This window comes from Trachypithecus francoisi, unplaced genomic scaffold, assembly GCF_009764315.1.
Source record: "Trachypithecus francoisi isolate TF-2019V2 unplaced genomic scaffold, Tfra_2.0 Lachesis_group4, whole genome shotgun sequence".
Lineage (NCBI taxonomy): Eukaryota > Metazoa > Chordata > Mammalia > Primates > Cercopithecidae > Trachypithecus > Trachypithecus francoisi.
The window spans coordinates 79,299,614-79,574,328 of NW_022681469.1; the positions used below are offsets into that span (position 1 = coordinate 79,299,614).

General features: G+C 40.1%; 3 protein-coding genes across 18 annotated transcripts; 2 read left to right on the forward strand and 1 right to left on the reverse strand.

Annotated features, from left to right (window-relative positions):
- Positions 1-21,494: 21,494 nt before the first annotated feature.
- Positions 21,495-186,971, reverse strand: ICA1 (islet cell autoantigen 1). Of its 14 annotated transcripts, none has more exons than XM_033192514.1 (14): positions 186,724-186,971; positions 159,550-159,651; positions 156,749-156,911; positions 152,447-152,519; positions 145,105-145,228; positions 142,127-142,325; positions 70,635-70,760; positions 69,227-69,325; positions 53,225-53,322; positions 51,105-51,157; positions 48,314-48,376; positions 48,170-48,211; positions 37,305-37,577; positions 21,495-22,345 (listed from the first exon to the last, which is right to left on the reverse strand). In XM_033192514.1, the coding sequence occupies exons 2-14, from the start codon at positions 159,564-159,566 to the stop codon at positions 22,224-22,226; spliced, it is 1,452 nt and encodes a 483-aa protein (XP_033048405.1). In that variant the 5' UTR covers positions 159,567-159,651; positions 186,724-186,971; the 3' UTR covers positions 21,495-22,223. The 14 variants fall into 14 exon arrangements, 13 of the variants coding, with proteins under 13 accessions (XP_033048405.1, XP_033048396.1, XP_033048399.1 ...); XM_033192505.1 differs by having other exon boundaries at positions 156,749-156,914; positions 186,724-186,896; XM_033192508.1 differs by having other exon boundaries at positions 156,749-156,914; positions 159,550-159,586; positions 186,724-186,855.
- On the forward strand, positions 185,841-188,240 carry LOC117072393 (phosphatidylinositol polyphosphate 5-phosphatase type IV-like). 3 transcript variants are annotated; one of them, XR_004432781.1, is made up of 3 exons: positions 185,841-186,703; positions 186,781-187,110; positions 187,216-188,240. XR_004432781.1 is itself a non-coding variant. In XM_033192518.1 (2 exons), exons 1-2 carry the CDS (start codon positions 186,197-186,199, stop codon positions 186,897-186,899), a joined length of 543 nt encoding a protein of 180 aa, XP_033048409.1. In that variant the 5' UTR covers positions 185,848-186,196; the 3' UTR covers positions 186,900-187,111. The 3 variants fall into 3 exon arrangements, 1 of the variants encoding a protein (XP_033048409.1); XR_004432780.1 differs by having other exon boundaries at positions 185,848-186,703; positions 186,864-187,110; XM_033192518.1 differs by lacking the exon at positions 187,216-188,240 and having other exon boundaries at positions 185,848-186,703; positions 186,864-187,111.
- A 77,048-nt stretch (positions 188,241-265,288) lies between these two features.
- On the forward strand, positions 265,289-268,352 carry LOC117073113. The gene has a single exon (XM_033193648.1). It carries the CDS (start codon positions 266,400-266,402, stop codon positions 267,177-267,179), a length of 780 nt encoding a protein of 259 aa, XP_033049539.1. The 5' UTR covers positions 265,289-266,399; the 3' UTR covers positions 267,180-268,352.
- Positions 268,353-274,715: the final 6,363 nt, after the last annotated feature.

Genomic DNA, 274,715 nt, shown 5'->3' on the forward strand with positions numbered 1-274,715 from the left:
TGTGGACTGTAATTGAGGCAGACAAGGTAATCTTAGCTGACTCTCTGTTCACCTGCCCATTTGATTCCAGAGAAACACCTGGTGTGGTTTCTCTCTTCTGCTTCCCTTCCCAATGACCACCCTGCAGCAAGCCCTGGGAGCTGTGTATGAAGAAGCTATTCCTTTTCAGATCCCTAACCCTTTCTCCTGATTGCTCCTCCAAATCCATGGCCAGTGAAGCAAGTCCTGTGAAGGCAATAAGGATGTAGGAGGAAGAGGCTGAAGATGGTGACATTGAGGAATAGGAACCGGTGAGTGAGGGAAGCAGAGTGTTGAGGTGAGCTTTCATCATATTCATACACCCTTTTGAAATATTTGATTTTTTTTCTTAAAATGAGCATGTATTCTTTTTGTAATGTTTGGTGAAAGACAAGGAAACAACATGACCACTCTGCAGAATTGTAAATACCCCGTTCCCTCTGCTGGTTCCACCTTCTACCCATCCATTTATCATCCAATTTGCAGCAGAAAGTGCATATAACTTAGCTGACTGCTTTATATGTGACTAATGTAAAACGTGAAATTCAAAGGAAGTGATTAACATGAAAATAAATGTTTAAAAATGTTAACATTAAATAATGTAATTTAATGTTAAAAATGTTGAACAAATGCTACCCCACTTGTTTGGAAAGGATGTGCCAGTGTATCCTTCTAATGGCAGATATAAGAGTGTATCTCCAGCCTCCTTTAGCACTGTAACATTTTTAACATTAAATTACATTAAATAATGAAATTGAAGCAATACAAATTAAAACAATTTGGCAGGACACAGTGGCTCATGCCTGTAATCCCAACACTTTGGGAGACCAAAGCAGGCAAATCACTTGAGGTCAGGAGTTCGAGATCAGCCTGGCCAACATGAAGAAACCCCGTCTCTACTAAAAATACAAAAATTAGCTGGGTGTGGTGGCTCACGCCTGTAGTCCAGCTACTCGGGAGGCTTAGGCAGGAGAACTGCTTGAACCTGGGAGGCGGAGATTGCAGTGAGCCAAGATTACGCCGTTGCACTCCAGCCTGAGCAACAGAGTGAGACTCCATCTCAAAAAAACAAACAAAACCCAACAATTTATTGCTTTTAAATTGGCAAAGAACAAAAAAGGAAGGATAGTAGTGCTAAAGGAGGCTGGAGATACATTCATATCTACCATTAGAAGGATACACTGGCACATCTTTTCTGAACAAGTGGGGCAGCATTTATGCCAAGTGGCAAAACAACAGGTCACAAACCAGTGTGATCTCTTTGTTTTGTAAAAATACATATATGTGTGGGTAAAAAAAAAAAAAAAAAAGGATGAATGTAAACAAAAATAATAGTAGTGATTATGGGCCAGGTGCAGTAGCTCACTCCAGGAGACCTAGCTACTTGGGAGGCTGAGGCAGGAGGACCGCTTAAGCTGAGTTTAAGGCTACACTCCAACTTGGGTAATAGAGTGAGATCCTGTCTCAAAAAAAAAAAAGAAAGAAAGAATTATGGGGGACATGCCCAAGATGGCCGAATAGGAACAGCTCCAGCCTCCAGCTCCCAGCTTGAGTGACACAGAAGACGGGTGATTTCTCACCACTCCTATTCAACATAGTGTTGGAAGTTCTGGCTAGGGAAATCAGGCAAGAGAAAGAAATCAAGGGTATTCAGTTAGGAAAAGAAGAAGTCAAATTGTCCCTGTTTGCAGATGACATGATTGTATATTTAGAAAACCCCACTATCTCAGCCCAAAATCTCCTTAAGCTGATAAGCAACTTCAGCAAAGTCTCAGGATACAAAATCAATGTGCAAAAATCACAAGCATTCTTATACACCAGTAACAGACAGAGAGTCAAATCATGAATGAACTCCCATTCACAAAAGAGAATACCTAGAAATCCAACTTACAAGAGATGTAAAGGACCTCTTCAAGGAGAACTACAAACCACTGCTCAGTGAAATAAGAGGTCACAAACAAATGGAAGAGCATACCATGCTCATGGATAGGAAGAATCAATATTGTGAAAATGGCCATACTGCCCAAGGTAATTTATAGATTCAATGCCATCCCCATCAAGCTACCAATGACTTTCTTCACAGAATTGGAAAAAAGTGCTTAAAGTTCATATGTAACCAAAAAAGACCCCGCATTGCCAAGACAATCCTAAGCCAAAAGAACAAAGCTGGAGGCATCACGCTACCTAACTTCAAACTATACTACAAGGCTACAGTAACCAAAACAGCATGGTACTGGTACCAAAACAGAGATACAGACCAATGGAACAGAACAGAGTCCTCAGAAATAATACCACACATCTACAGCCATCTGATCTTTGACAAACCTGACAAAAACAAGAAATGGGGAAAGGATTCCCTATTTAATAAATGGTGCTGGGAAAATTGACTAGCCATAAGTAGAAAGCTGAAACTGGATCCTTTCCTTACTCCTTATACAAAAATTAATTCAAGATGGATTAGAGACTTAAATGTTAGACCTAAAACCATAAAAACCCTAGAAGAAAACTTAGGCAATAGCATTCAGGACATAGGCATGGGCAAGGACTTCATGTCTAAAACACCAAAAGCAATGGCAACAAAAGCCAAAATTGACAAATGGGATCTAATTAAACTAAAGAGCTTCTGCACAGCAAAAGAAACTACCATCAGAGTGAACAGGCAACCTACAGAATGGGAGAAAATTTTTGCAATCTACTCATCTGACAAAGGGCTAATATCCAGAACCTATAAAGAACTCAATCAAATTTACAAGAAAAAAAACAAATAACCCCATCAAAAAGTGGGCAAAGGATATGAACAGACACTTCTCAAAAGAAGACATTCATACAGCCAACAGACACATGAAAAAATGCTCATCATCACTGGCCATCAGAGAAATGCAAATCAAAACCACAATGAGATACCATCTCACACCACTTAGAATGGCAATCATTAAAAAATAAGGAAACAATAGGTGCTGGAGAGGATGTGGAGAAATAGGAACACTTTTACACTGTTGGTGGGACTGTAAACTAATTCAACCATTGTGGAAAACAGTGTGGTGATTCCTCAAGGATCTAGAACTAGAAATACCATTTGACCCAGCACTCCCATTACTGGGGATATACCCAAAGGATTATAAGTCATGGTGCTATAAAGACACACGCACGTGTATGTTTATTGCGGCACTATTCACAACAGCAAAGACTTGGAATCAACCCAAATGTCCATCAGTGACAGACTGGATTAAGAAAATGTGGCACATATATACCATGGAATACTATGCAGCCATAAAAAAGGATGAGTTTGTGTCCTTTGTAGGGACATGGATGCAGCTGGAAACCATCATTCTCAGCAAACTATCACAAGAACAGAAAACCAAATACCACATGTTCTCACTCATAGATGGGAACTGAACAATGAGATCACTTGGACACAGGAAGGGGAACATCACACACGGGGTCCTATTGTGGGGAGGGAGTGGGGGAGGGATAGCATTAGGAGATATACCTAATGTGAATGATGAGTTAATGGGTGCAACACACCAACATGGCACATGTATACATATGTAACAAACCTGCACGTTGTGCACATGTACCCTAGAACTTAAAGTATAATTAAAAGAAAACAAAAAAAAAAGCAGTGCTTATCCTGGGTAGATAATTTTTTAACATTTGCTTTTCTGGTTTTCTAAGTATTTTCTAGTAGTACCTGTTAACCTTGGAATTTGAGAGAAAATGCATGTTAATCTCTAAATATCAAAGGAGGGAAAAAGTAGGGAAGGGAAAAAAAGGAAATGGCGGCAAAACAATTTCGTTTTAATGTAAATGAGTGACATCTCTTAAAATCAAAGTGGCTTAAGAGAAGGCATGGTAAAGAGAACTTTGGCTCGGTGGGAGAATCCCAACATGGCATAATTTCAAGCTTTATCTCCTTTCCCAGAAAAAAAAATGGTCCCAACATCCTTATAGTGTAAGGTAAGCAGGATTAAATTATGTAAGCCTGGAATGGGGTTACATAATGCAGTCTTTGGGAAAGGCTGCAGTTTTAGTTCAGAGGACAGAGCATTTTCTGGAGTGTGGCCCATACTGACAGCCTTCCACTCAGTTGAGATGGATATGTGAAGTGGGCACCAGGGAGTCCAGAAATCTGTCCTCTCATTTATGCTTCTTGAACTGCCTCATCTAGAAAATTAAAAGGGACTCCTTGCCCCAAGCAAACTGTAGAAGCCTGAAAATGGCCAAGAGATCGTTCTTGACTGTAATTCTTATGTCTAAGTACACTTTTCATTGCAGATTGTTTGGTCTGGTTTTACAGAGATTGCCTAAAATAGGTACATGTGAGATGGACATTGATCCTTTGGTCATAGAGGTTGTTACCTTAGAATTTGTATTAGGAAGATTGGGAATACCAGCATTGAACAGGCTGCACTGGATACTTTGGTTGAGAATTAGGTGTACAAGACCTTGGGCCCCTCTTATTAATATTTGCATGTGTAGCTGGCATAAGCCATGGGCACAGAAAGCAACTTGGGGATTCAGACATTCGCTTATTTCTCCTTCTTGGCAAGTTTCTGCCCCTTATTCACTGAACTAGGTCTCAGCACTGTGCCATCTGTGATTTTGGTCAGCTGGCAGGCCACACATATGTCCCTCCCACATTCTGGAACCCAGAGGCAGTGTGGCATAAGAAGAAATGGTCCAGACGTTGGCATCAGGAAAGAGTGAGGGATGGCTCTGTGAGCGTGGGAGTCTTTATTTATAAAATGGAGATAATTATCCATTCCTTAATTAGAATAATAAAATGGAAAGAGTCAGCAAGCTCTCTGGTGTCTCCCACACAGATACTAATTCTTTTGTTTCAGGACTCCACCTTTATGACTTCCTTGTACCTTAATTACCTTCCAAAGGCCCTATTTTGACACCCCACTGTCAATATAAGACAGATCAATGAACCAGAAAATTAACAAGGATTTTCAGGACTTGAACTCAGCTCTGGATCGAGTGGACCTAATAGACATCTACAGAACTCTCCACCCCAAATCAACAAATAATACATTCTTCTCAGCACCTCATCACACTTATTCTAAAATTGGCCACATAATTGGAAGTAAAACACTCCTTAACAAATGCAAAAGAACGGAAATCATAACAGTTTCTCAGACCACTAGTGCAATCAAATTAGAACTCAGGATTAAGGAACGTGATCACTGAAAACTGTACAACTCCATGAAAACTGAACAACCTGCTCCTGAATGACTTCTGGGTAAATAACGAAATGAAGGCAGAAATAACATGTTCTTTGAAACTAATAAAAATGAAGACACAACATACCAGAACCTCTGGGAGGTTTTAAAGCAGTGTTTAGAGGGACAGTTATAGCACTAAATTCCCACAAGAGAAAGCAGGAAAGATATAAAACTGACACCCTAACATCAAAATTAAAAGAAGCAACAGCAAACAAATCCAAAAGGTAGCAGAATACATGAAATAACTAAGATCAGAGCAGAACTGGAGGAGACAGAGACATGAAAAACCCTTCCAAAAAAAAAAGTCAGTGAATCCAGGAGCTGGTTTTTTGAAAAACGTCAACAAAATAGATAGACTGCTAGTCAGACTAATAAAGAAGAAAAGAGAGAAGACACAAATAGAATAGAATCAAATAGACACAATAAAAAGTGATATAGGGAATATCACCAGTGATCCCACAGAAATACAAACTACCATCCATAAACACCTCTATGCAAATAAACTAGAAAATCAAGAAGAAATGGATAATTCCTGAACACACACACCCTCTCAAGTCTAAGACAGGAAAAAGTGAATAAATAACAAGTTCTGAAATTGAGGCAGTTGTTAATATACTAACAACCAAGAAAAGTTCAGGGACAGAAAGATTCACAGCCGAATTCTACCAGAGGTACAAAGAAGAACTGGTACCGTTCCTTCTGAAACTATTCCAAACAATAGAAAAAGAGGGAATCCTCCCTAACTCATTTTATGAGGCCAGCATCATCCTGATACCAAAACCTGGCAGAGATGCAACAAAAAAAGAAAATTTCAGGCCAATATTCCTGATGAACATTGACGTGAAAATCCTCAATAAAATACTGGCAAACAGAATCCAGCAACACATCAAAAAGCTTATCCACTGTGATCAAGTTGGCTTCATCCCTGGGATGCAAGGCTGGCTCAACATATGCAAATCAATAAATGTAATCCAGCATATAAACAGAACCAAAGACAAAAACACATGATTATCTCAATAGATAACGAAAAGGCCTTCGATAAAATTCAACAGCCCTTCATGCTAAAAACTCTCAATAAACTAGATATCAATGGGATGTATCTCAAAATACTAAGAGCTGTTTATGACAGATCCACAGCCATTATACTGAATGGGCAAAAACTGGAAGCATTCCCTTTGAAAACTGGCACAAGACAGGGATGCCCTCTCTCACCATTCCTATTCAACATAGTTTTGGAAGTTCTGGCCAGGGCAATCAGGCAAGAGAAAGCAATAAAGGAGTATTCAAATACGAAGAGAGGAAATCAAATTGTCTCTGTTTGCAGATGACATGATTGTATATTTAGAAAACCCCATTATCTCAGCCCAAAATCTCCTTAAGCTGATAAGCAACTTCAGCAAAGTCTCAGGATACAAAATCAATGCACAAAAATTACAAGCATTCCTATGCACAAATAACAGACAAACAGTCAAATCACGAGTGAACTTCCATTCACAATTGCTACTAAGAGAATAAAATACATAGGAATCCAACTTACAAGGGATGTGAAGGACCTCTTCAAGGAGAACTACAAACCACTGCTCAAGGAAATAAGAGAGGACACAAACAAACGGGAAAACATTCCATGCTCATAAATCAGAAGAATCAATATCATGAAAATGGCCATACTGCCCAAAGCAATTTATAGATCCAGTGCTATCCCTATCAAACGACTACTGACTTTCTTCAGAGAACTGGAAAAAACTACTTTAAACTTCATATGGAACCAAAAAAGAGCCCACATAGCCAAGACAATCCTGGGCAAGAAGAACAAAGCTGGAGGCATCATGCTACCTGACTTCAAACTATACTAGAAGACTAGAGCAACCCGAACAGCATGGTACTGGAACCAAAACAGAGATACAGATCAATGGAACAGAACAGAGGCCTCAGAAATAACACCACACATCTACAGCCATCTGATCTTTCACAAATCTGACACACACAAGCAATGGGGAAAAGATTCCCTATTTAATAAATGAGGTTGGAAAAACAGGATAGCCATATGCAGAAAACTAAAACCGGATCCCTTCCTTACACCTTATACAAAAATCAACTCAAGATGGATTAAAGACTTAAACGTAAGACCTAGGACTATAAAAATCCTAGAAGAAAACCTGGGCAATATCATTCAGGACATAGGCATGGTCAAAGACTTCACGTCTAAAACACCAAAAGCAATGGCAACAAAAGTCAAAACTGACAAATGGGATCTAATTAAACTAAAGAGCTTCTGCACAGCAAAAAAAACTATCATCATAATGAACAGGTAACCTACAGAATGGGAGAAAATTTTTGCAATCTATCCATCTGACAAAGGGCTAATATCCAGAATCTACAAAGAACTTAAACAAATTTACAAGAAAAAAATAACCCAGCCCATCAAAAAGTGGGCAAAGGATATGAACAGACACTTCTCAAAAGAAGACATTTATGCAGCCAACAGACATACGAAAAAATGCTCATCATCACTGGTCATTAGAGAAATGCTAATAAAAACCACAGTGAGATACTGTCTCATGCCAGTTAGAATGGCAGTCATTAAAAAGGAAACAACAGATACTGGAGAGGTTGTGGAAAAATAGGAATATTTTTACACTGCTGGTGGGAGTATCAATTAGTTCAACCATTGCAGAAGACAGTGAGGTGATTCATCAAGGATCTAGAACTAGAAATACCATTTGACCCAGCACTCCCATTACTGGGCATATATCCAAAGGATTATAAATCCTTCTACGATAAAGACACATGCACACGTATGTTTATTGCAGCACTATTCACAATAGCAAAGACTTGGAACCAACCTAAATGTCCATCAATGATAGACTGGATTAAGAAAATGTGGCACCTATACACCATGGAATACTATGCAGCCATAAAAAAAGATGAGTTCATGTTCTTTGAAGGGACATGGATGAGGCTGGAAACTATCAAACTATCTCAAGATCAGAAAACCAAACTGCATGTTCTCACTCATAAGTGGTAGTTGAACAGTGAGAACACATGTACACAGGGAGGGGAACATCACACACTGGGGCCTGTCAGGGGGTAGGGGGCTGGGGAGGGATAACATTAGGAGAAATACCTAATGTGGGTGACAACAGGTCAGGTTGATGGGTGCAGCAAACCACAATGGCACATGTATACCTATGTAACAAAACTGCCCACTCTGTACATAAAGGTACATGTAGCCCAGAACTTAAAGTATATTAATAAAAATTTAAGGAAGAAAAAAATCCACATTTTTTGTTTTGTTTTTGTTTTGTTTGTTTGTTGTTTTTGAGATGGAGTCTCACACTGTTGCCCAGGCTGGAGTGCAGTGGTGCGATCTCGGCTCACTGTAAGCTCCGCCTCCCAGGTTCATGCCATTCTCCTGCCTCAGCCTCCCAGGTTCACATCATTCTCCTGCCTCAGCTTCCTGAGTAGTTGGGACTGCAGGCTCCCACCACCACGCCCGGCTAATTGTTTTTTGTATTTTTAGTAGAGATGGGGTTTCACCATGTTAGCCAGGATGGTCTCGATCTCCTGACCTTGTGATCCGCCTGCCTCAGCCTCCCAAAGTGCTAGGATTACAGGCGTGAGCCACCGCGCCCAGCCAATCCACATTATTTTTTACAAACAATTTAAACATCATTCTTATCAGTTCTGAGAATAGTGGGAGCCCTCCAAAAAAAGAAAAAGAAAATACAACATGTCTAAATGAAAACTGAGTACAGAAATTTTCATAGCATTGTTCATAACAGTCCAAAAGTGGAAACAACCCAAATGTTCTTCAGTTGATGACTGCATAAATCAAACGTGTCCTATCCATACAATTGAGTGTTTTTCAGAAATAAAAAGGAATGAAGTACCAATATCTGCTACCACATGAACAAGTCTTCAAAACATTATGCTAAGTGAAACAGGCCAGTCACAAAAGACTGCATACTCTATAATCCCATTGATACGAAATGTCCATTATAGGAAAATTTACAGAGACAGAAAGTAGTAGTGGTTGCCAGGGTCTGGGGTAGGCAGAAATAGGGAGTCACTACTACTAAGTACAGGCTTTCTTTTGGGAGTAATAAAAATGTTCTGGAATTAGATAATGGTAATCTTTGCATGACCTTGTAAATGTACGAAAAGCTAGTGAATCATATTTAAAATGATAAATTGTATAGTATGTAACATGTATTTTAATTTAAAAGTTCACGTATGCAAAATCTATGCCATAGTGTAGTTGAGAGGATGACATGGGCTTATGTGCACATAGCACAGTGCCTGGCATAGAGTGACTACTCCATGAACAATAGCTATTTTTATTTTTCATAGTCCATGTAAGGTCAGAGAGAAGAGAATACACACACAAAGGTGGTTCATAGCTCAAGGCCATTCATCCAACAGGAGGGTGACCTACTTCCTTCTCTGTCATCTACTGTTTTCCTGGGTTTCAGTAAGTGAAGCAGTCAGGCACCCGACCACACTGGTCGCCCGTGGAAGACGCCAGAGGACACGTACTGGTTCTCCATCGTTTTCCGTGTTCATCATGATCCTGTGTGCCTAGCTCTCCTCACCCTGCCCAGACCTGAAAAGCAAGGCCAGGACACCAGGGCACTTCAGGCGTCAGCCTTGACCCATTCCTGTCTTTTCAAGGTGATTTCTCTTTAACCATGGACCTGGTTTATAGGGCAGAACAACTATGCTGCTTGGCTCTGGGCTTCTCATCACAGGTTCACCATATAAGCCCAAGATCAAGAAGCAAGGGCTCCCTTCAGGGCTGCTTCTGAGGGCAGGTAACAGATGGGTGGCAAACTGCAGGTAGCCAGAGCTCAGGCTAGTGTGTTGTCAGGATTTGTTCTCTCCCTGCTATTTTCTTCCTTTCCAGCTGGAGCCAAAGTCACAGCTCACCCAGGATGGCAGCTTCTATTGGCAAGATAAAAATACACCTCAGTTTAACTGCTGAGGCCCATGCATGGCCAACTCGATCATTAAGGGCAAAGAGAGAGGACCAAGAACAAAATGACTGTTACGTCCCTGTGGTGGGAAAGGGGGCCAGAGGAACCTCCAGCTTGTCTATACGTGTTGACTGTGGGCTGTTAGTGCTCACGGGAAGTTTCAAGCACTTTGGTGCCCTCTGCATCAGCATGAATCTTAGGATGAGCACGACTTTTCTGACTTGTTTTGTTCATCCACTCCTTTGAGAATTTATGGAAGCTCTAGACCATTTCATCAAGTTAAACATTCACACAGGTGCATTTTCACAAAAACTTACATATCTCAGAGGATGTATAGAACCATTGAGGCTAGGGAGTCCATAAATCCCTGGACCAGAATAGATTTTATTGTAGTAAGTCAGAAAGAGTTTATAACACAGCCATCAGAAATAGCAGTGAATTTCTGGAAGAGAATAGAAGCAAGGGTGTTGACCTATCAAATGCTGTGTATGTCCTAGGAATGCCTTCTTTTTGTGCCGTGGACAGAAGATAGGGGAGGAAACCCTCAGTGCAGAACAGATCCTTGGGGTGCCACAGTTCAGGGCCAGATATATCAGCAAGAATATACCTATACCAAAATGAATAAAGAGTTCCCTGTGAAGTAGTTGGGGAAGGAAGCCCCAACGGGCTGATACATAACCCAGCCTGGGCTGATAAGGCATTCCTAAAATTAGTTGCCTCCTCACTGGCTGGCAGAGGGGGGCCTGGGTATAAGACCCTGTCTTAGTCTGTTCTCACATTGCTATAAGGAAATACCCAACACTGGGTAATTTATAAAGAAAAGAGGTTTAATTAACTCACAGATCCTCACGGTTGGGGAGGCCTCTGGAAACTTACAATCATGGCAAAAGGCGCCCCTTTACAAGGCAGCAGGAGAGAGAATGAGAGTCAGCAGGGGAAATGCCAGATGCTTATAAAACCCTCAGATCTCATGAGAACTCACTCACTATTGTGAGAACAGCATGGGGGGAACCACACCATGATTCAATTACCTCTTACCAGGTCCCTCCCACAACATGTGGAGATTATGGGGATTAGAACTCAAGATGAGATTTGGGTGGGGATACATCCAAACCATATCAGACCCTATCTGGTTTCAGAGGTTTCCTGAACACTTCCAGTCAGCTCTCTACTGGGGCAAATCATGAACAAGTTGCCCCCACTAATAATGAGGCCAGTAGTTACCCAACACTGAGATGCTGTCAGCGGCTGCATCCCAGCAATAGAAGAAAGGACATCCAGTGGTCTGGATGTTCTACTGAAATGCTCCAAGAGTGACAGGCAATAGGAGCAGGGTGGGGGATGGGGAGGAAGACATTGATAGAGAGAGCTTGAGGGGCTCCAGCATTTGATTGAGTTTAATCACGTTGTCAAGGAGAATTCCCGCTGGTTCAATGACTGTGGCTAAATGCTTGAGAACTCTAGAGCAAGCACTGGGGCATGTTGAGAACAGCAGGGCCCTCAGATCAGTTTACTACCAATTATCTGAGGATAGGACATAGATGTTTATTTTGTACTAAGTCCAAAGATTCTGTTTGCAGAGGAGAATACAAAGAGGTGCAACTGATCAAAGAAACTTACAAAAACAGTAGAAGTGGAGCCATGCTCTGTCCTCATGGGGCAGTCCTTACAAGGACTCAGCACCCTGGGCTGCTTGCATGGTCCACCCACTCTAGCTGCACACCCCTCTGCTGTGTGTCTTTTCTGTGCCCCTCTGCCCTGCTCCCTCAGAGTTTCCGATTGCTCAAGACTCCTATTGCTCTATAGTAACTGTGCATTGCTTTTGCTTGTATTGGTATCTCTTGCTTTTATAATTGACAAACTGTTTCATATTATCACCAGCTAAGAATCAAAGAAGAGTGAATATGATAAACTCTGAGTCTTCTCTGGGTGAAAAGTTACTCTGCAAGGCCTACCACATTGACTTCCTGAGCTAGTCAGCTGAATGCAGGAGGTCCTGTGCCTCAGAGCATGACTTCCTAGCCCAACACGGTTTCTCCTGGCAAAATGGGAGCCAAGACTGCTTAGAAGCGGGGGATATGGGAGTGACAGTCATCTTGAATTTTGGTCTTTTCGATACATTTACTTGGAATGTTTCCAATCTCCTGTAAGACAACTGCCACTATTACAAGACCTTTGTCTACTAAAAGCAAAACTGCACACAAAGAAAACCCTACTGTAAAGCATGTTTTATTTCCTCTGAACAAACTAGACTTTATTGTTGCAAAGTTTGCAACCCATTTTAAAGACCAACAAGCTTTTTAAGAGATAATAGTGCTCAAGAAATAGTCCACCTATCTGATCCCACTTCCCAGGCCCTTGCAATTAGGCAGGGCCTTGTGACTGGTTCTGGGTACTAGAGGGAAGGGAAGTGTGCCCTTTCTAGGATGAAGCATAAAACAGCCAATGCGTGACTCTCAGCTCAGCTTTTCCTTGTGGTTGTGATGGAGAGATTCCTGTGTTTTATGTGATCAGTTGTAGGTCAATGATGCCTTCGTCAGCTTGAGCACCTGAGGATTTGTGGGGCAGAGCCCACTGAGCTACGTTGGAAATAGAGCACAAAAGGGAAAGAAAGCAAACTTCCTTGTTTTAAATCACTGGGATGTTGTGGTGATTTTGCGAAAGCATAACCTGACCTGTCCTGACTTTACACAAGGGGATGCTGGCAGATCCCTGCAGGAGGACACTAGTGTGAGTAGCAGTCTCTTCCTTGGAGCTGGAGGCCAATGAAACTCCCTAATCTACAACTCAGGCTGAGTCTCTCAGCTTCAGGTAATGTCTCAGAGGTTCCTCTTCTCCGTACTGCTGGCATCTCTCTGTGGAGGATCCAGAATGTAATCTCTTCTTTCTTTTTTTAGCATCATACTTATTGAGGCACAATTTACATACAGTACAATTCCCTCTTTTTAATGTACACCTCTGTGGGTTTTAACAAATGCATACAGTCATGGAACCACCAACACAATCAATCTATAAAGAGTTCCGTTATCCGCTGCCCTCCAAAAATCTCTTGTGTCCCTTTGGAATGAACTCTTCCTCTAAATTCAGCCCTGGGCAACCACTGATCTGATATCTGGAGACCAGTCTTGCTCTGTCGCCCAGGCTGGAGTGCAGTGGCATTATCGCGGCTCACAGCAAGCTCCGCCTCCCGGGTTCACGCCACTCTCCTGCCTCAGCCTCCTGAGTAGCTGGGACTACAGGCGTCTGCCACCTCGCCCGGCTGGTTTTTTGTACTTTTAGTAGAGACAGGGTTTCACTGTGTTAGCCAGGATGGTCTCGATCTCCTGACCTCATCATCCACCCGTCTCGGCCTCCTTAAGTGCTGGGATTACAGGCGTGAGCCACCGCGCCTGGCCGGCATTTTTTTTTTTTTTTTTAAATCAGCCTTTTAGAATACTTTGAGACAGAGAAGTTGCAAAGATACCACAAAGTTCCCATATGCCCTTTACCCTGCTTCCCATGTTGTTCACATTACATAGCTTGTCAAAATTAAGAAATTAACATTTCTACAATACTATTATACTATATCTACGACTATACTATACTATACTAAATAAAGCATAGACTTTATTTGGATTTCACCAGTTTTTCCAATGATGTCCTTTTTCTGTTTTGGGATCCAATCCAGGGTCCCCCAACTTAGCATTAAGTTGCCATGGCTCTTTAGTTTCCTCCCATCTGTGGTTTCTCAGTATTTTCTTGTTTTTAATGACCTGGACACTTTTGACAGATACTTCTCAGGTCTTTTGTGGAATGCCTTTCAATTTGGGTTTGTTTGATATGTTCTGACACCAAGCTTGGGGTTATGAATTTGGGGAGCGAATAACACAGAGGCTAAGTGCCCATCCCACTGCATCATGGCAGGGGGTACATGATATTGCTGCAGATTATCATGGTGGTATATCAATATTCATATTTGCCAATATTTGATATTCCATTGTATGCACATACCACAGTTTTTTTTTGATCTTTGAAGGACATTTGGGTGCTCTCAGTTTTGGGAGATTATGAATAAAGTTGATACACACATTCACATACAGGTTTTTGTGTGGACATCCCTTTTTTTTTTTTTTTCTTATTATTGTATTTATTTGCTGGGGCTGTAACAAAGTGCCACAGACTGAGTGGCTTGACCAATAGAAATCTATTTTCTCACAGTTCAGGAAGCAAGAAGTGGGAGATCAAGGTTTTAATAGTGTTAACTTCTTCTAATGGCTTTTTATTTGATTTGTAAATGGCTGTCTTCTCCCTTTGTCTTCACCTGGTCTTCTCTGTGCATGTTTGTGTCCTAATCTTTTCTTACACCAGTCATATTGCATTACGCCATTCTTTTTTTTTTTTTTTTCTCTTCAATATTAGCAGTATTAGTTGCATTTCTTTAAATTTTTTTTTATTATACTTTAAGTTCTAGGGTACATGTGCATAACATGCAGGTTTGTTACATATGTATACTTGTGCCATGTTGGTGTGCTGCACCCATCAACTTGCCAGCACCCATCAACTCGTCATTTACATCAGGTATAACTCCCAGTGCAATCCCTCCCCCCTCCCCCCTCCCCATAATAGGCCCCAGTGTGTGATGTTCCCCTTCCCGAGTCCAAATGATCTCATTGTTCAGTTCCCACCTATGAGTGAGAACATGCAGTGTTTGGTTTTCCGTTCTTGTGATAGTTTGCTGAGAATGATGGTTTCCAGCTGCATCCATGTCCCTACAAAGGACACAAACTCATCCTTTTTTATGGCTGCATAGTATTCCATGGTGTATATGTGCCACATTTTCTTAATCCAGTCTGTCACTGATGGACATTTGGGTTGATTCCAAGTCTTTGCTATTGTAAATAGTGCCGCAATGAATGTACGTGTGCATGTGTCTTTATAGCAGCATGATTTATAATCCTTTGGGTATATACCCAGTAATGGGATGGCTGGGTCATATGGTACTTCTAGTTCTAGATCCTTGAGGAATCACCATACTGTTTTCCATAATGGTTGAACTAGTTTACAATCCCACCAACAGTGTAAAAGTGTTCCTATTTTTCCACATCCTCTCCAGCACCTGTTGTTTCCTGACTTTTGAATGATTGCCATTCTAAGTGGTGTGAGATGGTATCTCATTGTGGTTTTGATTTGCATTTCTCTGATGGCCAGTGATGATGAGCATTTTTTCATGTGTCTGTTGGCTGTATGCATGTCTTCTTTTGCGAAATGTCTGTTCATACCCCTTGCCCACTTTTTGATGGGATTGTTTTTTTCTCGTAAATTTGTTTGAGTTCTTTGTAGGTTCTGGATATTAGCCCTTTGTCAGATAAGTGAATTGCAAAAATTTTCTCCCATTCTGTAGGTTGCCTGTTCACTCTGATGGTAGTTTCTTTAGCTGTGCAGAAGCTCTTTAGTTTAATTAGATCCCATTTGTCAATTTTGACTTTTGTTGCCATTGCTTTTGGTGTTTTAGACATGAAGTCCTTGCCCATGCCTATGTCCTGAATGGTATTACCTAGGTTTTCTTCTGGGGTTTTTTATGGTATTAGGTCTAACATTTAAGTCTCTAATCCATCTTGAATTAATTTTTGTATAAGGAGTAAGGAAAGGATCCAGTTTCAGCTTTCTACTTATGGCTAGCCAATTTTCCCAGCACCATTTATTAAACAGGGAATCTTTTCCTCATTTCTTGTTTTTGTCAGGTTTGTCAAAGATCAGATGGCTGTAGATGTGTGGTATTATTTCTGAGGGCTCTGTTCTGTTCCATTGGTCTACATCTCTGTTTCGGTACCAGTACTATGCTGTTTTGGTTACTGTAGCCTTACAGTATAGTTTGAAGTCAGGTAGCATGATGACTCCAGCTTTGTTCTTTTGACTTAAGATTGTCTTGGCAATGTGGGCTCTTTTTTGGTTACATATGAACTTTAAGCACTTTTTTCCAATTCTGTGAAGAAAGTCATTGGTAGCTTGATGGGGATGGCATTGAATCTATAAATTACCTTGAGCAGTATGGCCATTTTCACAATATTGATTCTTCCTATCCATGAGCTTGGTATGTTCTTCCATTTGTTTGTGACCTCTTTTATTTCACTGAGCAGTGGTTTGTAGTTCTCCTTGAAGAGGTCCTTTACATCCCTTGTAAGTTGGATCCCTAGGTATTTTATTCTCTTTGAAGCAATTGTGAATGGAAGTTCATTCATGATTTGGCTCTCTGTCTGTTACTGGTGTATAGACATCCCTTTTTTTTCTGTTCCTTCAGGATGAATTCCTAGGTGTGGGATCACTGGGTTGTATGGTAAACATGTGTTTCACTTTCTGTGACACTGCCAAACTGTTTCCCCAAGTGCCTTCCATGTGACATTCCCGTCAACAATGCATGAGAGTTTTAATTGCTCTGCATTCTAATTTCTGTTCATCAGTGTTCTAATTCGTGATTTGTTCTCAAGATACCTTTAAGAGTGGTGAATTTTGTTATGTGTCCCTTTTGTCTGTGGATGCAAGAATCCACTTAATATCTCCTAGTCTTACCACAGAATTTTTTCCAGCTTTATGGAAAAATCAGGGACAACTTATTCAATAGGCTTTCTAGTCCTGTCCTCCTCCCTCCATTCCCATATTTATGAATGAGGTAATAAATGATGGGAAGAGAAAAGAGAACCTGGCGTGTCTCATGCAAGGTAATTCTTTTTTTTTTTTTTTTAGGTGGAGTCTTACTCTTGTTGCCTAGGCTAGAGTGCAATGGTGTAGTCTCAGCTCACTACAACCTCTGCCTCCCGGGCTCAAGCGATTATCCTGCCTCAGCCTCCCAAGTAGCTGGGATTACAGGTACCTGCCACCACACCCAGTTACTTTTTTTTGTATTTTCAGTAGTGACAGGGTTTCACCATGTTGGGCAGCTGGTCTCAAACTCCTGACCTCAGGTGATCCACTCACCTCAGCCTCCTGAAGTGCTGGGATTACAGGAGTGAGCCACCATGTCCAGCCACATTTTAAAAATTAGTTAAAATTTTAATTTTAAAAAATTGACAAATAGTTGTATATATTCATGGGGTACATAGTATCGTTTCTATCCATATAATGTATAGTGACCACATCAGGGTAATTAGCATATCCATCGCCTCAAACATGTATCATGTCTTTGTGTTGGGAACATTCACTATCCTCCCTGTAGCTATTTTGAAGTACACATTATTGTTAACCACAGTCAGCCTACAGTGCTATAGAATACCAGAACTTATTCTATCTAGCTATAATTTTGTGCCCTTTAACAAATATCTCCCTTCTCTCTTCCAACATTTTACCGAGAGTGAACTTTGGTGGCACATTTCTCCATACTTGAGTGTTGCTGTTTGCAAGTACAATACTAAAGTCTTTGGGGACATCAACTCAATCCTTGTAATGACTCCAAGTGGCAGGGGATGTTACTATTCCTATTTTATGGATGATAAAACAAGCTGGAGAGGGTATATGACTTATAGCAGGCAGAGCCCAGGCTTGACCACAGCTTTGTCTGGTTTCAGAGCAAACTTAACAACTGTCCTAAATGTCTCTCCTGGATGCTATCCCCAAAGGGTGTGCTTAGTAACTAACTTCTGAAAAAATAAAAATAAAAGTGGTCATGAAGGACAGGAGTTTTGCCTGTTTTTGCATTTGAATTGTTTTCTACAACTTTTAATTCTTAACAAAAACTTAAGAAGCATTGGCCTGGGAGTCAGTCCTGGAAAACCAAGACTAGTAACCACAGGAATGTGATGACTAGTCTTGGGTTTCCTTAACTTTAAACTTAGTTCTTGACATCCCTTTGGTCTCCTCAGTTTCTTTGCATGGATATGAGCAGGTTGGAAGCAAAAAGCTCTAGGACTCCTTTTGTGATCCCATGAAGTCAGCGGGAAGGTCAGTATTCTCAATGGGCCACTAAGAGCTCCAAGCTTCCAGCCCCAGTGCCTGCTGGGGAGTGGCCTCATGGCACAGGTGGGAGGCGCCTAATAGGGGGGTTTTTTGGAAACCACTGCAGTTATTTAACAACCCTGTTTCATAGCCCTCTGGAAAGACGGGAAAAGCATTTCCTGAAAGTCTTCCACTGGAAACTAGAGTGATTGTCTTGTATTTTCCTGTCTAGCATCCATTTTTTTCTTTCTCTAATAACAGCATCCCAATTCTGCCTTAAGGAACTTTCTCTATTCTTGGTCCTTGAGGGTAAGACTCCAGCTCATGAAAAAAGCTGGGCACGCAGCCCATTTCCCACCATGCCTACTATGGTTTGAATATATACCCCAAAGTTCATGCGTTGGAAACTTGCCATTGCAACAGTATTAAGAGATGAGGCTTTAAAGAGGTGATTACTCCAAAAAGGGGAATCTCCACCCCTTTCCCAGAAAACTCATGAATAATCCACCCCTTGTTTAGCATATAATCAAGAAATAACTAAGTATACTCAGTCAAGCAGCCCATGCCGCTACTCTGCCTATGGAGTAGCCATTCCTTATTCCTTTACTTTTTAATGTATTTATTTATGTATTTATTTTTTGAGACAGAGTTTCACTCTTTCACCCAGGCTGGAGTGCAATGGAGCAATCATGGCTCACTGCAACCTCCGCCTCTCAAGATTCAAGCAATTTTCCTGCTTTAGCCTCCCAAGTACTGGTATTACAGGCGCCCCACCATGCCCAGTTAATTTTTTTTAGTAGAGACGGGGTTTCACCATGTTGGCCAGGCTGGTCTCAAACTCCTGACCTCAGGTGATATGCCACCTCAGCCTCCCAAAGTGCTGGGATTACAGGCGTGAGCCACTGCACCTGGCCTCCTTTATTAATAAACTTGCTTTCACTTTACTCTATGGACTCGCCCCAAATTCTTTCTTGTGCATGAGGTCCAAGAGCCCTCTCTTGGGGTCTGGATCAGGACCCCTGTCTGGTAGTAATAGCACCATGCATAAGCCCTGCCTACAGGCCCACCGACGCCTTGGGCCACCCAGGGCTGCCAACTCTGAGTAGATCACATCTTTTTAGGAAAAACCACTGACAAAAAGTGATGGTTTGTCCTAAGTTGGTGCATTTCTAATTCTGAAGCTGACGGGTGCTTTTCTCACTTTCCCAGAGCTCAAAAATCAATTTGACATTTCTAAAATTACATTTTGAAGGAAATGAATCTATAACGTACACCAAGAGCCCATGACAGCTGGGGAAAGAAGGAAAAAGAATTGTCCCTGCCTCCCTCCCTTAAATTTTTATATTCTTTAAATTTTGGCTTGCGGACAGGGAAGGGAGCCTGGTGGACCACCCCACCTGGATTGGCAGGAAAGCTTTCCAGGAAAAGGTGCTCTCTGAATCTCCCCAAAGGGTTCAGTGCAACTGTGATTCAGACCAGGCTCCCATCATGAAATGAAAATGAGGCACAAGTGGGAGTGTACAGGAAGAGAGTATGGTACCTTTGTCTTCTTCATGCCAGGGCCAGTCCTTGGGTGGCTGAGGAGGGTCTGGGAGGTGGGTCTTGGAGGAAGCCCTTTGGCACGGCAGGCACGCAGGCCACTTAAAAGAGAATCAGGCAGCAGCTGCTGCTTCTTAAACTGAAAAGGTGGTCCACGGGCTTTGCGTGAGTCCGGATCAAAACACGCGTATCAAAAGGGATCAAGAGGCTGGCCAAGCAGATTGCAGATAGAAAAGGGAATTGAATTTTTCATTTTTTTTAAGGTTAAGAAAATTTGGGGAGAAAATGCCTCCATGTGCAATTCTTTCCTTTTCTTTGTAGTGAAGCCTGTCCAGCTACTACAATCCTCTCCCCTCCGCCTACAGAGCAACTTTTAATGCCACCTGTTAGTATTTAAAGTAATCCATTTGATATAGATGAACCCCACCTGTGTTGCTGTCCCACCCTTTTCCCCACCAAGCTTTCTGGGCCTCCAGCCTGGACGGAGCGAGTCAGGACCTCCTCCCTCATCTTCTTACTGTGGTTGCAGGGTTTTCACAGCTGCAAATGTGAACCAGGATGAAACTAGGACTGAGTCCACATTCCACACAGGGCAGCTTGACTCCTGCAATCATTAATCCATTGCTGACAAAGTGACTGCAGGGTGCTGACTGCTGGGGAGACAGAGATTTGGAGAAACAGGGAGACTGTTCTTTGGGGTCACAGCACATAGTGGTAGAGGCATATGCATAAAGCACAGTCCTTGTGAGTCTAGGGCAAGCACCATCCTAGTGTTCCTGGACAAGATGGGAGAGAGGCAGGAAGGGAGGGCAAGAACTGACGAAGTGTCAGGGAAAAGTGAGGGCTGGTTCCTCACAGGAGACCTGGGGGGTGCACTTGGAGAGGTCCTTGTGGAGCACGTCGGCTCTGGGTATGCTCGGGAAGGGTAGGTGGGGTTGTGATGGCATCCCAGGAGATGTGCACAGCAAACGCACAGGCCCAGGGTGGGGAGCAGAGGCTGGGGGTACAGCAAGGCCTCCTGTGTGAGTGCGGGAAGGCTTATAAGGTGAAGTCCTGGTGCTGAACTCTTCATATCCTCAAAGCCCACCAATGCCAGGTTGAGGAATCTGCTAAATGAGATTCTAACAAAGGAGACCCCTGGATAGCTTATGGTAGGCCTGGATGTGAGCAGCGTTCCGTGAGCTCCCTAACATGCCCCATGTCACCTGCAGTGCACTTTCCTGTGCAGAGAAAGAACACCTCAGCAGTCCCCCATCTCCAGTCCTCCAAGGTGTCTTGTAGGGACAGAGGTGATTGCTGTGGCCAGGCCGTTCCATGAGCCGTTCCTGTGTGTGTGTATTTCAGGAAGTAGCCCCAAGAAGCCCTTTCAGAGCTGGGCACTGAAGCTGCAGGAGTCCAGGAGAGACCTCCTGGCCCAACCAGGCATGTGGAACCATCTCCTGGGGCAGTCTTGGAGTCCACTCCTACTTTGGGCCTCTAGTTCATTGAAAGGGGTATACATGGGCTTCCACAGATGTGTGTGGGCCCTCAGCAGGTCACCTGTGACATGCGTGGCAGGGAGAGCTGCCAGCTCTGGGGTCTCTAATAGTGGTAGAGTATCCGAGCTGCCCAAATGTAAAAGTGTGGCTCCCACCCATCTGATCCTTCAAGCCCCGTGTCGTCCTGCTTGCTGCTGCCTTACCTGGGTGGTGCACGGGGTCAAATTAATAGCTTCAAGGCTGCAGTTGGGACCCATCCTTCTCCTCTGTCCCACTCCAGTCCCCACACCCACACCCAGAGCACTTTCCTCAGCACATCACTGAGTCCCCACAACAGATTCCATAAACTTGACTTTGCATGTCAAATATCTTTTGTTTAATTAAAAAAAAAAAACAATGTCACAAGAGGCTTCAGAAATACATGCTTTTGAATTCCAGCCACGAAGAGGACAAAAGGAGACAGTGGTATCTGCAAATATGGCTGCTTTCCATAGAAAGGTTTGTGCCTTGGAGAGAAGCCCAGCTCCTCTACCTGTGTGAGAACACGTGGCCCACCAGGCACCTGCTGTGGGGACAGTGTCTTTGGTTGGCCAGAGCTTCATCCAGAGCTCACTGGAAGGTGGCTTGGCAGGAAGGAATCTTCCTACAGCCCTCCTCCAAGTGGGACAGAGTATGGGGGCAGAGAAGGAGGCATCTAAGCTTTGCTAGTCTCCTGCTGCCTCTGAGGCTTCAGGACACGTCATTCAAACCTACCATCAAAGTAGGCTTCTGATTTCAACTTGGATCTCATGGTAGCCCAGTGACACCGCAGCAGCCATGATGGGATGTAGGCAGGAGAGCGGCGGCCTGGAAACCGCTTCTAGACAATCCTGTATTGTTTAGATCCACATAGAGATACACGAAAACCCTTTAAACCAAATAAGAGTAAATAATTATACCAATATAAACAGGGTCGTTGACCCTTTCATTTTATTAAAATGGCACGTAATTATTAAAACAGCATACTGATCACTTTATACTTCTGCTACCGCCGGGGGAGCTGCTGGGGGCAGCATGTGAGTGCCCTCCCGAAGAGTACAGATTCATGCATTGAGCAATTCGTGTTCTTTATCAGTTTTCCCAACAGCATCAGGATTTGAGAGTGGGTCGAGGTCAGCGAAGAGGCTGAACCAGGCAGTCAGGTCTGAGGCAGCCTTAGCAGGTTCTGGGGAGAGAAGAGGAAACATGAGCAAGCCCACCTTCCAAATGGCCGCCTCTGCCATGCAGGATGCAGGCAGGTCCAGGTCATTTTAAAATGCAAGATGTTCAATCAGACAAATCCCTTTGCACTCTGTCTCTGGCAACGGTTAGGGAATTCCAACTCCCGTTGCTGGTTGGCCGGTTGGTTAACATTTCCATACCATGCCCTGAAGCTCTGTGAATAACAAGCTCTTGTGTTAACAAACTCCCACCTGCACCCCAACCCTACTAATGGCCATCGCCCATGAAAAGCTGCTCAAACCCTCAGGCCCTGCCACTTCACCACAACCAGGAAATAGCATAGTTATTTCAGAAATCAGACTGAATGGCTGAGAAAGCAAGGGGCTTTCCACTGCCTGCTGGAGGAATCTTTTCAAATCTGCTGGGTCAGGAGAAAGATTATGGCCACTCTTTTTACTCGTCAAAGCAGCAGGCCCAAAAGGGTTTGGCGTTCAGGCCTGGCTTCTCCTCTTCTCTCAGGGTCATTGCCTTCTTCAATCCTTTCCTGTCAAAAGGAGGGCCCTGACATGCCTTCCCTTCTCCCAGGGGGTCAATTCCCCTCACTCTTCAGCCTCATTGGAATATTCCCTTCTGCTCTTCCACCTAAACACCTGCCGTAACTTCCTGAATACCATGATTATACAGCCAAATTATTTTCCAGATGAGGAGAACATTCTCAAAAGAGTGCTTCATGCAAGTTATTTCTAAATAAGATGAAGGCTTTGTTTAAAAGATATAAATCATTCCATATGAGAATCTAAGTTCAGTGGCTTGGACGACCTGTGCCTTTTTTCTTCTCCAACAGGTGGGAGTGTCAGAAACACGAAGAAAATGTCTCTGATGGGTGATCCTTCTAGCTGAGAGCAGCTAGGAATGTGCTTGCCATCTGGCTGAAAAGAGTCTCAGAAAGTATTGGTAGGACAAGTTGCTAAAAATGGTTAGTGAGGGGAAAGAAGCAATGGGATTATATCAATATAAACAGGGTCTTTGATCCTTTCATCAAAATGGCACTGAAATGCTAAGATAGGGTACTGACCACTTTATACTTCTGATTCCCCTCCCTTTCTCTTTTTGTAAAAAAAAAAAGTCTTGTAGATATCAATGTATCTACATGTAAAAATCAGTGTATCTATGATAGTGAGAAAACTATATCAAGACTAGTTGGTAATATTACTATGTAACATTGAATTCCATGTGCAATTAGCCCTGGAATCACCTGGTTTATCTTGATATGATTATCTGAAACAAGAGAGCTCACTATAGCTTAGTTGGAGGGGGAGTGGGCAGGGTACTGCCTAAAAAAAGGGAGTCACTCATCTTGCTTTAGTCGTGAAGGAGGTGGCCCAAGGAAACTGTATGGGGCATGACTGATTTCACTGGATTAGCCTATCTCTATTCTTGCTAGAGGATATTAAAATATCTTAAAGATGACTCCAGTGAAAATATGCTACACGCTTGTTGCCCCTTCCTTTTAACCTCCTCAAGGGTCTTAGGAGGTCCTCTGAGTGTTATCATGGCCTTGCTGTGAGGAGCCAGTGATTGTGCTTTGGGACAATCATCACATTCCCCAGGCAGCCACTGTTGGAGACAAAGCAGGTGCAACTTATTTGCATGACACTTAAAAGAACATCATGGGAACACTTTTTGATAATAATGGAATAGACACTTCCTTTAACTTCCTGTGGCCAACAAGAGAAAGTCAGTGATGACCAAAGAAACAGAGCTAGAGCTGCAAACACAGATGATATCTTCAGTTGAGCAGAGGCTCCCTTGGGGGACCTGTCCCAAAAGAGAACAGATCTCATGAACTTGAAACGACCTCTTTTGACAACTACGAAACCTGGCCCTTTCTGAGGAGCACAAATTAAATGCCCTATTTGGTGACGGCAATAGTATTTTTGGCTACAAATAGCAAACCTCAGAGGCCTTTCATACCTTGGTGTTTCCAACCAAACTTAGGGACTACCCAACCACATGTAGATATTTGACTCGTTCACATTAGGTACAATTTGATAAAGGGAATTATGAATGAGGACATTAAGCCAGAAAAAGAAGTCAGAATGTAATTTCTGGGATTATGCAAAATTCTCCATCTCACAGCCCTGCTTTGAGCCCTAGAAGTTCAAATGGAAATCAGCAAAGTAGTACAGAAAACGGGTTAGGCCACTGGAAAGGAAGGCAGCTGTCATTTCACAGAGATAAAATGCTGTTTTTGGCCGGGCGCGGTGGCTCAAGCCTGTAATCCCAGCACTTTGGGAGGCCGAGACGGGCGGATCACGAGGTCAGGAGATCGAGACCATCCTGGCTAACACGGTGAAACCCCGTCTCTACTAAAAAAATACAAAAAAATTAGCCGGGCGAGATGGCGGGCGCCTGTAGTCCCAGCTACTCGGGAGGCTGAGGCGAGAGAATGGCGTAAACCCGGAGGCGGAGCTTGCAGTGAGCTGAGATCCGCCACTGCACTCCAGCCTGGGCGACAGAGCGAGACTCCGTCTCAAAAAAAAAAAAAAAAAAAAAAAAAAAAATGCTGTTTTTACCTTTCACTGCAGGGCTGTTGTCATTTGGACTGCTTGTCTTTGGTACTGGCCATGGAGTAAGAGGAGGATTGACATTGTTCTCTGACCAGCCTAATATTCAAAACCAGAGCATGCCACATCTAGAGAAGAAGTCACATGGACCCACCAGTTGATGGCCATGTTCATGGTTCTCAATCATGGTGGCCTCCGAATAAAAATAAGACATTTCTCCCATGTTTCTCATACTGGAATACATTTGAGGAGACAGGAGATATGCATCATCAAACCCAATCCAAAAATATGAAAAATGAAGGAAAAGGTTAGACTCTGAAAAGGAAACAACAATTGCTATGGATAAGGCATCTTAGCTTTTTAGCTTTATTTATGCCCATTTTTCTTCTCAAGCACAATCATTTCATGATCATACCAAAGATTATCAGTGGTGCTCTAACGAAAGCAGGTGCTTTGTTTTTCTGTTACAAATGGGGAAAAGCTTAAAAAAGAGAACACCATTAAATGAAGGCAATAGGACTAGTAACTGCACATTTTCTCAACTTTCAATATGATCCAGTCCTTTTATTTTCTACACAGCTAATATAAATTGGGAGATTTAATTAATACAGATAAGTAAATGACAGTCCAGTCCAAATATATGTGGGGGAAAGAAATCCCTCTTTAACTTTATGCCTCCCCCTTACAATGGTATTTGGCTTGTGATATGGTTAGGCTTTGTGTCCCCACCCAAATCTCACCTTGAATTGTAATCCCATGATCCCCATAATCCCCACTTGTCAAGGGAGTGACCAGGTGGAGGTAACTGAATCATAGGGATGGTTTCCCCCATGCTGTTCTCCTGATAGTGAGTTCTCGCGAGATCTGATGCTTTTAAAAGGAGCTCTCCCCCATTTGCTCCACATTTCTCCTTCCTGCCTCCTTGTGAAGAACATGCCTTGCTTCCCCTTCACCTTTGCCATGATTGTAAGTTTCCTGAGGTCTCCCCAGTCATGCTGAACTGTGAGTCAATTAAACCTCTTTCCTTTATAAATTATCCAGTTTTGGGCAGTTCTTTATATTAATAGCAGTGTGAAAATGGACTAATACACCTTGTATAACCCAACCACATGTTCTATAATGCCCCTTGTGCCCTGCCTGCCCCAGAATGGTTAAGAGGCATTCAGCACTCCTGTTTTAGGGACAGCAAACCTAGTTCCACACAGCATTTACTATCTGTCCTGGAGGTTTTGGCATGACTCATATTTAATGCAGAACTTTACCATAAGCTTCTTTGCACCTCTGCTTTCATTCTATATATGCAAGTCTTATCTTCTCAATGAGACAAGGAATTTTTTGTTTTTCAGTTTGCTCCAAAATAATTAACACAGCACAGGTAGATGTTTGCTGATTAAGTGGATTGTCGATTCTCACTATAAAATGTAGACCATCAGGATGCATCACTGTTGGGATCATTATGCTTAAAACTGTTATCCTTTTATTGGGATACTCTGGTCACAGCGTTTTTTAAGGAAAAGATTTGTATCTGATAAAGCCTTCAAGAGAGATCATGTTTGAAAGGGAGAGTTCAGATGGGGCAGTAAAACCAATGTCCAGAGCAAGAATGCCACTCCGTATATGGCATAAAAAGTATAGGATTTAATGCCACTCGTTCACTCTGCTATTCTAAGCTTCAGACTTTCCAGTGGACTTCATTATAGAATTATACTCCATTTCTTAGTTTATATTTTCATCTCATCTCCTAGAGTCCCGAGCCCCTGGAAGCCAGGGACAATGTATTATTCACCTTTATATCCTTTAGTGCACTGAATGCTACACAATGGGTGTTCAAATATACGACTATTACATTAATATAAACAGAGTACTCTTTTAAACCGTGAGAAGTACACTTCTAAAGTATTACTTTAAGAGATGGCAAAGCAGTACCTGGCACATATTCAGTATTATAATAATATGCACTGGTTGAAGTATTTCAGTCTAGGCAAATGGCACAAACCTCACAAACTTATTTATTAAGACTAACTTAATCAAACAGGTGGCCTGTGACCTATTTATTGAATCTAGAACAATGAAAAAATATGAAGAGTTCTAAAAGGCATTGTTATTCATTGGAAAGGTATTTAAACAAATACATAACAGAATTCACAAACAATCAAAAGCACTAGACTTGGAGGGAGCTATCTGGGACCGCAGAAACATTCTAACACTGGACTGTGGTGAAGGCTGCACAATATAAAGTTACCAGAAATCCTTGAGCTGTGCTCTTACAATGGGTTAATTTTTGGCATATAAATTATACTGCAATAAAACATTTTTTAAAAATGACCAGTATTTGGTGTAATCCAGGAATAACATAACCTCCCTGGTTCCTAGAAAACTGGCCCCTGACCATTTTCCTTCTAGACCCAAATCACATAAAACAGTGGTAAATGTGGAAAGTTACAGTTGTGGTTGCTGTGTGTGCCAAATAATGCCGATCATACTGAATCTAACTGGTAACTGTCACCCCTTCCCGCAATCCTTCTCTAACACTAAGTGTACCCAAGACCCACCTGTCCTCCAGAGCCCATGCCACCTTTCCCCTAACCCCTGCAGCTTGCCCTCAGTCTCTCAGAGCCATGGTTCTCACAATGTGTGTCCTCAACAGAGGCATGGGCATCACCTATGTGCTGGTTAGAAATTCAAGTTCATGAGCCATTGCTGACCTACTGAATCAGAATCCCTGCGGGTAGAGCCCAGGAAATGATTTTAGCAAACACTCAGTGATTGTTATGTAAGTAAAAGTTCGGGAAGCACTTCCTTATCTGGTCGCTGAGGCTGCCTAAGTCACCATTTCGATTAGAATCACAGGATGCCTTTCGGGCCAGTGTGAGGACTAGGAGAGAGGTTCTCCTAAGAATCTGAGGGGCCCACTTCAGGACTCCACACCCCCAGGCAGCTGACTCCAAATCTTGCAGCTTTACGCTCTTCAATCCTATTGTCCTCTGACAGAGTTCCTGGAGGGCCCACACTTCCAGAGAGAACTTGAACTGACTCAGAAAAGCCAGGTGACAAGTAGAGAAGTCAACCCCTCCCTGATCTCTGTATGCTATGTGCCACAGTGGGAACTCAAACAAGGTAATTCTTCCCATTTCAAAAATATGCATGACACTCAGCTGCAGAGAACACTGGAAAAAAGAGGCAGACTCGCAGCATTATAATTTTCAAAGTATGACATGAACACATTCCTAAAAGGAGGCAGAAATCAATTTATATGTCAGAATGGAGCTCACTTCCCATCATGTAATGTGCGTGTTCTTGAAAAGCTATAAATAAGTGAAACATCTATGTATCAAGTCATGCTTTAAAAGAACCCAGAGCCCGGGTGTGGTGGCTCACGTCTGTAATCCCAGCACTTTGGGAAGCCAAAGCAGGCAGATCATTTGAGGTCAGGAGTTCAAGACTAGCCCAGCCAATATGGTGAAACCCTGTCTCTACTAAAAATACAAAAATTAGCCGGGTGTGGTGGCGGGCACCTGTAATCCCAGCTACTCGGGAGGCTGAGGCAGTGGAATCACTTGAACCCGGGAGGCAGAGGTTGCAGTGAGCTGAGATCGCGCCACTGTGTTCCAGCCTGGGTGACAGAGTGAGAGTGCATCTCAAAGATAAAAAAATAAATAAGAGAACTCAGGAATACAAATTATATTTTCAAACATGTGATTTAAAAGATAATAATGGCAGATTCCTTTATAGACAAAACAGATATCTTCTACTTGAATTCCTTTGTAAGTATGGATTTTTAAATACTGTTCACCTGAAACACTCAGGAACCATACAGTGAACACCTAGAATCCATGGATTTGGGGGCTTCTCTGCAGCAGAGGATGTGAAGATCATAAAGCCTGAAGACATCCCCTCTTTGGGAGCTAAGATGATGGGAAGAGTACACCTCAGAATGTTCACAAACACACACAGGACATCATTACTCCCTTTCCCCATGGTGTGAAGCAGAAACGACAGCCAGTCTGCCAAGTCACATTCTTTTCTCAGAACAGTTATTAAGCATCAGTCTAACAATTCGACTACATGAGCATGAAGAGATAAAATAGTATGTCTATGACACCAACTATTTATGGAAAAAAAAGCAAATACTAAGCTCAGCTACAGTTTCAACCTCATTCATATCACTTTGGAAATTATTTAGGAGAAGGGTGCAATGAGGGTAATTACAGATTGAATGCCAAGCCAGATTTCAAATGTCTTGGCTTCTGTCAGGAAAAAATGCTATTTAAAGAGAACTTAGTGTTGCTAATATTCCCATAATTGCCATCAACTGTTCTCTAGCTGGTGTGAGTTGGCTGAGGCATTTTCAACATGAAGGTGTGGCTAGAAAGATGTCAGCCCATCTCAGAGTAGTTCTGTCAGGAGAGGGGTGGTGAAAAGTGAGCGACCAGGGCAGTGAGTTCTGTGAACAAAATGACTACCCTAGCTTTCAGGATCCTTTGATATGTCAAATGTGCTACCCATTTGTAGGAAACATATAAAATGTTCTTAGAGCAACGCTGCCCCCCATACTCACATAAAGGAAAACCTAAATCAGCCAGGCATAAGGTTGGCCAGCTAGAGCAGCAAGTGAAGCCAAAGGACACCGCCCAGAGCTGCGCTTTGCCGTGGGTGTCATTTACCAGCTGGGAGAGCCGAAGCCCTGGGCTGGGCAGGGATCACAGGCTGGAGAGCTCTGCTTGGGGCTGCCTGTGAAGGGGAGAGTGGGAACACCACAACCACGTGGCCAAGCACCACCCTGACACCCACAGTTACCCCTCAGGCCTAGTTTCCATACCTGCAAGGGGGAGATAAAATGTCCTGCCTCATTTGGGGGTTGCTTGGATAAAATGGGATCTTGTAGATGAAACCAGGTAGGAGAGAGGCTAGAGAGCAGGCCCTCAGTAAACCTAAGCTGAATCTGGGAGTTTGTAAGCTAAGTAGATGGCAGGACTAACCCCTGAGGGCATAATCTTCAAGGGTTCCCATTTTAGGACTGGTTTCTTTTCATCTAGTGTCATTTGTCAGTTGTCCTCTCCCCCACTTCTTGCCTGATATCCATCCATCCATCCAGCCATCCATCCAGCCAGCCAGCGAGTCAGCCAGCCAGCCAGCAAGTACTTTTGTACATTTACTGTATTCCAGGCACTGAGCTGTGTTCTGGAAATATGATGGTGAGCAACACAAATATGGGCCCTGTTCCCATGACGACCTCGAGCGAGAGACAGAAAATGGAATCAGAATGAGATCCTGTCATTTGCAACAACATGGATAGAACTGGAAGACATTATGTTAAGTGAACTAAGCCAGGCACAGAAAGACAAACTTTACATGTTCTTACTCATTTGTGGGAGCTAAAAATTAAAACAATTCAATTCACAGAAATAGAAAGTAGAATGACGGTTACCAGAGGCTGGAAAGGGTGGTCGGGGTGGGGGTAGTAGGGATGGTTAGCAGGTACAAAAATCTAGGTACATAGAATAAATGTGATCTAGCATTTGATAGCATGACAGGGTGACTGCAGTCAACAATAATTTATAGCACATTTAAAAATAGCCCAAGGAGTATAATTGAAATTATAATTGAAATGTGTGTAACACAAATAAATGAGAAATGCTTGAGGTGATGAACACCCCATTTACCCTGATGTGATTATTACACATTGCATGCCTGTATCAAAATATCTCACATACCCCATAAATACATACATCTACTATTCCCACAGAAATTAAAAGTTAAAATAAAGTGAATCAATTTTACAATAAGGTAAGGGGAGAGGAATGATTAAGTACAGGTTGTCATGGACATGGGGAGCAGAAACACCCTGACTGCTCAGGCGGGGGGACTCAAGGAAGGCTCCTCAGTGAGATGACATGGGAGCTGAGATGCTGAAGGATGAGAAGTTAGCCAGGTAAGACAAGCAGCATGCTGCAGAGGTGAGTGGCATGCTCTAAGGAGAAGGGAGAGCATGTGCCAAGACCCCATGGTGGGGACAGACGGGTGCACTGAAGCTTGATATGGCTGGAGTCAGGCGTACTGATAGCACACGCGGTTCTCCAGGGAAGCAATGCCACAAAGACAGCTAAGCAAAGATGTGGGAGGTGTGCACAGTGAGGAGACAGCCATGTCCTAAAGGACCTTATCAGCCATGCTGAGGAGTTTAGACCTTATTCAAATGGTGGAACAAATGCAACAACTAAGCAGGTCACAAGGCCTTTCTGGGGCTCCTTGATTCCCTGATCTATAAAACGGGTATGGAGTAGATCAAAGTTCTTTCTGTGGACTAAATTCTGCAGAGCTCCAAGGCCTGCAAATGCTCCTCAGCAGGCATAGGAAGGGCTGCACTTTGGTGGAACTCAGTTCCATTGCCTTGTGCTAAGAGTGCCTGCTCTGCATTCAAACAAAAAATACACCCCATGGTCTTTTCCCTCACATGATTCTGAGCACTGGGAATGTCAGTTACCTGGAGCCAGGCTAAGCCAGGAATGGCAGGAGCTGAGCACTGTTTGATGAAAGGTAAAATGGAGATAACCCGAAGCCTGACATGATATTAGCCTTAAATGGAAATCCACCCAGATGGCAACGGCATCTCAGAATTCGGTAAAACAAAAGAATATCGTGAAGGAACACAAGGCTGTATGTTTTTGGGAATTTGGAACAAGATTCCTAACCTTGGTTTGCAGAGTCCTAAATTAAAAGATGTCCTGATGCATTTATTTTGAGCTGCTGTAATCTTTCTAGTATCAGTGTCTACTTCTAAATTTTGGAAATGGGTAGAGAATTGAGAACATCAACTCTAAGGCCTCTCAGCATCGCCTGACTCCAGCTCAGGTGGCCTCTCTGGCTGGCTCTCCTCCTACTCACACAAAGAGGCCTCAGGAAGGCACAATTTTCTCATCACTGCATGACACAGGAACCCCCACCCCCTATCATGCTGATAACTTCAGTCACTCTTAGAAATCCCACCTAAAATTCACTTCATCTTCTCATTTTCAGCACAACTTGATTCCACATGCATTCCTTTGTTTCGGACTCTTAGAGCTTAAAGTAGGAGGAAAAGAAGATGTCAGTGTTCTCCAAATCCCCCTTTCTCTCCATTTCCCCAGGGGACTGGGGACAGAACAAGGAGACAGGTCAAAGAAGAGAGGTAGAGAGGTAGAAAAGCAGGGGAGAGTCCAGGGAGACGACAGAGGAGGAAACTGAAGAGATGAAGTAGGAAGAAGAGGGGAAATGTAGATTGTGAGATGGGTTAAGGGAGCTGGGGAGGTGGCCCAGAGCTTGCAGTTCAGTCCTGGTGCCTGTCCCTGAGGACTCGGTGCCCTAGTCTCTCACAGACAGCCAGGACAACCTGAGACTCAGCAGGGTTGTGCCAGAGTGAATGTGGCTGTTGGCACACAGGAACATGATTTCCTAGGACAATCTCAATTTCAAATATTCTATTCTGGAACATCATTCAATTTTGTGTGGACTTAGCCTCTGTCTCCCACACCCATTCCTCCTTTATGGCTCCCCAAATGTCTCCATCCCTGTGTGCGACCAGGATGCCCAGGCCAGGGTGTCATTACAAATTCTGCCCCTCTGACGGCTTCCAAAGAGATGCCTGAAGAGCCCCACTGGGAAATCCCTTTTGCTATCAGAGACTGTACTGAGAGGCCAGAGAAGGGAATGGTAAAAGGCATGGATTCTGGAGTCAGGCTGCCTGGGCTCAAAATCTGGCCTGCCCATTAACAGGAGTGTGATCTGGGGCACATCACTTAACTACTGTTCCTCAGTTTCCCAGGCAATAAAATGGGAATAGTAGCTGGCTGGGAGGGGTGCGGTGAGGATTAAAGTTCATCCATGTGAAAAGCACACAGGACAGTTCTTGGCACACAGCACGTGCCACACCGAGTGCTGGCTGTTATTTTACCATCTACAAATTGTAGATTCACTGAATCACACAATTTTAGACCTCAGCATCTCTGCAGTGGGAACTAACCGAGGGGTAAGAAGATAACACAGGGATAAGAAGCTAAGTCCATGACCTCATTTTACAGATAAGAGGTAAAGGCCCAGAGAACTGAAGGGGCCTGACCACCAACTTCAGAGTGAGGAGGGGCGGGGGGGATTGCAAGATAAAACCGAGGCTCTGAACTCCTCCCCAGTGTTTCACTGAGCCAGGATGCCAAATAGTCTTTTTATTTTTTTGATACAGGGTCTCACTGTGTTGCCCAGGCCAGAGTGCAGTGGCGTGATCACAGCTCACTGCAACCTCCACCTTCCAGGCTCAAGCAATCCTCTCACTGCAGCCCCCCAAGTAGCTAGGACTACAGGCATGCACCAGCATGCTCAGTTACTTAAAAAGAAATTTTTTTATTTTTTATTTTTTGTAGAGATGGCGACTCACTATATTGCCCAGGCTGGTCTCAAACTTCTGGCCTCAAGCAATCCTCCTGCCTCAGCCTTCCAAAGTGCTAGGATTACAGGTGTGCGCCACAGTACTCGGCCAACCCAATGAGATTTTCTACTCTGTGTTTAGTTTGACTACTTAGTCATTTAAGTGGTTTATTGAAATAGGTCTTTGAGATTATCTGGTTGATCAGGGGAAGCAGTTTCAATATAGGGTGGCCAATGTTTAATAATAATTAGTAAACTATTATATATAACTATTCATGTGTATAGATTTTTTTTTTTTTTAATAGAGTCTCCTTCTATTGCCCAGGCTGGAGTGCAGTGGTGTGATCTCTGCTCACTCTGCTTCTCGGGTTCAGGTGATTCTCCCGCCTCAGCCTCCTGAGTAGCTGGGACTACAGGTGCGTGCCACCACTCCCAGCTAATTTTTGTATTTTCAGTAGAGACAGGGTTTCACCAGGTTGGCCAGGATGGTCTAGACCTCTTGACCTCGTGATCCGCCCACTTTGGCCTCCCAAAGTGCTGGAATTTCAGGCGTGAGCCACCATGCCCAGCCATGTACAGGTAGATTTTCTAGGCCATGGATGCAGTGAAAAAAAAATCTCAAGTTAACATTCATCCTTTCCTCTTTTTTAAGGGGACTGAGGGTCCTGATAGAAACCTAGAAGGCAAAATTTGATAATAGGATCAGTTATGGAAGCATAATGTCCATCCTTCATTTGTAACAAACACGTGTTGAAGGATCAAGGATCCCTGAAATGGGAGCAGCTGCTGGGAATCTGTACGTGTGGCAGAAGCTGAATGGGCTGCTTATTTCAACCACCTAGGTTTGGCTTTTTTCCCTCTATCATTTAAATTCTGTAGGTATTCAATTGGCAGCTGTTTGCATGCAAAGGAAATAGTACAGTAGTTACAAGTTAACTCAGTTTTTTTTTTTTTTTTTTTTTAGAGACAGAGTCTCGCTCACTCTGTCACCCAGACTGGAGTGTAGTGGCATGATCTCAGCTCACTGCAACCTCTGCCTCCTAGGTTCAAATGATTCTCCTGCCTCAGCCTCCTGAGTAGCTGGACCTACAGGTGCACACCACCATACCCAGCTAATTTTTGTATTTTTAGTAGAGACAGGATTTCACCATGTTGGCCTGGCTGGTCTCAAACTCCTGACCTCAAGCTATCTGCCCACCTCGGCCTCCTAAAGTGCTGGGATTACAGGCGTGAGCCACCATGCCTGGGTGGTAACTCCTTTAACACTGACCTTAATAGAATCCCAGCAGAGGAAATAAAACTTTTAGCGGACAGAATGACCCTTTTAAATAGGAAATCAGATCATGTTATTCTGTGGCTCAAGATGCTGTGATGGCTCCCAGTTTTACTCGGGCTGAAAAAAGGTCTAAGTTCTTCCAACAGCTATGAGTCCCTGTATGGCCTGGCCTCCGCCTCTGCATCCTCTGAGCATCCCTCCCCCTTGCTTAGTTGGCTCCAGCCAAGTACCCTTCCTGAAGACCCTTCACTGTACCAGACACGTCCTCACCTTAGGCATTGGCACAGGTTGTTCCGTCTGCCCAGAGCTCCACATGGTTCATTCTCACCTCCTGCAAGTCTCTGCTCAGATCTCATCTTCCCAGTAAGAACCTATTCAGTTGTGCAGGCTGACCTACTACCCTGACAGTCCCAACACTCCATTATCCCCAGGCTCTACTTTTTCCTTTTCTCCCTAACATTGATCACTTTCTAGCCTACTGTGCAATTTGCTCATTATTATGCTTATTATTCTCTGCCTGTCTGCATCCTGTTACAGTGTGAGTTCCAGGACAGCAGACAGCCTTGTCTGTTTTGTCCTCAGCTGAATTCCCAGTGCCTGGCACACAGTGGGGCCCAGTAAATATTTGTTGAATGAATGAGAGACTTGCTAAAGTGCTAGTAGGATGGCAACCTCAAATGAGATTTTGTTGGCCTGAGTAACAAATGGCCTCCCTTTGCAGTTCCTGTTTCTCTTTCCGTAGCATGAGCTTGTGTTTCTCTCTCCCTCTCAGAACACCTCCCTCCTAACCTCAATGTGGTTTGGTGCCTTTCCCACGTATATGGGGCAAGGCTGAAGTGCAATTCCCCATGGCCGCTGCCCTTGTCATAGCTCTCAGGCATAGTTTGGCAGCCCCACTGTGGGCACTGAGATGAGCTTCTCTCACTTTGCCTGCTCAGGAAGTGGGCGTGGAGCTCTGACTTCTTGGCTATCTGCGGATGTGTGTGCATGGGCTCTTACAATGACTGACACTCAGTCACCCTGGCTAAGCAGGAACACAGTAGCAGGGGCTCTTGTGTTTCCAAAGCTGAGGATCTGAGTGAGGTTCGTTCTGCAACACACCGCAGTAGCCCTAAGATATCACTTGAGGATCTGGGCTCTGCCTCGACTCTCTCAGGACTTGGTAGCACCTCCACCACAGGTGGGTGGGGATGAAACTCTAGTCAGTTGGCAGCCTTATTCATTTGCAGCTCCCGTGAATGAGGTGGTGAAACCTGGGGTGAAACTCAGGGTGGAGAAACATTTTTGGATTTCATTTATCCCTGCTCTCTCTACCTCCATTACTGCAAATAAATGAAATGGCTACGAAACAAGACTCCCAAAGGAAGATAAAAGGAGTCATGTATTTCATTTAAAAAAAAAAAAGAGACTTTTTTTTTGTCTTGCCCACCAACTCTTGTGTCCATGATCTCATCCCCAAAGACCTGAGGTTTTAATGGCCCATAATTACTTAATTATTCCAGCTTTACCGTTTTGTTCTTAGCTTTAAGTGCCAGATAAACATGTTGTTTATTAGGGAGACAGACTAAATTCATAGAAAAACCAAAACAGTTTAAGAATTTCTTAAGTGATTCCTGTTTTACACTTAAAGTCACATGAAAGAAGGAAAAAGTGTTGAAATACTAAAAAATGGTTTCCTTTGTGTGTTTAGAAACTCAAACTTAAAAATTTAAATTTCAACCTGAGTTTCAGGCTTTGCCCTGTAAACCAATGTGTTCTAGTGCTAGCAATTCTCAGCCAGCACTTGGTTGGTGTACCTTGAACCCTTACTGATGTTGACAACTCCCCCAGCATTTTTTTTTTTTTCCAGAGAGTCTCACTGTGTTGCCCAGGCTGGAGTGCAGTGGCACGATCTTGGCTCACTGCAATCTTTGCCTCCTGGGTTCAAGCGATTCTCTTGCCTCAGCCTCCTGAGTAACTGGGATTTGGGATTACAGGCATGTGCCATCATGCCTGGCTATTTTTTTTTTTTGTACTTTTAGTAGAGACGGGCTTCTACCATTGTTGGCCAGGCTGGTCTCGAACTCCTGACCTCAAGTGATCCGCTCACCTTGGCCTCCCAAAGTGCTGGGGTTACAGGCATGAGCCACCACGCCTGGCCTGACAAACCACTTCTGATCAGTGTGGAGACTCTTATTTTTTCTGTGGCTGAGGAGGTACTATTTGGCCCTGTGTTTTGGGCAGAACCAGAAGAGCGGAGCTAGTTGGGGGTCCTCAGGGGAGAGGTGGATCAGAACAGAAGGGGAGCAGAAGTGCAAGATAAGACGTAGTCTGCAAAAATAGTGAAGAAGCCCCGTGCAATGTCAGTCAGCACCCAGGAAGAGGGCATGCTTATGGGAACGTGGAGAACTCAGGGCGGAGTGGCCAAGTCAACAGGGCCTTGACCATGAAAGCAGTTTGATCCTCTCAAGTATGCCACAAGTCGTCTAAAATCAAAGGATGACAATATGATTTAGAACCACTCCTCTAACCTTTGATGTTAACACAGGGGGAGAATTATGAAAAGGAATGTATTTTAAACCCTGCAACATAAAGTTGGAATGTGATTCTGAGTCTCCAGTTTAAAAGTAAGTAAAAATAGAGAAAACATTAAAAAAGACAAAGAAGGAAGAAATGTGCTTTTGGATTGAAAATAAAAAGAATGAACAAACAAAAAACCCCATATCGATCCCCACCATACCTACCTTGTAGCGAGGCCTGTAAGTCTTTCATATTTTGGTCTAAAAGCTGCGAAGGAAGGAAACCTGAGCCTGTCTGGGGCTTGGGGTCTGGCTCTCCCAGGGCCATAGTGGGCGCTGCTGGCTCCTTCACTTGGCCGTCCCCAAACACAGCGGCCCACTCTTTGCTGAACTCGCCCTCTTCCAGGGAGGAAGCATTGAAGATCTCACTCAACAGCAGCAGGTCATCTTTATCAGCACCTTCGGGTTCCGGGGTCCCTGCCACTGGTCCCAGGCAAGCTGAATGAAGTAACAGAGAACAAAACATCACCATGGAGGGCTCAAGCCCTCAGGAATCAATGCTGTAGGGGCTGCGAAGGGGGAGACTGGGTGATGGCTGGATTTAAGAAAAAGGTCATCAAAATATAAGTTCATACCATTATTATAGCCTCTCTTAAGAGTTTATAGAATTAAATTTCTAATCCCATGTTCCCTTGTCCCCTGTCCTCCAAAGCAAGTTCAGTTTCTGGGCATCAGACTCTAGGGTTTTGCTTTTTCTTTAATATAAAAACAAATTTGCCAAAACATTTCTCAGATATGAAACAAAGCCAAGATTGAAAACGTGTTGGAGATCTTAGTTCCTTGTTTGTATAGCTTCCCAAATCTTCCCACGCAAGCCCTCAATACACATTGCCTGGCTGGAACAGCAACACACCATGTGGCAGCCTGTCTTACCACCCAGGACGGGGAAAGAACCTTCACCACGCCCTGGTCCAGGGCACGACAGGGAAGGGGAGGACGTCCAGAAGCTCAACAATGCCCAAGAGAGGCATCCGTACTTCCTTCCCACTTTGCTGAAACTCCATTGCATGAAGCAAAGGAAAAGTGGGTCTGGTTTGCCTGAGTACCTTTTGCAGCAATAAAATAAAAGGGAAAGAGGCTGCGGGTCAGGGAGCTTCACAGGCTAGAGACACAGTTCTGGGAGAGTTGAAGTGAGCACCAGATCAGAGGCGAAGCCTCAGGTCCACCCCTTCCCTGCTGTGTGACTTCAGTAAAACCCTTAGACCCCCTTGAGTCTCCGTTTGCTCATCCATAAGGTTATCATGTGAATAAGGGTCACCTCCGTGTTGTCAGGGAGACCAAAAGAAATACACCTTAAACCTAATTGCCTTTCCAGAAGGAAGGCTTCAAAGAAGACAGCCATCCTTACATTACAACCATTGGCAGAATACTGAATATTGAATACAAGTAGCATTACTATCAGAAATCTTACACCAAGTCCTTTCATTGGGTTTATTACATATTTTGAGAACCAAAGACAGATGGTATTATCAACTGTGGCTTTAGGGTGGTATCTAATTGCCACTTGGAAACTATAAACATTTTTGTTGTTAATTCATAAAGAGAAGAAAAAAATCATGTTTAATATTTTTTTTCTGAGCCATGCTGCAATTCTGATATGGTCATATTAAATGAGATGACCAGGTTTTCTTCAAATATATAAGATAATTAGTAAGTAAAGGCTTTTTTTTTTTTTTTTAAGTTCTCTGTGTTGGCTTTACTGGATCTATTTTCAATCACACTTTACATAAAGATCTAAAGATGAAGGGGATTTCTGATGTGCTGAGCAGACAGGCTATAAATCAGGGAGAGGAAGAATCTAGTCACTCTCATGTCACTGTGGTTTAAAAATAGTGGCAAAACATCATTTTAGTTGGACAACTGTCTAATGTAAGCATTCTTATTGTTTGTGTTATCACAGAAATTCTCACTAAGACATAGCCTATAGGTGTTGTGGGTGGAAGATGGGGAAAATGGCATTTTAAACAGGCTTCTGAAACAGTATGATATTAACAGGGTTGTTCAGGAACCACTTGAGCCTGCATGTGGTGGGCGAGGCAGGACTGTAAGGTCAGGCAGGTGGCCCACCTCTGTCGATGAAGGTAGGAGCTAAAGGAAAGGAAAGCAACCTTCGCAGCTCAGGATGTGTCCATCAGCACCTGTATCTATGCATGCTCCCCTCCCGAGCATCACCCTTTTAATGATTATTAACATTACAAAACTCTACACTTCCTACTTACAGGTGGAACTGGAATGCCCAAACCCTTTCTTACAGTTTACTTTTTGCCCTGACTGAAACCAGATAATTACTGAACCAAACCTGTTTTATTGAAACCAAGTCAAGTCAATGTGTAGACCCTGGAGGAGCAGATAATTTCAAATGCACCTTGGAAATGACATATGTTCCTTCTACAGTTGCTTTGTACAGCCCTCCACTAAGTCAAATCCTAGATGTCTGTTCAGGGAAGATCATTACTAACATTAGCAACAACAAATAATAAACTGTAAGCCTTCTAAAAATAACCACAGACTGTAACAGCTCCATCTTTGTTTTTATTGTTTAGGTTTTGTGCTATGGTGTTTATAATGGACTTTGGTGGTTTTTGCTAACTCAGCATCCCTTCCCTCTGCTTCTTCAGTCTTCCCTTTGGGAAAATGCCTTCATGTGATCCTGGTGAGATGCCACTGGAAATGACTCATTACTCTCCACCCCAGTGAATGAGCGGCAAGGCTGGCCAGAGTCCTCCATCCCCTAGGCCGTGGTGACTGGCTCAGGGGTGGACACATGTCAGACACCTCCCTGAATTTGGTATATAGAAACTTAATGGAAGAGGGCCTCCCTTTTTTTGGGATTCCAATCTCTAAAGATGCAAATTTCAGGCTTCCAGTGATAATGAAGTCAACACATAGAGGGAAACAGCCTGAAGAGGTGGACAGAGAATCCTGACAAAACCATCCAAGTCCCTGGATCCAGCCTTGCTTGAAGCCAATCCACAAGTGAGTGTCCCCACTACATGGATCAATACATTCTTTTTCGCTTTTAAAAATTTAAACCTAAACTATTTCAAAGAGGGGTTTTCTATCACTTGCAATCAGAAAACTTTTTACTAATACCATATCCTATTCAACTCAAACTTTTTAGTGACCAAAAAGAGAAAAGGACCCTTGGTGAGGATATTGCCTACAGCCAGTTCTAAATACAGATTTTGCCGACACTGAGGTCTACCATTGAGTTTAGCCTTTTATTTAGCTTCCTGGTTATTCAACAGTTAACAGGCTACATAGTGCACATTTTCTCTTTTAAGAGAACTCACCACTTAGCTAAAAGCAATGAAACTGGCACTGACTTGAACCATAAAATACAAAAACCTCCCAATTATTGCACTGATAATTAAGATGCTTAAAATTATTACACATATCTCATAAGAAAAATCTAATTACAAGTAGAAAAGGACAGGTTCAGGTCTGTAACCACACAAGTTGAGACTTGAGAAATAACTCTATAGTCAGTTGGCTTTTGAGAATCATGCTGTCATTTTCTTTGAAAAAAATTCAACTCAACTGACAGAAAATGGAGACACATGCAGAGATGTGATAAGTTCTTTGGGAGAAACTCCAGTAAGAAACTCCCAACTGGAGTCAGGGCTTCCACCCATGCAGATGTGTATTGCTTCTGGGTTATGGTGCCCCACTCCTGCTTTTTTCTTAAAGGATGAACAAGGGCTGAGGATCTCTCAGGTGCCAAACCCACAGATGCTACTCCAAGCTCCCTTCACTCTCTTGCAGGTTCTTAAGTCTCCAGGTTTACTTTCTTATCAGATAACCCAACCACAGACACTGCTGCAAAAATAAGAGCCAACAGACATGACGTACTCACATCCTCACCTGTCTCCAACTCCATGAACTTGCAGGCATTGCCTCTCCTTTCTAAGATAAGCCCTCTCTGTGCCTTCCCCTCCTTCGTGAAGCCTGCTGTGTTCCCACCATTATTCAGATTCAGCATCTTTAGTCTTTCATTCTCCAATGCTTCCTTCCCCTAGCCACAGGAGATGTGTGCCTATCTCAAAAATAATCAGCCTTCACTTGATGTTGCTCTCCACCGTCCTCTCGCACTTTCAAGTTACTGTTCTGGTTTCTTCTTCCTTCTACAACCACATATTCTACTTTGTCTCTACTCTTTTCTCAGCTGCTTGTAATTAAGTTCCTGCCCCCACCCTACATTGAAGTAGCTCTCCTGAAGGTCAGCAGTGAGATCCTCATGGCCAATTCCAATGCTCTTTTCCCAAGCCTTGACCTGTACAGCATCATTTGTACCACTGCCCGGCCTGGAAATGCTGCCATCTCCTGGGAGTCCCCATGAGGCGGCTCTCTTGGATGACCTCCCATCTCCCTAACAGTACCTTCTCCACTGCCTCCTCCTACTCTGGCTGCCCTTAAGGTTTCATCCCAAACCATCATACCTTCCCTACATTCTCTATAGAAGATCTTTCCTATTCTTAGGGTTCCAACGTCACCTCAAAGGTTCTCCAATCTCTACCTCCAATTCCAAGTTCTTTCTGGAATTCCAAAGACAAATTCCTGTCTGGGAGCCCTTCTGGGTTTGCCCATTGGTGAAGCTGCTGGTGCTCCATAGAGGAACCCTCTTACTGTGTATCTTTGCTTAGCACGTGCTATGGTTTGCATATCTGTCCCCTCCAAAGCTCAGGCTTATATTTAATCCCTAGTGTGGCAGCATTGAGAGGTGGGGCCTTTAAGAGGTGATTAGGTCATGAAGGCTCTGCCCTCACATATGGGTTAACCCATTCATGGATTAATGAATTAATGGATTATCATGGGAGTGGGACTGGTGGCTTTTATAAGAAGAGGAAGACAGACCTGAGGGAGCATACTCGGCCCCCTCACCATGTGATGATGCCCTAAGCTGCCTTGGGACTCAGCAGAGTCCCCACCAGCAAAAAGGCCCTCACCAGATGTGTCCCTTTGGAATTGGACTTTTTAGCCCTTATAACTCTAAGAAATAAATTCAATTTCTTTCTTTTCTTTTCTTTTTCTTTGTGGAGTCTCACTCTGTCATCCAGGCTGGAGAGCAGTGGTGCAACCATAGCACTCCAGGCTGGAGTGCCTCCCGAGTAGCTGGGACTACAGGCACATGCCACATGCCTGGCTAACTTTTAAAACTTTTGTAGAGATAGGGTTTCACTTTGTTGCCCTCTTGGTCTCTAGTGATCCTCCTGCCTTGATCTCCCAAAGTGCTAAGATTACAGGCATGAACTCTTTTCTTTATAAATTATCCAGTTGCCAGTATTCTGTTATAAGCAACAGAAAGCAAAGTTAGACAGGCTGGCTGTGAGATTACTCACTTACTCAAAGGCCTTCAATGGCTCCCTGACTACTGGGTAAAGGTACACTCTGTCTAGTGGTATTCAGGACCTCTACAGTCAAGCACGAATGCAGCCCTTTCAGCCATCCATCCACACAGCCATCTGAAAAGCCTTCATTCAATTCGGCAAAACTTCTCTACTTGCCATTGCCCAAACATATTCTGGGAACCGGATGGTTTGTCCCAATGAGAAAAATCATACTTTTTATTTTATTTTTTGCAACCAATAGGAATCTTAGAGATCATCTCCTCTAACTCACTTTACAGATAAGGAAAAAGACACCCAGGTTAAAGAACCTACACAATGACACAACATTTATTAGTTACAGACAATCTTGCTAGGGACCCCGACTCACAGGTCCAGGTGTTTCTCACTGCAGCACTCTGCTGTTACTTCAGAACCTATTAAGGATCTCATGTATAAATTAATATTTAAGCTTTTGTAAAGTGTTGAGGGTTTCTAAGGTCAGATGGCTCCGCTGGCAGCCAGGCACCATGCAGGCACCATGGCAGAAAGGCTGAGATGACAGATCCACTCAGCATGTTTGCCCTGTACTGCACAAGTTTTCAAAAATAAAAACCCTATGCCCCTGGGAGAACATTCCCTAGGAGAACTGATCCTGAACCAGTGAGCAATATCTGTGTGAAAACTCATATAGAAAGGAAGCTCTTCTAAGTTCAGACGCAGTGTGGGAAATTGGTGACAGCTCACTCAGGTGGTATTTTTGAACTCATACTGAGTTTCATGACCTCAGCATAAATTACAACACAGAAGATGGAAGGAAACATAACTACATAGACCAAAAACGAGAGCACAGGAAAGCTGGCAGATAAATGTCACTTAATTTACCTTTATCTGCGTGTGAAACAGGAAGACTCCATCTCTCTGGTTTTCTCCCCCATCCCCACTCTCGACATTATGACTAATCGTAAAGGCCACACACTTGCAATATAGATGAAAAACCCCAAACACCAACACTATCCTCACATCGCCCAAAGAGAGTAGCGGGAAGATAGGGAGGAAAACACCTTACGAAAATGGCTAACAAGAAAAACATATTCTATGTTATAACAAACTGTACTTGTTTGGAACTCAAGAACACTGCTTCTAAGAACTTCCCTCTGATGAAAAATGATATGGATTATAATAAGAACAGATAGAGGAAATACTACTCCTACTCTCTGAGAAACAAAACAAAACAAAAAACAAACAACAAACCAACAGTACTGGACCCTAAGTAGGCACTAAAAAAAAATTCTTGCTCATGATCCCCAAGCTTACTACTCCATTTCAGCAGTAGATCTTAGCAGACAAGTAATCTTACTGAAAAACATAAAACTTAGGGCAGGGATAAATATTTATAGAACCTTTACAGAAATTTTTTTTTTTTGAGACAGAGTGTCACTCTGTTTCCCAGGCTGGAGTGCAGTGGTGCGATCTTGGTTCACTGCAACTTCTGCCTCCCGGGTTCAAGTGATTCTCCTGCCTCAGCCTCCAGAGTAGCTGGGATTACAAATGCCCATCACCACGCCTGGCTAATTTTTGGATTTTTAGTAGAGATGGGGTTTCATTATGTTGGTTAGTCTGGTCTTGAACTCTCGACCTCAAGCGATCCACCCATTCTGGCCTCCCAAAGTGCTGGGATTACAGGTGTGAGCCACCGCCCCCAGTCAGAATCTTTATAGAAATCTTTAAAAAGGTAAATCTATAGAGAGCACTACAGGCTACAGGGTGATTAGCTAAGAATAGTATTTGGTTAAAAAAAAAAAAAAAAATGTACCCAAGCCAGCAGTACATCCCAGGGTGCTGAGGAAGACTGAGAGAAGGAAAAGTTTATGAGAAAAGAGAAGGTGCTTATTAGTACTTGCCAATTCGTATGCAAGGAAGCAGTCAGATCCCTAGTTGGTAATATATGGATAACTGTAGGAGACAATTCTGAGTGACTCAGGAGGAACTCAGGGGTAAACATGTATGATTGCTGTGGGCTAAAAGTTTTCACCCACACCTGTGGTAGCTGTTGAATGAGCTATTATTCTGACATGCAACCACAATTTAGAATCATAAGTCTAGAAGTAGTAACCAAGGAAGTAGCAGGAGATAAACATTTTATTTAGAATATAGAGAATTAAAATTGTTTTAATTGGCTCAGTCTTATCCTAGAGAGGGATCTTTTGGGTAAGGCCAACTTATGAGACTTAGGTGAGTTGAATTCATTGAACTTTCTTCTGCCTTATAATACCACTTTTTTGTTCAGGTATCTGCTATTCATTTTTCTTGGCTCGATTTTGGGAAACACAAAGACTTCTCCATGTTATAATTAACAAATTGAGGTCAAATTGCCACATGTGGTCATAAGGCAATTTGAGAGTACTTTCACGTGGCTCAAAATGTCACTAACTTTTTTACTTAAAACAGTTTTATAAAGTGTGGTCAAATATTGGTTTTTCATCACATTAGCTATTTAGCAGGAGAAAGCCAATGTCATTATGACACTGAATGGGGGTGATTTTCTGTGCAATGGTTCTTTGAGAATCGTTGCTGTTGTCACGAGCAGTCTGCTTTTTGATAACATTGTACCACGGCTTAGCCATTACTTGTCTAACAGAATTACCACTGGGAGTGAACCGGCCCCCAAGCAGCAGGGTGCTAGAGCTTATCGCCCCCAAGTCCTATAAAGTCAGTCATCCCTGGATTAAGCTCTTTTTATTTCTTGACTGTTTAATGTTGTGCATATTGTAATCAGCATTTTAATTCAGGATTTGGGCCTTCCGGCAGTTTTTCAAAGGGCACACATTTTGAAGTCAACAAATTAATGAATGTTCTTTTCTTCAGTCACCACAAGTTTTCTGTGCACTGACAGAATATTTTTATTCTACAGAGCACGTTAATATTTAAGCTGATGCTACCCTATGGATTGACAACATAGAAGCGGAGGCAGACAGTGGGGCAGCACTGCTCATGCCTGAAGAAGGGCTGTGTGGGTTGGCAGTGAGAAAGAGAAAAGAGAAATTATGTGACATTGCCTTTAACTGAGACAATGTGCAAACCAATACTTCTACCTGAGAACAACTACACATTTTAAGGGAACAGCACATTAATATCTCTATCTTTAGAATTACATAGAGTGCTCAAAAAAAGGGGTATGGACTGCTAGTCTACAAAACTAACAAAGATCGTAACTATAAACCAATGAGATATGAAAGCTGTTTTAAATAAGTAGACAAGTGTCAATCTCATCCCAACATATCTTGGCACATGCTTTTGAGGAAGTTTATAAAAGTAAGCATCTATCGCAGGCAGCGGCATTTCTGATTTAATTCTCTGAAGAAATGCATGACCACTGGGTTAGGGTTGTACCTTTACTGCTGAGTTAAAGAAAGTTAAATTCTAAAGCCAAGAACCTTTTTTTTTTCTTTTTTTAAGAAAGAGGGAAACAAAATACAGACTCGTATTTGCTGTGTCTGGGTAAAGAAACACCAAGATACACCGGGCGATGGAAGTATTAGAATAGGGAGGGAGTTAAGGAAGAGGAAAGAGAGTGAGGATTTTTTTTTTTTTTTTTTTTTTTTTTTTTGAGACGGAGTCTCGCTCTGCCGCCCAGGCTGGAGTGCAGTGGCCAGATCTCGGCTCACTGCAAGCTCCGCCTCCCGGGTTCACGCCATTCTCCTGCCTCAGCCTCCCGAGTAGCTGGGACTACAGGCGCCCGCCACGTCGCCCGGCTAGTTTTTTGTATTTTTAGTAGAGACGGGGTTTCACCATGTTAGCCAGGATGGTCTCGATCTCCTGACCTCGTGATCCGCCCGTCTCGGCCTCCCAAAGTGCTGGGATTACAGGCTTGAGCCACCGCGCCCGGCCGAGTGAGGATTCTTTTACTGTGTATTTTTTTTTATTATAAGTCGGCTTTTGTCCCAATGTGAATGTACTACCTAGTCAAATTCAAACATTAAAATGATAAAATTAAAGAAGGTGATAATAAAAGCAAAGAGCAAATTATATAAACAAGATGTTGGGAACGAGAGGAATAACAGCCTTCCTATCAAAGTAAGTTCAAGCACGTGAAGGATTATAAATACATTTCTTAACTGGTAAGACTTGTTGAAACTGGGTGGTGGGTACCTAGGCTTGTTCTATTATTGTCTTTACCTAATTTTGGTAAGAATAAAATATTTATCCCTGCCAAAGAATAATTTGTAAAAGATGCCTTTATTCTATCAAAGTAATGTGTTCTTAAGCCAAGGAGGAAAATTTTTTACAAAAATGGACACCATGTATAGCAATCTACATTAGCTGCTTATTACTTCCACTACCTGGTATGATTTCAATGTTTACAAATGATTAGTCATTTTGATAAAATATGCATGGATATTCACACAATACTGCATAGTATTCTACCTGTCGTAAGACAGTAATAGGGAAAGCAGGTATCTGTCCTCAAGTTTATATCCCTAAACCGTGAAAACTTAATGCTAGAGGTGTGGTGCCTTTCCACTTTTGAAAAAACTTTAACCAATATCCTCTGTCTTCCAGAAACTCTCTTCCTCATACACTCTGTAAATTAAATCAACATCAAGCCCAGACTGAACTGAGCTGTCTGCCCTGGTTGACTGGGGCCTGCAGGATGACCTCAGCCAATCTGTAGTCCTGTGAGAAACCTGTACAGCCAGGGGAGGCTGCATGACAGCCACCAGGGCGTAGGAGACTGTGGAGTTTGGCTCCAAATTTCAGGGGTATTTTGGACTCTTGGTACATCATTAAAAAGAAACCCTTGGTCAGATGGACAGCTAAGGCTATAATTAGGCTGAACCCTCTCCATGTCTTAGAATTACTTAACACTATACATGTCTCACTCAAATCCATGGTTCTGGATTCTCTTTTGGGAGATTATTTTGTAAGTGATTTTAGGTTTGGTAAATTCGGATGTGGGACTTAACTAAGCAAACTCTCCCTCTGCATCTACCTAAGGGTCAGTAGAGAGTTAGCACAGTAAACCACCCAGAAAATATTACTAGTCCTACTATCTCAATTCATGACCATTTGACACAACCCTGTGTTAGAGGCCGTCAAGTACCTCTTACACACGATCTCCAATTCTGACAATAAACCACCAAGGCTGTTGCTATTGTTTCCATTTTACTAATGAGAACAACTAAGGCTTAGAGAGTTTAAGTATGAAGCAAATCGTTTAAAATACAGGCCATTTATGGTAAAACCAGTTTTTAAATCCACATGTGTGATTCTGAAAGCCATGTTTTTTCTACTATAGCATGTGACCCCGACATAACTTTTAGCTGTAGTAGTTTGAACATTATGAAATTCATTATACCAATGATGATAGATCCCCCATACTAATTTGTGCTTGGGCATATTTAAGGTCATTTATAAAGACTGTCACCCAAGAAACTTTGCTTTGGAATGCAAAGCTATTAAAAAGAATAAGATTACATTTTCTTACATGCAAAAGAGTAATTTAAAAAATCAAATATGTAGTCCCAGCTACTCGGGAGGCTGAGGCAGGAGAATGGTGTAAACCCGGGAGGCGGAGCTTGCAGTGAGCTGAGATCCGGCCACTGCACTCCAGCCTGGGTGACAGAGTGAGACTCCGCCTCAAAAAATAAAAAAAAATACAAAAATCAAACAAATCATAATTCCAAAGAAACACATAAATCTTACCACCTTCCTCAGGTTTCATGTCTAACAGTTCATCTATGGGTCCTTTAGAGAAGAGGAAAGAAAACAAATTATGAGTTAGTTTCATTTTGTGAGGAGTTTGAGTCAAATAATTAAAATTGAGTAGTTTTCCTTAATCTAGGTTACCTGAGCCTGCAGTATGTGTAGCGCTTTTGTCTAAGGCAGATAAAATACTTTTTCCATCTTCAGCTGTAATATAACACGTGCAACTGATTACCAACAACTCGAAATGGTGTGCATGTTCATATGTTATTGCAGTGTAAGGTAAATGCACAGCCTCAGGAAGAAATGGGATCCACAAACTCACTCAGGCAGAAGCAGGGGTCCTCAGATTACACTGGACTCCTGCTACCGGCTCTCAGAGAATGCTGAATTAACAGCTCTGAATCTTTGCTTTGTTTGGCAGACAACCTGAAAATCATACGACATCGATCTAACACTTCTTCCATGGACAAGTGTGTGACTTAAGTAACTGACTATTACTTGATGATGCTAATGAACTTTAGCCATATGGGCCTGGCTAAAATGAAAAGGTAGATTACTAAGTGAAAGAAGTCAATCTGAAAAGGCTACACATTGCATGATTCCAGTTATATGACATTCTGGGAAAGACAAAACTATGAGGGCAGTAAAAAGATCAGCATTTGCCAAGGGTGTGAGGGGAGGAAGGGATGAATAGTGGAGCACACGGAGGTTTCAGGGCAGTGAAACTATTTTGTATGGTCCTGTAATGGTAGATACATATCATTATACATTTGTAATACCCACAAAATGTATAACACCAAGAGTGAATGCTAATGTAAGTTATGGACTTTGGGTGATAATAATGTCAATGTAAGTTTATTGACTATAACAAATATACCACCTGGTATAGGATGTTAATAGTGGGAAAGGCTACGTATATGTTGGGGAAAGGAATATATGGGAAATCTCTATACTTTGACCCTAATTTTGCTGTGAACCAAAAACTATTCTAAATAATAAAGTGTGTCTGTGTGTATGTTTGTAATAGAACAACCTTAAAACTTGATTTGCTCATATGTTCATTAGCCTTTCTGCAAGTCACAGAATAAAAGAAATATGATACTTCATTATAATGGATTTTATTCTGTGCATATATAAAACAAGATGATCGACATTTACAATCTCAAAATATGCAAATACCACAAGCAATTATATTGCACAAGGAACGAGAGAAAATCTGATTCCCCGGCATTGTCACATATTGTATGAATATATAATTTATATAGATTTATAACTTGCATACAAATATAATAAACTGCAGTTTATATTTTCCCACAGAACCCATGTTTTCCTATCCAATTACCTTGACTATGACAACATTAGTGATTCATGCTGTGGGTACACTGAGGCTGGAGGGCTTAGATCCACATAGACAGAGAGCTCTTCTGCGGCCAACAAGAGCAGGCCCAGCTGCTCCCTTTCTCCTCCTGCCACTCGCTCCCCGTCATGCTCTGGAGCATGGTTTCTCTGACTTTCTCCAGGTCCTCCCGGGCCTGTAACCTTTGCCCAGGCTGTTTCTTCTGCTTTGACAAGTCTTGCCATAGCACTTGGCTTAGCCAGTTTCCCGATCTCCTCAAGAAGTTGTGTCCTCTCCATCACATGTGCCCAAAGCCCTGCACCTCTCCCTTGGAGCTCCCACCAAAGCTGGAGCTGCTGGATTACTTGTGTAATGATTAGATTACCATCTGCTTCCCCTTTTGACTGTCAGCCTCACCCTGGAAAGGACTGACTATGTCTGGTGCACCACTGTATGCCCAGAGCCCAGCGCCATGCCTGGCACAGAGGCAGCTCAATAAACGTCTGTTGAACAAATGAACAAGTGTGTGAGTACTTGTATGTGAAGGTGTACATGCGTGAATGGATGACATGAAGCAAGCATTAGAGGCAAAAAAGTGAGTCTTTTTTGTTGTTGTCATTGTTGTTGAAAGGCAGATAGGAGAAAAGCAAATAGGAGGAGAAGTAAGTGGGTGGAAAGATAAAAAGGAAGATAGAGGGTGAAGGAGAAGAATGGAACAGAGGGGAAGTTCCAGAATCTGCTTTGCCTCCTCCTATCTTCCAGAAAGGTACCATACCAGAGGGTGAAGCAGGAAGAGGTGCATATGTCCCCAGGGAGGCCAGGTAAACACACTGTTGGGCTAATTTTAGTTCTCTTCATAACACCTGTAAAATACTCCCCCGCATCTCCAAGGAGCTTGGGTGCCAGTGAAGTGCTTGGTACTGCATCACATTAGTTCTACCACAATCTATCAAACCCTCTACCCCTTGGTGAGGTGAAGGACCGATGAAAAAACTGGCAGTAACAGCGGGAGACAGAAATAGCTGATGAGCCTGCAGAGCACACTGTGCCACCTTCCAATGCTCTGACCCCTTCTCCTAACACATCAGGTTCACTTTCACCTGAGGGATCCGGGGGTTGCTCGGCACTGGCAGGCTGAGGCATCAGCTGGCAGGGCAGAGTGAGCAGTTCCCATCTGTTTCCAACATCGACAAATACCCACCCACCCCACACACACCGCCAATCCACGTCTCCTGAGGTCACAGCCTCATATTATTAAAACTAGAACTAGTCAGGGTCACAGCAGAAATCTTATAATCTGCCGTGAAAAGAAACAGCGATTTGCCAGTTCCCATCCTGGCTGCCCCCTAAAGAGCTGCTGCTGACATGACTGTGATATGATTTTCTGGTTCACAATACACAGCCTCTCTCAGTAACGCTGTAGGGTTGACATCGTGGATATCTGAACATTTAGAACTGAGTCTAAAAGCAAATCAGCCTTTTCTCAGTTGAAAAAGAAGAAAGGCCTAGGAGGAGTTTGCCAAAAAGGAAAATGACTTGGCTGTTGAACAGTAAGTAATATTTCAGAAGCAATTCTAAATGAAAATCAAAACTTACTCTTAAAACTAGAGGATTCCTTGCGCTGGTTTTCTTCCTCTAATGAAATTAATCTTAAAATAAAAAAGAGGTTTAGTCGTCAAGTTCTATCAATGTTATATTTATGATACAGCCAGATTTTCAGTACAATATTACTTCACTTTTAACACAAACACATACACTACACACGCACACACACACACACACACAAACAAGGGTCAACGTATAGTCATTTACATGCCAATTTGCTGGCCTTCTGTCCCTTTCTGTAGCATCTTAATGTCTGAATTTGCTTTCATCACAAGGCAAATATTCTGTAAATATCTAGATGGGCAGCTAGATATAAATAAGATAGATGCATACAGTCATCACTTTAAAAAACAGTAAAAATTAATAGTAAAAAAACTGTAAAAAATCAATCAGAATTGATTTCTTCTGATTCCTAGTGTTATAGGAGAGGACATCTTCAGAGGTTAGCTCAGCTACAGAGGCTGCAGGCAGGACCACTCACAAATCCAGGCTGGCCGTCTCCTACTCAACTCTCACCACCGCTTTAAACGCAAAGACACATTACTGCCCTGAGACTCACGTGGTGCCTCCGAACCTTCCTCCTAGCACCATGATGCATCTTCACCTGCTACTTCTAAACAAAATTCATGTTCAATGTTCACTGTCATTTTAAATAGTTACTGGGTTATACTTTTTGAGCTTTTAAAATGAAGTACTAAAGTATTTGAGAAATCTGAATTAATTAAAACAAATCAAGAAAATCCCAGGTAATCCCCTTCTAAGTAAAGGTGAATGCTTTATTTTGATTGTATGAACTTATATGGTGAAAAGAAGGTACAGGGACCTACTCCAGGCCTCACCTCTTACTACACAAGAGTATGTGGGCAGCCCCTTAACCTTCCAGAGCCTTCCTTCCATCTTTTACACGATGAGGAAAATCCCAGCCTTGATGTCACTGAAGGTTGTCATGAGATGGAATTAACATAAATAAAACACCTAGCATTGTACCTGGTTCACAGTAGGTGCTCACTAAAATGATAGCTAGCAGTATTACCATCATCAGGAATGGGTTAAACTGGTTCACCATAAACTAGCCAATTGTACTAGATTCAGATCATATTCTACGGTCCGTCCTTCAGTGAGAGCTTGTCTTCATTCTGCACCAAAAAATTTACCTAGTACATATATGCTTTAAACTTTAAAAAGGCTAATATTGGCAGCAAATTTTCCTGTGGGACAAAAAATATGTCTGAAAGTTGATTTAGAAATATAATAAAAGTATAAGCCTATTTTACTATAAGATTGTCATCTAAATTTTTGTGTGTGTGGAAAAGGAGTACAGAATAGAAGCAAGGGCATCCATTTTGTTTTCCTAGGTCAGCCAGTTCAAAGACTAACTACATTCCTGCAAGCTATTACATCTCCACAGAAAACGATACAGATTCACATTTAAACCTCCTTCTCACTGTATGAGAATGGGAACCATGCACAACACATGCTGAAAAGTTCATCTCAGTATTTAAAATGACAAGAGGCACCTTCTTTGAAAAGGGGCATGAAATGGAGATGGAGCAGTCATTTCCTGTACTCAAAGCTGTTCTCTGTTTCACAGAGAAGAAAACAGACATTCTGCATGGTAGAAAACACAGTGCCAAAATCCAACACTTTCATATGGTGATGCCTTAGTATGCATGTGTCCCAGGGCAATTTCACAGGAAGGCTCCTTCAGTGAGAGAAAAGCCAGGGGATTTCCTATCTAGAAGAGCATCTAGTGTTGACAACAGACCAGATAGGGTCCAGAAACCAGAGAAAGTGCAAAGCTGGAGCTCAGGCCACAGGCAGAGAGCCAAGGAGAGCTGGGGACATTTGCCCTGTCTTGCCCCAGTCAGCTCCTCACAAGTGTGCCCTTTTAAGTCCCCTGGAAACCAATCTCTTACTGGGATACGTGAGTCACGACCTAGCAGGAACATGTGTTAAAGGGGTTTGGCCGGGATGCTAATACATCTACTCTGAGAAGTGAGGAAGTAAGACAATGAGTCTATGTCTGAGGCCCAGCCAGGTTCGGTCAGCGAGAACCACGTCACTCTCACTTGTGGGAAGAAAGATGCAGAGGGAAGGAAGCTGTGACTTACTGACTCGGCTCCTGCACGGCCGCATCTGTACTTTCCTGCTGGGTGATTTTCTTCTTCTCTTCTTTTTCAACTAATTTTTTCATAGGGTCTTGTAAGCTCTTGATCACGAGCCATAGAAAAATGAAAGAAAAAAAAAAAAGAAGAAGAAATAGAGACAAAAAAAAGAAAAGAAAGGTTATCAATACAAAAATTCACCTGTCATTGGTCCCAGCAACCGAACTTTGAATTACAGGTATTGGGAGGTGACCTTGAACCAATCAGTTGGAAGAAATAAAATGGTATATGGCGAAGCAACAATGTTCTCAGACACATCCAATAAATACTAGCATATATAGCAGAGCTGATTTGCCACTAGATTTATGTTTTCCCTTTTGAGACAAGTTATTCAAACGCGGCCTTTTGGCTATTGCTAACTTTATTTTTCAACTTCAGCATGCAGTTAAGATAAACATTCTGTTCTGTTCGCAGCCCACACACTGACAAAGTAGAAGTTCCTCCCACCTCCACCAGAGATGAGACAATTTCATTTTATTTTTAATTTTGTTTGCTATTTTGCAATCTAAAACCCAGTTTTAAAAAATAACAGAAAACAAAACCTTTTCCTAAAAAACCAAAAATAGTGGCCTAACATATTCTGACAACCTAACTCCCACGAGTGGACAGAGCAGGTGCATCCAAATCTTTGTAGATTAAAAAGGGTGAGAGTCTCTTTTTGGCACATCATTTGTTGGAGTTACTGTTTTCAAGGCTTACCAAATATTTAAATTTTTTTTTTTTTTTTAAAGGAAGTGCCTAGAAACTGTATACCAGTGACAATGACCCTGAAAAAAAAAAGCAAAACATTTCTAGAACTGAATAATGAGTTATACAAAAAGATCTCTATTTCTGGCCCTAATTAAAATACAAACCTACAAATAGGAAAGAAACATCTCAGGATACTTATCCTTCTTACATTCTCAGAACTACTAAAATCCAAGTCATGAGCCTGGGGCCCTCACCGTGTTTCTCCTGTCCTTCTCCTGCCTATCATTCACTTGTCTGACACACACAGGAGGCAATCAGGTTTCACGGCCAACTCTGATTGATTAGTACTGGCTGACTGGAGGGCCAGTGAAGATGGTTCTCAGGCTGCGTCTCGGCAGAGCAGACCTGTGATTGATTTTGGTGTCTGCCATGGACACCAGATGGATACTGGTGTCACACTTCCAAACTGCCAGCTCTGTTTCTCTCCCTGCACAGAGTAATTTTCCTAAAACACCCACGCCATCATGTTATCTTTCTATTCAAGAATCTTATTTCTTGAGAAGGACCAGCGTATTTCTTTATTTAAGAACTTCTTTATTTCTTTCCACTTCTAATATCAACCTCTCTGACCAATTTTGAAGATCTTCTAAAATGCGATCTAGCCTAACTTTCCCAACTTGCTTCCTACCATCCCCCAAACATGAGCTTTCTTTCAATTAGGATGGTCTCCTCATAGTCTCCCATGTGCTAGTTTCTTCCTTCCTTTGTTCATTCTGCTTAACTTAAAATGCTCTATTTGTTTATCCTCATTAATCCAATGAATGTTTTCAAAGAGCAGATCAATTACCAGTATTTTCTGTAAAGCTTCACTAAGCATGCCAGATTCAGGAAAGTCTTTCCATATCCAAACTGTACTTCAGTTCTATTAATATTTGATCGTATTTATCCTGTATTATGTTTTGTCTCTGTAAATTATTTTCTAAATTAGAAACATAATAGAACCACATGCAACAAGTTTGATAAAAAAGTAAAAATTACTCATAATTCCATATCCTTAAAATTATTATTTTCATATATTTTCTGTTTTTCTTCATAGTCATACTACTTGTATGATTGGAATCATTGTATAAATATACATATTATGTAAATATATAGAGAGACAGTGGTCCTTTTAACCAATATAATTTGTGTAGATATTTCACAATTTAAAAAAGGCTTATTAGACTGGAGAATATAAAAAAGACTTTATATACCTTAAGAAGTTAATATTAAAATTGAAATATAAAAGTGTGCATTCCTTCACCAATATTCTAAAGTAGGACCTAGGTCTTCTCTGAGTATATGTCCCCTGATTGGAGTTCGGAAGCATTTTCTTGCATAAAGCACATCCGTAAGGCACTGACATCATTTTTAATGACTCCTATTTCTGGGCATTTAGATCAGTTAATTCAGTTAACAAATAGTTTTTGAGCACTACCCAAAGACAGGTGCTGTTGGGGTTCTTTGGATACACCGGTGAACACAACAGACAAATTATTAGCTAGAGATGGGTCTAGGCAGATAATTAAAACAGAGAGATAGAAAATGATTGGGTCATTACTCCAGTTAGCAGGATGTCCTCTCTTGTAAGTGACATTTCAACAGAGAGCTAAATGACAAGACAGAGCCAGCCATCTGCAGCTCAGGGAGAAGAGAGAGCTCCGAGTCAACAGCTCAAAGGTAGGAATAGCTTGGTTTGTCTGAGGAACAAAAAGAATGCCACTGGAGCTGCCATGTAGTTGGCAAGAGTACAAGTCTTGTGAGACTGGGATAAGGAGGTCGGCAGGGGTCAAATGGGGAGGACATTCCTATATCCAGATTCATCAATATTTAACATTTTGCCCCATTTTGTTCCATCAACATCTTTTGCTCTTTCTGTCTCCCTAATGCATGACAACTAAATGCAATACATGATCCCTGGCTGCTGCAGCCTGCACTGGAGAGGAAAATGATACAAAGGGCAGTGTCAGGACAAATGAGACAACTGGAATATGGACTGCAGTCTGGATGTTCATGTTTTTTTTATATACCCCAAAGCTTCCAGCGAAAGTCAGGCACGTGTGTGCGTGTGCGTGTGTGTGTTTAGTATATGTGCAGCCAGGAGGAAGCAGTTCAACAGATTTCAAGGATGTACTCTTTTCAATCCATCTGCCAATTACCGCATTTTATTCATGTACAAACACACACACACACACACACACACACACACACACACACACACGCCTTTCAGTAGTTCTATTCCCCCACAAAATGGTCCAACTCTGGTCAAAGTGAAGCCAGAAATATTTTCAGCCAAGGTTCTGATGGCTCCCAAGACCCACTTTTAAATTTTGTAACACTTCTCCAGGCCTCCTGGTTTGCTCAATTATCTTCTCATTGTGTTTCCTTTTTATCAATCAACGCTAGGCAGGGCCAGGACATGTCTGCTCTCAGCTGGCCCCATCTAGCTGCCACAGCGCTTGCCTAAACCCCTGAGATGCCCTTGACAGCTCCACGGTTATCATCCTTTCTGTCTCCAGCCTGACCTTCCCTCATAATCACACTTGAGCAGCTCTCAGACAATCCTTTTGTAATGTAAACCACTCACTCCTCCTTTTCAACCCCTACCCCTGTTGGCCCATTAGCAGGGACTCAATTGTTGCTCCCTGTCACCACAATCACAGTTAAGTCACTATTGTGCTTCTCCCAACAGAATTGCTGTAGTTCCAACTATTTAAAATTATTATTAATAATTCCTGTGGCAACTGCTCCTCTCTTCCTACTATGACTATTATTCCTATAACAATTTGGCTGTTGCAGCTCAAGAGAGGTGCTAAATATGTACTTGTTGACTGATAATGCATGTACATAAGGTTACACTAAAAAAACTACAGCTCTTTAGCTAGGAAATTCAAAGGCTCAGGGGAGTAATTTGAAAAGGTTTATAAAACCACAAGCAAAATTAATACTAAGCACATGGACTTATTTATTAAATATTAGAATTCTGAACCAAGGGGAACACACACACACACACAAACACACACACACACACACACACACATACAAGCTTAACTGAGCTATAATTCAAATACCATAGAATTCACCCCATTTTTAGAATTCACCATATTGTTCAATGGTTTGTAGTACACAGAAAGTAGGTCCTTGAATAATGTCATTTTGTTACAATGTTGATGAGAAAAAAAAAAAAGGATTTCCTGGTCCAGGGCCACCGTCAGGGTGGAGTTTGCAAATTCTGCCCATGTCTGAGTGGGTTTTCTCCTGGCTCCACTCCAGCTTCTTCCCATATCCCAAAGCTACATAAGTCAGGCGAAAGTGCGATTCTACATGGTCCCAGTGTGAATGACTGTGGGGGTGTGTGTCGGTGCAACCTGCTACGGGGTGGCATCCTGTCTAGGACTGGTTCCCATCCTGTGCCCTGAGTTGCAGGGATAGGCTCCCACCATCCACCACCCTGAACTGGAATAAGCAGGTTGGAAAAGGAACAAATGAATAAATAAAATTCATCATAAAAAATCTTTCAAGTATATAATTATACAGAAGCATGACAATAAACACTGTGATAGAAAAGCACCCAGTGAGCCCACTGCATTTGTGATTGTGATTGAACTGCCTGGTGGTAGGCGATGCCTTAAAATTTTCGCTTCGTCAACACTTATTAATTTAACCCACTACCACTCTGACTCCCCGTCACTCACTGATCCACCAAGAATTGGGTAAGGAATTATCTTACTTTTTTTTTTTAAACTTTCTTAAATGTACATATAACTTAGATTTCTTTCAATGTTAAATATTAGAAGTGTTTTGGGTCTTTATTTAGAAGTGTGGTGATGTTTTTGTGACCATAAATTGTTGCATCATAAGAACTCAACTCCTGCTTGTATAATTAGACTATGGTAAAATTGATTTCATTATATATTGTTTTGCTTAAAGTCACAGTTTCCCAAGAACCAACTGATGACAGTAAGTAAGGACTTACTGCATTCACATAGTTGTACGACCATCACCATAATAAATTTCAGGACATTTTCAAGGGACATCACCAAGACAGAATTTTTAGACCAAACGAAGCTAAATACTCTTCAATATAGCAAGGAAAAACACAATAACACATATGGAACTTGTTTCTTACAAAAGATGGTATACATTGAAGATATAAAGAGGATAAGGGGAACATTAAAAGGTCATGGAGGGGGCCAGGCTCATTGGCTCACGCCTGTAATCCCAGCACTTTGGGAGGCTGAGGTGGGTGGATCAGGAGGTCAGGAGATCGAGACCATCCTGGCTAATAGTAGAGACAGTAGAAAACCCTGTCTCTACTAAAAGTACAAAAAATTAGCCAGGCGCGTTGGTGGGCTCCTGTAGTCCCAGCTACTTGGGAGGCTGAGGTAGGAGAATGGCGTGAACCCAGGAGGCGGAGCTTGCAGTGAGCCGAGATCGCGCCACTGCACTCCAACCTGGGCAACAGTGCAAGACTCTGTCTTAAAAAAAAAAAAAAAAATCATGGAGGAAAAAAATCATAACCCTCTTCATCCCCCCAAATGAGTTCCTGGGTATGACCGTCAGATACAGGATATTCTATAGACTGCTCTCCCCAAGGTTTGATCACAAAGGCTCAACTAGGGGTACAAGGTGAAGGTGAATTAGGAACTTCAAATTATTTTCAAGTCCACAACTCAGTTGAAATGCTTAACTCTATAGAATGCACAGAAGTCAGGGGTGACAATATTTTCTGTGTGACATGAACACCTGCTCAGGCAAAATGAATCTAAGAGGCTTGTCTATGTATATATAGATGAGGCAGCCAACAGAAGAACTATTATTTCCAATTACTGGCTGATGGGAGCCACATTTGAATCCATGTCCAGAAATGAAAACTCCAAAAACATTCTGTTTCTAAACCCCAAACCCACTCAGTCTCTCATGAAAATTGCTCATGAAAATTGCTGTGTATTAGCAGCACACAGAGTCATACAAGACTGAAAGGTTCTTTGTGGAGGAAAGAATGTTTTTAGACTAAGTAACTTTTCTCTGTTAAGGCTGCACTAACACGCTAATAATTTCCATCAATGCTTAAATGGTTTCAGGAAGCACATACACAGTATATAAAATCAGTGTGACAGAGGAAACGCGCAGATCGAGCTTGCAAAAGTGTCTTAGAAAGGAAACAGCTTAATATAATAATGGGAGTTACTACTTCCTGTATTAGGAAAATAAAAGCAACAGCAACATTCATCTGAATGAATGCAAAACTACTTAGCAAAACAAATTTCACAGACACAAGGCCAGCAGCCAGTTCTAATAACCTAAATTTAATGTTTAACTTTGACCGCTGAGTAGTATCTTCTCTAGCCTTTAATTACGACATCTAATTTTCTTATGCTACTTTCCATTAATTATATTGTACACATATGAAGGTGCCAAGTAATTGTCTATATAAAAAAAAATAAAAGCGTTCAAGATACGGGGCATGGTTAAAAAGTGTTGAATTCAGTTGGGTGTGTGTATATGTGTGTTTATACAAGTAGAAGTACATGAGAATAAAAACAGAGGCCACAGTAATGTGTATTGGCCACATAATTCATGGACATTCAGCACATACGTACTCTCTTGCCCTCACCATGCACTTACAAATGTATAAAGACACTATAGAAGAAACACTATTACTCTATAACTAGAGGTAACCTTGAATTGTACTGTACAAAAAAGTAAAATTAGAGAAAAATAATCACAATCATAAACAAGAGAGATAATATTCTTCTTTAAAAATAAGATGGAAAATTGATAATGAAAAGGCACCATACCGTCCTGGAAACAAATGGACTTTGGAGATGGATCCCATAGTGCTGTGGCACAGACGTTGTATCCACTCCTTGGAGGTCTTGTTTACCCATGAGAACAATGGAGGTAATGATGAGTATTCGTCGTGTGATGTTGTGAGGATGAACTGACAGGGTACTTCTACACAGTACCAAGCTCATACCAAGCACTCAAAACTTGATGTCTTATCAATGACTTTTAAAGTTCTAAAGGGAATTCGACGTCTTAAGTGCTCCTCCTGTGGTAGGTACTGTGCTCTATGTTTTCTATATCTCACTTAATCCTCACAAAACCCAGATAAACCTTGTATTCCTGCTTTCCTGACAGGAAAATGGAGACTTGGAGAGGTGAACTGACTTGCTTCAGGCCATTTGGCTATTAACAGGTAGTAGCAATATTTGAATCCGGGTCTTAAAAATTCTACAACTAGTTAAGAAATGGTATTAAATACCCAAGCCAGCATGTAGTGACCTTCCCCTTCAATATGAGGGGTTGGGGAGATCAAGAAGACTTCATTCCAAACTCTAAAAGAAGAGCCATACATTCCCAGGTATCTGAAGGACTGACACACAAATCATGCTTTTTGCCTATAAGCAAACACTTCAAAGTGCTATTTTTAATTGAAAGTTTGCAGCTGTATTATTTAAACGTGGCACTTCTGCTTTCTCCTCCTCCCTTTCCGCCCCGTGACCAGGAGTACCCCTGGAAAGCAGTGCATGGCCCTGCTGGGGAAGGCAGGGGCACCCCCATTCCCAGTCTTCTGCAAAATGGGCATGCAGGCCCAGGCAAACGACTAGACCTTTCTGAGTTTCTGTTTCCTCATTTGAACAAGTATATCCAATGTTCCAAGGTTATTTTGAGGGTTAAAGGAAATATATTCACTTTCTATATGTCAGTGCTGAACCTCACAGTATTATTAATTACAATCCCAACCTTGGCACACTGTGTGACAAATTCTCCTAGACATTATTTCACCTCACCCTTAGCAGAGCGTTTGGCCCAGACAACCTACCCACACAATAGTAATATTTTTCCCTTTCCCCTCAGGGAGGAGTTAGGGAATGACAGAGGTGGGGGTTGGAGAAGCAACATGCCGTTGTGAAGGCCTGAGCTACCAGCTGCCTCGGAGAACCAATGCCAGTCGCCATCAGGCGTGGATGAACGACTGACAAGCCACACTCTGGCTCGTCCCCCTCAGATTTCAGTGGTGGCCTTGGTCAGTCCCTCCACTCCCTCCTTTCTTGGTGACCTGGATGCATCCCAATTTGCTGTTTCCAATGATCTGGACTGGAGCAGCTTGGGAAAAAAAACAGCCTTGCTAAATGCTGTGTAAAGTAATGACACTGAGAGAAAACTTGAAAGCCTAAAAGGATATCCTGGATGCTCGCCATATGTAATTGCCTTGTTGGTACTGGTAACTAAAATAGCATTGCAGGGATATTTACCCAATTTTCATAAAAACTATTATGGCTTTATTTTGAAAGCAAGTAACTACAGAGCCATGTGGCCTGTTGGTAAATGTTCCAGTGATTAACTGAGAAATGTGGAGGTGGGTGGAAGAAGGCTGCGAGGCATACGAATTTGAGAAAAACAAAATTTAGAAAAGGATGTTTTTTGAATTTTCAAAGCTAAAAGCATTCTGGTCTCTAGAATGATGTTCCATCTAACAGTGCTAAGACCTACACCCCAAGAGAGAAAGGAGGAAACATGGGCACATCTGTTTCAATGGTTATTTTTGAACATGTTCAGGGTTTTCAGGGTTATGTTTTCAAATTCAGGTTTCCTTAGCGTTAAAATCTTGGCACAGATCAAGAGCAAGTTACAAAGCCAAACTGCATTTTTTAGAATTAGCCCTCTTGCAGAGATAGGAGGCCCTACTGTCTTTTCTGCCTGCAGCCCTGCCCAGCCCTCTTCTATCCCTGGTAGGAATTCTTTGAGCCCAGACCAAGGTCTGCAAAGCTGAAGGACAGGTTTGGGAGTTGCCAGAGTGTCTGTGAAAGCCAGGGAAGGGATGGGTTGGGTTACCCTGGGGTGAGATCTGGCCAGACCTCCTGTCCCACTGCCATTCATAGCCTCACCTGTGAAACTCACATAAAACTGATAATCTAGGATGAAAACGGAGAGTAAGAAAGTAACGTAACCCATGTAACCTAGAAACCCCAACAAACTCTCCTGTGTTGATGCTTCAAATGGCTGTCTTCTGGATCTACTAAAGAATTCATAGTAAGTACATCCCCATTACCAGCAGTATGGCATTACTGAAGCCTTCACCATGGCTGTTATCCTCACCACTGCCACCACCATCTCAACAACCACCACAACTATTACCATCACCCTTACCACCACCACCACTACCACTTATCTCTTTCACCACTATTACCATTATCTCCTCTACCACCACCACCACCATTATCTCCTTCACCACCACTACCCCCACCACTACCACCATCACCTCTTCCACCACTACCACTATCTCCTCCACTACCACCACCACCACTATTATCTCTTTCATCACCACTAACCCCACCACTACCACAATCACCACCTCCACCACCACCACCACCACCACCACCACCACCACTATCTCCTTCATCACCACTACCACCATCACCTCTTCCACCACTACCGCCATCTCCTCCATCACCACCACCACCACCACCACCATTATCTCCTCATCACCACTAACTCCATAACTACCACCATCACCTCTTCTACCATTATCACCATCACCTCCTCCACCACCACCATTATCTCCTTCATCACCACTACCCCTACACTACCACCATCACCTCTTCCGCCACTACCACATCAACCACCATCACCTCCACCACCACCACCACCACGACCACCACCACTACCACCATTATCTCCTTCATCACCACTACCCCCACCACTACCACCATCACCTCCTCCACCACCATCATCATCACCACCACCACCACCATTATCTCCTTCATCACCACTACCACCATCACCTCTTCCACCACTACCACCATCTCCTCCACCACCACCACCACCATTATCTCCGTCATCATCACTACCCCCACCACTACCACCATCACTTCCTCCACCACCATCACCACCACCACCACCACCACTATCTCCTTCATCGCCACTACCATCACCTCTTCCACCACCACCATCTCCTCCATCACCACCACCACCACCATATCTCCTTCATCACCACTACCCCTACAACTACTACCATCACCTCTTCACCACTACCACCATCACCTCCTCCTCCACCACCACCACCATCACCTCTTCACCACTACCACTATCTCCTCCACTACCACCACCACCACTACCACCATCACCTCTTCTACCATTATCACCATCACCTCCTCCTCCACCACCACCACCACCACCACCACCACCACCACTATCTCCTTCATCACCACTACCACCATCACCTCTTCCACCACTACCGCCATCTCCTCCATCACCACCACCACCACCATTATCTCTTCATCACCACTAACTCCATAACTACCACCATCACCTCTTCTACCATTATCACCATCACCTCCTCCACCACCACCATTATCTCCTTCATCACCACTACCCCTACAACTACCACCATCACCTCTTCCGCCACTACCACATCAACCACCATCACCTCCACCACCACCACCACGACCACCACCACTACCACCATTATCTCCTTCATCACCACTACCCCCACCACTACCACCATCACCTCCTCCACCACCATCATCATCACCACCACCACCACCATTATCTCCTTCATCACCACTACCACCATCACCTCTTCCACTACCACCATCTCCTCCACCACCACCACCACCATTATCTCCGTCATCATCACTACCCCCACCACTACCACCATCACTTCCTCCACCACCATCACCACCACCACCACCACTATCTCCTTCATCGCCACTACCATCACCTCTTCCACCACCACCATCTCCTCCATCACCACCACCACCATTATCTCCTTCATCACCACTACCCCTACAACTACTACCATCACCTCTTCCACCACTACCACCATCACCTCCTCCTCCACCACCACCACCACCATATCTCCTTCATCACCACTACTCCTACAACTACCACCATCACCTCTTCCACCACTACCACTATCACCTCCTCCTCCACCACCACCACCACCATTATCTCCTTTATCACTGCTACCCCCACCACTACCACCATCACTTCCTCCACCACCATCACCACCACACCACCACTATCTCCTTCATCGCCACTACCATCACCTCTTCCACCACCACCATCTCCTCCATCACCACCACCACCATTATCTCCTTCATCACCACTACCCCTACAACTACTACCATCACCTCTTCCACCACTACCACCATCACCTCCTCCTCCACCACCACCACCATTATCTCCTTCATCACCACTACCCCTACAACTACCACCATCACCTCTTCCACCACTACCACTATCACCTCCTCCTCCACCACCACCACCATTATCTCCTTTATCACTGCTACCCCCACCACTACCACCATCACCTCCTCCACCACCACCACCACCATCACCTTATCTCCTTCATCACCACTACCCCAACTACCACCATCACCTCTTCCACCACTACCACCATCACCTCCTCCACCATCACCACCACCACCACCATTATCTCCTTCATCACCACTACCGCCACCACTACCACCATCACCTCTTCCACCACTACCACCATCTCCTCCACCACCACCACCACCATTATCTCCTTCATCACCACTACCACCACCACTACCACCATCACCTCCACCACCACCACCACCACCATTATCTCCTTCATCACCACTACCCCTACCACTACCACCAACACCTCCTCCACCACCATCACCATCACCACCACCACCACCATTATCTCCTTCATCACCACTACCACCATCACCTCTTCCACCACTACCACTATCTCCTCCACCACCACCACCACCACCATTATCTCCTTCATCACCACTACTGCCACCACCACCACCACCACTACCACCATCACCTCTTCCACCACTACCGCCATCTCCTCCATCACCACTACCACCACCAGCTCCTCCAGCACTGCTGCTGCCATCATTTTCACCTCCTTCGTCACCACCACTGTCATCACTAGCATCACCAACACAAACACTGCCACCACTATCACAACCATTCACACCCCTCTCACTACCACCACTATGCAGAGCAAGACTTAAAGCCAGGTCTGGCTGGCTCCAGAGCTTGCGCTTTTACATACTTTGTTTTATTACAAAACCAGAGAAAAAGAAAAGCAAAGTAAAAAAACTGGCTTTCCTTCCAAAAACACTGGTACGAGACATTTCACAGGAATCCACTTTACTACTGGCCATTTTCATTAAATACAGGCACTCTGATCTCCTTAAAAATACAAATGCAGGAGGACACGCCCCTGGATGAGTATGTCCACTGTTGCAAGGGGCCCAATGCTCACTGCGACACCCAACTCAACCTGCTGCCAGCATGCCAGATAGAGGGAAAATGGTCGCTGATATAAATATATGTCAGATATTCCAGGGAAAAGCCATTCTACTCATGAAGTCTTTTTTTCCCCCCTTGATAATGTCTGCTCTGGATCTGTGGAGAAATGTGAAAGCAAATGACATCGGGAAAGATGAAGCAAAGACCACCACATCTGAGTGTTGGTAATTTAAGATAGGGTACTGCTCTCCTAACAAGACAGAATTTCATTTAGTATTTTAAAATGCCATAAACTCTTAGTCTAAGTTACTTTCTGTAGAAAAGTGACCATGTTTTCAAGTTCTGGCTAGTAACATTATTCCATTCCTAGTCCCATGACTCAATAATTTCTATCATGTGAAAGATAGTCCCAGATGATTTAGCATCAATACAAAATAAATATATTAATTACAACTCAGGCAAAAAAAAAATATATGTAGTAACATTTCAATGAATTGATAAATGTTTGTTGTGTGAAAATACAAGATCAGGGAATTGCTTCCGTCATTGGAAACCACTTAGAAGATAGTTTCTCTGCCTTAAACTTGAGCTGTTATAATTATCAGATTAAAAATTTTTAAATATTAATTTTTTTTTTTTTTTTGAGACAGAGTCTCGCTCTGTCGCCCAGGCTGGAGTGCAGTGGCCGGATCTCAGCTTACTGCAAGCTCCGCGGCCTCCCGGGTTTATGCCATTCTCCTGCCTCAGCCTCCCGAGTAGCTGGGACTACAGGCGCCCGCCACCTCGCCCAGCTAGTTTTTTGTATTTTTTCGTAGAGACGGGGTTTCACCAGGTTAGTCAGGATGGTCTCGATCTCCTGACCTCATGACCCGCCCGTCTCGGCCTCCCAAAGTGCTGGGATTACAGGCTTGAGCCACCACGCCCGGCCTTAAATATTAAATTTTAAAGCTAAATTACAAAGTTAAAAATGCTACAAAAATCTATTTATTATTAAAAAATTAAAATGAAGGAATATGTCAGTAAAAGTAGAATCAATATAATTATATTAGGCTTGTGTAAAAAAGCAATATTTGTTGTCACATAAAACATTACAACAAAATATCACAACAGTCACATGGATATTTTTCAATTCATCTTTATAATAAAATTATTCTGTAAAAGAATTATAACTCTATTTTCTACAGAAAGGTTCAGTAGAAGTAAAACTTTGTACTTCTTGGGGCATGAGTTACATCTCTGTAATTCTGTAGCAAAAAACTTGTCCCTCCAAACAGGATGCACCAAGTGTTTAACACATTAATTATCATCCTTCATCAAGCATAAAACTAACAGTCAGGAAATACAGCTGCAATGGCACAATTACCAACACACTCAGAATACACCCTGAAGCAAAGAAAACAAATGGCTTGCTTTTCATTAACAGAGCTTGGTAACCCTCTTTAAAGACAATGTTTTCTTTCCAGTCAGAGTCCCAAAAGGCATTTCAGGGGTTATTTGCTTAGGTAAACCCACAGAATAAATTAATCGTGGAAATATTTACTTAAATTTCAAAATGGCCATTATCAACATACAGTGCCATTCAGAATAAAATTATATATATTAAAAGATGACTTGATAAAATACAAATCTTATAAACACAGGACATGTATTAAAAATACTGGTGCAAGAGGGTTGAGAAGTCACACAATATCTTATCCTTGTATTTTACTGTGATACATAAAGTATTAATGATTTCCATCTTCATGTTTTGTGGCATACAAAACAATATGCAATGTACTTATATCGATGTAATAGTGAGTTGTGTCATAACAGGATTCCATTATATCATATTTGAGTACACATAAAGAAAAATATTAGGTTGGTGTAAAAGTAATTGTGGTTTTTGCCACTAAAAGTAATAGAAAAACCTGTAATTACTTTTGCACCAACCTAATAATTATCTATCAGCTTGAGATTCTAATGCAATATGTCATCATTGAAAGCCCAGATGAATAACATTCTAGAGAGGTAACAAAAGAACAAAAGTACAGTTTATTTGGTTGGTTTCTGAACATTTATTCTTAATATTACCATAACATCATCATTATACCTTAACAGATACATTATTACTCCCACTAAGATTATATTACAATTAAACCATGAACTATTACTTAAACCATAATTTAAGGAAGGTTCTGGGGATGTAAAAGCTAACAGATAGTCATCTGCCCAAAATATTTGTAAGTATGTCCTGAACCATTGCTGTCAAACTTTCACTAAATTATCTGCTCAGAAATGCTCTAGCATAATCAGCTTGATCTTCTCTGCAGGATAAATGTCGTAGCAAAAATTAAGGAGCCATATTTTCCTCAGCACAGGAGGCCAGGGATACACATATGGGTTCTTCCATGCTTGTGGCACAACTTCAATTTCATGAATTCACATTGTACTTTATATGCAACTAACTCATGCCTGAAGTTCTTCTGAATTATATCTGGGGTAGGCATCATTTCATCTTGGTGTATGTAATGTACAGTTGTCTTGTAAAAGACAGATAACCTTTGAAATGATATATAAAAGAAAACCCAATTCACATTCATGCCCTCAACCCTAAAAGCCTCTGCCTCATCAAAGAGTAAAATCCATGGGATTTCGCTCAGGCCTGTATAAGAATTATGAATAGTGTGAGTTATACTTTTAACCAGTCTGCCTTGGTCAGAATGCCTGCTTCTGAAGGTGCTGAAAACAGCAGTAAATCAGAGATGATGAAGCTCCTGCCAACACTGGCAACACTGCCAGTGTGAAGGGGAAGGCTGAGCACACTGTGTACAAAACATTTGGCTGGACAAAAGAGGATACATAAGAAATAAAAGGTCCTTCCCCTTTCCCTGAAGTGCTTATAGTTGACAGAGCAAAACAGTACACACTCTGAATGCATTCACCATGCAACATGCCAGCTAGTGCCAATCAATGGGGTGCAGCCAGCTGGGAGGGGATAATGAGGAACACATTCTTTGGCCAGGTGTCCTGTCTGCAGCACAAGGTGAGTGGACTTTCCTGGGTTCCTCTTGGAATCTTCATTTTAAGGGCCAAGGTCTTAAAGCATTTTTTGGTACTTGTATAGATGCAGTGACATTATACACATCTCAAAATCAAAAAAGTGATTTAAGGCAAAAAAAAAAAAAAGAATTTTAATGTTTTGACGTCAAGCAAGGTGATGAAATGCATACAAATTGCTTGAACAATTAAGAGCAAGGCAAGTTCAAGGTGAACTTTAGCTAGTTCACGCCCTTTTTTTTCTTTCAAAGACATGACCCGGCAATGAAGTAACCACTGTTCCCTCATCATTCTTAAAATCCTTTTGGAACCAAAATCACTTCTTTGTCTCAATATGCATTCATCTTTTGTAACCAGGAGAGAGAAAAACAACTCCATGTGCAGATCCAATACTGAGAATCAGACACTGTGCATGTATCCTTTCTGAGTCCAAAAATCATTGAGTTTAATACCGCTTTTTCAATTAGAAAATACTGCTGTAGTCTTACAGAAAAATTCAATTTTATGTTGGATGGTACTCTCAGAATAAAATGATACATTTCAGAAGTAAGGGAGGAAAGAAGGATACCTTCTAAAGTGAGGATATTTGAATATAATAATTAAAAGTAGTTTATGGGACTTCTACAATTTCCCCTTTAGCAATGTCAAACAAGTATTTTAAAGGAGCAGGACCAATCATTAGATTCAAGTTCACCACAATTCATCTCCCAGTAACATGTATCCTAATATTCAATGTGTGTTTTTGGATTGCAGTAGATTATCATTGTATTGAATCCTGATGCAGTAAAAAAATATAAAAAAAGACTCTGCTTGGGGCACAGTTCTCTTTCGCATTCTGAGTCCTGGAATAATGACGCTTTCTGCAATGGACTTTGCTTGTGATACAAACAAAATTTTACTTTTCTCAAGATTTTCTAGTGGCCCCTCTAGCTTCCATACCTTTAAAGTAGTAAATTCATATGGTTGATAACCTTTGAAGCTCTCATGGATGGCTGCCATAGTGTGAGAAGTTTTCTCCCAAAAATGAAGCAGAGTGGTCTGCAAAGAAAGACAGTAAAGCTAGTAATGTTTTGAAAGCCCAGTTCTAGTCCTGGGCCCCAGGGAAGTATGACTCTATGTAGCTTTGAAGATTCTTTAAAACATGATTCTAACTCATTCCCAAGTTTCCCATTATGCCCCCATTTACACTCTGTATTTCAGCCAAACTACATGCCTCCCTCTTTCCCCGAATGCTGCCTCCCAGAACTCATCCTGCTCTCACCAACTGGGACCTTCTCCTTTCCATTCTGTTTTTCTCATCTGATCCATCCTCCAAAACCCAGGGTAAATAATTAACGATCTATTGTTGCCATCCCTCAGCTAATTCTATTTCTCCCTCTTTAAGCTTTCATTGGATTTCTTAGAACTTATTTCACTTAGCACACCCTGCTCTGTCCTAGAGGTATAGAAAAATAGACTTCACTATCTCCACATTCTTCCTAAACTTTGAGCTCTTTGAAGACAAGGAACCTGGTCTTATTTTTTTAATTTTTTTTTTTTTGAGATGGAGTCTCTCTCTGTCGCCCAGGCTGGAGTGATCTCAGCTCACTTCGCCTCCCAGGTTCAAGCAATTCTCCTGCCTCGGCCTCCCAAGCAGCTGCAACTACAGGCGCCTGCCACCAAGCCCGACTAATTTTTGTATTTTTTTTAGTAGAGATGGGGTTTCACCATGTTGGCCAGGCTGGTCTCGAACTCCTGACCTCAAGTGATCCACCTGCCTCAGCCTCCCAAAGTGCTGGGATTACAGGCAAGAGCCACTGTGCCCAGCCCTGGTCTTAACTGTTATATTTCCTACAACATCTAGCATTCTGCATCCTGCCCTCAGTTGGTGCTCAGTAGCGTTGCTGATGGACAGTGTTATCCGGAAGGAGCTCAGAGGCTAACAGGGGAAACAAAAACACATGCATCGAATACTGACAACCTGATGAGAAAGATCTGCCATGACATGGACAGACACAATGCTAAGTGAGTTCAGAGGAGGCTTACTGGAAGAGGTGACATTCTGTCTGGTACATTAAAAAGAATGGAATTTGGAAAGGCATGGATGGAGGAGAAAGGCACTCCAGGTAGAAGGGACCCCATAAGTAAATGTAGAGAAGTGGGAAATTATGGTATATACAGAGAATAGCTACTATTTGGTTTGATTAAACTGTAGGATGCTAGAAGGCAGAGATGTGGGAAGTGAAATTATGGAAAGGCATTCAGAACTTCACAATGGCCAAAGCATACTTTTAGCTCAAACACCATTTTTATGTTACTTAAACCTCGTGCCATCCTTGGTTCATTGTAACAAACATCACTTTGTTACCTGGTATGTTGCTAGCATGTGAGACAAGAGATTGCATCTGCTTGCTCCAAGAAGATCCACTTTTTGACACACATCCATCTTCAATTTGTCAAAGTTTTTTTTTGCAAGGCGCACTTGTGTTTGTACCTATGAAAATAAAAAGGAATTTCTGAATCACTCTAACCCTTAAGTAGGTAAAATTTGCAGGTGAGATGAGACCAACAGCAGGCCTTTTCTCTTTCACATATGAAAACACTTTTGAAAATTCCAGACAAATGGGAAGATGTTACAACATCCATTCTTTACCTCCAAAGGAGCCAAATGAGAGTACTGCACATTATGATTTTATAGCATACTTGCCATCCTAATTCTATTTTTCTTAGTCTAATGTTAAAATTCCTTTCTTCTCAAGGCATTCACAAACTGACCATGGTTGGGAGAAGACTGGAGACAAGCAGGGTGGTGAGGAAATCATCTTTGCTCCATTGTTTTCCTACAGTCTTTGGAAGCTGAGTTCCTGTATACCCTTCACTCAGCTTCCCCTAATGTTAACATCTTACAGAACATGCTACATTAGTTAAAACAAAGAAATTTACATTGATACAATTCTATTTACTAACCAACAGATTTTATTTGGATTTCACCAGTTTTCCCACTAATGTGCTTTTTCTGTTCCAGGATCCAATCTAAGATTCCATAGGAGGGAATTTTGACACAGCCTAAAAAAACTTTCCCATGGATGAAACTTTTTACTACTGAGTAATGTGTACTAGCAATCCTCAATTGATCCTTGAACCATACAGGAATTCAAGGATGGAGTGAAGGTCAGGGAAACATTCAGAAACATCTATTTTACACATTATTTCATAACAAAATAGAAAGTTTTACAATTTGATACAGCTGCATTGAAAATTGTGAAGTTGAGGCCAGGAACGGTGGCTCAAGCCTGTAATTTCAACACTTTAGGAGGCTGAGGCGGGTGGGTCACTTGATCTCAGGAGTTTGAGATCAGCCTGGGCAAAATGGTGAAACCCCATCTCTACAACAACAGCAAAGGTGTTCATGCCTACAGTCCCAGCTAGTAGGGAGGTTAAGGTGGGAGGATAACTTGAGCGTGGGAGGTGGAGGTTGCAGTCAGCCAAGATTGTGCCACTGCACTCCAGCCTGGGTGAGAGTGAGAGCCTGTCTCAAAAAACACAAACAAATAAACATACAGCAACAACAAAACCAAAAAACAAAACAATATATGATGTTAAAATTCCATCTTCCTTCAATCTAAAGTGTGAACACACAATAGTTTGGCTAGAGAAAACCAGTCAATTTTTCAAAAACCACCTTATTGAGGTATGATTGACATATAAAAAGCTGTATATATTCAGTGTATTCAGTGCAATGAGTTCAAATATTAATTTATCTCAGATCATTATAAAGTTATAGATACTAGATAGGTTACTGAGAGTTGGTGGTAATACTGATGTATTAACAATAACTCTTTCATCATAGGATACCAGGAGGGCATGGACAATGTTACCTTGTTCATCATTATATTGCCTAGCAACCTGGTGCAAAGCAGGTACTGAATACATATCTGTTGGCTGAATAAAGACATTTTTCAGGCCATTGCAAAAGATGAGGTATCTGCGTGCATTTTAAAATATAACCTTTAAAGTAGTTTAAGAAGTGATGACTTTATTTTCTAATAAAAATAAATACATAGATCATTTTATATAAAATACATTTTTTACCACCAATATGAACATATTTGCAATGTATAAAATTATAGGATGTTATATAATAATACTAAATCTAACAGTGAATACAATTTACTTATCACATGCCAGCGTCATTCTATTTTGGCTGCTGTTATTACTGTCTCTTACTGATGAGGATTGAGAGGCTTCATCAAGGCAAGTTACTCACGGGCAGGGCTGGCATTCTAAATTAGCCGGCCTGACTCTGAAGCCGTGCTATTCTGCCTCCCAAGCAACTTACACTACTCACTGGAAAATCAAGAAGCTCAAAATTACGATTGTACCCAGAAATGTAAGTTTTCCCTGAAGGATTCTATGGAATTGGGAAATAATGAGGCAGTACATTGACCACCACACTGATAGAAAGAATTAATATTCTGTATGAATAGAATCTTGTGTCTATAGCTATGTCAAACCCATACTAAGAATTCTTCTGTATTCTTGGTCTACAGATCTGGGAAGATCAAAGAACAGTAGCCACCCAGTTCCTTTCAAACTGACCATACCATGAGCTGGACGATTCTCCACTGTAGAGCAAAGAGCCAGTAGTTTAAATTCCTTGGGAGCTCTGACTATAAAAAGAGTCTAGGATGAGTAAGTGTTAGAGATTTCCTACCTCCCTTTGAGAGGAATAGGAAGGCAGAGAAAAGAAAACCTGATTTCTGGAGGGGAGAAGTGGGGGAGTCTGGAGGGGAAGATGTTCACTGTAGATCCCTGTGTTGGTCATCAGTTGCTCTGGCCAGGAAGGCCGCCTCAACTGGGGTCCTGAAAGGCATCTGTCTTCAGCCTTTTCCTTCGAAGGGGAAGAAAATACACATGGGAGTGGGAGCTTTCAAGTATGCATTCATTCAACACATATTTACTGAGTGCCTGTTATGTATCAGGACCAGTGCTAGGAACTAGGGTGTCTGTAAAGCTGTAAAGGAATGAGGCACATAACAGGGAGTCAACAAATATTTATAAATGAATGCACACAGCATAAAGACCCCCTCATCTCTTAAGAAGGACAGACAAGTTAGCCACTATATTATAATAGAATGGGTAAATTATAAACATAGAACTAAGAGGAACAGAGAGACAGCACAGACAAGGAAATGATAAATGCTGGTGGTGGAACAGAGTGGGGGTAGGGTTGTAGGATGATGGCATTAAAGCTGTAACTAATGGCCTCCCTGTATTCCCATTCTTTGCCCTGTAACTCTGTAGTGTCCTCCTACTCTGACTCTGAGCTCGGCCGTGTGATTTGCATTGGTCAATGGGATGTTAACAAATGTAATGAAACTGCAAGCTTGATAAAACAATGCTAGCCTGTTTCCACTTTCTCTCTTGCTTCTTTGAGATGGCCATCAGAATATGCCTGGGCTGACAAGTTGGAGGAGGGTAAGAAACATATGCATGCAAGAGACATGAGGAGGACAGACCAGTTGTCCCAGCAGATCAGTCTTTGACCAGCTGACTCTGAGACATGTGAGGGAGCCCAGCCATTATCTTCGGAGGCTCTCTCTGTCCACAGCTGACCGCAGACACAAGTGAGCCCACAAAGACGAGAATGGCCCTGCTTACCATAGCCTTGTGTGCAGTGAGAAATGCTTATTGTTTTAAGCCATTGAGTGTTATGGTTGCTTATTTCACAGCATTACTGTAGTGACAGACAACTGATACAAACTGTAAGGAAACAGATAATGAAGGCTTCTGAAATGATGTGATATATGAGGTGGGTCTTAGGCATGACTAGGAGGTACAAAGTAAATATAAGGTATCCATAAGGCTGGCCTACTTATATGGAACCTCTAGATTTTCTAATGAAATGCAAATTAACTTTTTCTGCAGGGGTGTGAATTTTGCTTTTTCCTTTACATTAATATAATCAGTTACTCATAGATTCTCTTATATCTTAGGAGAAAACTCATTTCACTTGCTTATAACACAAAAGCTCATGAAGTAGTGTAGTTTGAAACGCGCCCTAATTTAATTTTGTTTGAATTTTGTAAGGTAATTTTAGAAACCTAGAAGACAACTACAACACTTGACCCGATGATTCTGAAAGGCCATATGCTTTGTATGTCAACAATGATTATTAAAATACTTAATGCACTGCTGAGTTTCCAAATGCTGAGCCCTTTCCCTGCCAAACAAGGAGGATGCTACACTGTTGGGCGTTTTGAATACAGCAAAGTTCATTTAATATTTTGTGTTCCTTGTATGCTCTAGAAAACACATTTCCAGCCTGAAGCCTGAGGTTAAAACACCAAGGACATAGCCAAGCATAGGTCACTACCAAGAGTCTAATTTCATATGCCTCCAGATGCACGGAAGTGACAAATGTTTTGAATATTATTTTTCTCAACCCTGGATAAGATATATTCTATTACATAAATATCTTGAGGAGCTCCTGTGGTTTTCAAGGCCCTTTAAAATTTTCTTCACTCAAATAAATGTACCCTTTATTTCTTAGTTTTATTTCTGTTACCCCATCTCTCTTCTCTTATTCTCCAAGTTGTAGGAAATGGCCATTTATTTATTTATTTGGAGATGGAGTCTTGCTCTGTCACCCAGGCTGGAATGCAGTGGTACGATCCTGGCTCACTGCAACTGCTGCTTCCTGGGTTCAAGTAATTCTCCTGCCTCGAACTCCCTAGTAGCTGGGATTACAGGCCTACACCACCATGCCTGGCTAATTTTTGTATTTTTAGTAGAGATGGGGTTTCACCATGTTGGCCAGGCTGGTCTTGAACTCGTGACCCCAGAAAATCCACCCGCCTCAGCCTCCCAAAGTGCTGGGATTACAGGCATGAACCACCGCGCCTGGTCTAATGGCCATGTATTTTAGCGCCTCCTTAGTCTGGGTTCTTTCTTCCTCAGGCCACAGCAATCTGGTTTACCAGAGAAAGGAGCAATGACTTGACTGGCAAAACAAGAGGGCACTTCTCCGTACTTATTCCTCCTAGCCTGAAATTCTAACTCTTAGCCCCAACTTGAACAATGCATGGTGAAGCCAAAGCTATTTGTCCTTTCAGTTCAATCTGGCTTTTCCATCCAGTGGTAAGGTCTTTATTATTCTACAACCAGTAATATGAGAGTAGTTTTGCATTTTTCTAAGAGTTTTATTAACCTTACAAAATATAACAACAAAAACATACTCTTATTTTTGTATCTTCTTATAGGAGATAGCTCTGCCCTTAGATCCGTTCATTCAGCAAATACTTACTGAGTATCTTCTATACGCTGGTAGCAGTAGGCACAAATGGAATTGATAGTCCAGTGGGTATTTTTCAGATCAGCAAAGGTGTAACTATGAACTGAGTGAGGTGCTCAGAAGGAAAGTCACATAGTCCCTCAAGAATGATTGACCAAGGAACCTGACCCAGAGGATGTCCTCCGAGGACGTGGTGCTCAACCTCCACTCTGAAGGACTAGCATGATTAACTATGCAAGCAGGGAGAGAAGTCCAGTGGAGGGAGAAGTGTGTGCAAAGGTTGTGGGGTGGAGGACAATACGGCAGGTCCTAGAGCTGAGAGTAGGTCAGTGTAGCTGGGTTGCTCAGAACAAGTAGGAGGGTGGGATGAGATGAGGCAGAGAGGTGAGTTGGGGCACATCCTGGAGCAGCGCCTTGTTGGTATGCTCAGGATTTTAATTTTTATCCTGGAATAGCAGAAAAACACTGGAAGCTTTTAAGCAAGGAAGAGAGAGGATCCTATTTTCAGTTTGAAAGATTACTCACTGCAGTGGGAGATGGACTGAAGGAGAGAGTTGAAGGTAGATAAGAATAGATCTGGGCCGGGTGCAGTGGCTCATGCCTGTAATGTGCACTTTGGGAGGCCGAAGTGGTTGGATCACCTGAGGTCAGGAGTTTGAGACCAGATCTGGCCAACATGGTGAAACCCCATCTCTACTAAAAATACAAAAATGTACCAGGTGTGGTGGTGTATGCCTGTAATCCCAGCTATCTGGGAGGCTAAGGCAAGAGAATCGCTAGAACCTGGGAGGCGGAGGTAGCAGTGAACTGACATCGTGGCACTGCACTCCAGCCTGGGCGACCGAGCGAGACTCTTTCCCCTCCTGCAAAAAAAAAATAGATCTGGAGTCAAGAGGAAAGATGTCAGCAGTTTAGATTTGGATAGTGATGCTGGATATGGAAAATACTGCTCTGATCCAAGAGACACTTAAGAGGCAAAGCAGGCCCTGGTGAAGGGTTGAATGCTGGGGTATGGAGGATGACTTCTTTGTATCTGACTACCCCAGGCTTAATGTTATCGTCTAGCTTGCCTTTTCCACCAGCCAGTTCTACTCACATCAACTTCTCATGGACACCTCAGCCCAGGTGTTCAAGACCAGCCTGGGCAACACGGCAAAACCCTATCTCTACAAAATATACAAAAATTAGCCAGGCTGGTGGTACCTGCCTGTAGTCCTAGCTACGCAGGGAGCTGAGGTGGGAGGACTGTCTGAGCCCAGGAGGTCGAGGCTGCAGTGAGCTGTGATCATACCACTGTACTCCAGAAGCAGCCTGGGTGACAGTAAGACCCTGTCTCAAAAACAAGCAAACAAACAAACAAAAACCCCAAAACAGATATTTATTTGACTTCACTAAAAGAGGATCTTTTCATTCGAGTCTGATGACCAAGACCTCTCGAGGGCCAAATAACCAAGAATTTTGCTGAATTCCTTTAATTAACACTTCCTTTAATTAACAATTTATGTTACCTCATTTATCATATATGCATCCACTCATGGGAGAAGCAATTTTCATATTTTATTATGCAAAGAAGTATGTGTAAGTGAATGTGTGTGCACCACACATGTTGTGGGCAGCCAACAGTAGACTTCAGGATCTATTTTTGGTCTCCCCTCAACGATATCCTTACCTCATTGAAAAAATGTTTCTTCTCAGCATTCCCCTTGAAAACCAGAACAAAGATGCCCTGTCTCACTACTCCTATTCAACATAATATTGGGAGTCCTAGCTTTAAGCCATCAGGCAAGAAAAGAAAGAAAAGGCACCCAAATAGGAAGAGGGGACGTCAAACTATCCCTCTTTGCAGATAATAATACTCTATACCCAGAAAACCCCATTATCTCTGCCCAAAGCTTTTTGATCTGATAAACAACTTCAGCAAAGTTTTAAAATACAAAATCAATTACAGAAAAAAATAATCAGCATTTATATACACCGACAACAACCAAGCTGAAAGCCAGATCAAGAATGCAATCCCATTTACAACAGCCACAAAAGGAATAAAACACTTAGGAATGCAACTATCCAGGAAGGTGAAACATTTCTACAATGAGAACTACAAAACACTGCTCAATGAAATCAGAGATGACACAAACAGATGGAAAAATATTCCATGCTCATGGATAGGAAGAATCAATATTGTTAAAATGTCCATAACTGCCCAAAGCAATCACAGGTTCAATGCTATTCCTATAAAACTACCAATGACATTCGTTACAGAAGTAGAAGGATCTATTTTTAAATTTCATATAGAACCAAAAAAGAAGCCTAAATAGCCAAGGTAGTCCTAAGCAAAATGAACAAACCAGTAGGTATCACATGACCTGACCTCAAACTATACTACAAGGCTACAGTAACCAAAACAGCATATTGGTGTTATTAATTACCAATAAAAGGTAATTATTAATAATGACCTATCATAAAAGGAAGCTTCAATTTACTTGTTAGGGCTAGATTTCTCTGTGGGCCTATACGCACCTAAGGCAAAAGCATGGCACAGGTACAAAAACAGACACATAGCTCAATGGAGCAGAATAGAGAGCCCAGAAATAATGCCACACCCCTACAACCATGTGATCTTCAGCAAAGTCGACAAAAACAAGTAATGGAGAAAGGACTCCCTATTCAATAAATGGTGCTGGGATAACTGGCTAGCCATATGCAGAAGATTGAAACTGGACTCCTTCCTTACACCATACAAAAAAATCAACTCAAGATGAATTAAAGACTTAAATGAAAAAACTAAAACTATAAAAACTTTGAAAGATAACCTGGGAAAAATCATTCTGGACATAGGACCTGGCAAAGATTTCATGATGAAAATGCCAAAAGCAATTGTAACAAAAACAAAAATTGGCAAATGGGACCAAAGTAAACTAAAGAGCTTCTGGACAGCAAAAGAAACTATCAACAGAGTAAACAGACAACTTACAGAATGGAAGAAAGTATTTGCAAACTATGCATCTGGCAAAGGTCTAATATCCAGAATCTATAAGTAACAAATACATTTACAAGCAAAAAACTAACCACCTGATTGAAAAACAGGCCCAAAACATAAACAACACTGTTCAAAAGAAGACACGGCCAAGAAGCACATGAAAAAATGCTCATCACTAATCATTAGAGAAATGAAATCAAAACTACAATGAGATACATCTCACACTAGTCAGAATAGCTATTAAAAAGTCAAAACATGACAGATGCTGGTGAGGCTGCAGAGAAAAGGAATGTGTATATACTGTTGATGGGAATGTAAATTAGTCAGCCTTTGTGAACAGCAGTTTGGTGAGTTCTCAAAGAACTTAAAATGGAATTACCATTTGACCCAACAATCCCATTATTGAGTATATATCCAAAGGAATGTAAATCATTCTACCATAAAGACACATGTGTTCATCACAGCACTATTCATAATAGCAAAGACATGGAATCAACCTAAATACCCATCACTGGTAGAGTGGACAAAGACAATGTGGCACATATGCACCATGGCATACTACACAGCCATCAAAAGGAATGAGATCATGTCCTTTGCAGCAACGTGGATGGAGATGGAGGTCATTATCCAAAGTGAACTAACACAGGCACAGAAAAACAAATACCTCATGTTCTCACTTAGAGTGGAAGCTAAACATTGAGTACACATGGACACAAAGAAGGGAACAACAGACACCAGGGCCTGCTTGAGGGTAGGTGGAGGGTGGGAAGAGGGTGAGGATAAAAAAACTGCCTATCAGCTACTATGCTTATTTCCCGGGTGACAAAATAATCTGTACACCAAAATCTCCTGGCATGCAATTTACCTAAATAACAAACCTGCACCTGTACCCCGAACCTAAAATAAATGTTAAAAAAAAAAGCATTATTAAACAAACAAAATGCCGGGCGTGGTGGCTCACGCCTGTAATCCCAGCACTTTGGGAGGCCAAGGCAGGTGGATCATGAGGTCAGGAGATTGAGACCATCCTGGCTAACACAGTGAAACCCCGTCTCTACTAAAAATACAAAAAGTTACTCGGGCGTGGTGGCAGGTGCCTGTAGTCCCACCTACTTAGGAGGCTGAGGCAGGAAAATGGCCTGAACCTGGGAGGCAGTGGTTGCAGTGAGCCAAGATCGCACCACTGCACTCCAGCCTGGGCGACAGAGTGAGACTCTGCCTCAAAACAAACAAACAAACAAAACAATTCTCTCTTTACTTTAATAACGTGGTTTAAATGGGGCCCGGTAAGCCTTTTTATAGGCCAAATTCCACTGACTAGACCAGGGATGGGCATCTTTACTCAAGTTGAATTAATCATAATGCACTGTGGCTGGCTAATTCAGTGAACAGCACCTGATCAAAGTTGGGTGAATCAGAGCCCTTCCTTAGGATTTTTGAACCTGGAGCTAGAGTTAAAAAGTCTCTTTCCTTCTCTATTGGCTAAAGTACTAGGGGCAGACAATCCTGCCATTTGAATTTCTTGTGGTGTAAGGAACATTGGTCTGAGAGAACAAAGGTGACCTGCAAAGAAAAACAGAGGGGAGAGAGAAGACAGAGAAAAAGAGAGGAGAGGAGAGGAGGGGAGGGGAGGGGAGGGGAGGGGAGGGGAGGGGAGGGGAGGGGAGAGGAGGGGAGGGGGACCGAGAAGCCTAGTAACCCTCAAGTTTCTGGATCCTGTTGCTTTTCTTATGGTCACACGGGATTTCTAATTAACTCCTCTGCTTGCCTCAATGAATCAAGAGGGCTTTCTTTTTTGTGGAATCCAGATAGCACCGACACAGGCTGCTTACTTTTGCCTTCTTAGCAATTCATATGAAAGGATCTAAGAAGTTTCATGAAAAAGATTTCTTTTTAACTTTGATTATTCCAGTGTTTCTAAAATTTATTTTAGAAACACAGTACACTTTCCATTTATCAGATACCACCTACTACATGCCATAACATTTGTTTGGGAAATCCCTATTTTACAGAAGAGGAAATCAAGACCCAGATATTAATCTGACATATAAATATTAGATCCAGACTCAGGTGTATTTGGTTGTATAATCCACGCTCTTCAAACCATGGGACACAGGGTCACAAATCTACCATTGACCACATGACTGACAGTGTTCTGAGATGTGCACAAAATGTACAGATACCATCTCAAGAACCCCTGGTCAACAATGTTGATCTTATCAGTTTCAAAGTAGGCACAGGGAAACTTCAAGCCACATAGCCTGAACAGAGCTTCTATTATCAGAAATCTTGCTAAGTTTCTTTAGCTCAGACTTCTCAACACAGTAGAAAGAAATTAGCCCATCAAATTCCCTCAAGTGCGCTGTGGTCAGTGGATTCCCTGTTTTTAGGAGAAAAATATGCAGAGAGGGTATCTGTTTATTGTGTGCCTTGGAGAGGATGCCACCATTTCCTTCATTATCATATCATAATCTTCATCATCATTACTTTTAAGCAGCTTTGTTGAGCTACAATTTAATTTCAGATGTGCAATTCTATGAATTTTTGAACAAATGTATATAGTTAAGCAACTACCACTGCAATCATGATATAAGACATTCTATATTCCTAAAAGTTCCCGTTGTAGTCAATTCCTTCCCTCAAGTCCCAGCTCCTGCCAACTACTAATCTGACTTCTGTCACTATAGATTATATTTGTCTTTCTACAGTTTCATATAAATAGAATTAAGCCAAGTAGTCTCGTCTTTTTTTGTGGCTGGGTTCTTTCACTCAGCACAATCCTTTCTGAGATAAATGTTGTTGCATATATTAGTAGTGTGTTCTTTTTCATTTCTCAAGTAGTATTTAATCGTATGAATATAGTGTTATTTGTACATCCATTTTTTGGCTATTTTGTTTATTGTTTCCAATTTTTGGTGATTTTGAGTAAAGCTGTTATAAACATTTGAGCACAAGTCTTTGTGTAAACACATTTTTCATTTCTCTTCGGTAAATGTCTAAGGGCAGCATTGCTAAATCATATAGTAAGTGTGTGCTTAACTTTATAAGACATTGCCAAAACATTTTGCAAAGGAACTGCATCATTTTGTATTCCTACCGGCAATGAATACAAGTCCTATTTGCTCCACATCCTCATTAACATTTGGCATTTTCAGTCTCTTCAATTCGAGCCATTATAGTCATAATGATTGTGATTTTAATTTGCATTTCTCTAATGATGAATGATACTGAACTTCTTTTCATGTCTTGTGTGCCACATAGATTTTTAGTAATGTGTCTATTCAAATCTTTCACCTATTTAAAAAATGGGTTTATTTTTTTATTACTGAATTTTAAGAGTTCTTTATATGTTCTAAATATAAATCCATTATCAGACTAAACTTGAAAACATTTTCTTTAAGTCTGAACTTGTCTTTCATTTTTCTTAATAGTGCCTTTTGAAATAAAAAAGTTTCCAATTTTGATGAAGTCTGATTTACCAAGTTTTCTTGTGTGTATGTGTGTATGTGTGTGTGTGCGTGTGTGTTTTAATGCCTTAACAAACCTTTCCCTAACCTAAGGTCTCAAAGATTGTTTTCCTGCACTTTTTCTTCTAGAAATGTAATATTTTTAGCTATTACATTTAGACTTGAGGTCTGATTCAAGTTCACATTTATACATGGTGTGGGACAAAGATGTAGACTCATTTTGTTTTTCCTCCATACAGATACCCAATAGTCCAAGTACCACTTCTTGAAAAACCACCCAATCACCCATTGTATTAACTTGGCTCTTTTGTCAAAAATCCGTAAACCCTATATGTGGAGATCTATTTCTGGACTTTCTATTCTATTATTTTGATCTATATGTTTATCCTTATGCCAATATCACACTGTCTCGATTACTGTCACTTTACAATAAGTCTTGAAATCGGGTAGTACAAATCCTACTCTTTCGTTCTTGCTTGAAATTGTTTTGCCTATTCCAGGTACATCACATTTCTATACAAATCTTAGGGTCAGTTTGTCGATTTCTACAAAAAAGCCTTTGGGGCATTATTAGGAGTACGTTGAATCTACAGATTTATTGGAAAGAATTGACATCTTAAAATCTTCTGACCCACGAACGCAGTCTCTCTCTCCATTTATTGGGTTTTTAAATTCTCTTGGCATTTTTTGGGTAGATTTTGGTGCACAAGTCTTGCACATATTTTGTTAAATTTATTAAGCATTTCATATTTTGATGCTATTATAATTTCTAAAAATTTCAATTGCTAGTTGTTCATTACTAGAAATATAATTAATTTTTATAACTTGATCTTGTATATTGTGACCTTGCAAAGTTCAATGATTAGCTTTAAAAGTTATTTGGGAGATTCCTTAGAATTTTCCATAAAAATTCATGTGGATAGATCTGTGTACATATGTTGTTTAAGAATGAAGACAGCTTTACTTCTGTTTTAATTTATATGTCTTTTATTTTTCTTGCCTTTATTATATTGGCTATGTTAATGTTGAACAGAAGTTTATGTGAGAAAGCATATTTATTTTGTTCCTGATTTTAGGAGGAAACATCAATTCACACATTTAAAGTGTACAATTAAATGGTTTTCAGTATATTCTCAGGGTTGTGTAATCATCACCAAATCATATTTAGCACATTTTTATCAATCCAAAAAGAAACTCCATCATCATTTCCTTTTGCTAATATTTTGATAATAATTTTTCTTGTCTATGTTCATGAAGGACATTAGCTTGTTGTTTGCTTTTCTTGTAGTATCTTTTTCTGGTTTTGCTATTAGGGTAACTCTGCCCTCATAAAATGAACTGGGAAGTGTTCACTTCTCTTTAATTTTTTTGGGGAACAGTTTATGTAAAGTTGATCTTATTTCTTCCATATATGTTTGGCACATTTTACAAGTGACATCATACAGAACTGAAGTTTCCTTTGTAGAAAGATTTTTAACTACAAAAATGATTTATTCATAGATATATGGCTACCATGTTATTTATTTCTATTTGAGTGAGTTTTGGTAGCTTGTCTTTGAAGAGATTTGTCCATTTCAGTGAGTTATCAAATTTGTTGGCTTAAAGTTGTTCATAATATTTATTATTCTTTTAATGTCTGTACTGTCTATAGAATGTCCTCCTTAATTCTAAATATTAATAATTTATGTCTTCTTTTGTTTCTGACCAATCTGACTACAGATTGTCAATGTTATTGATCTTCTCAAAAGACCAGCTTTTGATTTCTCTATTGTTGTCTGTTTATGGTTTCATTTGCCCCTGCTCTTATTGTCTTCTGTGTGCTTAGGTTTAATTTATTCTTTTTTCCTAGTTTCCTAAGATAAAAGTTTATATTATTGTTTTGAGAACTTATTTTCTAATATAAACCTTTAATGGTTTCGATTTCCCTCTAAACATTGCTTTAGCTGCATCCCACACATTTTGATATGTTGTTTTCATTTCAATTATTATTTTAAATTATTTAATTATTTCAAAATATATTCTGATTCCCCTTGTGATGTCTTCTTTAACCCACAGGTTATTTGGATAAATGTTGTTTAATTTCCAATTATTCAGGGGATATTCCAGATACATATTTGTTACTGATTTCTAGTTTAATTCTGTCACAACTAGATTACTTCACATAATTTTGATTCTTAAAAATTTATTCAGACCTGTTTTTACAAACCTAAACAGGGTCTATCTTGGTGAATGTTTCATGTGCGCTTGAAGAGGACATATACTGTGATGTTGAATGGAACACTCTGTAAATGTCAATGAAGTCAAGGTAGCTGACAGTCTTCTATATCCTTATTGATTTCTGTCTATTTCTTCCATTAATTACTGAAAGATGAGTGTTGAAATCTTCAACTATTATCATAGATTTGTCTATTTTTCCTGTAAGTTCTTATTCTATTTTGACGTTCTATTATCAGTTGTGTACAATATTGGGATTGTAATAGCCTTTTTATGAATTGACCCTATTATCATTAATAAATATCCTTCTTTATTTCTGGTAAAAGTCCTTGTGCTGAAGTATGTTTTCGTCTGATATTAATAAAGCCACTTCAGATTTCTTTTGATTAGAATTTGCAGGCTATATATTAATCTATCCTTTTGTTTTGAATACATCTGTTGCTTTACATTTCAGAGGTGTCCTATGGACAGTGTAGAGCTGGATCTTGGTTTTGAAAAAATCCAATCTATAACTCACTTTAGCCCATTTATATCTATAGAGATTACTATAAGGTTTACAAAATATAACAAGAATAAACAGCGTTAGTCTGGTGTTAGATTTAAAATAAACTCATTCTGCTTCAAAACAATCACAAATTTTTTTCTGAGTTGCTTATAAACCATCTAGCAGTGATCAGTTCTAGATTTGGTTAAGAACACAGTGTAATTCAGTATATTCAATTACCAAGTTTTAAAATTCTCTTTTAAAAATAGGACAATATTTTCTTGTTATGCTATTTCTGGCACTTCCAATTTCTCAAATGTCACTGGCAGTATTACTGTGCTTGCATACATGAGTTCTTTCTGAGACATAACTCATCTAAGTCGGGTGACTAAATGTATTTAAATATAACTAGTACACATTTGCTCCTTTCATAGATTGAGCTTCAATTTTTCCCTAAAATATTTCTATCATTTCCAGTTTAAATATCACTGACAATGGAGGTGAAAGTAAAATAGGGGCTTAGTTGCTTTGCTTTCTTTGCTTTCCTTATTAAGATTAAATCATATAAAAATGTATTTTCTGGCTCTGTTCACTTATAAAGGTCTACAAATAATGGCTAACTCAGAAGCAATGTCCCTCTCTAAGTAACCAGGGCTCCCTGACAAAACTGCTGATTCCAGGACTAGGGCAGGAAATACATAAGATGATTCTGAAATATTTGGTTGTACTAGAAAGCAAAAAAGACTATTACTGAGACTCAGGGGTCAACCTAAGAGATTCCCACTAACCAAAAATGAGACGTGAGCATCCATGAAGTTAATATTGGCAATGACTAAAACACATCAAATATATCTAAATCTATGCTTTCATAATAATACTTAAAAACAAGCAAATGAATAAACAGAAAAACAAACAAAACCCTCACTAGGCACCTGCAGAGAATGCTAATGAACCAATTCAATATTTTGACAAAGAAAAAGAAACAAACATTTATCCTGCATATCCTATCAAACCGTCCGTACTTCAGGATGACCTGATAGTTGACGAGGGAAAGTTGCTCACTGCTGAAGCATTCAAACTAATAAATGAAGAAGAAATATAATCTGTTTCCAGTAGCGGACCTGTCTTTTCAAGGTACTAGTTCACACTCACAACAGCCTTGTTGTTACCAAGATGTTTCATAAACCTCAGGCCATTCCAGGTTTTAGTTTTCCTGACACCATTACTTATTTCTTAATTCCCTTCTTCCCTCTCTGCCTCCTCCCAAGCAATATAATTGAACACATATAGTTCTTGGTGCTGTAGATAAGCAGAGAGTAAAGCAAAGTCTTTGCTTTCATGATGGTTATGTTGTAGTGGGTGAAACGGGACAATAAATAACAAAAGCAAACATATTGTCTGTTAGACAGTGAAAATAAAGCATTGTAAGAAAGATATGAGTGCCGAGTGTGGAGTGGTAATAGAAGATTCTGTTTCATATGGAATAGTCTTGGAAAGACTTTCTGAGAAGGTGATATTGGAGCAGAGACCTGGATGAAATGAGGAAGCAAACCATACTGATTTCAGGGGGAAGAGGACTCAGCAGAAAGAATAGAGAGCACAAAGGCCCTGGGAATGGAGTATGCGTGGCTTGTTCTATGAAATGTGGTCAGTCTCTTTAATTAAGTATTTCTTTTGCCATCTGTTTGACATGCTTTATAAGTTCATCAACAAATAGAGAACATGATCTTTCCTCTTAATCTAACTTAATGGGTGATTTAAAAACTCTTGACTTTTGCAAAGGTACCTATGACAATATAAATAGTTGTAGTAATAAGCATCCACAGAAAACTCATTTATATATACATTTTTTTCTTTATGCTTTTATAATGAACCTAGTGCATTGGAAATAAAGGAGCTTTAAATGTGCATATAAAGTTTGTCCCCCACATTATAGTATGAGAATTTCCCCCAAGATGGCAAGAAAAAAATGAAGGCTGGGCGTGGTGGTTCGCGCCTGGAACCCCAGCACTTTGGGAGTCTGAGGCAGGTGGATCACTTGAGCTCAGGAGTTTTGAGACCAGATTGGGCAACATGGCAAAACTCGGTTTCTACAAAAAATAAAAAAATCAGCTGGGCGTGGTGGTAAGCACTTGTAGTCCCAGCTACTCAGGAGGCTGAGGTGGGAGGATCACTTGCACTGCGCTCCAGCCTGGGTGACAGAGCCAGACTCTATCTGAAAAAAAAAAAAAAAAGAGAGAGAGAGACAAACAAGACAATTCAAACTCTTTAATGCAGGAAACACAAACATGTCCATCCTTAGCAGCATCATTCTACCACTGCGCTGAAAAGAATTACACCTGAATAGTGGGGGAAAGAAACGGAAGAATAAGAGTGCAAGAGAACAAGGCCTGAGAGAAATGCATGTTCCACTGCTAAAAGAAAGAGAGGAATGGGGTGGTTAAACATAGCCTTGGAGACAAAACTTCCACCATCTGGAGGGCAAAAGAGAGAAAGGATTGTCTCATGTGCTTGTCAGGTTCAGCACTTGAGGTAAGGAAAAGGAGGTGGGTGGAGTGAGAGGTTGAAAAGAATGTGGGGGATAAACTGCGGAGGGGCACAGAGTGGGTTGGCCAAGCTGATGCTTAACCTTACTCAAGAAGGGAGCGGAGTAGAGAGATTTCAGGGAGAGGGAAGTTGAAGTCAATAAAGAAACAAAAAGAGAGGAAAAAGAAGGAAGAATGTGTATGTCTAATGCTGTGGCTAAGATGGTTAATCATCACTATTTTGCCAAAAACAAGGAAGATGTGCTTGTCGTTTTACTTCATTTCCTCCTAAACACGCATTTTAAACTCTAACAATTCAGTGATAATAAATAAGCAGTGACAACATTAGGTTTTCCAGCTACATCTCTGCTGAATTTATAGGAGTTTAAATTGAATCATCCAGATAATACCCCCTTCACATGCATGAAAACTGTTTAAGACAAGGGTTGTTGTTTTTTTTGTATATCCACCTGAATAAGCCACACATGTAGCTGACACAATTTCAACTGATTTATAAAAACATGGCATGCAACCTTCGTTCAGATACTCATTTTCAGATAATAGTGAAAAAGCCACCAAATTTCTTCCCTACTTGCTCTTCAGAAATTCAGGTTTATACATGTTCTGATAACAAAACAAAAATCAAACAGCGATTATGGGTTCAAAAGCCACCTAGGAAAACAGAGCACACCAATGCCTCAGGGTCATTTTCTAGGAATATATCAAATACTGTACTGGATCAAAATCTCAAAATAATTATCTCAACGATAATTCAGGAGAACTAGGCGCTCTTAGCACAATCCACTTTTTGGAGTTTCCAAGGAAGAGAGCTGTGATCCTTCTTTGTTTATTCCCCACTCTCCTGCCTCGTCAGTCTTTAGTTATGGAGGCGGCAAAGGGGAGAAAATGGAAGTGAACACTTATGGAGGGCGTCCTGTTTTACAACTGTGTCATTCTGCAACTCCCCTCATTTTATAGAGGAGAAAGCTTAGGTACAAAATACTGTGCCCAAAAGCAAACAGTCAGTGAGTAGAAACACCAGGACTTGGGTTGGATGTTGTCTCTTCTTGTATGAAACACAAACTTTGCACCCAGGCCCTGCCTGTCTGCCTTAGCCGAGAGATCTCCTTTCCTTTCCCACGTTACCTTTCAGGCACCTTATCCTACAGGCATGCTGAGCTACAGCAGGCCAATCCCATCCACGTGCTTCTTCACTTCCTCTGCCTGGAAAGCCCACTTCCTTTTTGTCCACATGGTTAATTCTCACTCATCTTTTAAGTTTCCGCTTAAGGGTTTGCTCCTCTGAGAACCTTTTCCTGTAATGCCCCTCAGCAGAGTTAACAGCTTCTTCCTCTCTGCAGTCAGTGCACTTTGCAGACATCATTATGAGACAAAACCATGGTAAGTGCCACCTGATCCTGTGTGTGCTCAGCTACCCTCAAGACTCTAAGCTACACACAGGGGGAAACCACACCACTCAATTTTCTAAGGCTAGAGCTTTGTGCCTTGTGGGCAGCAGGTATGCACAACAATGAGTAAATGAGGAGACGATAGCAGAATGAGTGAACAAATGACTCCTCAGGCCTTGCTTTTAAAACCCACTACATAGTACTGCTCTTCAAAAGGGCACAACATGCTCTGTTTGCTGAATTACCGTTCAGACTTTCTCAGACACCATCCCTCGTCCTTATCACCACCACCACCACCACTTACTGATTAGATGTCACACATACATGCAAATATTCTCATTTGACTTTCACAATGTACCGACAGCATAATTGTGGTACTGAATTTCTGTTTCACAAAGAAGGAAAGCAGGTTTCGGAACCATGAAGCACTCAACTGGCAGGGGTAGAGCCAGGATGTGAAAGCCCTGCTCATTTCACTAACCACTTTACCTCCTTAATTAGAACAGCGAGATTAACTTTATGCTACCCAAAATGGAGTGTCAACACTTTGTCTATTACTCTCTGTCCTTATCACTTTGTTATCACATGAAAATATTCTAATTTATCAAAATTTTGTGATTTTTGACTTATTTTAAAATACAAACTATTACCCACTATGCAATTACATCCATTGATGTATGATCACAGAGAAAAGGGTCTTCTATTTTCAAGCCCACAGCAAGTCAAGATAAATAAAGTCAAAATTATTCACAATCGTGTAGTTTATAATATGTAGATACATTTCAGGTTAATTTGGTCAGTTTTTACATTGTCCCAACATTCTTAATGTTTGCTCAGCTGGTGAATTTTTTTTCTGTTTTCTGTTTTTAACTTAAGGAAGCAATTTTGTCATCAGAAAACTTAGCTAACTGGGTTCACTTCCTCTTTCAGGTCATTAGTGGAAGTATTAGGTCACAAGACTGAGCCCAGGGTACCCTTTTATCAATTTCTCTCTAATCTGAGAAGCACACATTTCAATAGTAAAGGTCTACAATATTTTTATCCCACTGCTATTTCCTTTATTTTTTGTCATTACTTTTATTTTTATTACTCTTTCCTTTGATCTAAATGCTATGTGAAAAGCTGAAGAATTTGCTTATGTCTGTCTCTTGGCTGCCTAAGCTAAACCTACTTGTATTTTATATTACAGTATAGTTTTATTATGCTTACTGATGTCCAGTCACTGTAAGTAAACATAACTCACATCCACAAATCAACGAATAAATTAACAGGTGAACTGATTTGCAGAAAGTGATTCTGTTAGGGAGACAGTATTTATTCACTCTGTAGTGGGTCCTGAATAGAGTGAATGGAGAAAAAGATTAGGTCCTTCCCTTTATGAATCCATTATGCTGTCTCTGAATTCCAAAGTGTGGTTGATATCGGTGTTCAGAAGCATCTGGAAAGACCAATGCATGAACAGCACTTTCAGCAGTTCCCAGACATCAAGGGTAAATGCAAACTCTGTAATGTGAGCACAGGACCTTTGTGATCTGGCCCTGGCCCACTTCTCTACCTCCATCTTTGTCTTCTTTCACATTCTTTTCTCTAGCAAACCTAAACTATACACAATCTTCCAGCTCATCAAGGGGTTTTATCTTTGAAAGTTCCTTCCTTTGTAAGTTCCCAGTGTTTATCCCCTTCCATGTTGTTCCCACTGGTGTCACGTTGTTTCTCCTTCCCAGGCCCTACCAAATTCAGCTTGTGCCATTCCTTCTAGGCAGCACATACCTTGATCCCAAAGTCTGATCTTAGATGCCCCACTTTCAGGCTCTGACAGCAGTTCATTATATACCTCTATTACCTCACAAGACACTTATCACATTGAATGGTCACTGTTATTTTAATTGACTGCTACATTCCTCAGGGAGGGTGTGGCAGAAACCATATCTTGATTTTGTTGCCCCAGTACTGATAGTAGGTGCTAAAAATGGTAGTCAAATAATTTTTAACCTGGTGCACAGAAATATACACCATCTTGTGCTTTGGGTCTGTAGCTTCTATTTTTATAGTTCTGATGACTAACATTCTGTCGCTTGGTGTAGTCTTTTTTTTTTTTTTTTTTTTTTAGAAGAAGACATTGCTGCAGTAATTGTGTGCCAAGAAGGAAGCTTGTCCAGCTGCTTCAATTTCCCATTAGTCTAAATCTTTAAAACATTTTCTGTGTTAAGATTTTATATATTGCTGTACCATTTCTTTGCTCCTTCCTGGGGAAATTACCTCATTCTAATTTGTTCTGCTCTGGAAAATGTGGATCCCAGGTTCTTTGTACACACCTGATCCAGTAACGCTTGGTGTCAGTGATGGCTCCTTTTGTCATCATAGGCCTGACAGCATTTCAGCATTTCAGCATGATGACCAGGTGCTCTTGTGGTGGAATCTTCTAGCTTTCCCCCCAAATCCATTTGCCCTTCTATATTTTTCAGTCTCCTCTGAAAATGGTTGTCGCCACAGACAAAGTTCTCTACAATGGAATCTCAGCAGAAGTAACCTGCATCACTTCCAGGCTTGCCCACAAAACCCTTCCATACAGGCTCCTGTATGCTGTTTCTTCTTTTGGGATGACTGAGATGTAGACATCCAGGGAATACTGGAAGGCAAGTTTTAAGGACTGCAAAGCTGTTGTCACCCTGAGTCTCTAAATGACTTCTTAGAGGACAGTCACCCCACCAACCTGGATGCCTGCCTGGGACTATTTGGTGAACACAAAAGAAAAACTTGTATTGATTTAAGTCATAGACTTTCGGGTGTCTCTTTGTCCCATAATCTAGCCTAGCCTATCCTACCCAGTGTGGAGAAGACTTTAAGAAGATGCTAAATGATGTAAGATTCTAGCTATAATGTTAGAAGTGGGTTAAAGTCTAACAATCCCATAGACAACTGACAGTGATCCAAAGATTTCTTATTTCCATTGCTAGTTTGACCATCAACAAGAATGTCATCAACAGCATCAGATGATTACTAAAGTCTTCAGAAATTCTCAAAATTCATTTTCATACCATTGCATTTGTAAAGAAATGTTGTATAACAACTATTGAGGGGTTTTGTGGGGTTGCTAAATGTGGTGGGATGAATCTGAAAACTGCTAGAAAATTCTTCAGTGTTTTCTTTTAGCATAATTATTAGAACTAAGAAGTCCCAGATGACTCTCTGGTGAACTTCTGGTGCTCTTAGCCTTTTGTTCTAGTTCCCCAAACGAGTTTCCAAATGTTAAATATACTTTCCTCAGGAAGTCGGAGAGCTTTTTTTTTTTTTTTTTTTTTTCCCCACATTTTTACAGAGAGAGTTCTCTGAATATTTAGGGCTGGGAGATATATGTTTGAAATGGTTAAGAACTTAAAAAGGTGGATATGTAAACAGCAGAGATACTCCTGATTATATGGTCCTTTACTTTCTAAAGGGCTTCTAAGTAACCATGCTACTAAAACTCACTTTATTCTGTATTTTTTTTCATGTAAGCTCTATGACTCCATTCCTCCCGTCCTCTTCTCAAACTCCTCACTATCAGCTGCTTAGATTTTGTTGTTGTTGTTGTTAAGGTCTAGCTCACACTGAAGTGCAAAATACACAGTTTTTGGCTCCATACCATTTTAAATATATATATACCCACATAACCACCACCCAGAAAAACATACCAAACATTTTTAGCACTCCAGAAGACTCCCTTGTATTCCATCCCCAGTCAATACCTCCTCAAAAATACAACCAACATTCTGATCTCTATCTCCATGAATTAGTTTTGTCTAATGTTAAACATTATATAAATGAAGTCACATAATTTACATACTTTGATATCTAGTTTCTTTCATTCAACATTATGCCCATGACAGTCATCCTTAGTACGGCAATGTAGTCATAGTTCATTCTTTTTCATTACTGTATAGTATCCTATTGAATGAATGGTACCACAATTAATTTATCCGTTCTACTATTTATGGACATTTGGTTTACTTTCATGTTGGGGCTATTATGAAAATACTGCCATGAACATTCTTGTAAATGTTTTACATGAACATTCATTTTCCTTGGGTATATGTCTTAAAGTATAGAAGTTTTAGTAGATAATGCCAGTTTTCCAAAGTGGTTTTACCAGTTTACACTCCCACTATCAAAGCACGATAGTTCCTGTTGCTTCACAATCTCATTCATTTGATACTGTCAGTCCTGTCAATTTCAGCCATTTGGTGGGTTTTAATTACTATTTCCGTGATGACTGATAATGCAAGTACATCTACAGTTTCATGTTGGCAATTTTGATATTTCTTTTTGTCAAGTGTCTACTCAAATGCTTTGTCCATTTTTTAACTAGGTGGTGGCCAGTCTCTCTTTTTTTTTTTTGAGTTGTAGAACTTCTTTAGATGTTCTGGATACAAGTTCCTTGTTGGATACATGTGTAACAAATATCTTCTCCCTCTCTGCAGTTTGTCTTTATCTTTTCTAAATGGTGTCTTTTAATGAAAAGATTTTCATAAAACATAATTTATTATTTTCTTTTATGATAGTGCAATTTGCATCCTGTTTAAGAACTCTTTATCTATTCTAAGGTCACTGAGATATTTACCTATGTTTTGTTTTGAAAGAGTTATTGTTCTGCCTTTGGACTTTTAAGTCTACAATCCAGCCCTAGTTAATTTTTGTGTATGATACGAAATAGGGGTCAGGTTCCTGGTATTCTGTATAGATATCTAACTGATCTAGCACAATTTTTTTAAAAGACCATTATTTTCTCCAATGAATTACAGTAATGCTGTTAACATAAATCAAGTGACCTTATATGTATGGGATTATTTATGAACTATGTAGTCTGTTCCATTGGTCTACTGGATCATTCTTTAGCCAATGCCACACTGCCTTAATTATTTTAGCTTTATAATAAGCCTTAATATCTGTAAATGTAAGTCTTCTATCCTTGTTTTTTTTTTTTTTTTTTTTTTTGGAGACGGAGTCTTGCTCTTTCACCCAGGCTGGAGTGCAGTGGCCGGATCTCAGCTCACTGCAAGTTCTGCCTCCCGGGTTTACCCCATTCTCCTGCCTCAGCCTCCCCAGTAGCTGGGACTACAGGCGCCTGCCACCTCGCCCGGCTAGTTTTCTGTATTTTTTAGTAGAAACGGGGTTTCACCGTGTTAGCCAGGATGGTCTCGATCTCCTAACCTAGTGATCTGCCCGTCTCGGCCTCCCAAAGTGCTGGGATTACAGGCTTGAGCCACCGCGCCCGGCCAAGTCTTCTATCTTTGTTCTTATTTTTGAAGATTATCCTGGCTATTCTATGTCCTTTGTAATTCTATGTAAGTTTATAGTCATCTTTACACTACTTACTAGCAGGATTTTGAATGGTGTTGCATTTAATCTGTGGGTCAGTTTGAAGGGTACTGACATCTTAACAAAATAAAGTTTTCTAATTCATAAATATGGTACATTCCTCCCTTTTCTTAAACCTCCTTTAATTTTTCTAAGCAATGTTTTGCAGTTTTAGTATAGAAGTCTTACATGCCTGTGATAAGATGTATTTTTAGGTATTTGCCATTTTCAATTCTTAAATGTGGCTCAGAAAATAAGCCAGTGCTTAATTAAGAAATGTGAGGCATGAATAGTATTCACATCACCTTGCTTAAGAGGTAAACGGAACATACTCCAAATGCAAAATAAATATATAATATAAATATAGTTAAAACTATCCAGGAGATTATCTGAATGTTCCAGTCTTCTTACTTTCTATGAGCTGAATGTATCTGAGCATACATTATTACTGGGGCAATGTTCTTTGAACCTGCTCCTTTATGATCTAATTAAAGCTAATGGTAGTTACTTGCAAAGCTTATGGAAGAAAAACTCAACGCTCCAGGCAATTCCTTTCATTTCCTTGACTATGCCATTTCTTCCATCTCCCACTTCTGGGCTTTCACATATCCTACAACTCTGCCAGAAACACTCTTACCCATTTTTCCCTTTTTTCACTTGGCTACTAACTATACACTCTTCAGGCTCAGCGTAAATTGTAGAATCTCTGAGAAGCCTATCTGGACCCACTGGATAAAGTTAGTCATCCCTGCTACGTTTCCCAACAAGATCCTTTATGTTCTCTTTCCCAGAACTAGACTCCCTGCATTTCAATTGCTTGATTAATGTTTGTCTTCCCTTGTACACTTTGAATTCTAGGAAGGCAGAAGCAGTGAGTGCCTTATTCACAATTTTATTCTCAGAGCTCTGCACAATGCCTGACACATCTTAATTGCTCAATAAATATTTCAAGGAATGATTATGAAAGTTGGGCAGAGCAGAAGAATAGGACTGTTCTTTCTTGGAAACAGTCATTAAAGTCATTAAACCAGCCACTGCGATGTTCCAAAGTGGAATGAATTAAAGGGACACCCATTATCCCTGGAATCAGAGTAGTTATGTTATGGGTGACACATTTCCCCTAAATTTTTATTGTTGATAAAACATAAAATTAAAAATAATATATTAAAAGGTTATTAAAGAAGGTCATCCTTTCAGAATGGCCAGCAGATCTAACACTCAGGATTTATTCTGTTTTTAAAAACATTTTGTCTTCTAAAAACTTTGCTTTTGTATTGTATGTTACAGCTTTCTATCTATTGACTTTAGTGTTCAATATATTTGTTTTTGCTTTTTTAAAGAAAACCCACTGCCACTCTAAGGTTGGCAGTGTAAAAGAGAATCTCCACATGAGGAGATTATATCCTTGGATGGTATGTCCCTGAAGTTGCTGCCTCCATCACTAGTGTCTGCAGGGCACAGCTTCCCAGTAACAACATTAACATGTCCCTGTACAGGCAATGACTATTTCCATAGTTTTCCACAACACAATGGTGATCAGGCTAGAATCTCTAACCACAACTTTCCTAAAGACTCGAGAATAACAGACAAGAAATAAGAGAAGAAAGTTACAACTACATAGACTAATTTACAATATTTAGTTTGCTTTTCCAGCTCTTGGTCTCCTATGGGAATGAGGGGAGGATTAGCTTAGTAACCATCTGACACCTAAACCTACCTGACACCGAAACTTACCTCCATGCCTAAAAGTCTTTACTTAAGAAAGTGAAGGTTCTATCGTAACAGTTAAAGATCATTCTGGGGACTTTTTTCCCCAGATATTTGTCCCATTAAAGGCTATTTTAACCCCCATCTACCAATGTGGTCCTATCGCAAAGCTTGAGCAATGCAGCCGCATTGGAATATAATCCAGTAAGAGATACACACATACTGATATGTATATGTTAGAGGGAGATGTAGAAGGTTTTTGCAGAGGGGAATACTTTGGGGACAATTACATGCATTCAGTCAACAAACAATTATTAAAACCCCTGGTAATGTGGTGGAGTGGAAACAGTATCCAATCTGGGGCTAGAAGGCTTGGGCTGGGCCTGGATCAGAAGCTTCCTGCCTTTGTAACCCTGGGCAACTTATTTAACCTTTCTGAATTTCTGCCATTAGATCTGGAAGATAGGCATGAGATAAATAAGATAGAAAATGTATATGAGAAGCTTTCTTTAAAACTGTAATGCTTAATGCTATTATTAAGTTGCACGCAAGGCCCTGTGTTTAGCACTACAGAGGTCAATTATGCCTCTCTGTAAGGGTGGTTGTGAGGGTCAATGAGATAAAAACATTCAAAAGCTACAGATGAGGCATGATCTCTACTCTTAAGGAAATTCTAAATTGTCAGAAAGATGAGAATTGGGCACAAACAATATATAAAACAAAGTAGTATTTGAAAAACACCCTAAGAATAAAAAATATAGACTAGCATTTACATAAATTTATTGTTCATTGCATGGTATATTATCATTAACATAGAAAATTACTTATTAGTCTCTATTAAGATGCTTATCTCACTGATAAAATAAAAAGAGCTAGTTAATTTGCTAGCATCTTCTGCATACAGAATCAATGGGCTTTTAACTTCCAAAAGCAAGGCCATAATCACTGTGCCTTCTAAATTGGCAAATGTGGTGCCTAGTCAAACAGAAAAGTGCTCAGGTGCATTTTGAAGTGCTTGCATTTCCTATGGAAAATACCCCTCTCATTTTGTCTCTGTAGAGTAATAAGGAGCCTTACATTATAGATGTACATAATGGTCTGGTGCCATTTCCACGCTCCAAGAGGACTACAGGAAGGGCATGCACACTGCCTTTTGCTCTAGCTGTATCTTTCATCAATAAGATACAATGTGCTCAACAGTGAAAGGGCTACTCTCTTTACTTTGAAAGAACAGCTGAATTAATATCATGGGTCATTTTGTTAACAGGTGAAACAGTGTGGGGGTTGGAGAGGGGAGGAAATTTGCTCTAACCACGCTCCTCAGGGAATATATCACAATATATAAATCACAAGATAGCTTTCTCTCTTCCTAGGCCACTTAAAAATAATCCCTTTAGAATACATTTAGGTTTGAGAGAATAATTTATACTTGAAATAAAACCTAATGAACTATTGGGGATTAAAAGCCTATTGTGTGTTAAATATATATGCAAGAGTACAGAAAATATATTGGAAGGAGATGGGAGACATGTGTAAACCATCTTTAACATTATTTTGGACTAAATATTTTTAAGATAGAAAAGAAAAGGCAGGGAGCCGTGGCTCACACCTGTATCCCAGCACTTTGGGAGGCCAAGGCGGGCAGATCACTTGAGGTCAGGAGTTTGAGATCAGCCTGGCCAACATGGTGAAACCCCATCTTTACTAAAATACAAAAATTAGTCAGACATGGTGGCGTGTGCCTGTAGTCCTAGCTAATTGGGCGGCTGAGGTGGGAGAATTGCTTGAACCTGGGAGGCGGAGGCTGCAGTGAGCTGAGATTGTGCCACTGCACTCCAGCCTGGGCAACAGAGTGAGACTATGCCTTAAAAAAAAAAAAAGGAAATGAGAGATAAATTTTTAAAATTCTGTCTTTAGTCTAAAAAACTGAAAAAGTCAGCTCATATTCAAACTTAAACAATATTATGAAACAGTAAAGATGGCTGTGTAAAATAAAAGTAAAGTTTAATTCTGATCTTGCAAGAATTATAAGTGAATATATCAATGTACCTAATGTATACAATTAGAGCAGACTTATAAAACTTTAAACCAAGTGATAAATTTAAATATATTCATCCAACCATCCATTAACCCATCCATGCATCTGGCCATCCACATCCATCCATCCATCCATCCATCCACCCATTTATTCATTGATGAATCATTACGCTTACTTATGCTCAGTGTGCTGTCTGGACCAGCAACATCAGCGTCACCTGGGAGCTTGATAGAAATTTAATTCTTGGGCCCTAACTCGGGCCTATGGAATCAGAAACTGGGATGGGGTACATTAATACGTTTTACCAAGCCTTTCAGAAGACTCTGCTGCATACTTAAGTTTAAGAACCATCTATCTGCCTGGAGCGAAAAGGTTAAAAGCATGCTCTTCGAAGTCAGAGAAATTTGGGCTCAAATGTTTGCATTTAGGCTTAGTGCTTTTGTGATCTAGAACAAGGGCATTTGATCCAAGCCTTAATTTCCAAATCAGTAAACAGAGACATAGTATTTCAAAGCTATTGTTAGGATTAAATGAGACAATATATACAGATGGTATCTAAAGTATATATTGATTATACATACAGTGCTTGGTGCATAGTGAGCACTCAGGAACTGATGGCTGTTATTTTTCCAGGCATGTAAGACCCTGGGTTAGATGCTACAGGGAACACTTTGTTAATCAGACAGTTTCTCTCTTCAAGGGTCGTATTCTGAAAAAGGAGCTATACAGCATATAATCGTGATACATATTAGACAGTGTTAGGTGGCAAAAGAGTGGTGTATAAAGAACCCTGGGAGAGTTTTGAAAGAGTGGAGGAAGTAACATTTGAACGAGCCTTTGAAAAAGGGGAAGCTTTTGGATAGGCACAGATCAAGGACGGCAATTCAGATGAACGGAACAGGGGGAGGAGACAGGGAATCCTGGGATACATGGTTTGGCTAATGGGATAACAGCAGGGTGACCATACAATTTATTGTCCAAACAGGGACACTCTGTGAGTGAAGAGGGGCATCATTAATAGTGAAGCCTGGACGACAAACATAAATGTGGACCATGCCAGGCACAGCAATCATATGGTCACTGTGGAGACTAGGCTGTTTGGAGTACAAGTATTGGACCTAGGGAAGGACAGTGGGCTGGATTTATGTGGTTCTGAACAACAGGCTGAGGACTTTGCTTGTTAAGCAATGGGGAGCTCCTGAAGGTCCTCAGCAGGGAAGTGGCCACAGTAGCGTGGTTTCTCGGGCAGATGAGGTTGGCAGCTTTGTGTAGGCTGCTATACGAATGGAGACAGGGGATGGATGACAGAGAGATTTCCAGGGTAAAATGATGAGATTTTGAAACCAAATAAATGGGTCAGAAAAGAGGAAAGTGAAGTTGAATCTGAAGTTAAGATTTCAAGCTGAGGTCAACAAAAACAAGGAGGGCAGGAAAAGGGGCAGATCAGGGTAAGACATCACAAGTATACTTTCATGCATAATGCATTCAATTTGATGGGCTCCATTACTTATATGTGACAGGGCCTCAATATGCCGCTGAAATGGGGAAATATGAAAACTAGTTACAGTTGTATTCTTATTCCAGTAATGTTGTCTCCATTTCTCAAAAGACAAGCCATTCAATATCTCAATATAGCACACAGGCTATTATCTTGTTTTGCATTTATTTATTGAACACTTAAAATTGGGCAACACAGAATGTTTATGTTGTGCTTAATATGGACCACACTCAGTTCTAAGGACTTTACAAATATTACAGATTTAATCCTCATTAGAATCTTATGAGCTTGACATGATTACACTTATGTGTCAATGATGGGGATACGTTCTCAGAAACATGTTGTTAGGTGATTTTGTCCTTGTTCACACATCATATAGTGTATTTAAATAAACCTAGATGATATAGCACCTTTACACACCTATACTTTTTTACAAAGTATATATTACATTACAAAGCACTTTTTAATGTTATATATTATATTATTAATATAATACGTATTATATATAAAACATTTTATATACGATATGTATTATATATAAATATACTTTAATATAATATATATTTTATGTATAATATATATTTTATATTATGAAGCACCCATTACACACCTATACTTTTTTACAAAGTATACATTATATTACAAAGCAATATATTACATGAGATGGCCTACTTCTCTTAGGCTGCAAACCTGTACAACATGTTATTGTACTGAATGTGGTTGGCAATTGTAACACAATGATAAGTGTTTGTGTATTTGAACATATCTAAACATAGAAAAGGTACAGTAAAAATATGGCATAAAAGATAAAGGCACTTCCCACAAATGGAGCTTGCAGGCCTGGAAGTTGCTCTGGGTGAGTGAGTGGTGAGTGAACGTGAAGGCCCAGGACATTACTGTACACTACTGTAGACTGTATAAGCATCACACTTAGACTACACTAAATTTGTAACAAATATTTTTCTTTCTTCAATAATAAATTAACCTTTGCTTACTGTAACTTTTTTACTTTATAAACATCTTTAAACATTTTTAATTTTTTTGACTCTCCTGTAATAATTCTTGTCATAAAGCACAAACACATTGTACAACTGTATGAAAGATTTTTTTATATCCTTATTCTACAAACTTTTTTCTATCTTTAAGTTTTTTCACTTTTTAAACTACTTCGTGAAAAACTAAGACACACATTAGCCCAGATTTGCACAGAGTTAGTATCACTGAGATGTCACTAGGCAATAGGAATTGTCAGCCCCATTGTTATCTTATGGGACCACCGTCATAAAATGTCATTATATGGTGCCTGACTGTATCTCCATTTTTCAGATGAAGGCACTGAAATATTCAGAAGTTAAGAAACCTGCCTGAGATTATACTGCTATGAAGTGGGGAAGCCACAGTTTGAACCCAGGAGTTGCTCACTGCAGAGACTGAGTTCCTCACCAAGGCACCAGGCTGTGTCTTATGCTAAAGGCATCCTAAGGGAACATAATGAAATGGGGATGGGAAAAACTGTTAGATAACGTTTTCTTGCGGTGTTTTGTTATTTATATGAAAAGAAAAGATTTTCCAGTTATAATTATCAAACTGCTTTCACAGAATCAAAATAAATAAGATACTTTGAGAGTATAGAAAAGTTATATAACTTCATATTGCATAATGACACACTTACTTGGTTTCTAAGTTTCATCATTTCTACGCTGAAAATCTCTCATCTTTTCCCTCCTCTCCATTCTTGTAGCATCCTACACAGAGCTACCAAAATTAACTTTCCTCCAAACTGCTCTTCCATGGTCGCTTCCTTGCTCAAAACCTCATAATGACATAATTTCATAATGTCTGATATCAAGGCACAGAGTCAAGATTCCAACCTGAACCACTCTGTTATGCCACCTTCCAAATGATAGGTGACTTCTTTGAATCGCTTCGATTGTTACTATTTTAAAAGTGAGTGTCAAGTAAGGGTGGGAGCCTGGCAGGGATTTTTGGTAGAATTATAATTAGGGAATTATAAATATAGGACAGCCTTTAGAAATTTTGGGAGGTAAGGAATATTTTAAACTTGGGGGTACCAGAGTTGCTGCCAATCCTGCCTCTCTTCAGGGCAGGGAAGGCCCCAAGGAGAGCAAGAGAGAGCCTTTTTGGCCATGGCTCCCTAGGGCAGAGAAGAAGCAAGCATTCAGGGCAGTACTTATAGGAATCAAGACAATGGTTTGGGGGAGGGAGCATCCCTGTATTCTATCTTTCAGTGACGCAAAGAGGAGGGTAAGACTTTCTTTGATGAGGCCAGGCGACCAAGTCAAACTGTTAGGATGGTAGATGCAGAAGCTATGCTTCCCCGTGAACCAGATTTGATACCCTGGGAGAGGAGTCAATTAAAATAGAAATCAGGGGAGTGAGCCCGTAAGCCAACCCCTCTGCAAAGTCCTCATCTGATTCAGACCCTCCTGAGCTTTTACAGCACCCAGTGCCCATTGCAATCATAGCACTTATGAGCATTCGCTTAAATATCTGTCTCCCCAACTAAACACTGCACCCTGTGAGCGCTGGGATCTGTGTTATTTGACTGTATTCCCACCAAGCCCAAAGCCTGCACAAAGCAGGTGCCCTAAGTAAAATGCCTCTGAATGAATAAAATGAGGGTAGAGCTTTGATCAATTGGGGTCATTATACTAGAAGGAGGCTTATAACTCATTTAGTACAATCCTGTTGTCTTACAGATGATGTGATACCCAGAGGTTAAAGGGCTTACCAAGGTCCCACGTTGGGTGTAGTGCTAGAGCTGGACCCAGAACCCAGAACACACAGGCGGATTCTTTCGTCTCCTCGCCCTGCTGGGGCATGAAGACAGAAGACAGCCCCCACAGTCATTCTAACATTTGTTGGCTGGCTATTGGGAATGCAGAATACGTTTTCCCATGGAGGCAGGTTTTTTCTTCTTCTTTTTTTTAAATGGTGGTTCGGTTCCCAGGCCAGGCCACAAAAGCCTATTTACCCCATAGCTGAGCTCAACTATAAAACCAGCGGTAGCTCTGAGGCCTCACTGAACCCCCAGCTCCGAGCCTGCAGTCCGAGGGGCAGGTGGGCAGCTGGCTCTGCAAGGGGGGTGGGCAGCGCTCCCTTGAGCAGACCAGGAGAGTGGGGTGGGGGCTGGGCAGGGGGGCCGGGCAGGGGGCCCAGGCAGCAGCTGCAGGAGCCTACAGCAGCCTCTGAATGCCTTGGTGGTTCTTAAGTGGATTGTTTGTAAGTTGGGAACTGTCTGTACTTAGAAAGACGGATTTCAAGAGGTAGGGGATCCTATTTCACTTGAAGGCCCACAGTAATGAGGGTTCTTTATTCGTAATGAAGTAGCCACTAATTGGAGGGACGGGCTCAGGAGGCCTGGTGGAATTTTGTACTCCTGGACCAGAACTGAGTAATATTATGCAGTAGCCTGGCAACCTTTTACTTTTGCATAAAATTCATATAAAAATCTACCATGAAGTGCCTGTCTGACATTCACTGTGTTTATTATTAATAATGATAATAACAGGGTAGCTTATACACAGCCTTAAGGCTAAGAAAGTAAATTGAATTCTCAGTTTCCTCCAGTTTTTTTTTCCCCCAGTCAGATTAGGAACATTTGGAAAGTCCTTACTCTCCGAGTGGGCTGAAACCTTTCATATTTACCCAGAGGAGACATGGCTCTAGTTTCTAAGGACTCATCCAAGAGATGATCTCTTTCTTTCCTCTGCCTCCTCAGAGAGGCAGAAACATTCCATAAACTCACAAATGTTGTAAAAGTAAATGTACAAAAAAATAATGTTAATGGAACTGAAAACATTACAGTAGAGGAATCAATTATAATAAGGTAATACAGTTAGCCCTTCTGGACTTAACGAAATGTATTCAACTGCATGTTGAATGTTCTGGTGCCCCCTGGAGGATTCTAAAACCTCACAGAACTGGTTATTTAGTACCTTTCTTCAGATGGCTTAGAAAACCCTACAGAGGCAATGTGTTTCTTTTCTCAGGTTCAGGTCAACTTAACCTGGCTCAATCGCATGCAGAGGGACAAAGCAGGAACTCAATCTAACATTTAAAAGGTCTTTAGCCACCATAAGTTTGTCATTAGAATGGAGGTTTTTGGATCAACAACAGAAACTATTTTTGGTTTGTGAAGTTTATAAATCCAACGGTGCAAAGTTCACGGTCACGTGTGTGATCTCTCCATTTTTCTGGGCTGAGTGTTTAGTGAACAAGGAAGTTTGCTTCCATGAGCCTTGCTTTGACTTAGTGCAGAAAAATTAAACATTCTGGAAAGTTAAACATTTAGTTTCTAAATTTTTACTGCCCTGGAATTCCTCAGGGACATAACTCTAGTATGATGATGAACAAATGGTCATCAGAGTTGTTTATTCCATAGTTACAGGTCAGCAGATGTGAGGAACTGCCGTCTGACTCCAATAAGCTTTTAAGATGATAGCTGTCCATCGTTTCTGCCCTCCACTTTATACAAGAGTGACTGAAATCACTATTTTGATGTATAACGTCCCTGCTATCATCTAGTCTTAGGTAATTTATCTGAAAGACACTGACCAGGTTGCACTGAATTTGCAAAGAATCATGCTGGCACATAATTGTAATTATATCACAATAGCTACAACATAAATACAATATTATAGTATTGTACAGACAGTCCCGGATTTGCCATGGTTTGATTTATGATTGTTTGACTTAGAGTTTTTGACTTTGCCAAGATGCAAAAGCAACATGTATTCAGCAGAAACTGTATTTCAAGTATGCAAACGACCACTCTGTTTTCCATTGTCAGTACAGTATTCAATAAATTATTGTGAGATATTAAGCACTACAGTATAACATAGGTTTTGTGTTAGATGATTTTGCCCCACTGTGGGCTAATGCAGGCATTCTGAAAACATTTAAAGTAGCCTGTAGTAAGCTATGCTGTTTGGTAGGTTTGGTGTATTAAATGGATTTCCGATTAGGATATTTTCAACTTGATGGGTTTACTGGTCCATAACTCCATTGTAAGTCAAGGAGCATCTGTATATATGTATTATAGAATACATATTGTATATAGTAATATTACATATTATTATAATATGGTATAATATTATAATACAATATAAACCTCTACTAATGTCACTTTTTTCAGTGCCATTCCTTCTATTCTTTCATATACTGGATGTTTAATTTCTTAATTTGAACATTATAAAGAAATGTATTAAAATTCAAACCACAAAGACACTAAACATAATTTCAGACTTCTAGAAAAGTTGCAAGAATTCTTTGTATGCCTGGATACCCTTCACCCAGATTCCCAAAATGTTAATTCACCCAAACATTACTACATTTGTTTCATTTTCTAAATACAAACCACGCAGATTTTTTTCTAAACTGTTTAAGAGTAAATTGCAGACACAAAGTTCCTTTATTCTTAAATATTTCAATATATATTTCCTAAAAATAAGGAACTCTCTTACATAACCACAGTACAATTATTGAAATAAGGAAATTAATATTGAAATAATATTATCTAATATTACCGACCTTATTGTGATTTTATCAATTGTCCCAATAACATTTTCTATAACAAAAGAAAATCTAAAATTGTACATTGCATTCAGTTGTCACACTTTTTCAGTCTCCTTTAATCTGGGAACTTCCTGGGTCTGTCTTTGTTCAGGGCAGGTGTTTTAGAGAGGGTTCCACATTTTGGTTTGACTGATGTGTGCTCATACTTAAATTAAGGTGATACGCCTCTAGCAGTATAACAAAAGTCATTCTGGCTTTTCCTCAGTGCATGATATCATGTGGCACATGCTGTTGGTTAGTCCCACCACTAGCAATGTTAACTTTAATCTTTTGGTTAAGATGGTGTTGGCCAGGTTTCTCCATTTGCATTACTATTTCACCCATTGTAAATAAAAAGTATCTTGCAGGAATATACTTTGAAAAAATGTAAAGACAATGTAAAGATCCTATATCTCATCAAACTTCCATCCATTAGTTTTCATATTCATAGATGATTATTGACTGAATTATTTTTATGATGGCTTGCAAAATATGATTTTTGATTTTCAACATTCTACATTTATTGGTTGGCTTTCTACTGAAGCTTTCCCTTCTCCTTTGTTTGTTTACATCAGAGTAGCTCATGGATTCTTACTTTATTCAACAGTATTAAATTTACTAAAATTATTTATTTAAATTAGTAATTTATTTTAATGCTTAAATGATCCCATATTTGGCCAATGGGAGCCTCTTTGGCCTGGGCTCCTATGTCATTTTGACATTTCCCCCTTATTCTGCAGGCACTTTCTTCATTTTTGGCATAACATGATGTTCCAGGCTCTATTCTACTTTACCTGCCCCAAATTTGAATTTAACCATTTCTTCAAAAAGCCCTGGTACCTTTTAGTGGAGGGTATGTAGAAACAAAGATTTGGTTTCTAGATATGCTCATTGCTACTAGAGTGAAACTGCTTCAAGACCATCTCAGAGGACTGAGCTGGGAAATGTTTATATATATATATATATATATATATATATATATGTGTGTGTGTGTGCGCGTGTGTCAACAAATGTGTGCATATCCACAAGTACTCTCATACATAATACACATACACATATACATATTATAATCCATGCACATCTATATTCATTTACATATATCTAAACACACACACACGTATGTATGCATGCATGCATGTATGTATGTATGTATTAGAAACCAGGAGTTTACATACATAGCTCCAATTTGAATCCAATACAGCAGAGTTCGTTCTATCTCCTCCTTTTACCACAACTGTAGCTCTGTTCTCCTAAAGTGCAAAACCTGGCTCCCACTGTCCATAACTTATCTGCTCAATCCTGGAATGCATGAAGAATAGTTTCAGAATTGCTAACCTATGCTTCTGCAGGAAGAAAAGTCTACTAACTAGAGTTGAAAATTCCAAGGGACCAGTCATGACATTAAATCAGAGAGGTCAATATATTCATTCTCTAAGTTAGTCCTATTGTCAAAATCAGCAAGAAAACAGTGGTGGCAAAAGCATTCTATTCTTCAAATCCTTGCCTCTGTAGATTTTGCCATTGCCTACCAAAGTTAGAGTTTGGCCAGATATGGCAAGGAAAAAACTGTCTTTTGTTCCATTTGCTTATTTATTCATTTATTACATTATACTTGGCCTGCTTTTATAACAAACCTTTGAGTAATAACATCTAAGCAGAAGAGCTAACAGAGAGAAATCAAAATCAATATAAAGAAAAGAGGAGATGATTTTATATGGAACAGAGATGTTCTAAGAAGCTCACAGGAAAGGAGGCACGAGTCTGTGATGTGTGGAGTTTGTGTGTTTGCCTGTGATGGCTGTGAACAAATTACCTCAACTGCCTCTATCCTAACCACATTCTTTTCATTTTTCCAAGTTTACTTTCAGTCTTCATCCATATATGGCCAACTAAAATTACATAGTTATCTTCATAGATACAATGATTTTTAAAATCTTTGCCCCTTAAACTGGTAACACATTTGATGATATTCCATGCCTGGAACAGAACCAGTGCTCCTCCAAAGCCGGCTTGCTCTGGAATCCTGTCTGTTATACACAAACACACATATACACATGGGTGTGAACTCTCTTTCCCACTATATTATACCCTAGATCCCTGAATCAGAATCTCTGGGGCAATGGGGTTGGGGAGACCAAATGTAATAAATGTTAATATCAGTGAAAATGACTTACAGAATCAGTCAAAAATAAATACTAACTTTTAAAAGGTTCACGTTTGTTTATAAAATAAAAAACATTAACATCTTATTTTCAGTTTCTTTTTATGAAGTCAAAAGTTTATTAAATACAACTTACTTATTTGTGAGAAGAGGCTATCTCTCCTTTTAAAATTTTTGCAATTTCTAGCTTAATTAATTTTCCCAAACTGGCAAGAGTCTGACTTAAAAGTTCCTTGAGCCATCAAAAGCTATAAAAATGTTACTTCTTCTTGACCAAGTTATTTTCTTGAAGCAGATTCTTACAAATTCAGGAGAATTTTCTAAAACATGGGCAAAGGTTTATGTACAAAAAGTTTCAGACAGCATTTATTTGCTCACAAATGTAAGCAACCTACAGGTCTAATGTTAGGGCATTTTATATAATAGAATATCGGGCTAGTGTCATCACTTGTTATTTTTAATAAAGAATTTTTTGACACACAGAAATGTTTATGATAAATTGAAGTCCTTTAAATGTAGGAATTCGGTCTTTTTCTGTGTTGAATCTCCAATGTCCATGCAATGCTAACCACTTAATAGGTGCTCCAAAAAATATTTTTTATGTTGAGTTGAAATAATAAAGCATTAATAATTATATGTGTGGGAGAAAATATTTACAAAAGACATGTATGCATGTATGATAAAGGACATGTTATTCAAAATATACAAAGAAACTTCAAAACTCAACGGTAAGAAAATAACCTGATTTAAAAAGTGGCAAAATATATGAATAGATACTTCACCAAAGATGACATACAGATGGCTAATAAGCATATGAAAAGATGCCCAATATCATATGTCATTAGGGAACTGCTAATTAAAACAACAATGAGATAATACATACATACTAGAATGGCTAAAATCCAAAATACTGACATCAAATGCTGGTGAGGATGTGTGAATACAAAAAAAAGGGGCTGGGTGCAGTGGCTCACGCCTGTAATCCCAGCAGTTTGAGAGGATGAGGTGGGCAGATCCCTGGATCTTTTGAGGTCAGGAGTTCAAGACCAGCCTGGCCATTGTGGTGAAACTCTATCTCTACTAAAAATAGAAAAAATTAGCCAGGTATAATGGCACATGCTTGTAATCCCAGCTACTTCGGGAGGCTGAGGCAGGAGAATCCTTGAACCCGGGAGGCAGAGGTTGTAGTGAGCCAAGATCATACCACTGCACTCCAGTCTGGGCAACAAGAGTGAAACTCCATCTCAGAAAAACAAAAACAAAAACAAAATGATATCGCCACTTTGACAGACAGTTTGACAGTTTCTTAAAAAACTAAAGTTCTTACCATGTGATCTAGCAACAGTGCTCCTTGGTGTCTATCCAGAGTTAAAAACACCCAGCTGGGCACACTGGTTCATGCCTGTAATCCCAGCACTTTGGGAGGCCAAGGGGGGAGGATCCCAAGGTCAGGAGTTCAAGACCAGCCTGGCCAACACAGTGAAACCCTGTCTCTACTAAAATACACAAATTAGCCAGGCACGGTGGTACGTGCTTGTAGTCCCAGCTACTTGGGAGGCTGAGACAGGAGAATTGCTTGAACCCGGGAAGGGGAGGTTGTGGTGAGCCGAGATGGAGCCACTGCACTCCAGCCTGGGCAACAGAGTGAAGCTCCATCTCACAAAACAACAACAACAACAACAACAACAAACATCCATACAAAAACCTATACATGAATTTTTACAGCATCTTTATTCATAATTGCCAAAAACTGGAAGCAACCAAGATGCCCTTTGGTAGATGAATGGATGAAAAAACTGTGATACATCCAGACAATGAAATATTATTTAGTACTAAAAGGAAATGAGATAACAAGACATGAAAATATATGGAGAAATTTAAGTACATATTACTAAGTGAAAGACACCAATCTGAAAAGGCTAGGTGCTATTCCAGTTATATGACATTCTGAAAAAGGTGAAACTATGAAGGCAGTAAAAAGATCAGGGGTTGCCAGGGGCTCAGGGAGATAGAAGGATGAATAGGTGAAGCATAGATGATTGTTAGGGCAATTAAACTACCCATATGCTACTAGAATGGTGGGTATATGTCACTATACATTTGTCAAAACAGAATCTACAACACAAAGAGTGAACCCTAACATAAACTCTAGACTTTGGTTGGTAATAATGTGTCAACCGTGGCTCATTAATTGTAAAAAATATACTGCACTGTTGGGGGATGTTGATGGTGAGGGAGGCTGTGTGTATGCACCGGGTATGTGTGTTGCGGGGTGCTTGGGAAGTGGGGAGTGAGTATGCAGAAGCTCTGTATCTTTCTCTCAATTTTGCTGTGATGCTAAAAACTGATCTTAAAATAGTCTATTAACTTTACATATAATTTAATATACAATATACTGATGTGGTTTGGCTGCATCCCCAGCCAAATCTCACCTTGAATTGTAGTAATTCAATTATCCAGGGGCCAGGTGGAGATAAATGAATCATGGCAGTTCCCCCATACTGTTCTTGTGGTAGTGATTATGTCTCACCAGATCTGATGGTTTTATAAATGGGAGATCCCCTGCACAAGCTTTCTTTCCTCCCACCATGAGACACGTGACTTTGCTCCTCATTCACCTTCCACCATGATTGTGAGGCCTCCCCAGCCATGTGGAACTGTGAGTCACTTAAACTTCTTCCCTTTACAAATTACTCAGCCTCAGCTATATCTTTATTAGCAGACTAATAGATATAAATATATATAATTTTTCTACACATGAGCATTTAAAAAATGTATGTACCTTTGGGAAAGGGTGAAAAAGACAGATGTGAATCCTTAATGTAGATGCTGGAAAAAAAAAAGACAGATGGTAAAGATGAGAAAAGATAGTAACAATTATGCTTCAGACCCTCAAAAAATGGCTACCATTTGCCAACCACATTAAAAAAAAGCAGAAGAGGCTGGGTGCGGTGGCTCATGCCTGTAATCCCAGCACTTTGAGAGGCCAAGGCAGGCAGATTACAAGGTCAGGAGTTCAAGACCACCCTGGCCAACATGATGAAACTCCATCTCTACTAAAAATACAAAAATTAGCTGGGCATGGTGGCACGTGCCTGTAGTCCCAGCTACTCAGGAGGCTGAGGCAGGAGAATCGCTTGAACCTGGGAGGTGGAGGTTGCAGTGAGCTGTGATCGCACCACTGCATTCCAGCTTGGGCAACAGAGTGAGACTTTGTCTCAGAAAAAAAAAAAAAAAAAAAAAAAAGGAGAAAGAAGAAAGAAAGAAAGAAGGAAGAAGAATGAAAATGGAATCTTTCTATTAACAATGAAGGGTGGAAGCCATCCATTTAGCTCTACTCACCCCTGAAAGCCCACCAAAAACTCTAAACGGGGCACAAATGAGAATAAAGAAGATGGGAAAAAGACTATCACTACTAAACATTGGAAGCTGGAAAGGAGATAGATAAGTTATAACTAAATGAACAGACCCAAGAAAGCTAAATCCAAATCTGGCAATGGAAAAAACCTAGAAACTACCTGGTTAATTCAGAACTCTCAAAGTTTTATGAACTGATGGTCTGGATACTTTTGGAAGTGGAAGTGATAGTGAGGTTAATAAGAGCAAGCTTGGCTGAATGTCTGTTTAATTCGTTAAATTCCCAGATCCCTCCCTTTACTTCAAGTAGGAAAGGCTGCTTTTCTGAAGAATGTAAAACAGAGGGATATGCTCTGGAAACCCACGGACAGCTGAAGGCATGGACACTGTTATGAACACAGGGAGATGAGAGGGAGTTTACATACTCAATGCTGATAGTCTGGCTCCTTCCCCTACCCTGGCTCCCACAATTTTGGCAACAATATATATTCTCTTCAAGCAAAAAGTGAAACAGTCTCCCCTATGGAATCTGCCAAGTGCAAGAAAATATATGCTAAATACATAATATACTCTTTAGAATACACTAAAGATACCGACAACCATGTCGCTCTTTAATGAACTACAGTTGACAAATTCCACCCATATACACAGAGCATCTAAAAGCAGCTTTTCAGGGTCTCCTTCTTTCATATGAGCCCATAATCAAAGATTTTTAGCCCTTTGAGGCCAACCTTTTTAATTAGTCTACAGACAACAGAGAGAGCTGAAAGATGCAAATGGGAGGCCAGTAGAGATATTTCAGGTAGAAGAAAAACAATTCACATCTTCAGAGAGATGAGGAAATAGCTTACTCGTAAAGCAAGAACAGGATGTAATAAAAAAGGAACATTAAAAAATAAGCAAAAATCTCTAAGAAATAGATGGATTAGATGATAAAGCTTAACAGACTTCTCAAAAAGTAGAGCAAGAAGATTTAAAAATAGGATAGGAAAAGACAATACATAGTAACAATAATGGTTGTAGTTTCATATCAATGGTCAGAATGCTATTGTCTGAAATTTTCAATGAGATGAACATTTGAGTTGTAAGAAAGTTCCACATCCATCTGGTTTCTACATTTTATGATTCTGCTTTCCAATTGTAAGTCATCAGAAATGACAGCAAGTCTTGGTTTAGTAACACATTTATACTTAGTTTACTAAATATGTTTTTGAACGTTTTGTGGAAATGTCATGAAAGAAAACATCAGAAGTTCTTGCCCTCATTGGACAGAGTCTCTTCTTAGACAATACATGAATGAATTAGTTAAATCTAGCTTTTTAATAGCACCATATTTCTTTTTAGAACTTTTTCTGAATGGAGCACTGTTCACTGTTTACATTTATAAAGCTAGTTATTCTGAGTTAATACATCAATATTTTCATCTCAAATTTTACACTATCATGAATTTCTTTGGAATTATTGATCCATGTGTGTGAATAGGCAGATATAATACAATACAATTGTAACAATGAAAATGAAAATTCAAGAAATATAAGCAGCAACACATCAACAGTCTGAAAATACATTAGCCATGAGAAATCGCCCTCTGATAGGGGAATGTTTGCCAAGACATAAAGGCTACTGATCACTGACCAGTAACATCTTTTGAGGACTGGGTGCACTTTGAAGAGTGTAGAGTTAGAAAGCAAAAGGATTTCTGTACAAATCATGGTAATTTCAATATAATAATAATACTATATTTCAAATTTGTAACATGTTTGTGAACCAAATTTTTGGCTTTCTCAAACCAACAAATTGTCTGGAGTCTATTTAAAGGACAAATGGCTAGGGAAACCCTGTTCTTTGGAAGTGAAACTACAGACCAGCCTGCACGTAGCTCATCAAAAAGCCTCAGGCTGTAAGCATAAGAGGTAGGCAGAATCCAAAACAAATGACCAGAAAGAAGCTGCAGAGTTTAAGGATGGAAGCAGAGGTGGAATTATATGAAAATAAGAACGCTTGAGTCTCAGGGCCCCTTTCAAGACTTTGCACCAAATTTTGTATTTTTTTTTTTTTTTCTTAAAGAGGGCTCCAAATACGATACAAGACCAGGTCTTCCCTGAATAAAAGGTCCCTAGAAATCACTAAGATGAACTGTCTGATTTTACAGATGAAAAAACTGAGTCCTGGAAAGGACAACTTGTTGAAGCCAAACTGTGGATGTCAACCATTTCATTAAAAGTCAGCCTCCCCTTATGTTTCCCTGGAAAGGACTGCATTGTACCTCTTAGTCACACTGCAATAACAGCCCTGGCTAGGCCCACAGGCTCCTTCTAAGGGAGGCTGCCTGCCTCTTCCCCCTGCCCAACTCGGCCTCTGCTGAAGAAGCAGTCCTAAGCTAGTCCCTGAGGAGGAGTGACTTTGTAGTGACCCCGTGATCATGCCCCTCACCCCCATCTCCATTCCATCAACACAGCTGATTAGACTAAAGGTTGTCATCTGACCCAAGGGAGTCATTCCATTTGGGTCAATGACCTGTGAGGTCATCTGGTATAAAGAGCTTTGCTCAAACACAAAAACCAATGATGAGCTAGCCCAATCAAATCCTCTGTCTTAGAAATTTGAACTGGGGACTATGGAAAGAAATAGACAATTAGTAGTGGGGAACTAAATAAGATACAGACCCAGAGGGTGACCACACACTTAACTAGAAATCCACGAGTTGTGCCTGCTGAGGAGAGATGAGGTAAGTCAGTTTTCAAGCCCTGAGGGACCCTCTAGTTCGAAGTCTTTGAGGTCTAGTTGTATTGTTGTTCTTCCTGAAAAGCCAGGCATAGTGGCTCCAATTGCTGCTTGATTTCTAAGTTTCTCCTGTACTCCCTGTCCCCACACTAACCACTGATTCTGAGAGCACTTGATCCTTGTGTATTGTGCGATATCAGCAAAAACTCAACTCCACGCTTTTGAAAACCCTGATGGCAAAAAGCAGGGTAACTACCTTCAAAGTGAAGTCTGAAATCACTTATGAAGAGAAATTGCTCCTTTATTTTTGGAAGAAAAACTTTAATAGGTCTTTAATTACACAAAGGGAAGGCTGTTAACATATTCTGGAAAGGAGGCAGAAGTTAAAGACAAGGAGGAGCTAAAGGGCTCTGCATTATGAAGTGAATGTTAATCAGCCTAGTGGGTAGACTGGATCTCTCAAACTGCTACCCTTTAGACTAGTAAGATATTCATCCTCTCTGAGGACCTCAGGAAGAGGCAAGCCACAGCCAATAGCACTCCCACATGGGAAAGGGAAGCTGTTTCCTGTGACATGGGGCCAGGCAGAGTATGGAGGAGACAAGCATCCTCAAGTGTACTCTGGGAGTACATGACCAATAAATTCTTTGAGGAGTCACATGTCTGTGTTATAATTCTCTCCCACTGCAGGACAACAAGGGATGACCTGCAGAAGAGTGCCACAAGTGACAGTCACAGTAGAACTGAGGAGCACAGCATTCCTGTGGGATTCCTGAGAATGCGTGGGCAGGGACTCCTGGAAAGTCTTGGACCTCCAGCAAAAATAGCAAAAAGGCTTGAAGCATCAGTATTTGACCATTAAAGTGAAGTATGGCTGCTATATTCTAGAAGAGAACAGGACATCTGGGTTTCAGTTGGTTTCAAAGAACCTCACTAACGTGGTAAGTAATAATAATCACCATCCAGTGTCACCTTTAAAAACAAAGGAAGAGTTTTTAGGTGTGAATAAATGCATGTATATAAAAAGAGTATGTATATGCATCAATTTTTTTTGATGATCATTAGAGAGCTGATTCAAATGGAATTCAATAATTAGGAAACATTAATTCATACTCCAGAGGTAGCACAGCTTCCAAAGTCAGCTAATCAATGGCTCTGTGAGGTCCTAAGGGGCCCAGGTTCTTTGATCTCTCTGCTTGGCCCCTCTCAGCTGCTGCCTTTGCTCTCACCTGGCACCTTTCATGGTCCCAAGAGGGCAAAGCAATTTCAAGATGTCACATCCAGATATGAAAATATTCAGGTAAACACAGGTATGATCTTTCACTAAGTATCCTTCTTAGGACAAGGACACTTTTCCCAGAGGCTCCCTACTGCCCAAACCAACTTCTCACTTCTTACTGGCCTGAATTGCATTACCCATAAATTCTTAAACAAATCTGTAGTAAAGAGTAGAATTATCAAGATTGTCTTAGACTAGTGGTTTTCAAACTTCTACATGCATCAGATCCCTGGAGGATCTTATTATAGCACAGGTTGCTAAACCCCACTTTCAGAATTTCTGAGTCAGTAGATCTGAGATGGGACTCAAGAGTTTGCATGTTTAACAAGTTCTTGAATGAGGCTAATGCAGCTGGTTGGGGGACCACACTCTGAGAACTATTGTTTTAGACTGGGAGAGAATGGATGTTAGGGAATCAACCAAAAATATGTTATAGATAATCATTTTATCAGAAGAGTATTCCATATATTTTGGAATGATATAATTCTATCAACTTTCTTTTGAAAATTAAAATTTCTACAAGTTGTGTATGTCACAAACAATACAGATTGTGGTATACCACAAGACAAAATATGGAAGCAGAATACAAGCTAATGGCCTATGGCAGAAAATGTGGTTTGCATAAATGTGACCCACTGTCACAACATCCACCCAACCTGCTCTGCACACTGTCCTACCTCATGCTCCTTCTCTTGTGAACTTCTGTTCTCTTTCTCCAGGTTGAAGGGAAATCATCCACATACCTGCTGAGGTGGTATCAACCTCAACCTGTCTCCTGGCAGAGGAGACAATGTGAGCAAAGCATCGTTTGGAGAAAACCAAGCAGCTTGATGTTATTGCAACAGAAAATATGAGGCTGAAAAGAGTGTGAATTAAAACCCTAGATTTGGACCAGAGTGAAACCACAGAGGGCTTTGTGGGGTGTTGAGGAGCTTGAACTCAATCCTGTGGCCTTGGCAGTTACTTTGCAGAGACGTTGATGTGGTTGGATTTGGGTTTCATTTCAGTCACACGGGGGTATGTGGAAGGCAGACTTGAAGCAGGAAGTCAAGCCAGAGACTGGTGGTCCAGGCGAGCATCACAAGGCCTGAACAAGAGCCGAGATGACAGGCTTAAGAAGACATAGATCTGGAAAATATTTGGAAGGTCAAAATATGCGAATATGATGATTTGTTGGATGTAGGAGGTGCAAGAGAGTAAGGCATCAAGATGTTCCTTAGGTTTCCAGCCTCAGTGAGAATAAAGACAGCAGTTCTGCACAGCAAAGGAAACAACAACACAAAGAGATGGCCCACAGAATGGGAGAAAATGTGGGCAACCTACCTGACAATGGATTAACAACTAGAACATATAAGAAGTTCAAACAACTCAATAGGAAAGAAATCTAATAATCTGATGTAAAAGTGGGCAAAATATTTGAATAGACATTTCTCAAAAGAAGACATAGAAATGGCAAACAGGCATATGAAAAAGTGCTCAACATCACTCATTATCAGAGAAATGCAAATCAAAATGGCAATGAGAGATCATCTCACCCCAGTTAAAATGGCCTTTATCCAAAAGACAGGCAATAACAAATTCTGGCAAGGATGTGGAGAAAAAGGGAGCCCTGATAAATCAGTACAACCATTGTGGAGAACTATCTGAAGGTTCCTCAGAAAACTAAAAGTAGAGCTACCGTATGACCCAGCAATCCCATTGCTGGGTATATACCCAAAAGAAAGGAAATCAGTATATCAAAGACATATCTGCACTCCTGTATTTGTTGCAGCAAATACAGGTTCTTGGCTGTTCACTACAGCTAGGATTTGGAAGCAACCTAAGTGTCCATCAATAGATGAAAGGATAAAGAAAATGTGGTACTTACACACAATGGAGTACTATTCAGCCATAAAAAGAATGAGTTCCTGGTCGGGCACGATTACTCACACCTGTAATCCCAGCACTTTGCGAGGCCGAGGCGGGCAGATCACTTGAGGTCAGGAGTTTGAGACCAGCTTGGCCAACATGTTGAAACCCTGTCTCTACTAAAAAATACAAAAATTAGCCGGGTGTGGTGACGGCGCCTGTAATCCCAGCTACTCGAGAGGCTGAGGCAGGCGAATTGCTTGAATCCAGGAGGCAGAGGTTGCAGTGAGCCAAGATCGTGCCACTGCGCTCCAAACGGATGACAGAACTGTTTCTGTCTCTAAACAAAACAAAAAACAAAAGAATGACTTCCTGTCATTTGCAACAACATGGATGGAACTGGAGGTCATTATGTTAAGTGAAATAAGCCAGGCACAGAAAGACAAACATTGCATGTTCTCACTTATTTGTGGAATCTAAAAATCAAAACAATTGAACTCATGGAGACAGAAAGTAGGATGGTTACCAGAGGCTGGGAAGGGTAACGGGAAGTGGGAAGGAAAGTAGGGATGGCTAACGGACACAAAAAACAGAAAAAATGAGTAAGACCTAGTATTTGATAGCATAACAGGGGGACTACAGTCAATAATAATTTAATTGTACATTTTAAAGTAACTAAAAGAGTATAATTCAATTGTTCATAACACAAAAGATAAATGCTTGAGGAAATGGATACCCCATTTTCCATGATGTGATTATTATGCGTTGCACACCTGCATCAAAACATCTCAGGTAGGGGCGGAGCAAGATGGCCGAATAGGAACAGCTCCAGTCTCCAACTCCCAGCGTGAGTGACACAGAAATTGGGTGATTTCTGCATTTCCTTTTTTTTTTTTTTTTTTTTTTGAGGCGGAGTCTTGCTCTGTCGCCCAGGCTGGAGTGCAGTGGCCGGATCTCAGCTCACTGCAAGCTCCGCCCCCCGGGTTCCCGCCATTCTCCTGCCTCAGCCTCCCAAGTAGCTGGGACTACAGGTGCCCGCCACCTCGCCCGGCTAGTTTTTTGTATTTTTAGTAGAGACGGGGTTTCACTGTGTTCGCCAGGATGGTCTCGATCTCCTGACCTTGTGATCCGCCCGTCTCGGCCTCCCAAAGTGCTGGGATTACAGGCTTGAGCCACCGCGCCCGGCCGATTTCTGCATTTTCAACTGAGGTACTGGGGTCATCTCACTAGGGAGTGCCGGACAATCGGTGCTGGTCAGCTGCTGCAGCCTGACCAGCGAGAGCTGAAGCAGGGCGAGGCATCGCCTCACCTGGGAAGTGCAAGGGGGAAGGGAATCCCTTTTCCTAGCCAGGGGAACTGAGACACACAACACCTGGAAAATCGGGTAACTCCCACCCCAATACTGCACTTTAAGCAAACGGGCACACCAGGAGAATATATCCCACACCTGGCCGGGAGGGTCCCACGCCCACAGAGCCTCCCTCATTGCTAACACAGCAGTCTGTGGCGATCTAACCACAAGGCAGCAGCGAGGCTGGGGGAGGGGTGCCCGCCACTGCTGAGGCTTAAGTAGATAAAGCCGCTGGGAAGCTCCAACTGGGTGGAGCTCACAGCAGCTCAAGGAAGCCTGCCTGTCTCTGTAGACTCCACCTCTGGGGACAGGGCACAGCTAAAAAACAACAGGGGAAGCAGCAGAGGCCTGTGCAGACGCAAACGACTCTGTCTGACAGCTTTGAAGAGAGCAGTGGATCTCCCAACATGGAGGTTGAGATCTGAGAAGGGACAGACTGCCTACTCAAGTGGGTCCCTGACCCCTGAGTAGCCTAACTGGGAGACATCCCCCACTAGGGGCAGTCTGACACCCCACACCTCACAGGGTGGAGTACACCCCTGAGAGGAAGCTTCCAAAGTAAGAATCAGACAGGTACACTCGCTGTTCAGCAATATTCTATCTTCGGCAACCTCTGCTGCTGATACCCAGGCAAACAGGGTCTGGGGTGGACCTCAAGCCATCTCCAACAGACATATAGTGAGGGTCCTGACTGTCAGAAGAAAAACTATCAAACAGGAAGGACACCTACACCAAAACCCCATCAGTACGTCACCATCATCAAAGACCAGAGACAGATAAAACCACAAAGATGGGGAAAAAGCAGGGCAGAAAAGCTGGAAATTCAAAAAATAAGAGCGCATCTCCCCCTGCAAAGGAGCGCAGCCCATCGCCAGCAACGGATCAAAGCTGGTCAGAGAATGACTTTGACGAGATGAGAGAAGAAGGCTTCAGTCAATCAAAATTCTCAGAGTTAAGGAGGAATTACATACCCAGCGCAAAGAAACTAAAAATCTTGAGAAAAGAGTGGAAGAATTGACAGCTAGACTAATTAATGCAGAGAAGGTCATAAACGAAATGACAGAGATGAAAACCATGACATGAGAAATATGTGACAAATGCACAAGCTTCAGTAACCGACTCGATCAACTGCAAGAAAGAGTATCAGCGATTGAGGATCAAATGAATGAAATGAAGTGAGAAGAGAAACCAAAAGAAAAAAGAAGAAAAAGAAATGAACAAAGCCTGCAAGAAGTATGGGATTATGTAAAAAGACCAAATCTACGTCTGATTGGGGTGCCTGAAAGTGAGGGGGAAAATGGAACCAAGTTGGAAAACACTCTTCAGGATATCATCCAGGAGAACTTCCCCAACCTAGTAGGGCAGGCCAACATTCAAATTCAGGAAATACAGAGAATGCCACAAAGATACACCTCCAGAAGAGCAACTCCAAGACACATAATTGCCAGATTCACCAAAGTTGAAATGAAGGAGAAAATCTTAAGGGCAGCCAGAGAGAAAGGTCGGGTTACCCACAAAGGGAAGCCCATCAGACTAACAGCAGATCTCTCGGCAGAAACTCTCCAAGCCAGAAGAGAGTGGGGGCCAATATTCAACGTTCTTAAAGAAAAGAATTTTCAACCCAGAATTTCATATCCAGCCAAACTAAGTTTCATCAGTGAAGGAGAAATAAAATCCTTTACAGATAAGCAAATGCTTAGAGATTTTGTCACCACCAGGCCTGCCTTACAAGAGACCCTGAAGGAAGCCCTAAACATGGAAAGGAACAACCGGTACCAGCCATTGCAAAAACATGCCAAAATGTAAAGACCATCCAGGCTAGGAAGAAACTGCATCAACTAACGAGCAAAATAACCAGTTAATATCATAATGGCAGGATCAAGTTCACACATAACAATATTAACCTTAAATGTCAATGGACTAAATGCTCCAATTAAAAGACACAGACTGGCAAACTGGATAAAGAGTCAAGACCCATCAGTCTGCTGTATTCAGGAGACCCATCTCACATGCAGAGACATACATAGGCTCAAAATAAAGGGATGGAGGAAGATCTACCAAGCAAATGGAGAACAAAAAAAAGCAGGGGTTGCAATGCTAGTCTCTGATAAAACAGACTTTAAACCATCAAAGATCAAAAGAGACAAAGAAGGCCATTACATAATGGTAAAGGGATCAATTCAACAGGAAGAGCTAACTCTCCTAAATATCTATGCACCCAATACAGGAGCACCCAGATTCATAAAGCAAGTCCTTAGAGACTTACAAAGAGACTTAGACTCCCATACAATAATAATGGGAGACTTCAACACTCCACTGTCAACATTAGACAGATCCACGAGACAGAAAGTTAACAAGGATATCCAGGAATTGAACTCATCTCTGCACCAAGTGGACCTAATAGACATCTATAGAACTCTCCACCCCAAATCAACAGAATATACATTCTTCCCAGCACCACATCGCACTTATTCCAAAATTGACCACATAATTGGAAGTAAAGCACTCCTCAGCAAATGTAAAAGAACAGAAATTATAACAAACTGTCTCTCAGACCACAGTGCACTCACACTAGAACTCAGGACTAAGAACTCAATCAAAACCGCTCAACTACATGGAAACTGAACACCTGCTCCTGAATGACTACTGGGTACATAACGAAATGAAAGCAGAAATAAAGATGTTCTTTGAAACCAATGAGAACAAAGATACAACATACCAGAATCTCTGGGACACATTTAAAGCAGTGTGTAGAGGGAAATTTATAGCACTAAATGCCCACAAGAGAAAGCAGGAAAGATCTAAAATTGACACTCTAACATCACAATTAAAAGAACTAGAGAGGCAAGAGCAAACACATTCAAAAGCTAGCAGAAGGCAAGAAATAACTAAGATCAGAGCAGAACTGAAGGAGATAGAGACACAGAAAACCCTCCAAAAAATCAATGAATCCAGGAGTTGGTTTTTTGAAAAGATCAACAAAATTGACAGACCGCTAGCAAGACTAATAAAGAAGAAAAGAGAGAGGAATCAAACAGATGCAATAAAAAATGATAAAGGGGATATCACCACCGACCCCACAGAAATACAAACTACCATCAGAGAATACTATAAACACCTCTACGCAAATCAACTAGAAAATCTAGAAGAAATGGATATTTTCCTGGACTCTTACACTCTCCCAAGACTAAACCAGGAAGAAGTTGAATCCCTGAATAGACCAATAGCAGGCTCTGAAATTGAGGCAACAATTAATAGCCTACCAACCAAAAAAAGTCCAGGACCAGATGGATTCACAGCTGAATTCTACCAGAGGTACAAGGAGGAGCTGGTACCATTCCTTCTGAAACTACTCCAATCAATAGAAAAAGAGGGAATCCTCCCTAACTCATTTTATGAGGCCAACATCATCCTGATACCAAAGCCTGGCAGAGACACAACAAAAAAAGAGAATTTTAGACCAATATCACTGATGAACGTCGATGCAAAAATCCTCAATAAAATACTGGCAAACCGGATTCAGCAGCATATCAAAAAGCTTATCCACCATGATCAAGTGGGCTTCATCCCTGGGATGCAAGGCTGGTTCAACATTTGCAAATCAATAAACGTAATCCAGCATATAAACAGAACCAAAGACAAGAACCACATGATTATCTCAATAGATGCAGAAAAGGCTTTTGACAAAATTCAACAGCCCTTCATGCTAAAAACGCTCAATAAATTCGGTATTGATGGAACGTACCTCAAAATAATAAGAGCTATTTATGACAAACCCACAGCTAATATCATACTGAATGGGCAAAAGCTGGAAAAATTCCCTTTGAAAACTGGCACAAGACAGGGATGCCCTCTCTCACCACTCCTATTCAACATAGTGTTGGAAGTTTTGGCTAGGCAATCAGGCAAGAGAAAGAAATCAAGGGTATCCAGTTAGGAAAAGAAGAAGTCAAATTGTCCCTGTTTGCAGATGACATGATTGTATATTTAGAAAACCCCATTGTCTCAGCCCAAAATCTCCTTCAGCTGATAAGCAACTTCAGCAAAGTCTCAGGATACAAAATTAATGTGCAAAAATCCCAAGCATTCTTATACACCAGTAACAGACAAGCAGAGAGCCAAATCAGGAATGAACTTCCATTCACAATTGCTTCAAAGAGAATAAAATACCTAGGAATCCAACTTACAAGGGATGTAAAGGACCTCTTCAAGGAGAACTACAAACCACTGCTCAGTGAAATCAAAGAGGACACAAACAATGGAAGAACATACCATGCTCATGGATAGGAGAATCAATATCGTGAAAATGGCCATACTGCCCAAGGTGATTTATAGATTCAATGCCATCCCCATCAAGCTACCAATGACTTTCTTCACAGAATTGGAAAAAACTGCTTTAAAGTTCATATGGAACCAAAAAGAGCCCGCATTGCCAAGACAATCCTAAGTCAAAAGGACAAAGCTGGAGGTGTCACGCTACCTGACTTCAAACTATACTACAAGGCTACAGTAACCAAAACAGCATGGTACTGGTACCAAAACAGAGATATAGACCAATGGAACAGAACAGAGTCCTCAGAAATAATACCACACATCTACAGCCATCTGATCTTTGACAAACCTGAGAAACAAGAAATGGAGAAAGCATTCCCTATTTAATAAATGGTGCTGGGAAAATTGGCTAGCCATAAGTAGAAAGCTGAAACTGGATCCCTTCCTTACTCCTTATACAAAGATTAATTCAAGATGGATTAGAGACTTAAATGTTAGACCTAATACCATAAAACCCTAGAAGAAAATCTAGGTAGTACCATTCAGGACATAGGCATGGGCAAGGACTTCATGTCTAAAACACCAAAAGCAATGGCAGCAAAAGCCAAAATTGACAAATGGGATCTCATTAAACTAAAGAGCTTCTGCACAGCAAAAGAAACTACCATCAGAGTGAACAGGCAACCTACAGAATGGGAGAAAATTTTTGTAATCTACTCATCTGACAAAGGGCTAATATCCAGAATCTACAAAGAACTCAAACAAATATACAAGAGAAAAACAAACAACCCCATCAAAAAGTGGGCAAAGGATATGAACAGACATTTCTCAAAAGAAGACATTCATACAGCCATCAGACACATGAACAAATGCTCATCATCACTGGCCATCAGAGAAATGCAAATCAAAACCACAATGAGATATCATCTCACACCAGTTAGAACGGCAATCATTAAAAAATTAGGAAACAACAGGTGTTGGAGAGGATGTGGAGAAATAGGAACACTTTTACACTGTTGGTGGGATTGTAAACTAGTTCAACCATTATGGAAAACAGTATGGCGATTCCTCAAGGATCTAGAACTAGATGTACCATATGACCCAGCCATCCCACTACTGGGTATATACCCAAAGGATTATAAATTATTCTACTACAAAGACACATGCACACGTATGTTTATTGCGGCACTATTCACAATAGCAAAGACTTGGAATCAACCCAAATGTCTTACACTGTTGGTGGAATTGTAAACTAGTTCAACCATTATGGAAAACAGTATGGCAATTCCTCAAGGATCTAGAACTAGATGTACCATATGACCCAGCCATCCCACTACTGGGTATATACCCAAAGGATTATAAATTATTCTACTACAAAGACACATGCACACGTTTGTTTACTGCGGCACTATTCACAATAGCAAAGACTTGGAATCAACACAAATGTCCATGTGTGACAGACTGGATTAAGAAAATGTGGCCGGGCGCGGTGGCTGAAGCCTGTAATCCCAGCACTTTGGGAGGCCGAGACGGGTGGATCATGAGGTCAGGAGATCGAGACCATCCTGGCTAACACAGTGAAACCCCGTCTCTACTAAAAAATATAAAAAAAAACTAGCCGGGCGTGGTGGCGGGCGCCTGTAGTCCCAGCTACTTGGGAGGCTGAGGCAGGAGAATGGCGTAAACCTGGGAGGCGGAGCTTGCAGTGAGCTGAGATCCGGCCACTGCACTCCAGCCTGGGCGACAGAGCGAGACTCTGTCTCAAAAAAAAAAAAAGAAAATGTGGCACATATACACCATGGAATACTATGCAGCCATAAAAAAGGATGAGTTTGCGTCCTTTGTAGGGACATGGATGCAGCTGGAAACCATCATTCTTAGCAAACTATCACAGGAAGAGAAAACCAAACACCGCATGTTCTCACTCATAGGTGGGAACTGAACAATGAGATCACTTGGACTCGGGAAGGGGAACATCACACACTGGGGCCTATCATGGGGAGGGGGAAGGGGGAAGGGATTGCACTGGGGAGTTATACATGATATAAATGATGAATTGATGGGTGCTGACGAGTTGATGGGTGCAGCACACCAACATAGCACAAGTATACATAGGTAACAAACCTGCACGTTATGCACATGTACCCTAGAACTTAAAGTATAAAAAAAAAAAAAAAAATCTCAGGTACCTCATAATATATATACCTACTATGTAGCCACAAAAATAAAATTTAAAACATTTAAAAATACATCAACCGAATATTTATTGAGTTAAAGCATAGTACCATGTGTTTCCGGGATGACAGAAGTAATTAGGGCTTCTTAAAGTCTTTGAGAACCTTTAGCATAGTTGAGCAAAAAAAAAAAAAAAAAAAAAAAAGAACAATTACAAAGCAGTATGTCAGAACAATTACAAAGTACTATATTAACCAAAAAGTGAATCTGTGGAAATTTGGGGTTTTATGCCAGATTAAAGGAGTGGCCATAAGTTGACACGGAGGAAATAAAGGAACAGACTGTCTTCCTGTTTGGGGGATGCAACCATGAGGGGCATAGACATAGGAGCCTGCACATGCCATGTGAAGGTTGACAAGTATGGAAGGGGCCTTGCTGGGAATCAAAGAGATGAGACCGATGAGGTGTCATGGAAAAGGAGCAAAAAGAACACTTGAATATAGGAAACTGAATTTACTGGACTGTAGTTGACTACTGAAGATCATTTTAGATTCCTGAATATAATGAGAGTTTCATGAAGATTTAAGCCACAGTTATGAATATTAGTTGAGTTTTGAGCTGGTAACCCTGGATCCATCTACTAAATGTCCAGCCAAACAGGATAGTTTCATAATTTATCACTCTTTTCTAATTTCTCACTGCCAATTTCTCAGAAAAGCCATGTCTAGCTTTGGCTCCTTTTGTAACTGTAGACATTTTCTGGACTGAAGTGTTTCATGTCTGATCTACTTTTACCACTGCTCTATTCTCTTGATGCCAAAAACCCCCACAAATTTCATTTAATTTAGTGGTCAGTGAGTACGGCAGATAAAAACATACTTTCTAGAGTGAGAATGCTTGTGTTTTAGTCATGGAAAATTGGGGCAATATTTTTGTAATATGTCAACGTGGTTTTCTCTTTGCATGTCTATGTGCCTGACCTTCTCCATTGCCAGCCTGAGGCATACCTCTCCCTGGCTGTGCCTCTGGATTGTTGCAGGAGAAATACAAAAAGAAAGTTGTACTCTCCAGCTTCTGACAGCCCCAAATTGTGTTTTCAAGTCTTCAGCAAGACAATGAACTTGAAACTTGGGCTTTTTAAAGGATTAGATAATGTTTATCTCCCACTGTAGCAGGTGGACTTGATCCTAGACTTTGAATTATGGTGGTGGTAGTGATGGGGTTAATGATAAGAGAACGGAAGGGACAAATCCTGCCTATCCCTTTCTGGGCTGGGGCCTTCAATCAGGCAACTGGGCAAAGACACATAGAGCCCAACTTTGTCTCAGGCAGAAGATGAGCTGCCCCCACCCTGCCCCCGCCTGCTTGCTAGTTTGCAAGGGGGTTGCCTCTCAGGCCTGCCTCAGCTCCAAGTAGGGTCAGCTGCACTAAAATAAAGCAGTGCAGTTGATGAAAAAGGGCCAAGTTTAGCTCCCGGGTTTCTCCATGAGCTTTTGTGGTATGGAGAAGAAGAAATTCAGAAGATCTTCCATGTTTTATGTAAAGAAGAGGGAGGTGGCTGAGGGTGCTGCCCAGTAAACTTGCCAGGGAATGGCACTGGGTTAGGGGCCAAATGGAAGTCCAAGGTAATCAGAATTGCCATTAGAGAGATTCATCAAAGGAAAGAGGCTGAGGATCCTAGAACATTCCTAGGGCTGAGGAAGGAGATTAGGCATTCCCCTGGCCACAGGCTTCAGGAATTCACCATGCAAGCCCAGACTAACGATGCTGCAGCAAGATAAGCAAGAAACCAGGGGACAGGGAGTGGCCTCTAGGGCACCATGTCCCCTGCCTACGCCCAGGACACAGTCAGCCCAATGCCCTCCTGGAGCAGAGAATGCTTCTGAAAGAGCATCCAAAAAGAGATGATTTAAAACAGTACAGAGGAAGCCAAATTTTGAATTGACTCAACATTTAAACTGAAACAACAGAGGCTTCTTAACCTAACTCAACTGACAAGTGTAGAAGACCCCATCATACTGCTCATGAATAAACTGCTTTAGTTCCAGAAAATAAGAGGATGCGTGTGTCAATGTGGTCTGAGTCAAATTATAATCCTTTCCACCTGGCCCTGACACGTTCTGACTGTGTCACATTGAGACAGTTATGTAAACTCTCTAAGCATCAAAATCCTCATCTGTGGAAAGCAGAACATAGTGTCTTCCTCTTGGGGAGTTTTAATGAGCCCATTTATATAAAATGCTTACAACTGTAGCTGATACATGATAAACTTTTTAGATGTGTTGATTTTGTTATCACTTCTACTTTACATTCAATGTCAAAGTTTCCTTTATTCTGTTCAAGAATGGCTAACTACATGTTTGTCAAAAAATGTCAAAGTACTGTATTTCTGACATTCTTCATTTATGATTTCACAACCTCTAGTTGTGAAAGGCCAGCACAGAAAGGCCATTCTGGGGATGAATGAGAATTACTGTTTTTATATCACCCTTGACTTTTTCTCAGCTTAGTAAACATCTTGGTACTCACCACAGAAATTACCTCCAAGCCAGGATGATATTTCTTAAGAATAAAGTTGGCTGTAACAAACCACCGAGTAAAATGATGGAGGCATTTGTAGGACCTGGTGGTGAACTTGCTCTGTCTTAGGCTCATTACTCCTAAGAGGAAGAACCAGCTATAGGCAATAGACACGGCACACAAATGGGGGAAAATGCAGAGGGGAGGATTCCTTTGTGAATCTGTGGGCAATTTTAACATGCATATCTGGACAGACAGTGCCAGAGTGCTCCTGGAAAATTACTTGTGATTAACATGGGTATATTAACTGTCAGAATTGTTTGCTGCTGAGTATTCAATTATACTATACTATAATGTCAATTATAGATATTAACTAACCTGGGGCTCCATTCTAGCTCTCAGTTTTCTGAATCAACCTAGAGAACACCAAGGGGGCTTTAGTTGAAACAGGAGAAGAGACTTCATTAGAAAGGTTAATACTGATTCTAGATAAACAAAATAAGTAATTTTTGAGTGTTTGTGATACACAAAGTTCTAGGCTCTAAGCCTTAGGTAAACATATATGTAAGTACTAAAAAGCGCAGTAAGTCTTAATATAGTAGAGTTCCTGGGAAATGAAGTGGTTTAAGTGACTTTTCCATGTAGTTGAAGCATATTCTATTAAAAAAAAAGTTAAGAAATAAGAAATCTTCATATAAGTCAGACATTATTAAATGTCTATCTTCTAAACTAGAGCAAAATTGCCTTTTTTGATGGATCAGTCATCATGATGAACATCAGATATTTCACGATGGTGCTTTGGAAAGTATTTCTCAAGGTATGATCTATGGGCCCAGCAAAGGAATTATCTGGGAGCATGTTAAAAGTCAGATCTCCAGGCCTCCAGAATCAAAATCCTTAGGTAGAAGCCAGGATTCTACACATCCAACTTGCTTCGCAGAGGATTCGTACACTCAACTGAGGCCAGAGAGGCCCTAATTCAGAGTGAGTTGAGATGTTCTTCACTGGAAATGTCTGCAGTGGGCCTGTTAATTTTCTGTGTCTATTTGCTGTAGGGCTTCTGCTACTTTCCTCTTGTGACTGCAAACCTTTCAACAGTGACGGGCTTTAAACCAGTGGGACAATTTGCAGAGGATCCTTTGCTGGGTGCTGGCCTTTGTGATGTCTACTTTCCATCAATGAGCCACAGGTTTGGGTCTCTGAGTTGAGCCTACTGTTGCAGGATTCCGGCACCAGACCCCAAAGAACTCAGGCTCTAGACGTGCCATTTCACCTCAAAAAACCACTCCCAGAATAAGGTAGAACAGAAATGTGAAATGCCGAACCTAGAAATGTGACTGGATGTTCAAGAGACAGAGAGATTGGTGAGAAGGAGGGGAAAAGAAAAGTCCAAATACTCCTTAAGGGTGCTTGGAACATGAGCCACTGGGGTCAGAAAAATGAGTTCAGAGGATGTGGCATGTGCTGGAAGATGTGACTGCTACTTTAACATGAAGTCAGGTCTCCTCTACCCCAGAAACCCTTTTTTCCAGTAGTAACCTAATATTACACAAGGATCTGTTCATTGGATTGTAGTAATGTGGGGCCAAAAAGGTGAGAAGAGCACTGACTGTAGAGTCAGAGGCTTGGGTTCAAACTCTAGTTCATATGTATGGCAATGGGCAAGTCAGTCATGGTTGCCCTGTGGTTTTCTGTGAAATGGGAAAAAGAATTCATACCCTCGCTAATGCTGTGCAGTTTTAATGAGCTAATGAATACGAAACAGCTTTGTAAACTGTAGAGCATTTTACCAATATTTAATCAAAAATATTCTGCATTATGTACATATTTAAAGAGCTGCTAACTCGATCTATAAGGCAGAATGTTAGGGAAAACTCTAGGCTGGGAAAAAATTCAAATATGTTAATTTTCTTACATAAATAAATCTATCATATTGTTCATTGTGGAGTTTAAATATCTGCTGTGCTTTTGTACTAAGAAAAAGATATTTTTAAACAAAAAATGAGCAGTCTTTTGACTTTTGCACAACTCATGTTTAACGTTCTTTTAAAGTACGTTGTTCTTATTTTCTGGATTAAATGGTGAGAAAGTTCATCAAATCTTCATTTTATTTTCAAAATACTCTTTCCTATTGTCATCTCCTTAATGTCAACTTTACTCGCACCATTTATTAGCTGAAATTGCAGAACAGTGGAGGAAAATGGACATGCCAGGGAGAAAGGAGGGACAAGTTAATCCACAATGAATCTAATAGGTTTTGCCTAAAACCTAAAATACACTAAGGATAAGGAAGAGGGAGTCTAACTTGCGAAATCTAACCATTGTCTGGTTTCACATCATGACTTTTAGCTGTTGCTTTTTATTTTAAAATGGAAGACATGCAAAAAAAAAAAAAAAAAGGGTGGGGGGAGCAAAGCTAATTCTTTCAGTAGAGAATTAATGAAAAGCAGACGGAGGCCTGGATAATAAGTACCAATAAAAGCTTTAGCTGACATAGCTTCAGTTTACAAATCCCTGGCTTTTCCTGGCAGGGCTTGGGGATGGAAGGTGAGGAAGCATGGCATACACAGCCTGGATGGGGAAGATATGCAGATCTTTAAAATTAAAGATGTTTTCAATGTCTTATTCTAAAATACTTGATTTGTGGTGCCTCTGATAAAATTCCAGTGAAACCTGAGTATGCCACACAGTCTCTAGTAACCCTCGGGGAGCCACATCCTCTGTGTTCCCAGTCATACCTGACTTTAACATATACACTTTGTTAAATAGGAGCCCAATCCATAACGTGCACACAAAAAGATGTGTGGTTTAGAATCTGCATGTGTTTCCACTTCTTTTTAAACTTGAACATTAGGAGGCCCTTATAAGAGTATTAAAAAATAAACGAGTAATAAACAAATATGATGAAGACAGAGGGATATTAGTTTGATTTATGGCAATTGATACTACTCAAAAAATTTTAATGACAAAATTGGGGCTAGCAGGAACATAAATGCTCTTGGGTTTAGTATGTAAGACCTGGAAGACTCCCAGTGAAAAGGAACTGATGAAATCGCTAGATTGAGAGAGCAGAGTTCAGAGAGAGACTGTAGGGAAAGACTGTGCCTCAGCACATTAAACAGCATGAATAAGAATTAGAGGTGGACGCTGAACACAGAACAAGTCATTAAGGCTGACAGAAAACCTCCACGTCAGGAGACAAAACCTCAGCCTATAGGGTGCTGCAATCTAACTCGAAGGCCTGGAGTGGGGTTGAAAGTGGGGAGATGGTTCTCTCTGAAATAGCTGCTTACCCCTCCTACTGCCTCTCTCCCTCTCCCCCTTCATTCTTTTTTGGGAAAGGATTTTCTCCAAGTTCTCACTGATGCTAAACATAGAACATGTTCCTTCTAGGACAGAATTGAGGATATCTGGGAAAAGTTGTCTTTTTACTTTCTCACCTTTTCTCCCTTTCCGGATAAGCATAACTGCTTCTTCAAGTTCTCCTAGAACAGTGAAGGCTTTTAAAAGAAACGCTGTTATCTTCCTTCCTGCTCTTTGGTGGCTTTCCCTCAGGCGCTAGTTTTGATTCTTCCATCCCTAAGTGACTTCACCTCCTCACATGGCTCTCCCTGCTGATGGCTTTCGAAAATGACTTCATCTTCCAACCTCCTCCATCCAGCTGCCCACATGACATTACCTTGGAACTTAGCTTCCCATCTTTGCCCCTAAAGCCTGATTTCTCTCTTCCCTTTATTATTATTAAAAACCCTCCCCATTTTTGCCAATTAAAAAACTTTTCTGTCATTCTCCCTTTTCTTCTGTTCTTCAATCTCACTGATTCTCAATATTTTTAATAAACATTATTGTAATGAGTAACACATGCACATGGTACAACATTTAAAAGGCAGGAAAAGGCGTACGGTGAAACCTCAACCTCATTCCTAGCTTCCTCAGCTCATCTCATCCCCCAACGTGGTTCTAGGCCCTGGAAGCACTTGCGGTTTCCAGCTTCTCCTGGATCTTTCCCCCACAGATTTAAGATGAAAAAAAAATGAGAGAACAAGATCCTAAATGCAACATATTTTACCCCACTATTTTCTCAGCTTCCCTATTTGAGAAATTTCTTCATTTATTTCACACGCATTGATCTGTAGACTATTTTCCCCTATGGTTCCTCCTCTTCCGATATGGATATTTTCCAAGTCCCTTTGCCTGAACCTCTCTCAGAACATGAACTAATATCCATGAACTATTTTTGCTTGTAAGCATGGCTGAGTCCCACCTCTAGTGGTCCAGGACAGAAATTTATTAAAAAGAACAAAGCAGAAGAAAACCTCATCCCTCAATTTGTTTATATAATTAATCTATCTTGAGAAACATCCCTCATTTCAATGTCAGCAGTCACCAGCAGAACCACAGTGAGGAATCAGCATCTAAATGACAATGGTTGTCTCAGAGTCACAGCTGGAGACAGAATTTTAAAAGATGGATGCACAGATAGATGGGTGGTTGGATAGAAGAAGCCAATCAACTGTGAAGTGTTACCAAGCCCGAAAATCATATTTCATTTGATGGTAACAACAGAAGCCTGATTAATGCATGTGGGAATTTCATTTCAGAGTTATACCAATAGACTCTTAGGGTCTGCTTCTTTTTAGGGCTCCCTGAACCCATGTAAAATCGGCCCATTTAAGATTTTAAGGCTCCTCTCTCCGAATTTGATTGATCTTATTTAATGATTAGGAGTGGGATAACTGCTGAAGATGAAGCAGGATTTCTTCACTTGGGATAATTTTATTATACCTGTAACTGTCCTGAAAATTTTATGTTTGAAAGGTAGTACACACATTTTTAAAGCTGTTGTCTGTTTAAGGTTTTCTTTTTATCAATAACTCACTAAAGGAGACAAAGTGAAGACACTTTTTGAGATAAGTGGGACGAAAGTGGCTGAGAATTGTGCACATTTTAGTGAACAGAGCTCCTGCTGACCAGGACATAAACGGGTAACATGCCCACTTCCATTTCCTCATTTCCCTGTTAGATTGGAATTATAGCAGTTATCTGGAGAACAAGGAATCACCCAACAACTTTTTTTTTTGTTATTTTAAATCTCAGAACTATGAATGGAAACTACCAGTTTTCTATTCAATCATTCTTCTGATAGTTCGAACACTAAAATATAGATAGACTGAGGACTTGGGACAAAGGGGAGTCTGAGTTTCAGTGAGAGACAGGGAACCTATGAAATAATGACAATCTATGACTCCATTACAGTGCCTATACTGCTTGCATAAATCTTGTTAGGAATGCTTTCTTGAGGGTTAACAAAAATAATTCAATCATTAAAAAATGCTATTCAAAATTCTTTAATATTCCTTGATGATAAACTAACACAGAACACAAGTTTTTCCTAAAGCAATTGTGATTTAGATCTTTCTTTCTAAAATACTAAGTCTCCCTAGCCAACTTACAAATCCAGTTTTATGTAAAAGTGGCAATCCAGGCAACCATCAAACCATTATTTTTGCCGTCACTGAAATATCTGTTTGTAAAGAAGGATTTGAAGAAAATTCTTTTGGAGTCTATCAAAAGCAATTTACAGTACTATAATGCTATTGGCATTCAGGAAACAGTAGCCACACTGCTCCTATTTGAAATTTAAAGAAAACCCACACTCTATTTTGTATAGGTAAGTAAATCACCATATTTTAAAATAAAAATAAAAATAAAAAGTAATGGATCCCTGAAGCATAAAGACTTTAAATGAGAGTGCTGGGCTAACCCACCAGGGTACAACTGTCTTCTTTTATACTGAAATCTAGAAGATGGTAAAAATTACAACTATTTCATCTTGGTGAATAAGAGGACTAGCTGGGAAAGATGATATTTGAGCTGTTAACCAAAAAGAAGAAAGTAATCTAGAAGGATGTGTTGCGATGACAGACTTAGGAATCAACTACAGAGGCGAGAGACAGTAACTCATAGAACATGGTAATTTTCCATTGACCCGTAATTTAAGATGATACCTTCTTCAGAAGCTACCAAAAAGAGACAGAGGCCAATGGAACAGTCAGTGTTGCGTGGGGGCAGGGGGAGTTGTCACAGGCACTATGCATCCCTCTGATCCTGCAGCCAAAAGCATTAAGTGATGAAACATGGAAATATGGAAACAGTCATCCAAGAGACTCAAGCTGCTGAGGCACTGAGGAGCCCTTGTTAAGAGATGGGCTCAATTTACAGCAGTATTTTGACCTGGAACTTGATGGTTCCACTCAATAAAACCTGTTAGGTTTTGAATGTTGTCATCCATGAAATTCTAGAAGCCAAGCTTGCATGTGCCACCCAATACATATAAACCTTAGGAAGAAAAGCCAGACAATCTGGCAAAAGGAAAACTACCTTGGACCAGATCAGTTCACACAGATCAGTTCGCAGATAGTTCACTTTTGTCCAGAGTCCACTCTGAAACTCAAGAGTTAAGCAAGCTTTTCCCTTAAACAATTAGAGAAATGTCACATGCAAAGATTTAATGCCTCTCAAGAGAGATGTAGTCCTTCCCACTCCACACTTGAAAAAAATCTGTTTTAAGCCAACATATTAGCATTTATAGTATTACAAAACATGCTTAATTTAAAAAAACTGTATGGATAGTTCCTCTACTTACAGAATTCAAATAACAGAAATCATGAATTAGTATGTATAGATGATATCTTCTAGGATGTTAATATCCTCACTTGCATAACTGAGTCTCATTTTTGTTCAATGGCAGGATTAAATTTCAGTAATACATTTATAAGAAGCATATGTTTATTATGCAATTGGGTTCAAGGATGTGTAAGATCCGGATCTTACACATTCTTGAATCCCAATTGCAGAATAATTAAGCATATTTATTTACCTATTCGCTCATTTGATAAATATTTATTGAATATCTACCAAGTGGCAGGCTTAGAAGCATGTATAAAGTTCAACGGGAACAGTGCAAAAGGGTAACAGCCTTGCTTTGGGACATCAGCAAAGGCTCCCTGGGGGTCATGTGGCCTTAAATGATGCCTCAAAGTTTTACAGGCACAAAAGAGGGAGAAGGGAATTTCTGGTGGGAGAAACAGAGCCTGCAAAGGTCAGGGTGTGTTAAGAATGGGGTGAATGGCACGGATTTTAATGAGGCTGGAAACACAGGGTGTGCATGTGTGTGTGGCAGCAGCAGGGAAGAGAGGCGGGAGGGAAATTATTCTAGAGGGAAGCCGGGGTTGGGGGAGGTAGCTCAGAGCCAGCCTGTGGAGGGCCTAGAAGGCCACACTAAGTTTGGACTTGTCGATTGTCCAAGGAAGGGCCACAGAAAGTTATTAGCCAGGAGAAAGACATGATCACTTTGTTACGGAATTAGGACTAGCATTAGTGTGGAAAGGGGTGCCAATTATAATCCTTTAAATTGAAGAAGATCCTAGCTCAGATAAGAGCACTGGGGATGAGAGGAGAGAACCAATTCAAGAGATACTTTGGAAGAAGAATTATTACAAACGAGAGGCCTCCTGGATGTGGAGACTGAATAACCGTAGCAGCTGAGGATGAACCTCTAGCTTGGGAAACAGAAAAGGATGTGACAGAAATGTGCTTAAATGTCTGTCATTTTGGGGATGTGTGTAAATATATTTACTTATTTTGCACAAACGTAACTGAAAACTTTTCAGGACATAAACACATCATGAATATGTATTTATTTAAGCTTAAATACTTCTCACCACGAAGTTGAACTAAAAACAGAAGTAATATAAAAGCTGTGAAGGTACATCAAGTAAGAAAGGTACAAATTAAGAGACTACTATATAATTTCCTAGCCCATCCATTTATAAACGCAAAATTATGCTCAACAGACAATTTTTTGTTTTTCAAAGACTTCATCCAACTGAAAGTAGATCACAGAGGGGGAAAAAAATCCCTAAACACAAAGGTGGGTTGTCTAACCACTACAGCCAAAGGAGAATTTTATTTTTTTATGTTTTATTTTTTGAAACAGGGTCTCACTCTGTCTCCCAGGCTGGAGTACAGTGGCGTGATCACAGCTCACTGCAATCTCTGCCACCCAGGCTCAAGGGATCCTCACCTCAGTCTCCTGGGTAGCTGGGATTACAGGCACGCACCACCATGGGCCAAGGGAAATTTTAAAGCAAAATGTTCAAGGGATCCAGGAGCTCCAGCAACAGACAGAACAAGAACAGGCAGCTAATCTTGGGTTGGTGGGACTCCCGAGACAATCAGGCACTTTGGAATCACCTGCCCTTTGGGTTGGAGGAAGGCGGCTGAATCGTAGAAGAGGAAGTCAGGAGTGGCCTATCATACCTGGAGACTCCTGTGTGACAAACTGTTAGACAATCCAGAATGATAAACACCATTTACTCCAGCCCACATTGCGGGGGCAATCCAAGGCTGAGGCCAACCTCCCAGAGACCCTACAGCTGATTAATTTAGCATATGTGTTTTGCTGGATGTTAATTTTTTTCCCTTGGAGATTCAGGAACAAATATGGTAACTATAAAAAAGAGTTACCATTATCCAAGAGCTTGCCTTGTGCCATGTGCCCTGCTAAGTACCTCCCGTGACTCATGCCCTCTAAAACTCACTGCGCCCCTGTGAGGGGCAACTTCCTCAGCTGCAACCTGCAAGGGAGGCTTAGCATGGTTAATGGGTTTGGTAGCTTGTCCAGCATTATGCCCCAAATAAACGGATCTTCTGGTTTGTGGATCAGGACTCATTCTACTCTGAGTACCATGGGCCCTGGATTTCATGTGTTCATAGTGCTCTGTAAGAGTGGGAGAAATGAAGTGGTTTGCACATTGAGCTCTGGAATTGGACTGTCTGGGACCAAGATGAAAACATTCTACAGATCCATTGCACAACAATGTAAATACATTGATCACTACTCAACCGGACATGTAAAAATGGTTAAGATGGTAAATTTTATGGTATGTTTCTTTTTACCACAATTAAAAAATTTTAAAACCTCACACTTTCTTAATCTCAACATGCACTAGAGGTACCTATAAAACAGCAGCCAGCAAACTATAAAGGGATGGTGAGTAAATATTTTTAGCTTTGTGAGCCATTAGCCTCTGTCGTAACTGCTCAACTCTGCCATGGTATTGTGAAAGCAGCCAGACCACTTATGGTCATAAGTGAATAGGCATGGTCATGTTCCAATAAAACCTTTATTTACAAAAACAGGTGGCTGACCTGTGGGCCATAGGTTGCTGACCCTTGCAAAAGTATTCATACATAAATAAGAGAAAAATACTACCCATTTGTAAATACCAAAGGCTCCTCTTTGAAAGTGTCCAATAAATTCACCCAATAATTATGCATGAAACGTTCTTATTTTTCCAGAGGCTAAGATTAGAGCAATAGCAATAAGAGCAAGCAGACTCAGAAAGATCAGAACTTACGTGAAGTCCCAGGAAAACACCACATTGAAAAATGAACATGTCAGACCTACTCCAGTATCTACCCTTCTCTACAGATGAGCTCAGTGATTTAGGAAAAAAAAAAAAAAAAAAAAAACTAAGGCCGGGCACTGTGGCTCACACCTGTAATCCCAGCACTTGGGAGGCCGAGGTGGGGAGATCACTTGAGGCCAGGAGTTTGAGACCAGCCTGGCCAACATGGTGAAACCCCATCTTTACTAAAAATACAAAAATTAGCTGGGTGTGGTGGCCGGTGCCTATAATTCCGGCTACTCAGGAAGCTGAGGGACAAGAAATGCTTGAACCTGGGAAGCGGAGATTGCAGTGAGCTAAGATTGCACCACTGCACTCCAGCCTGGGGAGAAAGAACAGGACCCTGTCTCAAAACAAACAAACAAACAAACAAAACAAAACAAAAAACTAAAAATGCTGCAGCTGGAAGAGGGCTCAGCGATCACCCTTAGTGGATGAGAAAATTGAAATAGGTTTATTAGACCTATCCAAGCGGTCACAGCTCGTGTGAGCAAGGGCTAAGACATAGTGTAGTGCCATCCTGAGTCTGAGGTCATGCTCCTTCCTCTTCTCCATTTCCAGTCAGGAGCAGCAGCGAGCAGCCAGCCAGCGAGTTATGTTTCATGTATGTTATTTTAAATGGTCTTGGCCTTACCCTAAAGCTAATTTTTGCTATTTATCAAGTTCCATGGGGAGAATCAATAAAGATAACATAAAACTCTGAAAGTCTCATCTCATCCAATTCAGATTTGGAAGCATGGGTGTAATTGTTTGTTCCCTTCCAAGTTGTGCCATGTGAAAATGGCAGGCTTTTCCTTCGGCATTCACATACTCTAAAAAAGCAGCAACCCATGGGTGGGCTTTGGCAGCTACAGTCAATCTACTTGAATCCACAAAAAACAGGCACCCCAGTTAAACAACCAAACCCAAACAACAGGCACACACCAAAACCCACAAATGAAAATGGCAAGTTATGAAACAAATACATTTAAGAGAGCATTAGTTTTACAAAAGAAATTTTCCTCTTAAAAGAACTCAATCCAGTGTATAGAATTCTAGAACTAGCAGAGGAAGAGAGGATAATGGAGTAAGCCCCCTACCCTACCTCCTTTACAGATGAATTAAGCAAAGTCCTGAGAGATATTAGCGCTTAAACATTTAACACTGGTTCATTGCATGGAACCAAACTGGAAATGTTCCCCATTCACTCAACACAACTCTCTGGGGTAGGGGGAGGTGTCCCAGCCCTACCCTAGACACTGAAGTAAAGCAGAAACTGGTTTAATACAGAGAGCTAAATGGCCCAGGCAGAAAGGAAAGGCCTTCATCCTACAGCCTGAGATGGTTGAGCAGTGACACTCCTGCATTACTTAGTGTCTCCAACTCTCACGGGACCCGCCCTCAATTGCTAAAAGAGCCTGACCTCTGACAAAAACCAATGATTTCAGCAGTAATTAATGATACTGTCAAATTAATTAACCCAAGTCTTTGTTCACAGGAAACCCATCCCCCATATCAATACTGCTGTTTACCAGTCCTTGACTAAGTGCTATAGACCCAAACCTTCACAATCAGGACACCAGAACACCACTGACTGATGGCCCTAATAAGGTCCCACCTAGTAAGCCACCAACATTTGTTAATAAACCTTCTCACCAAACATATCCTTTGATAATACGATTAGTGCATGAACAGGTCTCCAAAAGCTAACACTATTTTAAACAGATATGCACCTGCAAATACCAGTGAGTATCACTCATTTCCTATAATACCTTTTAGCTATCCTTTTGAATTATGGTGATGAAACACTAGACAAATGCTGCAGGATTTCATTCGCCATTTAATACATGGCTCTCATTAAAACACTGGTTCGCTTGTCCTTGTCTGTGAGGACTCAGACTCCTATAAATGCCCACGTATACATTTCCATACTATCTCTTTAGAGGATTCAGGACTATTTTCTTACACCTAACACAGCTTTTATCCCATTTAGAATAATTACCCTCCATCCCATTTCTGACTTTCAAGAAAAACAAGACACTTAATTGACCACAGGAGGACTCTCTCAAGGGCATTCAGGCTGCAAAAGCTCTGCTGCAAGCTCACAACTTCAGCTGATGTAATCTGCTACAAGAAGCTGACTTCTATTTTTAAATCATACCCTTTTACTCTGCCTTCAAAGGGCACATATATCACATGTTGTAACTTTGCTCATAAAATACCTCGTGGTCTCGGGGTGAATCACACTGTCAGGAGGAACTTCCGACTGCACACAGCCCAGCCCTGCCCCTTTAAATTCATCCACCTTTTCCTATTATGTATTTGGTCTTGAGAACAGCTATGTGCAGCCACACTCTCCAGGTATCTCGTCCCTCATGGTCATATTGACAAGGAGCAGATGCCTGGCAGGGTCCTTCTTGAAGGCTGGACTCACGCTTTCCCACCTCTTTGTATTTCCACCCCCTGACACAGACACTTAATAAATGCTCTTAATGTTGATGTTGAGAGCTCTGTCGTCAGGCCTCTGTGCTTCAAAGGGTGCCAGAAGGAAAACAGATTGCTTTGTTTAACTTCAAGTTTTTCATTCATCATTTCAGGCATGCTCACTGTGTGCTATTTAAAAGGTTTCTTGGCAATCTGAAGACACTATGAAAAAAGCCTTGGTTTGAGGCAAAAAGACACTTGAACTTGCAACTTATTTATGCTTATTCTACTTATTTGTAAAGACAATGAAGACCTCAGCAATTAAAGTGGTGCTACCATGGAATCTGGTAGAGGTCAGAACAGCCCATTTCTCTCTGGTCTACCTCCCCCTTCATTTCACGGTTACCTCATGTCTCATCGGGTTTGTATAAAAGCTTCCCAGTAGTTCTCCCAGCCTCCAGTCTTAGGCCCTTGCAATCCTTTCTCCATCTTACAATCTAAGAACACAAACTTGATCATGCCTCCTGCCTTCCCTATACCCTCCCACTACCACCCCCCTCACTTAGAGAAGTGTTGTTTTTATTCTAGTCCTGTCTCCCTTTCTAGCCCCATGGTCAGGGCACCCCATCTCCACACCCACTTCACCTTCTGTGCTCTGGTTCTAAGTGTGCTGCTCCTTTCCCCTAAAAGATCTTTCTGAAAATTGCTTTCTCAGCCGGGAATGCTGCTCTGTTGCTCCTACTCCTTCTACCCAGCTCCTTCCTACCCGCCCTTCACATTTTGTTTAGTGCCACCTCCTCCAGGAAGCCCCTCCCAGGAGTTCCTGAGGCACCATGTGCTACCACAGACACTACTGTTCGCCATGCTGTACTGTGTTTACTTGCTCTAGCCCCACATGACTGCACAAGACAAGATGGCAATGATCAGTCTGCTTCCTTACTACTGTATTCCTCTGGATGCTGCCTGAACAGGGCCCAGCTTCAATATCATTTGTTGAATGGACAATAAATGAATGAGTAGATACCAAGGAATCCAAATAGGGAGACCACATCCATGAGGTATGAATTCGAACTTTGTCTCCATCAGAAAGTGTGAACTTAAAAAAGAGAATTTATAGCAAAATACTACTTTAGCTCAGGATTCATCCTTTGAGATGTGAAGGTGGCAGCTGGCCCCGAGGAGACTGAAACTCCCCCTCCCACAGTGACACCCAAGGAGCCACTGGCAGCTAGATCGCTCTCCTAGATGACTCAGAAACACATTTAGGTAACACATTCCTGGGAGAGAAATGGAGACTGTTTAATTTTTTTTTTTTATTTTTTATTTTTTTTGAGACGGAGTCTCGCTCTGCCGCCCAGGCTAGAGTGCAGTGGCCGGATCTCAGCTCACTGCAAGCTCCGCTAATGGAGACTGTTTAAAATGGAGTCCTACTGGGACGAAACACTAAAGCTTGCTCAAAGTTAAATGTCAAGTTATAAACTCCAAGTGAAGAGAAAACTCCACAATTTAAATTCATTCTAAAAAGGGCAGCAAGCCTCACATTAATAATGCAACTTCTTACCTGCAAAACCATGTATGTCAATTTCCAAAACATCATGAGGTCAGTTGCAAATGGTGAGAATGCCCCACAGGTTTGAGAAAACATGGGTGTGGCACTTCCAACTCAGTGCCTGGAATCTTGTCATCGGTTATGTGTGTGCTAATTTGGGGCCAGGCGCTGGACTGGCCCTGGGCTGTGAAGATCCCCAACACGGTTCCTGTTCTTGTGGAGAGTCTGGCCTAATCAAATATACACTTGAACACAGGCTTATTTAAAAAAAGATTCTAAGTACACCATGTTTAGCTGTTAAATTGAATCCAGCACACATGGGATTGGGGAGTAAGGCTTCAGCAACTTCTGCATGGCAGAGGATTTTTTTTTTTTTTAAACCATATTTTCCAAAATCAACAGACTGATGACACTAAGGAATGGGTGATGTTTCAACATTCAAACCAAATGACGAAGGGCTTGGTTTTTACTTCGTCCTTACAGTTAGTAACCACTCCCCCAAAACAAAACCAAAAAAAACACAATTCCACATAAAATTCTTCTGCCTTCCAGAATAATCATATATTTATTTTTATTACCTGGCACATAGCAGGTGTTCAATAAATATTAATTGAATGAATAAATCACAAGAAAGGAATTACTATGAAAGGCCTTTTTCAATTTTAGGTATTCTCTCTTACGGAAGAAAATTATGTGTATTTTGAAGGATTCTGACTCTCATTTACCTCTCTGATCTTGGGCTAATTTCCTAACATGGGTATCATTTTCCTCACTTATAAAATAAAATCAGTGTCTTGGTTATTATGAGGATTAAAGAAGGCAACAGATATAAATGATAAGCACTCTGCCTTGTAGACAATTTTTTTCACCCTCTTCATTCTCCTCAACCCTCAAATAAAGTACTAATGACAAACCAAATTACTGGCCTGATTAAAAAGTTAGAAAACTTCAAAAGTATCCTGGGATCACCAGCATCTAGCTAGTAATCCTTTAAAAATGTTATTTACAATTTAGGGGCTTTGATTTTTCTCTTCTATAAGATGAGTGAGTTTCACTAGAGGATCACAACAGCCTTTTCAGTCCTGATTTTCTATGACTCAGAAGCCTACCTTATGAAGAAGTCAGATGTTGCTGACACATGAAGGACATCTGTGATCAGAAATAAAATGGACCCTGATTTCTCTTCAAAGGGAAGGGTTCTAAATCACAAACCAAGATAAAACTTGACTTTAAAGGAATCAATCTATATCTAGGTCAAGAATTGGTGACCGTATTCTTAAGCACCTTCCTTCCCTCCACCCCTGCAGAGCTAACCTCCAACACAAGTGAAGGTTCTATTTGTAGCTCTGCAATAATGTACATAATAAGAAATCTAGGGATTTTAAGCAATATCACAATTACAAATGGATCATTTGAAATGAGTAAGACAGTTGACACAATATTATGTCAAGCCTAACATTTGGCTGATTCTTTTTTCTTTCACACCCTGAAATACATCCAGGCGACCAAACAAAGAACTACCAAGACTATACACAACAAAAATCTCGCCACGTTTTCATAAATATTCAGTGTAAGACTGCCACCTAGTGGTAGAATGTATTCTTGTATGACAAAATCAAACTGCTAAATTGACACAAGATAATTAAAAAACCAACAAGATTGTTCTTTGCTGCTTACCAAATATTTCAATGAAGTTTAAGAGCATAGCCATCTCTTCAGCCACATACTTTCCTCAGAAAAATTTCTGAGGAATGCTGCATGAGTCAACCCTGCAACTAAACCCCACTGCTTCTGAACATGTCACAAAACAAAGGAGCATTATTATTCTATTAATTTTTAATATGCATTAGCAATTTTAAAAGATTTCCCCAGTAGTCTGTTCTCACCTCCCAGATCCATTTGATCTAATCTTGATTTTTAGTTATGCATGAAAAGGCATTTAAAAGTGACAACCTTACAAAAAGTACGCATTATAAGAAAATCTGACTTCAATTAAAAGCAGTTATGAAATCCCAGCAATTTCCAGCTGTCTCTTCTATCTTATCCTTTAGAGAATTACGTATCACATTAATTGGTATTCTGTCACATAAAAAGACACCAGCGTTGATTAATTGCATCCTTGGTGCTTTTGAGTTATGTCTTCTTCACCAGAGGGATTCAAATCACACCTCATTACCTTCCAGCAGGTACCCATTCTGCTAACCCTCATAAAACCTCCTACCTTCCTGAACTTCTCCATTTGCTTGTAGAGGTCTGGATCAAGCTCTTGAGACACGTCCTTCATCCATAATAGCGCTCCTCTATATTCCGTCCTGCATTGTTCCATGCGGTTCACCGTCAGCCAAGTATCTGAGATGGCCCGATGCCGAAAAGTCTCCACTTCTTGGTGAAATCTACACAGAGGATTTCGCAAGGCCAACCTAGACAGGAGGACAAAGCCATACTTTCAAAACTAAGCCAGTGAGCAATTTAACTCCTTGACATTCGGCCAATCTTAGACTCACGAGTCTAGAACAGTGCCTGGAATGTAGAAGATGCTCCATCAATATTTGCTGAATAATAATTGAAATACATGTAGTTTGAACTGATGAGTCAGCCAGAGAAGATTATCCATGTACCCATCCCTTAGCTTACTGCTACTAACTGGACCACTGGCAAGCACCTCCATCTGCATTGTTGGGGGTGGTCTTGAGCCTGGGCTGAGTGCTCATTTGAGGCTGGGGTCAATCCTGTGTTCATAGAGGATGGCCAAGGCATGACCACTGCCCATTTCTACATTTGGCCCTTTGAGGAGGGATGGAGTGTATATGATTAGTGTCTCTCTGACTAGGCCATTTTAGATCACTCTCCAAAGGCTAAGGCATCTGCTGCTCACTCCAATAGTCACAGAGGAATGAAATATGAGCAGAAGCATTTTGAAATGGTACAGGAAGGGGGACCAGCACACTTACTGAGAGGCTATTGTGTGTTAGTACTTTCAGACAGGTTACATTATTTCATCTTTGCTAAAAAAACACTTGAGGATATTACACCAGAAATGAAGGTGATGAAGTAGGTGTAAAATTATTATAATGTTGGTTATAACATATGCCATTTACCCAGCCAAAAAACGTTTAAGGCATATTAAACTTCGGATATAATACTCATCTTGGGGAAAAATACTGCTTCTTCTATCTCCCTACCCAAAAATGAGCAATGTCAGATGAATTATACTCTTAAAATATACTCTTCTCCATGAAGTTTCAGGGCACAGATGCCAAAAAATGAATATTTAAATATCAATTTAAATGCAAACTTATTTAGCTAAAGGGAACAATGGTGTCAGTGAACTGAAGTCAGCTTTTGGAAATTCCATCAACGTCTGCAATGCCTTACGTGTGTGTAGCACGGTAAGATTACAAATGGTGCAATGAACTATTTAAGAAAAAATTTCCTTTTACTATTTCCCCTAGTTTTCTTCTTGTCTGTAAAGCATTATTTTTAAATACTGAGTACTTGTATAAGAATAGCCTGCTCACACTGTCCTACCTAGATGTTGCAGATTATTTTCAAAGACATTGTTGTGCCATAAAGTAAGCTTGTTATTCCTGTTGGTTTGATTTAATACTCACCTTTCATCAAATAGAATATGTGGGTGTAGCAATGACTACTGAATAAGCCAGTAAAACAACACTGGTGTGAAGGTTTGTGTAACTGGTGACTTCTATTTAAAGAGATCAAGAGTCCTCAGCTATCTCCCTAACGATTCTGTTCACTTCTAGATTCTTTTTTTCTCTTCCTTTGCCTAAGAATTTTTCTCACTGAAGTTAGCAATAATTATATGTTTAACATATGACAACTTACTCTATGAAATATTTTTTTAGGAATCAATTATTCTTGCAAGGTTCAAAAAGGTCCTACATGCATAGAAAGTATTAATTAAGAGGTTAAAAGTAGATCATCTCTATTAGTAAAATTTTAGTTGCTTTTTAATTTTCACTTTTTGGTTTGTCTCTATTTTAAAATTTTTCTAGAATGAGTATGTATTTTTACATAGAAAAATTATAAATAATACTAAATGGTAAGATTTAAGATGATAAACAAATACCTCTTGGGAAATGTGTGGAGAACTACTAGAAATGGTTTCATTCAAGCATAAAAGTTGGCATTGCCCACAAAGTCAGGGTCCAAATGTCATCAGGAAGAACCTAAATGCCCAGGAGAAGACACCACTGAAAAAGAGATGCAGTAGGTCTCTTTTTTTCTACTCCATCTTCCTTGGGTTTTCATAGGAACAACCATGTACCATGCTGCTGGCCTGCTGTTGGCCCAAAAGGAGGGAAAGCAGCAAGGAGACATTAATAGAAGAAAATGCTGGACAATTTGAGTAAGTGAAATTTCTGTAGCCAGAATACTTGTGGGAACTACCTACATTCTGCCTAATATTAGTGGGTGACATTTTGGGGGTTTGTTAGTTACTGGGAGAGAAGGGAGTGAGGAGGAGTGTCACTTTTCTCAGGCGCAGAGGGTGACTGTGTGCAGGGGCTCCTGCTTATTTAACATCCACCATAAAAATGAGTCACAGTTGTGTTAAAAAAAAAAAAAAATACCACTTATCTACCACAATTTTCCCTGTACCAGAGCTTCTCAAACTTGAATTTACATCAAAACAACAGGGGTCTAGTTAAAATGGGGATGTGGATCCTGCATGTCTGGGGTATGGCCTAGATTCTGCATTTCTCACACACTCTCAGGTTATGGTCCGCGGTCTGAGCAGTGTGGACCTGGGCATGAGAACAGCACCTCTCTGAAGTTAATTGGCCCACAGAGAGTGGAGAGGGAACCCTTCAACCTGGTCTCATTAGGCTCCTGCTTTAATCAGCTGCTGGAAGGGGACCAGACTGATTGCTACAAGCAACACGGAAGGTCAAACATAAGCCCAGGACAGCACTCATAGTGATTGACATATATAATGCCCCTATAGACCAAAAGAAAAATGAAAAAAATTTTTTTTAATTAACAGGGAGGAAAAAAAAATCCTATGTATTAATCTTAATTAGAGAGTTAAATACAAACTGCCTAACTAGTGAGTACAGTGCAGCTCCTCAGCCTCAGGCAAAATCCTTCTAAAGAATACTGTGAGATTCCCCTTCATGAGTAGAGTGCATCCCAGAGTCTCCTCAGATCCCTCCAAATAGAGCCTCACTGAAGGCCACACACCTTTGCTGGGAAGAAAAGCAGAGGGCCTTTCCTGTCGCTTGCATCATCTTTCCTGCTCTGGTTTTATCTTGGAAGCCTTGGGATCGAAGAAATTTTCCCAGTTCGTTTTCTTCTTGAGACAAGACTGATGAAGAAAAGACCAAAAGGAGCCATGAACAATGAGCATTTTGATTACAAAGGGAACAAGAAAGACAAATCACAAGGTCCTCTCTCTTCCAGAGGCGAAGACGAGATGAAATTAAATCCAAGTGGCAGGCTACAAGGTAAGCTCCCCCTACCCCCCATTTAACTTTCATGCTGTTCTTCCATTTACAATACGAGAGATCAAATTCACTTGAATACATCTGTCAGTGAGTTTGGTGCCCTGTAATCAGAACCAGAAAATGACCTCTGTACTGAAAAGCAAGCCCATAATGTGCTGCTTCGAGCTGAAATAAAGGAGTTGGGTTTGTCAAGTATGACTGTGGGAATCTTTTGTGGCTGCCTAGGATGCAGTGCTAGCTGCCTCCCATTATTCTCTCCTGCTGACTTTTGATCTCTGCTTTTTGAGTTACATTCTATTCGATTGTAAAGCAATTCAAATACCTCAGCCGTGACACAGGTTTTTGGTTGGAAGTGGGGGTAGGGATTGAGGGTGGGGAGGTCATCAGGTTGATGACAGTGGGTTTTAAAAATACAGAGCTGGAACCAAATCTGAATTGGTGATGCCTAATCTTGGCCTTATTTTTAAAGACAACCTCAGATGGTATTTTTGGTGGGGAAGTGATTTGGTGCAAGCTTTCTACAGATTGATTTGACAGTATACATTTAAAAAAATCACAGAATTGCATGTATCTTTGGATTCTGCACGTCTACTGTTAGGCAGGAGTACTTCCTAAGGAAGTAGTAAAATGGGCACAAAGATGTAAATGCAAAAACAATCATAGCATCATTATTTATAATAGTAAAACACTCTCCTTATACTGGGAACTAGTTTAATAAAATACAGTGCACCCACATAATGGCACAGTAGGGGTCCTGAACACACACTAGCAGCCAAGCCCCCGGCACCAGAGTGACACTTAACTTCCTAGGATGTGCTTTCCCCCTAAACACAGCATTTACCATCAACAGATTTTGAACACTACTTTTATTTCCTATTTCTGTATTGATGTATTTACACACCATGTGTTTCTTAAAACTGCTTTCTAAATGCTACTAGGATTCTTGCCAGTTTTCACAAACCAGTCAGACTTTTCTTTAAGAATGTACCCCCATTCCTGACAGAATCTCACCAACAATAATTGTATAACATTAGTCAGGAGCCACAAATCCAAAGGTGAAGGCTAAACTCGATACTGCTACCTTATTAATTTGTGACTATAGTTTCACTCTAAACATTCCCTTGGGAAGGCCCAGTCAAGAAGAGGCTTTTAGAATCCATTTTTCCTGAGAGATAAACGATGACCCTGTTTCTCTTCTGTCTCTCAGAAATCAAGCTCACCATCAAAGGCCTGCTCGCAGGTTCCTTCCTCTGTGAAGTAATTGATCCCTATTTCCCCAGACAGCAGCGCTCTCTGGGCACCTGACTTAGCACTCACCTTGTGTGACTGGGCGTGTGTCTCTCTTTCCCAGGGGGCTCTAAGTTTTCCAAGACAGGGATCTCACTCAAACTGTGTATTCCCCAGGCCGAGCATAAAGTCTTAAATTCATGGTGCTAATTAAATGCTTACGAACTGAATTAACTATAATTTTGCCTTGTTATCCTCATATACTTTAATTCAGTTTAAATACTTATTGCCTTTTAATACTCATGCCATGGTTCTATGTAGCTTTTTAAAACTCCTATAATTATAAGAAGGTTTTTTTGTTTTTTAATACCTTCCATTCCTTCTCCTCCCCACTGACTAATATGTGTCTCACTCAAGTCCACAATGAATCTTTCCCTATGGAGAGCAATTTCTCATTTTTGTTCTTAATAGCATGAGGCTACTGTCACCCTTTTTACCTTGAAGTCTCAAGTCACATACAAATGAACGCATTTAGCTTAAGGCTAAGAAGAAACCAATTTGTGGTACCTGAATGATTACATGGTTGGCGAAATGTACTCTTTCCTAAATAAACCTAAGTAGGCTGAAGCATTTAAAAATAATTTTGGCTCATTTTAGGCACTTGAGGATTAACTTGGGGCAGCAAACAGGTTTCATCTTAGGTGCTGACTCTGATTACTCGGCAATACTTACTCAGAGGGCAGTGGAAAGAAGTGTGATCTCTATCAGCGTCAAGGTTAGATTTTCTGAGAAGGGATGGTCATTCTTTAATTTTAAAAATTCAAATACTGAAATTAACTTATAGAAGTTTAAAATTCAGGTATAACATAGGTATCAGGTAATGCAAGAGGGCTGGGTGTGGTGGTTCACACCTGCAGTCCCAGCACTTTTGGGAGGTAGAGGCAGGAGGATCGTTTGATAGTAGGAGTCCAAGATGAGCCTGTGCAACATAGCAAAACACCTGCTTCTATTACAAGAAGAAAGCAAAAATAAAAAAAGATAACTCAAAATGTTCCTTTCATAAGGTTTCAATTATTTGGGACTTGAGAATTCAGAGACAGAAACATTTTTATATTTACTTGCTGATTAGGTTTTCAGATGTGCCCTTAAAAACAAGGCAACTATGGAACTATGAAATTAATCAGCTTGACAGCATTAACTCACTCAGCACAGATTTATGGATGATCCAACACATACGAGGCACAGTTCTTGCCACTAGAATACAGTGATGAAGAGGATAAAGGAGTTCTCCACACTTACAGAGCTTATATTCAAGCAGCAGGAGATAGAAAATAAAACATAATCACAAATACGAAACACAAAAAAGAAAAATACCAGGGAGAGCAATGAGAGATGGGGAGTAAGAGTGAGTGGTCAGTAGCTGCCTTAGACAAGGTAATCAGGGAAGGTGTCTCTGAGCAGGTGACCATTAGGCTGAGTTCTGAGTGACAATAGTCTTGGGACTATGAGAGCAGGGACCTTCCGGGCAGCAGGAACATCCACTGCAAAAGGCCTTGGGAGTTTGGTGGACAAGGGAAAAGGTGGCTGAAGAGGTGAACTGGGGCCAGATCATGTCCTATGTATAAGAATGGGAGTCGGATTCCATTTTATGTGTTATTGGAGGCTTTTAAAAGTAGGGGAGCAATGTGACCCAATTTACGTGTCTTAAACCTTTTATTCTGAACTAATGATAGACTTACAGAAAAATTACAAACAGTATATAGAGTTCCTGTATACCTTTCGCTAACATCCCCTAGTACTTTCTTTTCCCTAGCATCCCCTTATATGTACATCTTACATAATCATGGTACAATAATCAACATTAGGAAATTAACACTGGTACAATACTATCAACTAACCTATAGTCCTTATTTGAATTTTACCAGTTTTTCCATTAACATTCTTTTTCTGTTATAGGATCCAATCCAGGGTCTCGCCTGGCACCAAAATATTGAGTTTCCTTAGTCTCTTAAATCTGTGACTGTTCCTTTGACTTTATCTTTCATGACTTTGACAGATTAAGAGTACTGGTTAGATATTCTGTAGAATGTGCCCCAATTTGGGTTTGTCTGATTTCTCAGAATTAGGCTGGGGTTATGGATATTTGGGAAGGATACACAGTGCTGAAGAGTCTTTATTAGTGCACAGCATCAGAGGTTACATGACCTCAGTGTACCTCATCACTCATGATGTCAAGCTCAACCGCTTGGTTAAGGAGGTATCTGCTGGGTTTCTCCACTGTAAAGTTAAGAATTTTTTTTTCCTTTTATAATCATTAAAAATCTTGCGGGGAATACATCAGATGATGTAAATGTCCATTTTCTCCTCGAACTTTCACTCACTAACACTCTTCAGTGAATCTCACCTGTCACAATTCTCACTGTGGTGTTTGCCTAATGGTGATTTTGTAGTTCCCATATTCTTTCCATTAATTAACTGAAATTATTTTATGAGACAAAGCTGTCCCTTCTCCACCATTTATCTCTCTCTCTTCATATAGACTTAAGGGAAATTAATTTTATTCTATGGGTTATAATTCAATACTAGCATTATTTATCATTATTTAGTTTGCTGCTCAAATTGTGCCAGTTTTGATCATAGGTTTGCTCCCGTGTCCCTTCAACATATCCTTTCTCAAGCACTTCCTTATGTTCTAGTGTTACAAATAATACAGGTGAATTTTCCCTGCCCCAATCCTAGAATCAACCACTTCTCCAAGGAGCATTTCTTTTACTGGGGAAAGGTATTTAGAAAGCAAGATCTGGGTGCCACATGTACTCACTGCTATGGGGTGTTAGTGCTTCTAGGTCACGTCAGCTCAAAGAAGCAAGAAATATATGAATGTACACTAACCCATGCATATGCCCTCATCTGCATTTATTTCTGTATGTATCTATCTCTATAGATATTAAAAACAATGACTTCATAGTGGCACCTTTGATGCCAGTGCAACACCACAGTGTTCCTTCTAGCTTCTCCTTTTCTTTCTCTGTAACTTCTTTCTAATGTAGGGAGTGAGAAATCTGGCTCTCATCATCCACAATGTCTTTACAGATAGTTCAACTTCAATATTTGCATAAGGTAGTTTCAGCATTGCTAACCCGTATTCCTGTAAGAAACAAACTTACCAATGAGAGTACGGCTTCCATGTATAATTCTTTTTGTGTTTAGCCTCAGTATCTAGTTAAAAATAATTATGTTCCAAAACTACTGAGGTTAGTTCATTGTCACTGTGACAATGTTATTCATTTATAATGCAATTAGGTTCATTTGCTACTGTTTGCATTCCATTTTAGATTTTCCCACATCTGGCTGGATTTTAGTATTTTTTGAGTCTATGAAATGTCACTATGGTTTTAGGAATCAAAGCTATGGGAAGGTACCTCAGGAAGGTACAGCTCCCTCCTCACCTTTGCTCCTCCATTCTCAACCCTTTTCCCATCCTCACCCACCACTGGTATCCAGTCTCTTTCGTTTCTGGTTTATCCTTCCTAAATTTCCTTTGCACAATGAGCAGGCTTGCTCTCTAGATAGAGATATAGATGGTAAAATGTAATGTAAAAAAACGGTAATACACACACTCTATATATATTACCTTTTTTTACATTTATATTTTATATCATCTTCTTGCTTGCATGAAGGATAGCATACTATAGACATGCTTTTATCTTTGGCTTCTTTCACTTAAAAGCATATCCTCCAAATCGCTCCACTATTAGTTCACAGATTTTCCTCATTTTTGTTTCTTTGACAGCTACATAGCAACATCCTCAATTAACCGTACTATTTTTAGTCTTCTATCAAATTGGGATCTTTTTCAAGTCCAAGCAGGGCAGAACTCCTCCCTCCTGTCTCTGCTGAGATGGTATGGCTCACATGAGCTTAGCGGGTAGACATAAAAGGGCTTAGCCACCATCCACAGCCAGCTCTGCTGGCACAACCAGGTGACTACTTCAAGGGTGGGGACATTATTCTAACCCTTTATATTACAAGATAATTATGAGCCTTGATGGTGTTCCATTATAATTCTATTAACTACTCTGAGGTGGTTTAGGGGGAAGTTTTTCCTCTATATTCTTTTAGAAACATTAATATAGGTGGAAAACATAATTTCTGTTTAGAGAATCACTATTTACAGGAAATATGCAAGCATCCTTCTTTTCTTCCCTTGTTACAATATGTATTGTTTAATGAAAAGTGGACACACCAACCTCATATGACTTACTTAAAAAATTAAAGTTACAATTTTCTAAATTATTTTGTTTTCTACCATAAAAATGAAAATGATTCATTTCATGGTGAGTACTAGGGGGATGGTGGGTATAGTAAGAAGAAGTTTGACCAGTAGTTCCCAGAACACAAGGTTTAAGCCAAGGAAGAATCTGATCAGGTTTTAAAGTGTACTTTGATTGACAGCAGTGCAGACAATAGGCTAGAGAAAGCAGAGGTGGAGGCAAGATCAGTGAGGAAGACGATTAGTAAACCAAGTGAGAGAGCAATGGTGGTGGCCTGAACCAACGTAGTGGCAGAGAAGACAGAGAGAGGAAGGAGAATCTGAGAGCTATTTAGAAGGCAAACACCAGCATTTGAGACTGACTGGATGCAGGAAAGATAAATAGGGGAGCGGTGGTCATGTGTCTTAATTTCCTCACAGATCAAGACCTGGAGTTGCAGCCCTGGAGAAGTCTTAGCGCAAACACTTAGGAAATATTAACATAGATAATTTATAAAATACTGCCTCTACATACAATGATTTTGGACTTTCCTGAAGTAATTTTTTTTTTTTTTTTAAAAGAGACAGTCACCTTCTGTCGCCCAGGCTGGAGCACAATGGCTTATTATAAGTCAATGTGATCCTCCAGCCTCAGCCTCCTAAGTAACTGGGACTGCAGGCACATGCCATGGTACCCGGATAATTTTTAGGTATTTTTATTTTTTGTAGAGATGGGGGTCTCACTTTGTTGCCCAGGCTGGTCTCAAACTCCTGGCTTCAAGTGATCCTCCTGCCTCGGCCTCCTAAAATGCTGGGATTACAGATGTGAGCCAATGCACTCAGCCTACCAAAATGATTGTCTTAATAAAATACTACTGATGTAGAAAAATGTTACTGATGTAGAAAAATGACATAGAAAAATTTTCTACTGATGTAGAAAATCTGTGATTACTGAAAAGGGGTTTGTCAGCAGTCAGCAACAGAAAGACTTCCCATAGTCTAGTCTCAAAAATACAGAGATTATATTATTAAAATGACCTACAAATGGAAACTTAAACATGTACTAACACATAATTGATATTTAGTATTTCAGAGATAACTTTGTTGTTAATGCTTTTAAGACAGTCTGACTATATGAAAATATCGTTCTGTAGGAACCTAATATCCAATACAAAAAACATTCATGAAGAAATGTTGTCAACAAAATATCATCAACAAATTAACTGTGCCTTCTGTCTCTGTTTGTTATCTTAAAAGGAACAAAACTGTGTATCAGAGAGTGCAGATAATCACATAAAAAAAAAACCTGAAGGTAAAAAGCCCAAGATACAAACTGAGAAAACTCTTTTATAATTGGGAAAATAAATGGCATGTCCATATCCATGGGAGATCCAAACAGAATTCTCCTAATATGATACTTGCTTTGAAAGATAAATAAGCTACGTATATTATTGATAATTAGAGACTCTCCTCCCAACTGCCTAAAGACATGGACAAACACCCTTAGTTTCCTAAGCATATGAAATGATGTATCAAGACAAAATACCCTGCTATTTCTTACTGTCTATTTGATCAATATTCATACTGATGTCATACTTACAACATATCCTCTTTTGATAGAGTACAATTGCTTTCGATAAGTCCAGACAGGTTCTCTGAATTGAATGAAACAGCTGTAATAAAAATACAAACAAAACACAAAATAAAATAGACAGTGGTGAGATAAAAAATAATTACATTGAACACAACCAGTGTTCAATTTGCCAAAAACAAGACCACATGTCTAAGTATGCTTAGTGTTATGTGGTGCACTATATAGAAACTGTGACCAAAGCCTTTAAATATCTCCTATTATTCTATATTTATTGGAATTCATCGTCTCTGCAACCTAAATTAAGATCTGCAGAACAGTTATGTCCTCCGGTCTACTGAAATCATAGCTGAAAACAGAAATCCTAAGTGAAGGGTTCAGTTAGATGACTTGGTAAACCAGTGACCCAATATTCATTCATAATCAAATTTATTCCTTTCACCACTTGCTGTGTTTTTTTTTAAATGGGGGATCTGTCAATTAAGCATATTTAGAAGTTGATATTAACTTATTTTGTGATCCTAATGTATTTTATGGCATGCTTAAACAACTGGATAAAGCAAACAAAATCAATCAGCTGGATGTCCTATGTATTTAGAAAACATCTGATAAAATGATGTTGGGCAAATAGTCCCCAATACTCCTTATTTTCCCAACAATTTCATAAAACATACAGAGAGAAAATACAATGCCATGCTGTGGCCATACTAGAGGAAACTGGGGGAAAGGCAGATGGGGCTGTGCTGAGAAGAATCTAACTTGATTTCAATGCATGTTGGTTCCAGCCTTTGTTTCAGAAACTGAGATAGCTCAAGAAAAGACAGAACAGACTTCACACTTTCTCTACCCTTTGCCCACTAACTTAGGGACCAGATATGGTATCAATGAGAAAACCTGGCAGATAAACATCCTGCCTCTGTGGAGCTACTCACTAAGGCAGGGCAAGGTTTTCCCTCTTTCTCTCTTCTAGTTCACTGGCCGCAGTGGTGCAGAAATTCTATAATGGTATCATAAAGCACTTCTACATTTGAGTGAACACAGATGATCTGTTTCATTATAAATATGACTACATTAATAAAAACAGATGCATGCATATATACTTAAAAGATTAAAACCATTTCTAGGAATGCTTAAAACTTGATTATAAAGAATATAAATTTGCTAATTCCCATTTCATTAAATTGTATCTTCCACCTGTTTAGTAAAGAGTCGTAAAACAGAACAGAAAATCAGCAGTCTGAATCTGTCCCTTAACAAGTGTTTTATGTCAGTATTCTGCATCAAAACCCACTAACACATAGTATTTCCTGAATTGTATTCAGGAGCAAGGACGTTCAAAAAGTATGTTTAGGAGTTGTTCTGTTGTTACTGTTCACTTTTTAAAAATTGAGGTATAAATTAAATGCACTAAAATGCACAGCTCTGGAGTGTTCAGTTCTGTGAGTTATGACAATTATATATACTAACATAATCATGCCCAAGGCAAGATAAGAAACATTTCTATCATCTAATCAGTCCACTCTGCTGTGGCAGAGTGACTCTGGCAAGAAGATTTCTGTCAGCAGAGATTACTTTTTGTCTGTTACTGTACTGAAGAGCTGTTTTTCAGAAAAGGATTTCATTAGCAAGCAATGTGGACAAATATTAAAACTCAGAGCAACATTTCTATATTAACTTTCCAACAGATTGCAATAGAATCTGACCATTATCATAGCTTGGCACACAAGTTTTCTGTGCCAGAATAATAAAACTTCTTGGTTTATAAGTTAGCCTTCTATGGATAACTCAAGGTATGAACATATCAAAGAGGTTTTCACATCATTTTCGTATGTTTCATGGATGGAATCCATCCTCTCTATACACATCAACATCAGTATTAACATTTCTGCAACAGAAACCTCTATCATGTGCTAAATTATTTGTCACAGCTAAGTACTCTGGATGCTACAAACCTAGGAAAGCAGCTATTTTGATTAAAGGACATTTGGTTCAGCCAAAATACTGCTGCAAGAGCCTACGTACAATGTTTAATATATTTGTAATTAACATATTAAATTACCTTTTGAATAATGCATGTATTTACTAGGTTCTTAGGAAAAAACTATGAGATATAAAAAGCATATATGCTTATAATAATTTACACTGTACTTAGAACATAAAAATCAAAACAGATGCTTTCTAGTTCTACTATCCTCCATTGCAGAAATCTCTATTAGAACATCCTTGTTGAACCCAGTTTCTATCTCAAAATTTCCAATTGCAGAAGGAAAGGACTGAGAACTGATATTAATTGCACTAATACATACCCTTATTCAGTTAGTACCTATTGAATGTGTATTCTGTGTATGGCTGGGGATATGTGGTGAATAGGCTAATATGGAATTTGATATCATAGTGGAGGGAAGGTGGTCAAAGAGATGAACACCCAAGATAATTCAGTGAGAGATGAGTACTATGAATAAAATAAAACAAGGACACGTGTTAGACAGTGAGCAGGGGTGGGGTAGGTGGGGAGCAGGGGTGGACAGACAGTGACTTGAAGCAGCGTGACCTTTAGGCTGAAACCCGAACTATGAGAAGGGAAGATGTGGGGAAACAGTGTCCAGGTGGAAGCCAGCAAATGCTCTAATGGGTGTGAACTTGGCTGGTTGTGGACTGAGAACTGAGACAAGGCCATCATGGCTGGATGGTGGTGAGGGCAATGTAAGCATGTAGAAGAGAGGAAATGTAGGACAGGGAGGCAGGACCAGTGGGTCAGGAGCTTTGCTATGTACTAGAGATAACATATGGAACACAGTCTAAATGGTTCCTGGGACATAAAACACACTCATAAACATTAATTACTAATAAACATCAGTTATGTTTATAAACATGTTAGTATAATATTTTTTTTTTTTTTTTTTGAGACGGAGTCTTGCTCTGCCACCTAGGCTGGAGTGCAGTGGCCGGATCTCAGCTCACTGCAAGCTCCGCCTCCCGGGTTTACGCCATTCTCCTGCCTCAGCCTCCTGAGTAGCTGGGACTACAGGCGCCCGGCTAGTTTTTTGTATTTTTTAAGTAGAGACAGGGTTTCACCACATTAGCCAGGATGGTCTCGATCTCCTGACCTCGTGATCCGCCCGTCTCGGCCTCCCAAAGTGCTGGGATTACAGGCTTGAGCCACCGCACCCGGCCCATGTTAGTATAATATTTAAACACTAACAAACATTAGCCATCACTCTGTTACCTACTTTAATCTTGATAAGAGCTGTAATAAGTAGGTATTAATTTCTCTATTTCACGCATTAAGAAAACGAGGATATGAGAAATTGGGTATAGTTCTCCTAAAGTTACAGCAGATGGTAGGTAGAATAGTAGCCCAGATCCATCTCACAGGATAGGCCTAACCTCAAAGGCAGCCCAGTTCTCACAGGACAGCCTTAACATTACAAAGTTCTGCCTGGGTCTGGTCTACCCTCACATGCTTAGAATGAATCTCACCCTTTTCAGATGACAGAGCTTCCCAAGTAATTGACAACTAATATTTCCCTTTAACCCTCTCTGATGTACAATAACTATGGTTTCCACCATCCTGGACACTCTTCTCAGAAAGCTTTTTGAAATCTTGGGCTTTTTAGTCCCATTAAATGTTCAGTTCATTAACCTTAGTGTATATATTAAAATTTGAGTTCATTTTGAATCCTTATCAGACCGTCTAAGATATTATTCCTCTCAGTGCCCTGTTATTTATAGAAGTGATAGGTATGCTTTCAAAATTTTAATCTAAACTATTGGCAGAAATATCCAGCAAGACAGGGAGTTAGTGGGCCTTCTTATATTAATATGCTAAATCAACCATATCCAAATCCGGCTTACTGTATTGTTAACTAGTTTAACTAAATATCTCCTTATTTATTTTAGAATTTTCCAGTGTCCAATACAAAACTTATTAGACTCTACTTTCCATGACTTTTACCTGAGTTCTTTTTTTAAGAAAATTTAACATTTGCCAGATTCTAGTGTTCTAAATCCAACTTCTCAGCTATGACTAGCAGCAGCTCTTTGATTGCATTACTTTTCCCAACAAACACTGAGAATTTACCACAGGCAATGCATTGCAACTATGTTCTTGAAATATGAAGTAACTGAGGCATAGTGGTTATGTGAGAATTTGTAGGTTTTAATGAATATGCTGGGATTGAGTTTACCTAATCCTAGATTTTCCTCATCTTCAAAGACAAAGCACATCTAGCTCTGCCTCAGTGTGTACACTCTAGGACCTTGATCCTAGCAAGGCGGCTGTGTTGGAGCTGACAGCAATAAAGAGCTCACCTCTAGCTTGGCATCCAGGTCTGCGTCAGAGGCAACAACATGTTCATCTTCCTTCTTCCCTGTGGCTTTAATAAAGGCCTGCTTCGTCTCCCAATACTTCTGCTGCATCTTATTTACAACTGACTTATCTTGAGCATATCGATCCTGTAAGTCCCAGGGATAACTGCTAAAAACATTTAAAGAACTATTTTATTCATGACTTTCATAAAGATTAAGATATTTTAGTGTGAAATAATTTCTTTAAACATGACTTTCCATTATACATTTACATTTACAACATTGATAAATGTATGAGCACTTTCTTATATGGGTGTCACACCAAGAAAGTTGATCAACTCCTTCCGACTCAAAAACCTTAAAAGTCAGAGTGGAGAAATTTAGAATCTCTTGCAGGAAATAAAAAATCTAACCCTTGAAAAGAATGTAGATATAACAGATTGAGCACACCCCTTTTAGAGGTGGAGACAGTGAGGTCAAGCCAGACAGGGTGACCAGCCCAAGTCACCTCAGTGAGTCAGAGATAAAGCCAGACACCAACACACTCTCTTCACTCTAACACTACAGCCAACACCAAGGTGATGGCAGGAAAGCAGAGATAAGAGGCTGAAGAACAGCATGCCTAAGATCTGTTACAGAGGAATCTAAAACAGTAAAACTCACAGAAGCAGAGAGTAGAATGGCAGGCAATGAGAAATTACTATTCAAGGGGCATAAAGTTTCAGTTACGCAAGATGAGTAAGTTCTAGAGATCTGCTGTGCAACACGGTGCCTATTTATTTTTTGAGATGGAATTTCACTCTTGTTGCCCAGGCTGGAGTGCAGTGGTGCAATCTTGGCTCACTGCAACCTTTGCCTCCCAGGTTCAAGCGATTTTCCTGCCTCGGCTTCCTGAGTAGCTGGGATTACAGGCGCATGCCACCATGCCCACCACACTTGGTATGTTCTTAGTAGAGATGGGGTTACAATATGTTGGCCAGGCTGGTCTCTAACTCCTGACCTCAGATGATCCTCCCTCCTCGGCCTCCCAAACTGCTGGCATTACAGACATGAGCCACTTCGCCCAGCCCCATGGTGCCTATTGTTAACAATACTGTATTGTGCACCTAAAATTTAAGAGGGTTGACTTCATGTTAACTGTTCTTAACACAATAAAATAAAAATAAAATAAATTTAAGATTGGTTGCAGGCTTCTGATGTTAAAAACTTTAAACTCTTCAATATAAATGCTTAAAATATAGATGAAAAACCATTTTTCAGAAGGATCATAGTGAAGAGCAAATCAAAAAGTATGTGGAGAAAAAATCAGAAACTGGCCGGACATGGTGGCTCATGCCTTTAATTCTAGCACTTTGGGAGGCCCAGGCAGGAGACTGCTTGAGGCTAGGAGTTTGAGACCAGCCTGGGCAACGTAGTAAGACCCCATCTCTACAAAAAATTAGCCAGGTGTGGTGGCATAGGCCTATGACACAAAGCTACTCAGCAGACTCAAGTGTGTGGATTGTTCAAGCCCAGGAGTTTGAGGCTGCAGGGAGCCATGATCATACCACTGCACTTCAGTCTGGGATATAGCACGAGACCCTGTCACTCAAAAACAAAAGATAAAAGAAAATAAAAAAGAGAAAAGAAACAAAAGTAATTGAAAATGAAATGGAATTATGTAAAAGATAATCTCTCTACAGAATATGCACATTAAAAGGTTGGAAGGATACACTGCAAAGACTGATTATTTCAGGGAAATGGGATTCTCAAGAGTGGGACATAGAACGGACTTCTTTGGCCAGGCGTGGTGGCTCATACCTGTAATCCCAGCATTTTGGGAGGCTGAGGTGGGCAGATCACAAGGTCAAAAGATCGAGACCATCCTGGCCAACATGGTGAAACCCTGTCTCTACTAAAAATACAAAAATTAGCCAGGCGTGGTGGCATATGCCTGTAATCCCAGCTACTCGGGAGGCTAAGGCAGGAGAATCGCTTGAACCTGGGAGGCGGAGGTTGCAGTGAGCTGAGATTGTGCCACTGCACTCCAGCCCAGGTGACACAGTGAGACTCCTCAAAAAAAAGCACTTATTATAATTAATTGTGCATTTGGAAAATATGTAACACATGTTTTTCATGATACGAATTAAAGAAAATAAAAGTTCACAAAGATCTGCTTGCTTGGCGGGTCATGGGTTCAAAAGAATTTGCAAACACTGCTTGAAGAGCTCTGGACCTTGTAAGAGGTTTAACATGCTGCTTAGATATGTTATAGGCACATAAATATCAGCGCTAACAGTGCCAAATGGTTACCACATCTACTTTATTCAGCATCATTTACTTTCGACAATGACTGGTTCCTGAATGTTCAGAAAGGTTGAAATCATGACTATAAATTAATAAGTAAAAGTAGTGTGTGGTTGTAGAATCATTCTTTATTTTATAGCTACCCTAACATAAAATTCCCTTGTAACTCTGTTAGAAGTTATAAATAAGATAGTAATAAAAATGCATCAACTCATTACATTAGACAAAATGGTGGTAAGAAAAACTATCATTAGATTCCCAAGAGGAAAGTTACACATAAGTGAATTTCTTAGAGAATGCACATTAGGTAAGAATTTATAATATTTTTTGTTACTTGGTTTTCACACCATATTTAACAGAGATATTGAATTTGGCTCAGCATTGGTGAGGGCTAACATGATACTTACTGCCAATGTATCTCTTGTTTTTCCATTCAATAGACACTTATTGAGCATATGCTATACGCTTTATACTTTCATTAGCCTTTCCCAATTTAGAAAAGATGACAAATTACTTACCATTTGTGTCCTGACATGTTTTCTTCTTCTTCTTCTTCTACTGTTGATGATTTGGGGAGAAGGGGCAGGAAAAAAGCATGAGAGGATAAGTTATATTATAACCTGAAATAAAACAAATACGTTTACCAGTTACACACTATATTATAGTTACATATTAATTTGAAATACATAAAAGGCTTCAATCTAAGCCATTTCTAGCTGTATTTTAGGGTCTAACTCTATTATACAGTAATGCTGCACACTGGTGATGACAACAATATAGCTAAGTAACACTGGAAGAAATATCCCAAGTAAAGTTTAAAAAGTGAACAGGCAGGTTGAATGAAAAAGTAGGTTGCAGAAGACTACATAAAATACAATACCACTTATATAAAGCTTAAAAATATGTAAAACAATACTATATGTTGTTGAGGTATATAATATTATATGGTAAAGGTATAAATAATTGCTTAGCAATGATGACCACTAAGTTCCAGACAGCAGACCATGGCAGTAGATGGTGTGGGGTGTGTTTCGAGAGAGATAAACAGCAGCTTTGAGTGCACACAAAATGTTCTCTTTTCTAAGCTAGATGGTGAGTATAGTGCATCTGTACGCCTCTTTATAGATTTGAAATATTTTATAATCAACATTTTTAAAGAAACAAACCAGCACATTGCAAAAACAAAAACAAAAATAGAACGAAAATTTAAAATCCCAAATAAAAACCAAAAAAGAGTTGATAAGCTTGAATAAGATACCAAGAAGGGTACAAAGGAGGAAAGTATGTATCTACCAGCCTAGCCTTGTATATTTATCTCGTTAGTAAATACCGGAGTCAATGTCTCTGCCCTTACTCCATGTGCTCCACTCATGGAAGCTAGCCCGCCCCAGGGGCAGGGCCCACCAGTCTAGCCACATTAGCCCACTTGCCTAGCAGTTACCGGAAAGAACAGAAAGCTCACTACTCAAAGGAATGGTCGCTGGCCAGAGGCAAAACCTCTGGCTGCCAGAGTGAGTGCTCACAGCATATGGATGCCCAGACCGCTTCACAAAAACCAATCCAATCATTCTCCTTTGGTCTTAGAAAGGGTCCTGGCAACCAGGACTTCTAAAATGATTAAAGATTTCCTAGGCTATTTAAAAATATTTCAATGGAACAAAATTAAGGTGTGTAAATCCCAGGCTTCAGGTTATGGGGACAAGAGAGAGGAAGAAGAGAATTTTCAGAGTGTCAGATGCCTCTGAAATGACAGCATCCCGTAATGAACATCTCTCTTCCTTGTGGAGAGCATCCAAATATCTGGACAAACTGCTTTGGGAATGACATTCAGGGTAAGTAAGCTCTGCCCTCCACTCAGTGCATCATGGAGAGGCTACTAACACCCAGTCCTCTCACCATCCACGCAGTTTCACTGTAAGTACACATTTACTTTAGTTAGTTTGAAATTTCCAACAAAATTTTTCATAAAAAGAGGTTGTTCAAAGGAAATGGAATTATCATACTCTTGAGTTCAGTGTCACCATGAACTATTAGGATAGTTAGTATTTTTGATTCTTTTTTTATTACAGTAAAAAAAGTTTATTAAAAGTGTACAGTATAGTAGTGCTAACAATATACACATTGTTGTACGACAGATCCCTAGAATTTTTTCATCTTGCATGACAGAAATTCTATACCCATTGAACAACTCCCCATTTTCCCTTCCCGCAGCCCCCAGCAACCTCTATTCTAGTTTCTGATTCTGTGAAGTTGACTACTTTAGATACCTCATAAAAATGCAAACACTCAGTATTTGTGTTCTTGTGATTGGCTTACTTCACTTAGCATAATACATTTAAGCTTCATCTGTGTTGTAGTATATGACAGGACTTCCTTTTTAAGGCTGAATAATATTGCATTGTATATATGCAATGTTGTATACACACATATACACACCACTTTCTTTAACCATTCATGTGTCAATGGATATTTAGGTTGCTTTCACATCTTGGCTATTGAGAATAATGCTGCAATAAACACAGTGTATAGTTAAGTTCTCACTTAAAGTCATTGACAGGTTCTTGGAAGCTGCAACTTTAGGCAAAATGATATACACCAGGTCCTAAATAATACCGTTTCATAATAATGTTGATAAGAAAAAAATGGTTTATGTCATTTTGCCTAAAGTTGCAGTTTCTAAGAACTTGTCGATGACATTAAATGAGGTCTTAATGTATCTCTCTGAGATCCTGTATTCAATTCTTTTGCACAAATACATAGAATTTTGACTGCTGGATTATACAGTTCTCTACTTAATTTTCTGAGGAAACTCCATATTGTTTTCTACAGCAGCTGTACCATTTCAAGTCCACTGACAGTATACAAGGGTTCCACTTTCTCCACATCCTTGTTAATGCTTATTTCCATTTTAAAAAATAATAGCCATCCTAAGAATTGTGAGGTGGTATCTCATGGTTTTGGTTTACAGTTCTCTGATTAGTGATGTCATGCATTTTTCATATTTTTTTGCCATTTGTATATTTTCTTGGAGAAATGTCTATGCAGGTCTTTTGCCCATTTTTAAATTGGGTCATTTCGTTGTTATTGAGTTGCAGGAATTCTCTATATATTCCAGATATTGATCCCTTATCCAATATATGGTTTGCAACTATTTTCTCCTATTCTGTAGGTTAGCTTTTTACTCTGTTGATGATTTTCTTTACTATGACTTTTAAATTAATTTTTGCTTATTAAAATACCTGTTAATTTAAATCCTTCATAGAGTAAGTTCTTATAGTATAATATGTGTTATTTATAGTTATAGTTAACAAAAATTGCTGAGCAAATTGCCCCTTCTACCTAGATTTCCAGGCTATTCCCAGATTATGATACCATATGGCAGTGTTCCTCAAGGTATTGTTTACTAGCCATTGGCATTGAAATCTTCTGGGGGTACTAATATACAGAATTCTAGACCCCACTCCTTTCCTAGTGAACTTGAATCTCAGAATGATTCCAGGAATCTAGTTTTATAATAGGCTTTGCAAGTGATTCTTAAATGCATTAAAGTATGAGAACCACAGCTAAATGGCACACAGGGAAAATTCTTTCTGAAAATGGATCTTTCTAGAACAAACTACTGGAATATAGGCAGAGGAGCAAAGGAATCATAAGTGGCCAAAATAAGGTCAGCCTTACAGGGTACATCTGAACACCTTATGAGAAGGCAGCTGGAGCCAGTGCTAACATCTTTTTTTATATATGTTCTAACTCTGCATACCAGAGACAATTAATAAACATCTTAAGATTTCTTGACATAATCTATCTTGTTTTGCTCTATCACTTTCCAAATCCACAGCATTAAAATTGCTACTTTAAAAAATCATTATAATTGTTATCCATTCATTTCAGTTCAACAGTTTGGTTTATCAGACATAAACTGAGCATCAAATGAATATGTGCCAGTCACTCTTTCTGGCCTCAAATATAGATCAGCTCTGTCCAGTAGAAATATACTACGAGCACATTCCAAGGTGGCCGAATAGGAACAGCTCCAGTCTGCGGCTCCCAGTCTGCAGCTCCCAGTGTGATCAACACAGAAGACAGGTGATTTCTGCATTTCCAACTGAGGTACCTGGTTCATCTCATTGGGACTGGTTGGACAGTGGGTGCAGGCAACAGAGGGCAAGCCAAAACAGGGCGGATATCTTCTCACCCGGGAAGTGCAAGGGGTCGGGCAATTTCCCTTTCCTAGCTGAGGGAAGCCATGACAGACTGTACCTGGAAAATCAGGACACTGACGCCCAGATACTGAGCTTTTCCAACACTCTCAGCAAACAGCACACCAGGAGAGTATATCCTACACCTGGCTCGGCAGGTCCCATGCCCATGGAGCCTTGCTCACTGCTAGCACAGCAGTCTGAGATAGAACTGCGAGGTGGCAGCCTAGCTGAGGGAGGGGCATCCACCATTGCTGAGGCGTGAGTAGGTAAACAAAGTGGCCAGGGAAGCTCGAACAGGGTGGAACCCACTGTAGCTCAGCAAGGCCTGTTGCCTCTGTACATCCCACCTCTGGGGGCAGGGCATAGCTGAACAAAAGGCAGCAGAAGCTTCTGCAGACTTCAGCGTCCCTGTCTGACAGCTCTGAAGAGAGCAGTGGTTCTTCCAGCATGGTGTTTGAGCTCTGAGAATGGACAGACTGCCTCCTCAAGTGGGTCCCTGACCCCCGTGTAGCCTAACTGGAAGACACCTCCCAGTAGGGGCTGACAGACACCTCATACAGGCAGGTGCCTCTCTGGGATGAAGCTTCCAGAGGAAGGATCAGGCAGCAATATTTGCTGTTCTGCAGCCACTGCTGGTGATACCCAGGCAAACAGGGTCTGGAGTGGACCTCCAGCAAACTCCAACAGACCTGCAGCTGAGGGACTGTTAGAAGGAAAACTAACAAACAGAAAGGAATAGGATCAACATCAACAAAAAGGACATTCACACCAAAACCTTATCTGTAGGTCACCAACATCAAAGACCAAAGGTAGATAAAACCACAAAGATAGGGAGAAACCAGAGCAGAAAAGCTGAAAATTCTAAAAACCAGAGCACCTCTTCTTCTCCAAAGGATTGTAGCTCCTCACCAGCAACAGAACAAAGCTCGATGGAGAATGACTTTGATGAGTTGACAGAAGTAGGCTTCAGAAGGTTGGTAATAACAAACTTCTCCGAGCTAAAGGAAGATGTTCAAACCCATCACAAGGAAACTTAAAAACCTTGAAAAAAGATCAGACGAATGACTAACTAGAATAAACAGTGTAGAGAAGACCTTAAATGACCTGATGGAGCTGAAAACCATGGCATGAGAACTACATGATGCATGCACAAGCTTCAACAGCCGATTCAATCAAGTGGAAGAAAGGGTAGGTATCAGTGATTGAAGATCAAATTAATGAAATAAACTGAGAAGAAAAGTTTAGAGAAAAAAGAGTAAAAAGAAACTAACAAAGCCTCCAACAAACAAGAGACTATGTGAAAACACCAAATCTACATTTGATTGGTGTACCCGAAAGTGACAGGAAGAATGGAACCAAGCTGGAAAATACTCCTCAGGATATTATCCAGGAGAACTTCCCCAACCTAGCAAGGCAGGCCAACATTCAAATTCAGGAAATACAGAGAACACCACAATGATACTCCTCAAGAAGAGCAACGCCAAGACACGTCATTGTCAGATTCACCAAGGTTGAAATGAAGGAAAAAATCTTAAGGGCAGCCAGAGAGAAAGGTCAGAGTACCCACAAAGGGAAGCCCATCAAACTAACAGCAGATCTCTTGGCAGAAACTCTACAAGCCAGAAGAGAGTGGGGGCCAATATTCAACATTCTTAAAGAAAATACTTTTCAACCCAGAATTTCATATTCAGCCAAACTAAGCTTCACAAGTGAAGGAGACATAAAATCCTTTACAGACAAGCAAATGCCAAGAGATTTTTGTCACCACCAGGCCTGCCTTACAGGAACTCCTGAAGGAAGCACTAAACATGGAAAGGAACAACTGGTACCAGCCACTGCAAAAACATGCCAAATTGTAAAGACCGTCGATACTAGGAAGAAACTGCATCAACTAATGGGCAAAATAACCAGCTAACATCATAATGACAGGATTAAATTCACACATAACAATATTAACCTTAAATGTAAATGGGCTAAATGCCCCAATTAAAAGACACAGACTGGCAAATTGGATAAACAGTCAAGAACCATCAGTGTGCTGTATTCAGGAGACCCATCTCACATGCAAAGACACACACAGGCTCAAAATAAAGGGATGGAGGAAGATCTACCAAGCAAATAGAAAGTGAAAAAAAAAAGCTGGGGTTGCAATCCTAGTCTCTGATAAAACACACTTCAAACCAACAAAGATCAAGAGACAAAGAAGGCCATTACATAATGGTAAAGGGATCTATTCAACAAGAAGAGCTAACTATCCTAAATATATATGCACCCAATACAAGAGCACCCACATTCATAGAAAGCAAATCCTTAGAGACCTACAAAGAGACTTAGACTCCCACACAATAATAATGGGAGACTTTAACACCCCACTGTCAATATTAGACAGATCAATGCAACAGAAGGTTAACAAGGACATCCAAAACTTGAACTCAGCTCTGCACCAAGTGGACCTAATAGACATCTACAGAACTCTCCACCCCAAATCAACAGAATATGCATTCTTCTCAGCACTGCATCACACTTATTCCGAAATTGAACACATCTCTGGAAGTAAACCACTCCTCAGCAAATGAAAAAGAACAGAAATCACAACAAACTGTCTCTCAGACCACAGTGCAATCAAATTAGAACTCACGATTAAGAAACTCACTCAAAACTGCACAACTACATGGAAACTGAACAACCTGCTCCTGAATGACTACTGGGTAAATAATGAAATGAAGACAGAAATAAAGATGTCCTTTGAAACCAGTGAGAACAAAGACACAATGTACCAGAACCTCTGGGACACATTTAAAGCAGTATGTAGAGGGAAATTTATAGCACTAAAGGCCCACAAGAGAAAGCAGGAAAGATCTAAAATCAACACCCGAACATCACAATTAAAAGAACTAGAGAAGCAAGAGCAAACACATTCAAATGCTCGCAGAAGGCAAGAAATAACTAACATCAGAGTAGAACTGAAGACAGAGACACAAAAAACCCTTGAAAAATCAATGAATCCAGGAGGTGGTTTTTCGAAAACATCAACAAAATTGATAGACCGCTAGCAACACTAATAAAGAAGAAAACAGAGAAGAATCAAATAGACACAATAAAAAATGATAAAGGGAATATCACCACCAATCCCACAGAAATACAAACTACCATCAGAGAATACTATAAACACCTCTACACAAATAAACTAGAAAATCTAGAAGAAATGGATAAATTCCTGGATACTTACACTCTCCCAAGACTAAACCAGGAAGAAATTGAATTTCTGAATAGACCAATAACAGACTCTGAAATTGAGGCAATAATTAATAGCCTACCAACTAAAAAAAGTCCAGGACCAGATGGATTCACAGTTGAATTCTACCAGAGGTACAAGGAGGAGCTGGTACCATTTCTTCTGAAACTATTCCCACCAACAGAAAAAGAGGGAATCCTCCATAACTCATTTTATGAGGCCAGCATCATCCTGATACCAAAGCCTAGCAGACACACACACACAAAAGGGAATTTTAGACCAATATCCCTGGTGAACATTGGTGTGAAAATCCTCAATAAAATACTGGCAAACAAAATCCAGCAGCATATCAAAAAGCTTATCGACCATGATCAAGTCGGCTTCATCCCTGGAATGCAAGGCTGATTCAACATACACAAATACACGTAATCCATCACATAAACAGAACCATCGACAAAAACCACATGATTATCTCAATAGATGCAGAAAAGGCCTTCAACAAAATTCAACAGCCCTTCATGCTAAAAACTCTCAATAAACTAGGTAATGATGGAACATATCTCAATAACAGTTATTTATGACAAACCCACAGCCAATATAATACCGAATGGGCAAAAACTGGAAGCATTCCCTTTGAAAACTGGAACAAGACAGGGATGCCCTCTCTCACCATTCCTATTCAACATAGTGTTGGAAGTTCTGGCCAGGGCTATCAGGCAGGAGAAAGCAATAAAGGGTATTCAATTAGGAAAAGAAGAAGTCAAATTGTCCTTGTTTGCAGATGACATGATTATATATTTAGAAAACCTTATCGTCTCAGCCCAAAATCTCCTTAAGCTGATAAGCAAATTCAGCAAAGTCTCAGGATACAGAATCAATGTGCAAAAATCACAGGCATTCCTATATATCAAACAGACAAACAGAGCCAAATCATCAATGAACTCCCATTCACAATTGCTTCAAAGAGAATAAAATACTCAGGAATCCAACTTACAAGGGATGCAAAGGACCTCTTCAAGGAGAACTACAAACTACTGCTCAAGGAAATAAAAGAGGACACAAACAAATGGAAGAACAGTCCATGCTCATGGATAGGAAGAATCAATATCGTAAAAATGGCCATACTGCCCAAGGTTATTTATAGATTCAATGCCATCCCCATCAAGCTACCAACGACTTTCTTCACAGAATTGGAAAAAACTACTTTAAAGTTCATATGGAACCAAAAAAGAGCCTGCATTGCCAAGACAATCCTAAGTCAAAAGGACAAAGCTGGAGGTGTCACGCTACCTGACTTCAAACTATACTACAAGGCTACACTAACCAAAACAGCATGGTACTGGTACCAAAACAGAGATATAGACCAATGGAACAGAACAGAGTCCTCAGAAATAATACCACACATCTACAGCCATCTGATCTTTGACAAACCTGAGAGAAACAAGAAATGGGGAAAGGATTCCCTATTTAATAAATGGTGCTGGGAAAACTGGCTAGCCATATGTAGAAAGTTGAAACTGGATCCCTTCCCTACACCTTATACAAAAATTAATGCAAGATGGATTAAAGACTTAAATGTTAGACATAAAACCATAAAAACCCTAGAAGAAAACTTAGGCAATACCATTCAGGACATAGGCATGGGCAAGGACTTCATGACTAGAACACCAAAAGCAATGGTAACAAAAGCCAAAATAGACAAATGGGATCTAATTAAACTAAAGAGCTTCTGCACAGCAAAAGAAACTACCACAGAGTGAACAGTCAACCTACTGAATGGGACATAATTTTTGCAATCTAACCATCTGACAAAGGGCTAATATCCAGAATCTACAAAGAGCTTAAACAAATTTACAAGAAAAAAACAACCCCATCAAAAAGTGGGCAAAGGATACGAACAGACACTTCTCAAAAGAAGACATTTATGCGGTCAACAGATACATGAAAAAATGCTCATCATTATTGTTCATCAAAGAAATGCAAATCAAAACCACAATGAGATATCATCTCACACCAGTTAGAATGGCAATCATTAAAAAGTCAGGAAACAATAGATGGTGAAGAGGATGTGGAGAAACAGGAATGCATTTGCACTGTTGGTGGGACTGTAAACTAGTTCAACCACTGTGGAAGACAGTGTGGTGATTCCTCAAGGATCTAGAGCTAGAAATACCATTTGACCCAGTGATCCCATTACTGGGTATATACCCAAAGGATTATAAATCATGCTACTATAAAGACACATGCACACGTATGTTTATTGTGGCACTATTCACAATAGCAAAGACTTGGAACCAACCCAAATGTCCATCAATGATAGAGTGGATTAAGAAAATGTGGCACATATATACCATGGAATACTATGCAGCCGTAAAAAAGGATGAGTTCATGTCCTTTGCAAAGACTTGGATGAAGCTGAAAACCATCATTCTGAGCAAGCCATCACAAGGACAGAAAACCAAACACCACATGTTCTTACTCATAGGTGGGAACTGAACAATGAGAACACTTGGTCACCGGGTAGAAACATTACACAGTGGGGCCTGTTGTGGGGTGGTAGGCAGGGGGAGGGATAGCACTGGGAGAAATACCTAATGTAAATGAGGGATTGATAGGTGCAGCGGACCAGCATGGCACATGTATACTTATGTAATGAGCCTGCATGTTGTGCACACGTACCCTAGAATTTAAAGTATAATAATAACAAAAAAAAGGAAATATACTATGAGTTTAAATGTTCTAATAGCCATGTAAAGAAAATTTAAAAACAGTGAAATTAATGTTTATATATTTTAAACCAATATATCTGAACTATTATTTCAACATATGATCAATATAAAAATGAGTGATATATTTTACATTAATTTTTTTTACCAAGTTTAAAATATAGTATCTTATACTTTCAGGAAATCTCAATTCACACTAGCCATATTAAGTACTCAAGAGCCACACGGGGTTAGTGGATACCACATTGAACAGTGCAAGTTTAGCAGTAAAGACAGATATACAATTTCCAGAATCAGGAGAGCCTTGACATTTGCAAGGGACATATAACAATGTCCCCTTAATGAATCCTCAAATTTGGAAATTCTGCTGTAAAAATATTTTCCCTGTAAAATGGAATAAAGTCTATGATTAGCTAATACTTCATGATTCTGCAATGGAAGCTATTTCTCCACTTCTGCCACAAGGTACTTATGAAACAAACCCAAAATGAATGGTGTCACATCTCCATCTTTTTAAGGGCACAGAAAAGATGTCCTAAAGATCTGCTTGTGGTCATCTTACCTTGGCAGATAAGCAAAGAAATGCAAGTAACAAGATGCTTACGGACTGCGAGTGCCAAGATATTGTCACAGTCAGCACAACTTGATTGCATGAATGTTTTTCACAAACTGTTTCCTCAAAGAAGACAAAGCAGTTGCACCAATAATTAAGATCTGCTCAAAGAAGCCGAGGCCCAAGGATTAACAGATCAATGAAAAGCAAGTTTCTAATTTTGATATAATAACCCGGGGAGTGTGGGAATGACTTGGTGAGGAGCAGACTCTGTGTCTAAGGCAGAAATAAAGGGAAAGGAAAGGCATCTTCCTGCTCAGAAGTGGAACTGCTGCTGAGGTCAGCACCTTCTTCTTAGGTGACACTAAGACTACCAACCCAATCCCTTTAGATTTTCCTACACTGCACCTTGATGGGGTTGCAATATATTCACCTCATGGTCCAAAGCCAGCCATTAAAACCATAGTTGTTCTCAGCCACATCCATTTGACTGAGAAACCACTTTGCTCTGTGGGAAGAATGGAGAGAACAGGGGGGAAGGATACTTTGTTCAGGTTTTATGTTGGGATTCTGTGCTCCTGCACAATAACTATGCTCGTTTTTTCCTTTTTTTTTTCTTTGAGACGTAGTCTCACTCTGTCACTCAGGCTGGCATGCAGTGGCGCGATCTCGGCTCACTGTAACCTCTGCCTCCTGGGTTCAAGTGATTCTCCTGCCTCAGCCTCCCGCGTACCTGGGACTATGGGTATTTGCCACAACACCTGGCTAAGTTTTTGTATTTTTAGTAGAGATGGGGTTTCACCATGTTAGCCAGGATGGTCTCAATCTCCTGACCTTGTGATCCACCTGCCTTGGCCTTCCAAAGTGCTGGGATTACAGGCATAAGCCACCGTGCCTGGCCTTTCCTTTTTATATATGCTTGCTGTGCTGAGTCCTCAATTTTATTCCCCCATGTAGATGGGCAAAAGACTACAGCAATCGTCCCACTTGTCATTACTTGCTAGAGCCATTTAATAACCATTTTAGGCTGGATGTGATGCCTCAAGCCTGTGATTCCAGCACTTTGGGAGGCCAAGGCAAGTGGATCGCTTGAGCCCAGGAGTTTGAGACCAGCCTTGTGAACATGGCGAACCCTGTCTCTACAAAAAAATAATAAGAAGAAGAAATTAGCTAGATGCGGTGGCACACGCCTACAGTCCCAGCTACTCAGGAGGCTGACATGGGGGGATCAATCGAGTCCGGGAGGTCAAGGCTGCAGAGAGCCATGATGGAGCTACTGAGCTCCAGCCTGGGTGACAGAGTGAGATCCTGTATCAAAAAAGAAAAGAAAAAAGAAAAAAAAAAAACAAGCCATTTTGAACAAACTGGACAGCTTGGTCATGAATAAGACATGCATAGAAGTTTTCTCCTAACACCCAAAGGTATACAGAATGCTAAAACAAACCAGGTTGTAAGTACAGAGTTGGATTCATTGCTACAAAGTAGACAGGAGTGTTTGTCCCTAGCTGCCTTGAACCCAGATACTAGATTCTTCTCCTTGGAAATATAATCTGGGAAGATATTTTCATTCCATATAAGCTGGCTTCAGATGCAATGAAAGCTTGTTCTGACCTAAAACTCTTTTTCTATGCATTTCTTCAAGGCAGTGAAGTTAGCTGATGGCACTTCTGATTACTTTTGAATTATGCAAAGAATCTAAAATTCTTAAGCCAATCCTTGTTTAGAGTAAAGCTAAGATCAGTAGTCATTCCACTATATTGGTATTCTCCACCCACAAAATTTGACCAGTTTTCAATATCTTGTTCTTTCATACACTAAAACACATCAGGCAGTAACTTGGTAAAACTCAAATGTAGTTAACTTTTCTTCAGAGAAGCAGAAATGTGTGCCTCCTTGTCAGTTTATTAGATCAACTATCTCTTTTTTTTTTGAGACGGAGTCCCGCTCTGTCACCCAGGCTGGAGTGCAGTGGCCGGATCTCAGCTCACTGCAAGCTCCGCCTCCCGGGTTTACGCCATTCTCCCGCCTCAGCCTCCCGAGTAGCTGGGACTACAGGCGTCCGCCACCTCGCCCAGCTAGTTTTTTTGTATTTTTTTAGTAGAGACGGGGTTTCACCGTGTTAGCCAGGATGGTCTCAATCTCCTGACCTCGTGATCCGCCCGTCTCGGCCTCCCAAAGTGCTGGGATTACAGGCTTGAGCCACCGCGCCCGGCCAACTATCTCTTTTTAATATGGAACTGGCTTCCTCTTGTATCATGTTTCCTAAGCATGTCATTTTACCTATGCAAAGATTCATGTATCAAATTAATTACTTTCCAACTTTAGTGGTAGAATTTCTCTCTTCCATTCAGTGGGTAGCTTTTCTGCTGGTTGGAGTACCAGCTGAAACTGAGTCCAGAATCCCTTTTACTTGTGTCTGTACTGAGCATATGGTGGAATCTCTTGAATTGCATATCTGAGCCAATGCCAAATGTGTCATTTTCCTCTTTAATTTATTCAACATTTCTATTTTCTAGATAAAAATTGTCATTACCTTAGAGTTCTTCAGTTATTTGGGAAGTAGGGTGCCATTTTTTCCCTCATAAGAAACATGCTTTTTTCAGGCCAGGAATAGTGGCTCATGCTTAGAATTCCAGCACTTTGAAAGGCCAAGGCAGGTGGATTGCTTGAGCTTAGAAGTTTGACACCAGCCTGGGCAATATGATGAAACCCTGTCTCTACCAAAAATACAAAAAGTTAGCTGGGCGTGGTGGTGCACACCTGTGGTCCCAGCTATTCAGGAGGCTGAGGTGGGAGGATTGCTTGAGCTAGGAAGGTGGAAGTTGCATTGAGCTGAGATTATGCCACTGCATGCCAGCTTGGGTGACAGAGTAAGATGCCCACCACTCCCTCAACCTCTTGAAAGAAAAGAAGGCCGGGCGCGGTGGCTCAAGCCTGTAATCCCAGCACTTTGGGAGGCCGAGACGGGCAGATCACAAGGTCAGGAGATTGAGACCATCCTGGCTAACACAGTGAAACCCCGTCTCTACTAAAAATACAAAAAAACTAGCCGGGCGAGGTGGCGGGCGCCTGTAGTCCCAGCTACTCGGGAGGCTGAGGCAGGAGAATGGCGTAAACCCGGGAGGCGGAGCTTGCAGTGAGCTGAGATCCAGCCACTGCACTCCAGTCTGGGCGACAGAGTGAGACTCCGCCTCAAAAAAAAAAAAAAAAAAAAAAAGAAAGAAAAGAAAATAAACTTTTCAGAACAGAATGGGGTCTTGCACTGATGTGGGTGCAAAGTGGTATATTAGAAACATCCCATGGTGAAATCACTCATTCCTAAACACCAGCTTCACAGCACCACATGCCATAGAATCTAAGGTACAAATCTGTTCACATTCCATCATTCCTGGGTTACAGTCACTACCTGGTCAACTGTCAGGCAGTCATTTTTCTTTCTTCATGGAATATAAATGGTAAGACCTCCTGACCAATAGTTTCTTATATTTGATAAAATGAAGAGTAATTCTTTAATATCAAACTTCTGTAAAATTATACATCACTATGTGCCCCAGACTTTTGTGGCTATTTGTATATAACTGAAAAAAAAAAAAAAGAATCTGCCATCAGAAGATGGTACATGCTGCCTGTGATGGGACACAAATGCCATGGCAGAGGAAAGGGCCAGGGTTTGAGGGACACAGAGCAGAGGCACAGAGCTGGCTTCCCACACAGCCTCTGGGCTGTCTCTAAGAATTAGTCGTTGCTGGAGAGGCAAAGGCTGGAAGTGTGGCGGGGAGAGAAGTGGTTTTACAGTAGGTAGAGGGAATGCAGTGAACAAATTCTTCCATAGCAGACCTGCCAGTGATGTGTGTAACCAACTGTAAGCAGTTGTGCATTATAATGTAAAGACAGGCAACAGGGGAAACAGAGGGGCCAGCCTCTGAAGCACCATGTGCCACTTTCAGCATTTAGATATACTCTAGCCACTGGAGGGTAGACACTCAATGCTGTTTATTTCACACTCGGTGGGTACCTTTTTTTGTCCTGCCTTTGTTAGGCAGTTAGTTTTTGGACTATCCATCACAAATATTGGAAGTTGGTGACATGTCTCTCAGATTTAGCTTCCAATTGCATGGTACTAATTTACGTAACTTCTTCCTCATTCCATTTTCCTGTTATTTCAGAGATCAGTTTCATCTGGAAATGTGACCGGGCTTCAATATTTTGTTTTCCATACACTAAAACTTACACATCATACAATAATTTTATAAAACTCAAATGTAGTGAACTTTTCTTCAGAGGAGTGGAAATGTGTTCCTCCTACTCAGTTTATTAGACTATTTCTTTTCAAATGATCTGAAGTGACACAGGTATTTGGGTTTATTTCTCTGGTGTGTAACTTCAGAACAAACAGAAGTCATATAATTCAGAGCCTAGAAAGAGATGAGAAAGAAGTGAATAAAGCTCCCTCCTTCTGAAATGGGACTTGTGATCCAGGGAGGAACAGGGCCAATCGTCTTCAGAGCCAGGACTCCCACATGGGGTCCTACCCTTGCCTGATGACCAGAGGAAATGCTGATTTGTCAGAGGTTTTAGGTGCTAAGGTAAAAATAATTGGATGTCTGTACATTTCTTTTGGGCAAAGTATGTTTTCATCATTTTTCCTAGATGTTTGTCTCTAGTCACTTCCTCTTATGTCAATAATGATTTTTATAATTTCTTATGGAGAGAAGTGTATTTGAATATAAATATTAAAACAGTTTCAGTAGAAGCAGTGAAAAAAAACTGGAACAATTCCTCCAGGCATAATTAACCATATTAATTATTATTTTTAAAATCTTGATTCATCAAATCCTGTTCTCAAGTGGTTGAGAAATGGGGATTCCCGTGGAGGAGGGGAAGTTGAATTAGCCTTCCATCTTTTCAAAAGCTAAGTATTAATTAAAGTAACATGATTTGATTAGTTTTTATGGATGTTTTTCCTACCTCTCAGATAACATACAGCTTGTCCTTTCAGATTTTGATGTGGTCACAATTACCTGAGCATTCCACACAACTGCACACAAGGCTGCAGTGAGCTCTGACCCCCTCACTGCACTCCAACCTGGGCGACTGAGTGACTACACAACTTTAAATGATTTCGGTTTCCAGTTTTGTGCCTCCTGCAATGATTTGTGACACTTCATAAATTCACAAATAAATGTGAAACGGGATCATGTTTTAATTTTGTGAGTCAGCAAATATTACCAAGAGGAAAACAGAATTCTAATCTTATTCAAGGTAGCTAAAAGCTGAGTTTTTATTTTAACCCGACAGATGCAAGTCACTGTTAAAATCTGTATTTTCTGTTAATGAACTAAAGTCTTAGGATATTTTCTTTTATTAAAGAAAACATTTTTTAAATTTTGAGACAGGATCTTGCTCAGTTGCCCAGGCTGGAGTGCAATTGTGCCATTACAGCTCACTGCAGCCTTGACCTCCTGGACTCAAGTGATCCCCCCCACCTCAGCCTCTTCAGTAGCTGGGACTACAGGGATTTGTCAATACGTCCAGCTAATTTTTTTATTTTTAGCAAAATACCAGCCAAGGCTAGTCTCAAACTCCTGAGCTCAAGCGATCCACCAGCCTTGGACTTCCGAAGTGCCAGGATTACAGGCGTGAGCCACTGTGCCCACCCAGATATTTTTAAATGATTGTTTTATTTACATTTCAAAAGAACTCAGGTGTTATATACAATGATTAAGTTATATACAATGATTAAGTTTGACGACTCCCTAAAACTATTAAAATCATTTTCCTAAAGTATGTATTTTGAAGGTTTCCCAATATGCTTCTTGATATAAATAAAAGCTGGTAAATCCATGACCATGTCACACACTTAGTTATCACTTCAGCGATCTGGCTTCACTTTGCTCATCTGTAAAACAGTAGACTAGGCTAGTGGCCATCTAGGATGCCCCATGTCACAAAAATAATAAAACTAATTTAAATTACTTTCAGAGACATGTATATCTAAGATAAAGCTTAGAGATAATGAACACAACATCCTTTTCAATGATGAAAAAATTGGGGTTCTAAAAATAGAGATGACTTGTCCAAGATCAGGTTAAAGGTCAAGTTCAAATAGAGGAATGCTGGGAATGAAACACTAATCAGCCAGTTAACAATTTGGTGCTCTCCTCTGTCTCTTCATCTATTCCAAGAGACATTTCTGAAAAGAAAATATCAAATATAACAGAAACAAACAAACAAACAAAATTGCCAAGCTACTTTCTAAAATGTCATCATCTTCAGCATTAATGTTATTTAAAAATTTTAAAATATTATATCCATGTAAAACAAACTAAAAACAAACCAGAAAACTCAAACTGCTCATAAAAGGTGTGGTCTAGGTCTTGCTCCTCTTTCTTTTGCCTAAAGCCCTCCTTTCAAAGGATGATCGATGGTGAATTTTGTGCTACACCAAAAATCATGGCAGTAATAACAAAGAGGTTGGTATTTGCAAACAACAAACCTAAAAGAAATCCAGAAAGATAAAAATATATAATGTAAAAACAACACTAGAAACAGAACAAATGGGTTGCCTCTACTAAAGAAAAATAGTAACTTTTAAAATTCGCAGTATAAATTATATTCACCTTTGATTTATTTAGTTTGGCTTATATAACTGTCAAATATCAAATCAAATGATTTTATTTAGTTTGGTTTATATAACTTTCAAATATCAAATCAAATTTCACATACAGATTTTACTCTGTATTTAGGGTAGCATTTTCTTTAAAAGCTTAACTTCAAAGGGTGAAGAATGAAGGAGCACCCTAATCAGGTAAAAGTCTCGATCAAGTTCTATAAAGGAATACTACACCCTTCAATGTCAGCACAGAACATTATTAAATGATAAGTCTAAGTGTTACCCTTATATTTTATTGGGATCAAATGATAAAACTTGGAAGGCTCTTACAAATCTTACTTTAAAGAATGGCACCAACTTAAATTTTCTTTTTATGGAAGAATAACCTGAGGTAAATTAACTTTATCATCTAAGACTATGCAGTCCAATATAGCAGACACTAGTCACATGTAACATGAGCACTTGAGATATGGCTGGTATGAATTCAGATGTGCTCTAAATGTAAAATTCACACTGGATTTTGAAGACTTAGTAACAAAAAATTAAAATGTCTCATTAATAAATCTATATACTTATAGTTATATAAATTATTATTTCATGTTGATATATTATATATATTTAAACTTTAAATAACTACATTTATATGTTACATATTTATATGTATTATACATTCTGCTTTATATTTAATTATATTTTTTGCTTATTTATATATTACTTTTTAATATTTTATGTTGAAACAATATTTTGAATATTTTGGATTAGATCAAATAAATTATCCATTTAATTTGTTTCTTTTTAGTTTTTGTTTTGAGACAGGGTCTTACTGTGTTGCCCAGGCTGGTCTTGAACCCCTAGGCTCAAACAATCCTTCCACCTCAGCCTCCTGACTAGCTGGAATTATAAGCATGGCACACACCACAGCCCCCAGCTTATTTCTTTTTAGTTTTTAAGCTAAAAATATTTTACTATTGGTAGAATGTTTTAAATTACATATGTGGTTGCTGTTATATTTTTGTTGGAGAGCCTCAGTTTAAGACATCAAGCAAAGCAAAAAAGAGCTAGAAATTAATTCCATAACTTAGGTCACCAATACTCTGTACTAGTTACGAATACCCTTAAACAGTTATTTCTGCACAGAATCTCTGACATTCTGTCAGAGATGTCATTGCAAAAATAAAATCATATATATCTTCTTTTGAAGTAACCTAAAAATGACTATACTCCATATTTTTACAAGTTTAAAAAGGTCCAAATCTGTGTGCACAACGTACTATTTTTTTCAAATTGGATTCAGGTGAATAGTAAGTGAAGTGGATGGGCTACTATAAGACCATCAGAGTAAAAGTATAAGGACTATATGATGTAACATACACAATATGTATCCACAAATGTAAAATGTATACATATATTTATAAATAAGAAATATATACAGCTGACCCCTAAAGAAAATGGGTTTGGATTGCTTGGGTCCACCTATACACCAATTTTTTTCAACCAATGGCAAATAGAAAATATATTTTCTATATTTTTTATAATCATATTTTTATATTTAATTATATTAAATATAAAATAATATTTTTTTGCTTATAATTAAATATAAAGAGAGAAACCTGGCATAAGAAGCCTGTGTATATGGAGAGTCAACTTTTCATATACATACATGGGTTCTGAAGGGTTCTGCAGAACTTGAATATGTGTGGATTTTGGTAGCTGAGGGTGGTCCTAGAACTAATCCCCTGTGTATATGGAGGGATGACTTTAATTCATATGTACACAGAAAGGTATGAATGGTTAATAACACCAGTGTGAAGGAAGAACAAGAGTATGAATGGGGGACTATAATTACATGAAACTGCACATAAGCATGATGTCAGCCATCAGAATAATTAGGGAGATGCTAATGTTTACAAGGTTCTCTTACTTTAAAATTAAATTCATAATTGGAAGCCTCCAAAAGATGTGATCAAGCAATTTGTTATGACTCCACAGAATCTCCTGGCTGAGAGTGAGGAAAGAATTTACAGATCATTTAGTCCAATCTCCTCTTTACATTGAGGGAACCGAGGGAAATTTGGGGGAATTTCCCGAGTCACAGAGTAAACCTTGTCTCATTAGACTTAAATGACTGAAATATGCAGACACCAACATGTGGTTTATAAAATGTGTATGCTGTGCACAGGTCCTGTAAACAAACCACCACAGCTCCTTTCTCTGGAAATGGCACATATTCCAGAACTTTCCTTGGTTAAGCTGCGGCAGGTAAATCATGTTTGAAGTTTGGGCTAGCTTAGGAGCAGGGAATGCAGGCAGTCCAGGCAGGAGAAGGGAGGAGCAAAAAAAGGATCTCAGAGGTCAACAGCAAAGGGAAACAGGCAGCAGAAGAAAGCACTATATGCTCATGTACGCCCAACTAACAGCACCATGCTTGCCTCTACTGGGTCATCTAGTTGGTGTTATTTAAGAATAAAGATCCCTTTTTCAGGTTCTCTCTACTTCCTCAGGAAATAAATAGCAGCAAAGCCCAGAACTTACAAAGCACAAGACTGATTATTTTGATGGGGGTCAGGAAAGACAGCGATATTGGGCATGTACCCTCTAGGGCAGGCCCAGGTAGAAAACCCAGAAAGTTGCATGAAGGCACTGAGCTCCAGGTTAGGAGTGCAGAGAAGAGAGAAACAGGAAGCAGAAAGTGGGGAGTGGCTTAGCACAAACACAACACAATGTTTACATACTTCACAATGATGCCAATGCTGCATATGGCAATACTGAGTCAACAGCATTAGGCACCAGGACACTTAGTTCTTGGCCTTCAGGGAGCAGTGGGTGGAAGAAAACCCTGCAGGGTGGTGATAGGCAGTCTCCCTCTCCATGCACTCTGGGGAACCATGGCCTTGGCATCACGCTGTGCACCTTCTGTCACAGTTTCCACTCTCGGTATACCCCTCCTCACTTCTTTGGAGCTATCCAGAACCATGACTATAACCTGCTGTTCACTTCCTTCTCCCTAGGAAGGACAGCTCCTACACCCTTGCCCCTGCCCACCTTAGTCCATCTATTGTCTCTTCTCTTTCAAGTTAATCAACCTCCCTCGATTTCTATCCTCAGGCCTCATTCTTCAACCTCTTTCTCAGTTCCCATCTTCTTCCTTCTCTTCACAGTTAAGAGTTCTAAGCCCATGCTGTCTGGTTCCTTTCTCCACCAGCCCAGAGAACATCTTTCACTATGGGCCCCACTCAAGTCCTCATTTCTCGTGACCTTTGACCACGTTCTCTTCCTTTCTTGAAATGCTCCTCTTCCACTACTTTTCAGGAAATATTCTCCATAGTTTTCTACCTTTTCAATTTTCTTTGCTGGCTGCTTTTCCTCTGTGCCTGCATCTCAAATATCAGTATCTGTAAGGTTCCAAGCTTGGAACTTTATTTGCTCTCATTAGGTGATTTCTCATTAGGTGAGACCACTTCTATGGCTTCAACTGCCAGCTGTATGCCAACAACTTCCAAAATCACACACTTCTCCAGGGCATCAGATCCACATTTCCACCTCCAGATGGTCATCTTTACCTGGATTGTTCCATAGGCACTTCAAATACAGCAAATCTAAAATTAAACTCCTCACTTTCCATCTGTACTCCCAAATTCTTCTTCTTTCTGTGGTCCCTATGTTAATTACCAGCACTAAATCTACTGAATGGCCTAAGGTGAAGACCTCACTTCTTTTACTTTTTCTTTTCTTTTGGCAGGGTCTTGCTCTGTTGCCCAGGCCGGAGTGCAGTGGCACAATCATGGCTCACTGCAGCCTTGACCTGCTGAGCTCAAGCGATCCTCTTACTTAGCCTACCAAGTAACTGGGACTATAGGCACATACCACCACACCCAACTAATTTTTTAAATTTTTGATAGAGATGAGGTCTCACTATGTTGCCCAGGCTGGTCTCAAACACTTGAGTTCAAGCGATCCTCTTGCCTTGGCCTCCCAAAGTGCTAGGGTTACAGACATAAGCCACCACACCCAGCCTCTTTCATCTTTTGCAGCCAGTCTCCAGGTTATCTCCATTCTACCTCTTAAAAAGTGATTAAATGCATCTTATGTTTTCTATCTTCATAGCTACAACAACCTAGGCCTTAAGAGGCAACACTATCCATGTGCTTGTCCATTCCAATCTTTACAGCACTGCCTGACCTATCACTATATGATGCAAATCTAATTATTCCACTCTCCCACTTAAAATGTTTTAACTGCTTTCTCTTGCCACTAGAGAAATTCCAAACATTTGTGGAAAAAACACAAGCCCCTTCACATCCTGGATCCCCTCCCCAGCCGCCAACAGAACTATTCCCTCTGCGCATGTCAGAACACTTGTGCTTTCCTGAATACACTATGCACTTCAAGGCCTTGAGATGATTCTTTCCACTTGGAATGCCCTTCCCTCCTTTGTCTGATTGACTAACTTAGAACTTACATCAAGACCCTTCGCAAATGTTGCCTCTTCAGTGAAGTCTTACCAACTCAACATCTCTTCTTTATCCCTCTCCCCAGGGGTCTTGCACTCCAGTCCTCCCCACTGAAGAATTAACTGCTCCATACTGGTGGTGCCACGGCACTCCTGTACTCTCCTTCAAGGAGCTAATTACATCTGTATCTCCTGCACCAGACTGTAGGTCCCATGAGTATAGGGACCCTCAAGTTCATCTTTGCCTTAAGCATGGCCCCTGGAGCACAGTAGTCATTCAGTAAATACATGCTGGGCAAGGGGCAATAATTATGTGCCATCACTTACCAAGCACTTTACATGTGTGAAGTACTTAACATCATTATGTCATTGCCACACATTATGAAGGTGATATCAACCCATTTTGCAAGTGAGAAACAAAGTTTAGAAGGATGAAGTAATTTACCCAAAGTCAGCAACTGGTAAACACAAGTTTACTTTTGATTTCTGAGCTCCTTTTTTAACTAACTCTGCTCTACTCTTGGATGAAAGGAGGCTGATTAATGGGGCTATGTTTCAATAAAAACAATCTCCCCTAATCACAGGCTTAGGTGCTGGGTTAGTCCCAAATCCATTGCCAATATGGTGCTACTGTGCACAACAAAACCTGCAATTACTGATTGACTTTTTCCTTGATGGTTGTCAGGGTTCCTACGACTAAGGAGAGGGGCACTATTTATAAAAATCAGTTTCGTGGTCTCTGGCTTAGAATGCTCTACCCTGGAAACATCACAGAAAAGGCTGGATTTTCCCCTAGGTACTATTAGGTTTCAGACATTGATGTCTATGCCCTGTTGTGGGAATAGAGATGTGGGAGTGAGTGTGATCATGATGATGGTAAGAGATGGATTTCAATATGTATACTCTTGGAACATTGTTGCAATACTTAAGAGTCACTTCTTATACAAACACTTTCACTACCTAGAACCAGAGGACCTTTCTAGTTTCCAATCTAGACTCTTAAAATTAACAATGACTACTATCTATATATTCAGTGGTCCATCACCGAACACATACACCTCATATTTTCCACTCCACAGAACTATATTGCATTCAGTCAACCTCTCTTAATTTATGTATTTTCTGCTAAATGTATTCTAAAATTGAACCCTGCAATGTTCTCTAATTCTAACTACTTTTTAATATTAGTTCCCTATTTTCTACTAATACCTCCACTACCTCCACAACCATGCAACAAATAATTGGAATCAGTCCTGTGCTTACATTGATTAGTGCATCTAATCCTCCAGAATCACAGATGATCAAACTTGTCCATGGCCACTCAGCTAGTAATGGACACACATAGACACCGGGCTCCAAACATGAGGACTATTTGTATTGGTATTCTCTCCCTTGCTTGTTGACTTTTGTACACACGTACACATGGTTGGGAGTGGGGAACGCTCTTTCTCCCCACTCCCAACTCTTATTTACCTGCCGAATTCCTACTGGTTGTTTAAGGCTCAACTTAAGGGCAATCTCCTCCATGAAGCATCTCAGGTTTTCTCTGCTCTCTCTCCTGGTTGCCCCTGCCCTGGACTGCATTACCAACTGTGCCTCTATCTCCTCCCTGCTTTCCCTGAAAGACAACTGGTTAGTTGACTCCTCTCTCTCTCTCTCTTTTACTGAGCTGTAGGCTCCTCCATAGCATGATCGGGTCTGAGTCTTGGGATTCTGAGCATTTAGCACAGTGCGTAGCTCGTGGCACATATACAACCAATGCTTGTTCAATACTAAGTCATCCCACTTCTCTGATTTGGTCAAAGGCCTGATGAATGATGTTATCTGACTTAGCAAGACAGACAGATGATTCCCATCATGAGTGATGCAGGCTATCATTTCCCCACCTTTTCATGAACTCATTCTAGCTCACTAGGTTTACACTGGAACAAGTAGTTACCACTAATTGAGGAACTGCCACTTCTCAGACACTGGGGTGTATGCTTCACTCATATTACTGAGTATCCTTACAATACTGCCAAGTTGACATAATGATTTATATTCATTTCATGAAGAAGTTATCTTAAGTAACTGGCCTACAGTCACATAGTAGGCAGGCTTTATTATAAAAACAGGTATAAAATGCCCTATCACATGGAGTCTTCCCTGTCCTGGAGAGATTCATTAGTTATTTGTGAAAATTACTTACAGGCCAAAAAACAAAAACTTTGTTAATTTGATGCTAGAACACTAAATAGTAAATTGCTAGAATAGTAAAAGTGTGGTCAGCTAGGATTTTTAGAGGCTCCAAGGCAGTTCTACCATATGCATCTATCCATGGCAAATCATGCCTGCAGTCCTTATCAGACAGATGGAGATTATTATATCTATTTACCTAAAAGGGGGTTGAATATCATATAAGATCATAGTTGCCAAAGTGCTTTGTGAAGGAAGACGACAGAGGCTCATTTTAGAGCAGTGTGCTGGACAGTTTCACAGCAGTGGGAGACCCTAGGGATCAGAGCTACCCGAGATGTTGTTTAACAGCAGATGAGGGAAGCTTGACTGGGAATCCACATTTATGACAACAAGCCCCCAAATGATTCTCTGGGATACTAAAGTTTGAGAAATAACAGGTTACAGTAGTGCTTCTCAAATGTTAACATACACATGGGGATCTTGTTAAAATGCAGATTTGAATTCAGTGGGTCTGGAAGAGAGTAGCAGGCAGGCTAAAATTTTGCATTTCTAATAAGCTCCCAGGGGAGGCCACATGCTACGGGTTCATGGACCACGTTTGAGTGGCAGGGGCTTGGAAGATCTATCCCCACTGGAACAAATTAGATTTGCTTGGTTTCTGATTACACCCCCCAACTTCAGAGAGTGTTTTCCATAAAGCCCAGGGTCTTAGTACTGGTATAAAATTACTTGAACTACTCAAAGCCAAATTGAAATATACTTCCTACCACAGGTAAACCAGCACCATTCTTTTTAGATAGGGATAGCATACGTTCAGCATGTGAAAGAATCATTTATTACTACTGAGTCTTATTTAAAAGTGTGCAAAGCATGTTATATACATTATCTCTAATCTCCACCCTGCCCCTAAAAAGGTGGATATTCCTGTTCTGTAGATAAGGAAATGGTGACTTATGTAACTTGGTCAAGGTCACACGACTAGTTAGGTGTTACCACAGGGATTCTGATCTTGCTCCATCAGGATCCAAAGCCCATGTGTCCTCTGTACTCCCTCAGAGTGCTAGATATGATTATGATATGAAATGCATCAGCTTGGGAATCAAGAAAAAAGTGGGGGGAAAGTTTTTTGAGTTTAAGGCTCTGCTGAGGCAGATTGTGAACGCTGGTAGTGTTGGGGGATAAGGTTCATTAGTGATCTATGTTGCCTCACGGACAAAAACATGCAGATATCCTTATTAATGGTTCCCATAAATCTGATAATGCAGATGGAAAAAAGGACACTAGTGACTAGCGTGCTGATTAGAAACACGGCCACCTACCCTGAGGCTCAACCAACTAAGAGGAAAAATTCCTCCTGACCCTTGTGGTCTGTCAACTTCCTCACTCTCTCGTATGAGGTTTCTGTAATCTAAAAAGTTCATACCAAACACAGGTTTATCCTTCTATGTTATGGTATAGTTGCCAGACCTCCATACCGCTAATGTTGCTTGCATCTGAAGAAAATGTACTATTTAGTCAAATGCCTTGAAAATGTAGTTATTTTGAAGGCTCTGAGTAACAAAATTTTCTATACTTTTCGTGAGGTTGATGGGGAAATACACACTGCGGTAAAGATGCATAGAGAAAGCGGTCAGATAGTTACTTAGGAGTTCCAAATGGGGGAAAATAGTTACAAAATAAACCATCCAGGCAATTACCACCCAGTGTCTTCAGCACTCAATGATCCACTGGTGGAGGACACAGGGTTAAGGTTTTTTTAACATCAGGTCTCTCCACAAATAGTCCTCTGTAGCTTAACTGTTACGTTTTCTAAAGGTTCATCTTTATAAACAGTACAATAACTTCCCTTTGTAATACAAACAGAAACAATTAGAAAGCAACATCTCTTGCAATTAAGATATATGTACAGTATTAGTATAAAACCAAAGAGTGATATTTGAGCTATTAAGGATTATAAATCGATTTTGTCCCTATGGTACTCTCTACAAAGCATGTTTCAAAAATAAAGACTGAAATCTAAAAGGATATCTTTGGTTTAAAAACTTAACAGCAGTTTTAGAGAGTGTGTGTGTTTTAAACAGCGGGTATGAAATTGCATGGGGAGCCTAGATTTCAAACTAAGCATTTATTTCACTCCCTAACCCCAAAAGAGTTCAGATCTCAGATTCAAACCAGAGGGTCACAGAAACCAAAGTGAGATTTTCTGAAGAGACTTCACTGAAACGTATGGACAAAAACATGTTTGCGATGAGTCATATTTCATAGGACCGTAATGGCCAATGAATGTCTTATGTGCCTTTCTTCATACAATCAGTATCACTCCCAAGCAAGTTGGTGACATATTTTCCAGGCCTTGATAATTTTTATACAGTTACCAGATCTCACTAAGATTCACGAACAAAACCCTTTCTTGTGCTAATTTTTTAAAGCCATCTAAAAGAAGAGAACGCGATTCTTTCCAAACTAACTCTCCCCAACCAGGCAGTTAATGCCCTTCGCCAGTATAAGGGCGCGATACTTTTAAGACCCCAAAGAGAAGCTCAGGTGCTTTGGGGGCACTACAAGTAAAAAGACAGTGGGAAAGGTTCATGGACAGCCGCTTTGGGGTAAAGGCAGACATAACAACAGGATATGTTCGTTTCTAGAGGAAGCAGGAGCTGCAATAGCCTCGGAGCAGGAAAGGCGGAGTCAGCTGCACCCAAAGGAAACGGGCGCGCCAGGGTTTGCTGGAACCTGGAACCGGGGTTGCTTAAGGGCTCTCGCCCCGTCTAGTTCGAGACTACTGAGCACCTCGCCCCCGAGGGACCAAGCTCAGGCCTCCTGGCACTGGTGGTTATAAAGAGGTACCCATATGCTCTCTGCCGCCCCTGCCAAAAAACGGGCCACGGGGGAAAGAAAAAAAGCACACACCAGGCGCCGCAGCAGGTGAACTTGTCAACAAGTCGACCCTGGACGCGAGTCCCTGCCCACCAGGGAGCTCGGGGTCCTGGTGCCGGAGCCGCTGGGAAGGCGAGGCGCGGGGGGGGGGGGGGCGTGGGGGGGGCGTGGGTGGGTGGGGTGGGCTGGCGTGGGTGCCGGTGCTCCCAGCGCTGGGGCCGGAGCGCGGAACGCTTCCCTCCCGCTCCCCCGGGGCTGACGCACGCTCTCATGGCGCGCGCATCCTCCAGACCTTCCCAGGCCGGAGGGAGGAGGGGAGAGGAAGGGACTGATGCGGTTCCCGCACCGGGATCCGGGACCCGAGGAGGCGACCCGCCTATCACGCGCCGCCCGCGGAGGGCAGAGAAGGCAGCTCCTACCAGGCGTCCCCGACCGTCCCGGCTGCCGGCCGTCTCCTACTGCCTCCTGCAGCCCGCCCGGCGCGCCCCCGCCCCGACCCCGGAGGGCAGCTACCTCGGAGCCCCGGCCCCCAGGAGCCTCCCGGCCGCGGTCGGAGCGTCCCTGCGGATCACTCATCCGACGTCAGCGTCAGCCGAAGGCGAGGGAAAGGGGCGGGGGAGCGCAGGAACCGGCCCTTCCTGCGGCGGCCGCCACCAGCCGGAATAGCAGCCGGCGGAGCCCGTGCGCGCCGCAGCGCAGCGCAGCGGCCGGGGGGTGCGGGCGCCCTTGCCGCCCGGATACCTACCGCTGCTTGGGCGCCCCCACTGCCTCCCGTCCCCGCTTCTCCCCTCCCGCAGACGCCGGCCGGGGCGACCCCTCCCAGGGTGACCAGGGGGAGGTGAGTGGCGTTGACCTCACCTTGCCTGGGGCGGGTCGGGGACTCGGGGAGTGAGTCTCTCTCTCTCTACTCCCCGGGGTCTCTCCTCGACCCCCATCTCCTAGGGTATCCCCCGCTCGGATCCGCCGCCCAGAGTGACCCCGCCCCTGCTCTCCCGCAGGTGTTCCACGTGGCCATAGCGTTTGCGTCACAATGACCTGGCGGACAGGTGGGAGCCACAGCATACACCCCAGGGTTCCCTCCGTGCCGTGCGTAGTGCCTGCTGCTTGCTTCCAGGTTAAATTTCTGTAGCTTTAGAGGACGGGAGACTTCATGACTTCAATGCCAAGAAAAGTTACGGAGGCCTGCTGTACCTGGAAATCAAGTTTGAGCTTCAAGAATAAAGGCCATGTTTTAAAAACAGCTGTGTATGTATAGTTATATATTTTTCATTCCCATATATTTCTGTATCTTTTATTTTTAAGTTGTTGCCATTTATAGCAGTTTCATCTTCTCTTATCCTTTGTCACCAGGAAAGAACCAAACCATTGTTTAGAGACCCTGCAGTGTACAGATCACAGGAAGAAAAAGTGTTGGCGTAGCTGCTTCCTAATGTTATCTACGTGGAAATGAAACCTCAATGTACTATGACTTCATCCCTGGTTATGTTGTATATTTATAAATAAGTTCATTCAGTCGTCGCTGAAACAATTTGAAAGGGCCGAATGATAGTTATTGAGTAATGATGCAGACAAATCTGAAATCCTGCGCTAACATGGATGGAGTGCTAGCTATATGTCCGGCACATACTGTATGCTTTACATTTAATCCTTACAGCAACCCAATACTGTAGATAAAATCATTATTCCAATTTCACAAATGAATACACTGCCCAGAGTGCCATAAAGAGATTATTGAGCAGGGATTTGAATCTGAACTAGGAGACTTAGCTTAATCTGAAGATAGCTTGGTGTCTTGCCAGAATGGATGGAGAAAAAGTATAGAAGATGTTGATACTTTAATAGAAAGATAATAAGATAGCATAGCTCCAGAAATTTACATAACCTTTAAAGTTATTCTTTGGGGATTCTGTTTGTCATATATTTGAGCCTGTCCTAGTCTAACACAAATTTTGGAGCTGAGTAAACAGCTCCTTAATAAGTGTATGAGTAAATGAATCATGAATATGGTCTACAAAATAGTAAATTGTTGAAAAGCTGAGATTCAGGATAAATTTTCAGAGAGAAAAGCATTGCTTATATATATTTGGCTCTTACAAGAAACATTCAAACCAACCCGTTAACAACACAAGCCAAATGATTTTGCCATATGTAAGAAGAAGAAGAAAAATATCCAAAACCTTTAAAATGAGAAAGGCTTCCTTACAAAAGAAAGATTGTTAAGATATTTTAAGATACATTGATTCCAAGAACTGTAAATTTATGTGTAAAAATCTATTATTAGGAGTTAAAAGGATAAAGAGATTATTATTCTTTAACAGAATGAAGTGCCGTAATGAACGTCATAGGTGCTCAATAAACATTGACTGAGCATATCATCAGTTAATTGAAGCATTTTCCTGACTCTATAATGTTCTCCTTTCTACCAGTAGTGATTTACCAGTTATATTAAAACTTAATCAGAAGCCTCATTGGTCAAAGGCTGGCTTTGGGGCAAATATTTACATCTGTTACAAAACAGCCAGTAGAATGGGAGGTTATGTGTGTGTTCAAAGTATCCCCTCAAAATGCAGATGATTGGAACAAAAGCATGAGGGGGAAAAACGGGGACAGCTGAGCTGCAACTGATTACACAGTTTTCTTTTACCCTTTCTGAATTCCAAGGTGAAAACTGTGACTGTGAGCCTAACCTGTTACAGAGGCTAAAAGTGGCTTCAAAAGCAATGTCTAAAAGAGAACAAATACCTGATACAAGCATTATGTAGTCAACATGGCACTGAAATTCTTTGAGCTCCCAGAAAGTTTAGGAGAAAACCTTAAATGACTTTTCATCATTCTAATTATTGTCCTAACACTTAGGATAATAGTTGAGAAAGGAGATAATAGACAACTCCTGCTCATTCTCCATCACCACAATGAGAGCTTTTCCTTCCCATTAAAAACATGGCTCCATCAATAACACTTGTATTTGTTTCTGAATAATCAGTTGTTGTTTCCATCTTGCAGAACACCAGTGAGGTGCTAGTGAGAACCCGAAACAATTTCTAAGGAGAATGGCTGTTGAATGATGGGATCAGAAATTAGGAGAGAAATAAGGTGCATTTTCCAGTGTACAACAGGATGACAAAGAAAATTTTCTATGAAAAAAATCTTTATATATTCAATTCAATAATTTTTTCAAGAGCTTCCTGGATTCAAGTATGCTAATGGGACCACAAGAGTTGGATTTATGTTAAGGTACTATCAGAGACTTGGAATAGCAGTGGATTAAATGAAATAGGAGTTTATTGTTTTCTCACTTAAATTGGAAGGTAGGTAGTCTAGGGCTGGTATGATTTCCACTGTGTCACTGGGCTGTTGCCCTTCTGTCATTCTATTCTGCCATCCTAGGCAAAGCAATATTGTCCAAAGGTAAACCCAGGCGAGGATGTAAATTGGTGGTGGAAACTGCTGGTGGGAATGTAAAATGGTGCAACCACTTTGGAAAACAGTCTGAAAGTTCCTTAAATGGTTAAACATAGAGCTACCATATGACCCAACAATTCCACTCCTAGGTCTATATCCAAGAGAAATAAAAACCTATGTCTACAGTACACAAATGTCTATGGCAGCATTATTCAAAATAGTCAAAAGGTCAAAACTAACTGTCCTGCTGTAGACAAATGAATAAACAAAATGTAGTATATTCACATAATGGAATATTCAGCCATGTAAAGGAATGAAGTACTACATTATGCTACAACTTAGACAAAACTTGAAACATTATACTGAGTGAAAGAAGCCAGTCACAAATATATTATTCCATTCGTATGAAAGTCCAGAATAGAGAAGTCTGTAGAGGCAGAAAATACATTAGTGATCATTTAGGGCTGGAGAGAGTATGGGTGGATAGGGAGTAAGATCTAAAGAGTACAGAGTTTCTTTTTGTTTTTTTCTTTTCTTTTCTTTTCTTTTGAGACAGTCTTGCTGTGTCCTGCAGCGTGGAGTGCAGTGGCACAATCTTGGCTCACTGCAACCTTCACCTCCCAGGTTCAAGTGATTCTCCCGCCTCAGCCTCCTGAGTAGCTGGGATTACAGGCATGCACCACCATGCCAAGCTAATTTTGGTATTTTTTGTTTGCTTGGTTTTTGTGTTTTTGTTTGTTTTTTTTGTTTTTTTGAGACAGAGTCGCACTCTGTTGCATAGACTAGAGTGCAGTGGCATGATCTCAGCTCACTGCAGCCCCATCTCCTGGGTTCAAGGGATTCTCCTACCTCAGCCTCCTGAGTAGCTGGGACTACAGGTGTGTGACACCATGCCCAGCTAATTTTTGTGTTTTTAGTAGAGACAGGGCTTTGCCATGTTGGCCAGGCTGGTCTTGAACTCCTGACCTCAAGTGATCCACTCACTTTGGCCTCCCAAAGTAGTAGGATTAGGAGTTTCTTTTTCATGTGTTGAAAATGTTTTACAATTGGTTGACTGGTGATGTTTACAATATCTGCAATATGCTAAAAACCATTGAGATGTGCATTTTACAATTTATTGTGAATTAGTGGCATGTGAATTATGTCTCGGTAAAGCTGTTTAAAAAGTAAAAAAAAAAGGTGTTCATAGTTTTATTGGCATGTACACACACATGTGTGCACACATGTACACAGTAAATCCAGTGTCTTCCCCAGGAATAGTTACAGGGTAAGAACCATACAACAAACCCCCAAATATGTGACTTATTTTCAGATTTCTGGATACTATTCAAATTCTACTGGCACTAAGAAGCTAAATATGAGGAAACAGGACAGAAAAATCTGTTAATGAAAGAGAAATATTTCAGATCCATCCACTGGATACCTCATGATAATATAAAGGAAAGTTCCTGCTGCACAAATAATTTGCAAGTGTGCTCTAATCTTATAGCATCTTGGCCTTCTTAGCTATCTCTGTTTAAATGCAGGAAGAAGCAGACTACCTGCCAAAACAATCCTTTTGGATAAGCACAAACACAGATAATAGTGAATTTTATGGAATTGAACTTAACAAGGAGGTAAAGTGATACTATGTCCTGAAAAATTAATATTAATGGAGGATACCATTGAAGGTAAAGCAAAATCAGCTTCCCACTCTACCCGCCCCAAATCTGCACTTGCAGTAAAAACCCCCAAAAACAAAGCAAAATAAGAATTATGACACTAAAGCCCCAAACTTCTATTTTAATTCTTAAAAAAGAATACTCACTTCAGAGATATTTTCAAATTAATGCCAGTTATTTTGAATGAGCAAATTATAGGAATATTCATATAGGAAATAAGTTTTTCAGGAGCTATTTAATGGTCTTATGTCTTAAGGGTTCCTTTTAGCTGAATACTTCCCAAGGCTCCTTAGTGTGTGCCAAATTACTTTCCCTTTTCTCCCTCTCAGGTAATCTAAAATGAATTAAATTAGCAATGTATTTCATCTCATGTGACTGAAACTCTGTCATATTCCTAATACATAGGAATGTATATTTATTTGTTTCAAGTGGAACTTAATCCATAGGCCATCTCTGATTTGACATTGATTGTCATGTAGACTGAATTCAATAATCTCTCTCTTGCATGTGTATGTATTTATATAAATTATATATGGACATACAAATACAAACTACTCACATATGATCTGGTCTATTTTATTGGATTGTTGGTACATATTTTTGATGCTCTAAATGTTCCTTATGATCTCAGATCTCAGCCAACGTGAGCAAGTGAGGCAGAATGCCCCACTTTCTCTTGGTGTGTGGGTACTGTAAAGCAAATGAACGCTCTACCATTCCCTCTAGACAGATATTTATAAGCCCCTACAGCTCTGCAATCTTTTTATTTCCTGACTCGTGTCTGGCAGCATCATAAGTACTCGTTGTACCTGTTCTATAGTAGGGGATGTTGAGACAGAGCTTAAGCTATTATCGTTATCAATGTGTTTAATAAGAGCCATACATATAAATCTCTCCAGAGCTCAGCTCATTAATAAGAAAAAAAATCCCTTCCTCTTTAGAGTTGCTGGGAGATTAAAATTAGATAATCTAGAAGACTAAACTTAGAAAAAAGTGATGTTTAAAAATTATTAAAATCATTGTCTAATTTCTATAGGTGTTATAAATTTAAAGGATGTTATAAATTTAAAGAAAGATTACATGAAATTTTATTAATAATAATAAAGTCATTTATTCCTGGATTGTGTAATCCTTAAAAACAAATTGGATTTACTCAAGAATATGGACTAAGTATCTTGGCCAATTTGAGTTTAATTCCTGTGATCATTTGTACTCTCTATATAGCAAATCAAAGCTTTTGTTATACCCTCAGCAGAGCTAGTTATATCTTTAGGCAGATTTGTGTGTGCATGTGAAAATGGAACAAATGTTTAATTAGTAGCATTAACTTTTATTAATTAAAATTAACTTCCTTTCCTTTCAAAATTAAGGCTACAATGAAGAGAGGAGCCTTATTTTACAGTAAAAGAAAGGTAATTATTTTCATTACCACACCAGCTTAGATTTCTTCATAAATAATGCTCCTCTCCATCTCACCACCCCTAGTATTATCCATTGGAACTTCTGTAAGAAAATGCTGATGATGGCATCAAAATGGTATTTTTTTTTTTTAATTCACTGCAGGTGGAGAATTTTGTCATGTGCCGTAGAGTAGAACCCTGCTTCTGACTAGGAACTAGGAGTTTGGGCTAGCAGCAGCCTTGAGTTCACAGCTGTGCCCTGGTCTTCATAGATGTAGAGCTAATGACTCCTCAAAGGGTCACACTGTCCAATGAAGAACAGGATTTAACTTAAAAATTAGGACGAAACTCTCTTAGTTCTTGGTATAGCTTGCTCCCCCTACACAGGGACAGTTGAGAAGAGTCACTCAAATTCAGGTGCAGATAATTAAGGTAGTTCAGGTGAAACATGGACAAATATTTGGTTTAATCATGGGATAAGAGGCTGCATTACAACTGCAATCCCTGTTTCTTAATTGTCAATCTGATGAGCTTTTCCCCTTCTAGTTTTAACTCAGTCACTAACTTGGTTTGGCAGATACTGTTAATCATTTCCCCAACATTTATTCTTCCCCTTTTCTACAGAAACTACAATATAAGTTTCAGGTGAGCACATTATTGCTCAGTTACATTGGTTTTAGCTTCCCTTGTTGCAAGGTGTGGTCATATGACTAGGTTTTAGTGAATAGGATATGACAGAAAGAGATGCATATAACTTCTGTGTCCTGCCCTTGAAAGAAACACATCCTAATCTTTACTTTCTCCCTTTCCCACTGGTTAGATCACCTTTCGCCATGCAGGTGAGGGCAACACCTTGGGAATGGCAAGGAACCTGGGCCTCTGACCCCCTGAGCTGCTGTATTGCCTTGGCCTTTCTGCCTGGATTGTTTTATGAGAAGGAAATAAAGTTCAATATTTTTAAGTCACTATATTTTAATATTATCATTGCAGCTCAGCCTTTATCCTCATTAATCCATTTGTCTGCCCCATGACATTGGATTGGATCTTCATTTCTTATGAAGTTTGTATTCTGAAATAAAGATTCTCCATCTGCGGGTCCCAGGACCATGAGGGTTTGTAGTGGTGACACAAAGGATCCTGGGATTCAAATCCCTAACAAGTAATGCCCGCAAACAGAACAACTTGCTTGACAAACAGAAACAGCACTTTTTGGAATGTATATGATGTGATTACAAAATAAAATTTATTTAATGCCATTAATGTATTTCTTGAAATGAAGATATGTTACTGATGAGTCTCTTAGCTTTGTATATCTGAAAAATTCTATTTCGCTTTTGTTTTTGAAACGTTTTTTCACTGGTAAGGAAATCTACATTGACTTTTTTCTTTCAGTACTTTTAAAGATTCTGCTTCATTGTTTCCTGGCTTGCATTGTTTTCAATGAGAAATCTTCTATTATTCTTATTTTTGGCCCTCTTTTTTTTTTTTTTCAATGGTTGCTTTAAAGAATTTTGTTTTCCCTATCATTTGTTTTAAGCAGTTTGATTATGATGTCCTTAGTGTTGTTTATTCTTACATTTTTGGCTTTGTTGAGCTTCTTGGAGCTGTGGGTTTATAGTTAAAACTAAACTTTGAAAAACTCTGTCCATACCCAGAATAGTCAACACAATATCAAAGGAGAAAAACAAAGATGAGGGACTGACACTACCTGACTTCAAGACTTACTATAAAGATGCAGTAATCAAGAGTATATGGTACTGGCATAAGAAGAGACAAATAGACCAATGTAACAGAATAGAGAGTTCAAAAATAGATACAAGTATAGTCACCTGATATTGGACAAAGGAACAAAGGCAAGTCAATGGAAAAAAAGTAAGTATTTTCAACAAATGGCATCCACACGCAATAACATGAATCTAGACACATCTCTTACACTTTGCAGAAAAATTAAGCCACCATAGGCAACATGGTGGAACTCTGTCTCAAAAAAAAAAAAAAAAAACGCCAGGCATGGTGGTGGCATGCCTGTAGTCCCAGCTACTTGGGAGGCTGAGGTGGGAGATCTATTGGGCCTGGAGAAGTCAAGGCTATAGTGAGCTGGGATTACGCCACTGCACTCAAGCCTGGACAACAGAGTGAGATCCTTTCTCAAAAATAAATGACAACAGATCTGAACAGATGCCTCACCAAAGATGATATACAGATGGCACATACGTAAAATGCACAGCATCATATATAGCTAGGGAATTGCAAATTAAGAAAATGAAATACCACTACACACCTATTAAAATGGCCCACATCCAAAACACCGACAATACCAAATGCTAATGAAGGAACTCTCCATTGTTGGTGGGAATGCAAAGGGGTATAGCCACTTTGGAAAACTGTCTTGTGGTTTCTTATAAAATTAAACATGCTCTTGCCATATGAGCTAGCAATTGCACTCTTTGGTATATACTCAAATGAGTTGAAAACATGTCCGCACAAAAACCTGTACAGGAATGTTTGTAGCAGTTTTATTTACAATTGCCAAATATATGAGTGTGTGTTTAAGGATGATTGGGAATTCTCTGTATTTTTTGCTTAATTTGTCTGTAAAACTAAAACTGTTCTAAAAAGACTTTATTACCTAAAAATTCTTCAGTTTTTTTGTCTTCGAAAATGTTTTTGACTCCTCCTTCCGAAAATGTTTTTGGCTCCTCTTTTTCTCTCCTCTCCTTTGGAGACTAGCTACACATATATTTAACTGCTTGAAGTTGTCCTATAATTCACTGATGTTCTGGGTTTTTTTGGTCTTTTTTATTTTTCATAGTTTTTATTGCTATGTCTTCAGTATTACTGACCCTTTCTTTAGCAAAGTCCATTCTGCTGTTAATTTTATCTGGTGATTTTTTTTTTATCTCATCAATTGTAGTTTTTATCTGTAGTGTTCAATTTGGGTCTTTTAAGTATTTTCCATGTCTTTACTTATTGTGTTCAGTCTTTCCTCTAGTTTCTTGAACATATGAATGCAATCATAATAACTTTTAAAATCTGTGTCTTCTTATTTTATAATTCATCATTTATGAGCCAGTTTTAATTGATTGATTTTACTCTCATTATGTTTGTTATCTTTCTGCTTCTTTCCATTTCCTATAATTTTTGATGGGATCCCAGACACAGTAAATTTTATGTTATTGCATAGTACATACTTTTGTATTTCTAAAATATTTTTGAGCTTTGTTCTGCATGTGGTTAGCTTACTTGAAAACAGATTGAACCTTTTTGGTTTTGCTTTCAAGCTTTTTTAGGTGGACCAGAGCTGTGTTTAGTCAGAGATTGTATTTCTCTACTACTGAGGCAATACCATTCTTTATGTTCTAACAGACTGATGCCCCCTGATATATGAGGAATTCCCCCCTGGCTGTTGAAAACAGGCACTGCTCTCAAATTTGTGTGAGACTTGGGGGCACTGTTCTTTATCATCCTTTCTGATGGTTCTTTCCCTGGTCTCCAGGACTTTCCTCATGTGCGTGGGCTGATAAATACTCAACTGAATACTGGAGGGGAAAACTGTAGATCTCTGGAATTTTCTCTCTGTACAACTCTCTCCTTTCTGGTACCTTGCCTTGCAAACCCAGTCCATCTTGGCTATATTCTGAGCTGCATCTCTTAACTCACGGAGACTGCCAAGCTCTTCCTGGGTTCCCTCTTTTTCCAGCATGGCCTGGAAACTTTTTCCAGGTGCTAAGTTAGGGAAAGCATAGAGTTCACCTCATTTGTCTCCAAGGAATGACCATTCTTCTTTGCCTAATATCCAATATTTTGAGTAGCATTTGTTCTGTTTTGGCTATTTCAAAACAGGGAACATAAATCTAGTCACTGTTATTCCATTTTGATCAGAAGTCAAAGTTCCTCCATTAATGAAATTGCATTATGTATCTCTTGATCTATATTATATGCATCGATATATATTTATACACATTTGATATAAATTTGATATACATTATATGCATTTCTACTTTTTTTTGAGGAGGGTCTAGGAATTCTCTGATATTAAAAAGGGTCCTCAGACTGGGTGCAGTGGTTCATGCCTGTAATCCTAGCACTTTGGGAGGCCAAGTTGGGAGGATCACTTGAGGCCAGGAGTTCAAGGCCAGTTTGGGCAATATGGTGAGACCTCATCTCTACTAAAGATAATTTTTTTAAAAAACCAGATGTGGTGGTACATGCCTGTAGTCCTAGCTGCTTAGGAGGCTGATGCAGGAAGCTCCCTTGAGCCCAAGAATTCAAGATTGCAGTGAGCTATAATTGTGCCACTGCACTCTAGCCTGAGTGACAGAGCAAGACCTTGCCTCAAAAAGAAAGAAAAAAGATCCTCAAGAATACTTCAGCTGAAGAGTGAGTAAAAGCCGGGAACAGACAATTCAAGGAGAAATTCCAATGACAAACATTTTTTAAACCCACATTTTTAAAGTAAAAAATGTTTAAACAAAACCAGTTTCACCTATCTTATTGGCGAATATGAAAAATGTAATGCTCAGGGTTGATGAGAATATGGGAGATGAGCATTGTCATACTCTCAAAAACTGAGGAAAGAAAAAATTTTACACCCTTTATGGAAGGCAACTTGGCAATATTACAAAATATTAGTGGTACATATCTTTTGATCCAGTAGGTCCACTTAGAATTTTTTCTTGCCAAAATAATACGGAAGTTTATAGTAGTGAATGTGTGAATATGACAATCACAACAACACTGTTTATACTGTAAAAAAATTTGTCCATCTTGGCTGGGTGTGGTGGCCTGTAATCCCAGCACTTTGGGAAGCTGAGGCGGGTGGATCATCTGAGGTCTGGAGTTTAAGAACAGGGGTGAAACCCCATCTCTACTAAAAAAAAAAAAAATTACAAAAAATTAGCCAGGTATGGTGGCAGGTGCCTGTAATCCTAGCTACTTGGGAGGCTGAGGCAGGAGAATCGCTTGAACCTGTAGGGTGGAAGTTGCAGTGAGCAGAGATTGCACCATTGCACTCCAGCCTGGGAAACGAGGGAAACTCCGTCTCAAAAAAAAAAAAAAAAATCATCCATCTGAAGGAAGGATTAGTTAACAAAATTATGGTACATTTACATGTTGGAACATTGACAGCTGTTCAAAAGGATGAGGTCAAGATTTTTTTTTTTCAAGTGAAAATAGCAGCTTATATAAGTGTGAAATACGATTTTGTTTATGTAAATATTTTCTATGTAACATTAAAGTCTTGTAATGTTATTCACTAAAATGTTAACTGAAGCTATCTCTCCTTCAGTGATCTTTTTTTGGCTGACATTGGAGGTGGGGGAAAGTTGTATTTTCACTTATACTCTTCGGTAGTGTTTGAATTTTTGAAGTGCACATATAGTATTTTATAATTGACAAAAATAAAGATTTAAATTTTGATACCAGAACAAAATAAAAGAGATACTCACGTTTGAAATTGTTGGGATATACTAGTTTAGATGATGTCTGAAATTCCTTACTGTGTAATATTCAGTTCTAATGACGGGACCAACCTTTAAAATTAGTGCTAAAAGTCTTCTGGTGCTGAAAGTCCATGACTTCCTCCCCTCTTGATGCCGCTGCCATGACAAATGTGACTTGCGTAGGTAAATCTTGGACACTCTCTGATGGAGAGATGCTTACACTGGCTTATTCTTATTTTTATCATATTTCAAGTGACTTTATTCCTTGGTGACATCCTTGAGCTGATAGAGGAGACCTGCAGCAAGACACTGGAATTTGAAAAGGCTAGAAGGGGCTCTAGAAATATCATCACCTCTTTGGAGGCCTAAGGTTGTACAGATTTGGATGGGAAGGGAGGAGCATGAATTGATTTATATATATAACTAGCGTTTTCTATTTTATTCCCAGAGTAGTAGGATGGCTTATCATTCATTCAATAAGCATTTATTATCTCAAACTTGATGTGACCGAAAAGTATTTTTTCTCTCAGAGCTCTTTCTCCTTATCTTGGCAAGCTTAAAAACTGCAGTGTTATTCTGAATTCCTTCCTAGTAGTTTACCTTATATGCTCAATTGGGTTGCTAAATTCTGGTTCATTACAAGTTTATGATTCACTACAGGAAATTGCAGTTTCCTTTATAGTGTCTCTCAGCTGTCGTGTCCATTTTTTCTCATTCTTATTTCCATTGCCTTTCTAACCCTGCTTCTTACCTGGAATTTAAAAACAGCTTCCACCTACAATTGTGTATTTTAACCAATATGAAATCAGCTTAGGTAATCACAAAATAAGTAATTTACATACTCTTTGTAACAACTTTATGCTAAGAATCGAATGTGTGTGTGGGTTGTGGTGGGATGGGAGATGATATGTCAAGTAATAGAAGACAGCTCAGGTCTTTGAGTTACTCTTTAAGTATGAAGCTAATTACATAATATTTTGATTGGCTTCAGTCCCATCTATGAAATTTTCCACAGGTTACATCAAAATCCATACCTAATCTAAACATTCAAAGCCTTTATCAGTCCTAATTTTCTTTACTCACCTCTCACCTTATAATACTGATTTCTGCATGTCCTCTCCTGGTCACCATTCCCCACATTCAGCCTCCTCCTTTTCCTGGACATATTTACCAAGAACAATCACTGTTTCCAATAGCCAATGCCAAACTTTTAGTGTGTCCTTAAACTCCAGGTTGGAGTCCCCCAGAAACTCCTGGCCCTCCCTTTTCCACTACCACCATTACTACTGCAACTTTATCTGTATGTCCCAAACAGTTATTAGAGGTCTGAATAAATGCTTGCTGAAGCAAGTTTAAATGAAATCTTTCTCAGTTAGAAAAACAAGAGCTATTGGATGTACAACCCAGACCCAGCTCAAACATTAAGCATTTTCCCACAAGAGATATACTTAGGCAATTAGGTCTTTGAAGGCAAAGACTCTGCCCAGCTTGTGTGTTCCCTTACATATCCACCATAGTGCCTTGAATGTACAATGTTAGGTGTTTAATCTAAGCATGTTGAATTAATGGACGAGTGAATAGTTCATATACAACTAGACCCTCTGAGGGTGGAGTGTTAATTTTCTTGGCTGTGTTTTGATAAAGTCTCTCCATTAATTCTTAGCCATTTTTCAAACCACCCTTTGATACTCAATACTACTGTTTTATAATACTACATGGTCTGATATTCTCTATTATAGATTTTCCAAATTTATTTTATCCCCCAAATCAGGTAAACACTTGTGAAATATGTACACTCACCAGACTCCTTCGAAATCAGATTTTTTTTGGTACAATTTATGGGGTAAATGTGCCACTTTGTTACATTCATGGATTGTGTAGTAAAGTCAGGGTTCTTAGGGTATCCATCACATGAGTAACGTACCCATTAATTAATTTCTCATCATCTGCATCCTTTCCACCCTCTCACCCTTCCCAGTATTCATTGCCTATCATTCCACTATGTCTATGTGTACATAATTTTAGCACCCATTTATGACTGGGAACATGTGATTCCAAATAGAAATCTTTTGTGGAGGGACCTGAGATTCTACATTTTTTAACAACTAACTCAGCTGATTCTTATGGCCAGAAGAATCTGAAAACCCTTCTCTATCGTAAAATTCAATGGGTATTAGTTGAGGATAATTATTATATTTGAGCTTTATGTCAAATATAATTCTATGAGTATTAATTTGATGTCAAATCACCTGAACTCCAGTTTCATTCACTACCATCTAGGTGATTGGGGGCTGGGCTGGTTTTTCCCCAACTCTGCACATTAGAATCAAAGAGTATCTTTTAAAAATTCCAAAACTTAGGCCACACCCAGACCAACTAAATCTCAATCTTTAGGGCTGCCACACAGGCATGAGTACTTTTTGAAGCTCTCCAGGTGGTTCCAACGTGCAGACAAGTTTGGGAACAGCTGGGATAATCATTTACCCTCGCTAAGCCAGTTTTTTCATATGTAAAATGTTGCTAATAACTCCCCTCCTAATGTGTAATTAAGAGTTAATCTAATTAATGCATGTGAATATACTTTATACATGACAAAACTCCATATAAACCTAACACACTCTATTTTAGGCTTCAAATATTTTATTTATATTTTTAAATTTATTTTAAAGACAGGGTCTTGCTCTCATCCAGGCTAGAGTGCGGTGGCATAATCATAGCTCACCGTAACCTCGAACTCCTGGGCTCAAGTGCTCCACCACAGCCTCCTGAGTAAGTAGGACTACAGATCCGCACGCATATGCCTGGCTAATTTTTTAATTTTTTATAGAGATGGGGACTCGCTATATTGCCCAGGCTGGTCTCAAACTCCCGGCTCAAGCCATTCTTCTGCCTAGGCATAAGCCACTGCACCCAGCCCAAAATATTTTCTTTTTTCTTTTTTTTTTGAGACGGAGTCTTGCTCTGTCACCCAGGCTGGAGTGCAGTGGCGCCATCTCGGCTCACTGCAAGCTCCGCCTCCCGGGTTCACGCCATTCTCCTGCCTCAGCCTCCCGGGTAGCTGGGACTACAGGCGCCGCCACCACGCCCTGCTACTTTTTTGTATTTTTAGTAGAGACGGGGTTTCACCGTGTTAGCCAGATGGTCTCGATCTCCTGACCTCGTGATCCGCCCGCCTCGGCCTCCCAGAGTGCTGGGATTATAGGCGTGAGCCACCGCGCCCAGCCCTAATATTTTCAATAAAAATTAACAAATGTGCAGTTAGAAATTTTTGCATTTTTCTGTATATTTACATTCTTTATGGTTATAATTGTGATTGCCAGTTCGACAATTTAGCTTAGATCCAGCTTGCAAAGGAAACTGCCATTCCAAAAGCTGTCCTTACAATTTAGGTACATTTCCATCAGGTGGCAGTAATGTCTTTGTCCTGGTTGAAAGCAGACCATCTCAGCCCTGCCAGCTATCAGAGTTTTTCTTGGCTGGACTTTATCCCCCGATATTTTGATTCAATCGGTGTGGAGTGGGACTATAGCATCTATAAGTTTATAAAGATCAGCATGTGATTCTGATTCCCTGTTGTTAACCACGGCGAGTTTGATATTTCTGGTTAGGCCTTCTGCTATATCTACCAGATTTAGTCATAGACGTTCTACTTTTTAATGTCAAAAATAATCTTTTCATCATGTAAAGCAGAAACAATTTTAGAATAGTTTTAAAAAGTCTTTAAATTCACATAGGTCTCATTTCTTATTACTACTACTGTTTAATCCTACAATTTTTATTTAAAATGTATCTTAATATATACTCAAACCTCCCCAATGACTATGACCATGACTTGCCTTTTAAAAAAGTCAGAGAATATGTGATTCCCTCATAGGCGTGAAGCTCTCTCCTTAGGGCAGAGGTTCTTAAACTTCAGTGTGGGTGAGTAGACCTGCGAGGCTCATTAACAATGGGCATTCTATCTTGAACTAATGGATCAATCCTTGGAGTGAGGCCAATAATTGCACATTGTAAATCATCTCCCCAGGTTATTCTGATACACACTATATTTTGAGAACCACTAACTCTGGCACTGAGAGGCTGGAGCAGCCTTGGTAAGGTAGAGAATACAGACCGAGGGCTCACGGAGTCCAGGTGCAGATGTGTAAGAAACTGTGTTCCCTTCTTCCTATGCTTCATCTTTGTGTAAATGGTGGTAAGTGTGCTCTTATTCAAGCCATATCTGGCTCAGTAACCCTGAGGAGCTACCAAGGATTGGTTGGTAAATTTGCAGCAGAAACCTGGCAACTTATGTTGCCAATCTTAGCATGGAACCTGAGACATGCGGTAACTATTTATTGGTTTACACTGAGGCTATCCTCATCTTCCTCCTCTGTTACCTTTTCTTTCCTCAACATAACCTCTTCCATATATTGTCTTTTCTCCCTGTTGTGTTGGTTTGTGGTCCACTCTTTAAGAAACACCCATCTAGAATAGATTTAGACACTAAAAAGAAGAAAATACTTTTCTGAAATCTTATCAATAACAATGAAATCACCCATTCATATTTAAGTTGCAAGAATAGCATGTTTGATAATTATCTTGGGTTAAGTTTTTTACTATTATGTACAATTGTATTTGGTCTTCTTTAGTTTCATGACTATGCTTTTATTTTGAGCAGTTTACTTTCATTTACCAGCATCTTAATATATACAACATGAGCTGCCATCTGCCTCTGATTTCAGATAAACTGTGTTCCTTCTGCAAAACATGCAGCAAATGATTTTCTACTAAAATTTGTTAGGTTGGTAGGAACACATGATAAGCTTGGATCACTGGATTTTCATATTTGATATTTTATGTACTAAACACACTTGCAAGTTATTAATCAATTTCTCTGTTAAATCAACATCTAATAAGTATTGCCTCAGCATTACTTGCAACCTACAAAATCTTAAGAGTAGACTTTAAAACAAAAAAAGTAGATTATGGTGGAAGCTGGCAGCTTGATTAATCTCTTTCTAAAACTTCACTTAAAGCTGTAATTATATATGCAGTTCTCTGTCCACTCCCCTGCACCCCACCATAAACAAGTTGTATTCCTTATTGTGATTTTGAAAGGAGTACTAACTACAAATGGCTAGATTAGCACTATTTATATAAGAACTTTAATCTTGTCTGAGCCATCTCCACCTTTGTGTAGGCACTATGACTTCTCACTTAAGTTATAGCAATTGTCCTTTTTCCTGGAATGACCCTCCTAATCCATTCTCTAGCCTAAACCTAGGGTACATCTTTCTAAAGTACAAATTTAATTGTACTGAATAAAGACTTTCTTTGGCTTAAAACCTTCTGGTGGTTCCCTATGAGGTGGTTATCTATTGCTCTGGCCACCTAGATCTTCTTTCTTTACTGATGGAAATAAAATGAGATTTTAAAATTTAATATTAGAGAGAGCATGTGCCAGTCCTTCCTGGGGAGGAGAAGCTATAAAAGGAGAAGCTCAGGAGCTGTCAGTAGCCATGTTTTTCACCATGTGCAGGAACTTGGTTAGTAGTGAGAAAGGATTAAACCAACCCATGGGGAAGACCAGAGATTAGAGGTAGGGAATATATATATGTGTATGTATGTATGTATATATATATGAATGATGGAATTTTGCTCTTGTTGCCCAGGCTGGAGTGCTGTGGTGCAATCTTGGCTCACTGCAACCTCTGCCTCCCAGGTTCAAGCGATTCTCCTGCCTCGGCCTCCCAAGTAGCTGGGATTACAGGCCTCTGCCACCATGCCCGGCTAATTTTTTGTATTTTTAGTAGAGATGGGGTTTTGCCATGTTGGCCAGGCTGGTCTCAAACTCCTGACCTCAGGGATCCATCCACCTTGGCCTCCCAAAGTTCTGGGATTACAGGCATGAGCCACTGCATCTGGCCCAGAGGTAGGGAATATTCTGCAGGTGGTATTAGAAGCTCTCATTCATGTGGTTCTGTCCTTTCAGAAGTTGGTTTTCCAACCCTTTCTTGGATCACATGAGATACCCCAGTACAGTCCTATAAAGAGCCCCTTTTATCTAAGCCAGATAGAAATAGATTTCTGCCACCGCAAATAAAAAGTGTTGCTTAGAATATACCTTGTAAGGGCCTTCATGAGATGGACCTGGCTTATCAATTCAGTCTTTATAAAACCCGCAGGAAAGTACTTAGCTGAAAGTAATAGAACACATGACAAGTAGACTTAAATAATAAAGGCATCCTGTTTTCTCACATATCAAGAAATGTTGACAAAGACAGTTCCAGGGTTGGTTTATCAACTCAACTAAATGATAGTGACTTAGTCAGCAATTTGCTATTCTTTGGGTCTTTTCCTTGACCACAAGATGGTTATAGAACTGCAAATAGTCTTTAAGACCTAGGTGAGCATTGCAGACGGGGAAGAAGAGGGCAAAAGCTTTCTCCTTGCAAGGGTTTGTTTTTAGCCGGGAAGAAAGCCCCAGTGGACTTATCCTTAGATCTCATTGGCCAGAAATGGCTCACATGTCCAACTCTAGACTCATGACTGTGAAGTGAAAATTACCTTGATTCCTTTCCTAGCTGTCCCTAAATCAAGGGATCCCTGCCAGTTTTCTGAGGTTCTGTCTGCAGCGAAAGGAAAGAAAGGCTGTAGTGTGGGCATGGAACTGTGTCTGTCACACTCATATATTTCAATTACCCTCTCTATTCTCCCACCACTACCACCACCACCACCCCAGTTCTAAGAGCTAGCCTGACTGAACTGCCTTTGATACCCAAACATGCTAGGCTCTCTGTGGTTTCAGAGTCTTTGCACACAACGTGCTCTGCCCTATATATACTCCCTTCCCTTCATTTACTAGCATCTTGGTCTGGGTGGCTTCTACTTTTCTTTTTAGGCCTCAGCTTAGACATCATTTCCTTTAGAAGCCTTCCCTAATCCTTAATACCATAGCACTCTCAGGTTTGTCATGTCTTACAACTTGTCAAACTATATTGTAATTTTATATTTACTTATTAATATCCCCCACTGGGCTATAAACTTCTTGATGGTGTGTTGTCTGAGTCTTATTTCTCTGTTGCCTCCCTACATGTTGTAATCATCAATAAATACTTGCAGAAGTAGATGAAGCACTTCTTGGGTGCACTCAAAATCAACTTGTGTGAGAATCATTGAAAACATGGCTCATAAAAATGTAGGTATTAACTTACCTCTGATTTTTGTTAAAGAGAATGGACAAAAAAGTGACTTATTTTAAAATGCTTGATAAATATTTACATTTTAAAAGCTTTGCCATGATGGCTTCCAAAGAAAGAACATAGCAAAGGATGATTCCCCACTTAGGCAGGGCAACATTTATTTTACTTGTCTTATAGCAGGACTAAAGATTCTAAGATTTTCTTTTGAATGGTCCTTAAATCGTTTTACAAACAGGCAGAGTTCTGCACATGGACTCAACATAAAAACTGAATGTAGCTAAATGATTAACTTACTTCTTGAACTTCTTAAGATGTTGTCTTACTCTGTAACTTCTTGCTATCATCTTATTAGGAAGAAGCAATAATGTGACATAACAAGGCACTTCCAGTTCTTTTCCTAACAAGGTAATTTTAAATCAGGAATAAAACAAAGCAAGAGAAAAATAATCACCAAATGTGATTAATATAATGTAGCAGCATTTGGAAATTTTAGCACTTTGAAGTTGGACATTCAGTTTGTAATTAATATGAGGTAATGAATTATTTATTCACAAATATTTAAAAAATTTCCAGGCATAGTGTGAGGGACTTCTTTAGGTTTGAGAAGTAGTAGTGCCACTTTTGGGTGTCATACTCTGACTTTTTTCTAGGTGACCTTGACTTGCCAAAAGCTGCCTGTTTTGAGTGAGGCCCAAGGTGAGAAGGAGCTGTCCAGCTGGCTCAGACTGCAAGGCAAGCAGCTCTCCCCTTGGCCCTTGTGAGCAAATGGATTTGGTGCTGCTGAAATGGTGTGCGGCCCATTGGAGAGCTATATGGCATCCATGACAAGTGCCTACAAGAGCCATCACAGAGGAGAACTTTTGTGTTTGGGAAAATGCAAAGACCCCTTTAGCAGATGACCCTTTATTTTGAAACATGACTCCTGGCTTGTTCCTGGGCTCTGATAGAGACTGAAAGACCCAACTCTCTGGTATAAGATGATCTCAGCACTTTGATACCTGACATGGAATGAGTGTTGTCTCTGGTACTTAGCCATAAAGTCAAGCATTCCCAACAGTAGCCCACATTGAGTGAACTGAAAAGGAAGAAAAAACCTATGAGGCTGAGCCTGTGGGGAAGCCTAAAACACAGGTAAATGGTACAAGCAGGTAGTTGTATTCCTACTACATTACTCTTTCTTCCTATGCTTCATGGAGAGTTTCCAGTGACTAGTGGCCCACTGAGAGAGTTCTTCACTGAGAGACCTAACTTGAACCTGGTGTGCAGATGACTTTGCACCAGACAGGATGAGAGGAGGTGTTGCTGTCCTTCAGTGTGGCTGTGAAATACAGTCGAGAAGGAAAATGCTCACAATAATTGAATTTGAGCATAAATTTCACTGTCTACTTGAACTGGAAGGAAATATTGTCAACTTTATCTGAGGTCAGGATCTACACCAATTCCTGAGCTAATGATTTGCTCAGAGGTGATATTCAAAATATTTAACAAGTAAGACAATTGGAATCTATCACTGAAACTAGTCTCGAAGTCCAGTTTTGCCAGATGTTAACCCTTTGATTTCTGAATTGTGGGGAGTCAGAGATGTCTCTGAGGGAGGGATCAGACTGACTTGGGCAATGGTGGAGATACTGGGGAAGGGACTTGGGATTTGAGAGATGCTTAAAGCTGATGAGTACACAATGAGTCATTTTTAGTCCTGGTCTGATTAGATGGTCAGAGACTTAGAAGGATCAGGACTGGAGAACTGATGACAAGTAGGTTTTAAGGAAAGTTGATGCACCATTGAAAATGGGCCTGAAGTGTGAAAACATGTGGGTTCATGTGAGTCCTCACTGAGAAGCCATTATTATAGAAGAGTTTGTGTATTAGTCTGCTCTCACACTGCTATAAAGAGCTGCCCAGGACTGGGTAATTTATAAAGGAAAGAGGTTTAATTTACTCACAGTTCCACATGGGTGGGGAGGCCTCGGGAAACTTACAATCATGGCTAAGGTGAAGCAAACACATCCTTCTTCACATGATGGCAGGAAGGAGAAGGATGAGAGCTGAACAAAGTGGGAAGCGTTTTATAACACCATCAGATCTTGTAAGAACTTACTATCACGAGAATAGCATGGGGAAAACCATCCCTATGATTCAATTACCTCCCACCAGGTCCCTCCCATGACATGTAGGGATTATGGGAACTACAATTCAAGATAAGATATCGATGGGGACACAACAAAACTATATCAGTTTGTTAATATCCAGGAGAACAAAGTGATTTATTCTATGCGAGTCAGTCATTTTCTGCCCCCAGCCAGTTTCTTGGCTCATGGATGTAACAGATATTATGGCCAGAAGGGAGGTAATTATTGGGTCTAACAGCATACATCTCATTTTACCAGACTCATCTATATATTGTTAACAGCAGTGACTGGCACTGCACCTCTCGGGAACTTGCTCTACTGCCTGGTAGTGGGTAAATTATTTTAAGTTGGGAATGCTTCTTTATCATGAAGGGGCAGCAACTTATCATCACTGGAATAGTCTTTCTGAACTTGGATTTGCTTTCCCTGCTTACATGCCACTAACACATCAGCAGGATTCTATATATGGCCTCTGACCAATGAACTCACCACTTGATAAGATAAGTAAGGCAATAGGCTAATAACTCACTGGCCTTATTGTATAAATATCCAATCATCCTGATGAAACTACTGAAATGACCTATTGAAAACTTAGCCCTAATGCCATTTGAAAAATAGCAGATGTGATATGGAGTGTTATGTTGTAAGATATAGAACATGAACAGAAACAATGACTAATACATTGGTTATTACTTTCAGAACCAGAACACAACCTAAGAATCTAGGGATGAAGGCACCTCTTACAATTATACCTATTCTCTCACTCTTAGAATTTTTGCTTTAATTTTTAAAAATGTTCCCTTAACTCTTTTAGCATAAGGAATTCAGTACCCAATGGAGGAGTGCTTCAAGCAGAGTTTTCTAAAAAAGTAGGTTTTATTGAATTGGGAGCTGAGATTGCCACCTGGAGATTCTGTATTCTGTATACAATCAGGGCAAAGATGCTTGACAAGCTGAGGTTTGGATGAAAGCCAGGAGAACTTGGAGTAAACAAGGAAAGTACATATTTTATGTCAGCAGCAGTCTCATGCGTTCTTGCAGAATGGAGGACAGTAGCTTTCCCCAGTATTTCCTGCTAAGTATACTATTCATCTCACATTTCCTTTAAACATGAGAAGTAAATAAATTTTCTTTCTCTTCATTTCTCCCAGAGCTATATAAAGTCATCTAAATATCAATTAAATCCACCATGTAGTTCATAGACTGAAGAATACTGATAGGGGATTGTGATAACTGAGAATGAATGGACATAAGTCAGAGGTCATAGACTTGAAGGACAATGTCTCACCCCTGAGTGCAGTTACTGGAAATGACTTTGGTTGTCTCGTGTTGCCATTGTGTGATGATTGGTTGAATCATGCATTACGGTGAGTTTTTTTTTTGTTTGTTTGTTACAGAAAAAGAAAGATATGTATGTGAGTAAGCAAGCATGTGTGTGTTCTGGGCAGCCAGAGGGTAGATCGTAGCAGATAGCTTTGGGGGTAGCTGTATAGCTATGGCTAAGCATGGCTCCTTTCTTAGAAGGATTATTTGTTTGTATACAGATGTAGCCCCAGGAGATCACATTTGTGCTCTGTAATTCTGTCTTCCTGGCCATGGCTGCTTGTCTGGGAGTTGCCACCTATGTTCTTCATTTTGATGATTAACATTTGGCATGATGAGACAGAGAGATGGGGAGATGTGTAAACTCCTACTGAGGCCCTGGAGCGTCCCCATTTCTTGTCCTTTTGAGCCTTTGTTCCTCACTCCTCCCCTGCATTTTATGAAGTGCTCTATAGTCCTTCTGATAACTTTTCCTCTTTGCCTAAATTAACTAGAGTTGTTTTATACTCTTTGCAACCAAAGAATATTAACAAATGTGGAAATTAAAGACTACTTATATATACAGTGATCCTAGATGTGGTTCCTCAATTTTAGCTAAACATTATCAAGTATTTGTGAAGAAGAAAGCTACAAGAAGAAGATATCTGAGTTAATCTCCCCTTCCCTTAATTCTTTGGTGGAAAAAACAGCATTACTGGAGTAATTACATTCATTTTTCCAGAGTTAAAATTAGGAACTAGGGAGGATGACATGTGGAGGGAAAAATCTCAGCCATCTGGAATGAACGATTTTTTACAGGTAGCCTAGGTTAGCCAGGCTGGTGAGAAAACTAGGTCAGGAAGTGAAGACACATGGACCTGGAGTAATGGCAACTAGAGGATGAAAACATGCAGAACCTGGTTAAAGTTCTCCTGCACTAGCTTCCTCACATGTTGCCATTTCATCAACCATGCTGCCACTGAGACAAAGACACATGTCCTGCCAGCAGTGGATACAGACCATGGAGAAACCTGCCAAATCAGCAAAATTATATATTGGTGGCGTTAGGCATATTATTCAACAATGTCACTTCATCTGCTTTTCTTTATTTTCTTAAATTTTTCTTAGAAAGAAACATTTAATAGGGACTTAAGAACAGAAGCCACGTATTTGTCTCAGGCAGTGGCCAGACACGATAGTAAGATGGTATATCCCTGCCTTTTTTTCTTTCTTTCTTTTTTTTTTTTTTTTTGTCAGGGTCTTGCTCTGCACCTCGGGTGGAGAGCAGTGGCATGATCTCAGCTCATTGTAACCTCTGCCTCATGGGTTCAAGTGATTCTTGTGCCTCAGCTTCTGGAGTAGCCGGGACTACAGGTGAGTGCCATCACGCCTGGCTAATTTTTGTATTTTTAGCAGAGATGGGGTTTTGCCATGTTGACCAGGCTGGTCTTGAACTCCTGGCCTTAAGTGATCTGCCCACCTTGGCCTTCTAAAGTTCTGGGAGGACAGATGTAAGCCTCTGCACCTGGTCTCTCTTCTTTATTTACTGGCCTTTCTGGGTTTTTGCCCATTGAAATATAATAGTCTTTATTATATAATAATGCAGTGGTTCTCACACTTTAGTATTCCTAACAATTATTAGGGGGTTGGGGATGCAGTGATTCTTCTATTTTGTTTATTTTATTTTATTTTTTGAGTTTTGAAAACTTTTGTTGCCAGTTTGTCTAAAAAGTCATTTACTTAAAATGGAACTGGGGTGACAACAGACTATCAAGCCATGGCCTGGAAACCAAAGAACAATTCAGCAGTTCCAGGCTATAAGGAGTTGACTGGGTCCCAGCACCTGTGGGGAGACAAGTGGCCACCTAACCTGAGCGGGAGGTCAGTGCAGGAGGAAGGAGGGCTTGTTAAAATGTATTATCCTGGGCCTGCACCGAAAAAAAAAAAACTCATTTATTCATTTCAAGGTGGGACCCAGGAAGCTCTGCTTTTAGTAAGAACCAGGAGTGTCAAATGCATTTAGTCATTGGTTGAATGACCATATAAATTATTTTCAAACTAGCACACTTAGGAGAGTGAAGTGAGTTGCTGCTGACAATTACTCTGAGATAACAAGTGCAAAACAGCTCTGTCTCAGGCAGACTCTGACATAAAGTCTCTGCCAGTCGTGGGTCAACATTTGAGAAATGCTGCTGAGTGAAATTGACTTTCAGTTACTGTGACTCGGACTATTCCCATTTGCACTGATGGTGGTATAAAAGGCTTTTTGATGAATGAGAAAATTTAGGCCACAAGAAAAAATTGTTGCAAGCAGATTTTTTTCTTCAAATGGGGGACTGCCTGCTGTGTCCCAGAAAACTCACATCACCTGGGCAGGCTTGTTTTGTCAAGTGATTTTTGAGATGGTTTAAGTACTTTTACATCACAAAATTCCTTCCTTCCCCCTTACCTCCCTTCTTCCTTCCCTTTTTCCATCCCTTCCTTTCTTCCTTCTTTCCTTCCCTCACCCATTCATTTATTAAATATTCATTGAGTAATCCAGAAGACCAAGGAAGTAAAAGACTGAGAGAACATAATCACGGACCCTCTTTCTTCTTACTATCCATAAAAATTTGGGGACAGCTCAGCTCCTGTAACCTTTGTGATTTCCTACTGGTCTGAATAGATGTTTGGCTCAACATTATTAAAAATAAAACAGAACTAAAAAGAAACCATGTATTTTACTTTAATGCTGGTTTAGTGACTCAACCAGAAACACTCTAACTTTGAACGTTTAAAGGACTATACTTCAAAGTATTTTTAAGCAATAGTTAAATGTAAATATGAAATTATATCTCATTTGTCTAGCTCGATTGTCAATGTGTTTAGAATCACTCTTGTAGATGATGATAAAGTTTAGCTTTGTTCTTTTCCAGTTAATTTTGGGTTTGCATTATAGAGAACAGATCAAGTATGTCAGAAAAGTAGGCACTGGCCAGGGAGGAGGAAAGCATTAACTATTTCAGATCACTAATATGAAATGGTATTCACTGAAGAAATAAGATAGCAAATTACATTTATAAACAATTAATGTTCCTTTAAAAATATCCAGCCACTTGAATTATCTGCCTCAGAGAAAATGACCCCCTCCCCAGGTTTGTAAATTTAAGAGTGCTAGTGAGCTTGAAAGAGCCTTATAATGTTTACTTTTTCTCTTCTTTACCAAAGAGAAAGGGACTTACTTGGGAAGATAATTATCATCACTTTTTGATTTTTGTTGATGCCATGTCATCTTACTGATGTTTTAAAAGACTTGGAACAACATGAAGCACTTTAAAGGAGAGATAAATATTTTTTAAACAAGTTATTATTTTTTCTTTGGACTTTTATCTGTTGTACTAGTTAGTGTAAATACAATTTAAAAATCGTAAGTTGAAATTTTTTTATTTAGATTTAGCTCTCCTTAAGAAATTCAACAAGAAGGAAATATAAACTCTAAATAAACCTTTCTTATACATAGGCCATACTGCGGTGTGTGTATTTTCTATAAAATAAATGTCACTTTTAGCTTCTGTTAACCCATATCATTCCAGGACATTTCCTAATGATTCTTTTTAAAAAACATTTTCTTGTTCTGTAAATCTATTACTGTGAAACTAGTTCCTTCCTGGCTTCCTGCTGTGTTTCTCTGCTATTGCATTATTGGTACTTACTATGTCACAATGATCTGTCTTTATAAATTAATTTTGTCTTTTTCTTCTGAATTTTTTTAATGCTCTTGATTTTTTTTCAATTTATACTAACATTTTTATTATCAATTCCTTCTAAAGAGGCATTGATACTGTTTGTAAAATTTAATTACAGTGCCTTCCTTCCTTAATACATTAAATCTATAATTCTTCTTAGATTTTTGTATTTTCTGTTAGCTCAAATTAATAAGGGAGAATGAAAACATTCTTACATTGATCTAAATGATTTTCCTCTTCTATTTTTTGAGCGGCAAATTGAACATTATTTATTTTTATCATATTTGAGATTCTTGAATATAAAAACATGTTCTTCTATATCCCCTAATATAAGGGTATTCTATAGTTTTAAGAAAGTGTACACTTACATATCCCACATTTATTTGTCTTCTCTGTGTCCATTTATCCAGCCAGACATCTACTGAGTGCCTATCACAGGTTGGACGCTGTGTTAGGTTATGTTTCTTTGTTATTGTTTCTTTACAATAGCAATTTAAAAATTATCTTTCTAATGCTGCTCACAAAAAGTGTATTGAAACTAGCTCTCTTACTCCGATCTCAGCCATATCTGTTACGTAGTTAATTAAACTGTAGTGTATTTATAGAATAATAGACAGGACACCCAAATAAACACTAGTAGTTCTGATAATTCTAAAACTACCCAGTGAAATTGTCTGTGTGTTTGTTTATGTGTACAAATCATTAAGATTTGTAAAAAAAAAAAAAAAAAAAAAACTACAGAAAACTTGACTATCTTTATTGGCAATAATTTAGTTTTAAATAGCAGACTGAGCACAAGTGAATGTAAGCTGTAACTTAATATCATTTAGTTACACACCAACTTGGTCAAATCATTAATTTTATCTAACACCAAAATAAAAAAAGCTGGATGCATGAAAAACTCTTGATAGATATGTTAAAATGATTTCATTTACTTAAAATTAACTCTTTTCAAATAAAGTTTAGTTTTTAGATCTTTATAGATTATGAGAAAAGAGTCAGGAGAAAGAGGAAAGAAATAAAAAATGGAAGTCTAAACCAATTTCTGGTTCAATTTAGTCTCCTTCACTGAACAAATATTTAGAAAACACCTGCTCTGAGTCAAGCAGAATGCTGGGGATGCAGGAGGACTCACTTGAATCATGAGTAATAATATTGCCTTACTTTATGCTAGATTTAAGTTTGGGATGCCCTATGGAGATACTATACAACTATGTTGTTAGCTACATAGGATGAAATACCTTTGTAGAAAATGCAAATGAAAAAGAATCTGGGAAAGAAGGTTCACTTTCAAAGACAAACTATTAAGAACATCAGTGACCACAGGTTAGACAGTACTTGTACACAATTAAGAGAAGACAGAACTTCTGATTAGAAGAGTGATTGGCAAGAGAGCTGTCCAGGCAGAAAGGTGATGAGACCCTTAGGTGGGAGGCAGGAGCAGAGCCTGGTGCTTCTTTTGGATTGTGCCACATCTCTGGGTTTTAGGAAATAGACCATCAGATGTTTAAATAATGCTCCAAAAGTGAGGTAACTCCTCAAGATTACACAGCCTTCAAGTGGTGGGGCACCTGGATTTAAACCTCTAACTCTATAGCTAGTGATCTTAGGAAGGTCTGGATTTTAGAATTTTTCTCCTGAAACAATAGAATTCCCATATCTATTACAAGTTCAAGTATGAGAAGGAATGAAAAAGAAATACTGCCTAAAGATTTCTTTCATCAGAGAAACATAGGGATTTAGGAATACCAAGGGGTCTTGAGGACATGCATTGCAGACCAGTTCATTTATGATTTATTTATTCATTCAACAAACACTGATTTGGCATCCTCCACATACCATGAGCCCTGCTTCTCACACCTGGCATGGGTCTTGAGCACCACCCTGGCACCATGTTGCATTTTATTGGGTTCTCCAAAGTGAAACTTATTTGTACGTTCATCCTTGTATCCAACCAGTAAAGTTCAGATAATAATTTGCCTCTTGATTTGCAGCCAGGGGCTTTCCAGTTAGAGAGAGAGGTTGATATAAGGGAGAGTGAAGAACCAAAAGAGGTAATTTGTCTTCATTTCTGCTGATGAGGACACCCAAGCAAGTTTTCCCTGAGGCTATGGTAATCTGCAGGGCTGTCTCTTATTTATTACCCACAGAATGTAGAAGCCCCGTGGCGCATTGCAAAGATAAGGTAATGAGCAGACATTATGCAATAACAGACGGTAAACTCTCTAATCTTCCTTTGTTATTGGAAGGTGGCCTGGAGCACCAGGTGTTAAAGACAGGTTTTCCTGTCACTCGTCTAACCAGTTTCCTGTGCACTAAATGCAAGAGTTAACACGTGAAATAACCCACCAGATTAAAAGTTAAGCAGTTAACTGTGAGAATGACAAAGATAAAATAAAATTGTAGAAGAGCTTTATAATGCCAAAGTGCTATAAAATATTTGTTGCTGTTATGAGTGTTGTATGATATAGCTTCAGTGGACTGGTTTTGTTGCAATTAAAAGGTATTATAATGTCACAAAGACTTGCTGATGGATGGCTGGGTGGTATAAGGCAATATTTCTTCAACTTTCATATGCATATGAATCCCCAGGGGATCTTGTTAAACTGCAGATTCTGAGTCACCAGGTCTGGGGTGTGGCCTGAGAGTTTGCATTATTTAAAAATCTCCCAGATGATACTGATGCTTCTGGCTCATAGATCACACTATAAGTAGCATGGATGTAAAATTGAGGGTATGTATCACCATTCCTCAATTCAAGGGAATTCATGACATATTCTGGCTAAAAACATACATATTTATCTGGTGTGTAAACCTCAGGATTCACAGCATATCATCAAATCTACTTTATTCTTTCCTACTCCTTTTTTTTTTTTTTTTTTTGAGACGGAGTCTCGCTCTGTCGCCCAGGCTGGAGTGCAGTGGCCGGATCTTAGCTCACTGAAAGCTCCGCCTCCTTGGTTCAGGCCATTCTCGTGCCTCAGCCTCCCACATAGCTGGGACTACAGGCGCCCGCCACCACACCCGGCTAATTTTTTGTATTGTTAGTAGAGACGGAGTTTCACCATGTTAGCCAGGATGGTCTCGATCTCCTGACCTCGTGATCTGCCTGCCTTGGCCTCCCAAAGTGCTGGGATTACAGGCCAGAGCCACCACGCCGGCCGCTACTCCTTTAAAATTTATTCAGTAATCATGGGGTGCTCCTGGAAGCAAATTTCTGGAGACCCTATGCCTTTTCCGCTCATGCTTAAGTAGTACACCATCCTACTGTCAATTAAGATCATGAACACAGGCTCAATTCAGTAATTAGATTGTGGGCCCGAGATATTAGTCAGGCTCTGACCTCGATTTAAAGGGCAGAGCTCCCTTGGCTCATCCTAGGCCTGCTTCCCCTGCAGTCTGTCCCTAAAAGGGCTCTCATTAGCTTTTTCTATTTACCCATGTTGAGCTTTCTGGTTTAAATCTGATGCCTTCCCCTGTAGGGCACTTTTGTGAGGCTTTGTGATTCCCTTCCTTGGCGACCTCTCCTGCAGTCCCCTTGTTGCTGGCTGCAGAACCCCATCAAGTCCAGGTGGCCACTTGTTCTTCCTGCTTTGGATCCTAGGAATTTGGCCTTGCCCCCAGCTTCTTGATGCTGCCCTCTAGGACCTGCACTGGGCCAGACTCATGTTAGCTCTCTCTCATTTGCTGCCTGCCTCTGGTCCACAGGAAACACTCTAGGGTCCTTTGACCTGAAAAACCCTGGAAATGCATGTGGGAATAACTGTTCTCAAAGCAGTTATTCTACCATCATTGGCCCTCTAGATTTCCTGGGCGGAAGGCAGAATGCAGGGCCAGTATCCCCAAAATGAAGGGATGCCCCACTTAGGAATTCAAAGTGGACCCATGGGAGTCCCTCTCAATAGAGTGGGATGGTAGAAACTAATAATGAGGCAATTATTCTCCCCCAAGTGCTGTCTTCACAAACATCCCTTTTCCTTTCCTCTCTCAACTCTTTCATATCCTTGTAGTGGGTCAGATGGTTCAGAATTTATGGGGTGGGTTCTCAGAAATTTCCTTTTATGTTTTTTATGTGACAATTTTGTATCTTACTTTTCAATGTCATTCAACATTCTGTTACAATAATAATAACAATGACCTACGTTTAGCAAGCACAGCAATACCACGAAATAGGTGTGATCCATTTCCCCATTTTGCAGGTGAAGAAATTGAAGCACAGAGAGATTAAGTAAAAAATGCCTGATGTGAACCTAACAAATCTTAAGTTTCTACTCTTAACCACTATGCTGTGCTTCTGGTAGAAAACGTCCAAATATTTGAAGGCAATATCATGATATATCCAAAAGAGTACTAAAAACCAACTGGTATGTCAGACTTGCAGAGTGAAATCTTTGGGCAGCATTTTGGTTCTAAGTCTTAATTATTATTTCTTTAAAAGAAATATGCTTGGATTGCATTTCCTAAAGTGTGTTTCCATGAAACACTAGACCCAACGTTCATTCAATCGTTCAACACATATTTACTGCATGCCACACAGGGAATTCTGTCCCTCTTGGAGATCTGCAATCTATTAGCATGTTATAGATTCTAAAAGATCCTGTATAAATGTGTATTTATTCCCAAATTATTTGATATTGGATTTTCTGTTCAATTTTGGGGGCAACACCAATAACATTCTTTGGAAGTTCCTTAGAATCAGCTTTTGGAAGTTAACTAATGAATTCACTGATTAATTCAAAGACAATGAATGAAGGTGCATGTACTAGTTATTCTTTATTCATTTGACCTTGAAGGATGTTTAATTTGTGATCACCTTTTGCAGTAACTTGGCAGATTTTTCTAAACACATGTTAAACCTAACTTGGAAGTAAACTCCTTTATAAATAACACTGAAAATAATAAAGCAATAATGTGTTTACATCTGTATGTGTAAGGTGTGAGGTTTGGTACAGTGATTCTCAATCTTGCCTGTCTATTAGAATCACCTGGGAAGGTTTTAATTGACTGATGTCCACACCACATTCAGGCCAATTCAATCAGAATCTCTGAGCGTAGTATCTAATATTTTGATCCAGGGCTGTGATTTGAGTCTCCTTCAGTCCACATGATAAATAACTTATGTAAGTAGGTGAATTCAAACTACCTCTCTGAAAAGGAGATGAAATTATCTACCACCAATAGATTTAGTCTGGTTGAAATAAAATGGATAAAATATATAAAAAATTTGGTCGGGCACAGTGGCTATAAGATTTTAGGCCAGGCGCGGTGGTTCATGTCTGTAATCCCAGCACTGTGGGAAGGAGAGGTGGATGAATCACTTGAGGTCAGGAGTTCAGGACGAGCCTGGCCAACATGGCGAAACCCTGTCCCTACTAAAAATACAAAAATTAGCCAGGCGTGGTAGCAGGTGCCTGTAATCCCAGCTACTCAGAAGGCTGAGGAAAGACAATCGCTTGAACCTGGGAGGCAGAGGTTGCCGTCAGCCAACATCACACCACTACACTTTAGTCTGGGTAACACAGAGAGACTCTGTCTCAAAAATAAATATATAAATAAATAAAAATAACATTATTAAAAAACACACAAAAAACCCCCAAAAATGTAAGAATTTTTCTTAAAAAAAAAAAGAAAAAAGAAATGCATATACTTAACACTTTCACATTATGGCAGTTATCTAGGAGCTTCCTTATTGAGGCTTTATAATTTATGACCTTTTGTTTAAACTCCTCATGTGACTCCCGTTTATCAATTTTATATTTCCAAATTGCACTCTGCTGAAAATAATGAAATTAAATCAATATAGTTATGTTAATGGAAGTAACATGCAGCTCATTTGAAAGAGAACGGCAATACATATTTTCATAAGTTCTATATTACTCAACCCATTGATTAGAAAAGTGTTAATGATATAATGCTAGTATTTTGAATGTGTAAGAGGTCCATTGATGGCAACTTAAAGGTAAAAAGCTACTGAATGTTCATGAAACTGGAATAAATGACTGCATTGAATATATTTAAATTATCCTTAATGTCCTGTTGTTAGCAGCAAATTTTATTCAAACTCTTCAACTGTTATTCTTAAGACTTAAATAAATCAACTATGTATTTTTGTTCATTTTGGCTTACACAATTCTGTCATTTGTTTGAATAATGAATGTAATTCTGTTGCCAAATAAAAGAAAAACAAAAGTATGGGGCTGTAAAAAACGCAGTACTAGAATCATGTGATTAAACAAGAACAAGCCAGAAGTAAATTCCTATGTGAAGTTTTCTTCTTCTTCTTCTCTTTTTTTTGAACAGGGTCTTGCTCTGTTGCCCAGGCTGGAATGCAGTGGTGCAATCATAGCTCACTGCAGCCTTGATCTGCCAGGCTCTAGTAATCCTCTTGCTTCAGCCTCCTGCATAGCTGGGACTACAGGCATGTGCCACCATACCTGGCTAATTTAAAAATATTTTTTAGTAAGGGTGGGGTCTCACTCTGTTGCCCAGGCCAATATCAAACTCCTGCACTCAAGTGATCCTCCCACCTTGGCCTCCTAAAGTGCTGGGATTACAGGTGTTAGCTACCACACTGGGCTGACGTTTTCTTCTTTTGCATTTCTGTTCCTCATACTTCTTTTTTTTCTCTCTTGGTCTTTGTCTTTCTTCATGTCTTGCTCTTGCCCTGTACTGTTTCTTGTTTTGAGATTTTTGTTTGTAGTAGGGGAAAACAATATGGAGAGTTTTTATGGAGTGGAGGAACTTCTAAGATACAGTATGTAGTATTTTTAGGAAGTGGAAATCTGTTAGATGCTTTCTCCCTGAGAAGGTAGTAAAAGTTGTGAGGATGAGAAGGATGAGATGATAATGAAAAAGAACCATTTGTTGGAATATTTGAGTGAAGATGAGGATTCAGAGGGAGTCTTTCTGGAGAGAAAATAGATTTGTGTAAATGGAAGACTACTTACTAGTCTACAGAGAGAAACCAAAAGATTAACAACAAAGGATATTAACATTTATTATTCATGCTTATTAAGAAATAGAGAAACTAAGGAATAATCTTGGGTATACCCATTCAATGAGAAAGTCATTTGTAAATTTCAGAAATGTGAACTGCCTTCTAGGGACTACTGTTTAAATGTCACCTACCTAAAATGAATACATTTTAATTGGACTTCGATTGGCAAGTTTGTCACTACTTCCTTTGCCTTTATGAAAAGATCTGTTCCAGCTGGCAACACCCAAGAGTGCAGCATTTTAAACACGGAAAAGGTGAGCAAACACAATTACTCACATCTAAGTCCTGTGATACAGGCAACTGTTTTAATATAATTCGTCTTCCTAGTTGTCATTTACTAACCTGAAAAGCATTATGGGAGTGATTTAGTTAAAAAACACCACCATCACCACCAAAAAACAAAAAACAAAAACATGGATGGAAAAGGGAAAGAAATAGAAAGGGAGTTTGAAGATTCTAGATTGAGCCCTGATATCTCTGCAAGTAGTTAGGAGCTAACTGGAGCTTCAGTTTCATCAACTGTCTCCGTAGGATGCCCTCCAACGTCTCTAAGATTCCAAATAGTGCAAATTAGCCTAGAGCGAGCTAGAGTATATTTGCTTAAGCCAATAGTGACATCTGGTGGCTGCATGTACCAATGACAGATTTAGCTACCTTCAAGCTTTCCCAAAGGCTTGGTAGGTCTTGTTTTTAAAATGGCTGCCTTTTCCATTTGATGATATACCAGTGGTCAGTTGGAAATCTTATTGTTCAGATTTGGTTTCTCTACTTTATTATTTATATCATGAGTTTTTAAATTTTTATTTTTTATTAAGTAGGTGAATGAGGAACATGTTTTTCAGTGACTGACACTTTGATAATTCTTTTCTCGTAAATGCAGTATTATAAACAAAGCTCCACATTCCTTTGGCTCTGTCGCTACTTCTCTGAAGCAGGTTGTATTTCCGTGCAATTGATTGAATTAGTGAAGGCGTAAATTTAAAAATAAATTAATTAATCTGTTTATCCTATCACCTAACTCCTACTCTTTCTTGTGTCAACCTCTGTGCTAGACAGAACAGATCCAGAAAGAAAAGCACACCCCTGAACTACTGAGTCCTCTGGCTTAGAACCCAGGGAACTGACAACACATCAGCCACGATTTGAGCTCCCTTTTTGTAAATATAGACAGAGGCAGGGTAAATCTGAATCTTCATTTTGTTTGTTATAATTTCTTGGTTTCCCTTTGATGGTGGAAGGTCTCTTGTCTCCCACAACTCTAATTTTTTATACATAAATGAATGCGTGAGCAAGCGTACTTTCATAAAATGCATACTATTTCCCTCTCACATTTAAATTCACAATTTGTGATGTGTAGAATCTTAATATTTCCTTTAGTGCAGAGTGACCGGCACCTCCAGTTTAATCTTTCTCCAAAATGGTTAACTCAGAATTCTCACCATTCCCAGGCTCGGTCTCCACCATGGTGCTTTAATTATCTTTTTTCAATACTATTTAAAATTATTATCATTGGCCAGGTGTGGTGGCTCATGCCTGTAATCCCAGCACTTTGGGAGGCCGAGGCAGGCAGCCACCTGAGGTCAGGAGTTTGAGACTAGCCTGGTCAACATGGTGAAACCCCATCTCTACTTAAAAAAAAAAAAAAAAATACAAAAATTAGCCGGGTGTGGTGGCACACACCTGTAATCCCAGCTACTCAGGAGGCTGAGCCAGGAGAATTGCTTGAACCTGGGAGGCAGAGGTTGCAGTGAGTAGAGATTGTGCCACTCAAACCAGCCTGGGTGAAAGAGTGAGACTCCGTCTCAAAAAAAAAAAAGAAAAATTATCATTATTATCTTATCTGTCCTGGTTCTTTCCTTACTATGTAAGAGAAGCAACCCAAGTCTCAGTGCATTTAAATGCTTTTCCTAAGGCTCTAGTAAGGGCAGTTAGAAATGGAAGCCGGATCTTTAGATGGCCTGGAGTGTGGTCTGGAGTCTTTACAACACACCCAAACTATCTCCACACATGGAAGGGTGAGAACCTACCTATCCAATTCCTTCACATCAATTCCTCCTTCCTTTATTGTCTATGGCTTCTGGGACGATTGTGGATAAGAAAGTGATCCAACAACAGAATGTGAAGAGAGCCTCTCTCCCCTCTGTAGCCGTGTCCACTTTGACTTTTGATACAGGGAGTAGAGTCACAGACAGGTATGTCTTCACTTTAGTTTCCCTAGGAACATGGACAGGTGGTTCAGACATAAATCTGAAGTATTTATCCATGACTGTAGGAAAATATTTATTCAGGGAACTCTAACCGTTTTATGCTTGAATCATTTATATTCTCTATTATTTAGAGCTGCAGTTGGACTTGCTATCATTTATTCATTTGTACATTGAGTCAGTGAAGATGAATTTTCTTAATTTTAAGTATTTAGAGTCAAAGTAACTTTGATAGACTTACAGTTGTATTTTAAAAATATTACTCCCATGTTCATGTATCTAGTCTTGGGGGGAGATGAATTTAGACATGTGACAGTGACACAGAGGATGGCCTGTTATTGCTTATGAAATGCTAGGGCATGCATGTGCCAGCACCTAATAGTGCCTGTCACATGACAGGTGTTCAATATATAACTGACTGACTGAATGAATGTGATGATGCCATCCTTCTGTGTAAGATCCTCCAAGAGTGTCCTGTATGTATACAATACAGTCCCAATCTTGACCCTGACCTTCAAGACTTGCTTACCTTGCTAATCTCACTTATGCAGCCTCATCTATACTGGGCTTCTTAAACTCTAGTCTATCTAAGGATTTTTGCACAGGTTTTTTTCCTCTTCCTGGAATACCTTTTTTTTCTGTCCATCCTCAGGTCTCAGTTAAAATGTCACATTCTCAAAGAGGCCTTTTCTGGTCACCCCACTTAAGTAGGTTTCCCTCTATTCTCCTTCCTGACACCTTTTTTGTTGCTTTGGCAGTATTTTCCCCAATTTTCAATTATTTACATTTAGTATATTTAAAAAAAATTTCTCTTTGTCTGTGTTCCGCAGGCAGCTAGCCCAAAGTCTGCCCATAGCAGATCCTGTTAGGCAATATAAGAGCAGTGAAGTGAGTAGTCATGAAGCGAGGTTGCCTCTTTCAAATGATTGGAGATAATATGGGGTAAAACAACCTTTTTCTCCTCTTCACCATAAACCTCAGAAGGTTTTTTTTTTTTTCCTGGTAGGGCTGAGAACATTTCTTTTTGGTCTGTGGGTCACATAATTTTGGTTTCATATTTTGTAGACAATATCTCTGCTACCATGAGCTTCATTTTATGAAAGCAAAAGCATGGGCATTATATTACATTAATGTCTTCCTTCACTAATTGTTTATCAAGCACCTACTAGGTGCCAAACACTGTAATCCACAATGGAGATTGAACAATCAGTAAAATAGAGTCCTTGCTTTCAAAGAGCTTATACCCTATCTTAGTCTGCTAGGTTGCGTAACAAAATACCATAGACTGGAGGCAGAACAACAGAAATTTATTTATTTCAGTCCTGGAGGCTGAAGTCCCAGATCAGGGTGCCAGCGTGGTTAAGTGCTGGTGAGGGCCTTCTTCCTGGCTGGCAGATGGTGGCTTTCTTGCTGTGTCCTCACATGGCTCGCTAGTGTCTCTTAAGGCACTAATAAGGGCACTAATCCCATCATGAGGACTCTGCCCTCATGGCCTCATCTAACCTTAATTACCTCCCAAAAGCTGAATCTCTAAATACCATCACATTGTGGGTTATAGCTTCAACATGTGAATTTTGGGGAGAACACAAACATTCAGTCTATAGCATTCCCCCTTCCAGGGAAGGCAAGCAAATAAGAGGGAATGACCATGCAGTCAGGATATGGGTAAGAGCCCAGGATGCTGTGGATTCCCTAAGAAGGACCCTATTGACTTGGGTGTCCATGACAGTTTTCCTGGAGAAATGTTTTTTAAGTTGCTAAAAGCACATGTGTGTTGGCCAAGATGAACCAGGCTGGTTGAGAAAAAGCCAGAAAGACATCATTTTTCTGACTGCTCTTTCCTGCGCTTCGTGAAAGGAGATGTGAAACTATTTAGTAGAGGGTGCTTGTGAGTTTTTCGACAGGTTGGTATCTAAGAAATAGTGCTGGCTATACTTTACTTTCAAAGTCTAGATTACTCATTGCAAGCAGAACTCCCCATGTCATGGATGTATATTTAAATTTTAGTCATGTAAGACAAACAAAAGATCAGAAGAATCCCAGGTATTCTACAGGGTCAGGGAAATTGTCTTTCATTTTGGCAGGAAAATTGTTCATGCTCCAAGAAGCACAATACCTCTTTACCACTGAGACAATAGTCCTGGAAAGAAAGCTCCAATAAGATGTGAGGACCCACCTTGCCCCAGAAGCTCTCAGGACTGCACCATTAAGCTTCACATCCTGTTCACCGTGGTCACCACCAGAATTGCAAGCCTCTAGCATCCTCACTCTTGTCCACATACAGCTTGGTACAACCCTCAATTTGACTCAATCTCCCATGATTCTTTTTTTTTTTTTTTTTTTGGAGACGGAGTCTTTCTCTGTCACCCAGGCTGGAGTACAATGGTGTGATCTAAGCTACAGCAACTTCTGCCTCCCGGGTTCAAGTGATTCTCCTGTCTCAGCCTCATGAGTAGCTGGGATTACAGGTGCCCACCACCATGCCCACCTAATTTTTGTATTTGTAGTAGAGATGGAGTTTCACCATGTTGGCCAGGCTGGTCTTGAACTCCTGACCTCGTGATCTGCCCACTTCGGCCTCCCAAACTGCTGGGATTACAGGCGTGAGCCACTGCGCACTGCTGTGATTCTTGACTTTACAAACGCTTCCATGGTGCCTTCTGGAAGGGTCGTCACCAGCAAAATCTCTTTCTTCAAACTTTTTTTTTTTTTTTTTAATGTTTTCTTCATCTTGTTACTCTAACAAAAACCTGTTGTCCCTGGAGGCTTCTCAAATGCAGCCTGCTTTTACCTCCACATCCACTTCTGAGAGTTTGTTAGGTGTCCTCCCTGAGCCAATGGATCTCAGCGCATTTGCTAGCCCTTGTCCCTCAGAAGTCTAGTCCTTTGAAGTACATGCTTTTAGTGTACTCACTGACCTTCTTGTTCCTTTTAATTTAGCTTTTAGCACCAGGCTCATTTTCCTTCTGGCTATCACTATTACTGTCACCATTCTCAGTGACTGCAATAACAAAACACAGGTCATGCATCTAACAGTCTGACTTTGGTTTCTTGATCTCCTTGCTTTCAACTCTCTCTTCTCTGTTTCTCTCAGTCATATCCTAGACCTTGTCATTACCAAAACCCATACTGCCTCTGAAATGAAGACTATAAGCTGAATATCACCGCCTAACTTTCCAGTTCACTAACTCTAGTACCCAGCTTCCATAATATTAAAACTTTATCAGTTTTAATTTTAATATTCAGTTCCCTGGCCTTGCCACTCTTCCGTGTTACCTCAAGTCCCTCATCTTCTCCCCGCCCTCATTAACGTGCTTAGATTTCATTCCACACACCCTTCACTTTCTTGCCCCAGCCTCCCTCTATCATATTTTCCTGGTTAAAACTAATTCTCTGACTACTTTACATTTGCACTAAAGCAGTTAAAAGTGTTCCAGAAAAATACCCAAATGTGCTGATTGTTTTCACTTTAGATTTAGATTCGCTGATCCAAGTGGGCTTTTAGCACTGCTAAGATGAAGTTTAACTTCACCTTCTTGGTATATTCAATTTCTTTTTCTTCCAGATAACAATTTCATACACATCACACTCTCCTTTTCAACTTTAAACGCTAGAGATTTCCTTTCTCTGTGCTCTTAGCTGATAAGATAACTTCCTGATTCATTTAGAAAATATTAGTAATCATTTGGCCACCTTCCTACTGACCAGCCTTCCTATTCCGTACTTAAATGAGTTCTTTGCCAGGCATGGTGCTTCACGCCTGTAATCCCAGCACTTTGGGAGGCTGAGGCAGGCAGGTCACCTGAGGTCAGGAGTTCAAGACCAGCCTGGCCAACATGTGGTGAAACCCCGCATCTACTAAAAAATACAAAAATTAGCTGGGCTGGTAGTGCATGCCTGTAGTCCCAGCTACTTGGGAAGCTGAGGCAGGAGAACTGCTTGAACCTGGGAGGCGGAGGTTGCAGTGAGCCGAGATCATCCCACTGTACTCCAGCCTGGGTGACAGAGCAAGACTCCATCTCTCAAAAAGAAAAAAGTGTTTTTTTTTTCTCTTTTCCAGACTTTAAAAAGATATTTTAGGTGTGTGTGTGTGTGTCTGTGTGTGTGTGTGTGTGTGTGTGTGTGTGTTTCTTAAAAAATTCTTTTATTTCAAGAGCATTAGGGGTATAAGTGGTTTTTGGTTACATGGATGAATTGTACGGTGGTGAAGTCTAGGTTTGAGTGTATCTGTCACTTGGGTAATGTACATTGTATACCATCCCTCATCCCCCTTGTACCTTCTTCCCTTCTGAGTCTCCAGTGTTCATTATACCATTCTGTATGCCTTTGCCTACGCATAGCTTAGCTCCCACTTATAAGTGAGAACATGAAGCATTTGTTTTTCTATACCTGAGTTGCTTCACTTAGAATTTATCTCCAATTCCAGCCAAGTTGCTGAAAGACATTATTTTGTTCTTTTTTTTTTTTTTTTTTATGGGCGAGTAGTTGATTCTATATCTTTGCAGTTGTGAGCATACACGTACAGGTGTCTTTCTGATATAGTGACTTCTTATCCTTTGGGTAGATACCCAGGAATGAGATTGCTGAATTGAATGGTAGATCTACTTTTAGTTAATTGAGAAATCTCCATATTGTTTTCCGTAGAGTTTGTACTAATTTATATTCCCACTAGCAGTGAATGAGTGTTCCTTTTTCACTATATCCACGTCAACATCTACTGTTTTTTTGACTTTTTAATAATGGCCCTTCTGACTGGATTATGGTGGTATCCCATTGTGGTTTTAATTTACATTCCCCTGATGATTAGTGATGTTGAACATTTTTAAATGTTTATTGGCCATTTGTATATCTTCTTTTGAGAAATGTCTGTTAATGTCCTTTGCCCATGTTTTAATAAGATTGATTTTTTTCTTGTTGATTTGTTTGAGTTCCTTGCAGATTCTGGATATTAGTCTTTTGTCAGATGCATAATTTGCAAGTATTTTCTCCTATTCTGTAGGTTGTCTATTTACTCTGACGACAATTTCTTTTGCTGTGTAAAGCTTTTTATTTAATTAGGTCCCATTTATTTTTATTTATTTCTTTTTTTTTGAGAGAGAGTCTTGCTCTGTCACCCAGGCTGAAGTGCGTTAGCATGATCTTGGTTTACTGCAACCTCCACCTCCTGGGTTCAAGTGATTATCCTACCTCAGCTTCCCCAATAGCTGGAATTACAGGTATGTGCCACCATACCTGGCTAATTTTTGCATTTTTTTTTTTAGTAGAGATGGGGTTTCGCCATATTGGCCAGGCTGGTCTCGAACTCCTGACCTCAAGCAGGCCATCTGCCTTGGCCTCCTAAAGTACTGGGAGTACAGGCATGAACCATGTGCCTGGCTAGGTCCCATATGTTTATTTTTGTTTCTGTTGCATTTGTTTTAGGGGTCTTAATCATAAATGCTTTGCCCAGGCCAATGTCCAAGTGAGTTTTTCCTAGGTTTTCTTCTAGAATTTTTATGGTTTCAGGTCTTAGACTTAAGTCTTTAATCCATCTTGAGTTAATTTTTGTATATGGTGAGATATAGGGATGCAGTTTCATTCTTCTGCTTATGGCTATCCAATTTTCCCATCGCCATTTATTGAAAAGGGTGTCCTTTCCCCAATTTATGTTTTTGTATGCTTTGTCAAAGATCAGTTGGTTATATTAATATGTATTTGGCTTTATTTTCAGATTCCCTATTCTGTTCCATTGGTCTATGTATCTACTTTTATACTAGTACCATTCTGTTTTGGTTACTATAGCCTTGTAGTATAATTTGAAGTTGGGTAATATGATGCCTCCAGATTTGTTCTTTTTAGTGAGGATTGCTTTGGCTATTCGGGACCCTTTTGGTTCCATATAAATTTTAGAATTGCTTTTTCTAATTCTGTGAATAATGATGTTGGTATTTTGATAGGAATTGCATTAAATCTGTAGATTGCTTTATGTGGTATGGTTATTGTCATGATATTGATTCTTCCAATCCATGAGCATGAGATGTATTTCCATTGTTTGTTCACTCATAATTTATTTCAACAGTGTTTTGTAGTTCTTCTTGCAGAAATCTTTTACCTTCTTGGTCAGGTATATTCCTAGGTATTTTATTATTTTTTTGTAGCTATTGTAAAAGGGATTGAATTCTTGATTTGATGCTCAGCTTGGTTGTTGTTGGTGCATATCAGAACTACTAATTTTTGTACATTAGCTTTGTAGCCTGAGACTTTACCAAGTTCATTTGTCAGATCTAGGAGTCTTTGGAAGTGTCTTTAGGGTTTCTAGGTGTAAGATTATATTACTGGCAAACAGAGATGGTTTGACTTCCTTTTTTTTCCAATTTGGATGCCCTTTATTTCTTTCTCTTGCCTGATTGCTTTGGCTTGGACTTCCAGTACTATGTTGAATAACAGTGGTGAAAGTAGGCATCCTTGTCTTCTTCCAGGTCTTAGGGGAAAGACGTTCAGTTTTTCCTCATTCTGTATGATACTGGCTGTGGGTCTGTCTTACATGGCTTTTATTATGTTGAGGTATATTCCTTCTATACCCAGTTTTTTGAAGTTTTCATCATGAAGTGATGTTGAATTTTATGAAATGCTTTTTCTGCATCAACTGAAATAATTATATGAATTTTATTTTTAATTCTGTTTATGTGATGAATCACATTTATTGACTTGTGTATGATGAACTATCCCTGCATCCCTGGAGTAAAACTCACTTGATCACGGTGAATTATTTTGATGTGTTGTTGGATTTGGTTTGCTATTATTCTGTTGAGGATTTTTGCAACTGTATTTATCAGGGATATTGGTCTGTAGTTTTCTCTGTCTCTCTCTCTCTCTCTCTTTTTTTTTTTTATTTTTGCCATGTCCGTTTCTGGTTTTTGGTGTCAGGGTGATACTGGCTTCATGGAATGATTTAGAAAGAATTCTCTTTTTCTTAATCTTTTGGGATAATTTCAGTGGAATTGGTACTAGTTTTCTTTTAATGTCCGGCTGAATTTGGCTGTGAATCTATCTGGTTCTAATTTTTTTTTTTGTTGGGAGATTTTTTAAAATTACTAATTCAGCCTTCACTACTTGTTTTTGGTCTGTTCAGGATTTCTATTTCTTCCTTATTCAAGCTAGGGGATAGTATGTGTCCAGGAATTTATCCATTTCCTCTATATTTTCTCGTTTTTGTGCGTAGAGCTTCTTATACTTGCCTTGAATGATCTTTTTTATTTTTGTGGTGTCACTTGTAATGTGTCCATTTTCATTTCTAACTGAGCTTATTTGAATCTTCTCTCCTCTTGCTTAATCTATCTAGTGGTCTGTCAATTTTGCTTTTCTTTTCAAAGAAACAGCTTTTTGTTTCATTGTATTTTTTTGTTTCAACTTCATTTAGTTCTGCTCTGATATTTGTTATATATATTGTTTTCAGCTAGCTTTGGGTTTAGTTTGTTCTTATTTCTCTAGCTCCTTGAGGTGTGACATTAGGTTGTAAATTTGTGATCTTTCAGACTTCCTGATGTAGGCATTAGCGTTATAAACTTTCCTCTTAGCACTGCTTTTGTTGTATCCCAGAGGTTCTGATAACTTGTATCACTGTTATCATTCATTTTGAAAAATTTTTAAATGTCCATCTGTGTTTCATTGTTAACCAAAATATTATTCTGGAGCAGATTGTTTAATTCCTAGGTGTTTGCATAGTTTTGAGGGTTCCTTTCAGAATTTATTTCTAGTTTTATTCTGCTGTGGTCTGAGAAGATACCTAATATGATTTTGATTAAAAAATTATTGAAACTTGTTTGGCCTGTCATATGATCTGTCGTGGAGAATGTTTCATATGCTGATGAGAAGAATCTATATTCTGCAGTTCTTGGGTAGAATGTTCTATAAATATCTGTTAGGTCCATTTGTTCTAGAATGCAGTTAAGTCCAATGGTTTCTTTGTTGAATTTCTGCCTCAGTGATCTGTCTAGTGCTGTCAGTGGAGTATTAAAGTCCTTGACTATTATTGTGTTGCTGTCTATCTCTTTTGTTAGGTCTAGTAGTACTTGCTTTATGAATCTTGGAACTCCAGAGTTAGGTGCATATATATTTAGGATTGTTATATCTTTTTGTTGAATTGATCCTTTTATCATTATATAATGACCTTCTTTGTCTTTTTTTACTATTGTTGCTTTAAGATCTGTTTTATCTGATACAAGAATAGCTACTCCTGTGTGCTTTTGGTTTCCATTTGCATGAAGTGTCTTCTTCCACCCCTTTACCTTGAGTCTGTAAGAATCCTTCTGTGTTAGGTTTGTCTCCTGAAGACAGCAGATATTTGGTTTGTAACTTTTAACTCATTCTGCCAATCCATATCTTTTTTTAAACGTTTTTTTTTTTTTTTTTTTTTTTTAAATTCAGGGGTACATGTGCATGATGTGCAGGTTTGTTACATATATAATCATGTGTCATGGGGGTTTGTTATATAGATTACTTTATCACCTAGATATTAAGGCTACTATCCATTGGATCCTTTCCCTCCTCCCACCTTCCAGCCTCCTTTAGGTCCCCGTGTGTGTTGTTCCCCTCTATGTGTCCATGTGTTCTCATCATTTAGATCTCACTTATAAGTGAGAACATGCTGTATTTAGTTTTCTGTTTCTGTTTTAGTTTGCTAAGGATATTGGCCTCCAGCTCCCTCCATGTCCCTGCAAAGGACATCATCTTTTTCTTTTTTATGACTGCATAGTATTCCATGGTGTATATGTACCACATTTTGTTTATCCAGGCTACCACTGATGGACATTTAGGTTGATTCCATGTGTTTGCCATTGTGAATAGTGCTGGAATAAACATAGGCATGCATATGTCTTTGCAATAGGACAATTTATATTCCTGTGGGTATATATCCAGTAATGGGATTGCTGGGTTAAATGGTATTTCTGTCTTTAGGTCTTTGAGGAATCACCACACTGTCTTCCACAATCTGTATCTTTGAAGTGGAGCATTTAGAACATTTACATTCAACATTAATATGGAGATGTGAAGTACTGTTCCAATCATCGTGTTGATTATTACTTAGGGAACTTGCTTTCTTCATTGTGTTTTTGTTTTATAAGCCCTGTGAATTTTATGCTTTGAAGAGTTTCTATTCTGATGTGTAATGACCTTTTGTTTCAAGATTTAGAACTCCTTTTAGCATTTCTTGTAGGGCTGGTCTAGTATTGACAAACTCCTTTAGCCCTCACTTGTCTGAGAAAGATTTTATTTCTCTTTTGTTTATGAAACTTAGTTTTGCTAGATACAAAATTCTTGGCTGAGAGTTATTCTGTTTAAAGAGACTAAAGATAAGACCTCAATCCCTTCTGGCTTGTAACATTTCTGCTGCAAAGTCTGCTATTAGTCTGTTAGGTTTGCCTTTACAGGTTACCTGATGCATTTGTTTCACTGCTCCTGGAATTCTTTCCCTCACGTTGACTTTAGATAGCCTGATGACCAGATGCCTTCTTGATGTACTTTTTGCAATCAGTCTCTCAGGAATTATCTGAGCTTCTTGAATCTGGATGTCTAAGTCTCTAGCAAGATCAGGGAAGCTTTCCTCAGTTATTCCCTCAAATAGGTTTTCCAAACTTTTTGCTTTTTCTTCTCCCTCAGGAACACAGAATTCTTATGTTTGACAGTTTTACATAATTCCATATGTCTTGGAGACTTTTTTACTTCATTGCATTCTTTTTTCTTTATTTTTGTCTTGTTGGATTACTTCAAAAACCTTGTGTTTAAGCTTTGAAATTCTTTCTCCTACTTGGTTGACTCTATTGTTAAAACTTTCCACAGTATTTTGTAGTTCCTTAAATGTGTCTTTCATTTGTGGAAGTTCTGATTGGTTTTTCTTTAAAATATCTATCTCTTTAGAAAATTTTTAATCATGTCCTGAATTGTTTGATTCTGTATGTTGGTTTTCACCTTTCTCTTGTGTCTCCTTGAGTAACTTAGTAATCAACCTTTTGAATTCCTTATCTGGTATTTCAAAGATTTCATCTTGATTTGGATCCAATGCTGGAAAGTTGGTGTGATCTTTTCAGGCTGTTAAAGAACCCTGTTTTTTCATATTGCTAGAGTTGCTTTTCTGGTTCCTTCTCATTTAGGTAGACTATTTCTTCTAATTATTTTTGAATTTATTTTTGATTCAATGGCTTTTTTTTTAAATTTCATTTTTTCCTTCTTGAAAATGTGACTTTAATGTTTATAGTTTATTGTTACCTAGCTTTGGCTGTGGGTGCTTTCAGTGTTAAAGCCTCTGTATGAATTACCTTATTATAGAGAATCTTTGTGCAATAGCTTTCTCAGATGCTGATGGTCTTACCAGCCCTATAAGAGATGATAAAAGGAGTTCTAAATCTTGAGATAAAGGTCAGTACACACCAGAATAGACACTCCTCAAAGCATAAAAATCACACAGCTTACAAAACAAGAACACAATGAAGAAAACAAGTTCACTAGGTTAGTAGTGATGTGCGGGGTATGGGAGCAGGTTTACTGTTTTCTGTGGGGCTGGAATGCAGAGGTCTCATGAAGCTTATCTCATTTTCCAGTGGCATGCACTTTCAAAACCTTTTCCCCCAGTATTTTATTCACTAGGTTAAATGGTTCAGGCTTTGGGCCAGTAGGAGATGCTCATGGGTAAAAAACTGGCTTTGGCTAAAGCAGGTGGGTAAATGCAATACCCTAATATTGGGCAGAGATCCCAGCTTTGACAGAGGTGGCTGGGTGAGCTCTCAGTAAAAATGCACTGAGGTCTTTTCAGAGGGAGGGGAGGGAGCCACCACAGCTTTCCTCCCAGACCAGCAGGAAAGCAATCTGCCTTCCAGTCATACTCCTGACCTGGTGTTCTGGCTATACAGATCAGACAGGCATCTCTTTTTATCTGCAAGAATGCTGATGCTTCATTTAGGGAGAGACTGTGACTCTACCTCTCATTCAAGCCTGAACCTGGAGGGCATTCCTTCTCTGGGGATACAGTCACCCTGAAGTTCCAGAAAGATTGCTTATAGATGCACCCATGCTGAGATTCCATGGGAGAAGGCCCAGTTGTGTCTGCAGTGGTGAGTAAAAGGGAGGAGTCCCCTCTCCAAGACCCTTCACAAGCACCAGAGCTATCTGACTACTGGAGTAGAGCTGCAGAGTTTCCCCACGGAGCCCAGCATTGCACCTGTGCCTCTGGTGAAGAAAACATCCCACAGGTGGAAAGTTCAGGGACTCAAGGCCTGCAGTCCAGTTTCTTTTGTCCCATGCTCCCTTAATGTGATACACTCCTTCTTCCCCTAACTGTAGCAGTCCCTGAGGACAAGACTACTGTGAATCCTGTTGCTCCTCTGGGTTTAGCTGCCCAGTGGGGCTGCCACACTCTAGGCTCCAGTGATGTGACTTGTCCTCTAGGCTCTAAGCAGCAAATACCAGCACCGGCTCTGGTGGAGGTGGGAGGGGAGTGATGTAAACTGTGAGATTTCCTTGGTTATAAATAGCTTTAGTGTGTTGACGTTTTCAAATGCCAGCTGTAGTCGTAACTCACTAGGCACATGGACAAACTCAAGACTTTCTGGTTAGTCAGAGTGATGCGAGCAATGAGGATAGATGAGGCCGTGCAAAAGTTTTCTCCTTCCTGATTGCTGTGTTATTGTGCTTGCAGATGCTGTAATGGGCTGCGCTGGTTGACCACCAGTCAGAAGGTGGTGCTTGCAAAAGAGCAGTGGAATTTGTGCCTGGTTTATGTTATCCAGGAGAGGTATTCTGATGTCTCAGGTAATGGTGGTGCCATGGAGCTCCAAATGTCCTATACTGTTGTGTTAGGCTACCAGGGCAGGTGGAAGGACAAATCTGGGTGTGGGCTGAGTCAGGTAAATTTGCATTCTGGCTCCCTATGTGGGGATTGAAGGGCAGTTCCCTGGCCACTGGGGTAATGTTCTAGGGAGGAGTGCAGCTGCCTCTGCTGAACAAAAGCGGGCAGGTAGCAGGTGGCAGTAAGCTCCACTCCACTCCCACACAGTTGGCAAGGCAGGTCTCACACCCACAGTGTTCTTTTAGGAGCAGCTAGCTGGGTTTCAGGCAGCCTGCACTCAGAACTCAAAACTGCCCCATTCCACAAGCCTTCCTGACAGAGACAGAAACTGTATGGCTTTCAGGCCACACCTCTCCTGGTCCACCTGTAAGGAAGAGGTGTCCGGCTCCTGCATCTATGACTATAGTACTCTTCCCACTCACCCCTCAGTCTGGCCAATGGGATTTGTCCCTACTCAAGATTGCATTGCAAATCTCAGTTGAAAGCTTCTCTCAACCTGTGATCACTGTCTGAGTTAGCTGGTAGGCTTCTGTGAGGTCACCTGTGAGGTTAGGATCAAGAACGGCTTCCCTTCATCCCCATTGCAGTCTTGGACTGCATGCAAATCATGTCCTGATACTGCTCTTCTCATATATTCGCCATCACTCACTAAATCAGCTCCAGTGCTGGGCAGGGTCAAAGACTTCGCCCTTGGCTGGATAGGGGTAAGGTGCTCCTCCTTGGCCTGGATTGCCTGGCTGCCCTGTGGGAGCATGTCATAGTAGCAGTCTCTCTCCCTCTCGTGCTCTACAGACTCAACAGTTTTCCATTTGGTTCACAGTGTAGGCTGCTGCCTACTGCTTCTTTCAAAAGGTCTGTGGTTTCTTTCAGTTTTTCTGTTAAGTTCCTGTGTTGCTCTTTGAAAATGGTTCAAAATCTCTACTCACTATTTTGTCTTTCAAAGTGGGAGAAGCATGCTAACAATGCCTCCAATCCACCATCTTGCAAAAACAAATGTGCTATCTTGTCTCTGACTACCAAATAAACTTTATGTTTCTCTTCAGGGCCACTTTTCCACTTGTGTGCAGCACCCCAGTACTTCTATTTTGTTGAGAACTCTGCTCTTTTTCCTCTCCTTCCTCATAATTTTCCTTTTCTGTTGGATTATTCCTATCAATATACAGACATGTATTATCTGCTATTAAAAAGAGATTTCTCTTGGATCCACCTCCCCCTGTAGACTTGCCTACGTCTCTTCTTTCCTTCATAGTAAAATTATTTTAAAGATTTTTATATCCTTGCTGTCTCCACTTCCTTACCATTCAATTATTCTGAATTCCACTCCAGTCAGGGTTTTGTCTCAGCATTCTACCTACACTGGTCTTATTAAAGCTACAAGTTACCTTTATCTTGCCAAATCCAATTTGACAGGTCTGTCTGCAGTCTACCTGACTGCACAGATGCATTTAACATAATAGTCTTCTGCCTCTCTCTTGAAATACATTTTCACTTGGTTTTTGGGCCCCTCTTCTTTCTTGTTTTCTCTTTTCCAGTGCCTTCTCAACTTCCTTAGCTTGTTGTTTTGCCATCCCTAACCCCTTATGGGTAGGGGGGCCTGTACCTTAGTCCTAGAGCCCCCACCTGTTCTCTCCCTCAGTCATCCCATTCAGTTTTCTGACTTTAAACATCATCTACAAGCTGATGATCCCCAGATCTATGTCTCTAGCTGTATCTTTTGACTGAACTCTAGACTCATACATCCAATTGCCTACTCAACGTCTCTATTTGGATGTCTAACATGTATGTCAACCTTAATATGACCTAACTCTCAGTTTCTACTCTCCCACACTTATTTTCCTTGTGTCTTCCCTCTCTCAATTTGTGAAAACATTCACCCACTTGCTGGGAACATAAATTTAGGTGGCATCCTTGATTTTTACATTTTCTTTGCCCTGCCCATTCAATCTATCAGCAATCATGTTGGTTTGGCCTTGTCAGTATGTTCTGAACTCAACCATCTGCCTTTTCCACTGTCATCCCCAGGTCTAAGCCACCACATCTCTGACTTGGGCTGTGTTTGTCTTCCTATATTTTGTCTACCACATTGGAGCTAGAGTGAATTTTAAAAATAAATAAATTAGACAGGTTTTCCTGGTTACAATCCTGGCTCTGCTACATATAAGCATGTGTGATCATATGTTATAAAATCTTTCTGAACCTCAATTTTGTTATCTGTAAAATAGGGAGAATAATATAATATCACCTACCTCATAGACTTGCTGTGGAGATATTAAAAGAGTTTATATTTGTAAAGCACTTAAAGCAATTCAAATACATGATCAACATTATTATCGACCTAAAAGGAAGAAGCTGAGGCAAAATTAATAAATGTAGAGAGTTTATTTGTTGGGCCAAGCTTGAGGATTGCAGCTTGTGGGCATAGATTCAAATTGCCATGAATATACACTCCAATTAGCAGCAGTTACAAGTAGATTTTTAAAGAAAAAGAAGAGGGAGTTCTTAAGAATTTACATTAAGGTAACATAAGCTATTGATTGGCTATACATTTTTCTTTGTATCACAAATTCTAGGAATGTGAAGATAATGGGTGAGGCAGCTAGTCAGGAACAAAATGCCTTTAAACAATTGTCTCCAGGTGGGTGGTGGTCGTGGGGATGACTGAAGTCCCATACTCATATCTTTCTGGGCCTGGTAAATTTTGCTTACCTCACATAGCTCAGACTGTTCTAAGCTACTTTTCTTTTCTCACTATATTAGAGATTTTAAAATATAATAGCTAAAACTCCAATTGCTTCTCATTACACTTAAAGTAAAATCCAGATTGATCATGAGTCTCTAAGGCTTTATGTTTTCTTATTCCCTGCTTGCCTCTTCAAACCCACTACTTACAACTCTTTTTGTTTTCTATTCAACTACACTAGGCTCGCTTGTAACCTTCAGATCTTAAAGCCTGATCGTGACTGGGCACAGTGGCTCATGCCTGTAATCCCAGCACTTTGGGAGGCTGAGGTGGGCAGATCCCTTGAGGTCAGGAGTTCGAGACCAGACTGGCCAACATGGCAAAACCCCATCTCTACTAAAAAGATAAAAATTAGTTGGGCATGGTGCTGTGTGCCTGTAATCCCAGCTACCCAGGAGGCTGGACAGGAGAATCTCTTGAACCACCTGGGAGATGGAAGTTGCAGTGAGCCAAGATTGCGTCACTGTATTCCCGCCTGGGCAACAGAGAACAAGACTTCATCTCAAAAACAAAAACAAAACAAACAAACAAATAAAAACAAAAAACTGATCTTGCTACTGGTTAGAACAAGCTTTGTTTAATTCACTCTTCAGCAATTCAGGGTTCTTCCAACTGAAAAATGATGAAGTTCATGAATTTGGAAAGGAGAGCTTTATTTCTCATTAAGGGTTGCAGACTGTAAGGTGGCCATTCTGACAGGCTGGGATGTATAACCTTTGACAGTAGCCAGAAACCAGCACTTCAAGGGAGAGAAGCATAAGACAGGACTTTATGCAGAATGGGTTGGCTAAAGGTATATATTTAATAAGCAATAGGAGGAGTCATAAATATTTATGAAAGAAGAAACATGTGCATGCACAATTGAGCTTCACATTTCCTTTTTGGGCAGCATGTTCAGAAAATGGCAGCATTAGTATGATCTGAGGGTGAAGATTTTGGCCCTCTTGTAATCACCTGATAAATTCTTCCTGCCCACTGCACAGACAAAACCAATTCACTGAGACTGTGGTATTGCAGTGAAGAAAGAGTTAACACAAGGTAGCCAAGCAGAAGAACCAGAGTTACACTTAAATCAGCCTTCCTGAGAATTCAGAGGCTACAGTTTTTCAAGGATAGTTTAGTAGACAGGGGACTAGGGAATGGGTACTGCATATTGGTTAGGGATGCAATCATAGGTGTGTGGGAAATGGTCTTTATGTGCTGAGTCTGCCTCTGGGTGGGGGTCCACAGGACTGGTTGAGTCATAAGTCACGAGCACAGGTGGGGTCGGTTAGTTGCCAGAATGCAAAAATCTGAAAAACATCTCGAAAGACCAATCTTAGGTTCTATAATAGTGATATTATCTATAGGAGCAATTGGGGAAATCACAAATCTTATGACCTCTGACCAAATGACTCCTGATCTGTAAGGGGTGATAGAAACTATGTTTACATTTTAGCAGAATTCTAGTCCTTCCTATAATTCCTGAGCTTGCATACTTTCATTAGTCTTGCAAAGGTAGTTCAGCCCCCAAACAAAGAGGGGATTAATTTTAGGGAGGGATAATTATCATGCTTGCTTCAAAGTCAAACCATAAATTAAATTCCTCCCATGGTCAGCTTGACCACACCTAGAAGTGAGTGAGGATGGCCCACCTGTGAGGCTAGAAGCAAGATGGAATCTGCCCTGTTAGATTTCTTTCACTGTCATGATCTTTGCAAAGGCAGTTTCACTTTTTTATCAAAAGGTGAACCAGAAGATATGAAAATCCTCAATGTGCCAGCTCTGTAGATTGGCCAGAACCACTCTATGGTCAGTGGTCTCTTACTAGGAAGGAATGCTGTTTAGTTACTGTGTTGAAATTGCAAAAGGGAGGGGAGTCCAGTTGCAAGTCTGGTTGCAGCCTCAGATGATTGGCTAAAGCTGATAAAGGAATGAGTCTCCAGTTTCTTGTTTTCCAGAGCTGGTTTCTGCTTACTCCTTACGAAAGAATTCTGATTCCAGGTTAATAAAAAAGGGCATACTGAGGCCTGTCTGACCTCCCATCCCATCATGGCTGGGAACTTAGTTTTTAAGGTTTCTGTGGGGTCCCCTTTGCCAAGAGGGGATCCGTTCAGTCAGTTGGGGGGCTTAGGATTTGCTTTTTGTTTCTCAGGTCTGTTGAAACATTGCCTCTTCAGAGAAACCTATTCTGATCACCTTTCCTAAAATAAGCCCACCTAATCCCCAATTATACTCTATTCCACATATGTATTATTTTTCTATAACAGTTTTTATAATCTATAATTATATATATATTTTATTTATTATTATTTTCTGTTTCTCACACTCCCATATCTCCATGATGTAAAGCATTTTGTTTGCCTGATTTACCTTTGTAGCCCCAGGATATGGAACAGTTTCTGGCACTAGTTGACACTCCATAAAAATTTGTTGAATAAATTGCAAAATAGTCTTAGAAGTGCACTTTACTATTTGGCAGAATTGTTGCATTTCATTCTTCTTGGTTAATGAATAATGTCTGTAGGGCAATTTAATCTTCTTAAATTAACTGTGAGCACTTGATTGGGATTAAGCAAATTCCAAATTTACTTGATTGTAGTACAAGGAATTGTTTTGAGTGTGACTTTTCAGAGTGTGACTTTTTCAGTTACTACCATTTTTATTAAATTGTTGTGTAAAAAGGAAATCTCTTGTCTTCCCTGACAGATGCAATTTAAATTATTTGGAATAGTTGAAGAAGATAAAGAACAAAGGAAAGTGTTTTCTGTCAATATTTATAGCCTAACAATTTTTGATGAATGCATTTTCTGATTCATAGCACATTTTATCAGTTTGGTAAGAATGTAGTATAATGATAGAACTGTGGTGTCACAATTGCAAAGGCATATGGTGAGGGAGGCATTCATCTTGACTAGAAAGGGCTTTGGACATAATAGTGGTGAGACTAATTAGGATAAATAAAATGGCTGTAAATTCCCCACATTCAAATCTATAGGGTAGTGCTGAGACAGCAATATTAGCATCATGTAGGCATTTGAAGGGGTGTCTGTAGTGAACCCTATATTCTTGAGGGAAAAATTCAGTGTTCATAGATACTTATAATGATCTAGGGTTTTGCTCTGGGTTGGTTCTATGGAAGCACTTGTTGGCTTCTATGGTCAGGCATCTTCAGAAGCAGCCCTGCAGCAAGGTGAGCCAAAAGTTGCCAAGAGCATTATCAGAGGCTTGACTAGACCAGGACATTAAGGAGATCATATAAATACCCTCCTCTCCCCACCTCTATCCCATGCTAAGTGTGCCTCATGGTTGCATTTAAATGAGTCCTTGATTCTTCCAAGCCTGGTTTATCCATGTTTTTCCAACAATTATTAAAAGAGGGCAACATATTAGCTTTGGAACATTTTCCTTGCTGAATCTATTGAATTGGACAGAGTCTAAAGTAACCCTCACTGTTTTTCTACTTTCTGGTATCTATACCTTTGTGTAACACCCTCCCTTTGAGTGTAAGAGAAATCTGCAGCTTGCTTCTAACTAATAGAGTACGCCAGAGATGATGGGATGTCATCAAGGTGACTGTTATATTATGTGACAACAAGAGATTATTCTGCATGGGCTAGACTTAATCAGATTAAAGTCCTTAAAAGAAGGACTGGGCCCTATCTGAGGTGAGATACTCTCCTGCTGGACCTGAGGAGGCAAGCTGCTAAGATGTGACCTGCCTTTGGAGGGGGCCATATAGCAGGGAACATACAAGTCCTAAAACTGCAAGGAATTAAATTCTGCCAACCACCCAGTGAGCTTGGCAGAGGATTCTGGGTTCCAGAAAGGAATATAGCCCAGCTAATACTTTGATTGCAACCTTCCAGCAAGGACCCAGCTAAGCTGTCCTCAGACTCCTGGCCCACAGAATCTGTGAGCTAATAAATGTGCGTTCTTTTAAGCTGCTGAATTTGTTGTATTTTATTATGCAGCAATAGAAAATAAATACACGTATCAATTCTGTTCACACACACACACAAAACAGCATTATATATGAGTTTTGTGATGTCAAGTATATTGTAACCACCATATATGTGAGAATAGGTTTGAGAGGGATTCTCTGTCTTCTAAAGTTAATGTTGGACACACTGTAATGTGATGTAGGACAGGCATGGGAAAGGCGTCTATAAAAAATAAGGTCAAAGACAAGTTATTTGGGAAGCTATGGTTTTCCTTTATAAAACAAAGAGCTTTGGAAGAAAAGTAACCCTAGAGTGAATGTCGAATAAAATTTACAGGAAGCCATTGATTTGGACTGAGCTCCTGCAGTAGGCCCCAATAGACCAACCAAAACGGAGTTTCTCATGCTAAAGTTTCATGTCACCAAACTGAAACAGTTGTTTATCTGATATTCCAGGTATTCAGGAGAGAGATAATTGTCAAATCTCCAAACAGGCCAGTTTAGCCAGCATGATAAGGAAGTCTTCTCTGCTTTAACTTTACAAGGAAGGTAACTTGATGCTAAGCAACCCCCTTTTTGTTCCTAGTTTCTGCTTTCTTCAGCCCTGTTCTGCCTATAAAGCCAGACTCCTCTGGTCAGCTGAATGGAGCACCTTTTCTAAATTTTTAGAGGAGATGTCACCCTAATTCGTGAGTTGCAGATAAGAGTTAGTTAGATCATTTTGCTAAATTTGTTGTAATTTTTGATAAGAGTTCCTCGTTGCTTTTACATGTTGAAGTGAGAATCTGCCCCAACCATTTCACACCCCCACCTCAGTGGAGGAAAGGGGAGGGAGGTAAGGCCATTGCTAAGAGGACAATGAGGACAGCCCACTCCTTCCTTCTTTGGAGCAACACTAAGTGCAGAGGTGAAAAGCAGTTTACAGTCTGTTTTCCAAGCTGGGAATTACTTGAAGGGATCAGTGGGTTCCTAAGTGTGTCAGTAGGGAGAGGTGGGAAACCTGGTTGGAGGTGGGGCAAAAGTGCAGGAGGGGGAGAGCGAAAGGGAGATGCACACAAGAAGTGAAGCAAAGGGGGAAGAGTCAGGGAAAGAAGGTCATGTCCCAGCAAGGCCTGGGGAAAGGTCAGGTCTTCCTTCTACTGTTCCACATGATCCTCTCCGTCCTGTACTCCTCATCAAAGGAGAAGAATGAGTCCTGTGTGACCTGAGGCTATAAGAGATCTGGACCAGTGACCGCAACACCTGAATCCCTGATTCCCTTCCTTTCCTTCCAGTCTCCCAACATATCTCCTGCCAATACACAGACACCCCAGGATGGCCCCCTTGGTAATTATTACTTCTCCAGTAAAGAATTGCTTGAACCATCCTGCTAACATGGTGAAACCCCATCTCTACTAAAAAACATACAAAAAATTAGCCAGGCGTGGTGGTGGGTGCCTGTAGTCCCAGCTACTCAGGAGGCTGAGGCAGGAGAACGGCGTGAACCTGGGAGGCAGAGCTTGCAGTGAGCCAAGATTGCGTCACTGCATTCCAGCCTGGGCGACAGAGCGAGACTCCGTCTCAAAAAAAAAAAAAAAAAAAAAAAAAAGGTTTGCTTGAAGGTTGCCTGTGGTTGTGACTCATGGTGGCCATCTGTGTCCTTGTGATGTCTACCCACAGACCAGGCCTGGCTGGAGAAATGGTCAGGTGTACATCTCTTTGCCAGATGTAGATGCCAGCACTTAGGCTCTTTAAAAAAGCAGTCATCACACAATTTCCAGATATAACTAAGAGCACTAAGAAAACCATTAGAGGCCAACTATGGTGGCCTGTAATCCCAGCACTTTGCGAGGCCGAGGTAGGAGGACCAATTGAGGCCAGGAGTTGGAGCCAGCCTGGGCAACACAGTGAGACCCTGTATCCACAAAAATTAAAAAAAAAAAGCTAGATGTAGTGGCACACACCAGTGGTCCCAGCTACCTGGGAGGCTGAGGCAGGTGTATCTCTCGAGCCCAGGAGTTTGAGGCTGCAGTGACCATGTTCATGCCACTCCACTCCAGCTTGAGTGACAGAGCAAACAAACATAAAGAGAGAAAGGAAGAAAGAAAGAAAGAAGGAAGGAAGGAAGGAAGGAAAGAAAAAAGAAAGAAAGAAAGAAAGGAAGAAAGAAGAAAGAAAGAAAAAAGAAAGAAAGAAAGAAAGAAAGAAGGAAAGAAAAGAAAGAAGAAAGAAGAAAGAAAGAAAGAAAGAAAGAAGGAAGGAAAGAAAGCCATTAGAAACTCACCTGCGGATTTCCTATGAGTCTGAAACTGAGAATGGGGAATATTCTCTGCCCTGACATGCTCTCTTCCCCCCCTCATCTTGGGTCTAATAGAAACCTAATCAAACGAGGCCAGCATTAACAAGAAGAAAGCATTGCCCCAAAGCAAATGAGTCCATCTTCTCACATGAAAAATAGAACAACTTCCACTATGGACCAAAGAAATTTATATAAAAGCAATGATTATTCAACATGCAGATCATTCAAGATATAGATAAATATTTAGAGAATGAGAACAATTCCACTTAGAATCATTGATGTTCCTTTCTAAGATATGCAAGTGTGGGAAACATGAGTTCTTAAAGATAGAATCTAATCTTAGCCAATCCCCCAGCCCATTTTTGATCTGTCTCATATGCAGTGTCAGCCCTTAAATCTCAGAGATACAATGATGCTCATTGTTTGGTAGAAAACAAAAGGTGAAAATCTGGTGGTTTGTTTTTGGACAGTGTCACAATGTTCCTGCTTCAAAGTAATCCCCTCAAATTGACCTCATGATATTGTCCTTGGTATCAATATGGCCACATCAACACAGCTTCATTCAAATGATCATGCACTCAAAACAGAAATCGGGCACAACATTACCTCCACACAAGAGTGGTTGTTATACCATCTACCCTTGTAAATGTCCACCACTGACATCCATGCTAATTAAATCAAGTTGATTAGAACTCAGCAATGACCTAATTCCATGTCTTACAAATCAACAGCTGTTTGTGTATACCAGTTAGCGAAACAGGGCAACCAAACCACAGAAGTAATTTAGGTGACACTTTCTAAACAATGTAGATCAATTTAAAGTACATTCACTTGTGGTAAATGACTCATGGTGGAACAGTGAGATCAAACCTATAATAACTAATGTTTACAAATGGAAGAGAATGTGACAAGGGTAAAAATCTGTTAATAGAGTTATTTAAATACTTCAGACAAATTAAGCTAGTCAACAACTACTTATTGAGTACCTACTATGTTCCAGGCATGAAAAGCTCCTACCATGGAGCTTTCATTTATGTGGATGGATAATAAAAACATCAAAAATTAAATATGTATTATGTCAGAAGGTGATACGTGCTATGAAGAAAAATAATGCAAGAAAGGGGAACATTTCACATCTAATCTGTCAGCTAATCTCGATGATTTACATTCAAAAAATATTTAAAACCCATACTTTCTTCACTTCCACTGCTTGGACCACATCACCAAAAGAATAATGCTCAACCTCTTGATTGTTCTTCTTGCTTTGACTTGGACCCTTTTAGTTTATTCTCAATAACTAGAGTCATTCTGCTAAAAAGCCAGAGTCATTCTGCTAAAAAGAAGTTAGATAATTTCATTCATCTCCTGTAAACATTCCAGCTGTTTTCAATGTTACTCAGAGTACAAGCTTGAGTCTTCAAAAAACCCTCTGAGGCCTTGCATTGTCTAACCTCTGTGTTCTCTTTGTGTTCATCTCTTATTAATCTTCTCTCTGCTCCAGTCTCACTGGCCTGATTGCTGGTCCTTGAATGCTGGGCACCTCCTTCCTCAGGGCCTTTGCTCTTGCAGTCACTGTGCCTAGAAATCACCTTGTTTATTTTTAATTTTTATTTTTGCCTTGGATGCCACCAGCTCCCAAATCACCTTTGGTGTCTGCACTTCAAAGTGCAATAAGTAGGGGCTTGACCCCATGATCACCTTTGGCCAGTTTTGCCTGCCATATCATTAAGCACCATGTGCCACATTGAAAGGGTGATAACTCACATGACGTCTTGTTTTGCTCTGTGCATCACTCCCCCATCAATTTACCTACTGCTACTTTTCTCATTCCATCCTCACCTTCTGCCTTAGTGCTATGCTGTTATCTTCCTGATTGTGCCCTTGACTCCTTTGCACAAGGACCCTGCTCCATTCTGTTAAAGAACACTGGACTTGACATGACAATGTACCTTCCTTCTGACTCAGATCCAGGGAACATTTCTAACTGAAGGCTGCCAGCAACCTCACCCATGCTTCAAACATAGGAGGCAGGATTTAGACATGACTAGTTCAAGAAGTCACATTCCATTTGAATGACAGTAATAAATAGCAAAATTGGAACAAACATATACAATTTTGCCTTAGAGCTGGTAATGATCCATAGGGTGAAGTGAAGCTCTTCACTCAGGTCCTTATTCCAGGAAAATCGTCCCTTCTCCTATCCCTTCCTCATTTCTGAAAAGAAGATAATGTTATTTTGATTGCATATTTAGATGGTTAATTAGGCCACTCATGGTGGGGTTATTAACAGATGTGGCTCTCTGCAGAGATGTGCACTTTTCTTGTCTACCTTTTGCTCCACACTGGAACAATGTTAAATTCTGTTTTCTTTCATTCGCTTTGGTCCTGTCATGTTGCTGATCTTTGGGTACTAAGAAGAAATATTCAGGTATGGGCTTGGAAGAAGGAAGAGGAAGTGGTTCAACCTAGCTTTCCAGAGTTCCATATAACAGTCTTATTTGTTATCTATATCTATTAATATATCTATCTTCCCCATGATGTCTGAGACCCCAGCTGGAAAGAATTGAATGGCTGGGGTGACTGATTAACTGGAGGCTGAAATAATCTGCAGGCTTCTTTTCTCACATGTTTGTTGTTTGGGATGGGGTGGCTTTGAAGTCTGGGCTCAGCTGGGACACTGTCAACTGATGAGTCTATGTGTGTCCTCTTGATACAGCTTGGACTTCCAACAATGACTTTTATTCTACATTAAAATGTAGTATAGTACTATATAGTTCCTGAGTGATGAAAACAGCTTTCACAAACCCCATATTTCAAAATCTCTCAGCCTTCATTAAAAAATGTTTGCTCTTATTTTCACACACACAACACTAATTGGGGTGCATTTTAGGTTATTTGGCCTACAGCAGATTATGACTAGCAAAGTAGACACGCAAAGCTGGCTGCTACAGGTGTACAGATAGTGCAGTGATTGTCAGATTAGTATTAGGGCTGCAGATTGTTTTTTTAATCAAAGGAGGAATGAAATCATCATTGCAATTCAGAAAGAAAACAGTGTGAATCACTTAGTGTAAGAATCAATAGATCTTCACAACTCACTAGCTCTTTCAGACAGTACAGTGTGGCAGGGAAGGGATTTCATTTACTGGGTAAGGGCACAGGTTTTGTAGTGAGACATTCTTGAGTTCATTTTCCTATTTCTCTTACTTAGCAGCTGTAATAGAAATTGATTCTGTAAAAGGGACTTATCAGACTCGTAGGACTTTTTTGGTGAGGGGAGGAGGGGAGATTAAATGAGGTAATGTTTGAAAAGCACGGCATAGATGTGGATGCTACAAGCTGATAAACAATGGTCGCATCTCTGAGAGTCCTGGTGATGACCATGAATCATTAAGAGACGGGCACAATATAATATGTGCACTCATTTACTTAGAGAAGCAAGGAAGTATACTGTAAATATTATCAGTATTACAGTATTAAAATAATAAGGATCCCAAGTAAAACATCTGTATCAGACAAGGTTTTGACAAGAAATAGCCAATTCAAATGGAGTGATTTGTGGAGAATTTTATAGATGCAGGGTAGTATAGGGAAATCACTGGCTAGGGTGGGAAGGTTTCATATTACTACTCCTAGGTCTTAGGGTAAGTAAGGGAAGTTAGCATGACCTAGACCCAGTGAGGCTATATGGAGAGGGCTGCTGAGACCTTTGGCGGAGAGACTCTTTCTCTGAGCCCTTAGGGAGAAAGGTGGAAGAATAAATGATCTCGGTTTCCTCTTTCTAATCTGTTGATGCTATGCACTGGAACCTACTGGAAGCCAGTGTGCAATGTAGCCTGCTGTTCAGGTTCACTCAAGTTAGCCCTCCGGGACTTGGAACAGGGTGAACAACAATATCCTTTTCATCTCCCAGACAAGGAAAGATGAAAAGACCAACAATATGCAGTATGTAAAACCTAGAACATCTGCAAGCAAGATTAAAGGACTTCTCTGTCTGGGTTTGTGAATGTTTACTTCCACCTCTCTTCTTCACTCTGCTTCTGATTTTCTTTGGGCAAGTCATGTGGTGATTTTAGATGAGTTTAACCATATGTAATTTTTGCAGCAGACATTCTTCTTGTTCCTAGAATGGCATCCTCACTCAACAGCCCTATTAGGTGCTCAGAATTGCGTCAGAGGCTGTGGGAGAAACAGATGAGGAGGGAAACCTGATCCCTGTCATGCAAGAACTTACGATGTGATTAGGGAGATAGGACAAACCCATAATATGGAGCAATTCAAGATGATGCATAATTAAAATCTGGTAGGAGTTCTGACGAAGGCCATCATTGAGGACTTGGTGCAGAGGGAAGAAAGATTTGTTGGAGCTGCAATTTGACAGTGGATGAGGTAGAGAAGAGAGCATCCCAGGTGACCAGACGACATAAGCAAAGAAGTAAATTTTTGGCTTCCAGCGGCACCAACCCGTAGAACAGCTATTACCCAGTAAGCAAGGTGGAATAGACTGAGAATTAGAAGATCTCAACTCTGGTTTTGGGGAAAATGTAATATAATAAGTCCCTGGGGAATAAGGTAGGGTTACTTTTTCATTTTCTGTTCTGTTAAATCTGGGATATAATGTGAAGAGATCAGAAAAATTTCTAATGTTGACTTTTTTTATTAATGTGGGATCTTCAAATGTGACCAGGTGCATTCAGTAATTTTCTCCAGTGTTTCTAAGTGCTGAATTTGTGAGGTGCTCACTAAGAATCTCGAAATAGTGAGGTTGGGCCGGTCGCGGTGGCTCACGCCTTTAATCCCAGCACTTTTGGAGGCTGAGGTGGGTGGATCACGAGGTCAGGAGATCGAGACCATCCTGGCGAACACGGTGAACCCCGTCTCTATTAAAAATACAAAAAAAAAAAAAAAAATTAGCCTGGCGTAGTGGCAGGCACCTGTAGTCCCAGCTACTTGGGCGGCGGAGGCAGGAGAATGACGTGAACCTGGGAGGCACAGCTTGCAGTGAGCCGAGGTTGTGCCACTGCACTCTCGCCTGGGCAACAGAGCGATACTCCATCTAAAAACAACAACAACAACAAAATTGTGAGGTTGATGGATTTACATTAATTATTATGGTTGCAGGAATTTAACTGACTCAAACCTCTTCCTAAGACAGAAAATTTAATTGACAATGAAAATAAAAATAGAAATTTACGTTATCACTGTGAATATGAACACAATTATGATGTATTTCAAGGTTCTGACTTTCAAATGAGCCTTTACAAATAATTGTAAGCACCAATATCATATTTATCTATGTAAAATAAGTTATCTACTTTCTTGTGTGGTTTTATGTTCTTACGAGTTCTGTGGTGAATTTTCAGTGTCCTTACTTGACACTTAAAATTTTTTTTTTGACTGAACTCAAGGTACTTCTTTCTTTCATCTGTACCATTAGTTGATTTAACAAGTCTACCAGCCTGTGCTTTGAGGAAGGAATGAAGGCTACAAATTGGGGGTTGACCCCACCACAACCCCCAATAAATGCAGAGGATGAAAAGAAAATAACATTTACTTAAAATTTTCTATCTACCAAGTCCTTTCATATGTTTGACGTTAGTAGTATCCATAGCAACCTAGTAGAGGATTAATATCATTTCCAATTTATATTTGAGGAAACTGAGGTTCAGAGAGGGTAAATTGTCTAAGGTCAGACAGCTATAAATGGATGGAACTGGAGTTTCAACCAGGAACCATTAAGTGCTTATTCCAAACCTCATTTTCTTTATTTTAAAATAATCTATTTGCTGAATTAATTCTTAGACATTAATAATACTTTTATTTGAATCTCACAAATATTTTATACAAAATTGTGTCTCGTACCTTGGAGAATAACAAAGTCAAGCAAAAATACAGAACAACACATATTTTTTACTGTCTCAGACTCAGAAAGCAATCAGGGCTGATGCCCAAATTTTGTTGAATGACCTCTTCCCCAGAGGTATCTGTTATTCTGACTTCCAACACCATAGATTAGTTTTCCATGTTTTGAATTTCCTATACACAGAAGCATGCAGTACACATTTTTTTTGCACGTGGCTTTGCCTCAAAAATACATTTTTGAGATTCACCCATGTTGTTTCATGTGGCAATTGATTGTTCATTTTCATTGCTTGTAGTTCAGACTTCCCCTATCTAATGACTGTTCGGTTAATAACATTTCATTATGATGACTCTTATAAATTTATACCATTTTTAAGGAATGACTCCTTTTTATTAAATATAAAGACTTTTTCACTGTAAAATATACTAAATAAATATGCTGTAGAAAGTGATATTTGACAATGATTTCAAGCAGACACATTCACCAATAATCTTGACACAGTTGTTCCTGACCAAGGACTATCACATGAAACAAATTTTAATTGTGTGCCACATTTGCAGGAGCCCAAATGTGTTATTTTGCATGTATAAGCCATGAGAGAGGGATAAAGAGGTGGTCTATTTCAGTGGTTCTTCATCGTGTTGAGTGCATGTGGTATTTCTACTTGTTTCAAAGGGATCTCATATTTAGCCTTTATTTTGCCCTCTATTTTGCTTTTCTGTACTTTATCAGTGCCATTTGAGAGCAAGAAACCCTTAACCCCCCAAATGTTGAAAAATTGTTATAGAAAATGGTGTAGAAAGAAGAAAAAAGATTGAATACAAAAACCCTTAATTACATTTTATATGCAAACGACTTCTAATCTATTGTTTATTACATACACAAATTTGTTTTCATTATTTATTATTATTTATATAATTATATATATTTATATATAATACATTTATATATAATAAATAAATAAAATTATTTATTATTTTCTATCTGGATCTACCATCTTGGGTTACTAGGATTAGAATAAAATACATTAGTTTTTTCCATTAAAACTAATATAAATATTTTTCTTTTAATGTTTTTGATTCAGTGGCAGGGTTTTAAGGAATGAATTGAAGTTCATCAGGCAAACGATAGGTATATTCCATAGCATGACTGTATCACAACTTATCCATTCTATTGTTGATGAATATTTTGGTAGTTTTCCTCTTTCTGCAATTAAGAATAATGTTTCTAAAATTATCCTGTATAAGCTGTTTGGTGTGCACAGATTCACACTTCTGTTGGGTGTAAACTTAGGAGTGGTTTTTCTGGATCACATAAACACATGTGACTAATAGATAATGCCAATGAATTTTTAAAAATGCTTGTAACAAATTACATTCCCACAAGTAGTATATGAGAGTTTTAGTTGTTCAAATCTTTGCAAACATTAGTTATTTCTGTATTTAAAATTATATCCATTCTGGTGTGTATGTCAAAATCATTGTTATTTTAACTTGCACTTTCCTGAGAAGTTGAGCATCTTTTCATACATTTATTGACCATTTAGATATTTTCTTTTGTGAAGTGTTTGTTCTTTTGCCTGTTTGTCTGGCATATTTCTATTGATTTGTAGGTGTTCTTATACATTCTGGATACTGGCCCTTTGTTATTAGCGTTACAATTATGTGTTCTTGCCATGCAACTTGCCTTTTCACTCTACTAGTAGAGCCTTTTGATAAACGGATATTCTTAACTTTATTGAAGCCCAGTGTATCTATTTTTCCTTTATGGTTTGAGTTCTCTTGTGTTGTTAAATAAATCTTTGCCTACCTCAAGGTCACAAAATTGCTTTTTTTAAATGTTATCTTTGAGATACTTGATTGTTTCACCTTTCACATTTACATCTACAATCCACCTGGAATTGATTTTTTGGTACGATGCGAAGTAAGGGTCAAGTTTCATTGTTTTCCATATGGATACCCAATCAACTTAGCACCATTTTTTGAAAATACGACGCTCCGTCACTTCTCTACAGTGCCATATTTGTCATAAATCAAGAGACCATATATGTATGGGTTTGTTCTGGGCACTCTACCCTGTATTGATCTGTCTATTATGTATCAGTAGCATATTAGCTTAATTCTTATAACTTTATCGTAAGTTCTGATAATTGGTAGAGGAAATCCTCCAACTTTGTCCTCTTTATGCTTGCACTGGCTATTCTTGGTCTGTTGCATTTTACTGAAACTTGAGTGTCAGGTGGTCACCTTACACACACACACATATACACACATACACACATGACTGCTGGAATTTTGATTGGGATTGTATTGGAAATATAATTTAATTTTCAGAGAATTGATGTGGTATATACTTTCAATTATTTATATCTTTAATATCTTTTGAAAATGCTATGTCATTTTCTGTATACAAATCTTATTTATCGTTTATTAATTTCTAAGGATTTGAGTTGTAGATGCTATTGTAGACTACAATACTTCATTGTTTTAAAACTAATTGTCCAGTTTTTTGATACTGGGATAGAGAAATACAATTGGTTTTGACACGGTATTCAGTGACCTGCTAAATTCACTGATTAATTTCTATAACTTATTTATAGATTCTTTGGATTCTCTACATTCTCAATTATGTTGTCTGTGGATAATGACAGCTGTATTTCTTACAGTCTCCCCTTAGCCCAAAGGTGGAGCTCTTTGAGGTCCCAGCCTAAAGCAGAAGAGGGTGATTTAATCAGTTCCTCAACCTTAGTAGGCCTTGGACTCTTACTTTGGTCTCCCCAGCCCTTCAAGGCTGCTATTGTGTAATGTAGTCTCTCAGCTGTCTCTTCCAGATAGACAAAAGCTAACAGGCAAAAGCCATCTCTGAGTTCTCTCTTCTTTAAATCTTGACCTGGTTATTCCTCACTGTTCTGTTAGCTCTTTGATGCATTTATTTATGTATTTATGTATATATGTATGTATGTATTTATTTATTTTGAGGTAGTCTTACTCTGTCGCCCAGGCCGGAGTGCAGTGGCACAATCTTGGCACACTGCAACTTCCACCTCTTGGGTTCAAGCCATTCTCCTGCCTCAGCCTTCTGAGTAGCTGGGATTACAGGCCTGCACCACCATACTCAGCTAATTTTTGTATTTTTAGTAGAGACGAGGTTTCATCATGTTGGCCAGGCTGGTCTCGAACTGCTGACCTCAGGTGATCTGCCCGCTTCAGCTTCCCAAAGTGCCGGGATTACAGGCGTGAGCCACTGCACCCAGACTCTTTGATGCTTTTAAAACCTGTTTAAAGTATTTTTAAAAATTTAATAACATTAAAAATATTTCATCCAGTATTTTTCAATTTGTCTTCAGTGAAAATATTGATTTTAATTACCTAGCCTGCTATTATTAAAAGCAGAAGTTCATTGGATATTTTTCTATGGCAGCCTTGGGAAAGAAAGGATGCCAGGTTTCAGGACTGAATTCTTACGTCTATTTGGGAGCAAAGAGATGAGTCATGGTGACGAGGCCTGACAGAGCCAGGTCAGAATGACCTTCTGGTTTTTGCTGTGCTCTGAGATTGCAATGCTCATGTACAAAGCTAAAACTGTAGAACTTTGTATACTGAGAATGGGTGTAAGAAATACTCCTGAATGCATGTGGAAACACCTTTCTTATCTATGCTAAACCTAGTTGATTGGAGTTTACCCAAAGCTTCTTTCCTTCAAGCATTCATGTTTATTTTTAGTCCCTGGGACTACAATGTCACATGAGAGTCAGTTCAAGGAAGTGAAATTGAGTTCCAAATTGGATAGTATGGATGAGCAGATATGAGCATGATAGAAAAGGCCTTTTACATGTTTAGGAACCAGGGATTCATTGCGTGTGTATGTGTGTGTTGAGACAGGGTCTCCCTCTGTCGCCCAGCCTGGAATGCTGTGGTGTGAACACAACTGCAGCCTTGACCTCCTAAGCTGAAGTGATCCTCCCGCCTCAGCCTCCTGGCTTCCTTAGTAGCTGGGACCACAGGTGCACGTCACCATGCCTGGCTAATTTGTGTATTTTTTTGTAGAGACCTGGTCTTGGCATGTTGCCCAGGCTGGTCTCAAACTCCTGGACTCAAGCAATTCTCCCACCTTGGCCTTCCAAATTATTGGGATTGTAGGCACAAGCCACTGCACCTGACTGAAATCATTTGCTGAGTAGACTTATTTATTTCACAGCATTTGCTAAGTCATATCTACAAATACAGTCATGTGTCCTTTAACAATGGGGATATGTTCTGAAAAATTCATTATTAGGCATTTTTGTCGTTATGTGAGTATCATAAAGTATATTTATGCAAACCTAGATGGTATAACACACTATACATCTAGGCCATATGGGATAGCCTATTGCTCCTAGGCTCCTAACCCATATAGCATGTTACTGTACTCAATACTGTAGGCAATTGTAACACAGTAGTGTTTGTGTATCTAAACATATCTAAACAAAGAAAGTACAGTAAAAATACTGTATTGTAATCTTATGGGACCACCATTGCATGTGTGATCTGTTGTTGACCAAAATGTCATTATGTGGTGAAAGACTGTAGCTAACACACAGAAATAATTCTGCTGTATGGGGACTTAACTTGAAATGGTATTTATTATATGGTATTTATCATAATGGAGTTTTAGCTATCATAATTCTGGGCTGGGTTTTCCATGTATAGTATGCATTCTGATGAGATTCCATCTGAAAACACGATATAAAACCTTACGCTAAGCAGCACACCTTAGGGAGGACTGAATCCAGTCATAGACCATCGCTGAGTCTTCTTAAAATGTTGCTCCTCCCCGGCTGGGCACGGTGGCTCATGCCTGTAATCCCAGCACTGTGGGAGGCCGAGGCGGGTGGATCACGAGGTCAGGAGACAGACCATCCTGGCTAACACGGGCGTGGTGGCAGGTGCCCGTAGTCCCAGCTATTCGGAAGGCTGAGGCAGGAGAATGGCATGAACCCGGGAGGCAGAGCTTGCAGTGAGCCGAGATCATGCCACTGCACTCCAGCCTGGAGGACAGAGTGAGACTCCGTATCAAAAAAAAAAAAAAAAGTTGTTCCTCCCCTTGCCTTCCACTTTTGAAAAATACTCTAATCTCCTTGTTTGAAAAATACTCTATTCCACAAGGAAGCATTACCTCTTTAAAAAAATTTTTTCTACCAAAAAAAAAAAAAAAGATAAAACCCATCTTTCAAGAGCTGAAGGATCAGCAATCAATTCAAATTTTCACATGAAAATGGCTGAAGGCCTCTGGGAGTCTGTTGATCCAGCAATCATCCAGCTTTAGTTGATTCAGGGACACCTGAGCACTGGAGAGTCAACCTTTCTCTTTCTTTTCTAAGACTCCAAGACTTCGTATGTTCTTCTTTAGCTATTAAGGAAACATGGCTTTTGACTATGTGTGCACTTCCTATGTAGGGGTATTTTGCAGTGTTATTAGAGGCAGAATTTTAAGGAAAATAGAGATTTGCAATGACCATCTGTTATAAAGTTAGAAAGAGTCCAGTTTAGGTTATCACTAATCCCACACCACAAAAATATCTGGTTGAATGGTCATTACTAACATTATTCATGGAGATTCAAGCTAAATATAGTTAGTTCATCCTACTAGGACTCATCCTACTAGGACTAGAACCTATCCTTTGCATCTAAATGTTGTAAATAAACCTTTAATAAATAGTTATCAATACAGTATAGAATAGTATATCCAGAATGCAGAAAGATCCTTTCAGGCTATGAGAGCATTTTGAATAAAATTCAGCTATGAGATGTGAGATGGAATAAGTAACAACAGCAGCAACATGCACGAAAGCCTCAGACAAACAAATCGCTCATGCACGTATTTGTGAAAGTATCTCCTTCCCATACCCCCAACAGAAATTATTATTTAATTAAATGGGCAAAACTTTGAATTAAATTGATCTTATGTATTGAACTCTATGGCCAAGAAAACCACCTCTGTTTTATGTGGTGGTAAACACACATAAATAACGGAAGTCAGAGAAATAGGATGAATTTATATTTCTAGTTGGTTTGAGAGAGTTTACAAATTGTGTGGGTTTGAAAAATAAATACTTACAACCACATTTTATGCTATCAGTTTGATATTTCAATATAAATTGAATAAATCCTCAATGTACCTTTTGTTTGCTATTACCCTTTGTAGAATAGTACCAAATAAAGGTTTTCAATAGGGAAGACAACGGATGTCATCAGCACAAAGAGAGACATGATTCTCACATTAAAGTGCCTTGGATGGCAATTAAATCAACAACAAAGCACTGATATAGAACCCTGAGATTCAAACGTCAGAGAAATGTGAATAATGCACAAAATCATGGTTAAAATACCAAATTATAGTTTCTTTGGAATAACATTGTATATAATGCCAAAATATGACAAGTATTACTGTCATGTGATATTGAGATATCTTGAGGCAATACACTGGGATAAATTCATTTTAACTGAAACCAGATTTTCAAAATTTATAGCTCCTGTAATATATACAGACAGAATACTTCTTGTAACACATGATTAAATATACTCCATTTGGAGGGAGAGAAAGACAAGGGTTGGACATTTAGGCACTAAGGGTGGCCCTGTAAAGAAAATAGGGAATCAACAACTCTGAGACCCATGTAAGTACCAATGCTTTCTAGGATTATAAACCACTACCTCACACACTCAGACAACTAACTAGTATTTCCATTACTTCCCACTGTCTTCCAACTGTTTCTTTTTATTTCTCCAACTAGTGTTGGGCAAAGTAAAAGTTGAATACCCAAGCAGGCTTTCTTCCATTGCCACTAAGTCCCCACAAAGTTGCTTGAAGGATGTCCTAATATATATGACTGGAAGAGGGAGCAAGAGGCTTGGAGGGACAACTATGGTCAATGATGATATGACAGTCACTGGGGACACAGAGATGGTCAAGGCAGAGTTCTTGTCTTTAAATTTTCCATAATGAGTTGAGAAGACAAATATGTTAGCAAATAATTGTAACCACACTATGTTGGTCATGATAAAATAGATTTGTACAAAATAGGGGTATACGGGATGGGGAAGGAGTAAGGTGGAGGTGAGTGGTGGGGAAGGCACAGGGAGAGCCCAGAGAGAGGTATCTTTTGAGCTGAATCCCTCAGGCTGAGCAGGAGTTCTTTAAGCAGAGAGAGGAGAAAAGGCCTTCTGAGTAGCAAGCATATGCCAAGACCTGGAGATGTTTAACAGATCAGAGTACAGGTGTGATGCTGGGAAAACCGGTGAGGGGACTGGAGAAAATGCACAGGACTCAAAAGGCTGAGGGTCACAGGCTCAGAATTTAGATGTTGTCCTATAGGCCAGAGGGACAAATATAAAGGCTCTGAACAGAAGCGTAAAATTATTCAATTTGCTCTTTGGAAAGACCATTCTCTTTGCCTCATTGAGAGCTGATTGAAGAAAAACTAGGGGAACAATGACTAATTGGGAAGTCATTGCCAGAAACCAGGATTTGAACTAGGACAGAGGTGTGGTAGAGAAAGGTGTCAGGATAACTACCAAATTTCAGGCTTGAGTCACCAGCAGTTTATCACTAGGATAGGGAATGCAGGTTTGGAAAGATAATCATTTGAGTTTTGGACATGCTACATTTGTGGTCCTGGATGATAGCTTGGTTGACAGATGATAGTGTAGAGTATGGATAGAGGGAGGCTCAACTTGGCATTGACTTTACAGGCAGAGGGATATTCATCCAGATTGACTGGCAAGTACCTCTCTGGAAAATGGTTATCTCCTGTATACAAAGCCCAGGAGGATGGGCAGCTTTCCTCCCTTCTACTGTGCGGCTAGCATCACCCCTCTACCCCAGCACTGCAATGGATGTGTAATTTGAAAGAAAAATAACCTGTGGGAGTTAGTGGGGTGCCAGTCACTCTCAACCTCATGTTAAATAGACTAATAAATAGCTGAGTTCATCTTAAATTTGGAGGAAGTGGGAGGAACTAGTTTTGGGATACGGGAGAAGCTGCAATTACTGGATAGTGGCAACTAGACAGCCAGGGGTGCATGACACCACCCAAATTAGGGGGTTAGAATAAGGGAATGCCAACTGTCAGGAGGAATAAGTCTGGACAGGGAGGTGAGAGGGTCCCATTATAGTGCTTTGGAGTTTTGTCCCTAGAGGGTCCTGTTTACTGCATTGCTAATAATCCCCCACAGCTGGAGCATAACACTCGTGTACCAAGTACTTTTAATTTAAAATAGATATGACCATATCTGTGAGTCCATTTTACAGATGAAAAATCTGAAGCTTGGACAGTTGAATAACTTGCTAAGTGGCATAGCCAGATCTTTCTGCCTACAAAGTCCACAATACTCTTTGTACTGTATCATATTGGATCCTGAGAGGAGAGAGTAAGAAAATTAATAGGATGTGTGAAAGTGTTAAAGTAAGAAGAATGAGTAACATTATTAAAATGTGTTTGATAGATATAGGTCCTTGGAAAAGATGTTGCCATTACTTCTCATTGCAGTTCCTGTGTTCAAGCCTCTTCCTAGATCCTCAGATCTCTCACCAGCATCCTAAGGATTGCATTTGAGATAAGGCAAATCTGAAAATAATAATTTTACTTCTTCGAGATATCAGTCACTGGTTATTAGCATTCCATCTAGTGGCTTTGCTTCTCAAATTTATCTACCATGGAACATATTGGCAGTGGGAACATGTTGTTGACAGTGCTATGTTATAGAGAATATACAGAGTGAAGGCTTATCATTTTCAATGTCCTTAAATTTCATGATCTCACATCAATCCTACAAGATGACAGATTTCAGAGTTAAGGAAATGGAGGATCAGAGAGGTTAAGTGACTTGCTCAGACCTACACATCTAGTAAAAGTTGGTGCCAGTACTAGAAATAGAAGTCTTCTGACTTACTGGCAATATGCTTTCTGAGATATCACACAGGCAGGGTGTGGAGAGATTGAGAGAGAGATGAGGGGATGGGAGGGAGAGGATATATAATAGAGAAAAGGATTGCAAAGCAAAAGCTAATAAAAATCCAGGGAACATGGAATCAACAACTTCTTTGCTTTCAAATACATCATTTTGTTTTTCATCCTTTTGTTTTGCCCACTGTTTTCAAAGATTTTTAGACTCAAGATTTCAGTGAAGAGCCACTTGAAGTAGCCACACAGGCTGTCACTAAAGGGCTCTGGAGATGGGGAGTTAATGGACCCCAGAAGTGTACTGCCGCTGCAGTCATGCACAGCATCAGAGCTACAATTTCCATGCTGGTAATGAGCTGAGCATGCCCCATGGTCTGAAACAGATCCACGGTAAGATGCTACTTGATGCACATAATAGCAACTGTGAACAGCATACCAGTGGGGCTGACTCTGGGCCTGGGATCCACTGTGGCACAAGTATTGCCAATGAGATTTAAATATTCCCCTTGAGAGTCACTGTAGATAGGGCACAGGACATGGGGAGAACTGTTGCCCCTTGGATGGCAGTTCCTTTTACTCATTGGCTTTAGTGGGTGTCAGTCAATGTTCCTTACTTTTCAAAGAGCAATGTTGAATCTCTATCAAGTAATACAGCCAGGAGATCCTTCCAGTCTTTCCTGCAGCAGTTCAACAATTCTCAGGAAATATTTATTTCTGCTTATTAATAATGTTGACCAAGGATTAAGCATTCTTATTTCTGGGCTTTTTCTCTCCCTTGAGTTGTCTCTTTGGACAGGGAGCAGAGATGGCACCCAGGCATTCCTACAAAACTTAATTGCTCCTTTCCCCTGGTTGTCTTGCCTGCCACTGCTATTGAAGCCAGGCTAATTAGTTTCTTCCAGAAATATCCATCCAAATCTGTACTAGTCAAATCAAAATATATTTATAATATAGCTTTCAAGGTACAGGGAGAGCATTGATCCTAATATCTGTTTCCCCTTGAATGCCAAGATGGAAAAAAAAAAACCGTTCCAGTCAAATATCCCCCCAAAAAGAGCATGTCAAAGTATTAAATGTTCAGTGATAGCAAAATAGTTAAAATCCTGTGGTTGCAGCAGACTCAGGGTCATTACTTTTGATTAATATTTTCCTTTTTTTAAGAGGCATAGTTAATATAAGTAAGTAGACCAAGGAGGATATTTAAAATATATCCATAGATCGCCTTTTGTTAAGATCTTTAACCCTGGAAAATCATGTCCATAATTGTAGCTCATTATCTTAATTAGATCTGTCCTACATTATCTCACAATTTATTCTCATTACTTCATAGGTGATCAGCCTTTTGAAAAGGATGTGAGCAGAATTTGCTGATTTTTATTGTGATAGTGTCTGTCTTCTCTTTCAAACTCTATTTAAATCTTTTGGGTATAATAATGGTGATGCTATATTTAATTAAAAATTACATTAGAAAGATATTAATATTCATTCTACTGAATGAACACAGGATTAACTCAAGAATTAAAATCTCTATAATGGCTAATGAGGTGAACTATGCTGGGATGCCCATAAAAACAGAGATGAATCATAAAAATGGCTAAAAGTCTGAAGCTTTTCATCCTATTGTCATGCTATTTGTATGGAAAGCAGGGCTCGCTGCTCACAAGTCACTTGAACATATGCTTGCCCCCAAGAGAGTGATGGTACCTGATGTTCAAGTTGCAGCTTCTTAGGATCAAGATTGTGTTGTCAGGAAGTTGTACCTTCTCTCTTCCTCTAACACTCTCACTCGGGTTAAAAATACGAGGAATCGCTGTTTTAATACCTTGTCAGTTAACATGGGTTTATATCTTTTGAGGTAGGAAATAGATACAACACTTTCAGTTTTCTGGTTTGTAATACAGCTCGTAATATAGGAGAAAAAATACAGTTGAAGAAGGCAGAATTTGGCTATTGATACAAAATAGGAAGGGAAAATTGCAAGATTAAAATTATTAGCAACTATGTGTGGGGCAGTTATCTCTAGATGAGACATCACTGGGCAAATGCTGACACCTTCTGGGGCAGGTTGGTTTAGAGGGAGAAACAGTCCCATGGTAGGGCAGATAATTAGGATTATGGAAGTTCACTGTCAGGAAACATGCTCATGGGCAGCTTGCTCATGGCGGAAGGGAGTTCAAAGTAGAGCAGCGCAGGGCCTTGTGAGGAAACCATAGCTGAAAGACCAATGGGCTTGGTTGGCTATAGTTGATGAGTTTCTAGATAATCGTTTTGTAGCAAATGTGGACAAAAATATGGAGTACAAAATCAAATTTTGTTCTATCCTAAAAGTATCCTTGGAAGAGAGGTAAAGTGTGGTGGAAAGAACTCTAAGCTGAATCAAAGAAATTTGTAGTCCTTCTTCATTTATAAGCCATTAATCAAATTGCTTAACCACTTTGGGCCTCAAATTCTTTATCTCTGAAATTAGAAGGTTGAAGTAGAGCATGATCACTAAGATCCTTACAGCTCTAGAGTTCTAGGAAACTTATGGAGAAGGTAACCAAGTTTATCCCACACGAACAGTATTGCAATAAAAGTAAAAATACCAGGTATGGTAGATTGAACGTAACAAGGCCCCAGGCATTGCCCTCTTAGAATCTGCCTCCCATGCAATTGACTATGCAGCTTTTCCCACGGAGGTGGAGTCTACATTTGAATCTGGGTGGCCTTGTTACTTGCTTTGGCATATGGAATGGGATGCAAGTAATGGTGGTCCAGGTCCAAGTTTAGGCTTCCAGAAGTCTTGCTCTTTTGCTGTTTCTCTGACCCCTGTCTCCACTGACAGGACAAGCCTGAATTAATTTGCTGGAGTAATGAGACATGTAGAAGAAAACTGTGTCATTTCAGTCAAGGCTACCTCATTCAGCAAACCTCAAGCTGGTTTGTTAGCTGATCACAGACACATGAGTGAGCACAGATGAGATAATCCAAGCCCAGCCTAGATTACCAGAGCTGCCCAATCTACCCAGACCTATGAGAAATAAGAAATATTCCTTGTAATAAACCCATAAGTTTCAGGGGTTTTCATATGATAAAAGTTAACTGATATGTAAGGTCCACTTGTTCACCTAATAATTCAGTACCCAGTAAAATTCTCTCTCTCTCTCTCCCTGACTGTGACTATTTTTCAGGGTCCTTAGGAAATATTTCCCAAGTATTCATGAAAAGTCTTACTTGCCAAATAGCACCCACAGGGTCCTACTGCCACTTCTGCTGGGTGCTGTTGATTCAATTGGGCATGTTAATACTCTCTTGGTGGCAGCTGTTGCTTCTACCTTTTTCTGCTTTGCACTGGGGAATCAACAACAAGTGCTTCAAGATGCCAAGGCTTTTCTTGAAAAGAGGGTAGTGAAATTGCAGAAATGCCTTGCTCCTCACTTTTTGCTATTCTCTGTTACATGGTTACTAAAGCTATGTCAATATGCTTAATGTCTTAAGGAAGTTTACATTAAATACATTTTAGGTTTTACTTATGGTTCTTTGTTTCTCCAGGACCCTGGGCCAGGGAAAGTAATGAACGAAGATGCCACATTATGCCCAGAAGTACTTCTCTCATTCAATGATAAAGGCTTTGTTGTTGGGTCAACTTTTGTTATGCTCAACTCTTCCCTTCCTGAGGATGAGCTCTTTCTCAGGAGGCTCTTATACTCCCAATAAATGCACTGCTATAAGTTTGCCATATCATATGTAACACATACGTGGATGTGTTTGAACTCTGGCTGAGGATGAAGTTATGATGTCCCATTGCAGTTATTTTGAAATCTTCTTCCTATATCCAGAGAGAGGGGCACTAAGAGCCCAGAGATAGGTAGTTAAACATAACCTACATATCATCTGCTCTTCATTGCAAAATGTCTGTGTTTGCACATAATACGTTAACATTTTCAGCTTCAGCTCACTTCAACCTAGACATTTATGGGATCTTTTCAAACCTATCCTTCTCCATTTATCCACACCACAAAATTTAGTGATCAGCATAGACCCTGATAAAACTTTTGTAGGGAGAATGAGGATGGGGTTTTTATTGCACAATATATTAATCTAACTTCAGCTATGCTGGGATAATAAATAAACCCTCAGATCCTAATGACTTTGTATAAATAATAAGTATTTCTCTCTCATGCAGAATCTGATGAAGCTCTGTTTTGTAGCTATGCCATCTGGATCACATAGTCTCCAAGGTGAGCAGAGCAGAGGAAGACAAAGAGCAGGGCAAGATTGAGGTGGAAGTTACATGTCCTTTGTGCTTACTTTCTGCTGGCCTCATCTGGTCGCATGATCCCACTCAGATAGGTGCATGGGTGCTTGGAAAATTAGAAAAACATGTGAATATTTGGTAGGCACTTACAATCTCTGCCAGCGTCTGCCCTTCTAATCAGCAAATTTTCAATTACTTTTTTCTTCACCCATAAGGCATCTTAATCCAGCCTCAGGGGAGACATCCTGATGTCCAATCTAGTCACTATATCAAGCTTAATGGGATTCATTGTCCTCTCTGTCATGTCTGCATGAGGCTCTTCTTGATCAGGTGACCTATGAACTGAAAGAAAGAATATATCGTTGTCCTCTACTGTCTATACCACTGCATATAGAGTGGTGGAAAGGAACAGAACAACCATGGTATACATCTCTATTTGAAAGGGGATGATTAGAGACACACAACAATGATAACATGTCACTGGTCAGACATGGTGAAAGTTCCGTTATGCAGGGGATGGTAGTAAGTTTTCCTTAATTAGGCCTTGGTTCTGGTCCTTGAGAGGCATTCTTTTATCCATTGTCCTCTATGGCTGCAAGTTGTGCCCTCCAAGATATTCTTTCTTTTCCATTACTCTCTTCCACCACTTCTGAAGTGGGTGAGGGGGAATATGTCCTCCTTGGGGGCTGCACAGTTTTCTCAGTAAACTTCTTTCCCACGGAACATTGGCAGCTTAAGGGTAATAAGTCTCAAAATGTCTGTGGCTTTTTTTAGTCCAGGCTCATGATTTATTTAACCAATGCAATTCCCTCAAACACACAGTAGGCTTCTGATCTATTTGCTTTAAATAACTTTCATGTGATACTAACCACACCTAAAGTTCTTTTCTAGGCATAATTCTAAAATCTGCTTTGTTTCATTGCTTTCTCACTTCTGTGCATTTCTCTCTCTTCTATATAGGGGCTATGTTGAACATGTCTGACTAATAGGTAGAACGTTCACACACTTAATCTGTTTGTACACTTAATCTGATCCTTGTCCTAAGTCATTTCATCCAATGGGGACATTTCACTGTGATTTTGTGGCAGTCTTTTGAGATGCCAAGTCTTACTGTTTAAAGTCTAGAAGTAGTCACTTTTCCAACTTGCAAACTTCAAAATTTCTGAACGATTTTTATCCCTTTCATTTCTGTTTGCAAGTCAGCCAGGGTTTTCCTGAGCTTATTTCATTATTGCAATCCTCTGCCAAACACAGCCAACGTTCACTTTCAATATTGTTTCCCTAAGTCATTGGGCTCAGAAGCCACACGGTCTGCCTCCCAAATTACCACAGAATTTTAATTTTTGCCAAATGGTTTCCTACTGCTTAAAACGAATTGCCATTTTTTCCAGCCTCCAACATTGGATTCTTCACTGCCCTCTGCCTAATTGCTAAGTCATTGCTACACATTTTAGGTTTCTTTGTGATGGCCTCTTATCACTGATAAAGATTCTGAATTTGATAGGATAGGCTAGAATATGCTGTGAAAACAAATTGCCCATTTCAATTCACTTGCTAAACAATGAAATTATCTTTTTGATTCACACAAAATCTCCTGGTTCCTGTTTGATTTCACTTTGGTCTGTGGTTGTGTGTATTGGAGAAGTACAAATTGCGGGGCAAATGGAAAGGAAGTTCAAGATGACATTTTGCTTTGCAAACTCGGAGTATATGTTGGTACTATTGCTTAAGTATGGTATATTTATTTGTATGTTTACATAGCGTGACTGCCTAATGGCATTAAAAAATCTATTGTGCATGGTTCACTGGTTCCCCTCCACAGAGAAGAACAATGAGTAAGAACAGAAATAGGACTATATTTTATCAGATGAACCAAGGTGAAAATTAGCAAAAAAAAATCTGTGACAGTACATATATAAAATAAAATTTCCCCTTAAGTTATAATCATGTTTATACTTTTTACATATGTAACTAAATGAATGTGTGCTTTCTTCTAGTGGCTTATTGGTGGAAAATAAACACAGATGTTTTTGTTTTATATTTTACAGCAATGCTTTCAGTAACCTGGAGAGGTACACATGCTGGTATAACCATTATCTTTTTTTTTTTTTTTTTTTGAGATGGAGTCTCGCTTTGTCGCCCAGGCTGGAGTGCAGTGGCCGGATCTCAGCTCACTGCAAGCTCCGCCTCCCGGGTTCACGCCATTCTCCTGCCTCAGCCTCCCGAGTAGCTGGGACTACAGGCACCCGCCACCTCGCCCGGCTAGTTTTTTTTTTGTATTTTTTAGTAGAGACGGGGTTTCACAGTGTTAGCCAGGATGGTCTCGATCTCCTGACCTCGTGATCCGCCCGCCTCGGCCTCCCAAAGTGCTGGGATTACAGGCTTGAGCCACCGCGCCCGGCCAAACCATTATCTTCATTTAATGATGTGGAAACACCTACCACAGGTCCTGGCACATTGAGGGTCTTGAATAAATTCTGTCAGGTGAGTGGACAAGTGCACAAAAGGTTGAAGGAGTGAATGAGGCAGGTTAAATGACCAGTTGTAGATTGGTTACTAAGTGACACAGCCTAACTGAGTTTTCTAATGTTCCACTAACCCTGCCTCCAAGCAGCTCCAGAATGTAGCTTACATTTCTGCTATAAATATTTTCTTTAGAGTTTTGCTGATGAATTGAAGTTTCATAACAAGAAGAAAGCAGATGGCTTTTGGGAGGGGCTCATACTTGCTCTTTTAACTGTGTTTCTGTTTTGCTTGTTTATGCAGAGTGTGCACAAAGGTTGCCAGAACCTTAATTTCAAACTGCATCATTTAATAAAATACAATAAGGAGAATTAAGAAGAAAGGCTGCAGGGGAACATCCTGCTTATTATCTCTGTAATGAGAGGACTATTTTTTCTCCCATCAGTTGCCAATGATGAGGTTTTTTGTTTCCTTTTGTGCGGGCACAATTGTGATATTCAATGAGAGGAGTGCGAAGTGCCACTTTACAGCCAAACATTCAATTCCTCCTAATTCACAAGGGAGAGAAGGATCAAGTCGTGCAGCTGGGAGGTGATGTTTCTTCCCAGCAGCTGTCATTGAGGAGACACGTGCAAACCATAGAAGTCATTTGTCACAAGAACCCCATCCAGAATTTGCTATGTGCGTCTCACTTGCTAACGTGACATGAAATACTGAAGCTTTCAAAATCAAGTACAGAGACTTTGTTGTGTTGACATGGGCAAAATGAAATGAAGAGCTGAGGCAATTATGTGGATAAATCAGGCCAAAAATATCCAACCATTGAGAGGAAAAACTTCCTTTGGCTCAAATTATTCAGAGCGACTGTCCATGTTCATCAGTTTATCAGGATAATGAATTTTATCCTATACTTTACTTTGTCACTATAGATATATCTTTTGTCTATGAATTGGAATGACTTTGTGATATTTTACTTCACTGAAAATTATAATAGGAGTTGAATGAGCAAGCACTATGTTAAAAGATTGCTACTGCAGCTATGATAATAGTCCAAGAGAATTTAAACCACATTATTCAATAGCTAGCAGATATGGTTATTGGAATGGGGGTAGAGAGGGAGACATGAAATCTGTTGAGGATCAAATGCTTGTAACTAATCTGTCTTTCCCATTTAGCATCCTATTATCCAAAAATATCTTGGTCTGTATCTCCCGGCTGGTTTCCTGGTCATTTGACAACTGGTTAAATGAGCCTGAAAATTTCATCAGGTTTCATATAAAGAATAATATATTATACTTATATACATATAAATGTATATCTTTGTGTATTTTTAATATCCCTTATTTATCTACAAAGAGATGAATGTTTGAAATATGTGACGGATAAGCAAGGTCAATTCTTGTGTCTGCTCATGCATTGGCATTGAACTTTCTGCTTGGAGTCCTTAGCATATTCCGCACTTGAGCCATCCTTCTTGTTTCTTCATGCTTCCAGAAGCACTAGAATCACAGGCAAAAGGGCAGGAGCTTCTCCTTGGGGCAGAGGGAGAACCTCTGAGCACCTAGCTACATTACCCTGGGTGGTCTGGTCCTGCCAGAGTCTCTTAAACATTAGAGACAACTCACCATTTGGAAGTTACAAATCATGAAAGTGTTCACTGAAGCAAAATGATACCACATAAGAAATAAATGCCTAATGTTGATGAACATTTTAATCTTTATTATAAAATTATAACATAAAGAAGAATCCTGAAGAATGACCATAAGGCTTTTGTCACAATAGCACTGTAATGGAAATATAGGTGTGTTTTCTTTTCTTTCTTTTTTCCTTTTTTTGAGACGGGGTCTTACTTTGTCATCCAGGGTAGCGTGCAATGGAGGTATCATGGCTCACTGTAGCCTCGACCTCCTGGGCTCAAGCAATCCTCCCACCTCAGCCTATTTGGCAGCTGGGAGGCAAGCATAACCACATCCAGCTAATTTTTTGTAGAGATGGGGTTTCTCCATGTATTGCCCAGGCTGGTCTCGAACTCCTTGGCTCAAGTGATTCTCCCACCTTAGCCCTCCCAAAGTGCTGGGATTACAAGCATGAGCCACTACGCCTGGCCTACGTGTGTGTTTTATGATTAAACAAGAAATACACACAATTATCAGGACAGAACAAAATAAAGAGAAAAATACAAATTACCTGTAATTCAACTACCCAGAGATAATTATTTTTTATGGACTGAATGGTGTTCTCCAAAATTCATATGTTGAAGCCCTAGCCCCTGATATGATTAATATGGTTTGGCTGTGTCCCCACCCAAATCTCATATTGAATTGTAACTCCCACAATTCCCATGTGTCATGGGAGGAAACTAATGGGAGGTACTTGAATCATGGGGGCAGGTCTTTCCCATGCTGTTCTTGTGATAGTGAATAAGTCTCACGAGATCTGATGGCTTTAAAAATGGGAGTTTTCCTGTATAAGCTCTTTCTCTCTTTGCCTGCTACCATCCATGTAAGAAATGACTTTTTCCTCCTTGCCTTCCACGATGATTGTGAGGCCTCCCCAGCCATGTGGAACTGTAAGTCCATTAAATGTCTTTCTTTTGTAAATTGCCCAGTCTCAGGTATGTCTTTATCAGCAGCGTGAAAATGAATTAACACAGTAAATTGGTACCAGTAGAGTGGGGTGCCGCTGTAGATACCCAAAAATGTGAAAACGACTTTGGAACTAGGCAACAGGCAAGGGTGGAACAGTTTGGAGGGCTCAGAAGAAGACAGGAAAATGTGGGAACGTTTGGAACTTCCTAGAGACTTGTTGAATAACTTTGCCCAAAATGCTGATGGCGATATGGACCATGAAGTCCAGCTTGAAGTGGCTTCAGATGGAGATGAGAAACTTATTGGGAACTGGAGCAAAGGTGACTCTTGTTGTTTTAGCAGCATTTTGCCCCCATCCTAGAGATTTGTGGAACGTTGAACTTGAGAGAGATAATTTAGGGTATCTGGAAGAAGAAATTTCTAAGCAGCAAGGCATTCTAGAGGTGACTTGGGTCACCACTTGGGTGCTGTTAAAGGCATTCAGTTTTAAAAGGGAAGCAGAGAATAAAAGTTCAGAAAACTTGCAGCCTGACAATGTGATAGAAAAGAAAATCCCATTTTCTGAGGAGAAATTCAAGCTGGCTGCAGAAATTTGCATAAGTAATGAGGAGCCGAATGTTAATCCCCAAGACAAAGGGGAAAATGTCTCCAGGGTATGTCAGAAGTCTTCACAGCAGTCCCTCTCATCACAGACCCAGAGGCTGAGGAGGAAAAAGTGGTTTTGTGGGCCAGGCCCAGGGTGCCTCGCTGTTTGCAGTCTAGGGACTTGGTGTCCTGCATCCCAGCTGCTCCAGGCAGGACTAAATGGGGCCAAGGTATGGCTCAGACTGTTCCTTCAGAGGGTACAAGCCCCCAGCCTTGGCAGCTTCCATGTGGTGTTGAGCCTGCTGATGCATAGAAGTCAAGAATTGAAGTTTGGGAACCTCCACTTAGATTTCAGAGGATGTATAGAAATGCCTGGATGCCCAGGCAGAAGTTTGCTGCAGGGGCAGGGCCCTCGTGAAGAACCCCTATGAAGGCAATGCAAAAGGGAAATGTGGAGTTGGAGTCCCCACACAGAGTCTCTTCTGAGACACCACCTAGTGGAGCTGTGAGAAGAGGGCCATCACTGTCCTCCAGAACCCAGAATTTTAGATCCACCAACAGCTTACACCGTTTGCCCAGAAAAGCCACAGACACTCTATGCTAGCCTGTAAAAGCAACTGGGAGGGAGTCTGTACCCTTCAAAGCCTGGATGGGAGACATAGAGTTAAAGGAGATCATTTTGGAGCTTTAAGATTTGACTGCCCTACAGGATTTCAGACTTGCATGGGGCTTGTAGCCCCTTTGTTTTAGCCAATTTCTCCCATTTGGAATGGCTGTATTTACCCAATGCCTGTACCCCCATTGTATCTAGGAAGTAACTAATTTGCTTTTGATTTTACAGACTCATAGACTGAAGGGACTTGCTTTGTCTGAGATGGTGGACTTTTGAGTTAATGCTGAAATGAGTTATGACTTTGGGGGAATGTTGGAAAGGCATGATTGGATTTGAAATGTGAGGACATGAGATTTGGAAGGGGCCAGGGGTGGAATGATATGGTTTGGCTGTGTCCCCACCCAAATCTCATCTCTAATTGTAACTTCCACAACTCCCATGTATCATGGGAGGAAACAGTGGGAGGTAATTGAATCACAGGGGTGGGTCTTTCTCATATTGTTCTTGTGATAGTGAATAAGTCTCATGAGCTCTGAAGGCTCTAAAAATGAGTTTCCCTGCACAAGCTTTCTCTCTCTTTGCTTGCTGCCATCCGTGTAAGACATGATTTGCTTCTCTTTGTCTTCCAACATGATTGTGAGGCTCCCCAGCCATGTGGAACTGAAAGTCCAATTAAACCTCTTTCTTTTGTAAATTGCCTAAATGGGTATGTCTTTATCAGCAGCATGAAAATGGACTAATACAGTGATAGTATTTGGAAAGGGGCCTTTGGGAGGTAAACAAGATTAAACAAGGTCATAAGGACCCTAATCCAATAGGATTTGTGCCCTTATGAAAACAGGGAGAGACAAACCAGAGCTCATTGGCTATCTCTTTCATGTGGGGACACACAAAGAAGGTGGCCATCTACAAGACAGAAAGGTGATCATGCTGGCACCTTGACCTTGAACTTCTAGCCTTTGGAACTGTGAAAATAAATTTCTGTTTTTTAAGCCACCCAGTCTACGGTATTTTGTTATGGTAGTCCAAGCAGACTAACACACCACTGTTAATATTTTTACATCCTTTTATATTTTAATGTTATTCTATACTAAAATATACATCCAGCCATCAACACATCCATCCTTATGTACATATAAAGATGGCATTATACCCAATGGTTTACATCAGCACTGTATGATAGAAATATATTGTGAATTACATACGTTAATCACATACATTTAAAAATTTTTTAGTGGCCACATTGAAAAGAGAAAAAATGAAAACATGAAATTAATTGTAATAACATTTTAAATTTAACCCAACATAGCCAGAATATTGTCATTTCAACATGTAATCATTTAAAAATTATTCTTCAGGCCAGGCATGGTGGCTCACTTCTGTAATCACACTTTGGGAGGCCAAGGTGGGAGAACTGCTTGAGGCCAGGAGTTCAAGACCAGCCTGGGCAACATAGCAAGACATTGTGTCTACTAAAAATAAAAAAAATTAGCTGGGCATGATGGTGCATGCCTGTAGTCTCAGCTACTCAAGAGGCTGAAGTGGGAGGATAACTTGAGCCCAGGAATTTGAGGCTGCAATCCTGATTGTGCCACTGTACTCCAGGCTGAGCAACAGAGCAAGATTCCATCTCTGAAACAAAAAATTATTCTTAAGATAGGTAACTTTTTTTTACGTTCTAAGTCTTTGAAATATTGTGTACATTTTACACATACAGTACATTTCCATTTTGACTGACCACATTTCAAGTGCTATTGCCACCCTATTGGAAAGAGCAGTTTTAGATCGAGGGCTTTCAGTCCTGGGTTGGAGTTGGACCTCTCTACCTTATTTGACAAATGGTGTTAGACAATTTATTTAATTTTTTTTTCTTTGTTTTGAGACAGAGTCTCGCTCGGTTACCCAGGCTGGAGTGCAATGGCGTGATCTCAACTCATTGCAACCTCTGCATCCTGGGTTCAAGTGATTCTCCTGCCCCAGCCTTCTGAGTAGCTGGGATTACAGGTGCCCACCACCACACCCGGCTAATTTTTGTATCTTTAGTAGAGACGCTGTTTCACCATGTTGGTCAGGCTGGTCTTGAACTCCTGATCTCATGATCTGCCCGCCTTGGCCTCCCAAAGTGATGGGATTACAGGCATGAGCCACTGTGCCTGGCCTATTTAACTTTTTAAATCCTGGGTTTCTTTTGTTTGAAATGAAGATAATAGAAGCATCTACCTCAAAGTGTTGTCATGATGCCTGAATAATCCAATATGTAAAGCATGTACATTTCATGGTGGATAGCACTCAATAAATGTTGGCTAACATTATTTTTGTTGTCATAAAATATGAATCTTTATTTTACAAGAAATGCTGATTTGAATTTGAAATCATTTCCAACTTAATAATATTTTTTCATAAAGTCTAAATTTACAGACCTGCCAAAAGTGAAATGTGTTATCTTCTCTCATTGTAGCATGTGTGTATTTCCGCTCATGCTTTAGGTGAAGTATGCTGGTGAGAACACGCTATCACAAAAATCTTCCAGGACTGACAGGTGCCTTTATTGAACTGAACCCCAAGGTCTTATGGGCTGCATTATGTTGATCATTCAGGCAAGTATTTGTGATGGTGGTGAATGATGAAACATCTTCCAATTTCTTAGTTGACATGCATCATATTACTCCACTGTTGCCAAATTTAATAGCCATTTCATTTATTGACAGTCTCAGCAAAAAGGTAAGGAAAATCAATTCTGAACATGAATTATGGCATTTCTTTGAGTATCAACCATTTATATTGTTTCTAAAATCTGCACCATGGTATCCTCTATTTCTGAGTGGTAGGTTATTAATGAATTCTAGTTGCACCTTTTCCTGTGCTTGTTATAATTTTTGTCAGAAAGATAATAGCAGTTCCTGGCACAATAACCTTTCCAACACTCTGTAACTTGATTTGCTGACAATTCTTGTACTCAGTTCTTGTGACTGCAGAAGAGGTGAAGTGGAAGGGTCGATCAAAGGACAGAGATTATCAAAAAAGTTTAAATAACTAAATCATTAAAAGGCTGATATCTTCCCACATGACAAAGATATTAACCAGAAGAGGAAATGGTATAATATGAAAGCATTTTTCATGAAAAGAATATAATGGGATTAGAGGAGAGGAAATTATACTAACCTACGTGCATTCATTAGTTCTGAATATTGGCCTTTAGTACTCATCCTATTTCCTGTGCTCTTCTCTGTTAAGAATAGCAAATCAATATGGCATTTTTTGAGGCCCTAAACTTGCCTGAAAGCCATATTTCTTTTAAAATAAAACTATTATGTTAGTCATATTTAAATGTATGCAGTCGGAATCTAATATGACAGTGATTTGATATCCACCACTATCCATTAAAATGACAAGAACAAACTCTTTTTTAAGAATCAGTCATTTAACATTGTTCTTATGTTCTTTTTTCTCACTTCTCTCACTTCATTTTATCCTAATGAAGTACATTTTTTTGGTCTGACAGTGTCTTATTGATCATCTTATCATACTTCTCCCCTATCACAATATGTTCATAAATTAAAATTTTTAAAAAATCTGGTAAGGCTCTAAGTAGCAATGACACTTTTGTTAATTAAGAATTTATAGAACCAAAGTAAACATATTACATTATTGCAAAATATTGAAAAATTATTGGAAGTTTTTTTTTTTTTTTGAGACAGGGGCCTCGTTCTACTGCTCAGGTTTCAGTACAATGATGCACTTCTGGGCTCTAGTGATCCTCCCATCTTAGTCTCCCGAGTAGCTGGGACTATAGGTGTGTGCTACCATGCCTGGCTTTTTTGTTGTTGTTGTTGGGGTGGGGGGTGGTCTTGGTATATATCCCAGGCTGGTCTTGAACTCTTGGCCTTCAGGGATCCTCCCCCGCCTTGGCCTCCCAAAATACTGGGATTATAGGTGTGAGCCACTGCACCTAGCCTGAATGTTTATTTCTTAATGAGAATTGTGTCTCAAGCAACATTTCAAATTATCCCCTGAGATAATATACCATAAGGAGAGAAGGTATAGGTGGAAGGTATGCTTTTCTTTTATAAAATGGAAAAAAAAAAAAAAAAAAACCAAAAACTCCTTAAACAAGAATGGGCCTGGGAAAGGAAAACCCAGTAGATATAACTGCAGGTGCATTTCTGGCGATTTTTAAGAAATAATGTACTGTATGAGGAAGCTGAGATTAGATTGGGAAAATTCAGTTTTAAAAAAGTTTCTATGCCCACATTTCCCTCTGGAATAATTATTTTGAATTCCCAAGTGTCAGCAGCCCTTCCTGGAAGACCTAGAAAATAACTCTTCCATATATCTTGGTAGGATATTGATGAATGGGAACAACTTGATAAAGAAAACCACTTTCTAGCCCTCCATCCTTTTCTAGGTACAGAGTGCTGTGTCTGAACAACAGCAATGTCAGTCAGTGTGCTGTAGTGGAAAGACCCCAGGTTTTAGGGGCTGGTGTTGTTACTCATTAGTTACTAAGCTGCCAATTCTGTCATCAGTGAAATTGAGACAATCTATTAATATGTTATAGAGTTGCTATAAAGAGTCAGTGACATAACATAAAGTACTTGGATTGTAAAACACATAGTAAGTGCTCAATAAACAATATTAAAAAGTATAAATACATGTGTGGTATTTACTTTGTTAAGAGATAAACTTAGGCACTTACAATTTTTTAAAGAGCTTATTTGAGCAAACAGTGATTCAAAAATCCACCTGTGCCAGATCACTGCAATTCAGGACTCCACAGAGGTTCTGTGAAGGGAAAATTTTATAAGATGTTCTGGCAAGCAATACAGAGAAAATATTTGATTAAAGTGGAAAGTCCCTAGTTAGAGGTTTCTGGCAGTTTCTGATTGGTTAAGCTTGTTTTACTCTCCTAGGCTGTGGCCCTTCACTTTGAGTTGGGTTTCATTTTACTAATGTAGTTACTCAAGGTTCTGTCTGAGACAGCGTCTGTCTCAGGCTAATGGCCTCCCAATTAATTTTTGTCAAACAACTTTCAGCAAAATTCTTCAGAGGAAGGACAGGTTAAAAAATTCCCCAAGATTCATCTCAGCTACACAGAGAGTGGTAACCAGTATTTACTTACTTACTCAGGGATCATCTCACTTGTCATTTTGCAAAAGAAGAGGAAGAAAGAATAACCTACTACTCTTCTAAAGTCTACTTGGAAAATTGCAGGAATTTTCTCAGCCATCCGTGAGCACAAGAAGATATAAGCAAAAGCACACAGAGAGAAGACCTTCTATTCTAGACTCTTATCAGCCAAACACAATGCCCAAGAAACAGCTAGAAGGTTTCATTTAACCAGAGAAGAGCTCCTGCTTTGAAATGTTTTCAAAGTTTCCATGACAAAATATTCTTTCACAGTCTCTGCTTCAGTGAGCTGCTTTGTATTTCTAGCGCAGCTAAGCAATTAAAAGAAGATGAATAGATGTATTCCGGCATGTGTGATAACAAATGGCATACTTAAGGTGACAAGGTTTTCTGTGTTAACTGGCTTTGCAGTCACTTGCAAGTTTTTGAAAAATATTCCCTTTTATCGGAAGTTTTTCCCTTCTTAATCTCAGCTTAAAGGCTATTTTTTCTCAAAGCAAATTGGAGGAGGACTTTTCAAGTCATCTTTGATGGGACAAAATATATGTACATATTCTCTCTGTGCAAAGGAACTGCTGCTTTTCTTATGACATCTTAAAACTGATAAAGTTTTAGGCATCAAGCTGTTCACCATTACAAAAGATGCTCATGTGTCTATGAATGATGGGACTTCTACAGGAAACCAAGGTGGTCCATTTAAATTGCTACTCTATGACTCTTGTTGGCAGTAAGGTTAATGTAAACTAGAGAGGCTCTCCAAAGATAGTGAACTCAGAACATTTTTGGATCTAGACTATTCTTAGGGACAGGAAATAATGGGAATTTGGATACCATTTTGATTGCAAGTTGATGGAAAGGTGGCATTTATGCCTTTTTAATTTAATCTTCAGTTCTCGTTAAGTCTGTTTTATTTTCTCTTTTTGTTTGTTTTTGCTTTTGTTTTTTGAAAATCAACCTACCCTGGACTTCTGTTAAGATCTCTCTAGTCATATGAACTTCTGTTTATTAAATCTGATCATTAGAATCCTAGGAAATACTACCCTCCTGCTTGGCATATGTTCTATTTTGTAGCTTCAGAAAACAGGCCATGTGGCATAAGGTAATATATATTGACTTGAAGGAAAACAAACCTGGATTCAGATTCTGACTCTGTCACTTTTGACTCTGTGACCTTGAGCAAGTTTGACCTCATTTGGCTGCCAGTTACAGATGTAAAAATGAGGACATGGGATTGATCACATTCTCTAAGGGTGGTAATACAGCCCAGTAGTTAAAAACTTATCTTTGTGATCAGATAGACCTGGATTTGATCAACCTCTTCCATTTCATAACTGTGAAATCTTGAGAATTTTATTTAATCTTTATAAGCTTGTTTATTATCTCAAATTAAATTTTAGAGTGATAGTAACTACCTTATAGGATTGCTGTGCTAGTAACCTCATAAGGTTGCTTAGAGAGTTGCTTTTAATCCTTAGAGGATTAAAAGTCATATGCAAGTGCCTGATAAAGACCAGTTCATATTGTCTGAGATCTCGTACCCTAAAAATACTATGTACCATTCCAAGGTCCTTAATAAAGAATCAAATCGTAGAACATTGAATGGGTTTCAGATTACCTAATCTAAATTTCTTATTTTATACATAAAAGAAAAAACCTCCATGGAGAGACTAAGTGGCATGCTCCAAATCCCACACCAATATCTCACACCTGACTCTTATGCTATAACACTAAGTACATGTGGCACATTCAACAAATATGCTGTTCATTGGAAGAAATTCCATACACGAGTATTTTACCTGCAAATCAGTGAACTCACCAAAACATTCTTCTTGTAGGGGAACAAAGAGGCCCTTGTGATAACAATATTCTCCCTCCTACCTAAAATAGCAAACTTTCCATGAGTAAACAATGAAATAGACAAAAAGAAGAGTTAAGACATTTAGCAAGACAGAGTGCTTTGTCTAGTCTGAATACACCTGTGCCTTTCAGTAAGCGAAAAAAAAAAAAATCTGCAGACCACTCATCAGAGGTGTGGTGAAATTTTTATATTGAATGCTTACATTTTGTATTCCAATTTTCATCCCCTCTGCAGAAAATGTTTCCAACCTTCTCTATCCATAATTCTTTGAAGAATTATTTTCACTGTACCTTCATGGAAACATTTTATCCCTTGGTTCCATTTTAGACACTTCACTTCATTAGGCTGAACTAGGGTTCCCAATGGGAG

Bases quoted from the DNA above. Each gene is read 5' to 3' on its own strand.
- LOC117072393 (XM_033192518.1), top strand. From the start codon at position 186,197: ATGCGGTTCCCGCACCGGGATCCGGGACCCGAGGAGGCGACCCGCCTA. The intron at 186,704-186,863 runs GTGAGTGGCGTT...GCTCTCCCGCAG, and splicing joins CCCAGGGTGACCAGGGGGAG to GTGTTCCACGTGGCCATAGC.
- LOC117073113 (XM_033193648.1), top strand. From the start codon at position 266,400: ATGCTGATGGCGATATGGACCATGAAGTCCAGCTTGAAGTGGCTTCAG.
- ICA1 (XM_033192505.1), bottom strand. The intron at 48,377-51,104 runs GTAAGTTTTGAT...GTTATATTACAG, and splicing joins GGAATCCTCTAGTTTTAAGA to CTGAAGATGGAAAAAGTATT. The intron at 22,346-37,304 runs GTAGGTATGGTG...TTCTCTCCCCAG, and splicing joins CTTACAGGCCTCGCTACAAG to AACCTGCTAAGGCTGCCTCA.